Source organism: Tinamus guttatus, unplaced genomic scaffold (assembly GCF_059628265.1).
Source record: "Tinamus guttatus ecotype Peru unplaced genomic scaffold, ASM5962826v1 Tinamus_guttatus_pri_ptg000277l, whole genome shotgun sequence".
Lineage (NCBI taxonomy): Eukaryota > Metazoa > Chordata > Aves > Tinamiformes > Tinamidae > Tinamus > Tinamus guttatus.
This window is the reverse complement of record NW_028288811.1, coordinates 302,496-538,818: the sequence shown is the minus strand read 5'-3', so window position 1 is coordinate 538,818 and position 236,323 is coordinate 302,496. Positions and strand designations below refer to the sequence as shown.

Genomic DNA, 236,323 nt, shown 5'->3' with positions numbered 1-236,323 from the left:
TCAACTGTTGATGCTATCATAAGGATATTGGTCAAATTAGGAGGATCTGTGAATTATATATAAAATAAAATAAAAAGTTTAGGGTGGTCTTTAGATAGGTGGTGACAATGAGCTTTTCCCTGTTTGATGCAACACTGGGGTTCTCAACAGTTCTGCCTTGTAAGCACAAGAAGTTGAAGGTGGTGAGGAAGGAGAAAATGTCCATGGTGGGGCTGGACAGGCGAGAAAGGAAAGGGAGTGTTTCCCCCAAGCAAACTATAGTAAATTATAACAGTGCTGCAAGCTATAGTAAATTATAACAGTGCTGAGACATTGTTATTTTTAACTATTTCTTGGGGCTTCTGATCCCTGACTGGAACATACAAATGAAGGCAACCAAGGTGGGCAGTTAGGGAAAGGAGAGAGGTCTGTGGCTGTGCTAGACTCCCTGCTCCAAGACCTAGATGCAGCCTCTTGTGTGACTCTTCATACAAGCAGCGTACTGACGAGGCAGAAGGAGATTTACTGGCTGGTGTCTCTTTCTCGAGATTGCCAACCTGAGCAGGCCGTGAGGTGGGAGAACTGCCTGTATGTCCTGGTACCCTTGGAGGGATCCAGCCACCACTCAGGCCCTTGGTCAGGCGCTCAGGCAGAGAGGCCCTGGCTTTCAGGCAAATCTTCTGAACGATTATGCAGACAAATGCCTGTGTCAGCCTCACTCTGCACTGTCTAGAGCAAATTGACATAATTATGTCTTTTCAGGACAAAATCTAGTCATCTTTTTCCTAATATATGCAGGTGTTAGGAGAATTGCCAGCATCTAGTTTTTGTCCTACTTAGACTGTGGTGTTTTATCTGGCATTGCGACAAGAGCAGGAGAACATGTGTGCTGAGCTGTCTGTGGCAGCCAGAGATAGACACAGGCCTCATTTCATAAGGGTCTGAGCTCCCTCCACATAGCACTGCACGTGAGGCATGTGTATCCTGAGGGTGCAGGCCACAAGAAGAGAGGCCTTCTTGGGCTCTGCAGAGTTTTGGGAACCTTCGCTGAATGCCTGGGTCTGCCTTCTGCAGGCTAGGAGGGTTAGAAGGCCTTGCAGGGCCGTGCTGGGAGTTCCCAGGGGCGTAAGGAGGATTCGGACGTCAGGGGCTGATAAGGGTGTCCGCACCTTCCTAACCCTCCATGTCACTGTCAGCTGAGGAAGCAAGGCAGGACAGCAGCCTAGTAAAACATTCTCCTAAACTGCAAATAGGAATGCAGGCTATACATTAGCTGAACAGCTGATGTGTTCTAGAAAGTGAATCATGTAAAATCGTTCCATTGTACACAAGTTTAGTGTGCTTCTCTGACTCAATGTACAGCCACGTGTACAACACTACCTCCATTTACAATCTAAACGAAGTCAACAGGTTTACTCCTCTAAAATTACATCTTTGAATTTGAAAGAGCAGATATTTGTATTTTAAATCTCTTTGGCAGATGTCCTAATTTTGTGAGACCTTACTTATTTTTTTTCCAAAGTTACATGTGATTCCTATAGCTTCCTTGTCATTTTTACTGACATTTATTTGCCTTACAAGTAAAGAGTAATTAAGCATATGTGATAGGAGTTTTACACTGTAAGAGTGAATACCATAACTTAAATATTTTTGTGTGTGTACGTGACTGATGTATATATAAATATATTAAAATATATGTTTTGGATTTAGGCTTTAGCAGGTCGGTAAATATATATGTATCTCCAGAATTCTGTTTATTAATACCTGTATTGAAATATAAATACACACCTGAACTGCATGCAAAACAGCTCATATAGTAACGCATATGTCACAGAAAAGGACAGTTCCTTACCCTTGCAATTTCCTGTTTCTTCCAAGGCAGCAAAAGAAAATGTCTCTGCAGATCTAAAATGCTGAATATCCTGCCAAGGACAGTATCATTCAACATGTGAGTATCTTAATAGGTAGTCACATCTCAGAGGATTTATCTCCCCATGGTTTCTTAGTTGTACAGTGGATGATTTCAAAATGGATTCTGTTGTTGAGGAAGGATGAATGGAAAAAGAGTAATATCGTTTCTCTCCATTAATAGAATGTTGATATTCATAAATTGGTGTTTTTCCAATGGAGGTGGCTATAGATCCTAACAAATTGTGCAAATCAATAGAGAAAGGTTAATCAAAGTTTGAAAAAACTTTGAAAATATATTTGAAACATATCTCCCTCCCACCATTATGCCAGTCTGTATATGATCTACTCCTGGGAAAGTATTTGAGAAAATGGGGAGACCAAACCTACACAGTGTCTCAAATGTACACATCCCTATACACTTTTATCAGAATTTCCCCATTGATATCAGTTGTAAATTCAGTATTCACCACCCCTCCTATATTGGTATGTGAATTTTATTTTCTAGATAATGTGGATGGCAAAAAAAGACAATAAGAATTACCCTGTATATATATAAAAAAACACAAATTATCATATGCTTCACAATCTCAGGCATGATCCAAAACACAGCAGAAAAAGCTGTAATATACACCCAGACCCTTGTGTACCACTACATCTGTTCTCACATCACCGACATCACCAATCTGCAGAACTGCCTTGAAAGAAACAGGCTGTGTATTTGCCTTAGCCACCTGAATACCATCTGTGAAGCTGCCAGTGCAAAAAAGAAACTCGTTGAATACTACCCAACATGTATAGAGATGAAAATTTGTTAATTGCAGCATTTGCTAAAACACCTCCTGGAAGAATTCTTCCTGGAAACCATTGCTGCTTCTCTTTTCAAGTTACCCTTCCAGTTGTGCCAAACTCAAAACTCAAAGCAAATTCCCTTTGTACTAACAAACACCCATGAGAACCAAACCTTGCTGGCACAGCAAATGCAAAATTCATAAATACCATAAACATACCATAATAACGTATAAACCATAATCAATGTAAGTGCCCCAAAGAACTATTAGTTTACACGGGCCTTGCTCATACACATTTTCAAATGTGATACATTACATCAAACAGAATCATGAGAAAAATGTGCATGAAACTATCAGCCATTTTGCGTCTGAGTGAGCTCACACAAGTAACAGATCATGGACATGGACATCATAGCAGAAAACTTTCTCATAAACAATCCCCAAATTTCCTCCACAGCCCATGTGTCCAAAGGAGATCTACAAATCATTAAAAAAAAATAAAGATCTTGGAAATTTTTAACTGTGTATATTCACAGTAGAACTGTGGATAAAAAAAAAATCATAATCTTAGATTCAGTATGAACATTGTTTTTAAAGCTTACAGTTTTCTTGCTGACTCATCCCTCTGCATTCATGTTAGCAACTGTTTTCTCTCCAGGGGTTTAATTGCTTAAAATAATTTTATTATACAAGAAGAATCATGTCCAGTTTGGATTTTGCTAGTCACCAGCCCTGATTAATGAATTTCAGTCAGTCTAAGAGTCTGTTCATTTCTACCAGTCATATCAGTTGGTTTAAAGAGAAAACACTACCTTTTCTACAAACCTTGTCAAACCTTCTGCAACCTTTGCTTGTTTCAGAGTATCATAGCCACAATGTCTCAAAAGTTAGATAAACTTATAATCGAAACAAGTTTTACTCCCACTTTTATAGAAAATGGCATGGGTGTGGGAGGAAGAGGGAAGTACAATAAATTTTAACTTCAGATAAAGACTCACTACCATGCAAAGGTTGAAAAAGAGTGCCCAGGGGCCTCATAACAGCAGCTATATTTTACACTGATTTTTTTTTCCATGAACAGATGAGGTTCTGAGGTGCATTTATACTTAATTGGATCTGCCTCACCAGCAATGAAAAGGAAGGCTATTCTTTTTTTTTTTTTTTTTTTCCCTTTGGATCTCCTCTGTGCAGATTTGAAGGGGGAGGCTTCTTGCCAAAAGTATTTGTTTAAGCTGAAGTTTCATTCAGCAATCAGAATGCTTTGAATCATGTCATGAAAATGTGCTGAGTTGATACAGTTATGGTGTTCAGTTATAGCCTCTGCTGTGTTGCTCTAGCATGGTTAATCAGTATGTATGTATGCATTTTCTCAACCGCAGTTTCATAAAATAAAGTATTTAAAAGATTTGATTTATAGAAATCATAATAAAGATTATTTACAGCTGTAGGCTAAGATGTTCTCAAAGAACATGGTAAAGCTACTCACCCTGTTGAGAGTTTTTGTTTGCAGGCATGGAAGTGAGTTCATACACAAGTCTCTCACCTATGTGGCCTACAAAGTCAATATTTCCTTATTGACCTAGCATATTACTCATATCTGCCATGTAAGACAGTATCAAAATGCCTTGTGTTGAACGAAACTAGTAGATAATGCCTGTGAATAAAAATATTTAAAATATTACTATAGTTTTATTGTTTTGGAAGCTCTCATACTTTAGAACTTAGGAGAGGTATAAATGACAAAAAAAAATCAGATTTAAAAAATTCATTCTCTCAAACCATTTTTCTCCACAGGAAAATGAAAAAAAAATCTTTAATGCTTTTAGGTATGCTACTTAAACAAGGGCAGTGTTTTATATCTTGTTTATTCAAAAGAGGAAAGGTAAATACTAAAAATAAGATTTCTTTGCACTTAGAACTCTGTTTGCTGGGCGAAAAAAGTGGTGAGCTGAAGATTCATAACAAAGAGAGAAATGGGAAAGACATGGCAATTCTTATTTAATTACAGTTAAAATTGATACTTTTTATCATGAAGAAATTCTGTAAATATTTTAACAGATTCTCTAAAAAAAGTCAGTATTTTCCCCAAAGTAAAGTTCTCTCTTACCATGATCCCAATTTTGCAGGTTGATGAAAATCAAAAAGATTGTTTTTAAGCCCTCCTAAAAATATTTCAGGGTAGCTTTTCTACAAACCAAATTTCTTAAAGTACAATATATTAGTCTAGAAATAGGATAGTTCATCTCCCTAGAACATGTGGATCTCCTGGTTTCAATGGGATTTATCTCTGCTTCCAAGCATGGCTGTCTGTAAGACATTCAGTGTTAAAAATCATTAAGCCAACACTGAAACCAGAAATTCACGTGTTTTTAGTCCTCATTTTTACATGATTGGGATTAATGATAGAAAATAAGATGCGTAGGCAGACAATGAAAAAGTAATGAAATTTTTATGTGTGCAAATATATACAACAGCGTTGATTAAAAACTACTTAGAGATTTGGATTGTACTGTTAGCCCTATGTGAGAAATATGAATGCTCAGAACAGAGATAAGGAAGCCATAAAATGTAAAATGAATGAAATTTGTTCCAGTTTCAGAAATATGGATTCAATGGTTAGCATGATGGGTACCATTATCTTAAATGTGCCTATATAGAATATTTTTGGAATCATAATTGTGATACATTTGCAGTGTCTGCTTCCACATCATTTATTCACCAATTCATTACCTCAGAAAGGATTCTAAGGGGTTTTCATCAGCGTAAAAAATCCACCATTAATTCTAAGTAAATTCTTCCTTTCTATCACAAGAGAGAGACGAGTGATAGTTTTCCTACAGGAAGATGCAGCACTACCTATCCTACTTCAAAGAGCCATGTTACTGGTGTACAGCTACTACAGAGCTGCTATAGAGCTGAGGTAATTGATTTCCTAAAGAGAAGTTATTTCAGTTTGGTACAGTTCTTTTTCAGGATGGCTTTTTTGTACATGAAGATCCTCAGCAACATTAGGTGTTACCCATTTGGGATCTGAGAAGCTTCCCAAAGGTAGCTGGGACAAAATTAGGCAAAATACTGAGCAAAAGTGTATTTTGGGTGATTTCTTACTGTGTTCTTTCTGCCAACTTCACATTTAACTCTGTTTTCAGGGGGGCCAGAAGCTGCTCTGCAGGCACTCATGAGCAAGGGATTGACGGTTATGATCCACAGATGTGGGTGTCCTCACACAGCTCCGCTCCAGTTTTCATTCCGTTTCCTTTGTTTTGACCAGTGCAAGATTTATGTGCTGGCATCAGCTGTGCAAACAGACTCTTAGGCTAAGAGGCTGCATCATAGCTTAAAGCCGGTGTTAAAGAGACTGCCCAGGAGCAAAGCAGTCTGAAATCAGGGACGAGTAAAGTACCTTAACACCACCTTTGCGCTGTTTCTCCTCCGTGAGGAATGCTGTGCCACATGTTCCTCAGTCAGAAATCAGAAACTCACCAATGGTAACTAGGGAAGAGAAATACAAACAAGAAGTCACAATAAAATGTTTAAAAATAACTCTAAAACATTCCTAACCATTTCTGGAACACAGCATATACAAAATATGTTGTGGTCTTACAAAGTTTTTTTTATTGGTACTTGCAAAATACTCCAAATCTTAGTTGCACAATACATTTACGTTCATTGCTCTATTTGATTACTATCTGACAAATTCTGCAAACAAATATAGAGAAAACCACTTTGTATGGGGTAATGTAATATTTAATCAGTACAAACTTGGGATTGTTGCAAAGTTAAATGTACTACAGATTGTTTTATTAACTTCTCTTTGGATATACTAGATAGTACCCTGTGTACTTGGAAAGTAGTAACAATGTATTTCTAGACCTTATTCACCACAAAACTACACCACGGTTCTGTGTTGATGTACCTCAGGTATCAATTACATCATAGAAGTATAATCCAGTTAGGGATCAGATCAGTTCAGTAAATGTTACGTTAAGACTTTTTGTATAAACCATGGGCATATTTAAGTTAAGGACTATCCAAAACAAATAACAAAACCTTCATGTACACTCCTTACAGAAATAATTGCCTATTGTCTCTTCGTGTCTTACGGGCAGTTGTTATTTCTACTAATTATCATTTAACGCTTGCATTGCAATGATGTCCAGAAACCTCAGTTCAGCTCAAGTTAAAATGCATAGTTCAAGTCATTATCTAAACAGTTAATGATAAAAAAAAAGCTTCTGCTGAAGGCCTTTCAATCTATCTCTTAGAAATGCTGAAACACATGAATATAACTAACCATAGTGGTGAAAATTGGGAAGCTCAGCAATCAAATATTGTTACTCCAAACAACAACATACACATTGTTCAGACTGTTTGAAGTCTTGAAAGGCACAAATATAGATATGGCTGTTTCACCAACTGTTCTTTCAGTTTAGCCGTATGCTGCTGCAGTATTTACTAATGTTGCTGTTCAAATATAAAAATAGGTATTTGAGTGAGAGAAGTTTAGTCTGGTGTCTAATGTGAAACCGTATCTAAAGAATTTGTTTAGACTTTCACTGGGATCACTTGCATAGTCTCGCTTGAAAGTGTCTCATTATGTAACTTTATATTTTGTATATAAAGTTACATAACTTTGTGCACTTAATCTGTAATTATATGGTAAGTGGGATCCCAACTCTGGGAATTAATGTTGCTGGGGAATATGTTGTAGCTGTAATCTAAATACCATCTTGATATTTATAGCACTTTTAAATCCCTGGGATAATTCTTGGTATTTCTTAATTTTTATAGATAGTTGTATCTTGTCTATGTAAAACGTCTTCAGAAGCTGTGGTTTAGCTCTCTACAGTTTCAGTAATCTTTGGCTGGGCTTTTATTTTTGATGGCTAAAACTGAAGTGAAATAAAATCTCACACTGAAACTAACATCGCATCTACAGTAGATCCTCCATGGGAACAACAGTTGCTATAAATTTCCCACACCCATCCATTATCCAGCTGCATTAATAAATGCATTGGGCAATGTACAATAAACATTGCCAAAGAACAATTTCACGCTAAAAAAAAAGTCATGATAATCTCATGCATAAAGTAGGTGCCTTCCTTGCAGAGTTCATGGAAGGGAGGAGGACATCAGCTACAGACAGGCGTTTGTATTAATTATGATAAGGATACTTTATTGGGAATTTGACAGAAATCATCAGTTGTTTGCATGAAATAAAATGTTAGTGACTTTGCTAAAGCATCACTGCAATGCATTATACTGAGAGGTTTTAGATATCTTGGCAGTGCTTTTTACTTTAGACGCTGAACTTCTCATACTTGGCCTTAGTCCGAAAGTGACTCATCTGAGGAAAATGGCTTATCTGAGCACAAAAAAGGGTGATTAAATGCTTTGAGAAATATATATATAATTATTTTTACAGCTGTAGTAATAGTTTATAGTAGTGCACTTTAAAGGTTTGAAACTAGGCATAGATGATGTAGATGCCAAAAGCTATTATGTGTGCTGTTAAGATGGAGACAGGATTCACTGAAAAGCAAAACAATAAACAAATATTTATTATTATCCTAATAAAAGTGTATCCTTACTTTCTGTATCTAAATAGATACATATTAGATACTCAAAAATATGAATCCCATACAGAGATAGTAAGTTTTAAATAAATAAGAGCACTGTTAAACACCGTGGGGCTTAGATGTGATCAACAAGATCATCTTGTTGCTACTGATTAAACTATCTTCAGGCAAAGCCCCGCCAGGAACTGAACGAAGCAATTAACAATCTAGAACAGGAAGTATTAATTGGAGTCCTTCTCAAGGGCTGATAGTAACTTTTCACTTCTGGATACATATTAAAACCAGGGGCAGATTGATGCTAACCTGACTTACTGCCTTCTGTTGTGGCTGTTTTGTGGCTCACGTAAAATGGCTTCTTTTACCATTTTGGCCACTTGTGAGTAAGCACAAGTTATCCTAACGGAACGCAATCCCAGCTGGGCTGGTGGTAGCGCCCGCAGATACGGTAGTGATCGAACGGGCAGGAACACGCGGCCGCCCCGCTCCGCCGCGGGGCACAGGGCGCGCGCCCGGCCGCCGTCACCGCGCGCCCCCCTCGCGCCGCGCAGGGCTGCGGGCCGCTAGCCGGGCAGATGGCGCGCGCCGCGGCAGGCAGTCGAGGAATTTAAGCACGTTTCCACGGGCAGAGCTGTGCTCCGGGCGGGTGCCCGCCCTGCGACCTGCCCTGTTCACAACCCGCCTCGGCTGCTTTTCCTACAGCACGGCGCTGGCCGCCGCCACCGCGCGCAGCGGCTTCAGTGACATCATCATGTCGCATGCAGCGAGCTGAGCCACTCGAAGAGCAAACACGGAACGCCTTGCGCCGTGGAAGTGTAACCCCGTTTGTAACGTTGTGGTAACCGCTGTTATTTGCATCCCAGCCGGACACGGCGCCCCGCACACGGCGCCGCGGCCGCCGCCGCGCCCCATTCTTGCGCCGCGGTCCCGCCCCGCGCCGCGCCATTGGCTGCGCGCGGCCGTCCCTCACGACGCCCCTTGCTCCTCATTGGCTGCGTCGCCCCCTCCGCGCTCCCCCCCCGCGCTGTCCGGGCCGTGGGGGAGGGGAGGCCGGTGGGGCCCGGCGGCGGCGCCGCTTCCCTCCTTCCCTCCCCTCTCCCGCCGCGCCCCCTCCGCGCCGGCGCCTCCTCGGCCTGGGCGGGCGCCGCAGGGGCACGCGCGGCCGTTTCACCGCTCCCTGCCCCCGCCCTCTCCCCCGTGGCCCCCGGCACTTCCCGGCCTCCGCCCCCTCTCCCTGCGTGCCGCCTCCGCGGGCTCCCCCTGCCGCCGTGGCCGCACGGGCGGTGGGAAGTGCGAGGCAGGAGGCGGGCGGAGCGGGCGCGGGGAGCGCGCAGGTGAGCGCGGCGGCGGCCGTTGCCCTCGCGCCCGCCGCGGCCGTGGGGAAGGGGCGGGAGGCGCCCGGCGCGGAGCCGTTGGGGCGGCGCGGGGCTCGCGGGGGCGGCGGGGCCCGGGCCGCGCGGCGCCCTCCCCGGTGGGGCTGCGGGGCGGCGGGCGGGGCCGCCGCGGGGCAGAGGCGGCGCCGACGCCGCCGGCAGCGCCGGGAGCAGCGCGGCCCCGCCGCCCTCCCCGCGCACACGCGCTGCAGCCGCCCCCGCCGCCGCGGAGCGCCTGCCTTTTCCTCCTTTATTTTTTTTTCATTTTTTTTCTCCCTTCCCCCCTTGTCCGCACCCCGCCCTCCTCCGAGAAGGAAACTTGACTGGATTTAATACGTTTCCCCTGGCTCGGAAGGAGCCCCCGCCTGCTGGATCTGCCCCGCCGCCCGGCAGACGAGGTAAGAAATGGAGACGGGCTGGGGAGTAGCGGCGGCGGCGGCAACAACAGCGCGATCCGCCTGGCGGCGGGGGTGGGGAGGGAGGGAGGAAGGCGCTCGCGTTCCCTCTCCCTCTCGATATCCTGTTTTTGGCCTCTGTTTTGTGCCCGCCTCGCGCTGCCCCCCGGGGCGGCCGCGGTGCCCCCAGCCGGGCGGGACGCGGTTGGTCGCGGCGCAGCCGCCGCTTTCGTGGGGGCTGGGGAAGCGGCCGGGGCAGGCGGAAAGTTTTTAAGCTGCTCGGACACAGAAGTTTCTTTGTTCCGTGGAGAAGGTGCCGAGGTGGGACTGCCCCGCTGCGAGGCCGGGCTCCTGCTGCCGTCCGCCTCTGCGGGCGCCTCCGGCCTTCGCAGCGTCGTTACCGAGAGTCCCGGGGAGGAAAACCCGGTATTTAATGGGTAGAGCCTGGCGTTTGGAGCTCGCTCTTTAGCCTTGGCTTCTGGTAAAGAAACCCCTGTGCCTCCCTAAGAGTAACCGCTTATTTTCTTTTATAAGGACCCGTCCCCGTAGTCGGGGATTGCAGCGGCTGTCCCCCCTTCCCGCCCCCTGACGTGTCGAGTTTGGCCGCATATTTTCCAACTCGCCCAGGAGAGCCGTGCGCTGCCTCCTGCTCCTTGCACAAGTTCACCTCGAGAGGCTCCATTAGGAGGAGAAACTGTTCTCCTCCCGCGCCAGCAACTGGTTGGCTTCGCGGAGGTGCTGCTGAGCCCCTGGCTGAGCACAACCCTGTTTGGCCGCTGTGTAAAAGACAAAGCTGTTGAGGGCAAGTGACAAGTGTGGTTCTGGTGCAGAGTTTTCGCGGAGATGCTCGTTATGCCAAATAATCGCATTTAAGGTGAGCGACGTTGCTCACTGCAGCTTGATTCCACGTAGCTCTCAGAGGTGGTTGTTGGCCGGCTCCCGCACGCAGGTGAGGAATTGCTTGTCCTGTGAAGGTTTCGAGTGAGCCATAGCTGGTAGTGGCTTATTTTCCTAAGGGCTCTTGCTGTCAGACAAGCTCGAGAGCAGGCTGTTTGTCAGGCAGGATGTGCTTTCCTTCTCGGCTCAGGTAGCCGAGCAGCATGTGTCTGTATTTACAAGAAGAAGGCAAAGTGATTTCTATGCAAACATGTTAAAACATATGGTAGTTCTTCAGCAGCACCAAGGACTCAAGTGTTATTAATCCTGCTCAGGCTTTTTCATTAAATTATCTAGTGCAAGGAAACATGTTAAAGTTTAACTGACCTAAAGTGGCTTCTTTTGCTGGTAACAAGTGATTTGGTTTGTAGTTTATAGACTTACCTTTCTAGGCAGCAGTAAAGGTTATTCTTAGGCGTCTAAAACGGCTGAACAAAATAAATGGCAGTGAACTTCAGTCTCCTTATATGGCTGGTGCTTGGCAGAAAAGCAGTGAAGTCTAAACAGAGTAATCCTTTTACAAAGAACGATCACTTTCCAAAGCAGTGTTACAGCCCCAGTAATGACTGGAGATTGGGGCAGGGGGAGTGTGGGGGGAGGAACTGGAGCAATGCATAACAAATTTAGTTGTAAACCCCTATGTTCTTAATGGATGCAATTTTGTTTCTTTTCAGACCTTTTGTGTTTCTCATGATGCACTTGATATTTTTCAATGCCATGCAGAAGAATAGATCCTTGTAGTGGAGCCACAACTTTTTACACTAGTGTTTTGTCACCATGGTAGCTATGGATAAGGCCCTTTTTAATCATGAAAGTGTAATTCACTTCTGCTTACAGCTAATGGTTGTATTATAGAATGCCATTCATGTCATTAACATAGTTTCATAGTCATGAAGGACTGTATTCTTTCTCAAGACCAACTGTGTTTCAGTTCAGAATTGGGTTGATGCTCACATTGGTTTTATGAATAAAATGATTTAGGTGTACACCTGGCAGCTCTGTTTGAAACAGCACTTTCCTAGGTGTACGGTGATGGCTCGGGGAAACATTCTTCTTACCTGGCTGTTCCTGGCTCATGAATTAAATTAAGTTCATGTAAACACTGGTGACTTTAGGTACACTTACGGTTTAAGAGCTAGAGATTACATACATGGTTCACTATCATGAGACTCACCGTATTTTTTTCCAACAATTGCAATAAAAATATGAAAAATATTGTCTTTGTCTATTTGTCCAAATATGTAATACTTACTAATACATATTAAAGATACCGTATTGGTAATAGACTTTAAGAATAAAGAGAAAGAGAGCAGAATTCTTCAACTTTGCTTTCCCATGGGCATGTAGTGGATTATTGACTGACTGCTTTGTTTTGTTTTTGTCCTTCCTGCTCCCAAACAAAAAGGAAAATCTTCCAGGGGAAAATGTTATATAAAGATCAAGTCTTTGATATCTCTTAACAGTATATTCTCCCTATGGAATAACCTGATACACTAAAGGAGGGTCTGACATTTACTCCGCATAGTGAAATTACCAACCTAAACTTTAAGAAAAGAAGAGCATTTTGTCTTGAAGAGAAAGGTGTTGTTACCAATATGAAAATAGTAGATGTCCCTATGTGAGCATGCAAATGTCGGTTATGACAATTGAGGTAGGTGGTTAAACATAAACTATCTGCAAAATAAAGGTCTGGATACAAAACTGGCAGCTTTCCAGCAAAACAGTTTGTCAAACAACTCGCCTTTCCAGATCAGAATGAAAACACTGAGTATGAAAATTATATACATATATAGATATATATATAGATTACTTTTAGTAAAAATGTTATAAATTACTATTTCTGATTTTTAGTGATATGCAGTAACCTATTAAATTGCTAGCTTAGTTTCTTTGAAGCCTCTTACAAAGTTCAGTGTATACTTCTAAGATATGGATCACTTCTTAACAACTTCTGAAAGTGAAGAGATTTGCTTAGTGTTTTCAGTGGGTAGGGGGAAAGTCTTTGTGTTGTGCCACTTGTCTCACAAGTCCTGTGGCTGATTCCATGGCAGACTCCAGCCTAGTTCTGGACAAGGAGCACTTACGTTTCTTTTGACTTGTCAAAGCTGCTTCAAGTACGCAATAGTTTCCCACAGTCCTTGCAGTTCTCCTCACCTCTTGGGATGAGCTGCTGCAGTTTCCAGCTACACAGGGGGCATGCGGAGCCCACTGCATCAGCACAGCTGGCACAGTGCCGAGCAGCTATACGCAAAAAGTGGTCATATTGCCTCAGTGATACTGCCTAGCATACCCCTTAAGGATAGATAACCCCGGAGATACGCTATGCAGATTGTTAAGAGAAGGATGATCCAAAGATTAACATGGCTGCTTTGAGGATGTTTGTTTCTGTGTTCTTGAAAGAATTTGGGCTGTAAAACAATTGCTTATTTAAGCAAACTTCACTTCCAATTAAGAATACTGTGAGAATTCATGTACTGTGAGTAAAAGATTTTAAACATAAATTTTTAAGAGTGAGGATGCTGATGTAGAAGAGGGTGTGTAAATATCATATTCTGCCTGCATAAGAAAATTGAGAAAGTATTACTATGCCGAAATTGGTAGTATTTTTATTATAGAATAATCTTGGGATAATTTGCCTTTTTTTTTTTCTGTTGCTCAGTAGTACTTTATAAGATACTCTTATATAAGATACTCTTTGTAAGATACTCTTTTGAGGTGCTTAAACTAACACATTGATATTTGCCCTGTTGGTTTAGTTTCATCTGTGCTTTCCCTGAGGGTGATAGAGAAGCATGGTGTTTGAACACCGAATTGCCCCTTCCATCTTTAAAAGTACACCAGGATTTTACATAATTGAAAGATAAAGTTAAGCAGATCTCTTAGTTTGGCTTCATCTAGATCAAATGAAAGTGTACTTGGAAAGCCTACTTAGGTGCATACTTACCTTGGAGAATGGCAGCTTTGCTTGGGTAGTCATGTTGAAAAGTAGATTACTTTCTCTATCTGAAGCTAATTTGTAGATACTTGATACTAAACAATCATCATACTTAAGAACAAAAAGAGTGGTGATTAAGCTGAGTCTAAGGACAATGTGAACTCCCTGCTGCAGTGGCTGTCCTTGGGCTTGTAATACCATGTGAAGTTACCTTGGCTCTCTAGCTTCTTGTGTTTGATTACTGAATCTTGTCAGATAAAATAGTATATACTGTCCTCTGCACTTTATCCATTTCAGTAGCTGATGAAGGATTTGGCCTTACTCTTCTGTCCCAATTTTTGGTATGGCCAAGGGCCAAGAAGGTGCTAGGTAACAATACTTTTTGTTGTTCACAGTTGTGATTAGGGAGGGAGGAGGAACGTTCTGTGCTGTCCTGTGTTCTCTGCCTATTCAATGATTAGACAGTCTAGACCTTACAGTCTTGTTAGAGTAAGAACTTCTTTTTTCTCTATAAAAGCAAAGTCACAAAGCGAAGTGATTCTGAAGTGCACAACTTTTTTTTTCTTTTTATTGTTTATAAAATTTTGCATATCTATTATTATGCACCCTTGTATCTTCTGTAATTGAAAGTTTTTTTATTGAACTTTTATGTTTCACATTGCTGTTCAAATGAATCCTGCAAGTCTAAAACTGCATTGTATATGAGTAGTGAAACAACTGCTAAAAGCACATGTTCTTTCTCCTTTTTTTAGCTAGAGGTATATTGTGAGAATAATCGGAAGAAACTGGAGATCAGTATCCTCAGGCTGGTTAGTTCAGAATTCTCAAGGTGTATGAGCTCCCTATGTAAACAAAAAGTCTTCTAAGCACTCTGAAATCTCCAAGCTAGTATAAACCAATAAGCACAGTGCTATGCTCCCATGTTTTGTGCTCCTGTTAAGAAGGCTGGGGTGGAATGAGCAGAAATAAGTAGATGTAGTCCAAGAAGTTAATGATCTGTCTGGTGTGGATTATTTCACAGCTCTAGTGGGAGACTTTGTGGCTAAATGCATGGAATTTCTTTTCTAGAAACAGATAATACTTGTTCCAGATGTTGAGTGTTATAATCTCTTCAAGTTCTAGTTGTGCTTAGGAGGTAGATGCTTGGCTTACAGTTATCTTCCTCTGGGCTGTTAGTGCCCAGTGATGGCTACCTGGGCCTCTTACCTAGTTCTGGGGGAGCTTTTAGGAGGTTTGAAGTCTCCATGAAAGATGCAGGTACTTGAAAAAGTTGGATGACTTTAATGTGGAATGAGTGGTATCTCCCTTTGAAGTGATCAGGGCCTTATTCTTTATTGGCGGGATAAATGCTAATATTAATAACTAAATTGAAAGTATTTGAAGTTCTGTTAGTTTACTAAAGGTTACTGCAGAAGGATATGTGAAAAAGAGTATCTGTCTTGATTTCCTAAGTATCGTTCTCTGAGTTTTACTGTTGCCTGTGGAACTTTCCAATCAACTTTTTATTCTAGCTGTCATGGGAAGTTCCTGTAGCAGCTATATGTAGGTATGATTCTTCCCAGACATTTCTGGAAGATAACTTTAATGTTCTTCTGTAGTTCTGTCTCATTATGTGGAGTCTAATTTAATATAGTTGCAGGACTGTGGGGATTTCGTTTTTGTTTGTTTGTTTTTCCAGGTTCCCTGGCCTGCCTTGACTGGCCCTGGTTTTCTCAAAAGCAGTGGTTAAGAGCCTATGTTCTCTATATTGATGAACAATATTATTCAGGTTCTTTTTTTCTTGATGCTTTGATACTTCTGCTTGAGACTTTACAGTTCACTTATTCTTCATAAAGATTTCAACTTCCAAAGCCTCATAAGAAGGAGAGAAGGCTGCAGTTGCTTTAGGCTACATCAGTGTGTCCGAATAACATCTGAAATGTGGTGCCAAATGCCTGTGAATGTCAGTCACAGGTTCAGCCAAAATCAGAAGAGTTTTGCCTTGGATGACAGAGGGTTTCCAGACTCTTCTGGAAGATGTTTGGTAGGCTACAAAGAAATGTGTTGAGAGCTGCAGTTTCCCTTCCTTTCCTGTGACTGGGGCCTTCTTGGAATTAATCTTCTTGAAGAGAGAAGTGGTAGTTTAGAAGATGAACCCTGTTATCAGCAACTTTATCAAATTACCTCAGGTCTTTTGTTTTCACTTACAGATAACTCTGAGAGTAGGGTGGCTTTTTATATCTGAAACTGAATATTGGGGAGCTCTTAAATAATCTTGCTAATGTAGATTATAAATGTTGTGTTCCTCTATGGAAATGTTATGCGTAGTATTGTCCATGTGCTGCTTGCACATATCTGTGGTTAAAATGAACAAAAAACTTGGATGTGAAAGTATTTACAGGACTGAGGCCTGTATTTATAGTGAAAGTAAACAGCGAAAAGTATGTCACCATAGCAATGTAAGTCTTTTGTGTGAAAAATGCACATGCTACCCCATATAAAATACAGGTTCTGCATTCACTTGGTGACTTCGACTTTGGGTATGGAATCGGTGTTCTTGAATGAGGAGATGGGTGCCCTGGCAGCCTTCAGCATTCACTGATAGCCTCCTGCTGCTGCTGTATTTGTTCGCTGTGCAAATTAGCCTGTGCTGATCCAGAATGTCAGTGTGGTAGTTGACTCCTTTTAGGAAAACGTATTCATTTTGGGTTACTTTTGGTCTTATAATCATATAATATTAATATTAACCCTGGAGTTGCAGTTCATTTAAATTCTGAGATGCTCTGTAATTATGTGTGTGTACCCCTCCCCCCCCCAAAAAAAAGAATCTTTACTAAGGGAGAAAATTCAAAAGTTCACACGTCTTTATGTATTCAGCCTTAACACTGTATTTCAGTTGTGCTTTGATCCACTGGTGTATAGTCACTTATTCTCAATGAAGGAGAATATTCCTCAGTGTTTCAGCAGGTCTCCTTTTGGGGGAAGAAGAGAGAAATGAAGAATGCCAGATGAGAAGATTTGTAGCAAACATAGGTTGCTTCTGAATTGTTCACTCCTTCACGCATGGGTATTTCAGAAGATGTTTAAAACAGAAAAAATAATTTAAAAGGTTGGAGTAACTTTCGTTTCCATTTGTGGAATCATTTACAGGTTCTGGGTGAGATCTTGTACCTTTCAAGGAATGCTTACTTTGTCCTGCATTACTGAAGGATAGCAGAAGCACTGAACATCCTACACTTCCTGGGCACTTCTGCAATGATGCTCTCGCTGGGGAAAGACAGGGAGTGAAGCAGGCAAGCTCTTCTGTAGGATTCTCCTGGTTAGGACTATTAAAAGGGAGAAAAAGGAAAGTATTGCTAGGATTTCAAAAGTCCTTTTTAGTCTGTCATGAAACTGTTGTTTTTGCAGGAGTCTGTGGCATCCATCGATGCCATCTTTCGCTTATGGCATTATTAGTGAAGCAAATTAAAAGAGAGCTACATGATAGAAGAAAAACGTGTCTTAAATCACTCCTCCTAGTTTCTTTCTTACTTTCCCCTTCGCTCTCCATTGGGGGAAAAAAAAAAGTCAAGAACCAAGAAAAATTGTTAGTTAGATAAAACAAACAAACAAAAAAACACAACAAACACAGGTAGTCTTTTTTTCTCTCTCTTCCAAATGAAAAGAGTCTTTGTCTGATTTAATTGAATCCAAATATATATTGGATCATTCTGGATTCACAGATCATCATACTCTGTGTTAAATCTTGATCAAGTCTTATATTTCTTCTTCTAAATACAAAATATTGAAGAATAACCTTCACAAAATTCAAATGTTACTCTTTTGTCCCCCATGTTTGTATTAATTTATTTTAAATCTTTCAAAAGTCTGAAAGGAACTACCTACAGAGCAATTAAAATTTTTGTAGATCAGAGTTACAGAAATTTCTTAAGTTCTACATTATGTTCTTTGGTTTCCTTCTCCTGAGAAGGCTGACATGTTAATAGCAAATCAGCAGGACACTGTGCCACTTCTTACTTCGGTAGTGTCAAAGTCATATTGAAACTTTCTTCTCCTGCTAGAAAGCACAGGATGCCAGGAAGTTAAGCAACACTTTAAGTTATTATTAAATCAACTTTGAATTCAGTTTTTGATCATATAATTTCCATAGTAGTAGAAGAAAGAATTTACCTTCTACTTAGACCTGTCTTGTGAAAAACTTGTTTTTGACTTTTATTAGTGAGATTTGATCTATACTAATACCAGTACTTTAAGAAAAAATATGCTTTAGTGTGATTGTCTAAATGGCAAATAAATAATTATTCTCCATCACTCTTTTTTTTTCCTCTCTGTGTACACCGTAGCTGTCAGTCTATCTGAAGAGACAAAAATGCTTTGGAAACCATTCAAGAATATCCCTCTGTTAATTTTGTACCAGTTGCTTATTTGATCTCCAAAATGTCTGACATAGCGAGATGAAAGTAAGGTAATAGCTCTTTTTTAATCACAATATTCTTTTGATTTAGATGCAAAATGGAGAGAAAAATAATCTTATATCAAAAGTATTAGCTTGAAAGCTTGTTTTTTGTGTTGAGGCTCAAAAGAGATTTTAGGTTGGCAGAAATGAAGATGAGTGGAGGGCAATAGGAGTGAGTGCTGAACCACATGTTATGTGAAGACTTATGGTTAGAATCACAGTTCAGATAGAAGGCTAACTCTTGTATGTCAAGAAGGAGGATTGGGATGGATCAGGATTCATAAATTAGTTGTAAAATGAATGTAGGGGGGGGAAAGGAAAAGTGAGGTATGGTTGAGGGATTCTTTTATTTGTCCAAGATAATGACTTCTTAAATACTGCTGAAAATACTATTAAAGTAATAAGTGTTATGATTACAGCATAAATTAAATGGAGGTGATGCTTGGAACTGGGAAAGCATTATTTCTCAAATTTAAATTATTTATAGAACAAGATAGGGGGTGCTTTCCGTATGGCAGTAATGATGAATGTGTGTTAAAGGAAACTGCCTTTTAAGTTTCCTTGTAAATGAAAGCTTTTGGTCTATGTTTTTTATACTAAAAAGTGCAAAAGCAAAAAAGAAACTGTTTTGTTGAGGTGGATGACATGAGGCAGGAACAGGAGTATTCTTTAGGGGCAAGATTTCTGAAGCTGAGCTGAAGTCAAGTTTTATGTGTTGTTTTTTTAGTAGTGACTTTGATTAGGGTACTGGGGATATTTTATGGGTCAAGATGTGTCTATGTATTTTTTTTTCCTTTTTTTTTTTCTTTTTTGATAGGGTTTTGTTTTTGGAACTAACTACCGATTTAGCAGTTTAAACGTGTGCAAAACTCTTTCATGTATACAACTCCCATCCTCCTCACTGTTGCGCTGTGCAGCAGCGTGTTTAGGAATGTGTCCCTGTGTGTCCTTGGGCACTGGCTACTAACGTAGCCAGTTTTGGAGCAGCAGTTCTTTGTCACAGTTAAACCAGCTTGGGGTTAACTAGCAGGTTTTGAGTGTGGTTCCTCTTCTTCCTGTGTACCTGTGATTTCTTTGTGTTTCTCTGTCTTACACTGTTTTGGGCTCTGTCTTCTTTGGTCGTCTTAAGAATTCTTGCAGCTACTTTTTGGGAGGAATGCCTGTAAAGTAGGGCACCAGGTACTGTTTTGTTTTAATGCATGGGCAGCACAGTCTAGAGAAGGAATGAAGATAGAAAGAAAGGAGGGGGGGGAAAGAAAGAAAAGTAACCATCTGTCTTCTGATAGCTGTTGATATGGAAAAGTTTCTTTTTTTTTTCCTTTTTTTTTTCCACTTCAATTTGTGCTGAGCTGTTGTGCATTGCAGATTGGCTAAATTACTACATGCAGGCAAGTCTGCCTATAGGTTGGACCTTTCGTTATGTATTGAAATACTGCATATTTACAACCGTGCAGCTTGCTTGTTTGAAAACCTTTGGTCTCTGCTGCAGATGGCTGCATAGTTTGAGGAGTGGTTTCCTGGCTGCATTGTGCATGGAGTGCCAAACATCAGAGCTGTTCTGTTCTGGAATGCCAAAATATATTAAATCCATTCAGGAAGCAGCATATGTCAAATGAATAAAAATATCACGCTTTCATGCAAAACAGAATATGGTAGATATGTTTTTCAAAACTGACACTTTTCCTGAATTGTGGGATTAAAAAATATAAAAGTAAGGACTTCCTGTGTTAAGTACAGAGGATAGCATCTAATGTCAGTTGCTGTTTTACATTTTCAGCATTTTTCCTTTACTATTCTTCATTTCCTCATATGCTATTTTTTCTCTTTATTAAGAATGCAATATGAGATTGAAATATTCATAAATTATCAAAAGGAGATGCAGTATAGGGATAGGAATATTATTTTTAGTATTTCTTTTTTCTTCCTTGGTATCTGGCATCTGCAGCATACTTTTTTTAATTGTATCTTATTGCTAGAAGATATGTAAATTATTTCTTGACACTACAGGTAGAAAAACAAGGTAAGAATAGGAATGAACAATGAAGGATATTGATTCAGCCTAAAGTCTGCAGTTCTGACAAGTTCTCAATGCAGGAAGTGGAAATATGTATGAATAATAGCTCCAAATATTGCAGGTTTTTGTTATGATAAGGCACCAAGCCCAGGGCAGAGGGTGTTTTGTTGCATTTAACTTCCTTCCTTGCCAATAAAGCGATAGTGAGTTTGATTCCTCTTACTTGGAACGCAGTTATTTAAAACTGCATTGGCAAGGAAATAAAGGTTGTCTCTTTAGAATATAATGCCATCACTTTTTTTTGCATGAAGTTTTCCTTTAATCTGAAATAATTTGAAACTTTTGATTTCATGATTTTGTTCAAAACAATGTCTGAAGGAATGAAGGAATTTAAAGCAATTTTGTTTGTCACTTCTGGGTATTTTGCCTCTTGCTTGTTTTTTCCTCTTTCATCACAGTGATGAGGCCTACAATTATATGTTAGCTTCAGTGAATTACCTTACATAAGGTCGCTAGTGCTGTTTTGTCTTCTGTAAGAAGTGATAGAGTCCTGAAAAAGGAGGAAGCGAGAGCTGTTTTCGTTGTTGTTTGCTTTTTGTTTGTTTTTAGCTGAGGAAGATAGGGATTTCTCTAAATCCAAATGTTAAGTGCTGATTGAATAATAAGTAACCTCATTGGAAGAATAGCCATGGCAGAGACCTTAGCTACCAGCATTTCTGTACTTCTCTTTTGGTAAGGAAGAGAGGGAATGATACCATGAGATTTGAAACTGTGGAAGTTTGCCATGGGATCTTGTCTCCTGCATTGAAAGGGGAGATACTAGTGTTTTTTTTGTTTTAAACTCTGCCCTTCCTGCTTCCTGAAATTTTTGAATGTTCCATGTTAATGATGCAGTCAACCGAGGATGTACTTGCCTCCTGACAGATGACGCATACAGTCCAAAAGAGCTCCTGCAGTTGCTTGTGTCTGGGTTCTCATTAGCTGCGTGGGCCTTTGCCTTTTTTTTCCTACAGTTCACCTGTCTTCCTTGCTTGAGATGTCTTTTGGTTTGCTGGGTCTCAGCCTTTTTGGAATAGTTTTGTGAGGATCTGTAGAAGATATGTTGGAGAGCTGTAGGAAGTATGTTGGAGTAATAAAGTTGTTGTCCTATGTCTTGGTTCTTTTTTGTCCATAAGTATTGCATCTGTTCACATTCTAGTCACCATTTTTTTAATGCTTCCTGAACATGCAGTAGATCTGCTAGCCAAGGAAAGCCTGATTTGATTATTATGCATTCCTGCGTTTCTACTTTTCTTCCAGATGACTTTTTTTTTTTTTTTTTTGGCGTACCTAACATATCCAGGCCAGTGTCCTGTCTCAGCAGTGACTCTTCTGTGTATTTCAGGTCTTCTTTTTTTTTCTCTTTTTGTTCCTTCTTTCTTTTCAGTGTTTAAAAGGAGATTTAAATTATAGTTTTTTTTTTTGTTGGTTTTTTTTTTTGGGAGGAGGGCGGGGGAAGTGGGGAATACAAAGTCTAACTTTAATATTACAGCTACCTCTCCTCCAACTAAACAGCTAAAATTCTTTACCAAGAATACTTCTTGACAAGAAAGCTTCATGTATTAGTCTTTTTTTGTTTTTTCCCCCAGACTTTTTTGGGGTTGTAAAATGAACTTAACTGTAAATAGATAGGTAAATTGCTGTATTGAGGGTGACAATCTGTTTTGAAGAGTGTAGTTCCATTCCTTCAAGTCTTCTCTAAATGTATAGCACTGCTTTGTAGGCAAGTAACTGCCTTTTTATTGCCAAAATATGCATAGCACTTTATAAGCAAGAATGTCTTCCAGTTTAGAAGACCACATCCTGTAAACACTTCTTTCAGTTCTGAAATCAGAATGTAATACATGAACTGTTGACATACCACTGCCTGGACCAAAACCGTTTACTGATTGGTTGTAGCTTTTTCTCTCTGCCTAAAGTATATGTAGCACTGAGGTATTTACTGTGGTTAGAAAATGTCCTTAAAAATTAGTTGTTTCAAATTTTTTCTCCTTGTCTTTCAAAACTTCTGTGAATCTAGGCTGACTAAATCATTAGATTATAAGAAATCAAATTTTACAAACTTTAAAACTGTGTTGTCTTCTAAAGTTGTACTAAGCCATCATATTTTACTATGTGACTATGCTGCTGTGAGCACTAAATTATTTTTGCAAATGACATTTCCATCTCTTTCAAGCTAATAGAAAAATATTTATAAATAATTAAAATATTTGCTTTGAAGGAATTTTAGAAAACTTGTGACTAAAAACTTAGTCTTAACTACTCTGTCTCCTCCAACAGTAAGCACTAAGTTGCACTTTCCATTATTCCTGTGCAGGTCCTTTGCTTCATCTGTAAAGTTTGTACTCTTTACATCTTTACAAGGTCTGTAAGTATGAGTTGATAAGAGTTAATCTTATTAAACAACAACAACAAAAAACTTCTAGTATTTCCTATTCAAGGAAATATTACAGAAGACAGCCTGTCTTCTACAGAGCTGAAGATAGTTTGGCCTACAAGAAGGGGTATGAAAATACTGGCAATTGAACAGTGTATATTCCTGCAAATTCACTGGAGTACGGAAGGGGTAACATAGTTTGGGGACCTGGCGTTGGGTGAATAAAGGGTCCTGCATCCTCATAACTCGAAAGTCTTCTGGGAACATTACAGCCCTGGTTGGAAGGTGCCCCGTGACTCCAGAGCGCAGTCATGTGGGTGATAGCAGTTCTGCTGGGCTGTTTTCCTCCCCAAGAGCTGCAGGTCTGATCCTTCTCCTGTCTCTCCCTTTTTCCCCAAAGAGCCAGGCCTGTGCCAAAGAGAGGAGGTGGCACTGGTTGGTGTTGACACTCTAGACAGAAACACAAAAATGTATAAAATTTTTTTTTTTTTTTTTTTTTTTAAAGTTCTTGACGAACTTTTCGGATTATTTTTCTGAACTTTTTTTTTGTAAAACTGTGTTTGTCTTTCTTTCTGGATACATATATTTAGCTAATGCCTAAGTGATAGTCTTTCAAGTAACAATCTGTGCAATTGTTCTTGTTCATACAGTTCTCCAGTGCCCGTTTTTGTGTCACCAGCGGGTGTAATGAGGGGGTTGATGACTGCAGCACTAAGGGAGGCTACCATGGATGGAGACCTGCTGGGGCAGCCCCGAGCTGGGACATGTGCTCCAGAGGAGTTGGACGTCCAGCACAGTCCACCCTCTGCCTGTAAGGGTGCCACTTGGATCTCAAACCCAAGTGGAGATTTAACCTTCTGTGGAAGACAGCTATACAGAGGAGAGAAAAAAAAAAAAAAAAGCCTTTTATTCTTGTCAGTTTTGGGCCAAAAAAGCTGCTTCTATCTTTACATAATAGAGCAGCAGTTCCTAAATGTAGGTAGCAGAGCAGTAGGAAAATTTCAGAAGGAAAGTTCCAGAGGCAACTGCCATGGGGAGCAGCAGCCCACGCTGCTTGTCCTCAGCAAGCCATGGAGCTGCAGTGCAGTCACGGACCTTGGCATTGCTCAGAGGCTCTCGCCCAGCCACAGCAGCCTCACCAGCTGGTGCAGGAGCGTTTCTGGTTGTGGTAGCTGAGATGCGAAGCAACTGTTAAACAGTTACGTTAGTATGAGGAATCTAGGGCTTGCTAAGTTGCCAAGTGTTCTGGAATTGGCAAAAGCGGTTACTTTAACCATCCTTCTATTTCTCTTATTCTAATAATCCCTAAAGTTTCCCTGTTTTGCACCCGCATATAGAATGCCATGTGAAAAAAGCACGTTAGACAGAATCTGTTATCCTGAAGAACCTTCATGTTATTTTCAAAAAAGAGTTTGGCTAGCAGCTGGCCTAGATGTATATTATACATAATTCTTCCTTTTTTTTTTTTTTTTTTTCTTCTCAGTGTGGGATGTTTGCTGTTTTGAAAGCAGATGACAAAACCATCCTTCCGTAATTCATCATGCTCTCTTTTGCTTATGTTTTGTCACCTTATTTGAACTGGCCCCAACACATGTCATCAAGATGAGGCTATGGGTGTGTTCTATGTACATCTTGGACTTACTGTATTATTCCAGCATGCTAGCCAGGACAACATAATAAAACTTTTGTGTTCTCAACATATAGAGCATATGGCAATACTCCACAAAAACTCTCCAGGCAGAATTAGTTTCTCAGAAATAGGTCCAACTACTTGTAAGCAACTATCTTGGCTCTTGCCAATGGCTGTGGCTTCAGACTCCCAATACAATCTCATGTTAAGTTAAATGAAAGGCAGCTGGCAGGTCCAATTAAAATAATTGCAGCTTTTTAAAAACCTCATCTGTTGCTAGCAATTGTATTTCCCTATGAGGGCTGTGGGAGTATTTGTGGCACAGTGTGGGTGGTATATGTTATCTTTCAGACTATAGATTCTGCTATTCACTGGAGTAGCAGTGCTTTGAGAAGTTACCTAGTTTAGGCCCTGCATATCTTACTGCATTTTGTTAACCTTGGACTTTAAATTTCCCTTTCTCTTATTTGTGTGGATGGGATTTGTTTTGGTTAAAAGTTATTAGCAATCCTTCTGGCTGGTACAGAAGGAGCAAATGATACTATACCTTTTCGGTGTTTTGGCATATTGTTGTTTTTATTGCTTTGAGATTTGTGAAGGGCAAAAATGAGTAATTATAGAAATTTTGTTTCTTGTGGTGGTAAGTTATATAGTACAACTTGTTGCGTCTGTATTCAATTTTGATATTATACAAGGTTCATATGTGACTCTGAAAATGTCTTAAATTACGGACCCCTGATAGCCATCATTTTGAAAACTTTTTTGTAATTACTTTTCAGTTCCATGTGGATGGTTTAAATAACTCCATTCTGCATCCTGGTGATTCTGTGGTTCAAGTTCAGAAACTGCTTCAAACTCCTATGATGTGAATTGGAAGAAGAGCAGTGATTCGGGTAGGTGACTATCCACATGTGTTGGAGGAGATAAGGGGAGGGATATGTCTTGAGTACATTTATTGTTGTTGATGTTTGTTGTTTTCCTAGTTACTCTTCGGTGTGCTAGTAGGTAATATTCTTACCTTTATGTGCAAGAACATATAAGTAAGAACTTTAATACTTAGCAATAAAAAAAAATCAAGAAGCTTGTAGGACAGGTGTGGAAGAACTGCTGATTGTGTCTGCATGCTGGCAGAATGTGCCAGGGAATGTCACAGTGGTTTGCCATTTATATTGTATCCAAATATGCACTTACTCAGGGGCAAGCTCTACAGGTGGATCACAGAATGTATTCTATGTATCTGTGGCTTCAACACGTTCATGTTCTTCTGGATAGGCAATCTGTCTGCCATTGTTCCTTACACAATTTTCTGCCTTGTTTACTTGGAAAGATTCTTGATATGTTTAGGACAATATATTCGGGTTGCTCTGTGTGCCCCCAACCCCCAAAAAACAAAGGCAAAAACAAACTGAAAATCATTTCAAACAAATATTTCTGCCTTGGATAAGCTAACTTAAATGCTATTGTTGTATTCAGAGAAACATTAATATGAATGCTCTTTTCCCCCACTTACAAGCACAAGTTACTTTTTTGTTTTGGTGTACTTGTTACATATACATAATGTTGACTAGTGATAGGGTGGGTCTTTTTGAGATTTTGTCGTTTTGAGAAGAAAATTTTACCTATGTTAGTAAAAATACTGGAAAATATTCTGTACGAGTAATTCTGCTTATCCGTTTCTCTGTAATCAAGAATCTATAGAAGCAATGAAGTGTCATTTTTCTTTATTACATTTCGGAGATTTCTTTCACTGTTCTCTCAAGAGCGAGTGGTACTGTGAAACAGTCACAGGAGAGATGCAGTTTTGTGATTTGTGAATAGGCCGAGACTTTTAATAAGCTGTGATTTCTATATTTGCCAGTAAGTTAACATACAAGGGAATTAGAAAAGGGAGTTCAAGCGCAAGTGCACAGCTTTGATTTAGGTGTGCTCCTTTTTGTTGCTGTTAACGCTATTCGTATTGTCAGCAACTTTCCCTAATGTGCATAACAGGGTAGACTGATAATGTTCAAACATCTGTAATAATAATTCTGTTTTGAATTGGATTCTTCTTTTATAATCTTAGCTGCATTGTAAATCTGCTTTTCAAATCTGCTTAAGGTAATTCAGATGGAATGGTTAATCTATAATATATTTTTAGTTGCTTTGTAGTAGTTTGCTCTTATTTTATGTGTAGGCCTTCATTCCTAATTGTTGGCTCATGGGACAGACTTGATGAACAAAGTTTTTTGTGTGTGGGGAGGGAAAGAAGTGCCTGCGGGCTAAGAAGACCAGGAAAGGGAAGCTAATAATGTCTTTGCAATAGATTTGTGACTGCAAACATATTGAAGAGTTGAATTGTACAACACAATGTGATGAAGTATTTATTGTAGTATTGCAAGGGACATAACTGGTGCTTGTTATATTTCTTGTCCTCTTGGCTAAAAGTTTCTTACTGCCAATTGAGTTTGTGTTCTCCAAACTCTTCTCAAAGTTCTGAAATGGAGGGTTTTCTGGAAAAGATGCCCTAACTTGTCATGGAGCTAAATCCAGAGCACACCACTAAATGACAAGATCCAGAATGAAGGTTATGTATTAGTGTGTATATTATAATGTATTAATGGAGTAATATATTTGGTCTCTTAAGTACATTTCATTTAAGGATGCAATTTTTGAATTTCATTAAAGTAAGTTAAGGAAAATCTTATTCCACTGGCTTTCCATGAGGACTTCCATCTGAATAAATAAGTAAAAATTTGGCTAGAGACAAGCCCTATCCCTAGCCCATCCCTTTAGGATTTTGTTGGCTTTATTCTCAGTTTTTGGGCATGTGCCAAGGTGCTTTATGTAACCTTTGGTCTGCATATGTACTCTGTGAGCTCTCTTGACTTGCTGATTCATTTGTTCTTGTAGCAGTAAATGTTGGCCTCATCCTTCCTAGTTCTTTTGGCAAGTTTTGGCATGAGGCGCCTGCTCACGCCGATCTCAGATGGTTGAGTTATGAAGGATGATGAGGTTGGTGCAAGACTTGTTTTATCTGAGCGATCTGTACGGGCGATCTGTCTTTCTGTCAGCTTGGTGCCTGTCCTCTGTAATGCATAAGAGGTGCATCACCTACCTTGATTATTAGGTGAAACAATTCTAAACATTGTGGATATTGAACGTTAAAAAAATTTAGACTAGTTTGACTGTTATTTTAGTTTGAGGCTTTGTGAGGGACAGTAGTTAGTTTGTAACTTAAAAATGGGGTGCTATTAGTGGAGCCTGTCTATAACAAGATTAGGTTATCAGAGAGTTGGCTTGTGTGATAAGCTTCCTGGTTGAGATGTGGCCAAAAGTGCATAAGGGATAACTGCATTCATTCTGACTATGTCGAAGCAAATTTGTTTAGTTCTGCGCAAAGACTAGGAATTAGGAAGCCGATTTTTGCACTGAGTAAGCAATTTTTGAATAGTATTTCTCAGTTCAACAGCTAGCAAATAAAAAAAATATTTTATATAAAGTTATAAATATGCATGGTGGTATTTGAGGGAGGAAGTATGGAGAGAACTTCTGCCCAACTTATTTAAATAGTACGACACATTCAGGCTTCCTTCTCCCCTATTCCAGCTATATTGCTCAATGGAGACGGAGAATTAAATTTATACAAGCAAACTTCCTCCTGGTAGTTGTCTCTGGGCTCTTGCCAGACTGCAGTTTACAGGTTTAGGAATGGGTGCGTATTTCTGCAGAGAAGCATGTAGCTTCTCTGTCATTCACAGAAGTGGAGTGTTTCCTCTTCTTCTGAGAGTTTTTAATGGAAAATGTTTTGTTGTAGTACGGCAGAATATTTTCCTGCTGAAGGAAGAAATGATGATGAGGCAAAAACACCTAGTAAAGTGTACAACTTTGAAATAGTATAGCCAAGAGAGGGTGTAGGGATGTGCCATGGTACATGTGCATTTTTTTTTCCCTGCAAAAACATCTTCTTTTTTACTTCATAAAAAAGATTTCTTGCATTATGTCTGGAGGGCCGCACAACACCAGTGTGAAAACACCACATTGGTATGAGAAATACTGTCCATTGCTGAGGAAGAGTGGAAGATGAAGCAGGCTAGTTTACAGCTAGCTATTTTGCAGTCAGTTCAGGTGTCATGCACAGAAAGAATGAAGAACGAATTGCCTTTCTTTAATAGGAAAGGTATAGTACAGGAAATAAGCTTTGTACCCAGCAACGTCTAAATATGGCCAACTTCAGAGAGTTGTTGAATGGAGAATGCCTTTGTCTGAGCTGCATGGCTGTTAAGTGTGTCCCTTTGCATTTCCGCCTTCAATAGTTTGTTCTAAAACAGCAAAGAGGATCCAGGAGGTCTCCAGACATTCTTCCTGCCAGTGAGCCAGTGAAGACAACTGAAATGGATCTCATAAGTGAGCAAACTGATTAGATGAGTGATACAAAAGTGAAAGGCGTTGATTTTATGAAATATCAGCTTGTTTTTAGGGCAGAATGATGGTGGATTTCTCTGAGAGAGGAGATCTGTTGTAAACATTGATTACAGAGGATAAGCAAATAGAGTAAAACAGAAAGGAAAAAGTCTTTATTCTTTTAATGCAAAATCAAGATATGGGAAGTAAAATTATTCACAGTCTGTAACTGTAAGTATCTACAGAAAACGAAGTGTTAGGTACTCAGTGTTTTATGTATGTGTGTGTGTTTTTTTTTTTTTAATGTCTATTTAAAATTAAAGGCTTGGTCTGTTCAATATCACTTGTGCTTGGTAAGGAAGAATTATGTGATTAGATGCCTTAAATTGATGACTACAAATTCAGAAGGACCAAAGGAGGAAAACAGTGTTATTTTGGTTAAAATAGCTGCCTATTTTTGACTTTTAAAATTAACTACCTTTAGATAGCATTAAAACTTGTTAACAGTATTCTCTCATATAAGCTACAAAATAAAATATCTAGTTACTGAAAGCAAATAAATAGCTAGCTACCGCAAGCCACCAGTTGCGTTTGGAGTAATGAGTGCTGCAGTACAGGAAGTTCGATTTTTATATGCAAATGGTCTTACACTGTTAATACTAAAATTTTCGTAGAAGTTGATGTGTACAGTCTTCTTAGAAGCAAAGGTGAAAGGGTTCAGAATAGCACCTGACCTCAAAGGTGCCAAGTGAATGAGTATGTAATTTAAAACATCTCTTTGATAAGAGTATAGATTTTGCATAATAAATATAAAGCTTAATCAGTAGCATTAATTAGCCACTTGAAATCCATCCAGCTAATATAAAAAACTGTATAGAAATCCTTTTTCTCCTCCAGTTTTAAAGGGATATCAGTTAAGTTTTATTGGATGCTTAGAAAGCCACAATTGTAAAATAACATAGGAGTGAAAAGTGTCCACCTGATACTTAAATGACGAAAAAAGGAACAGCACAGGCTTGATGATAAAACTCTTAAGAATCAGACTCTCTTGTAGGCCTGTTCAACAGTCAAGTGGCTCGCTTCTAAACTCCCCGATGGCTGCCTGTAAGTGATGCTTACCTCTCTGTTTTTGGGCTGTGTTCAGCTTGTAGGATTCATGACTTGCCTTGTCTACTATGTGAGGTACAGGTTGCTGCTGACGTGCTCCTCCTCTGCACTCTGAGTTAATTGCTTGTGTAAGAACACATCCCTGTTCTTTTGCATGTTACTCTTGGTATTTGAGGATGAGAATCCTGGGTTAGATCAAGAAGCCTCTGTGGTCCTCTGGCTACTACCAAGCTATTTAGAACTGAAGCCATTTTCTTGCTTGATGTAGAAGGCTGCTGATGATCCTTTATTCCTTCCCAGCTCCTGTGCTGAAATACAGACTTCAAGTAAAAATGATTCCAGATTTATTCTATCTCTAATAACAGATACAGGCTGAAATATCTCCTCTCACAGAGGCAAAACTCTCTGAATGCGCAAAGGTAATTTCTTCAACTGTAATTGAGTTAATGAGAGCACAAGAAGAATACCTTTGCTTTCAGATGTCAGAGAAATTGCTTGAATAGATTTTTTTTTAATATATATATATAATATGCTCTCAGTACAGATCAAGTTAGAATTGAGGGCTGTTTCCCACAGAGCATTCATTTCCCTGTTTTACCAGAGTACAGTCATCAGGACACAATGTATTTCTTTTGAATCTTATGTTCATATCATACTCTATTTGTGTTTTTGTTAGCTCCGACTTGGGACAGTAGGGAAACAGATGCTGTAAACATTTCTGATTAAAATGCCTGAATACTTTTACCAATATAACTCCATTGGTCTTGTTGTGTGTATGCTTGTACAAATGTAGTACATTTAATACATTTTAATAAATGTCTAAAGTCCTTTTTTTCTCAAATAGTATGATTACCCTGGTGTGTAGCCCAAAGGAGTTATAGAAAAGCAACTGGAATCACCTATCATAATTCAATTGGAGTGTGGTGTAAAAACTAGACTGCATCTCCCCAAGGATGGGCAGAGATGACCTGGATTGGGGGACAGAGGGAAGTGTTGGTTAGCTTGATGAACAATGTTATCTTCACATCAGCGGCACAGCGATGGTCAGGATTTTGGTTTTGAGTATTGCTTTGAAGGCAAGAGGTAATGGATGACATGGTGAATTTGTATAGATCTGTCTGGAAATGGTTTCAATAAAGAGAATGTTGAGAATGGTGGTAGAATTGAACTGTGCTGATGAGCTTACCCCTCAAGTCTGAAGGAGATAATAGTAGAGAGAATAGACTAAAATTGAGCTGTTTGTCTGTAAAAGAAAACTGAAACCAAAAAGAGGAGTCCTTGGACAGCAGCACTGTCAAGGATTTTGCCAGAAGTTAGTTTTATAGTAAGATTTTGGTTGGAATGTATGGGAGAGGAATCACATGAGACTACAGGAACAAGAGGGAAGAATGACTGAGAGGAGATGTGGCTATGAGTAACAGGCATGATAGTGGTGGTTTCCACTAGCTGATGAATCACCACCAGCTAGTGGTAATTTCCAAAGCTGTAGGAACAGCTGCTGATGGTGACAGAGACCAGTCCTGGTTTTTTGCGTGTTGAATTCAAGCAGGCAAAATGCTCAGAAGTGCTTCTAGAACTCTCCTGTCATGTGGTAGAGTGTTAGGGAAACCTTAGTGCTAGAAAGACAAGGGAAGGCAGAGAACGTGCAGAAAAGGAAAAGGGCTGAGCAGAAAGGGGGAGGGGAACACGACATCCCAATATAGTGAACTGAATGAGATGGTGCTTCTGGGGCTCTCACTGTGGAGACAGTCTCATTGAGAACTTTATCACTGGAAGGATCTCCTGTGGAGTGTACTGGGAACTTGTGTTAGCAAACAGACCAAGCCCCTCTCTTTCTGTTTTTCTTTTATTTTATTTCCACGTTTCTGTAAAGACAAAAAAAGTGAGGTGACTTTTTAAATTTCACTACAGCTGTACTTCTTTAAAAATATATATTTTAAATAATAAAACAGTTAAATGTGCTTTGTTTGGAGAATGGTTGCACAGTTTTACATCTAGCAAGAAGGCCTACTTCTTGAACTGGAGAGTGTTAAATAAATTGGTCAGGCTCTGTCTTAATGTTTACTGGTTTTGGTTTAGATAGTGGCCTGCCAGGTCAGCTAATTAAAGCTGTTCAGGCTGTTTCTTTCTTTTTAACTGGTGTGATGACAGGAATAGTGTTATCTGTTAGTGCATATTCTGGTTTCTCTAAAAGCGTAGCTCATGCTGAAAGCTCAGCCCACCTTCTCATTCTTGTAAAGCACCAGACTGCTATTAACCTGAAATGCTTTCCTTTCTATAGCGGAATAGATTTATAGGAGCACAGGACCATGTGCTTACTCTCCAAGTAAATGCATTAAAACTGCGTTGAATTATTTTATTGCTGATGCCATCAATCTGTTTCAGTTCTCATCCCTTAATGGTATTAAAATGGAAGCTGGTATCTGGAGTGGAATTAGTCCGTTAATCTTGCTACTGATCTTTCTGAAATTTTTCCCAAATAGAAAGAAATCTAGTGCTTTTTCAGTGGCTAATATGCATAGGTGATCTGTTAAAAATCAGCCCCTTGAAAAAAGTTCATTTTTTTATTCTGGAGTGTCTTAGTGCTAGACAGAAAATTGTATAAAGGTGCCCTCTAATGGACTACAGTGAGTGGCTGATTTTCCTCTGTAAAAGGCTAGAATTCACTAATCAGCAAATGATTTGCTTTATTGCTAAGAAAGCTTTATATACAGACTCGAATTTTAGGCTAAATTTTTCACTGTGTCTAGAAAATCCTGTGTCCAGGAACTCATTGAGATTAGACCACAGCAGGTATCGGGTGTTTTTCAGAGCTCCCACCCTGCTTCCTATTTCACTCAGAAATGAGAACAGAGTTGTATGCAGGTGTTTGGCTGTTAGAAGATACTGTGAGCTGGAATGGGCCACTGCAGTATGGGAATGGGCTTTGGAAAGATGTGTATGTTAATGCACTCTTCAAAATGCAGTTTCAGGGCATGTAGTTTGGATACCTTCATCAGTTTGTGAAGGTGTCGCATTCCTCCAAGCAGGGAATTTCACCAAGGAGACTTTTCAGACAGTGACAGAGTTTGAGAATGAGATCACCTAAGGGTTCTTTGCATCCTGTATGCAACCAGCAGTTTCTGCGTTTTGTACTATGCTATATTAGCTTAGGTAAGTTCTCTAATTAAGGCATTAAGAATTGAGGTAAAAACAGCCATTGCTATAACCTCATTATCAGAGCGAAAACAGCAAACTCATATCCTGTTCTTTTCCAGGCACTGTCATCTTCTATCCAGGGTTTAAAACAATAATTGTGCTCTTGTTTTTTCCAGATGTTTTCAAAGTTCTTGAGTTCTTGAGGTCCTGGGTTGCTTTTGTGTCCCTCAGACAAAAATCATCATCCTGTTGCACAGTAAAAATCCAAAGGAATTGTATAGTTTTGTTTCATCCATAAAGCAAATCACTTCTAGGATAATCTTTGTGGAAATGCAGTTTAGCTTTGCAAAAGGGTTTGGTAACTTAAATAATAGAGTAAAAAGTGATAGTCAACAAACTACTTTGGTGCTTCTTAAGCAGGTAGTGAGTAGCTCTAATGAGATGCCAAGGCTCCGTGTTTATAAGTTGGCTCAAACAATGGGACTAAGCAGCAGCGTTAGTCTCCTCAAGAGTAACATGATAATGTCACAGAGAGACAAATCATACCTCAGTGGCACATAGCACATGCCCGTTTAAAACGTAATAGACTGAAAATATGTTTTGGAATGATGTTGCATGTGGTTAGTCATGATCAAGTAGCTACTGCACCTAATGATGAATGAGTTCTTTCTAACAGGAACTTGAGCTTCCAGCAGGACACCCCTGTGCTCACCACTTACTGGAAAATTTTAATCCTGGCCCCTTGCTCCGAGAGCATCTCCCTACTTCAGATCCGGGCATTTTAAAAATTCATGTGATTCTGTTTTGTTCCTCTCCTACTATCTAGTTCCTGTTTTGAATATAGAAGTGTGTTATTTCTCTTGGGTTTTTCCTTGGTGGTTGTTTATGGAGAACACTGATGTTCCAGAACTGGTCTCCGTAAGGTACATATGGGATGCGTTAATGATAAACTGTAATGACAGGAAATTGATACTCAGCATAGTTGACAGTTGTAAAAAGTATCTGACAGTTCTTTTTCTGTTCTTTAAGCACACCCAAGCAAGCAAAACCATCCTAATTTTTTTATACTATTCTTTATGTTCAGAGAACAGCTGAGACTGATTGCATTTGTAAATACGAGTGTTCAGCAGTTTTGCAAGCAAGTTCTGAGACTGCTAATTATATCTGTAATCAAAACTAGTCAGCGAGGTCTCCTAATACAATTTTATAAAGTATAATGGAACAAAATAAATTCAGAAGGAATTAAAAGGCTCATAAAAGCAGTTTCTAATTAGAAAGTTACAGCCATTTGTAGGTGGGGGAAAAAGGATAATTAAATTTAGATTTCAGTGTTGCTTAATGAGCGCTGCTCACCCCTGCCCTGGAAGGAAAGGGAACTCAGGAACTTACGTCCTAACAATGACTTGGCTGGGAGCATGATATCTATAATTAAGCACACAAATATAGCAACTGTTTGCTGTTACTTTCTGTTTTGTTAATAATCTTTTCCTATCTAAATTGTTATGCTATAAAATAGTGCTTCTGAAATATGGGATATGCTGCAAATAAGGAAGTAAAAGATTTATCGAGTTCCTAATATTTTTTCTAATCTAATTTCAGACAATAACCAGATAGTTACTGTTTTTGCCAACTTATTTCAGTGCATTTTATGTATAATTTGATAAACTTAAAATAAGACCTTTAGATGGTTTGGGTAATAGCACTTAACAGTGTGTTACTTAATCTTGTGGAGCAGTGAGTAGTAGCCCTGTAAAAGGCCAGAGTCCCCAGATAAATGTGTGCATTTAGAGTGCCACTAGCATTGAGCACAGTCTGTAGACCTTGCTCTTTGAATTTTATATGTGCCCAAGGCTCTGCTGCCAAGTCTCTCTGCAGCCCTTTGAGTCTTAACAGACTTGAACAGCTCTGGGATCCGAAAGTGTGCATAAGCTGCTGTAGAAATGACCCCGCGCCTGCTTGAGGCAATAGGTGTGGGGTCTCTCCTGCTTTCCAGGTAGCTGACGAGTTGCCTATGGTAGTGAGTCAGCATCCATTTAAAGCAAAATATAGCCAATCCTCTCTTGCTCAGAGGGGTGGGTACTGGGTGCCACCAGCATTTTATACACACCCATGGTCACTATAAGACACGATGACGTATTTCTTAAGTACTGGACAGATAAAATAAGTGTCCCTCCCTAAGTTACCTCAGCATTTAATAAAAGATAAGAACAACCTGTAGCGGTAATGAAGTAGAGGAAGGAGAAAGGAGTACGTGTGGTGAGAGGTAGCAGGGAAGGAGGAGTGTGAGGGTCATAACAACATCATACAGATTAATCACTCATTCCATTTAGACTAAATATATCCTTTCTAGTCACAGTGGAGGAATTCTGGTGTAGTCCAGTGTCTGTGCAATAACTCCATTTAATATTTATAGTTGTAACCATTAGCTATCAAACTTCCTTAGGCTGAGTTGAGGCCTTGGTGCAGTTTGCAAACCTCCCCATTTCCAGTCAATGAGTTAGTACAAATGTCACTTCGAAAAATAAGTAATTCTCGTGATGCATCAGATGTCAGCTGCAGCTGTTGAGTTCTGCTGGTTCAGTGGTCCCTAGGCATGATTTGTGAAGTGAAGATCAATGAAGCTTGGTCCCTTGATGGACCCCAGGTGGTTTTCTCTTGTGTTTGCTTTCTTTCCCCCCTCCCCACAATGTTTGAGTCTTACTGTTCTGTACATGTCAGAGCTGAGAAAAAAACTGATGACATCACAGTGACAACACCAGGTGGTATCACTAAAGACTAACCAGGATTGTTGTGTCTGAGGAGGATTAAATTGTCACTATATACTGTTGTTACTGTTTTACAAAGCATCCTGGTTTACAGAGATTAATAGATCATAAGTCTGAACACTATGCTTTGTTGAATGTATTCATTACCTCCTGTATATTAGTAATTATTTTCAATTAAGTAGTAATTTCTCTAGTGTGATTTCTATCCACTAATATGAAATGTTTTGGTTCTGTAAACAGATTCTCCTGATAATTTTTTTATGTAGGAAATGGTATCAAAATTAATGTGGGATGGCGTATTATGTATCATTGATTCAGGAATGATTGAATTGACATACTCGTTTGCTTTAGTAAGACTTCAAGAGTGTTTCTGGGTAGTTGTGTCAAGCTGATAATTTGCTAGAATTGAGGCAAGGAAGCAAATCTCTCTTCATGGGTTATGAAAAACACTAATTTTCAGGTTTCTATACTAGATTTTTTTCTAAATAAGCCAGCAGTCCTCCTCCTTATTATACGTACCAACATTATAACAAGGTGGATTACATTGGTCAATTCTGTGCTAATTGCACTATTATAAAGGAGGCTTTTTGCATCCCTGGTACTTTTTCTAAACCTAAGTATGTGTATTTTGTTGTGAAACCACACTTTGCACTCATAGCGTTTTCACAGTGTGGATTTTTGCTGCTCTATTGACAGAAGTGACAGAAATAATTTGAAAATAATTTGTTGAGAAAATTAAGTTCAAGTTTGCTATCTTTGCTCAGATTTCAGCTTGGAGACCTCCCTTCATTGACCTACTTCCACAAGCAAAAACAGTTTACAAAAAAGAAATTCACTAGGTCCATTGCAAATGTGAAGATATGAATGTGCATTATTTTCTTAACCATGTTGCCCAGGAGTGCTGTTATAGTACTGAGTATTGAGTAAAATTTCATTATGCTGTGCACCATGCATTTCATTTGGTATTAAGATAATTAATACCTTTCCCAGAACTCTAGATGCCCTGGCAAAACAGTCAACCTCTAAAATAATAATTCATATAGCAATTCAGCCAGGCAGTGTCCTACAGAAGTTCCTTTCCATCCTGTTACTCTTGAGAAGAGTACCACATTCCTTGGCAGAACGCTTCTCAAATGGATGCCCCCAGTAGTCTATGAACAGCATTGCTAAATGCAGGTTATTTTAGGCCGTGCTGGAAGCAAATGTGAATCTAGGGGTACTTGTGGAGAAAGCTCCATTAACTGCCTGCTTCCTGCACTGAAGGATTCTATCTGTAAGCAGATCCATGGTATGAGGATGACCCACAGCTTGAAGTAGGTCAGTCACTTATTGCTTAAGGCAAAGTAGATGTCTTAGGTTCTCCCAACCAAGACCAGGAGGACAGTGCAGCTCCTGGAGCTTGTGCCCAAAGTCCTCGGTCAGACAACCTGCTCAGCACAGATTGTTTCTGTACTCTAAATATTCTAAATGTCTGGCCTTGATTCAACACTTAAAGTAACAAGAAACAGTAAGGGACAGTGACACCTGCTTCCAGAAAGAACATGATGTGCTCTTTGTTCATAATGGTCTCTGAAACCTTCCCATCTCCCCGCTCCTTCTTCCTCCTTCTTCTTCTCTGCACCACCCAAATGTGGGAATCTGATATTAACTATGCCAGTCTACAAACCCTTCTGTATTCAAGTATGAATTCGTAGGGGTTTTTTGGGGGGGGCAAGGGAGGGGCAGATATTTGTCCTGTGTTTCCTCACTAAAGATCTCTTTTTTTCCCTCTTAACACTAACTCGCTGTATGTCAAAAGTTTCTCTTCATCTTGCCAGTAACTGTTAACAACAGAACTTTGACTGTAGTACATGAAATGATTACCTATGTCTCTGCATATATTTTCCTGACACTTAATATTCTGCCAGTTTTAATCTGACTTGATGCAGTGCATAAATCACCCAAGTTTAAAAATTTATACTTCTGTGGTATTTCAGGTGATAATTCACGCAAATCCTAGAAGTGTATTTTTTCTCTGGGAGAGATTACCATGAGTAGTATGTTAGTATGGAATTTGTCACTTTTTGTTAGTATTGCTTGGTTATAGGCATTCTCATACAACACTTGATTTATTGAGGATCGTGATACTAATTGCACATTCTGCTATACTTCCTAGGTCTTTGGAACTTTGCATTTTTCCTGGTCTAAAAATTCATGTGTGTGTTTCTGTGCAGTAGTTTGCAGTGTTGCAGTGCCTGGTGCGCTTCAGCAGATCTCTGAAATCTTGCTAGGCAGACATACTGTCTTTGTCATTGAATATGAGTGGATGTATAGGGTAAGCAGAGGTAATTCCGGTCCGGGAATATTTACCTAGAATTATTTAATTAAATAATAAATTATTCTGATTACCAGAAGAGGAGAGTGATTGTCAAGTGCTGCAGACTGACTGAAATGACTGCCAAACCAGCAATTTTTAAGATTTTTTTTTTCTAACTCTTCCTTAAATTAACAGGATAATTGACATGACCCTACTTACCCTCCTTCCCCCTTTTCTTTAATTAGAAATGGAGAAAAGTGCCGTGTTGTTATTCCTTGTCATTTAGCATACTGAAATATCTTCATATTCCCTGATCTGTTGTGTGCAAGTTTGCCACTAGTGTTCTGAGTGCTCAATGTCCCTTCAAAGTTTTCTGTGAGAGGTCAGAGAATGACAAGCATTTGGGGTGAAACACATCTAGGTGAAAATTTTCCTAAGAAACATGTTGAGTCAACTGTAGGCTTCAGCAGTGTAAAAGCAAGTGGCAAGTTGGAAATGAGCCACTTGAAGATGTGGGCAGCTTATGGGACGCAGTGAAATAGTAAGAGCGGTGACACTGGTGCAGACCAGCAGATATACCTGTGCCCTGGGCAAGTGTCCTGCTTCTAACAGCATTTGGGCTGCACCAAAGAAGAGTAAGGACAAGATGATGACACATGATTACTCCCCCAAATACTCTCCTGCTACCTTTAGCAAGCTTGCTGAGGTTCATAAGCCAGGCCTTTCTGGTTGGAGAAGTCAAGAGGTTTTGAGTTCTGCCCAGTCAAATGTGATTCAAGCCATGCGCTAAGGCAGGGTTAAATAAGATTTAGTTAGGTATTTTTAGCTTGAAGGTACTTCATCACTAATAATCTAAAGTACCTGTTACTGTATCTGCAAAATAAATTGGAAAGTGACCTTTCTTCTGAGCTAGTTGAGATCATGTTGCAAGATACAAAAAAGACCCTTTGTGGGGAAGCTAGTACTTAATGCATTTTACTTACAGTGCATTTGTAATTCCAGTACAGGTATATGTGCTGATGTGATGTGTCTTATCTGGTAATTTTTCCCGTATTTCCACACCTCACACTTAAATGCAAATAAAAGTACCCTACTCAGCTTCCTTCATTTGGAAATTTAAATTTGAGTAATTTTTAATTTTTAATGTGTACAGTCATAGGGTGCACATGTAAGGTAATTGCTTAAGAAGCAGCTGGTGGCCTGACTAACATAAAAAATGTTCATACAGAGCCACGATTTTTGGTTGCATAACACACAGAAAGATTGTGTTTGCCGTAAATGCTAAGAATTAACTAATCCTAGAAATACTAGTAGCCTTTTATTGTTGAAATTTAGTACTGAATTATCCTCATTACACAAACTTCACGTTTCTAGACAAGATGCAATTCCTTGTACCCTGTAGCTTTACTTGAACATTTTTTATGCAAAAACTGTCAGTTATGCAAGGCTGCATATTCCACTTTTCATTATGGTACTTCAGAAATCCATCCAAGACTGAGATTATGACTCCAGAATGAAGTTGAAGCAAAATTCCAAGAAAGCCAGTGTTCCAGTTATCCCAGATGTGTTCTGTTTTGTCCTTCAGTGTTTTTGATGCATCTCTTAACTACTCATTTTTTAAACCAGAAGTTTTCGTAATATAAAAATATAAAAACTGTAAATGTAGGGGCATTTTTAATGAATTTTGAAGAATGAAGGTTAATAGAACTCAGCAGTTACCAAGTGATTTAAATTCTACTCTTGATCTGCACATGGCTAGTTCAAGGCAAGCTAGAACTTCTGTATCATCTCTTTGTGCACTGTGAAATACAGGCTTGACTTGAAGATAGCATCCCAGTTGCTGTATTATCTTCTCTGGACAGTTGAAACCAAATGATTTTTTTTTCTGTTTGGTTTTGAAGTCTATAAACATTTCATAATTTTGTAATGGTTCCTACTGCTGAAGTTTATTCTCCTGGGCATTTCAACAGAGCAGGCTTAACAGGTGTCAGGAAATGATGCAAGAAAAATCTCTTTGGTTTACTGCTTTTTTTGATCATTATAGGGCTGCCTGTTTCTTTGATCGTTTTTCTAGCAAGAAGGCTTTGCCTGCGAAGTCTTGATTCTTTCCAGAGGCAAAATCCTCTGCCTGTCTTGCTGCTGCATCAGGCCCTGCGCTACAGTATTCTCTGGATTAATTTTGTTTATCCTAGCAGAGTCATTGCAAGCCTGCAGTTCTTTTTGTGATCTTGTGTACAAAGTCGCTAAATAGATTTGTAAGGATTAAGTAATTTTTCAGTAGTAGCAAAGTATGTACTCGTGGCAATTTGACATAGATTGTTCCTAAGATCCCAGGTTTCAGACTTAGGTGTGATCCTTGCTGCCTGTCTTATGTATTTAATTGTCTTGACTGTTGCTCGTGTTTTGTATTTCTGGGCTGAAATAAATGATAGAATCTTTTCAGCAAGAAACCTGAAAGACTTGAGACTTTCATTGCTTCTTTTTCCCCTGTCACTTGCATACCCTGTTTGTCCTGCTCTTGAAAGTACCTGAATGTTTATCCAGTTGAGGGCGTTGGAATCTATTTGGTGTGAATGTATGAATTAACACCACTAGCTGCTAAAACGAGGAGCAAAAGTGCAACAGGTCAAAGTTGGTCCCAGCGCCATCCTATAGTTAATCCTTCCTGCCAAAGGAGTTTGTCTTTCTGTGATGGTGCTCTCTCTTGCTCCTTACCCCAAACCAAGTCACTTCCACTGCTTCTTGGACAGTTTTGAAGACTGTCTCAAAGTTATTATGAAGACACTTAATTCTTTTTATTATAGACAATTATGTTTTTGAAAGCTCTTTATTTGAAATTAATTTTATTGTATTCATGGATATATATTTTTTTTCTAGTGAAATTACTACTTGCACTCCAACCAGCTATATTTTTTGTGTAGGTACTACAGATTTGGCAAATTAAGTTCCATCTGACTTTGCTCTGGCTGTTGTATGTGACTAAATGATTGCTCAGCTAGATGATCTGTCTGAACATAATGATATTTGATCCTCTGAAGACATGTGCTGCTACTTGTTGTTAGTGCTGTTGTTGTAGAGAGAATTTATCCTTTCTTACAGGCCCAGCTGATAATTCTGAGTGTGTCTGGTTGAGATGTGTTGAATGGTGTTTGTTCTTGTTCTTGTTAGATTGCTTTAATTCAGTAAAGGTAGCATTATTTGATAAGCTTTGTTAAACATGTGTTGTGACTTTCTAAGTAATTCTTCAAGTGATAAGTTTATGGGTGAAGTGTGCTCTTGTAATGTTTTGTTAATTCCTGACGTGGATTTTTTCCTTAATTGCTGCATATAACTTTAAAATTGCTATAAATAAAATTGATATAAATGAGCCTTAATAAATACAGTGAATGGAAGCAAAATAGACAGAATGCTATAAAATGAAAACTGAAGCAGGGTGCAGAGTGATATTGCTCTTTTCTCCCCCATATTCTTTATTCGGTTGGGGTGGGACTAACTGAATATTTTTGCCTTTTTCTTAAACAGAATGTTGGGTTTGAAAGCTCAGGGAAGAAGCAGCAGGGAGGAAAAAGTAACACAGTGGTAAGTGCTGTATTTTCTTTCTTTTGGACTGGCAGAGCAATATAGTAGAAAATAAATCTTCTTTTGATTCATATATTGCCATATTCAACTCAGATTTCATTCTACATAAGCTTTTATTTTGTAATGAAGACAACTTCTGTAACTGCAAATATTTGTTGATACGAGCTAAGTGAACGATGCATATTCATATGTAATTGTACATGTATAGAACGGGGAGCACGTGAAAACTACGTTGAAGGGTAGCTGGAGAGTAGTTGACTGTTTCAAAGCTTTATGTCCATTATTAAAAATTCTGACTTCTGAAGCATTACCATTTTATACTGCTTTTTAAAAAACAAACGTGTTTAGTTTCTAGGGAAGATGAGCACACTCTCAAAAGATATGGATAAAAGGTGTTTGAAAGGATGTTTTGAGTTGTACCACAGTGTCCTCCTTTCTCTTTGGCAGGTCAAAAGCGCAGGGAGACATGATAAAATGCCATTTCTCTCTCTCTTTTTTTTTTTGCTTATTAATGTTCTTTAGTTTAAAGTCATGCTTAAAAGTCCTCAAAAGTATTAAAAAGCCAAATACATTTCAATTTTCTTTTCAAAGCTTTATTAAAAAGCCATACATTTTGAGAAATCAGCTTTTTTTTTCCTTTTTTAATGATGCCAGCGCAGATGCTGCTTTTCCCTCATAGAGAATTCTAGAAGCAAGTATTTCTTATGAATGAAAAGAATGCCAAGTCTTTTTGTCTTCTATTTGAGTTTGTAGAGTGTCTTCCAAAAAAAAAAAAAAAAAAAAAAAAACCATGCAACTTCCATCTGCTCTGAGGTTATTAATAGTGCTGTTCAAATTGTGGAAAAGTTAATAAATATCGACACATCAGGCACTGTAATTTAAAGACTAATTCTAAAATGTGAGATGAAAGTATACAGAATGTTCTGAGTCCTGTGTGGCCTTGCTACACGAGCACAAGCTCCGTGTCTCGGGCCGGTGATGGAGCCCGCAGCACGTGGCAGCTTTGGCTCCTCTGCGCTGCCGCGTTGCCTCGGCTCTGCTCGCTGCTCCGCGGGGACTGGGGCTTCCCGTGGGCAAACTACTGCCTGTGCCTCTTTCCCCTTCTTTCTCTTCACTGGTGCCTCTTGACTCTGGTGTGGTACCTGGTGGGATTAAGACGGCGGAGCTGCCTTTCTGTTTGAGTATGTGTTGGCAGTGTGTGATATACAGTATTTACTCATGCAGTAGCTGCAAACATAACCTGTTAAAGAGTGGAGGCATAAGTGGTTTAATAAGGTTTTATAGGTCCTCCAGCAGGCTTACCATGTCTTTTTTTTTTTTTTTTTTTTTTTTTTTTTTAAATACAAAGTCGGGACTTGTCCGGTTTGCTTCCATGGGTCTTTTTTTTTTTTTTTTTTTTGCAACAGCAACAGTGAAAGATAGCAGAATCACTTAATATAAAAATGAGTGAATAGATGCCAAGTCATTATGTAGTGGCAGTGATTTTTGTGCAGCCTGGTGGTGGGGATTAGGGATCAGAGCTCTCTTCGGTGGGATAATAAGACTATTTCCTGTTCCTGGCTGCTCTATAAGTTCAAAAGTAAGAAACCCAAAATGTTCCAAAACCAAGCAAACATTTGTCAATTCCATATTGTAAAGAAAATATTTATCCATTAAAAAAATTAATATTGTGGCTTTTAAATAAGCTCAGGTTTTTGAATATTACCCTGAAGTGGGAGGGGTGGCTGTAGTTCCTTTCAAATGTCAAATTGCAATAGTAGGTGTGCTTGAATTTATATAGCTTTTTTGTTTGATTTTTTTGAAGGGAAGGAGGGAGGCTCAAGTGCAATGATTTTTTTTTTTAAATCAATTTATTCATCTTCATGTTCTCTTAGTAACACTACAAGTACTTATCCAGAGAATATGCAATCAAGTCAAACATCAGCAATGAAGTTCAGATGTAATAATAATCTCAGCAGTGTTGTTAATGGGATACAATTAGAGACCATTCTTCAGATGAGGTATTATAGTAGCGCTTTGATAGCTTGACTGGCCAGATGGAAGCTAGTTTCCAGAGCTGCCCTTAGAAAAATCAAAAGGAGGTGTGTGAGAACTAAGCTTATAGCTACCTGGGCTAGTGGTATGTGAGTGGGGCGAACACACCCTAATATGCTGCTGAAATGACAGCGGTTTGGCCATGCAAATGCCAATAAGTATCGTATGTTATTGTGTAGTGTTAGTACAAAAATCAGAATTAAAATTGTGCATGTATCTGAACACTTTATGTGTAATGGTATTCTTAAACTGTTCTTTTTCTAACCTTTTCTAAAGATTATTTCGGTAACAGATCTTAGCTTAAATTATAGATCTGTGCTCTAGTAACTCTGCCTTACTTATGTCTTGGTCTAAGAATGTTGTAGGGTCCGTTTTAGCAAAAGCCTGTGCTTAAAAGTACAGTGTCTTTTTATTAGGCAGGTATTTATCAAGCATTTTCTACTGCTTATCTCAGTTAAAAAAAAATTATTGTTAATTTGTTTCTACGAAGAAAATCTGTGTTTTTTTTTTTTTTTCCCTGAGATAAGGGCAAGACTTCATTGTTATTGCCTTATATTATGAAAATAGAAATAAGTGTTCCAGAGATCTCTTTTGTTATCCTTATGGTGGATTTGATTTGTCATAATAACTCATCAGGTTTTTTAGCATAGTTTTCCACTTTATCTAAAGTAATTTCCAACAAATCTGGATAGTAGCTAACTAGATAGTTTTAATAAAGTAAGAAAACACTGTTTTTGAAGAAAAAAACTGCTGATACCATTAATAATTTTATAAATGAGTGAAGAGGTTTTATAATTAGTTTGAGAATCTCAGATCTTTAAAACAAAGAAAAATAGGAGATGTTAGTCTAGTTCAAATTTATTTCATAACATACAAAAAAAAAAGTGACTTCAACAAATGTTGTCTGCAAAATTCACACTCAGCTTTGCTCATCCAAACACTACTGAAGTTATCTTGCTGCCCTGCTCCTTGCAGGTCAGTGGGGTGATGGTCTGCTGCTAATTATTGTTGCCAATTACACACATGCATAGATACATATGTGTGTATGTATGTAAATATACACATGCATGTATGTAGTATTTAACAATTGATTCTATTTACTTACTAAAACATATCATGTTCCTCGTCCTGTTGTTACCACGCACCATTGTTGTTTCATGAGAAAAGCCCTTCGTTTGCTGTGGATATTACATGTGACTGAGCACAATGTTTGCTTTAGTGTTCCCTGTCTGCATGACTGCAGCCAGCCAGCAAACAGATAAGCATTGTTTTCATGTCAGATGCAGGGATGCGCAGACTGTAGTTTCACCTTAAAGAGGGATTGTTCCACAAAACCCCTTGCAGAAGTCTGTCATTTCAGGTTACTTGTTCTCTCCCCTCGATTCCTAGGTTTCTACTGGGTGTTTGCTGATCTCTTTTATAAAATGCATGCCATAACCACTTGATATTTTTTAATGTTTTTGACATTTCTGGAAGAGACAGAAACAAATAGCCTAAATGGGAGGCAGAAGGAGGCAGAAAAAACTTAATTTTGTGTTGTCACCAAATGAGGTCTTGAAAGCATAGCCAGAGAATCCCAGTGCATTTGTAGAGAGACAGTCTCTTCATCGTATACACTTCTTGCTGGTGTTAGGTTTGTTTGCCGTGTCCTTCAGGTTCAAGAGCCCTATGTAACCTTTGTAAAGAAGACAAGAAGGGCTATGGGAAAACAAACTTCCAAGTCTTGGAAGTTCCTTGGAAGTACAAGTTCCAGGTACTTGCTGAGTACTGACTGCTGTCTGTTGAATCAGAATCTCCCCATTCCTTTCTGTGATGAGTGAGGTCTTGATGTTTTAAACATTTAAAAAAAAACCCAAAAGAATCTCCAGAAACCTTTTAGTTTTAGTACGAGATTTGTTAATGAGCAAGAGATGCCAAACCATTTTTAAGATTAAAGACTGAAGGATAACTCTATCTTTGCTTTCCTGTAAAAGGATGTTGGAATTTCTTAGGGTACAAAGACATTCAGAGTTTTCTCCAAATTCAAAGGGACTGTCACTGTGGTTTTTTGGAGGAGATTCTTTTATAGTGCGCTAGAAGTTTTGAGTTTGTTTTAACAACAAACCAAATACACGTTGTATACCCATTTTCTGTACTTGCAGACAAAAACCTGTAATGTTTTTCAGGGCCCATTAACATCTCCAAAAACAGACAGACATGTTTTCATTTCCAGTGTAGGATCCTTCTTTTGTTGTTACTTAGTTTTAGAACAGAAGAAGTGATTCTCTTTTGCTTAAGAATATTGCATAAGATTCTTAATAAACAGTATATATTTTTTTTTCTCTCCAGAATCCTCTGTTTCAACAGGACTGTGTTGGGGCTTCTCTCACCTGGCCAGGTGAACAATGTTGTGTCTGTTATACTTGAGTACCTTCCCTTTTTGTGTTTAAAACATTTACAATGTTTAAAACATTGCGCATACTGAAGAGGGCTGAAAGGAACCTGACCAGATACTTTTGTGCATAGCAGTTCTGTCTGTATAAACATCTGATAGCTGGTTTCATTTTCATCTTTGCTGCAGATGTGACACCCTTTTGAGGTCAGGGGGAAAAGTCTGTTCACCAACATAGAGTGTGAGCGGTCACGTCTTGTTAGCATCAGACAGGAAATTCAAGTGACTAAGAGTACATTGAAACCAGCTCTGTTCAGAAATAGTACTGTTCTTATAGCTGATCAACAGAGGTTAGGAAAAAGAAGCCTGACATCTTAGATTTTACTTTAAAGAAGCAGAGGTTAAATTCTTATGTTTTAATATTCATCAGAACATAGTTGGGCATGCAGTTCTACAGGGGTTTTGGTAAGTCTGCTGTTGGTCTGCCAGGCCCTTGGATGATGAAGTGTGCAGGAAATCGTCCATGTGTGCCAGGATGGGGTGGTATTTCTGCATGGCACTCTTGTGAATTAATACTTAGTCTACATCCTCCTTCATTTCGTGTGTTGGTCTCTCTTGTTGGTCATGACCTTTTGAACTGATCATTTGGCTTTCTGCTTCTGGGGATTTTTTTTTTTCTGTTTTCCCTTCATGAAAGATATCTCAATACTTAAAGGTAGCATCCATTGCTGTTACAACAGCAGTCTGGTAGAAGAATCTAAGGCAAAATAAATACTATAATTCAATAATTTTGTCTGGATATTGTAGTTGTTACAAAAATTGTTCCTATGGTATTTTTAGCTGGCATCACTGATGAAATTCAGTCTCTAGTTTATAGAAAGCCATTTATTAACCTTGTTATCAGAAACATAACATGTGGGTTTGTTTCAAATACCGATAGCAGTTTCCAACAGAGCAAAAGGGTTTTTTGATATTAAAACTAAACACATAGTTTAGCATTCACTGAAAGCATAGCTTGTCTATTTTTCTTCTATTGTAGAATATCATGTAGTCTGTAAAAACAGACATGTCAAGCTTACACATAATTAGGTGGCCAGTACCTCCTGATTAACAATGGAAGATAGCAAAGTAACAATGAGTAGGAAAATATGGACTGTAATTGCAAGCGAGACTTCAGCCTGTTTAATTTTGAATTATGGCTTGTGTCTCACTTTCTACCTCTTGTCTGCCTTGCATGTGTGTTTAAATAATAGCCATAGTATTTGCAGTGCTCCTCTACCAGTGAATAGAGCATGCGTGGTGTTTTGAAGACCTGGCTATTTGCAAGACTTGTCTTCGGGAATATTGGTGTGGGAAATATGGGAGATTACTTCACAAAAAGGAGGAGGGAGGGCAGAAGAACCGAACTGAAAGCTCTAAAATCCTGAAAAATTCCACAGTAGGCTTATGTGTCTTTTCAAACTATATTGCCAGCTCATCAACAGCAATGAAAACGTGTCGAGCTTTTTATAAGTTCTTGATGTAGTTGAAGGGTTTCCTATATTAACAACTGTAGCCTAATCAGTGGTGCGTGGTTGTGGATAGTCTATGGGAAGTAGTGAACCTGCATTTTCAAAACTGAGAACGGGGGGTGTGGGCGTGCACATGTGATAGACATTTTGGCCTGCTTAAACAAAAAAATGTGATCAGAGGCTACTCTTTGATCAGTTTTGGCCTTCCTTGCCACTTTTAAAATTTGAAACAGCTCTCAAGTCATTCACAGTTTTCAAACATACTCTGATATATGCATAAATGGTAAGGTAAAGATTTGATGTACGTTATATAAAAGAAAAAAGTGTTTATTTCAATTGTGATGGCTTATCTCCTTGTTTTTCAAGTTATCATGGGTAAGTGCTGATTGGGTGGGTTTTTTTGTTTGGTTGGTTGGTTTTTTGTTGTTGTGTTGTTGTTGCTTGTTTTTTTTATGGGAAGAAAACAAGTTTCTCATAAGAGACTGACCAGAATAATTAGTCTTCACTACTATGGAACCAATAGAGGAAAACCCATCAGCATATGCATCATTACCCTTAGAGTGCAGGATATAGATGGGTAAATAGACTTTTGTTCTTGTTTTTAGTCCCATTTTATATAATAGTTGTGGAATGAGTTTCTGATCTAGTAGTATCACAGTGTAAATGTGCGAAGACCTGTATTTGATTGAAAGAGACATCTTTCAATATTTGATTGAAAGAGACATCTGTCTAGTTTGAACTACCTATTCCTTTTTGAACTGTCCTGGAGGTGCCAGACTCTCTGTTTAGGCATAATCCTTGAATAAACTTGTGGGAGAAGGAAGAGGTATGAAGTGTCTTAGGTTAATGCTAAAGGTGGTGCATAGTGCAAAAAAGAGCAACTAGAAATCTGATTGTTTATAATTAGCTAACATATCTAACCAAACTGTGTGTATTTTTTAACATTGAATTTTGTAGCATGGTAGATTAAGTTTTTACAAGCAGAATCCAACTGATTCTTCCCTTAGGCCTGTTGATTTTTGAGCCTCTAATGATTACAGATAAAAGCTTCTGACTCTGAAGAGTGATCCCCCACCCCTGGAAATAAGATAAATGTATCTGCACCTGATTTCCTCTTTTGGCTGTAAACAGAACCTGAGGTAAATTAGTGTCAAGGGTTTGGGGGATGTGGTAGTTTAGTTTGTTTCTTTCCTGAATTCTTTAGTAGATCTGGTTCTGAAAAATGTGGGTGTATTCAGTGATAGAGAAAGATAAATTGTAAGCATTGTTTCGTTTAATGCTTTCAGATTGTCTGATGCTATGGTACACGATGAAATTAAGATTTTTCTCTTAATTGGTAGAGTTCCTTTTTTTGTAGAAGAGAAACAGTGTTATATTGTGCTTTCCCTTCTGTCTTTTCCATAGTTACCAAACTGTCCAGGGTGAAGCTTATGTTCTGTGCAACATCATGTTTTGCTGCCTTTGGTTATAATGCTAGACTCTGTTCTTCAGTGCCTCGTTGCTCTCTTTCACGAGGGCGCCTCTCACCGAGGCCGGTGGCCGGCAGGAAGCCGCAGGGCGGCTGTGGCGCTGTGCCTGGAGCTGCGCCGTGGCCGTGGGATCCTCGCGCGCCGTCCTGCCGCGCGCGGCCTCCTGCGCCAGCCCTCCCTGCCGAGGAGCGCCCCTCTAAACCCCCCTCTGGAAATGGGAACCTGTGCAGGGCAGCTTTGGACTGGAGCGCGCAGCGTGGTTCCCCGCATTTACTTAAACGTGTGTCTTCTGCTTCGTTCTGTTTTTTGAAGCATTCTAGTAAACGTATGCTCAGTTTGATCAAAGTCATGCTACTTAACTATGCTTTTACTGTTTTGCCTTTGGCTATAAGCTGTGAGTATAGCTACTAAAGCTGACCCTGTAGCTGACTAGACGTGTGGGTGGTTAAACACTGGAGCAGGTTGCCCAGAGAGGCTATGGAGTCTTCCTGCATCCCTGGAGCTCTCCAGAGCAGAACGTGGTCCTGCTCCTTGAGCAACCTGTTCAAGCTAGCCATCCTTGAATAGGGGGCTGGATCAGGTGCTCCCAGAGATCTCTGTCAGCCCGATCCATTCTGTGATGTGACCCAGCACCATGATGCCACTCTGGCATTTGTTTCTTGATTCATGTTTCCAGTATACTGAAACATACTTATCAGAAGCTGAAGCAACTGTAAGAAGCAGAATTGTCGATGGCTGTTTCAGAGCTTTCTTCCATAGTTTTAATGGATGGATGTGAAATGTACCCTGTACCCTGCGAATGGTAATAGTCATCTTACTATTCAAAGTTGTGAGGTACAGTAGTATTTCGTATATCAGTATATGCAGTATAGGAAAACATGTTGTCATATAAATTATACATACTATGTCAGGTACTTGCCAAGCTAGCTGCTGAAGGAGGAAAAATCCAAGTGCATTAGAGCTTTAAAAAAAAAAAAAGTATCCTGCAGCTTGAGGACTGCCTGCAACTCGTGACTCGTATTATATAATACAGTGGCCCTGTTATTTTCTCCTTGTGCTGCTGTTTGCTGGCTATATTCTGTGTGTGTTCAAGTGTCGTCTGCCAGATGCATCTGAAGGGTCTTTTTGGTGTTCAGAGAAGAATGTTGTCCTTCACCAAGCTCAGAGATGGGCTTTAAATTTTGCGTTTCTAAAAATGTGGGGTTTTTGTTTGTTTTGTTTTAAATGTGCATATCTTAAATTGGAATTAATCTGAATATTTGAGCTGGAAAGAATAATCATTCATTGGTATTTTGTAGGTTTTCTGTTTGTTTGTTTTTTAGCCTAGTTTCCTGAGAAAATTAAGCTTACATGATCTTATTGCTTATATACGTATATTGCTTCTTCCTCAAAAAGTTCTAAGATGATTTATGCCAAACTTGAAACTGAGGTGACATTTTGAAGATGATTCCTTCTCTAAGTTTTGCTCAAAGGGAGAGGGACATAAACTTGTGCCCTTGCTGAGGGGAAGAGGTAGAACATGGCAGGTGTTCACTGGTGGTGGGTAATCAGGTCGCACCGTTTATACTTGTTGTTTCCTGCTGCGTAGGAGCCTTGGAGGGAAGAGGAGAAAATTGTAGAAATCACTGAATGTAGAGACGGGGAAAAAGTCCATCTCCATAGCAAATGAAAGTCAATTAGTTCCAGTGTGCGCAGTGTAATTTGCTAAAGTTTTACAAACTGAATGGTATTGTATGAAATTGAAGGAACTTTTTTTTTTTCTTACCCAAACTCTTGGAAACCTTTTCTTTTAAGCTGTAGTTAGGTGAATTTATTGAAACCATGTTTCCTCTCTCTGCTATATTCTGTCTTTAAATTAGGGTTTTAAAATTAAGGGATATGAATTTTATCTTACTAGTTGCTTCAATTTAACCTTTTTTCTAGCTCAGCTGTAATGCTCCTTAGAAGGTGGATATTATTGCTTTAAGCAAAAATACCATCTGATATCGCCTTCATAAGGGTAGGAATAAGAAGATATGTCATAAATGCATAGGACTGACATTTAGTAACTGCTGATTCAAAACTCTGCTTCTGTGTAGTATAGTGCTGTGCTGGCAGGTGACAAATTGCAGGCTAAATTTTAAGAATTTGAAGGTATATTAAGTCAAATTTAATGCAGTAGTGAAGATGTGTTGTATTAGAAGTGCTTACATAGGCGCACACACATACACTTGCATACTTTTTATATATGTGCATGTGTATGAGCAGTTAAATATTTTATGTATATATTTTATTATATATATTTTATATATTTACTTGTATACACACACACCACCCTCTATACACACTTTTTTCTTTCCAGATACCTGCCAGCCATGGGAAGTTTGAGAAAATTCCTAATTAGATACTTCTGAAACTATCTTGTAGGCTTTTAAATCTATCAATTTCTTCTTTACAGTGCCTGAAGATGACAACGAAGCGGAACTTGTTGGTGCGGCTGGTGCCATGCCGCTGTCTGCGTGGAGAGGAAGAAACAGTCACTACACTAGATTATTCTCACTGCAGCCTGGAACAGGTGCCTAAGGAGATTTTCACTTTTGAAAAGACCTTGGAGGAACTTTATTTAGATGCTAATCAGATTGAAGAGCTTCCAAAGGTATGTTGAGTGGTTTTCATTTTATGGTGCATTTTAACTCTATTACTTCATCTGCTTGGGTAGGGCCTGGTTGGGTCTAGCTTTTTATTTCAGCTTTCAGGTTGCAGTTTGCTAAATGCTCTTAAGTTGTTTTTGGTCCCAGCAGAAGCAGTCGTGGGAAGAAGAATATTTATGCATTTTAGCTGGACCAGTCTGCTGTACTGGCTTGTACAGAAACTGATCCACCCCAAGAGAAAGTAGTGCATAGCAGAAGAGGCAGGGTAACTTATTACTGTAGCGTGTCTCCTGATACTGACTGATGGTGTGCCACAAATTGTGGTGTTATTTTGAAGCTTCAATAATATATGAAGATAAAATAAGCGTGTTCAATATCTTGTTTGGACTTCTGTGCCCACAACAGACAGCTACAGTCTAAGGAATTTATGCACTTAGTTTCACATTTTACTTTGGAACAGTGAGCTTTTAACAAAGTTTGTGAGCTAGAATATCAGCTTCATTACATGTTTAATAAATCTATATTTATTGTTACTTCAGAAATTGGAAGACACACTGTGCTGAATTAACAGTACACTATTGAAGAGAATGGAAGTTGACGTCAGGGAGACTTGAGGAGTACAAAGTGATCATAGCATTGCGCTACTAGATCTTATTTTGATAGAATTAAGATAGTAATTAATATTTAAAATTGATTTGTAATAACTATGTACAAAACCCCATGGCCATGGGGAATGGCTGTGGTTTGCTCTGTTAGAAAGTTGGTTATAACCAGCTCCCATCTGTGCTATATTTTGGGAGTAAAGATAACTGAAACTAATAAGCAAATAAAGCTATTTCAGTGTATTACCTTAATTGATCAAAGACCTGGATCCCAGTGAAGATGAATTGAGTGCTTTGGAGAAAGTTCCCTTATATGCACATGAGAAGCCATCTGTGAAAATTCATGCTCTTAAAGTGAACAGGGCTAAAAGCGTATGAGTTGAAACTAGATGTGTGTGTATGTATATACTTATATGTAAATTATTATAATAAATATGTATAGAATTTATTGTGTAGAGTTTTCTGTCTTCTGAGATAATACTTACACTAGTATTCATTAGAATTTTGTTGAATTTTAGTATGCTTGAGTTAGAGCCTAGTATAGTGTAATGGTTTTATTCCATTTCATCTTCCGAAAAGTTTCTAACTTCTGTTAGAAATGATCGGTCCCTACTCCAATGCCATATTCCAGAATGCTAAGACTTTTTTAAAAAATGGTGGAGTTTCTTATTTGTTTGTTTTTTCTTAAACAAACTTCAATTTCTGGATATTATCTAAAGTAACTTTATGGCAATACTTCATACTATTTATGACTGCAGTCTAGTTTCTGCGATACTGACAGGGGTTCATAGAAAATACTAAACACAGCCACTGGTTTGCTGTGAATTTTTGCAGTTTTTTTGCTGTCCTAAGCATTGTAAACTTGGTTAATTTTGAGTGAACTAATTGTCAGATTAACTTTCTGTAGTGAAAGACTCTGAACGGTCTGGCCTTCATGCTTTGAGGTCAGAAGTTTAAGGGGATTAATAACAAAAGATATATAGAGGAAACTAGGAGTAAATCACGTTCACTTTTTTTCTTTGTTTCGATAGCAACTTTTTAACTGTCAGTCTCTGCACAAGCTGAGTTTGCCAGACAATGATCTAACCACATTGCCAGCATCCATCGCAAATCTCATTAATCTCAGGGAACTGGATGTCAGCAAGAATGGTAAGTCACTTCACTTATTATACTGGGGTTGCTAAAAGGCAAATTCACATGACTATAAAAAAGCTACAAGTGAAAGTATTATTCTTAGAAACTCTAAATCTAATAAATCTTAATTTGCTAGTCTAAATCATTGCTTTACACAAAAGGTTCTCTTTAATGGTCTGTTTGTAGTGTGTGTTTGTTCTACCTACCAAATTAAGGAGTTTGTACTTTGAGTTTCATTACTGAAAGCCTGTTGTGGTGAAGTGCTTTCATATGCTCTTAATTATGCATATGCACAGATTTATTACTTTTAGAGGCTCTTATAGAGGAGAGTTGTATTTGCAGAAACATTTGTAGAATTTTTAGGACCTTCTTTTCTTGGTGTCAGTTGAAAGTTGCTGGTTTATAGTATGCAGTTTGGAAACTCTAGTAGGACTTTGACTGCTTTGCCATCTCTGCTGTGAGGCTGGGAACCTTCATCTTGGGGGTGAGTAAGTGACATTGGGCAGTGACTAGCTCACGTGTGTGACTCTCAAACTCCATCGTTCCTGGCATGTTGGAGTGCTTGATAGATTGTGAAAAGTTGTCAGCCGAGCGCTGTGCATGTGGGGTTTCTAATGGTACTGTTCGGTCAAGTCGGCAGCTCTGTGCCACTGTGAGGAAATTGAAATAACTTAAACTGTCATCAGACTTGTTTTTGTGGTTCGTTTTTAGAAAGTATATTGAATCACATGCTGAATTGGTGAGAATGTAATAGGCTTGCCTTGACTCAAAGGGAAGTTAAGAGGACCTGTTGCAGAGTAAGAATAAAAGTTTTGCTGAAATTTTAGACTAAAAGTTCTGCTTTTTAGTAATACAAATATTGCAGTCATGCAGATACTGTCATTTTCCTTCGCTGTCTGCTGTAGCCCAGTCTGTGGTTCAACTGTTATTTTATTTCTGTACAGTAAATATAGCATTTACGGTGTAACAAAGTGACTTGATTGTTACTGCTCTGTTCCTGGTACAAGTGGTTCTTGGTCTTTCCTAAAAAGCACTGTCCTTGAGCTTTGCAGTTAAGTAAGTCATCTCTTTTGTCCTAATCAGAACTATGAAAAGGATTAACTGTTTCCCACACAGAAGTCCTCAAGGAATTGGATTCCAAAGCAGTAAAAGAGTTTCTGACTTCTGGTATTGGCAAACTCCTCATCTTATATATACAAGTAGCCTGTCAGTGACTGATGAGAGTGTGCTGTCTATCGAAAAGGGTGTCAATTTTTGGATTTAAGAAGGCAGCAGCTCAGTGCTTCGCCATCCCGATAAACTGTGGATATGTGTTTTTGGGGGAGGTTGGTTCTTCTCTTTAACATCTTGCAGTACAAACGATAGATGGGACACCAATGTAAACTGTTCTCATGTGCCTGCTGTCCATCTCAAGTGTGTCCTGGATAGCTTCTCTGCCTAGTGTGCATATCAGAAATAGCCCTGAGACCACATGTTCGCTTCCCTTTGGACACCTTGTTCTCCCCAAGCCTTCCTCTCCTGACAACCTTGTAAACTTGGGAAACAAACTGGGGTCTGAATTTGTCCCTGCGTGGTGAGGATCCCTTCCCTATTCACTGCTGCAACCATGGCAATTCTGTCTTTATTCGTTCTGACAGCTGGAATGCTGTTCTCTTTCCTTGGGTCTCCTTCTTTCTTCCTAAGAACTTAATTCTCAGTTTCCCACTGACCAGGATTGTCTTGCTTTTTCTCTCAAACATGGCTAAACACAAATGTCTTCAGTTTTCCAAGAACCAGTAAAGCTGATCAAGCATCTTTTGATTTCCTTCCTGTTTCCCGCCACCCAACAGGTATTGAAAGAATATGATAGGGAAGCAGTGGATCTTGTGGGAAGCACAAGAGTTGCTTTTGCTAATCTGCAAAAAAAAAAAAAAAAAAAGCTTGGAAGCTTGGCAAGTAACCAGCAGTTGTACTTAAGAATGATGAATATGCCAAATCTCCTAAATAACTGTGCAGGAGTTGTCACTCTGCTGCAGTTACAGAAATTAAGAAGGTGGTAGTCCTCCATTTTTCTTCTGATGTTAATATACTGTATTATGCGTTGCCATCGATGAAGCTAAAGCATGGAGTGCGGGTGCTTTTGGATGAAATGGGCATTCAGTTATTAAGGCTATGGTTTTAGAAAGGTAGTTATAAAGGTAGCCTTAAGTTTTGAAATGCTAATGCACATGATTTTCATGTAGGATAGTTGAGCTGTTCATGGCGCAGGCATGCCTTGACCACAGATATACATCTTACCCTTTCTTAAAGACCTGATAAAAACGAAGAACAAAGCTTCGGCTTTGAAATATGGTCAGGCTAACCCGTGAATTGTAGAGGGTAGTGCTGCAGCCGGCCCACACAGGACGGGGAGATCTTTTGTACAGGACAGCATCCATATTTTCAAGTAAAATAGAGTGTGTGTTTGTGTGTGAGCATAATATTTGTATTCTTATTCAGGCAAGAAATTAAAGTTGCAGGAATTAATCAAGAGAGCAGATGCTATCACTTAACGTATTAATCTGAAAAACCATTTTGATGGAAAATGTTTTAATGGATCATAAATGTTTTTCTTTTTTCAGATTTAAATGTCTGATTCATATGTATAATACCTAAGACTGTATAACAGGGGCATAACAGACATGCCTATTTGGATACTTAAGAATGTCCATATTTAGTCAACACAAATTTTCACCTAGCCTGGTGGCCAGAGGCAGAAGTCCGGGCAGAAGTTCCTAAAGGATACACATGTGCTATGTCCAGTCTCCAGCATCTTGTGCTGCTAGGCCTTCTTGAGCCAGGCATGTGGCTTTTTTTTTTTTTTTTTTTTCATCTTTCTCTAGATTTCTTCTTCATTTAATTTATCCACTTTCCTCTCAATGCAGCAATGGATGTTGAGGTGTGTGCTGAATTACAGAGCACAAGGCTGTAACAGTTGCATGTTCTGCAGCATGCACAAGTTTTAGCATAAACATTTGGTTTGGAATATGCTATTTGTGGCTGCTGAAGAGGTCATGGCTACATGAAGATGTAGCCTAAAATATCCATTTGCTGCTATGTGTACAGCAAGCCTGGAACAGAGTTAATTTTAACTCTGTCTTTAGTCTTGGCAAGAGCCTTTAAATTCTGTATCTTTTTGAAGTACAGAGTACTTCAGTTGTCCTCTCTGGCATTTTAACCCGATTTGCAAGGCTATTGTGAGGCCTTAGGCCTTAGTATCAAAGGTGTCCTGTTACTTCTTTCCAAGTGCACTTCAGCTCTGGAGCTTTTCCCTGGAAGCCTGAGAGTGCCCTATTTGCGGAGCTGGCATGGTGCTTGAGCTAATGATGCAGCAAGGAAGCTGTGCTTAGGTCAGAAATTGCATCCTATGGTACGTAAAGCATAGGAGATGTCCTGCTCTGTCCTCCTGGGTTGCGTGCTAAAGAGAAATTTTGACATACTTGCAAGTCCATAGTTCAAGGCCTAAGTAGAAAAAGTGTTTCCTTGATTAGACTAAAGGGAAAAAAAACAAACTTTTATTCCCTAATTCTGTCTTGTTCTGGGTTTTTGAGCTAATATTTCTCTAAAGCGTAGAGCTAATTCCTTCAGGCTCCTGGAGGCCAGGTTTAGTCACTACATAGAAGGTTGTGGAGGACTGGAGTGGAAATGTTTTTTACCCCTTCCTTGAAGAAGGGGAGTTGGCTTCGCAGGTCACTAGAACCAAGGGAAAGGCTGAGGCGTATGACAAGGGAGGAGGGAATTAGACTTGCCTGGGAAATAGGCTTGAAATCCCTGTGCTAGGGAAGTTACCTTGAGGGGAAGCAGGCTGAGAGAGTCTGACTGTGTACGAGAAAGTGATGAAGGAAAAAGATTTGGATTTTGAAGTTTGGTATTGTTAGGGCTTTTAAAATACTAAATGACTAGTAGAGGCAAAAGGTACATGGTGTATTGAAAAAAAAAAGGTGTGCTTTGTAGTCCCTTTTTTATGAAGCAGTTCTTTTTCACTGGAATGCTGCAGCAAATTTTAACAGGTCACCTTGCCTATATTGCAGGATTTTTTCTTAAAAGGAGGGGAAAAAACTAATACATCTGCTTATAAAAATATTTAAAGTAATGTTAAAGATTTTTGTATTATTAAAAAATGCAAATCTAGATCAAATATTTTTGTTTAATGTTTTAAAATCATCTGCTGACTTGGCAAGCTAGCTTTTGAATGCTGTGTGCCAAAAGTTAGGGAGTTGGAAGAGAAAGAGGATGTCTACTCCAGTGAGGCCCATCTGGTATAGTTGGAATTTGTCAATGAAGTGAAAATTTCTGATAGTTAGCAAGAATGCTGGACCAAATTTTATTTTCCATAGGGTCAAGTAAGAGAGGAAGGTCCTGTACACATAAATAGTTTGCTGTAGTTTACTTTTTCCTCTCTGTACCAAGGTAGTACCTTCTGTGATAGTAAAATAGAAGAAATGATATTAAATCTACTAATGACTCCTAAATCTATAACTTTAATATAAGTATCTGCATAGAGAGATGATAAATTTGAAGTTCATCCTAAGTTGTGATGTTAGAGGATGTGGGAAGCTTTTCTATTTACAGTTATTTTTTCAAGCCTTTTTAGTAATTTCTTTATTAAATATTTTGTCTGTGTTATGGAAGACACTGAATAGAAGATTTCTGCAAAGTAAAATTAAATTCTGTGTAAAACACGTATATAAAAGATAGGAGGTAAACAAAAGGTTTTTCCAGTGCAGTCAAGGCGTAATTTGCGTCTCGAATATGGAATGTGAGTGCATTTATTTGAAATTCTGAGGTAACTGTAATACAAATCTGTTTCAGGACTCTAGTTTTCGTAGCATAGAAAAGGCATTGCTGTAGAAGTAACTGTTACATTTTTGTGTGAATTACATGATACAGTAAGGACCGGGACACACACAGTATTTAAAAAAAAAAACAAAAAAGAGAGAGAAGAGTGATTATGGTCTTGGTTCCTACTGTACCAGCTCAGACAGTTTAAGCAGTATAAGTTACTTGTGGTATTTTTAAATACAGCATGAGTTTCAGCTTTTGAAATAATATTTAAAATTTTATGAATTTCACCGTCTCAAAGCAAAAATTTCAGAAATGTTAAACCAGACTTCTAATGGTTCAAAGCAGTTTGAAGATGAGAAAAAGCTTATTTTTGAAAGCCAGCTTTGTAATACCATGTACGCAAGCTTAAGCATGAGATCTTTGTTTTAAAGCTTTGAAGTGCTATGAAGAAGTACTTTGCATCTTTAATATGACAACTTTTTCCAAATGTGAGCACTTATTCTGCAAAAAAAAAGTCTTAATTGTGAGTAAAGTGGTTTTGTTACTGTATAAATGAGAAAATATTTTTAGTTAAGTACCCACACCAAATATATTGCCAATACTGCTTTTGTTGTTGTTGTTGTTTTAAATCTAATTATATTGTAATAGTTACCGTAACTGATAAGAAAAAAATTGTCCTTAAATCTCATTAGTAAAATTTAAGAAACACCCTATGGAAATAATTGCTAGTTTTTAAATAAAAGTGCTAATTTGTTTCTGTCTGGTTTGTTGCTCAACTGATGCTTTCATTGATCTTTTGTTTTTTTTTTCCTCCGAAAAGTCAGTGTAATGACTGTTTCTTTTCCCTCCCAACCTCCCTAGCAACCCTGCACATAGTGGTCCAACACCCGATTTTATTGTAGCCTGACCGTAGGACAGGAACATAGTTGTAGCTTAAGCCTACAGACCTGCAAGGAAGCACAATGAAAGGGAGAACCGAGAGGAGAGGAAAATTCAATATTTTCTTAGGCTGTAGAAGTGAAGAGCTTTGTAATGATGGAGAGGTGAATCTGTTTGCCAGGCTGTTAGCAGACACTTGTGAAGCCAAGTTGCTTCCAATAAAAATGAATAAATCTAGTGAGGTTCTTGTAAATTTTAACTTTATTTTAGTTACTATTTTATTTGTCTTTTTTGCTGATTAAAAGCAAAACGTTTTCAAATAAGAGAGCTATTCTGCGTAAACGAGGTGTGTCAGAGAGGACTGGAGAATGAAAGGCATATACATTTATTCTGTTTCGTTAAATCCGTAACAAGTTTAATAACTGAATAGTTTAAATCTGTGACAGGTTTGCATTTGAGTTGTAAACCTTGAGAAGGGTAGGCTTCTTACCCAGGTCTCAAGGATTGTGGAGTTGGCTTTAGTAAGTGACAGAAAGCTATAGATTCTGTAGCACCAATACTAGTATAGAAATCTGTGAATTAACTGGGATCTACAATGCTGCTTGCTTTGTGAATAATGAAAAATGCTTTTAGTGTGGAAAAGGTTGCAGAAATCTCAGGTTAAAGCAAGCTATGTAAATATATAAGAATACAGAGCATGACCAGTACTGCATATTAAGCTTTTGGCTGCAACTTTGAGCTTTTACAAAAGCTTTTCATTATCCTAAGGACAGCTGTGGCTTATTTCCTTGGCCTCTGAAAATATTTTATCTTGATTACCATGTTTAATTCATACTGGCTCTAATTAGAACAAGGAGGCTGAGTGGAGAACCCACCAAAGCTGCTGTCTTTATGGTGCCTTATGGGCTGCTGCCTGCCCAGGAGTTCAGAGCTGGGTGACTAGATGAGCTGGAGGAGGAAGGTGCTTCATTAGGGCTCCTTTTGTAGCCACGCAGGCTGAGTGTGCGGGTCTGACTCTGCCTCTTCTGCACTTGGGAGGCTGCTGCCCGGGACGGCTGCGCAGAGAGCACTTGTTCCTGCAGCAAGAGGCCTTTTTGGTTTGTGTCTGTCTGTCTGTCATGTGCAGGAAAAGAATGTGTGTTTTTTCTCACATTTCCCAGAAACCGAGAGACCCAGCTGTAAACACTTTCCTTGGGGGTGTTACCCATATAGCTTTCACAGGTCTCATCTGTTACTGATTTTATTTTTTTCCTGTGCTTTTTAGGAAATAATGAATAAATCTTTTGGCAAGCCTCTATTTTAAAACATTCCTGTGTAAAGAGAGGTAGAAGTTCATTGGGAAATACTGCCAGTGCTGTCTATAGCAATAAGAATTTCACTAAGTTGAGTTTAGGAATACTAGTTTGAGCATTTGATTGCAAAGAAAGATGCATGCAAGGAGGACATGACTGGCATATGGAGAACATAAGCAAACCCCTGTCTTGAGCACAGCCGAATCAACAGCACGTGTCAGTTCTGCGATCCATCGCAGCACAGACTCCTGCCAGCAATGCATCTGATTTGCACAATTTTCTGCAAGTCCAGAGCTGCTGATCTTAGTGCAAAGTCTCTTCTTGGAAGAGAGAAAAGGTGGTTCCAGCTCTCTCTCCTGCTCTGCAAGTAATGCTTTCCCTGGGGAGAGAACAGGATCTGCTGTCCAGGGGAGGAGGTGGCTGCAGCTCCAGGTGGTGGGTGAGCCCCCAATTACTCATACAGCTGCCTTAATCCAGCACTGACGGTGAGGGGAGCCTTAGCACACATTTGCTTTATCAATCAGCTGTGCCAAAACAGTTATTGCTGTCTGGGGAGACAGAGACCAGGTGAAATTCCTCATTGTAGCTGTTCTGCCTTATCCAAAGGGGATTGATGATCTACAGACTTGGGGCCACTGGCCCTAATTCCCCGTGTGACCTTCTCGGTGCCTCGGCGCATGCGCCGCAGCTGCTCTGGGGAGCTGCGTTCCCCACCCTGCTCTGTAGGCCCTGCTGCCTGCGGAGCTTTGGCCAGGTGGGGTTTATAAATGATGAATGACTTCTGCTTATGGATCAGCCCAGGCATTAATTTAGTTTTCCCTTCTTTACTCAGTTGCCAAATTCTTCTGCAACTATCTTGCAACTTCATTGCCTTTTTCCAGTGTCAGCTGTTACAGAAGTTAGACAGTGAGTTTAGAATCCTTGATACTTGGGAAAACTGGGAGGAAGAGAAGAGCAAGTGAAAACTAACTGCTGTCATTTAAATCTCACTTCTGAGAGAAACTGCACCACAAGGAACCTTTGCTCCCAGTTTAGTTTGTGGATCCAGTAGTTAAAGATTACAAACAAGCTGTATTTTTTCTTCTCATGCTTTGCAAAAGGTTGTAGCCCATTATTGCAGTGCATTGTTTGCTGTGAGGCAGTAAGAGTGATCTGTCAGTCAACTACGGCACTGAAGTTGGGTGAGAGTTGTTTTGTAACAACAAGCTGAAGATCCATATCCGTATGATGTTTCTCAGGGGAAGTGGGATAAGTCTGCAACAGACTGGATAACCCCCTAAGTTGGTTGCTGTAGTGTGTTCCTCTTCTCTAATCCTGGAGGATCAATAGATCAACTAAATGATAGAAGGGTGCTGAAGGAAAACAGTATTTATTAGAAAACAATGTGGATCATCTCAGAATTTGTGGTGTTTATTTGATCCATTTGTGAATGCTGAAGCTCTTTGTAGGATCAGTTGATAAATCCTACTTCCTATCACCTCATAGATAGGAAACATCTCTTATTTTTCTTCTGTGTTAATACTATTAGCACTGTTTATTTTGCCACATGCTGTTATCTGCAATTTACTGCTGTTTTGAGTGGTAGTTCATATTTATTTAACAGTGTACCTAGTGTTAAATGAGGTTGGTAAGATAGTGTGTACTGTGACAATCCTGGCTCTAAGAACAAAGCAACAGATAATTAATCGGTTACTTCGTAGTTGGCTTTCCCATATCAGTGGGATTTCAATTGTTAGTTTGTTTTTAAAACTCTTGCTACCTTTTGCCCAAGGCACAGTCAAACAAGGGGCTGTGATAGAGTCTTCTGATCATGTATAAAAGCTGATTTCACATGTCTCTATTTGGATAGCTAATATTTTATTTGGCCACTCTGTTGAGAGCAACTTTATATTGGTATTCCTATCTAGTGGAAGAGCCTTGTTTCTGTTTTCTAGACATTGATTACAGGTTCAAGTCTTCTGTGTTTTAGTAAATTCCTGATGTAGTAGTGGGCATGGTATTAATTTTAAAAACATGAATTTTTGCATGTTATACCAGGGTATCTGATATCCAAACACCAGTTTACAGTTAGTATTGTGGTCATTCTGACTTGTGTGGGTTTTTTTATCCTAACTCCAGTGAAACTTAGGAGTCACATACTGTGGTTGTTGTAGACCTCATTCTTCATGGAGGAATAGCATAATATGTTTTCCTCATTAACCTTACCTGCATTAGGCAATGTACACCAGAATAGTGTTTTGGTGTAGATTTCTAATCTTCCAAACTCTCCCTGGAGCTGAAAATGTCCCCTCTGCTTCCTAGAAGTAAAACCTCATTGTGGATTTGTTCTAAATTTTGATTTTTAAACTCAGAGAGTGACAATGAATGGATTCGGTTAAAAGAACCACACGATCCCATGTTAAAATTCACAGGGCTAAAGCTCTGTATTTATTGACACACAGGTACATGCTCCTCTGAAGAAAACAAGAATTAGCAGCGGTTTTGGCTTGTGTTACAGTTGATAGTTCAATTCCTGCTGGCACCTTCCCTGCTATTCTTAATTGTCCTTTAGTTCAATGAGCTATTTCCTAAAAGGATCCATGATACTTAAAATAAGTATTTAAGCATCTGGATTAGCTGTGTGGCTTAGCGTGCTTCTCTTGCCTTTCATCTCTGAAGAACAGAGTACAACACCTGGTATGAGTCAAAAGCAAGAGCTTCAGCCTTTTGGAGTGACAAACAGATTTGGGTCAAGTTCTCAAAGTAGCCTTAGCAGAATCAGAGTTTGTATTTAGACAGAATTTATGGGCATAGTGATTTTCTTCCTCAACATCATTAATTAATGTAAGGTAAAAGTATGTGTGTTGTGGCCAATTTTCTTGTCAGGTAGTATAATGATCTCTTATCTACAAGCTCAACTTTCTTACTGCACAAACACGAAAGGAATCAAAGGCTACTGTGAGAAAATAGTTTTTCTCACATCAACATTGCCGTTGACGCTTTGCTATTTTTGACTTGTTTTGGTGTTGCCAGACACATACACAAGGAGAGACACAAATTCCCACCTGCCAGTCTCAGTCAGACGACCCTGTCCTTGTACTTGTCCCTGCAGCTGCACTGTAAGAGCGTTAATGTTGCTGCGAGTAGCCTGGAATGCCACTACCCCTGGAATAAAAAAGAGCATCCACGGAGGGCAGTTGCTTCTTAGCTGGCTTGCTCCATAGGTTCAGGCTGCCCTGCCCATGCACCTGTTCAGCGCTTTAGAAGCAGATAAAATTACATCCCTTCACTGCAAGATAAGTAGCAGTTTGCTACTGTTGTTTTAAACTGCCTTTCGGTTACTAGCATATGCCTTAAGAAGTGATTGATGAACATCTGCTTAATCCATGCCAAAATATTGCAATATGAATGTTTGTTGTGTCAAGCTTAGTTAAATTACGAGTGCCTGCTTTAAGGTAGAACAACAACGTTGTGGTATAAGGCAAAAGGAAATGTAGTTGTGATACCATCATTCTATTGTTTTCACTGGATAGGAGAGATTAGTGTGAAATTCTGTAGCAAAATGATTTGGTGCTGATCTACTAGTGCAGCTGATGATTGGGTTCTGTTTTCAAAGCGTGTTTTGTCATCCACTGACGAAGAGGAATTTTGGCAGATCTGTGGGTTACAAATTTGCTCTCTGACATTTCTGGAGCTAACCTCGGAAAAAAGAGTTTTCTTAATGTTTTGATCTTCTGACAAAGGTGTTTGCAGCACGTTTACTTACTCCAGTCTGAAGCTAATAATATATCAAATATGTGTCACATTTTGGGAGATCTCTTCAGAGTGTTTGAGTGCTGTAAATTTACTTCAAGAGGTGAAGCTTCACCATTTAAACCAAATGTCATACAAGCCATGCAGGTGCCTAACAAATCCTCTTCGAAATTTTGCTCTATGTATGTGAAAGACCTTAATTAAAAAAATATATATCTGCTGTAATTGGGAATGAAGTCCTGATTTCTTGGCAAAATGATAGACGAATATTTGACAATGAGCAACGAGAATTTTAAGTGCACTTTGTCTCTAATGCTGCTTTGTAAGTTGTGGTCTAAAATGCTTTAAGAAGAGAATGATAAACTGCGTAAGTGTGGGAGCTTTTTGTTTGTTTGGTTTTTGCTTGTTTTTAATAAACAAGTGTTGTGCATCTTGTGAGGCAGTCTCATATTTTAACACTGCTTTCTTACCTCTTTTTGACTTTTACAGGCATACAGGAGTTTCCAGAAAATATAAAGAATTGTAAAGTCTTGACAGTTGTTGAAGCCAGCGTAAATCCAATTTCCAAGTAAGTTTGCCTATTTTTGTGATATTTTATATTTTATCCAAACACTGTTGAGTCTCAAACATATCCCATGCCACTTTTTGTGAGCCAGACCTTGGAAATGAAGGCCGGGAGCAGAATTATCTGAGTAGTTTTACTCAAGTGAACAAATGTCTTCATTTACCTCATTGCACCGGCAAACAGCATGGTTGTCAGTGAAGTATTTTGTGTGGATAATTTGGCTATATGAAGAGCACTGCTCTATGACATATGGCTTTTCCAGGATTTTTTGTTTGTTTGTTTTTGGTCCATCTCTTCTCTGAAAGGTAGACAAATATACTGAGAGTGCTGCTTCTTTAATATATATATATATATATATATATATTTTTTTTTGTAAGCCCATAGAGCTGTTGTGTAAACCCAGCATGTAGGAAGAGATTTGCTATTGCCTTGTATGGTGACAAAATTAACCTGGCAGAAGTAGCACTTGTAGAGATAGAAATTTGCTTTAGAAGTAATTGCCTTGGGAGTAAAAAGCAGTATTGTGTAGATTTTAATTTATTTAATCATCTCTAGTGAGTGAATCTTCTATGTTAGGTGTCAGATCACAAATAAGTAGGAAGATGATGTCTGTTCTTACTGCCTGTAGATATTGCCTTCATTATTTAAAGAATAAATTTGAAACTACTTTTACAGCAAACCAGCTCATGCATTTTTATAAAAGTTCTGGGAATACTTTAAAAGCTATCAATATATTACAATTGCACTCCAATGCTGTGCTGCTGCTTAAGAAAGGATGACAAAGCACTGAATATTAGTGAAACAAAATACTACTTTTTTTTTCTATACAGGCTTCCCGATGGATTTTCCCAACTGTTAAACCTAACACAGCTATACCTGAATGATGCTTTTCTTGAGTTTTTGCCAGCCAACTTTGGCAGGTAAGATGAGTCTGAAGCTTGGATCTACATTCGTTTTTGAATTATGCAGAGCAGTTTCTGCTGCTTCTCAAGTAAAGTCAGAGGTCAAGGGAAGAGGATGAAGTGTACATTCTTTAGTTTGTTTTTTTTTTAAACTAATATATTAAATGTTTATCACCATTGCTGTCATTGGGCTTTTGAAAAGACAATGTTTATAAAGAGACAAGAAATAAAACCTATTTATATACTTGCTGTATTTACCACTCAAGTACAGGTGTGGGAGACAAATACTTCTGAAGTAGTTTGGTCATCTTTTAGAAGCTTGAAAGGAGCTAGAATGACATCTGTCATTCTGTTTGTCCTTTCTGGGATGCGCAGATTTCTTAGGAAAATCTGTAATTCCTCCACTGTCAGGAATCTGTCTGAGAGTCATGGTATGCAGGACTAAATAAAATTATTGCAGTTGATAATTTAAATGAGACAAATACTAAACCACCTATTTTTAAAAAATGAATATAATCTTTCGAGTAAAATATATAACTAAAAGGAAGGACTCACAGATGAGCATTGTTCGTCCTGTTCTCCTGTACAGTTAATTCTGTTTTGCTTCTATTGTTTTCAATTTTCTCTTTCCTAGTGCATGCAGCTCTTGTGTGCTATCCCATGTCCAACAGGCCTTTCTTTTAGGAAATATGGCTATTATTTAACTAGACATATGGCTGTGAAAGCAATTGCCTTAGGTTGTGTACTAGTTGGGTCAGCTCAGCTTGCAGGAGGTCAGGAAAACCTCTTGGCTGAGGGGTGCAGAAATTTGATAGAAAGAAATATCTGTGAGACTGGCCTTTTTTATCCTTGAGTATTTTAATAATTGCGTACACCTTGTTCTGTCCTTTTTCTAACCAAAAGGGCAGGTTTTTTTCAGTACAAAACAATTAAGAATGAAGATTTAAGATTGACACAGTTGATCTTCTGAGAAGTTAATCTTAAGTATAGTTTTAAAAAAAATCCACTACAGTTTCATTGTAATTTTTCTTTAAAACTGTTGTCTTCTGTATCACCTCTGGTGGACCGTAACTTGATTAATGGTTAGGCAAGTAGTGAAGTCATTAATAAGCTGTTAACTGAGGAATAAATCAGTTAGAAATATGCTTCATATTATTGAGATTGAGTAATGTTTGGCATTTGGTAAAAATGTTTTTAATTTAGAGGTATCTGAGTAAAAATTAATTGATGTCACTGTTCCTTTTTTGCCATGCATATATACATATAAAGGGAAAATGGTGATTTAATGCTTGCCTCATTTGATCTTGTATTAAGCATTATTTTTCCCAACTGAAGTTCAGCCTCTTCTGATAGTGAGTCCTTGTGTGGATGATGATCAGACTATGTTACCATCCCACAGCTTTGTAATTAAACATAAAAACTTTTGCGTTTGCTCTGAGATATAACTTTATACTTTGGAATGCAGGAATGCATTTGCAAAAATAACTAATAGAAGCTTTCAGGATATTGATCTCTTTTTGTTATTTCCATCCAGGACTAGCCCTCAAGTTATCATTTCATGCATCTGTTCCAGTTTGAATCTCAATCTCTTGCTTTTTGCTTTCCCCCTCCAAGAGGACAGTGTACGGAGCTATATTTTAAGTTCAAATCAAGATCTTTTCATGGCCTTGTGCAGTGTCATGATAACTTGTTTCTCTTGGAAATGGCTGTGGCTGCATGCTAGCGTTCTACCACCTTTTTTTTTGCAGCTGCTCAATATTGTTTCCCCCCAGATCAATCAGTGCCCTGAGCAGTAGAATTGATCTGACCAGTGACTCACTAAGGAAATGTTAAGTATAGAACTTCACACTGTGGCATCTCAGTCCATATTTTTCCAGTGCTCAAGGCTGTGTTTTTCTTCTTTCGAGAGTCCTAATAATTCTCTGCATTGATAGTGACTGCTGTTTTCTGTTGTATCAGCCAGCATGGCCAACACATTTCTTCTGTGCTTTGCGTTAAGAATGCTGCTTTAGAAGTAATGGACTGAATGAGTCCCAAAATAGGTCTCTGAGTACCTCTGTCAGTAACCTGCCACCTAACACATAGCAAAGGAAATTTTTGTCATGCAAATTACTGTTGGCACAATGTGTTTGCTGCCACGTTTGATTGTCCTTCAGAATTTGTGTTAAAGCTTTGCACAATAGTGAGCTTAGGTTAAAGACCTCAGATTGTTTGATTTTTTTTTTTTCTCCTTCTATGCGTATTATATATTTGCTATCTTTCAGTAACGTATTAGCCCAGCCTGTTAGGCTTATTAAAAATCCCCAGACTAGTCATTAAACGTGCCAGGTCCTTTGGAATCCTGAGGTGCTGAAGCACTGCTTCCTCCACTCCCAAATTCTGATTTGCATTCCTCAAGACTGGCCAGGATCCCAGAGGTAGCCAGGCTGCCAGTGCGCACAAATTGGAGATCTGTTGGTGTTACGGCTACCGAAGAAGAAATCTTTCTGTTATTAAGCACATAATACGTAGTTAAATTCAAATATACAAATGCAGAAAGTACAGCTTCCAAAACTTGAAGCTCACGGGAAGCTAATATTGAGATATAGGAGGATAATATTTTGATAGTTTTTATTTACCTAGCAGGAAACAAGAGCCGATAGCTACACTAAACAGAATACAGTAGATAATCTGGGTGGCTTAAACTGTGACTTTTATGTAAAGTATGTTCTGATTTCTTAGCAAAGTAATAATTGTTGGCTATGCCTGCACAGCTGTCATAACTGCAGCTTATTTCTTTGGTTGCTTTGTAGGGCACTTTCCTCTATGTGAAATGGGATAGAGGAAAGGTATGGTAGCTCCTGGTTTATGCTTTTGTTGAAGAACAGGGGATTTGAATAGCAATTACTTTTTCTTTTATCGATTATAGCACACAAGTAGTGTGCTACAGAAGTAGGAGGGGAAATAAGAGAGAAGCAGGGTTAAGTTGTACTGATGAATAAGCAACGAACTTATTTTCAGCCCATGGCATCTTTTTAAAAACTTGGAAAATGTTGTCAATAGTGAGATAATTGCTTTTCCTTTCAGAGATTTTTTTTTTTTATTGTGCTGTTGCTGTGAATTAATTTGCAGTCTTCTTTTTGAGAATTTGTAGGGCATAAGCAAAGAAAATTTTTAGTATCTAATTTAGGCTCTTTTTCATTTTTGCATAAATGAACAATGATGCTGCAATTGGAGACCTAATTAGTAACAAGTGTCCAATTCTACTGAAAGAAAAGAACTCAGATTTATGAAAATGATTGAGCATACCCTGAACAAGATATTCATATAGTGCTCTCGTTTTTTTTTCTTTCTTTTTTTGGGCGGTGGGGGGTGGAGGGATGCTGAGAGAGGGATAAATAAGCCACATATTAAAAAATGCTTGCCTAAAACAACAATCCTGAAATTATTTTTTTGAGATAAAATATACTTAAATAATGCTGCCTTTAGCTTTGTTTTAAGGTCATTTAAAGCATTTCTGTGGTTAAAGGTTCTTATAATTGAGAAATGGAATATTTTCCTACAAGTATTCGGTAAAATGGTAAAGTAAATTTTACCATTATGATTTTTATCTTCCTTAGTTTTTTGGTGGACTACTGGTCTATGCTTCTATCCCAAATTAAAACCTGCTTTTTCAGTGCCATTAGAGTGATACAAATTCTAAGTGTGGGTAAGTTTGCACCAGCCATTAAAAGCAGGGCTGAGTATTTGATGTGTGTTGCTATATTAAACTTGAATTAACCCTCCCAGACATAAGGGGAGAAGTGACAACTGCTTCAGGCCAAAGCTTCTCGTTAAATACTGCAAGAAAATTGCTAGTTGAGATGCAACCTATAGCTTCCAGGCAGCAGAGGCTAAAAATGTTTCTCTAGTAACCTTTTTGCCCTACACACAAAGAGGAATTGGATATTTATATCTCCAGTCTTTTAGGATGAGACAGTAGCACATGAAACAGAGTCACAAAGCTGTGAAGATTTCTAACTCTATCACCAAAGGCAGTCTTTAAATTCACAGAAGTAGCTTATTAAGAGAGTAATAGGGTGAGTTCAGGCTAAAACCAGTGAAGTGTGAATTTGCTAATACACAGTTCAGTGTATGACTGGAGGTTGGCTTTCACTACCCTCTACTGCAGTTTGACTGCATATGTATATTGCAAAGATAAACTAGCCACTGCCTGGCAATTTTCCTTGTCCTCAAAGGAATTCAGTAGCTGGGCCTTGTGCTCCAGTGTGTGACTGTTGAAGACTCCTCAGAAGAAAGGATTCTGGAGTTGCTTGCATGTGCAAATTTATTTTTAAATCATTGTTAAAAAACAGCCCTGCTATAAATCTACTGAAAACTGAGCATGTTTGAGGAGCTAATAATCTGCATCAGGAGAATTGGGTAGGTTGAGCTGATATCACTTCTTTCAAGTGCATGAAGAATTGGTATCTCGGTGGGAAAATCGTGTGTGTCCTCTTCTGCAGTATTCCTAAGCACTTTGCATTTTCAAAGACTAGTCTCGTTCTGAGGTGGGAATGGGGTGCTGTAATACCAAAAGAGATTGCGAGCTGTTGCTGAGTAAGGGACATCATTAGGGATATCAGGTGCAACATCTGCAGTCTCCAAAGAGAAAAGACTACTGTGCTTCCTTCTTGCAGATTATTCTCTGACGTATTTTGAGAATCCTTTATATTGATTATTAATAATGAAAACTGCAAACAGTATGAACTTTATTGTCATTAATAAAGGTACTGATATGCAATGGACCAATAGAAGAACCTATCATTTTCCTAGTATTGGAAGAAGAGACCAGAAAAATACAAATTTTGCAATAATCTCAGTTTGCTTGGGCTGATGATGAGGATATGAGACATTTTTCTCCTCCTGCTAGAGAAGAGGCACAACTGGTTCCAGGACAGTCCTTTGAAGGCAGGCTATTTTGTTGTGCTGTGTTACAGCATGTAAGTAGAAGAGTACAAAATTAGGTCCCTAGTGCTTTGTAATTCTGGACACTTGCAGTTCCCTGAAGCGTTGTCTGAGCTGAATTTGGTACGTGCTAGTTTCACAGCTCCTGTAACGGGTAAGATATCCCAAAGGATGTTAGGGCATTCTTTTGGCATCATTAAAAGGTTGTTTTTTTGAAAAGGCAGGGAGACAAGGTTCTCCTCTAGCAGTTGTTACCAGATGGCAACTACTGCTTACAATGCTGGGCTAGGTTGACCTCTGCTCTGCTTCAAGGTTAATGTTAAGTTGTTCATAGATGCAGCTCATCGCTTCTTTTGAAATTATCCATAAATGAGAGAATGTTTTGAGGGGGAAAATATTTTCGGGCTTTCTATCTTTACTATAAATATACTTCTTATTACTTGATAATAATTAAGCTTTTTGTCTGCTTCCTTATACCATGTTTGGGTGAGCCCCTTCAGGAAAGACTGTGCTGTTCACTCCTTCCTGAGTCATGCAGCTTACTACCCTGTTTTTGCGGTGTACAAGGGCTGCTAGGTGGTCACGGGAAGGTTTTGTGCTTATGACCCTCTCTGAGTTAAGCCAAACTCAATTACTGTGTTTCATTTAATAAAGACAGAATCTTGTCACTTTTGTCCTAATCAACAAAATTCTGTTGGAAACTGTGAACTGCTTGAATGCCAAGGCTGCTTTGAACTTATCTCGGCCAGGCAGTCAAATTCAGAGAGATAGAGGTTATTTTATCTTGCATAAAAATTCTCTGAAAGAGAGGTCAAACTGCATTCTAATGTAAAATATCAAAATGAATTAAGCAATTGACTAGAAACAGAAAGGAAAGGAAATCCCAGAGGAATTTAAAGGTCATTTTTACCATATAGAAGACCAGGTGCTCTTCGGAGGCTTTTTGTAAGAGTATGTGATAACATTCAATACATAGGCCTCTGTTAGAAATTCTGTGTCTTATTTTTTATTTACTAATCTTTTCCTCATTTTATGTGTATTTTTGTATATGAGGTTAATATATGCTCATTATGAATCCAGTCAAATGATTGCTGTCAATAGGATGCAGGAATAAATAAAATTCAAGAAGGTGCAGAAAAGCAATGTCAGCTGCTTCACAAAAACCCAATCCTAGTAGTGAAGAGAATGACATACTGATTTCTGGATAAAGCGCGTTTGTATTCTTGAACAACAATTATTCCCAACCTATCCACTTTTATAAAACCGAAGCTTAACAATATAAGCAAGTACTGGGATTATTTGTCACAAAATACTGTATACTGTGATAATGTTATTCTTTTTCTGTTACAGATTAACTAAACTACAGATATTGGAACTTAGAGAAAACCAGTTAAAATTATTGCCAAAGTAAGTACAGATTTAAATTGTTTTAAAATATTTTCTAGATTTTTTTCCCTCGGCTTTACTAATAATGTTTTGCTAACTAATTTTGCTATTAGTAATAATTTTACTACTAATATTTTGCTAACTTGGCACTTTGATTCTGTAACAAGAGGGTCTTTCCCTTCAGGCTTCCCTTTCATACTGATGCTTTTATTTTCCCTGGCACCCCCTTCTGTACATGAAGATGTCTGTCTCTATCCAGTTCTGCGGATTTCTGATGCACTGATAGAGCTTTCAAGTCAGCCCCTGGGTGTTTCAGGATGATCATTCTGAGGTGTCCATTTTCCACCTACTGCACTGTGCTGGGGCTCAGATGCTTGTTGGGGTCCTGTTGTGGTGGCTGAGTGCCTGAAACTCAGGCATTGGTATTTAACTACCAAAATCTCTAAATGGAATGTGGGATTTGAGATGCTTGTTCAGAATGACTGAGGATATGAATCACACCATGGAAACATTTTTTTATTATTGTTTATGTATTTCACTACTGGAAGAAAAAAGTAATTGTTTTGTATTGTGTTGCATAGGATCTGTTTACACAGTACATATTCTGTAACATTCCAGGCTTCCATAACGGAAGTATTTTCCTCAGCCACGTTTTCTGTAATTGTGAAGTATTCTAGATTAACAGTGAGAGTTGAATTGTGTTGCTTTTTTAAAAATATTCCTAAGCTCTGTCTTGCACAACCCTTGCACCAAGCAAACCCGTGGTGACAATGTTGTATTTCCTGTGTATATGTGAGCTGAGCAGTGCTGTGAATGTACTGGCTTGGACCTGGAAGCCTAAGCGTGCAACAGGAGACTGCAGGTCAGGAAGGAGGACGACAGAGATTGCAGTGGTGGGGCATGAACAACCAGCTCTGTGGTGCTGAATATGCTGTGAGGTGCAGTATAAGATGTCCTCCGTTAGCAGCAGAAACTGGTAAAAGGAGGTGCAGCTCTCAGCTGTGGAGGTAGAAGAGAAGGAGCCAACACAAGAAGGTTCCCGCTGCCCAGCTCAGGTGCTAGCAGAGACTTGTTATGTAATCAGATGAGGTGTGAGCCCTTCAAGTGCAGAAACGAGTTTTCCTGGTGACTCCAGTCAGCTTTGTGCTCACATGAGAAGCAAGCATATTCAGTCAGAGCTGTGTGCCACTTTTGTCTGGTGTCTGCATGCCATACTGTGACTGCTGTGTCAAAGTGCCAAAGCTCCAATTTGGAATGAACTGTAGCACTAGCAAGAGTAAGCTAAAATTTTTTTTACCATGTGAGTTCTGTTACTTACTCATCTGCTGCAAATACTTCTTCATCTTTCTTTATTATTTATGATATCATTCATTTTCAGTAGCAAAATTAGAGGATGTGTAATTTGGGATGCTGGCTATGTAAATTGTTACTCCTAAATGAGGAACAGTAGCTATGATTAAAACAAACAATGTAGATTTTGTTTATGAAATTACCTTGACCTTAATTGCCATAATTAATGCTAATAGCATGAATTGCCTACTTTTGTTCTTTTTTTTCCAAAGTAGTTCACAGAAGACTCTTGTACTGATAAGACATTTTTACAGGAATGCTGTAATGTGTTCCAGCTTAATGCTACTACTCTGGTCGGAGTTGCTGGGAATTTTTCCTGTTGACTTCAGTGTTTCCAAGGTTTCGCCCTTAGCTGCCTAACTAAACTCAGCTGTTGTGAGGATGTCCTCAGTAGTATTTCCCTAATGAGCTACAGTACAAGCTGAACTGCCATCTTAATTGTTCTCTTCTGGTGCTCCTGTGGTTTTTAATTAAGTGAGATTAAAGCTATTGAGACTACTTATTTTTAATTTAAACACATAATTAAACATTCTACTACACTGAGGCATTGGAAAAATACATTGTTTATGTCTGATGTACACTAGGGAGACAAACTTACTATGGTGTGAGTTGTATGCAAGAGGTCAATCTGCCTTTCAGCAAGATGCATCTGTTTAATTGGCCTAGCCCACAAAGTGGTCTATGACCTTGCTTTTAGCTATTGAGTCAAACCAGAAACTGATGTGATATTCTAGCTTGCATAGTTTTCAAAACCTGAATATATGTTCCAAAAAGAACGTGGACTACATCTTTAAACAGAATAACTTTAAACTGTAGCTCAGAAAATCAAATGCGTTGTTGAAGCTGATGGCATGTAGTGGTGCTTGCAAATATTTTTACTATAAAACATATTTTTAAAAATTTCTTGTTTCATTGCTGCTCTTTTTCAATATTTTCATAATTAGGGTTTTTTTGTTTGTTTTTGTAATCATAAGTATATATGCAAAAATCTTTACAATGTCAACCTAGCCTTCCTGCTAAATTCAGCATGCACGTAATTTTTAACAGAGAAGTGTAAAGCACTTGGAAGACTGTTAATCAGAACAGATAATCAATGCCAAAATGCTAAGTCAACCTTGTTTTGTGCCAAATGCATCATTTTGCTTGGAGCTTATCCATAGCCAGAGACTGGCAAAACTGGCAGTATCATAGTGCAGACCAGCTCACTAAAAATATTTCTACTGAAAGGAGAGCTAAAGTGTGCAGAGAGTATTTGAGAGGCAGTTCATCTGCCATGTACCTGAAAGTTGAGAATATAGTTTGATGCACATAGAAAATGTTGAACTTTAAAAGTTTCACTCTTTCTTTTTTTTTAATTTTTAAGCATGTCTGCCTGATTGTCAATAAAAAGAGTAGCTTTTAAAAAGAAGCAATTGATTTGAGAGGGTAATTACGATGATTCAGGGCCTAATCTTGCTATCACTCATGTCTCCTGAATTCTGTGCTATTTGAAGCAGGTAGTATTGTTAGCCTGGGTGAAGTTATCTATTTACAGCCTCAGAATGTGAGGCGTAATTAGAGTACCTGTTCTGTTAGCGTGACATTGATTTGACAGCAATTTCAATAATATGAATTATGAATAGTGTTAGAAGTTTATGAAAGAGCTTACATAATGCAATGCCGGAGGTAGAAATAGATGCGGTGACTCAGTGATCTAGTAGATCCTCTCCTCCCTCCCCTCCAGTCCCGTATTCACCCACTCCTCTTCAATTTCTGCTGAATTTTCCTATTACTTTTAATGCTTTCAGTATTTTAGATGTTTTGCTTTTTGGCTGAAGCAATTGTGGCTCTATAAACAATATGGGAAAGGTAAAACGATGTTATTTGAAGCAAGTGTAAATTAAGCAAACAGCTTGGGGAGCCAAGGGCGATAAGGGATCTTGCAAAGAGTAGTGATGGTGCCTGCCTTCGTGGCGGTGGTGGGGGAGCCCTTTGAGGAATGCTTGAGGAATCCTTGAATTATCCTGCTGGCAGCTTGTAATGCTTTCTAAGGCCTTTCTGGAAGCTTAAAATAAATTGGTGATAAAGTAACTGTTCTTAATGGTGTGTGAATTTTACTTGCATGATAACTACCCGAAGTTTTGATGCGCAAATGTAGTGAATGATCTTATGCACTGCAATGGAACAGAAAAAGCCCAACTCCAGCCAGGAAGGAAAGAAAATATGGGTGAATTATTTGCAGACTATTTTTGAGCATATATGGTGTCCCCAGAGCAAACTTAAATAGGAGGAAAAGTTTGCAGAAACACACCTTGGAAGAAAGTTATTTTTTTTTTTAATGATTATTCCAGTCATTCATTTAGCCTTTGCCAGGAGTTGGCTTAAAGAGTATAGATCTGTCATGAAATCCAGTTTAGTAATATGGTTTAAGACTAGAGAAGTAATTAGGATTCCAGATCATAGCGGAAGCCACTTTGTGTGAACAGCCTGGGGAGGGGCGAAAGGTGTTGGTTGTTACAGTGATTCAATGGTCATCTTTTCTGCTTTAGCTAACTATTACACAGTTAACAATTAACTATTTCTTGGGGAGGAAAATACAATGTTAACCACTTGTAGCTTTTTGGAGAACTCTCTGGTGATCACGACCTTAGGAGGAAATCTGTGACAGTCAAGAAAGAGAGCAATATTACTGAGATACTCTTTATCATAAAGATGGTTGTAGTGTTCTTTTTCTCATGAACTAATCTATAGATGCTTTGTACAAGACTCTTGGTTTGTTGGCATGTTCGTTGAGTGATGAAAGAAATTTGACCTTTCTGGTTACAGAACAACTTCAAGATTTAATACTGATTAAAAGGATATATCTGTATGAATACAGAAAGGTTGGATGTAACTGGCATTTTCTTAAATCTTAAATCCTATTAATCCCCTTCCACTGCAGAACCATGTCCAGACTGACTCAGCTGGAGAGACTGGATTTAGGAAGTAATGAATTCACAGAAGTGGTGAGTTTTACTGAAATAGCAGAGCTTTGAATCTTTTTGATCTCTCTGTATCTTTTAATCTATTTTTAGTCAACATCAAATTGTGAAAATATGCTATTGAACAAAGATTCTATATACTGTACACTATTTTATGGAACCTCTTTAAAAAATTGTATGTTTATACTTAAGTTTGTTTCATTTCTTACTTTGAAAATAAAACTGTGATATGGCGGGACTGAAGTATTGGCAAGAAGTTAATTTTTTTAGGTCTAAGTTACAGACAGAATGGTTTGGCTTATAATAAACTTTAAATTATTATTGTTCATAGAATCACAGAATCACAGAATGCTTAAGGTTGGAAGGGACCTCTAGAGGTCATCTAGTCCAACCCCCCTGCACACGCAGGGTCACCTAGAGCACGTGGCACAGGACTGCGTCCAAGCGGGTTTGGAAGATCTCCAGAGAAGGAGACTCCACAACCTCTCTGGGCAGCCTGTTCCAGTGCTCTGTCACCCTCACTGTTAAGAAAATTTTCCCTTAAGATCCTGTGGAACTTTTGATGCTTCCGTTTATGGCCATAAATGTTGCAAATTCTGTGTAAGCTGTAGGCAACATGCTTTTTATTAGAGTGGCCAAACTACGTAGATCCAAAGGAAGTTTTGTTAATTTGGTACAAATTTGTCTTGAGTTTTCTTCTAAGTATTATTTTTAGTTGAGGTGCCCACATTTTTCCTTCAGCACGGATCAGCGTGTTTGTTTCCTGTTCATGGTGTCACAGACAGACATCCCCTTGCATTTATAGTCACATAACATCCCGCTGCTTTTAAACCTTTCATGTGCACAGGAGTTTTAACAGTTTGAAAATCTGGAGAGGTATCCTGACCTGCCATGCAATGAAGTCAGCCCTCTGTGCCACCAGCAGGCACTTCTGTGGCCACGGGTCAGGCTGTGCTTGACACACTTAACACTTGTGGGGCTGCAAGGCTTGGCAGTTACAGAGGAGACATCGGGGTTTGTTCATTGGTCTTACAGTTACTGCCCAAGGCTCATTACAGTGTAGATCAGCCTGTTAGAGCCTTAAACTAACATGCTCAGGCCTCAGTAACTGCGAATGGTCAGGGACTAAGTATAGGCTGTTAAATCCCTTGGCTGGGTCTGTTTTGGGCAGATTACTTCATCTCTCCCAGAACTTTATCTAGAGAAGCCTAGTACTGGAAGCTTACCTCGTTAAGATATTTTGCTAAAAGCACAGAAAGTTTGCAACACTTTTTTTTTTTTTTTTTTTTTTGAAAGGACCTGTCTTTTGTTAATACAGAATATGTTTGTATTTAAAAAAAATAATAGTTTGCAATGGGAGCACATCCTGCAGTTTGCTTCACAGATAGGATTTGTATGCCATCATACAGCTGCATCTTTTGTTTGCTGCTAAAAAAAACCTCAAATCTGTTCTTCAGTTTTCTACTTCAGTGTCTTGTCAACTTTGTGTCTATTTGGAAAAAAAAGCTATTCTAAATTCATGAAAATGAAGTTTTTTTAGAGCTATGTGAGAGAGGGACTTGCACACTGAATTGTGGTTTATCTGTGGTTTATCCTTTCTACTAAGAATCATTTAGTGCTCTGGTTAAGTTCTCAAGAGATTTTTGTATATCTAGGGTAAATTCACATTTCAGTAAGTAATAATAGCTGAGTTTAAATGTATGATCCAATGGAACAAAAGTCTAACAGCTATAGAAAGGTATTACTTCATATTGCAGACATAAGCATCATTGAACTTATGTTGTCTTTTGACCTTTTTGGCATAAAGCTTTAAAAATTTCCTTTTTACAGCCTGAAGTACTTGAACAACTGAGTGGGTTAAAGGAATTCTGGATGGATGGTAATAGACTAACACTTATCCCAGGGGTAAGGTTTTTTATTGATTTAAATTTTTGTTTTTATTACAGTTTTACACTGGTATTTGTTTTGTCAGCTGGCTTTTACGTTGGAGTAATTGCATATTTTTAATGTTGCCTTAAGCCAAAAGGTTGAGTGCACCTGCTTAACTTGTCCACTAATCGTCACTGAGAGACTACATGACTCTTCTGTCACTGAAGGTTATAAAATCTTTCTTCTAACCCAGCAGATGGATGTGTAAAAATACCTAGATCAACTTTGGGATTGCCCAACTTTCCTTCTGGAAAATATATATATATGTACATATATTTTTTTGTATAAGAGAACAAACTGGAATTCACAGATGTTTTTTCAATGTTTTATGAATTTTGCAGCAGAGTAAGCAATTGTCATTCTTATCTTTATGCTATGTATCTGCAGACCGTGGCTAAATTCCTGTAGAAGTGTTCTGTTGCTTCGATCTAGGTTCCTGGCATCTTTTTAGAGTCAAGGATGGCCTACTGCTGCAGTACTTGTTTACCACAACATAAAGACAGTTCCACAGCAGTGGAAATTTGGTCAGCAGCTGGTCTACTTTGCGTCTTGAAAAGCAGTAGGGCTTTCTGCCTGACCTGTGGTCTTCCCTACCCTGGTATCACTTCAGCTAATCCTTCCTTGAGAAGAGCTGAATGTGGGTGTGTGTAACAAAAGCTTCAATTTTTCAGGAAGACTGTATCTACATTTCAGGCCTGTGGAATATCTGTAGTGTGTCCGTAGTGTGTCTGTAGATGTGGAAACAGATCAACTATGCATATCTGCACCAAAGAAAGTGTGTGGTAAAGATTGAAATACAATCTTACATCAAATATCCAGCCTATAAATATTTCATCTTTCATTGTGACATAATATTTTAGTAGCTCTGTTGTCAAAACTACTGGCATTTTTGTTTGTAACTTGCATTCCCTAGAATTCTTTTTTCCCCTTTTCTTTTTAGTTCATAGGTACTTTGAAACAGCTGACCTACTTGGATGTTTCTAAAAACAACATAGAAGTAGTTGAAGAAGGTATTTCAGGTTGTGAAAGTCTACAAGACCTACTCTTATCCAGCAACTCACTTCAGCAACTGCCAGAGTCCATTGGTTTGTATTTTAGCTTATGTGTTCTAAGACTTTGGACACAGAACACTTAGAATTTAAAATAGCAGTTGCGTATTTCCAGTTGATTTAAAATCCCAGTTTTAGATAAAGCTATAACACATAGCTGTTGCAGCTTGGAGCGGGTCAGGAATGCCAGACAACAACTTCATAGAAGCTGGAACTGACTTCGTCTATTAGTTTACATGCAGTACATTTATATGTTTCTAACAGTTAGTGATGTAGTTACACAGGCTCCTAACTGGTAGACAATGATCTAACTAAGACCCTTACAGCCCCCCTTACTTGTTTAGCTCATCCTTTTAGTTCAACAGCTCTTTTATTCCCTCTGACCTTGGTCTACTTCCTTATCTCCTAGTTAGCAGCCCCTTTGTTCTTTCACTGAAACCTGAAGGCTGGAATTGAGCAGGCCTGCTGGGCAGCCATGTCCGCGCCTCTCTAACCATTCCTCTACAATTCCCCCTTTTTCTTTAGATTAGGTGACCCCAGGAAGCAAGCCAGCCTTGAGGTGTCAGATTCAGATTGTGTGAAAAAGCAGTTAACAAACATGACATTAAAGCGCGCAAACAGGTACAACCAATCATTAAGCCAATTACAAGCAACAGTCCCCATTGTAACAACATTAACAGCGATTTCATCAATGATTTTATCCATCCTCCAATTCCTAACCAGTCCGTTAGTCCGTCTAGACCGAAAAATCCCGCATCCTTTGTTACTTTCTCCGTATGCTTGGTCAAGTCGTGGAGTTGTCCATGTATCGCCGAGTTGTCGAGTGATCTTGCAAGTCCATGCAGCACATTCTGTCGAAGTTCTGACACCCATGTCCATGAGCAAGAAGCAGGAAATCAATAGTGGCACAGTTTTGCAGTACAACGTGTTGTACCTGGGTTAAATCATCTGACAGCTCACTAAGCACAGTACTGGTTGCATTCGCTTGTTTCAAGGCCTAGCAGGCAAGGAGCTCAATATTTCAGTGTGCCCGCGTGGCTGATACCCCAGGGACGAAGACCCCCAAGTGCTCCAGAGATCAACGCTATCCTCACATTCTGAGCTAAAAGAGTTCGCTGCTCTTTTTGATCACCTTAACAGGGTCTTGCTGTTCCCCGGAGGGCCGTGTGACCAAATCATACCAAGGCGACCAAATGTGCAAGGCCCACCCATAGGCTGGGGCGGAATGCCAGCCCAAACTCGGTTCCCCCATATCAAAAACCACCCGGTGGGAAGCTTCCTAAGCCGGATAGTTCCCGTATTGTGGGTAACATTTCCGTTACACCATTCCTTTTCCCCTCTTGCCTCCTCAAGGGTTTTTGCATACTCAACTTTGAGACCTTCCAGTTCAACCTCGTATCTACTGTTCTCATTTTCCATTTTCTTCAGTCTGTTTCTCTCCCCTTCTAGTTGAGCCTGGAGACGAGCATTTTCTTGCCTTAAAAGACTATTCTGGGATTCAGGAGAAGACATCTGAACTTTAGTAGAAAGAAGTTCTTCTGTTGCAGCCCGTCCTCTTTCGGCAGCTGCTGCCAAAAGGGCTTGAGATTCACCAAGTCTGTTGGAAAGATTCTTTTCCAATTTTTCCCACAAGGAGGTTTGCGCTCCCAGCATGGCTTGCAAATTTTCTATCTGCCGAAGCAGTGGCCGTGTAGCAGATGTAACACTTTGGCTCGGTTCTTGGTTCCGACTCTCCTCTTCTTGCAGTCTCTGTTGTAGTTCACTGATTTCCTGCCGTAAGTAGTCCTCTCTTCTTGCTACCTGTTGTTCTGCATGTTGCACCGCTAGCCGCAGGTCTGCCACCTGAATCGCCAAAGCTTCTTGTTGCTGCCATGCCTCATCCTGGGCCTTCTCCAAAGCTAAACCAAGTTCTTCCTTTGCCTTCATTTCCCGACTTAGGGCTGCCTCTTGTGCCTCACTGTCCTTTGTGGCATTAGCTTTATGAAGATCTGCAAGTTCCTTGTAAGCACTGTCAAGTGCTGCCTGGACACTTCTGTTCCTTTCTTCAAGACCTTCCACCTCTGCCTGGAGCTTATTAAGATCCCTTTCTTGTCGCTCTACAACACTGTTCAGTTGTTTAAAGGAATACCTAACACCAGTGCATCAAATTGGTCTGCTGTCCCACAAAGCCAACAACTCTTAACTTGAGTATAATTAACAATATGCCTAAGAAGCATAACATATCCATTAGTGTTAAAAGTAGCATCAGCTTCTATAATAGCATTAAAAGTAACGTTACCTCCTAACAGCCACAATATACAGCTAACAAGAACAGTAACACTTCTTCCTCCCATGTTGTTGTTCTGCAGGCTCACACTTTCCACAGCTAGGGTACCGGTTGCTTGCCTGCTACATCTGATGTATGTGAGTTTGTTTCCAGCCAAGGTCTCACCCATTTTGCTGGCACCCATCTGGTTCCAGCATCTGTAATGATACAAGCATACCCTTTTCCCCAGGTTATCAAGTCTAAAGGTCCCGTCCATTTTCCGGTGTTCTAGTCTCTCAGCATCACCTTACACGGACCCGACTTTACTTCTGTCAGGGCTCCCTTTAGCCCAGCCCTGTGTTTGACCATCAGAGGGACTAGGCTGTCCTGGGGTAATCTCAAAATTTTAAAACATATTCTGCTCTTGCCAATTTTTCTGCAGGCATAATTTCCCCCCCCCTTTTTTTTTTCTTTCTCTTTTCTCTCTCTTTTTTTTTTCTTTTCTTTCCCTTTTCTTTTTTTTCTCTCTCTTTTCTTTCTCTTTTCTTTTTTTCTTTTTTTCTCTTTTTTCTCTTTTTTCTTTTTCTTTTTCTTTTTTTCTCTTTTTTCTTTTTTCTCTTTTTTCTTTTTCTCTTTTTTCTCTTTTTCTTTTTTCCCTTTTTTCTCTTTTTCTTTTTTCTTTTTTCTTTTTCTTTTTTCTCTTTTTTCTTTTTTCTTTTCTCTTTTTCTTTTTTCTCTTTTTCTTTTTTCTCTTTTTTCTTTTTCTTTTTTCTCTTTTTTCTTTTTTTTTTTCTCTTTTTTTTCTCTTTTTTTCTTTTTTTCTTTTTTCCTTTTTCTCTCTCTCTCTCTCTTTTTTTTTTCTTAATATAGTTGGCATTTCAGCATTTGGTTCATACATTCCACTATGTCATGGTCCTCAGGATGCAATAGTATGGTGAAAAAACAAGCTTTCAAATCGATTATTAAGATGTCCTAATCATTTTGAAAGGTTCTCGATTTCCATTTCTGTTTATGTTTGCATAGCTTCAATTTGGTTTTCTCCCCAGAAATTGCTTGGGATTTCCATATATTAAGGAGGCCCCCACTCCAGTAGCATTGAGGCTTTTACAATTTGTAAGGACTGTTGCCGGTCCTTCCATGCCAGTTGCACTGGAGTTTGGCCGTCGCTTCATTCTTGTTTCCCATGCTGAAGTATTTCCCTAGTCTCTTTCCAAGGATACAAGTCAGAGTACGGCTCCCAGTCCTCCACTGGTGGGGCGTGGGGACGCCATAGTCTGAGTTATTCCTGGCTTTCCCGCTTTCAAATTCTGCACTTTCCTGTTGTGCTCATTCAGCCCTCTCTGCTGATATATATATTACACAATAAAGATCTAAAGACCACACACACAAACAGCACAAACACAGTTTCTACCCAGTGGCACGACCTCACGTAGCTGTGCACTCCTCTAGTGAGTTCCACTGTCTCAATTGCCTAATCCCATCCTCGTTGCCAATTAGGTTGCAAATGGGTTTGGGATTCGGCAATAATCACACAGAACAAAGTGGCTATGAATATTCAGGTGAAAGCACGTTAAAGAAGCAAAGTATGCCTAATTACTCATGAGGTAATACTTGTCGGCAGGACACTGAGACTGAACATTCTCTCGAGTTGGCAGATTAGAGGGTTGCTGACAGGCTCCTAACTCAGCGGGCGTCCCCGCAGAGACAACGTGGGTCTCAGTGTTAGGAGTCTCACCCCCCCCTTCTTTCTGCACTGGCTGTTTATGCCCGGTGCATCCTGCCACGTAGGGCCAGTACGTGCCAGCAGACAGACCAGGGGGCGGACAAACCCGCCTTCAGTCACATAACCTTCCCTCCTGGTCGCGCAGGTGCGCATACCAGTAAGTGGTCCCAGCCGTCAGTCCGAGGGTCCTGCCTTTCTCATCTCCCTCCCTCTCGGATGTTTTGACCTTCAAATTAGTTTAGAGGATGTTTGCCATTAAGTTGGCTACAAGCCTGGTCGAGCAGCCGCCTTCAGCTGCTTTTGGAGGAGGTCGGCTGTGAGCCTGGCTGAGCAGCCGCCTCCATGCTCCTTATCTCTCAGCCTGGGCAGGCAAACATCTTCTTTCTCAAGGTCTTGGATTCTGTTTCGCACAACAATTTTATGACTCTACAGATCATACAAATTTCCACCTTTCAACCATACCTTGTGTCGGCATCAATATACAAAGGATACAACACATAATAGAGATGAACATAGCAAATAGAAATAATAGCCCTAATAACGGTTTCTGTCCTCACTTAAAGCATTACAATTCTTCAACCCCCACTTTAAAAGACAGATCAAACCCCTCTGCACCTCCCTCCTGGCTGTTGTCAAGCCCTCAGCAACATAAGTCTCCTTGATCTCATTCGCCTTTTCTTCCCTGGCCCCCCTTCTCCTTTTTTCAAGGTGATCTAACAAGTCCTGGACCCAGCCGGGCCGTTCTTAGGCACGACGGGGTGGTCTGGGAGTGGGGGCACAGACAGTGCAGGTGCCACCGGCACAGATGAGGACATGGGCTGGGGGGGTTGGCAATGGATCTCCAGACACCAGCGGTTTTCGGTGGCGTGCCGGTCCCGGTCCTGAAGTGCTCGCAAAGGCTCTTACAGGTACACTGCTCGCAGCTTCGGGAGGCTCACGATCCGGCGGTGGCCCTGTGATGTCCTTTGGGCGATGGTGGGGCTCAGAACCCCCTCGCTTCAGCTTGGGTCTTTGCAAGTGTCCCTTGTCTCTAGCCCATTTATACAGCTCATACAGCTTCTTCACGCTCACTGCTGCCTCCCTCTTTGCTAATAAGTACAGCAGCAGTTGTACAGCAGCTTCTCGCTCCATTTTGTACATACACCGGGTTCTCTGCTTCTAGCCCTCCCCTGACGCCGTCTTTCCCTCCCGGGCCCCAGCTTCTTGCCCCGCAACGCCGTCTTTTCCGTGTGCGCAATCACGGCCGGCTTACCCGCTCCGGTCCCCGTCTTGGTCCGATCACTCGGCTGCACCCGTACGTCGTCCTCCGGAATCCCGCACTGTCGTGCCAGGTCCCTGCACTAGTCCCTGTTCGGAATCGAGACCCTGTTCGGAATCTTGTCCCTGTTCGGGCGCCACTTGTTGCAGTTTGGAGCGGGTCAGGAATGCCAGACAGCAACTTCATAGAAGCTGGAACTGACTTCGTCTATTAGTTTACATGCAGTACATTTATATGATTCTAACAGTTAGTGATGTAGTTACACAGGCTCCTAACTGGTAGACAATGATCTAACTAAGACCCTTACAGCCCCCCTTACTTGTTTAGCTCATCCTTTTAGTTCAACAGCTCTTTTATTCCCTCTGACCTTGGTCTACTTCCTTATCTCCTAGTTAGCAGTCCCTTTGTTCTTTCACTGAAACCTGAAGGCTGGAATTGAGCAGGCCTGCTGGGCAGCCATGTCCGCGCCTCTCTAACCATTCCTCTACACATAGCTGTATATTTACACTTGGTTTGGCGTATTTCTGATATTATTTCAGAGTTTTTTAAATGAAAAGATGCCAACTGTACCATAGAGCAAATATACTTTTATATATATATAATATTTATTAAATATATACTTTTTCTTCTATGGCTGATAGATGGTAAACTGGCAAGCAAATTCTGTAAGCCCATGTTCTTATTTTTGTAGTAGGTTTATAGCGCAATAGTTGTGCTGGGATTTCAGGGAATGCAGAACATGTGGTGACTCATCCATGGTGATTTCACTTTTTAAAATTCAGTTCTATTTTTAAATTAACCTTAATGTTCTTTTTGAATTAATTGTTGTTTTTTACAACAGGTTTCTTGAAGAAGGTAACAACACTCAAAATTGATGAAAACCAGTTAATTTACTTGCCGGACTCTATAGGAGGGTAAGTATTTTGCTTGAATAAACTAGTAACTGACCTTTCTGCAAGCCTTTCCGTAAGAACAGCTGCTCTTTTGAATGATTTTACACTTCTCTGCTTGACCTATCTATTACATATTACTGTGATGCCTTAATAAATTGAAGGCAGTCTGGTCAGCAGCTGTATGTGTGTTCTTTAATATCAAAAGATGTAGTTCCTCATGAATTAACATGAGCATCAATCTATAAGTGGAAAGTTGAATGCGAGAGGAAGCAATGCAAATGTGGTTGTGAAGGCTAGCAGTTCATGCAAGTGTTTTGGGGCATCCTGCAAGAATAAAGTCCAGCTGTCTTAGCTGCCGCTGTGTTAGTTAACTGCAGCAAGTGATGGGACCTGTATTACCTGGTTATAAAAGTTGATCTGAAAAGCACATGTAAGAAGGTGATTTTTTCAGTTCAGTTCCAGTAGGATTTTTAAAAACAAGTGCATAGAACAAACTTCTGTAAAAATTAAATGCATTTCTTCCATTTCTTTATTTGTTCAGGTTAATATCAGTAGAAGAACTGGACTGTAGTTTTAATGAGATTGAAACATTGCCTTCATCTATTGGGCAACTCACTAACATAAGGACCTTTGCTGCAGATCATAACTTTCTAACACAGTTGCCACCAGAGGTATGTAAATAAACCTAATTGTAACTTAGAGAAAATATAGCTTTTATAGTTGTTATTTTCAAAAATGCAAAAATTTGTTTTGACTTGTGAAGATCAATGTTCTTTTTTCTTTCCAGATAGGAAACTGGAAGCATGTAACAGTGTTGTTTCTTCATTCTAATAAGCTTGAATTTCTCCCTGAAGATATGGGTGATATGCAGAAATTGAGAGTCATCAATCTAAGTGACAATAGGTTTGCACATTATATTCATTCATGTAGGAGTTGCATAAAATGCAATAGCATTGCATATATTGTACTGTAGCAGATGTCTAACCTCTAAATTTTAAGTAGAGGAATTTTTATGAATATACTTTCTATCTTTCCTTATCCCACCATAGTGTTCCAGTTTCTGTTGGGTTTCTGCTCTTTTCAGTGTATTACAGTAAGGTATAATACACACTTTCCTGATGTCTTGACTTTGTAAAAACTTAGCTCTTTCTGTTTACTGCAGACACTGAGATGCATGTATAGGTACTGGTTTTATTATTCTTGTATTCTGAAGCTTGCTGTATGAAGCTGCTCTATAAAGCTGTGTAGTTTTAATGACATTGATGTTATAGCTTCACTATATTCATGATTGTTTGGATGTATTTTTATAGAAAATAAATTCAGTTATTTTCTAAAAACTTAGTTTTTTAACTTCAGAAAGATTCAAATATAATGCTGCCTTTACTGTGTGCGAAGACAAAACATTATCAGCGTGTGTTGTAAAATACTGAATGTGCTAGTCAAGGAGGAAAAGGAGGTATTTTTTTTTTACAGCAGGTCATTTCAAACTGACAAAACATTTCTCTTTTGGGACCTGCTAATTTCCTAAATTTAAATGCATTGGGAGAGATGAATATAACCAGGTTCTCCCTCTTGTTTTTCTAGTTTGGCTTCTCCATGCTGCTTGATCTGTAAATGTCAGAGCTTCTGTTTTTGAGGGCAGCGCTTTCTTTCTTTTTCTTCTTTTTTCTTTTTTCTTTTTTTTCTCTCAGAAGTGGTTTTCAGATGTAGTTCTTTTTTCTCTCTCTTTTTTTTAACTACTTCTTCCCCTCAGCTGGAGGTATGTATGCTATACTAAGTTAAATAGTCTCAGTTCTTTTAAGGTGCCTGCTATACAGGATAGAAAAAATATATTTTTTTATTAATTCAAAGTATAGCTTTGAAATTAAATGCTATTGCCTGTTCAGCTGTCAGTAGTTATTTTTTTAACAATATCTTTGAAAGGCATTTGCAAGCTTTTCTTACACACTAATGCAGCATTGTTTCTTAACAGTCTTAGCACTGGTAAGGATACTTACATAAAATCTTCCTCTTATAAATTGCAGACTGAAGAACTTGCCCTTTACCTTTACAAAACTGCAGCAGCTCACAGCTATGTGGCTGTCAGAAAATCAGGTGAACTTCTTTTTTTGATGTGGATGAATAGAATACTGTTGGATTTATTTCTAATGGAGCTGGTGTAGGGTCATCTGTTTAATGAATAAAAAGTGGTATTGTGGATATGCACCACTCATTTATTGACAAGAGTTTGTCAATTCTGTGTAACTAAACCATGCTGAACATACCCACCTTGAGACTTCCTTATTTCTGGCAAAGTTGTGTGTGTTAGAAAATGCAGTTTAACAGATGTAGCTGCTTTTTCATCTTGGTTAGGGCTTGGTAAAGCAGGAAGGGTTGTGCTTGATAAACTAGTATTCTGATATGTCCTGCCCTGTTTCTTCCGCAGTACATAAGTCTCCTTTGAGGAGATTTAGCACTCTATCCTTTGTGCTAAACTCTTTGCCCACGTTTGGACTCCAACTATCCATGTTTCAAGCTACTGTGAAGTAACTCTGCTTATAGCACGTGCATCTTTCCTGTCCATTGGGACCATAGTGTATTTAGCTTTAAATGACTAAATACATGTATGTGTTCCAGATCAGTGTGTTTCAGGGCAGTCCTAGCAAGAAACTGAGTATTTTTCAAATATCCAATGCTTGCCTGTCTTTGAAAAGGCGGGGGGGGAGGGGGAAAGAGTTCCTGCATTACCAGTAGTCTGTCAAAGACATACCTGTTAAATACTTTGTTTCATAAAAATTATTCGGAGGGGTTAATACAAGGCAGAGCAGTTTTCAAATGTAGTGGAAAGAACATGCCCTGTTAAGTGTAGATAAGTAGCAGGAATTTAAATATATAGATCCTATTTGGTTATTACACATATATATTTTCATGTGTGTTTTTCATTTCCTTCTCAGTCTAAACCACTTATCCCTCTTCAAAAAGAAGCTGACCCTGAGACACAGAAAACTGTGCTTACCAACTATATGTTTCCCCAGCAGCCAAGGACTGAGGATGGTAAGAATCTCTGAAGCGGCTCTGTCAGAAAGCTGACTCCTGCAAACAGAAATAGGAAGAGAGTCCAGCTAGCATGCTTTTCACTAGATAATGCTACGTAGGTACTTAAAACTGTGAACCAGTAATTAGGAAAGTGCAGGAGAAGATGCATTTGAGTGGGAAGCGGGCTTGTGCGGGGTGGATAGCACTCCTCCACGTGACAGTGTATTTCTTTCCAGCAAAGTAAAATGGTTTGCTGGCTTTGTGCTGGTGTCTGCTTCAGGCTTAACAGTTTTAAGAAGGTTTTATAAAACATGCTTCGTCCATTAGGGAGAACGACAGTTAAATACAGATCATTATCCATTAAAAAAAAGATCAGTTAGAAGTAGGGGGGAACTGCTTGCATTTAAACAGAGCTGCTTTATAAATGGTTAGGCACAGACCTTGCTAGAGAGTTAATTCTTGTGGGTAGCTGCAAAAATGAGTGATATCCATGAGTTAACCCATCAGGTAAGGGAAAGACAGTAAGAGTCTGTGTATTTCTGCTCTGCTCTTTGCCATGCAGGTAAGAGGAAGAAGCTTGTATCTACTTAACAGAAATAGAGACTATTCCTATGATAAATGAAGTACACTAAGCATTATGTTTAGATGTAGTAGAGGGAACATTGGGAATCACTGTGAACTGAGTGCTGGCTACATTTTCTGTTCCATAGCGCAAGCCTCCAGTACGCTGAGAGAAGTAATTGGAAAAGTATCTGGAAACACAGTAAATTGTATGTCCCTTCAAGCTCTCTAATGTAGATAATGCATCTGCATTATCTGTGTTAGAATGTAAGGGTTGGAAAAGCATTGGGAAATTGTTAGTGAAGTAGAAGGTAGTTCTTGAAAGGTTGTGCCTTCCTTTTAGTTCCCCTATAACCATAATTTATCAGTAACTTATTCTCCCTGTTCTTTGTTTTCATGAAATGGAATCAGCAAAAGTGCTTACACATTATTAAAGGCAGGATATTTTTGTGTAAAAATACACACACATAGACCCCCCCATCTGTCTAAATATTGATGTATATTTTACAGCTGAGAGGTTTCTGCAAAGGATCACAACTGTGGATGTTCACACCAATCTACATCTGTATATAAGAAGCTGCTTCTACTTTACAGATGGAGATTTAACTATTATGAAAATATGGCCAAGTTCTTAGAGCTGTGACAGCACAGTTAGTCTTCAACTTTTGGCACTGCTAGTCTCTTATCTTTTTGCACATAAATCCTTTCCAAGGAAAGGAAAGAAGAAAAAATTCTTATCTTGTATAATTTTCACATTATTACTAGAACCTGTCTTGCTGTCTTTGTTTGTTTGTTTAGTTATGTTCATATCTGATAATGAAAGCTTCAACCCATCTTTGTGGGAGGAACAGAGGAAACAACGTGCTCAGGTGGCTTTTGAATGTGATGAAGACAAAGATGAAAGGGAGGCACCACCTCGGGTTAGTACTCAATGTATTTCTGGATCCTTCATGCTTCCTGCCTCCTCTTCCCTTCATCCTTTTCTGGTTGTGGATTTCACTATGTTGAAAAATCAGGTCTTCAGTTACTATTTTAAGAGTATCTAAGAGGATCCATCTCTTCCTTCACCACTTCTTTTTTTCTTGGTGGAGGGGCAGATTATTAGAAATGGAGCACACAGGAAAAGGTGGTGTACCGCAATGCTAGGACAGTACTGAGAGTGCTGGGGTGAGGGAGTAGTGCAAAATGATTACTCCTGTTTTACTTAAGTTTTCCAAGGTTTTCTTTAAATACTTCAAAGTTGTAGCAGTTCTTCCTGCTTCCAGTAACTGGAAAATTTAAAAAAAAAAAAAAAAAAAAAAAGTTTATGATCTTGCTAGGCTTTGTCCAACTTATCTCTGAGTTGATCCAAGTAGACTGAGACTGGGAAACTGAGGTTCTATATTGTTCTGCAAAGTGTCTTTTCTTTGTTAAAACTGATTCTTTATTACATTAAATTAGAATATTGTTGCTTATTTTAATGCAGGAGGGCAATCTGAAGAGATATCCAACTCCATATCCTGATGAACTGAAGAATATGGTAAAAACAGTCCAAACAATTGTGCATAGACTAAAGGATGAAGAATCTGCAGAAGATACTGCCAAGGAGTCAAAACGAGAAGGCCCAGCAGTTTCTGTAAAAGATGTGGGGGTAAAGGTTAGCCATGAAATTTTCTTCTGGCTTTGCAAGGAGGTCCAAAGATCTAGAGGATCACTGACATCTTTTAATTTTCTTCTCTTTCCCAGTAGTGTTTTAGGAAGAAAAGATATCCAATTAAGGAATAGAATTTCTCTCTTTAATATCTTTAAAATAAATGGGTGGCATTGATTTTTCCTCTGACACTAAGAAGAAGGAAAGTGATTTGCTTCTTGGGCAAATATGGAAATCAGTTGTCTCTTCAGTTTCTGAAAAATGCCCCTGTCATGTTTTGATCCTCCTTTATCTGCCAAACCTCAGAATGAAGATCAGGATCTTGCCACTGCCTTCATGCCTCAAGGATTTACAGGATGAATTAGGAGTGCAACAGTAGTGAGTTGGCACAGGCGTCACTGCCAGGACAGCAAGGTGTTCTGACTGCTGGCTCGTGCTGACATGTCTCATTGTAGATTTTCATGCCCCCTCTGCCTGAGGAAGGCAGATTTGTGAGGGGTAGGGAACTCTATTTCAGTAATCTACAAAAATCTTTCTCTACTGGGTGCATTTCATAGTACATTATTTAAAAGGTCAGATTTTCAGTTTCCCAAAATATGTACTGTTGACTCTACATACCATATCTTACTGAAAATCTTTCAGGATGTTTTTCTGCTAATATTTTTAATCCTGCAGACATCAGAAATCGCTCCAGTTAAAAACAAAGCAGAGGAGAGAAAGCAATATTCAGCAGGAAACTCTGTGCAGAAGCCTACTGAACCAGAAGCTGAGCACAGCACTGCAAATTCGCAGATGACTGCACTTGTTAAAACCTTAAAGAACACAAAAACAGTTGTCAACCATGAAGACACGCTCGAGGTATGGGATCGCGATGAAAATCATAGCAATCGGAGAATTGTGCTGGTGTGGAACAAAGTACATGTTACTCTGAGAGATAGCAATGAAAATTTATGTTGGCAATAGCAGAAAATTGCCATTTGTAAGTGCTGGAAGTACAGATGGGTGATAAAGCAATATTTCTCTGACTTCAGACTGCTATAAGTAAAAGCTGAAATACCTAATTAAAAGTTTATAATGAAATGATATATGGATTTAAAGAAAAAACAACTCCAATTCATCATGATTTTTTAGGATTATTTACAGACTTCTCAAAAATTCTGGAACTTGTCAGTTAACCAGTTGCCTGTCACAAGTAAAGTACTAGTACTTTTTTTTTTTCCCTCCAGTATCACCAGATCCTTGCCTGTGTTGTGTAAGCAGGGGATTGTGATTTCTTCGGAGAGGCAGCTGTAGTTGCTGCTGGCTCTTTCTCCACTATATACATACTTCTATGTATGTTACAAAATTTGGGGCTTTGACAGTTTTCTTTAGTGGAAAACAAGATTTCAGCAGTTCTTAATAGATATTTAGCTATTCTGGCAGCAGTTCTATAAAGCTGGCTGTATAGCAATAAGCAACTAGGACAGCAGTGCATAGTCCCTTGGGGAGGCATCCCGACTTCTTACTTCCATGTGAGAATCTGCCCCTAACTTTGTAGCAGTTGAATCGAAATACCTAAACTTCACATATAAGTTCTTTATTTCACACAATGACATAAAATCTAGGAGGAAATGAAGTGTGGTAGAGAGTAGCTGTCAGGCTCTCTCTTCTGCTTGCAAGGATTTTTTTTTTCTTTGTTTTTAAAGCAAGATTTTTATGACAGCTGATATATATATTTTGTGGTATTTGTAAATGGAAGCATGCATACTAAAATGAAATTTCAGAAAAGGATTTTTTTCCTTCAATATCTTATTGAAAATAATGGTTTCCTGAAGATAATAGGAATACAAACCTGGCAGTAGACACTGAATTCAGTCACGTTTGCCCTTGCAGGCAGCTTTGTCAGTTACTCTCTTTTATAAATACACTGAGTTCCATCTTATGGTTAGAAGCTTGCTGATTTCTAGCTTAAACATATTCAGCATCACGTTTGCCAAACCATTGTTGTTCCTGAAGTGAAATAATTTTGCATCCTCTTGGTAAAAGGTTAATAAAGCAAACTTAAAAGATAGCAGCCTGAAACTGTACTTGATCTTTGTTTGCTGAACTTCATAAGCCAAGCTTATTCAGCCCTTTCTCATAACATACCTCTCCTTTCTTAAGGACATCTTGGTCTTGCTGCTGTATAGCTGTTGGAGTTCAGATTTCTTTTTGCAAAATCAATATCCAGCTAATCAGTGCCTGGGGTTTTCCCCTGCTCAGTGATGAATTACTTAATGGAAATCAACTGGGAGCAGAGGAGAAACAAACATCCCTGATATGTCTTAACAGGAGTAGACTGGCAATTCCTTAGCACGTCCAGTTGTGGGCTCTGAAATTCAGTAAAGATGGGGACCTGTTGTGTAGAGTCCAAAGGAAGAGACATTAGTAATGAAAAGTCTAGAGAATTATAAGGAAACCTGAAAATGTTATTGTCCTTTAGTCTAAAAATGTGACAACTTCGGAACAGAAGACAAGGGGAGCAGATGCCCACTAGCATCTTACAACGTGTGAAAAGCTCCTGCAGAGAGACAAGGAGTGAACTTATACCCCATTTCTACTCTTAGCAGGACAGAAAAACATTGTTATGCAGTAGCACAAATACTTACCCATCTGTTACTGGAAATATGTTCTCAGTCTGTATTTACCATTCCGTGTTATGGATTTGTCTGGACAGCAGATCTGTTTTTGCATCATTGTGTAATGATAAATGATGGGTGGTGCTTCCTGACTTGAGATGAGTCAAGAGTTCTCTCGCAGGTGGTGAAATGGAGGCTGCATCTGCCTCTGCCAAACAGTTCTTGTAGCTAAAGTTGATACCAGCTTGACAGTCATTCTTGTGAAGTTTGTCAGAACCACAGAATCACAGAATCATTATGGTTGGAAAAGACCTTCAAGATGATCGAAACCAACCGTAAAAGAGCATAAGTCTGCACATGCTGTTTCTTAAAGATAATTCAGGGGCAAAAGTTATGAAACTCAGTTCACTTGCACTACAAATGCTTGCAGTTGCTATAAGAAGTAGGACTACATTATGTTGCTTGATTGTGCTTTTCTACTTTATTGTTTGGTGGGTGACAGTTTAGACTACACTTGACCTTTAAGCAGTTGTGTAAAGTGCAGAACATAAAGCAGTTTTTCCTTTAGCAGGAGTCAGAAGAACTCTCCTCTGATGAAGAGATGAAAATGGCAGAAATGCGGCCTCCATTGATAGAAACCTCAAGGAATCAACCAAAAGTGGTAGCTCTTAGCAATAACAAAAAAGGTTAGATACCATTTAAAAAAATAGAAATGTATGTTTCTGATAATTTCTTGACCTGAAATGGCTATTTGCCTAACTAAATTACATAGAAGTAGATTAGAATGAAAGCTCTGGAGCTAGTATTTAGCTCTGCAATACGTAAGATTTTCGCACCTCTAGCTGTCTTGCTACAAAACTGATTATTCTTTTGCACACTGTGTCAAAATCATGCCTCACTTTACATCTCAGATAAATGTTTTTTCCACTTGAATGTAGTGCACACACATGCATACGTGTTGTGTAAATGTGCACAGGTTTAGATGATTTTAAGAATACTGTCTTAAATGACCTGAAAAGCATAACAGTACATTGGATCCCTGTTATGCAAAAGAACATTTTCGCTTTTCCATTTATGAACATATATAGACCTCGTCCAATGATACAGTTCCTTCCAGACTGTCTAGCTTAATAAACAGGTATTTAATAATGATGCTAGAAAGTGTATAAAAATGTGTATAAAAATGATATAAAAAGTGTATAAAAAATGTCTATAAAAATGATATAAAGCAGTGTGCTTTGTTTTGATAGGGACTAGTAGGCATACACATTTCAAAACTTTTCATTTGTAAAAACGACTGCTTTTCAATAGATGTTATGGGAAAAAAATTACATAGCATAGCATTGGCTTATGACAAGGAAACATGGGAAAAAAAGGATCAGGTTAAATTTACTTAATAGGTGAGGGTTGCTTACACTGAACATAGTATTTCAAAAAATAATAGGAACTTTGGCCAAAAGTCTTGTCAGTAGGCAACTGTAGAATGTTTGGGAAACTGATGTATTATACTTTAGTTTCCTGTAATAAGTATTACTTAAAACCAAGATATGATTTTTCAACACACAAGCAGATATGCAGTAAACATTTTTTTTTAAAAGTACTTGTCTGCACCTAAGTGGCAATTTTTTATTTCAGATGATTTAAAAGATGCCGATTCCTTGTTGGATGAGCCTACCCACAATAGCAATCAAAATAACAGCAACTGTTCCTCTCCTTCTCGAATGTCAGATTCAGTTTCCTTAAATACTGATAGCAGCCAAGATGTTTCTCTCTGCTCTCCAGACAAAGAAACGCCTGCAGCTGTTTTATCCAAAATCAGGTTTGTAAGATACTACATGCCAATGAACAAGTGCAAGTTTGGAAGGAACAAGTATGTTCCTTAATTTTTTTTTTAAGTCCTTTTAATTATTACTTGACCAGTTGTTATTTTAACCTGTTTAAAATAGGTACTTGATGTAAAATAATGGCATAGTTCTCTCTGAGTTTTGTTGTCCTACATTTTTAAAATGCAAATGTTAGTGTGCAAAACATGGTTCCCTTCTGATAATCAGGTAGAATAATTTAAATCTTCTCAAACTTTATATGCTTCTAATACATTATTTTAAAAATATTGTGTTTTTATTTTCTATTTCTTTTAATTAATTAATTTTTATTTTCTATTTGGATATCAATTTTATTGCCAAAACAAGTTTCTGGGGTTTTTTATACTTACTATAACCATGGACATGGTGATTTGGGCTGTCTATAGTTTTAGTTAACATGTGCCCTTTACTTATAAAGTGCCAATAGAAATAAAGTAAATTGTTAAAATAAAATAAAATTTTAATTTTAAATTGTTAAATTGTAAAAATTCTCCTGGGACTTGAAAGAATCCAAAAAACAGTATGAATGATTGTCACTTAGTTCTTTGTGGCTTTTTATCTGTCTTTAGCCATTAGTACTGAATTTAATTAACCTTTTGAAATCACAACACGATCTCATAATTAAAGACCTAAAAAAGAATTGTCAAACTGAAACCTCCAAAAAATATTTTTATGTTGGTAAGATAGCAAATCATAAACTGGTTGTATGTAGATCTGTCCTGGATTTTGCGCACAGTACGGCTGTGTTGTGTGGTAATGACTTATTTTCCAATTCTTAATACAGGAATATATTACTTTAATTTTGAATTTATTTCAGGAGTTTCTTTTTCTGTTTTTTTTTTTTTCCCCTCCAGACGAGAAGATGAAAATTTGAATAGTCTTCTGCAAAATGGAGGTGAATTAAATATTACAGTAGAAGAAAAAATAAATGTGCAAGACAAGGTTACAAATTTGTCTGATTATGAATTAAGCGTTGAAGAAAGATTAGGCCTGATAGGAAAAGGTGTTGATCTGAACACTCCTATCGACGAGTCTCACAAATTAGACCAAATAAACATGAACATCAATAAGCTGGCTAGTGAAGAGCCCGTACAAGTTCCCATGGAAAGATTAAAACCACAGGAAATAGCATCAGTAAAAGGGTTTTTGAATAACAATGTGAAAGAAGAAAACGAGCAACTGGAAAATGGAAATAAATATCCTATACATAAAGTAAATGGGCATCCTGAGGAAGCAGTAGACTCTCCCATTAGAGAAGTAATGCGCAGCACTACAGTTGAAGGTGATTCACCTGCTGAGCTGCCTGTTTCAAAAAGCACTGAAAATCTGTCCCCCCAGAGAAGTGCTTCTGTGGTGAAATCGCACAGCATCACCAGTATGGATCCTGGGGCTCTGAAAATCTATGACATTGTCAATGACAACGGACCTCAGCAGCCAAACGCAGCAGCTAAGTCAGTGTCTAGTAGCACAGATGGAAAAAATATAGTGAGGAGTAAATCCGCTACTGTTCTGTATGATCAGCCTTTGCAAGTTTTTCCTGGATCATCATCGTCATCCGATTTAATATCGTCTACAAAGACAGTGTTCAAGTTCGACTCGAATCACAACCCCGACAGTGCTAGCGCGGTGCGAGGGTCAGTTGCAAGCGGAGCCCCGCTGTTCTGCGCCCCGCAGTACAACATCCAGTACAGCAGCAGCGCGGCGGCCAAGGACACGCTGTGGGCCCCGAAGGCAGCCCCGCCGGCGGAGCCGGGCAGCGGGCTGCCCTCGCGCCCGCCGCGCTCCGACTGCGCGGAGGCGCCGGCCTACGTCAAGCATTCGGCCAACATGAATTTCTCCAACCACAACAACGTTCGAGCCAGCACCGTGTATAACACCCATCAGCGGGGGGCCGGGAGGCATATGGATATGTGGGCTGTGCCACCGAATGAGAGGCTGCCCCCAGGAGCAGCCAGGAACACGCTTCAGAGGCAGAGCAGCGTCACCTCTGCAGCTTCCCTAAACGTCACTGATCCCGGGCCCTGCCGGCGGGCTCAGCTCCCGGAAGGGGACTACTTAACCTACAGGGATTTGCATTCAGTGGGAAGAGCTGCACCCGTCATGTCTGGGCATCAGAGACCTCTTTCTGCCAGGACATACAGCATTGATGGTCCAAACCTACCCCGACCTCAGAGTGCTCGACCCTCCGTGAATGAAATACCAGAAAGAACTATGTCAGTTAGTGACTTTAATTACTCACGGACTAGTCCGTCAAAGAGATCCAATCCGAGGGTTAACTCTGAGCATTCTTTACTAGACCCTCCAGGAAAGAGCAAAGTCCCTCACGACTGGAGGGAACAGGTGTTGCGACACATCGAGGCTAAGAAACTAGAAAAGGTAAAAAAAAAAAAAAAAAAAATCATCTTTTTCTTTTTCCCAACTTTGTCATGTGGTTGTGAAAGAAGTTATATAATCCCTGTTTTGAATTGCTTTTAGTGACCAGTAGAAATACACTTTGGGTATTGCCTTAAGAAAGATAAATAAAAGTTTGTACTGCATATCCGGAAAGTGGTCAAATGGCACACTTTAAATGCGCTTTTACCCCAAAGAGAAAGTTGTTTTCACATTGTATTTGCCAGCTTAGCCCACTTACCTTGGAATAAATTAAACACCACTTCTTTTAGACCAGGTAAATGTTGCTGCTTTTACAGCAGAATTGTATTCATGCTGCGCTAAAATAATCCCTTCTACATCTTGTTTTTTTCTGCCTTTTTTCTGTTCCTTCACTTTAAGGAAAATAAATTGAGTACAATCTAAGTAGAAGCATGGGTTTACAGCATGCGTTGCTGAAGAATGCAAAGAAATGTAATTAACATATATTGTCCTTCGAGCCACTTGTCTTTTGACGTTCTATGTCTGACAGATTGCTGAATGAATAGTTATTGCTGTGAGATGAGAACACTTAAAAACCTTGTCCTTCCAGGAAATCACAGGAGGTTTTGATACAGCTCTATTTGATGAACAGGATTCTTTATGTGCTTTGAACACTAGCAGGAATTAGAGCCGATTTGTAGAATTCGACAATTATGTATCTTCAAAGGATTTAAGCAGCAACTAGAAGACTCTAATCTTTTGTGCTATCTAGCTAAATCAGTTTAAAATAGCATCACTAATGCAGGGCAGTGTTGCTCATTTGAAATATATGCCTGTGTGTGTGTATATAAATATATATATACACACACACATACATATCTCTCTCACTATATGTATATACTGTTTTTTATAATTTTTACAACAGAAAAAAAAAAACACAAAAATCTCAGCAGTCCTGGAAGTCCTTGAGACAAAACTTCCATGCACTGCTGTTGTCATTCGTTTATTCTCCTGTCACCTGCGTTTGACATGTTAAAAAAGTTACTGAAATCTGCAGCTACTGTAGATCCTATAGCAGTGTTGCCACCTTGAAATTAAGCTTGATTCCCTTCAGTTTGATTCCCTTTATATCTTTCACATTTTTATGTAAAACTTAATTTTTGTTCTTTTCTCGAGTGGTATGGTGTAGTTGCTATGAGTTTCCTAGCTGTGAATCCGATTTAATACAGCTTTATCTTCCTGCATCTGTTTATCTTTCTGTCTACATCTCAATCACTTAGGAGGTGTTTTTTTGTTTGTTTGATTTTTATTTTGTTTTCTGACCTCAAAGTATTTAGATTCAGGGTAGCTTTTAGTTAACAATCTGAGGCTTGTTTATAGGAGAAAAAGCTATTATGTCCTGAGTGTCTATTTTATATTCTGTGGCTATGACTACTGCAATCTGAGATGTGAGGAAGTGCAGATATCATTCTTTATGGCAGCTGGCAAATATGATAACGTGGAAATCCTAGGAATTCATTGGATATTTATTTCTTCTCTTAAAGAAACATCTTCAGATGTTTCTACTTGTATTTGAAAAAATAGCTTTTTTGTGTGTGGTAGGGGCTTACTCTGTACACTAAACTTCAAATGTGTTTGAAGCCTGAAAGAACTTGGAATATTTACTTAAAAAGCAAGGAAATTACTTTATCAAAAATCTACCATAGGTATAAAATACCATTTATTTTTTAACTCGTAAGTCATAGTCTTGGCAAAAGCAGGGATACAAAATTAGGCTTTGTGCTGCATGATTAATTCATATCCTGCTTGTAGCTGTGTACAGCAGTGTAGGTTGATAGTATTTACTTCTGCTGTGGCACTTAAATTTGTCTGTTACTGAATTAATCACATGTATTTCTATCCTATGTTTTTTAGCATATATAATGTATATAATGTATACACACACATTTTTTTTTAAGTGATGCCCCTGGAGTTCTAGTTTTTGTTTTATAAAATCTGGTGACTGGGGAGGGAAGAACCCATATCAATCAAGACTGCTTGTCAGTCAATGCTGGAGAAGCTGGTTTGCGTTTCATTTATTAGAACTTTTTGCCTGATGCAGGTGGAAAAGCTTTTGAGGAACTAAATTTGCTCAAAAAGAGAAATGGGAAAGCTTGATGTCCAGCAGAAATGATTCACAATGGAGTCCAGCCAAGTAACTGGTATTTGTAATCCGTTTGGCAGTCTGCAAAGGGACTTGCTTCAGTGAACTAAAACCATTCGTTTGGTGGAGGAAAAGTGAAAATGGTGCATGAGATCATTTGTGAATTGAAGTTTTGCAAATATGCAGGGGAAGCAACTTACTTATCTGTTGCAAAGCATATTTTATTGTGTGATAGAGAAAAGGGTTTCTTTGGATGCCAAGCTGCTCCCTAGTGGTCATATATGCAAGCTGTCGGAAAGTGTGCAGGCAGTTCCAGCCTCTTTAATCGTAGAGTATAGGGGAGCTTTTTAAGAGCAGTCAAGTTTTTCATTAGCTTTTCTCCCGAGGTGTGTGAACGTTTATGCTCAGTGTGCAGTTGGCCACGGTGGTGTCGTCCTGCTGAAGGCGGTAGGGGCTGGACGTATCCAAGCCCAGCTAAAGCGTTGGGATGGCACCTGCTTTCTTGTGCTGTAGAGGAGTTTGCATCCGTACGCTGCCACAAGAGAGACCCTCAGCAGAGCTGCCTGCAAATATCCACCGTGTTTGCCCGTGCCAAGTCAGCAGAAGTAGTTGTTGGCCCTGACTCTGTCCTTTCCTTACATGTGAATCTTTCCTTTTGTTCTTGTTGTTGCGGATGTCTTGGGTGTTCCTTGGGCACTGCTTGCCCTCCCTTCCAGTTCCACTTGGAATCAAGTGCTCTACTTCTCATGTACTCCCGCTGCTAGAGGACTGCTGAAGGAGCTCTTTTCAAAACAATCTGCTAGCATTTTGTAAATTATCTCCTTCATATTTGGCCTTCGCATTGGGTAATATCTTCTGAATTGAGAGAGAGAGAAAAAAAAAAAACCACTTAAGCCTGCTTTTATGTGCTTAGTAAAAATTTCTGTCAAACTAATAGAATAAAAGCAACAATTGGTTTCCCAACAGGCACATACCTTGCTGCCCGAAGTCTCCCTTTCTATTAAAGAAAGAGCTACCAGAGATGATGTCATAAAACTAATTTCTATTCAGGCCTCAAATTCATACAAAATTAAGCGTACACTAAAGCATAAATTGTTGTGCACTTACAGCTAGTTTCAACTAGTGTCAGTGGCACTTGAGGGTTCAGGATAAACTCTGTTTTGTGTGTTTGGTTGTGCAAGCACCCAATGGGCCAGAAAGAATTTGCAGTAAAGGGGCCAGCTGCAGAACTGTGGAGAATATAGAAAAATGAGGGGAAAAGGCAAAAGCCATGTGGTTGCAGTCTTAACCCAGTAACTGTCTCAACTGTATCTTGAGAGAGATCTGTTTTTATTTAACAGAACTACTGCAAAATGAGGAGGCTTGAACCAAGTAAGATGGTTAATTAAGAGCTGCTGCAATGTTGACTGGTGGGGCTTGTCCTCGGTGAAGGCTGCTGTCTCTTCTCTGCTCCTACGCAGACATAGCAGGTTTATGGACGGGGAGATGAAGCCTCTCACTGAGCGCTTAGCGAGCGCTCTCCAAAGTCAAGGTTGGCCTTTTGGTACCTGAGCTGGAGTCACCTCTTTGGACTCCGTTAATTCTGTCATAAGCTTAAAAATACAGAATATCCCCTGACTGCTGGCGTTCAAAGAGTGCAAATAAGCCCCCAAATTCTGTCACTAACTGCCAGTGTCTAAACTGATGCCATGAGAGGCTGTTCTTTTGACTGAGTCCTGATCTGTGGGTAGAACACTTTGCTCTTTGTAAAAAGACATTTTTTTGTGGTATACTAAAGCTTTTAAACCACATTTTTTCAGCCCTAAGAGTAACTGATTTCTAGCAAACATACGATTTTGACAAGAAGTGTACGGGAACACTGCATGTGTATTGATTAGTCTCTGTTAGTTTAGAAGTGAATTTCAAGCCTTGAATATCTGCATTTATAGAATTACTGTTTTGCAGACCATAACACTCAGAGGCTCTGTAGCAAGCGGGCTGATGTTTAGAATTACTCCTGCCCTATGAGGAGAGGCTGAGGGAGCTGCGTCTGTTCAGCTGGAGAAGAGAAGGCTGAGAGGGGACCTGAGCAGTGTCTATAAGTACCTCAAGGGAGGCAGTGAGGAGGATGGTGCTGGCCTCTCTTCAGTGGTGGCCACCGACAGAACTAGAGGTAATGGCCACAAACTGAAGCACCAAAAGTTCCACAGGAACTTAAGGAAAAATTTCTTAACCATGAGGGTGACAGAGCACTGGAACAGGCTGCCCAGAGAGGTTGTGGAGTCTCCTTCTCTGGTGATCTTCAAACCCGCTTGGACGCAGTCCTGTGCCACGTGCTCTAGGTGACCCTGTGTGTGCAGGGGGGTTGGACTAGATGACCTCTAGAGGTCCCTTCCAACCTTAAGCATTCTATGATTCTATGATATTTAAATGGAAGTTTATAAGATGCACTTAATTTTTATTAATTGGAGTAAATTTGTAAATTGGAGTAAATTTGTAAATTGGAGTATTAAAAAACCCTGTTTATTCTGCACATTCACATTTCTGCAAGTGACTTCTCTGATGCGACAGTCTCCAGAAAACTCCTTCAAAATGTCCGGCCTTCGCTGTGCCCATGAAGAGATGCACAGTGGATACCGTCTATGTTAAAACATCTCAGTTGCTGCCTTTCATCATTTTTTGATGGGTAAAGGAGGAGTATTTCTAGATTCATCACTAGAAACATCTTCTTGTGTTGAAGCTGGGAGGAGCTTTGGTTTCTGTAATTTCTAGCAGGATACGTTTTGCGCCTTTCATGCTTGTGAGGGGTACTTCCAATGTGGAAAAGCCCACACTGAGACCCGCACAGAGGAGGTAGAAATGGGGGTTTTGGTGTCTTTCATGTCTACTCTGCTTTTGTACACACCGTGCCTCATATCTGGGAAAAAAGAGTTTCTGCCAAAGCGGGAGATTTTATAAGCCCTGAAATAAAGCTGCTCCCAGGCGAGCACGCAAGGTAAAGTCAGTGAGAGCGCCTTGAAGCTCTCAGAGCTAAGTGAAACGTGGTCCCTGGCGGATCTGTTGGTGTGCCTGCAAACTGTAACAAACTGTCCTGTTTGAGGTCAAACTCGATGCAGAAGGGAGGGCGTTTGCTGTGTGGGATGCTTGGGCTCCCTTGTGCTGAGGAGTTAAGCTGAGGACTGAACGCATCGGGCTTGGTTTTCTCATCTTGGTCTGATGAAGTGAGCTCCTGTTAGGTGTGGACTTCCCCTCGGGCCTCCCTATATCAGAGGGGATCTCCTGGGATTCTAGGGGTCTTTCTAGTAGAATGGGCTTCTGCAGAGACTTTCAGAGATCGGCTTTTAGCCTTACCATACACTGCTTATATTTTCGTCTGTTTGAATGGAAGATTTGGAGCTCTGGGAGGCCCAGAGAAGAGGCTGCTGTACGAAGACTGCAGGGAGCTGCTTGTGAGAGTGGAAAGGAAGTGGGCGATGGGCTAGTGCTACAGGGCACTGAGAAGCGGCGAGGAGGAGAAGGGGCTTCAGCAGTTTCACTTGGGTGTGTTGTACCAAAATGCAGACTGAGCCGTGTTGCCGTTCAAGCGGCGTCGCGACCTGGTTCAGGAACGGCACGGCGACCACCCCCAGGCCGCTCGGGCCATCAGCACGCTGACACCAGTGTGGTAGACGGCAAATGGCGTTTATTGAGGGGTAGCAAGGTGTTATATAGCTAAGGTTTACAACGTCACATCCGTCTGCTTACATCATAAACTAACACTATTGGCTATTAGGGGCTCTACCTTTCCGTACAGCGCGATATCTTCCGGCCGCCGGACCCTAACTATCTGTAACAGTGTAGTAATCTGCAACAAGCCGTCCCTAGAAAGGGCCTGCGGACAACTTTTCCATCCCCCTCTGCCGTGAGGGGAAAAACTGCTAGGAACCCACCTTGAGGCTTGGGAACTTGCTGACCTGTACGGGCTCATCCGAGGGCAGGAGGAAGCCTCTCACTCGGGGAGGAGCAGGCGCTGCCAGGGCCTGGAAGAGGCTGTTGTTTGAGGGGCTTTTCAGTGGCTGCTAACCAGGGCGCCTGTGAGCTGTGGACAGGCAGAGGTCATTTATTAACTTTCTTGGTAAACTGGTTGTTCTGATTTCACGAGATAAAGCTAGTTTGAGACAGCAGACGTCTGCCAGGTGACTGGTGAGGGTTTTAGAAATGAGAATTGTATATGGCGTTAACTGCCAAACTCCATCTCAAATACGCATTTCTTCATGTAAGAGTTGTTGAGATACCTTGGTCAAATGTTTTGATTTTTTCTTTACTTGAAATTTATAAAAACAAAACACTCTGGATTTGCTGGGTTTTGATTATCTGTGGTGTATCTTTCAATATCAATATACCCCTGTCACTGTGGTCTTGTCACTGTTCTCAGGACTCCTTCCTGTCTCACGGGACATAGAGGGTTTTCCTGTACTCCTGTCCTGTCTTTTTCTTTTGCTTTTCCTTACCATTACAAAATAGATGGTGGCCAAGATAGCAGTGTGCTTCCTGCTCCCCTTTCTAGCATCCTCACCAGTATGCAGAATGCAGGAGCTCTGAACCACGCGAGTGCCACATCCGTTCTCAAGCTTAGGCACCGTTTTGGTGCCCGCAGTCACAGGAGCGGCCTCCGAGGTTTCCTAAAGCCTCTGTTTCAATGACACCTGCTGACACTTTCTTGAATGGGGTGTTATTGAAATGCGTGGTAGATACTGCTGACATTGTATTAAAAAAAAAAAAAAAAAGACAATCTACTTAATGCCCCAAATTCCTGACTCAGTTTTTTTTATTTGTACTGTACAAACAATAATAGGGAAAAATGAGGCAAAATGGTAAAAGATAATGGAAGAATTTTCCACAGATGTGTATCTTGACTGTCAGCTTCTGCCAAAAGCTCTGATATGTTGGAAATTCAGTGAAAACTTAGAAATTTGGATAAGCCACGCACCTATGTTGTTTGTTCAAGACACACATACGTGCAAATGGCTTACATACAGTTACAGGTAATAAAGCTGCTGATCACATGCCAATTTACAGTAAATAGAGGTACCTGAGGGTCACTGGGTTGCTTTCCCCCTGACAGGGGCACTCTTCCATGTTTGCATGGTGTTTATCTTGCATGACAATGGGATATGTGTGTATCAGTGTCTGTATAACACGTCTCGTGGTTTATGCATGCTGCACTAATCTCTGTTAAATCTGTCCCCTCTTTATTCAGAGCATGCTGTCTAGGTCCTTTAATTCCACTTTGGCTGCGGCTAGCAGCTTTGCCCCTGGCAGCTCTAGGGATCTGCATGGCAGCCAGGGTAGTGTTGTGGACGGAAGAGCTGCTGCTGTGCACGTTGCTCGAGTGAGTACCCGCCGGGGCTGCGGCCGCGCGGGCCGGGCACCGCGATGCCCTCGCGTGCAGACCCCGTCTCCTGGGGGCCAAACTGTGATGGACGTTCTCCACAGGCACCACGTGCTTTAACTGCCTTACCTTGCTGCGAGGCTCTTCAGTTCAATGCCACAAAATAGTTTGCTAATTGGCTTTCATGTATGATTAAACGTATAAAAAACAGTGTGGTTATGTCCTCCTGCATATTGTGGGGAAAAAAAAAGAGTATGACTCTGAATTTAACCTACGTTGATACAGGTTTGAACAAAAATGTTACATTTTTTTCCCCATGATAATCAACTTCTGATGGTGTAATCTATATTGTAAGATATTTTGGGCATTCAATTAAATACTTTGATTCATAAGAAAATATTAGGAAATAACTCTTTAATCTGAAGTATCCTGAGTGATGTTACAGTATCCATAGCAAGCAGCATAAATGTCAACGGAAGACTTCCCATTCAAGGATCCACAGGGTTAACAGAAGTCTTTAACATCTACTAGCTTTCTTAACCATGTGTTAGGGCCTTTTCAGTTGAAAATTTATGTAAATGTCCAGCAGCATTTCATGGGTGCCAGGTCTTGGCTGGCGAGATTTACATTTTCTGCATTTCTGATCCGATCTTTCATGTAAAAAAAGAACAATGAAGTCCTTAGAATGTTTTTATTGTTGCCTTTAAAAAAAAAAAGTTTTTTTTTAGTTGTTTGACATTATGAAGACGTTCTTTACTTGTTCGTTTCGTTTACAGCATCCCCAGGCTTGTGCTCCAGGAGAGCACTGCCCAGATGAGGTGTTCCTCTCGGGACAGCAGAATTACTCGTCTGCCACCCTCAGCCTCAAAGATCTTCACCCGGACAGCATGAAGAAAGTAGCTGTGCAGGTAGGAGCTCCGCACTGCTGCCCATGGACAGAAACGGACAGCAGCTGGAACCAGGGCTTGTTAGAATACAAAACTGGATTTGACCCTTTCAGCCAATAGTTAAGGTGGCATAACGGAAACGGCACTTTCTCTTTCTGCAGAACAAAGTTGTTAACAAGATATGTGGGTGGTTTTCCTCAGCAGGGCTTTGAAAGAAGAAATTTACAGCATGAAACATTGCTGTGAATGGAAATGGGTATATATCAAATGATTTTAGGAAAGCAAATCAAAAGTAATGAAACCTTTTTTAAAAAAAACCTTTAAATTCATTGTGATGAAATTCTCGTGATAAGCTACACTTGGTAAGGATGGCATTTTGTATGGATTTTTAAGGACCACCCACACAGCAAGGACTTGCTACTGTAAAAATAAATAGCTGTTTGTAATTTGTTATGGTGCAGCATTAGATTTTTTTTAATGTGTTCTTAGCAGTATCATTTGAATGCCCTGGATGTCTTTACAGTTGTGAATTCTGTTTGCTGTCAGTGTAGCAAATCCTAACAAAATAACAACATATCTTGGAAATATCCTTATTACGATTTTGACATTAAAATCTTAAACTTCTTTATGCATTTACTGAGAAAGTTTTCTTGTGATCACCCAAAGATGCTCCATGAGCATATAATTTTTGTTCATTAGCTGTGTGGGATTTCAGTTACATATAATCTACTGAAATTGTTACAAAAACTTCTGAAAAATCACGCACTAAAAGTGAAATATATAATTACATCAATTCAGTAGCAATGCTGTCAGCTGTACTGCCAGGAAAAAAAAAATAGAGATAACTCAATTTAACTTATGCTAAGAGCAGTCTAGTCTGTTCTAGCAGATGAGTGCTCAGATCTTTCAGATGTGCCTTGGGAGGTCACAGCTCATGACTGTAATGAATATTGAGTACAATGGAACATGCTCCAGAACAGTAATTTTAGCAATGCTCCTAAAATTAAAAGCAGTTGAGCATGAGAAGTATTGAAATAATTAGGGAAGAATTGAGGCTTGCTGCTCATAAAATGTGGTTTAAGAGTATTCATGTTTTATTCAGGTGCCTTTGACAAATGGACAAATGTGCCAGCCTCAAAGACCACAGGCCAACTACAGCCAAGTCCATCACCTCCCTCCTCAAGCGTCAGTAGCAAGACATCCATCTAGAGAGCAGCTGATTGATTATCTGATGTTAAAGGTTGCTCACCAGCCTCCCTATGTACCATCCCAGTGTTCTCCCAGACAGAGCCATGAATTGGTCAAGCAAGAGGTAAGGGAACAGGCAACCTGAATGCAGGACTTCTGGCTGTCAGTAGCAGCGAACGATTCCTTTGGGTTTTGTTCGTTACTGCTGCTCTGCAGACAGTGACTGAATTTGTTTAGGAACTGAACTCCGGCAGCAGACAGTTCTACCTCAGTCCAGTTCTGTTGTTGGAATTGCATTCCTTCTGGTTTGGAGCTCTTCTCCAGTTCACGTGCACGCTGTGAGAGACGTAAATGGGGTGTGTTCTTTTCCTCAGTACCAGAAAGCTTCACATCCACATCTTTATTGAGATAGAAAGTGCTTCTCCACTACATTTATTGATAATCAACTCTGTTTATGTAATAAATGGAAAAAAAAATGCAAAGTAGCAATACAGTTCAGAGTATTTTACATCTATTCAGTGCTATCCAGAATGACTCAGTAACCGGCGAACACAGTAGTGTGCAACTCTAGACAAAAGCCAGGACTGAAAATGCCTCGTGCATACCTGAAAATTCTCAGTTTCACTGTGTGCACCATTCTTTCCATTCTTAGAGATGGGCTATTTCCTCTGCTATATTTTTATCTGTACAAAATATTGAGCTCTTTGTTTTCATTGTGTAATAGAATGAGAGTCTCCAAGTTTTGTGCAAAATAAGTCATAGCCCACTCTTCTGGCAGGAGCAGAGGGGGCATTAGCTATGTGGGACTCCTGTGAAACAGGGGCCAGATTTGATAAAATTCATCTGGAAGGTACAAGGAAAGAGAACAAGTTTGGCATATTTTTTTTTAAAAAGTTTTTCTTCATCTGAATTACTAATAGCTACATCAGTTTCAGGTGCAAGTTTTCAGCCAGTGTTTCTAACTTTGGTTGTAACATTCAGATTCGAGTGAGAATTGAGAAGGATCCTGAGCTTGGATTTAGTATATCGGGAGGAGTTGGCGGCAGAGGAAATCCATTCAGACCTGAAGATGACGTGAGTATTTTATACTAATGCATCTTTTTAAAATCATACTGATCAGCAAATGCTTTCAGTGTTTTAAAGCACAACAAAAACCCATCTCCAGGAGCTGGTAGGAGAGGGAGGTCAGGATATGTAACTACAGAAAACCAGGAAGGTAGGTGAGCACTGCAGTCATGCGACAGTCCAGACGATGACTGTGTCTGTGGCTTTTTTTTTATATATATATAGTCTTACAAATACCAGGCAACAGATTCAAGATAAGTGAATTAAGGGATTTATAATTAGGAAGTCTCTGAAAGAAAGTATGATTTAGCCTACAACCTTCCGGACTTAATCTCAAACACATGCAGTCACAAAAGCAAGCAGATCTGTAAAATACTATTACATGTTCTTCTACTTGAAATTGAAAATAGAAATAATGCTTTGAATTACCAGTTTCATGCTAAACATACTATTTGTGAAGTAAATTGTCAGAATGTTTTCTACTTGTTTTTCAAGGGTATATTTGTAACAAGAGTGCAACCCGAAGGACCAGCATCTAAGCTATTGCAGCCTGGAGATAAAATAATTCAGGTACTGTCAACTTCTTGGTTTGCCTTTTTTTCCCCAAGGGCAGAATGCTTAAGTTTTCCATAGATGGCCGATATCTTTTCCGCGAGCAGTTCCGTATGCTGTGATGATGCTTTCAGTTTCTTTCCCAGTAACATCAGGATAGGTGCTCAAGCCTGAAGCATTCATCAGTCCTGTGGAAGCAAGAGCAGCAGGACATGCACTAGTGCTGTAGCCACCCTTGGAGCTGGGGTCTTGGAGAGCTTTTGATAAAATTGTTTACCACATTCCCAGTCAGAGAATGTTTAAAGAGTTAGACTTGCTGCATTTCAGCTTCTCTCAAAAATCATTAATATCTCAAATAGCAACCTGGCATGAACAGTTTTAAAACAAAAGCAGACTGAAAACAGAGCATAATCCCTGCAACAAGAATCAGTCAGCTAGTATGCCAAGAAAATAAACTAAGATCAAGTTTTTCCAACTAAAATACTGCACATTTCAGGATAATTAAAATAAATAACTCTGTATGTTTGTTCTTTCTCATTGGCGGAACGAGAAAGGCAGCTCCAGGTTCTAGTTGTCTTACTGGAGTAGCCTTCCAGAGAGGAGAAACTTCCAGACCTCCCCACAGTAACAGGAATTAGACAGAAGTTACTTGCACAAGTATTTAGTGTCTTTGGGGTAAATTTGTTCCAGGGTTAACAGAATAGTCTCACTTTTTGTATAATCAATACTACTTCATCAGTAATAACACTCACCTACTTTAGAAAAGCTACTACTGTCTACTTACCAATAACATCACAAATCCTGCAAATCTGCAGGATTTTATTGCCTACATTAACTACAAGCTACTTTAATCATAGTTTAAGCTTCAGTAAACTACCATAAAATATTGAAACTGCTACTTTAAATTCTTTTTAGGCTAATGGCTACAGCTTCATCAATATTGATCACGGACAAGCAGTATCTTTGCTAAAGACTTTTCAGAATGCAGTGGAGCTCATCATTGTGCGAGAGGTTTCTTCATAAATACTGTGGATATGGGGAAAAAGCCAACAAGGTTCATCGGAGACTTATGGGGAATTGAATATTTTGACTATTTTTATATATGAAAGGGACTTGAACTATGATCAAAATTTGTACAGGAGATGAAATATTGAACTTGTGGTTAAAGGGGGAAAAACCACTGTATAGAACATACAGGAAATCATTTTGGAAATGCATATGGTGAATAAACTTGTTTTTAAGCATTATAGCAATCTAAGGATCACTCCTCCAAGAACAAACCTGTGTTGTTTTTTGTACAGATGGTAGGTTTATTTTTGGATAATTCATACACATTACTAAACTTTGTGCAAGGCTTTGAGAAGCTGAGGTTGTAGCCCATGGACAGATGGCAGGGCTGTCTGTCCTGTAGCTCTTTATTGCCTTTTTTTTTTATTCACCAGATATTAATGTGTTAGTGAAGCCACTTCTGTAGATGTGGGCAGGAGATCCGAAACGTTGGCTTTGCTATGTGCACGTTGTCCAGATGAATGGGTAGATGGAAGGTGGTGCTGGTTGGACAGAAGAAAGGCCGGGTGAAACAACTATTTGCTATCTAAATCTGGAGTCAAGAGCGATGAGAAATGGTGTAGTTCTGGCGTGTACGTCTACCAGTAGAAAATGCAATAACAGCTTATGGTGTTTTTAGGAAGACTATAATTACAAATTTGTGATCATCTACAGGATTTGTTCTAAAGGTAGTCATTGAATATTCATTTGCCACATGCAATTAAGTTTGGGTGGGTTTTTTTGTTTTTGGGGGGGGTTTTTTTGCATACATGATTTTTCAACTGAACTGTGGAAATGTGCCCAGAGGTTTTTCTCTGCTGTGGAAATCCCCGATTGTGTGCAAATGGTGATGCTTTTATCTTTATGAAAAGTACTCCATTTCAATCTTACAGACTTTTAAAATGAAACTGAAATGGCCAGTTTTTAAGATTGTTGCCTGTAACATACACGTGAAAACACCAAGTGAATGAGGCAAGGAGGGTTATGAAGCTGCTGGCTTTGCTTGGCCTTTGCATGGGCTTGTGCGCCTGGGAGGAGCCGGGTGAGCAAAGCGAAACGCGTCGCGGGGCCGGGCAGCGCGAGGGCGGGCGGCTCTGCGACCCCCGGCTCCAACGAGGCCTCTTCCAAGGGCTCTTCCTACAGGTAACTTGAAATGTGAACTCGACACTTCAGAGTCATTAAAGGGTTTCTAACTGTATTAATATAATAGTGATTTACCACAGGCTGCCTTCGTTCCTTATTACTGTGTAAAATATCCAATTATGCTTTTATTAATTTTGTTTACCAGAAACATTAACTTGATTTTTCCTCTTTCTCTTTCTCCTTTGTAATTGAATAGAGACTGCATGATCTGCAGTGATAATTAATACACGGTTGTTATGGACCAGGAAAAAGTGCCATAGAAGACCAATAACTGTTTTTAATCAGGGCTAATGATTAGCCTGTCATTGGAGCAATATTTAGTTATTGCAGTTCTTTTTTTATTACAAATAAGTTGGTAGCTCAAAACTTGGTAATAAGTTGCTTTTTTTCAACCCATATGTACAAAAATAAATGCTTTTAATAAAGCTAGCAAAAAACACCAGCCTCCTTTAGTGTGGGGAAAATGAGCTGGAAGAGAAAGGAATTCTCCATAGCTAGTGACAAAGAACCAGGCAGTACTTTTTAAGTAAGTGAACTCCAATATTATTGCACTTCTTTCAAAGATGTTAACTATTGCTTATTGTACTGTGTATAGTCCTAATTTTAATTGAAACCCTTTAACAACTCTTTGTATATTTTAATTCTTTTTAGTTGATCTTCAGTAATATTTACATAGGAAATGATTTTTTGATATATTAGCAGAAATGTGCTGTATTTTGATAAAATTCACTTATTTTCTGTGTGCTGTTAATCTCTAAAGAAAAGAATGACAAACATAGCTAAATAATGGCAGGCTTCAGTATTCCCCTTCTAAGATGTCTTTAGTTTATATTTTTTTATTGAAAATGCAAAATGATCACATCACATTTTCATTACTTCTGATCGTGTTATTTTTAACCACACACTGCCTTGTAAAGGGAATGCATTCAGACAAGTCCTGAATTAACTTGCTCTTATTCATAACCTGTGTCTTGGAGAAGGGAAAAGTTGGAAAGGCAGAACTGATTCTTTACTGATCTTGGGTGGACTTTAGATAAATTCTGCAGTAGGTTTTAAAAATCTCCCTGAGGAATTACACTGTATTCTACTTTGCTTTAATGTTAACAGAAGTTGTAAACTATATTGTGTCACTTAGTTTGCAGAGTTGTGTATCACAGGAAGATGCTACCAAAAACTGTTTGGCTATGATAGAAGTGTAGAAGGAGAGATTTGCAGCAAGGAGTTTAGCACTTCTGGTGAAAATACTTGGCCAAAGTTTGTCTTCACTAAATTAGCAAATTAACCATCAAATAAAACATTGATTATGCTGAGTTTGGCTCACGAAACCTTGAGTTTGTAATGGGTTGAAATGTGTGTGTTCCTGCAGTGTCATGTGTAAAGGTTAATCAATATCTAGACAATCAGAGACTGTCTGCAGAGTGTGGGAGGAAGAGGTCTCCTCAATCAGTCTAGCCAGGACTGTGCTGGAGGAGAAACCATATCGGCATTTTCATTTTGAGAGCATCGTAACCTGTATTTGGAATAGAATGACATCCATCAGCAGCGTAAGTTACTCAACATGGCAATGAGTTGGTGAAATCTCTGTTAATTCTTCCGATTCTTACTAGTTCATTAAAGAATCAGTTCGACTGATACCGTGAAAAGATGAAATCTCCCACATATTTATTGTGTAAATATTTTTCTGAGTTTCTTTTTTGGACTGGAGTTAAAAATGTGTATATACTTGAAAGCATTCTATGAACACAAACATAGCAATAAGCAACACAGATAAACCTTTATGATTTTGTTTTTGTTTAGAAATATTCCCTTGTCAACAGCTATGAAATGTTTTTATTGATCAGCATTTATTCAACATTCCAAATTTTTGTATATAATTAGACTGTTTCTGAGTAACACATGGAGAATAGATAATAAACTAATGCTCTTTAAAGTCGTGTGCAACTGATTTATTTAACTTTCAGGAAATTCTCCATAACACCATTCTATTTTCCCATGGTTTCTGCAGCACCTTACCCTGAGTTATCTGTTGGTATAAGGTCGCTCATGTTTCCTGGCTTCCTGCATCGCGCTGCACAGAGGTCAGCCCCAATGGGCTGCTTTTGCAGGACTTGTTTATTCAGAAGTATATTGGAACATAAGAGCCCTAGGCTAAGACATTAGACTTTAGGCATTTGCACAAAGGATTAACATGCTGTATTGCTTTGGCTCTGCTCTGTGCGGCGCTCATCATTCTGGTTCTTCTTTACTGAGGGAACAGAAGTGAAGATGGAGGGGACTTGCTATTGTGCAAAATAATTGGGAAACCTGTTCTTAGTTTTTTTTTAAGTAATCATATAAAGGTGCTGTTGGTTCACTTGTTGGATTGTTTGTAAGGACAGGGTGTATCTAAAAAATCCCAGAAAGCTCTGGGAAGTTAGCGGCCTTCCTAAGAAGGTAACATTTGTCAGATGCAAATCCAGTTGTTTCACTAGTTGAGAAGACATGACTAAGTTAAGCAGCAGGGTAGAAATGTCTTCGGAATGCTCTAATAAAAGGGTTCAGTAGTTGCGTGGTAAAGCAAAAAGATGAGCACAAAATCGAGAGCAAGGTAATGCAGATTTAGCCTCAGTTTTCTTGGAAACCACCTGGCAGTGTGTTAATGCAAATAAACTCTACTGGACAGTCTCCTCCTTGTTTTTACTATGTGCATCTGGCCTCGCAGCCTCACCAAGCTGCTGTGCGAGTATTCTCTTGGGGCACCCGCGGCGACGAGAGCGCATTCACTGTTCCAGCCCATGACCCTGAGCGCCAGGGCTCTCCTGAGGTCTCCTTGTTCCTGTGCTCGACTCCTTGGAGGGAATCCTCCTCTTCTACCCCCTCGTTTTGCCCTTGTGGCTTCCTTGGGAATCTTTCTTTTCTGCATCCAGTGGCATTAGGCTCTCGGGTTTCAGGGCTGTTTGCGGGTCTGCCTCATTCTTGTGCACCTCAGCCTTTCACCTGTGCCCTCCTACCAGTTTTCATTAGTTGGCACTTTACCTTTCCATCAGGCACCTAAGGCTTCATCAAGTTTAAATGGATCCTAGAGGCTGGATTCAACTTGTGCTTTTCTGACTGGATGCACTTGGTCCAAGATAAAATGTATTTTGGCATGTTCTTACCACTGACTTGGGTTAAATCAGATTGTGGAAGGTGCCTGGATGATTCTGTTGCAGCGTTTGTGAGTCTCGCTTGGAAGTGGGCTCTCACTATGCCATACACCAGAGCAGCAGTAGGAGATGGTCCCCGTCTCAGTTGACACTATATGACAAACAGCCAAAAAGATGCAAGAGAAGAGCTTGGTGCAGCTGGGCCTGCAATGGTTCCGAGATGGCCAAGAACAGCACTGCATGGTGGTGTGAACTACTGAAATTACTCAGCTTTTTTAGAATGTTCTAAGCTTTGGGACAGCAGGAATTACATTTGCACCAACAGTAGTTTAAACATCTATATTGCAGCTACTTAACAGGAAGAGGAATACGGCTCTGCACTCAATACAGTCGTGAGAGATGTGGTTGGATATTGTAAATTGCTTAGCTATTTATGTTCCTCACTAGCAAAATGTTAACAGAATATTCACTTTCTTTTGTGAGACTGGTAGAAATACTGATCTGGATAAACTATTGTTAATAGTAGAGCTGGTAGCAGATGCTCTACAGTGAAGTTTTTGCTCAGTTGCTGACTTCAATGTGCAAAAAGGTTTTGGGGGGGAAGGGGAGAAAGCTTTCTATTGAATTTTAAGTGCAACAGTAAAATGCACGATCTGACAATACTCTACAAAGGTTTCCACCATGCTGCACTTGATTATTTGACTAAGCATAGTACTATTGTAGGGTGCATTAGCAGGGAAGGTAGGGGTTAAATAGCTAATGTAGAATAAGCTGAGTCTTAGAGCACAAGGACCCATGATAACTGGCAGAGTCCAGATGTCTTGCTCATGGCAGGGGCAGAACCCTTGATAGATGGCAGGGTCAGGATGCCCTGCTCATGGCAAGGTCTGGACCCTTGATAGGTGGCGGGGTTAGGGTGCCCTGCCCTCAATCAGGATGATAGGGGGGCTGCTTATCCAGATGTTTTAATTCAGCAAAATAGATAACATTAACAAGAAGGCAAAACAGGAAAACGGGAGGGGGAACACTCTTGGGTAAGAACGGTATAAAAGAGGGACGCCCGAAGTGGTCGGGGTCCGTGGTGTGACCCCTGCGTGGGAAAGCCCGGACCCCAGCTAGCTGGTAATACTTATTATCTTTCTTCTATTAATAAAAGACAATATATCTATGGTGGTTGTCTCTCTCCCTGTCAGTTCGGATACCGGACCTAACACTATATGAGCACAGTTTGAGGGCACTTGAGTGCAGGATATCTGTTAATGGCTTAGTAGGGTTAAAATAAAAAAGCTGCACTGTAAAATACATTTTTTTCTTCTCATTCAGGCAGCAGTGTGCCCTCGTGGCCAAGAAGGCCAATGGGATCCTGGGGTGCATTAACAGCATCTCCAGCAGGTCAAGGGAGGTGATCCTGCCCCTCTACTCAGCCCTGGTGAGGCCACATCTGGAGTATTGTGTCCAGTTCTGGGCCCCACAGTACAAGAGGGATGTGGAGCTGCTGGAGAGAGTCCAGCGCAGGGCCACAAGGATGATCAGGGGCCTGGAACATCTGCCCTATGAGGAGAGGCTGAGGGAGCTGGGCCTGTTCAGCCTGGAGAAGAGAAGGCTGAGAGGGGATCTAATCAGTGTATATAAATACCTCAAGGGAGGCAGTGAGGAGGATGGTGCTGGCCTCTTTTCACTGGTGGCCAGTGACAGAACTAGAGGTAATGGCCACAAACTGAAACACCAAAAGTTCCACAGGAACTTAAGGAAAAATTTCTTAACCGTGAGGGTGACAGAGCACTGGAACAGGCTGCCCAGAGAGGTTGTGGAGTCTCCTTCTCTGGAGATCTTCAAACCCGCTTGGACGCAGTCCTGTGCCACATGCTCTAGGTGACCCTGCGTTTGCAGGGGGGTTGGACTAGATGATCTCTAGAGGTCCCTTCCAACCTTAAGCATTCTATGATTCTATGATTCATATACTATTGATTTTAAATGTATACTCATCAAACAGTTTGCTCAACAACAGAAATTGATAAGACTCATGTCTGGGACTTGCATACAGCTTAGAAAAGGGTCGTCTAAAAACCCCTTTGGATGCAGACACATTTCTGTAAGCCAGGCAGTGCTGTCTGGAAGACAGATACGGATTTCATAGGTGACTGAGGAAATGCTGGGCTGACAGGATAACTGGATGCACATTCTGTCTCCAAATCTCCCTTTTTCCTGCTGGGGCTCCAGGTGAAGGGGCTGTTGCTGTTCACATGCACCTAGAGAGCCAGGGAGGAAAGCACGACCAAAGGCTGCTGGCTGTCAGCTCACTCCATCTTACTTTGGAATAATGAGAAAGAACTGAAAGCTAAGGAACACTGCTCCAGCTGTGACTATTTTAAGCAGTTCTACAGAAAGAAAAAAGGCCACCTTTATAGAACACACTTCCATCGCTGCTGTGACTCTTAACTGCTATGCTAAATGCAACAATCCTAATTATTTCATGTGATTGCCATAAACAAACAAATGAGATGCGAAAATCCCACAACTGGTTCAATTTAACGATGATGCCTTTAGATTGCTGCTATATCTGAGGCAGGATATTTGAACAGCTATTGCGTGACAACTGAGATTTCATCCACCAATTCCAGCATGTTCAGGAGGTTTAAGGTTTGAGCAAAGGTTTAAGCTAAGAGAAATAATTCACCAATAGCGCAACAGTATGCTATAAAGATCTTTCCAAAAAGGTTCTGGGTAGAAATATAAAAGTGCTCTTTGTATTTAAATGCATTTTGTTTCATTTTTGAGATCACAGATGTTGATTAGAGAACTATCGAATAGTTTCAGTATTCTGCCAAATGTTTGCCTCTACTACACAACAACCTCATTAAAAACACCATAGTAAGGCATACCTTACCTGATGAGTCTGAAAGGTGTAATGGTAGGAAGCAGATGAAAGCAATTCTTTTTGGCAAGAACTGTGGATTTTTTGAAAAAACTGGATTGTGAACAAGATCTATAATCTATGAAATGTTTAAAGCAAACATTTTCTGGCATGTCTGTACTTGAAAACTAGCTCAACTAAAACTGAAGTGTAAACTGGAATAAAGTAGGAATTTCCTAAATTCCTACTTTTATGTGCAATTTTATTTGAAAATAAAATGCTGTGAAATATCTCTGGATCTTAGAAAGATTTATGCTGCTCTTTTCAGGTTTAATGTTAATAACCCACTTTGACGAGAAGCAGTTCATACTATCACAATTGAGGCTTTGGCCAGATGTAGACCTTGGCAAGCACCTTTATATGAATTTATACAGTGAATAAGATTCCTGATCAATTACAAGAGGCAGAAAAATATCCTGTCCTGATTTCCTTTGAGTCTGGGCAAAAACTAAGAAAAATAACAGAAATCTCTGAATCATTTTGAACAGGCAGTCTGCTGTGAGCAGCAGTAGGAAACTACCATTTGAAGATTATGCCTCCTATTTAAATCACAAGATATGTAACACTTCTGTTGAAAAAGGGATACTTGAACTATATCCCACACACATGCAGAACTTCAGAATTTTACTTTTAAGAAATAAGGTATAAAATTGGAAAAAAGCTCATGTAGCAAGAGCTATGCAAATAGACTTTCATTGGCATCTTAATATTTCTTGTGAAAGCACTCGGCAAAACTGGCTTTATTTTCATTTGTAGTATCTTTTCGCAAGATTGATACATGTCTGTTTCGTGTACTGAAAGACCGAGTGAAACGTATGTTTACCATCATCGAAAAGCAAAATAAAAGAGAACAAGAACTGAACATGCTCTGGTGCTACCGTTATTTTAAACACGTGTACCATTCACTTGAACTTTTCTTGAAGCCTCAAATGTCAAAAATATCTCTCAACTCAAACAGCTTTATGCAATTGATGTTTTAATGTTTGGATTTTCTTTTTCTTGGGAAGACAAGCATGCTCATCAGAAATATACGTATCAAATGGAACATCAAAGTCAAAGGGCCATCCTTGTGCCATGCGTGCAGTTTTGTTTTCCCTGAACAATATGCATGTTCATTTGTTTAATAGGGGGCTGCATAATTTAGATGAGTAACAGACATTCAGAACCACCCAAAGTGGTGGTTGATGAAAAATATTATGGCAAGGGGAAAAAGCAGCTTGACATACTAATAGACAAACACTTCAGGCAGATAAGAACCTCTAAGATTAGCTGACAGGGATGCAAATTCACTGAGACTTTCATGTACCCAAATAAAACACGATTCCCAGGGAAAGCTTTTTGCAGATTATCTTACTGTGGTACTTAGCCTTATAATAATATGCTTGATATTCTACATGCTGACTGGCTTGTAGAAAGTCTTACTTTTTATGATCTACTGAGCTATCCAAACATTGTTTGCTGCAAGGAAGAATATATGGTAATAAACAATAAAAGGATGAGCTACTTAGTTAACTATAATTAGTAGACCTGATTGACTATATATACTATAAGGCCTTTAATGGATATTCACTAATATCCATTATTACCATCCACTACTGAGAATGACAGAAGAATTATTCTTACGGAATTATTATGGAATAAGTCTCCCTTATTATGGAAAGTTAACTGAAAAGTATTTTCCCAGGCTTCCTCTCAGAATGATTGAATAGGTGAACACAGTTCAGGAAAACGCCCTTTCTACTCCCAGAGCAGGGACACTGGGAAAGTGTCTAGTCCAACCGCTGCCCCTTGCTCACAGCAAGGCCAGCTAGAACAGTTGCTTAGGCCAATATCCCGTCACGTTTTACTAGCTCCAGGGAAGGTACTCTGCAACAACTCTGTGCAGCTAGTTCCAGCAACTGATCACCCGCACCATGTGCGGGGAGGGAGGTCCTTGTGCTTAAATGGGAATAAAGAGCTGGGCCCTCACCCCAGGGACATGTATCACTCTTGCTGGGTTCCAGCTCTCCCCTGCCTGCACCGTTTGCCCCAGGGCTGGCAAGGCCTTAGCAGTCTCTCCACAATGTCCCAAAGCCCAGACCCCTGCAAGCTCCCAGCCTTGGCACATGGGGGCTTTGTGCCCTGCAGCAGGGAGTTTCCTGCTACTCAGCGCTTCTCCTGGTGCTCCTGCTGATCCAGGCTCAGCTGCTGCCTTGGGCAGCCCCTCTGGTGCCACCAGGGCCCCGTGCCTTGGCTGCAGCTGCAGGCTGCAGAGCAGGAGCTTCAGGCTGTGCCGTCAGCAAGGTCACTGGCTCCTCACCTGGCAAGCAGGCTCTGGCCCCCTCTGCCCTCGTACAGCTGCAGCTTCACGCTCGTGCATCTCTAGGGTCCCAGAGAAGATTGCATGACACAAGCAGATACAGTTGAACTTTTTTTTTTTCCAAATTCAAATTAAAAATAAAATTTATATTATGATAGTGAAGGTAATTAGGATAAGGCAGAGAAACAAACCAAAAGCTTCATTTATATTTTGTAAACATTTTAATTGGAAGAAAATGGCAGTAGAAAAAAATGGTAAAGCACCCTTAAATTTAGGACTGTTTAAGATTCTTGAATTTATGTTTGGGATACTTGAATCTCATGAAGTTGTATTTTGCCAATGTATTGTTGCCTAAGCATTTTTGTCTTCTGTAGTGCTTTCTGTGTAACGAGTAAGATACACATTCCATTAAGATTATGTATGATTTTCTGGCACGGATTTGTACAGTAATATGTAATTCTAGCCACAATCTAGATCCAAAGCCTGGTAATATGAAAATTCCCCGGTGTTGTAAGATTAAGAAAACAGTTTTGTGCATGGTGCAGAACCTTAACCTAAAAACTTAACGAGGTTCAATGCAGACATATATCCATGAATTGTTGCTGAAGTTATATAGTTACACAGCGCTGTGCTCACACAGGCGAAGACAGAATGCATCTCAAGAATCTAAGATTTAAGTTTTTGTTATTTTTGTTTAAATCTCTATGACATTGAAATCATTGTATATGAAAAACTGACTGTGAAAGTTGACTCGGAAACCTATGCCATTAACACCTCTTAGTAAACACACCAACAGTCCTTAGGCACAGAGCAGTTAAAAGGGGATTCCTAGAGGACTCAGCGCACGCTGTTCAGCACCAGCAGGATCCCACATCTGTCTAACTCGGTGTGTAAGATCACCTTCTTTTCGTTAGAGTCACACAGGCCACAGAAGGGACCAGCATCAGCTTTCTGCCTGTTCTCCTTAACAAAACACTGGGGACAGCTGCCCAGGGTGCTCTCCAAGATGGTTGTGTTTACTCGTGGTTGTGACAGGTAATTAGCACAACCTAATTACAAATTAGGCCCCCATTTAGGCTTCACATTCAGGTTTCACTGTAACCTGCTTCTTGAATTGCAAATGTTTTGTTACTGCTACTTGCAATTAACATTTCCAACTTAATTGCATTTTGAACCTTGTGCGAGGAATATGAAATAAAATATATTAAAAAAAGTATTTGTTGTCTGTATTTTCAGATTTGCCTTGCATCCCTAAAAACATTTTTAACAAGGATTTCTTATTCATCCACATGAACTTCCATGTTCTTTTTGTATAGGTGTACATATCATGAATACTGATATTTAAGAATAATTTCTCCCTGCCAGGAAAAGTGTTCATAGCTGTCTTTGAGAATTTAATGCAATGTCTGTAAAACTGCTCTCTCGAGCACCTTTATCAATGCTGGTTAACTGCACTTGGAAAGGATTTTCTGAAATAATGTTTAGAGTTCTAGGACTGGAGGTCAGCAAAAACATATATGTCTGTATGTGTATCTACCGTACACAGTGCAGCTCCTTCTCCCCCAACTCCTGTTGATTTCAGCTGTCCACTGGGACCAGCTCCGAACATGTCTGGTAGTGGCCAAGCTACGGTCTCCTGAACAAAGCCCACACATCTCACACCCCAGATCAGCAGCCTAAGAATGGGATTTCACAAAGAAAATTAACTGATCTCATGGCTCTCCATAGTCAGAGAGTCTTGCTGGCCCCCTTTCTTATAAGAGTTCTGATAGTAGCATCACACCTTAGAAAGCTGATTCAACAGTCTAAAGAGGCAAATTAAAAACACTCTTTCAGGGAAAAAAAAAAAGAAAAAAAAAAAACTTTTCTGCCCACTTAGCCATGCCAGCTCATCAGCAGGTCAAACAATTGCTAACACAAAGGAGAAGGTGAAAGCACATGCCTGGCAGCCTGACTGCTCCTTTTGGCACAAGTATCTTCTACATCAGCTCTCACCTCTCTCAAAACCTCACCATATTCCAGCCACCACCCACACATACCTATGTTTTCAACACTAAAATATGATTCATTGGAAGGTTTGCCTCTGGGCTCTGTCAGAACTGCCTCCAACGCTGCAGCTACTGCCTTGGTGCAAGCTTTGAGCTGAGCTGTATGGGTATTCAGAGCCCATGCTAGGGGTCCTGTGCAGCCTGCAGATTAAAGGTTAGAGAACTTGCCCCTGGGGCTGGAGCTCAATTCCCTCATGCAGGGCTGAGAACTTGCATACTCACCTTGGTGCTGAATGCTGACACCCCCAGCTCGTCCACTCAGGGGTTTAATTTTAGAGCAAACACTAAAACATTCATTTGGCAGGGAAAAAAAAAGAAAAAAAAAAGGCAGAGTAATGCTAACACACAATTAACCAGCTATGGATTAGATGCCTCTAGCTTCTGAAAAGAAAATACCTAATTTCTAGGCCATATTTGAGTCATCATTAACATCAAATATTTGCACAGTGATTCTCCCTCCTACAGTTTTACCTATTATTTTCTCTCTACAATGTTTGGGTGTGAAGCATTTTTCAGTTTTGAACAGTTTGGCTACAGCAGACTCATTAATTGTTTCCAGCATTTTAATAGCAGTCTCTGCGCACTGAGGCTAGCAGCTTTTTCCCGCTTTTTTTTTTGTGCCATTCTTCTGATACTTTTTTTTTTTCTCTTTTTTTCCCTTTTTTTTTCCTCCAAATTTGACCCAAGCTAATTTCTGCCTGTGGGAACTAAAACATGAAACATAAGTGGCTTTTTGCCATCTATTTTATTAGAACTTGAAAAGGGAAATCCCAGTCAGTTCTGACATCCACAGAATTTTCATTTTAGTGAATACTAGAGCTCATTTTTTTCTGGTACCCTCCACTTGTACAGAGTTGTACAGAGAAAGCACATAAATGTACAAAGCAGCTACAATTTCTTTTTAAACTAATAGTTTCAAATCTCTGCTGTGTTTTTGGATAGGATATATTGGTCAAAGCATAGGAAATCTTTATGTAATTTTTTGTAGGTAGAATAATCATACCAGATATAATGAAGGATCTTGTTTTTAAGTTAAACTTACATATTTAGGCTAAGAAGCTATAGGGTTGTCAGAACGAAAGGATTTAACTTGAATCCCAATTATTGTATTTTTTGGAACATGAATTCTATCTAGAAAAAGAACATGACTGTGCATTAACTGGAATTCTCAGATTAACACCTCCTGAAACACATGGCCAATTTTAAGCAACTCCAAGCAACTACCTGTGAATTCTTTTGTTTAAAATTCTCTAACATCCTTTCTGAAGTACTCGTTCACTGTCAATCCAAATATACCAGCATGTCCAAATGAAGCACTATCCTGACTCACCACAAAGATTCTGCAACAACTGGCCTATGTGCTCAAGGAAGTCTCACAAATTTGTTACCATTTTCAGCCTAGGTTTCAAAAATTACCTCACTCCCTCCTCAGTTCAGATTTGGGATATGAAGGTCTTAAATGCTAAACTGCACATGTCTGAAACCTTGTTCTTTCAGTGGCAAGATATACAGATCTTCGTCATGCTAAAGAAATAATAAAGACAGTAACAACCTCTTCTATTACTACCCTTCTTTTTTAAATATAGTTAGGATAAAAGCTTTCAAGGGCTCATTTTCTAAGTGCAATTAAGTAGTCTTTTATCGAACCAGGCTACCAAAAGAGATTTTATTTGGGGGGGGGGGAGCGGGGTGGAGAGGGGGAAGACGGGGACATATCTACCAGCAGAGTACTCTAGATTTCCTGCCCACTTTTCTGGGCCAAACGTGACCCATTGAAGGAGGGCTTGCACGGTGGCTCTCTCAGGTTTAAAACAGGAAGGTTGTCCCTTCGCCTATGGATAAAAGAGCAGCTACCGCGGTACTCAGTGCTGCCCGCCGGCCGCAGCATTACACACGGCTGGGGGAAGGGACTGTGACCGTTAACGGCCGCGCAGCGCGCTCCCCCGCCCCTTCCCGTTAACGGTCGCCTCGCACGCAGCGGCGGCTGCCCGCCAGGAACACCTCCAGAGAGCAGTCGAGAGCGGCGCTAGAGCGTCCGCGCGGCGGGGCGCTCTGGCAGGCGCGGCGCGCTCCGCTCTGTGGCCGGGCCCGCCTCCCGCGCTGCGTGCACCGGCGCCGCGGCGAGCGGAGCGGCTGTGCGCGCTCCGCCATGATGAACAGCGCAGGCATCGGGGTGCCTCTCGGCTTCCCCCTGGGCCCCACGTCCGTGATCCAGGTCACGAACCTGTCCTCGGCCGTAAAGAGTGAGCAGATGCGGACTCTCTTCGGTTTCCTGGGAGATATCGAGGAGCTGCGCCTCTATCCCCCGGAGTAAGTGAGGCCTGTGCCGGCCTCCGCAGTCGTAGAGGCTGCGGCGAAGAGGCCGGGAGGGGCGCGGAGGGCGGACGGGGCAGTGGGCCCCGCGCGCCATCTTCAATGCGGGCGCTGAGGTCCGCTCCGCGGGGAGGCGTCACGTGCTCCCGCCCCGCGCAGTGGGAAGCGCGCTGGGGGGAACGGTGCCTCGCCAGCACTTAAGATGGCGGCCGGGCCCTGCGGCGGGCGGGCTGCGGGAGCGCGTTCGGTGTCGCGGCCTGGCGGTGGCGGCTGCGGGAGGCCTCGAGCTTCGCGCTGCCCCCTTGCCCGCTACCCGGCCAGATTCGCTGCCCCCTTTGCCTGAATCCCCGTGGGGTGGCGGGGGAGGCGCTACTGCGCCTCGTTCTGGTCTCTTGTCTCCATCCCGCGGCCCTTTTGTGCTCGGGGAGCAGTCTCCGCCTCGGTGAAGGGGCCTCACGGCTAAGGCGGTTCGTAACGGTCGCGATCGTCCCGCTAGGCCGCGGCTGCTCTTGTGAATGTCGAACAGATGGACGGAGGCCAAAGGGACTGGGGAGGCCGACAACTCTAGAGGCCGATGTTTTCTTTTTTTCTCAACCCATCCATCGCATTGGAATATGATCCTCAAGGGACAACCGTGCTCTTTGGAAGTATTTGTCCACTTTCCTAGGAAAATACAATAAGGATAGTGCGTGGGGGAAGTCATCCGTGTTCAGACATCTTAGTACAAAAGAACGTGTTGAGAGCAAGAGAATTTCTGTTTCTAAAATTAAGTGGCAGAAAAAAAACATCTCCCTATTTTATATATTGGTATGATTGGTGGATTATGCTTGGGCAAGGATAGTTAGGGTGAGGACCATCCAGGGGAAAAAAAAAGGCTTATTTAGTATGGATACACAGCATATGTAGCAAGTTACCATTCCTGCAAAGATGGGTATAAATTAGTCTTAAGTTTTAAACGGCCTTTGGTAGATCTGTGTTTGCTTAGAGTGTTTTTGATTTTTTTGCTTTGTACTTATTACACTTTCGCTCTCAATACATTCGAGTTTTCTCCTAAATATATCGGTCGATATAACTGCTGTCCTTTTTTCTTGCTAGTCTGTATGACAGATTTTAAAACAGATGTATTCTTGAAAGTCATATTTACATTTACTTTCTTTTGTACACACAAATTAAAATACTAAAATCCAGTATTAAAGCAGGGTTTAGCTTGGAGAGGTACAATAATATATAGCATAAAGATACATATATAATACAGATATTATGATAATATATCTAATAAGATGCACATCGGTCCTAAATAATTAATATTCACAAATAGTAGGGGATAGATATTAATGTAGTAGGGGGTAGATATTACTGTGTGAACTGTATTTGCATTTTTTTATGCATGATTTTTAGAATTATGTGTGCCTTTGCTCAGTAGTTCTGGACATTTGATCTGATTTTGAAATTAGTGCTTCTGGAAAACCTAAGAATTTCTTCCAACTCTGTGTTGAAACAAAATAGACTCCGTGCTGACTCTCTGAAAATACACTTTATTAATATTATGATAAATTGGGAAAATAGTGATTCTTTGACAAGTGCACTGGTATCAAAATTGTCACAAGCAAAAAGATTTTGTGTATTTTGTAACTTTCACAATGCATACCAGATTATGTATGTAACATATTTAAAAATCCTTTTCTTCACTTTTTTTGTAAACATTTAATGATTCAAGGATTAATTTAATTAAAAGGGAAATCTGATTTTTGAGCCAACACCTGACACATTTATTTTGTGATTCCAGTCTTATCTGTAAAAACATTTCTGTAGGAAATGTAAACTCATTTGATATATTTCACAACTTGAATTTGGTGCCTTCCATGGAACAGGGGGGAATTTCTCCCTTGCAGTCAGATTTTTGGCTGAAAAATATGATTAAATAAGGTGAATTAGTGAAACTCAAGTCTCATGGATATTGATTACTGAGTGATAAGTTTATTTATATGGTCTTTTTAATTGATTTTATTCTGAGGCTTAAGAGGAAACCAACATGGTAGTTTTCAGTCATTTCTGAATATTTATATTGTGTAAATAAGTAGAAACTTTCACCATCATTAGAGCCCCTTTGGCTGGCCTCTTATACAGAAGAACATGATTAAAAATATTTAAAGTCAACAGTTCTTGTTTCAAGAATAGTAGTATTGTGGTTGTGTATACAGAGCGTAGTATTAAAGGAGTTATTATACCTATTTTAAAAGTAAAGTGGCTAGCTGAAAGAAATGTACATGTCACATTGTGTAGAACTGTAGCTTGTTAGATTGCCTCTCTCTGCATGCCATATATTTGGTATATGCACAGAATACTTTTCTTATAGTTAAGCATGAGCATGACTTTGCAGAAGAATTGAGTCCTCTCCTGTATCCATCGCCTTCTGAAAGAACAGGGCATTCCAATTGCGAGGCTCATGGAAACATTCATAATCCCATTGCCAGGACTGTTTATTGGATATGAACTTTCAGTTCAGTTGGTGATTTCTTTAAAAGGTTAATTCGGAGATTTCATAAAATAGCGCATTGGTATTAGAGTAGTTTAGGTAACATAATATTATTTTAAAAGTAAAGAGAATGTAAATGAATATTAAAGAAAAATATAAAAGGAAAAGAGAGGGAAATTGTGAGGAATGCATTGCATCATATGTTATTTGAGATCAGTCATCTAAACCTGCCAATAAAGTTCTCACAAGCATTCAAAATGTTTAGAGGCAGAGACGTGTTACCCAAAAGCTATTAGGATCCTTTTGCCTTCCCTCACCTCTCACTTCACCGCCTTTTTTAAAAGAATCAGTTAAATTCCACTATGCTTTTTGTTACAATTTGTCACTTCATGTTTTTATTTTCGTCTGATGAAATCTCCTTCAGTGTCTTCAGTCACTGCTTATCAGGCATGCCTTTAAAAGGAGCACTTGCCATGTTCCCAAACGCATTGTTCTTCATGGGGAAGTTCCTACCCGATACTCTCCTCTTGGGCATTAAAGGCTTTCACATTGCAGATAACAGTAAATGCTTCTTTATTATTGCCATTATTTTCTGAAGAGGCCCGTGTAAACTGTGAGCAGTCCACCTTCAGAGTCAGTGTTGAGGGCACAGGAAATTCTTGGCAGTAAAGAAATTGTTTCCATATGGTCATCGTTCTGATTTTAGCTAGCTGGCGCTGACAGGAATCTCTTTCTGTTGAAGCAACACGGCCATGTATCATCTTTCAGTGGATCAGAATACCTGTTATTGGTACCTCTTGTTCCTCACAAGAAAATTTCCAATTTAACTTGGTCTGTAGAATTATGTATGCATTGTTCTGATCGTTTTAAAGATACCCATTGAAACTTTAGATGTAAAAACACCTATTTATGAACTTTGGATGGTGATGGCATCAGTGATCAACCACAAGTTAGGTGGAAGTGGGGAAAGGATATTCATTGTTAGCTACTCATTTCACTCAAGTCGCTTATATTTGATTATTATCAGATCTTTAAGACACTAGTATCTTTTGTCTTTTATCATACTGCATCTTGGGCCTTTTAACATACTGCAGCTGTCTGCTGTCCTGGTTTTGAGGCTCTTGGGCAGTGCTGTCAAAAACTTTCCTAAGAAACTTTGACTTCATGGTACAAGATGTCCTTTTAGAGCATGGCTATAGCAGTGTTCTGATGTTACAGTGGGTTGTAATGAACTTCCCAAATAGTTTTTGTGACTGAAATCCAAAAAAAATATTGGGAAAATATAATGAAAAATACACTGCTGATGGTTATCTTTGCAGATGTTGAAATTTATAAGGAATATTTATAGGACATGAACTGTCTTGTCTATAAAGGAGAATTATCTTTCAGTTAGCAATAATTGAAAACAAAAGGAAGAAAAAAATCTAGAGATGTTAGAAATCTCAAATAGTCTGAGCAGCAGGTGCTTTACTGGGATTTTCAACCATTTAGGTTCATATATATATATATATATATATATAATATATATATATATATTTACGGTAGAGGCAGGAAGGAAACAGAACAAAGTCTCTATTTGACCATAAAATCTTTGCACTGAGAAAAGTCTTCAGGATACGCAGGATTATAGGATATCAGAACATGTTTTGGCTCTAGTACAGAGTGCAGGAAGAGAAAACAGTTTGGAAGTGAAAATTTTGAAAGTTCTGTTTGAGACACGGCAACTAGTAAACCACAGAATTATTTGTTTATATTTTCAGTTTTATGTGAACAGTTCTGTGGAGGACTGAGAAAAACATAGATCTCTGTCAGCTGTCATGTTGGAAAATGCTCCAACTCGGGCAGTTAGCAGTTCAGAAGCAAATTCTCTTTATGTGTTCCTTTTGAAAGCATTGACTGTTACATAGGAAAGACGTGTGCTAAGGAAACATAGACATCTGGTTTCTGTGTTATATCTTTAAAAGGATTAAGGAGAACATTCTGTTAAGGTCTTGTGACTCCTGCAATCTGCTATTTTTCTGTCTAAATGTCTCTAGTTTTTCACAGAATTACCCCTCCTAAATGTTTCTGATGGTCGTTCTGAAGTTCACTGGCTCTCCTAGCTGTTCTCTCTGGCTCTTCGCTTTCCAGGAATTTCTTACCAGTCTACCTTCCTCTGTCTATAAATTCTTGGTTCACTTATTCGATTAACATGATGAAACAACATATCTAAACCTTTTAGGCTTTTATTTAAATATTAAATCCTAGCTGTGTATGACATCTTTGGGAGCACCTGCTTGGGTTTTGAGAGATGACACTGGAGCCTGTGGGCTGAATTTGAACTGCTTCTAGTATTTCCAGGAATTTTAGGAGTGTTTTTCTGTTTCAGTTGAGGGTGGACCAGAGTGAAACAGTTCATGCAGCATATTTTTTATTATTTACCACTTTGCCAGAAGGAGTGTGGCCTTTTCTGATAGAACTTGGTGAGTGCTGCTTGAGTGCCTAACTCTTCTCTCTCTGAAGAGGTCGTAGCTACTTGCTTTACAAGAAGAAATAATCTGTCCATATAAAGAATATAAGCCTGGTCCAGGCTTATGGAGGCATTACATTTTCTTAAACTCTTTTTGTTTGTTTTTGATCAAGATTACACTATATTGCTTTCTTTTTTTCTTTTTAGTCTCTACTAGTGTACTTTCTAATGGAAAAACAAAGCAGCCAAAATACATATTTGTGATTTTCTTCCTTATTCTACCCTATTGTAACTAAATTCCTGCTTACCTACTTCCTTGTCATTTTGTACCAGATTATGCTAAATGATTAGACTAGATGATTAGAAAAAATACTTGTGCACTCATGAGTTAAGACAAACATTTGAAAGAATTCTTAAGGTTTCGTTTTAATTATAAAATCTCTATGAAAGAAAACCTACAAAAAAGTATCAGTTAATACAGGCAAATATCTTAAAGACCCACTGAAAAATAGGTTTACTGTTTGAATTTTCTGAACAAGGATTTTTTGGCAGAGGAAAAGGTTAATATAAGTTGTTTATTCGACAAGTGTGGTGCAGTTTGGTTTGTTCTACTATAGTAATATGGAATACACTGATATAGATATTGTATTGCATGGGCTTCTGGCTTCTCCAATTTTTTATTAAGGAGAAGGTGCTGTGCTTTTATTTTTAATGACCTATAAGCAAGTAAACTAGTGAATTTATATACTCGGGTGTTTCAGCTACCTTTCCAAGAAGACTACAAGTTTTTCTTTTTTGTTGTTTTTATTAAGTAATGGTTAAAAACATATGCATATGACTAATTGGTTTTTCTCCTTTTATCTTACAGCAACGCACCTCTTGCTTTTTCCTCCAAAGTATGTTATATTAAGTTTCGTGAAGCATCGAGTGTTGGTGTGGCCCAGCATCTAACTAACACGGTTTTTATTGACAGAGCTTTGATAGTTGTACCCTGCGCAGAAGGTTGGTATTTCAAATGTTTCTCTGTAATGTTGGTCTTTGTCCTGTCTGCTAATTGTTTTAAGCTTACACCCTGTAAGGTGTTGCTCTGTCGTTATTTTATTTCACTACTTTTTGAGAAAAAAAATAAAATGAAAATGAAAAATGAATTAAAAAGACTAATTATGTAGATTTAATCACAGTTAATCATTAGGAAAAATGGATTTAAATTGGGATAATTCAGTTTTTTATAATTATCATACATCTGCTTGGGGAGAGGGGTATAAGTTTTTCCATTTGATTTGATTTACCTGGAACTTATTTCCAAACAAAGTTCTCACTGAAGTCAATGAGCACTGGAAGGATGAGACATTTTGGATCTTAATGTGTATCTTTTTTTTTTTTTTTTTTTTTCCTTTTGGTTGGTAGTTTTTTCCTGTTTTTTTAGACTGAATTGCAGTTTCTCACATGTGTAGGTGTGCAATGTATGCATTTGGACATTTTAGCTCTATCTGATTTAAAATACTTCGTATTCATGGCAATACTTACTGTTTGAATGTAATACGTTTAGCAGCTAATTTAAGAGAAAATACTCAGTTTTCCCTTCTTATTACTGTGGAAAATACTAATTTGTGCAATAAAGAGTCTCTCTAGTGTATATACTGGTACTCCTTTTGAGTACTTCTTGAAAAATGCAATAATGCATTTTTCAGATTGCTTCCAGTGTAAAATGTTTTTGCATTTATGACATGATAAAATATTTGATGAGTACTAAATTTGCAGGTGTTTTTTCAACTAGTTTTGAGGCTGTACTGTTATAGCCGGATTGAATTCAAGAGTAATACCTACTGTTAACATAATACCTGCAAAGATCTGAGTACAGTATAGCCTTAATATTGCTGAAGTGTGTGAAGGCAGGTGTGGCTGGAGTTACCTAGAGCCCCATTGACTTCACTGGGATCATTGTGGAATTAAGTGTCTTCCCATTTGGAACTGGGCTTGTTGTCTCCTTGGAGTGGAAACGTTACAGCAAGGGAGTGAAGCTAACTGCTTTGAACATGGAAGCTGTTTTGCCCCAAAGAACAATATCTGGAACAATTAAACAATCAACCAGAGAAAAAAATCTGTTAGTAGCACGGCTCTTACTGCAAGAATCAGATTTGGCCCCAAAAATGCGGTTAACTTGGTCAGGTTTGTTTATAGTGCACCGGAATGTCTTTTGCCTATTTGCCATGTCATGATCTGGGTAGCATGAGATTAGTGCCCCTGTGATAATAATCTGTTCCTGGCAAACTCTGACACATTTCCAAAACTTCATAGATCATAAAACTGCTTTAACTAAAGATTATATTGACCTATATATATTGTCTGTTCTCACAGCCTAATTAGCATGGGCATATGGCACATGTTTTTGCCTTTGTCTAGATTTTTAGTTGTTTTATGCCCTGTTTGGGGGTCTTTTTGTTTTATCTTTTAAACTTACTCATAAGCTACAGAGAGGATATTGCTGTATCCACTTGAAAGTTGGAAATGGGATTTGTGTAGGCAAAATATATCTGACCAAACTCCTCATTACTGAGAAAATGCCCTAAAGTAATTGACTATAAATGATTCAGGATCTTAGTTTTATGTTTCATCCAAAAGACCTTAGCGCTGGTTCAGAACTGCCAGAGAGGGAAGATTGCTGCCTAATGAGTGAACAACACTTGCTGGTGTTTTTCTTGTGCTGAGATCACTGCCTGACGTGATATGGCAACAGGCAGGTAAAGCTGCATTTTCCTGTGTCTCTTGATAGTAGACAATGACAGGAAGAAGAATAAAATTAAAATTCTGAGAAATCTTGTCATTCCAAACCCATTTGTGGGAATTTCTGAGAAATTTTTTATAGAGAAATTGTTGTTCTGTTCCACATCGTTCCAGATGATGTAGAGGTGTATGCATGATTAGGTGAGCAATTGCTTGGGCTGTGAGATCAAATGTTTCTTTTTAAAGTCAGAGTGCTGTTTCCACATAACTTTTACAAAATCATTCATTTTAATTTGTAAAGATCTGAATTCACATGGGATTAATCTTCTGAGGAATTTACTGTGTGGTTGTAGACCACACTGCAAAATTTTTGATTCTCTACACATTGTTAATGGGGTTAGTGGAGCTTATCACAGGCTTTCAAAGTCGTAATGGCCGTGATCTACTGAGAGGTTAAATTATGTTCCGGCTAACAGGGCCAGTACTGAAATGTTTCACGCGTCAAATTGAACATAAAGGAGAGGTAAGATGGAATGCAGAAAACTTGGGTTTAGAAACCTTAATAAAATCTGAAACGTAGAGTGTACTTAAATAATGATATATCAGGGAGTATGAGGAGGGAATCATTACACAATGAAAAGAATATTAATTTTGGGACATCTCACAGACACTTTAACAAAAATATAACTGTAAATGAAGTTTGCATTTTCATGCTGTCAAAGTGTGACTTTTCTTTTTTGTGTATCAATGACTTTTTCTTTAAATGTTATATGAGAAAGCAAAGGTTGAAAAATAACAAAGATGCCACCCTAATCATCATTCTAAACTTTATGTCCACATTTTCTGGTAGATGGATTTTGACTATTAATTTGGTTTTGTATGTTTTCTCTGTGTGATATTTGTGCATTATTAGATGACTAGACTGGCCAAGGCAGACCTGTTACACTTGCCTGAGTTAGGCATTGTTTGCCATGCCACTAAACCTGCCGTCAAGTGAAACCTTCATGGGGGAAATGAGATCGAAGTCTGGCCTGCTGAAGATGGACGCCCTGTCTCTGTTTTTATTTTATTTTGCTTTCTTTCCTTTTGTTTTTCTTTTTCTTTTTTTTTTTTTTTAATTTTGTCCCTTTATTGTTTTGTTTTGTTAAATCTCTCTCCCTTGTACTTGTGAACTGGTACTTCAGTTCTGTAAAGATGCTGTTTTGTAAAGGGTTCAGAGTGCTTCATTTTGAAGTTGACCTGAAGATGATTATAGAATGGTGGATGTTTTAGAATATTATTAACAAAATTTTATGTGGTGAACTGGGGATAAACTTGGAGTACATATAAGCATGTAAGTTCATCAGACCGTGCCAGAAGAGTGAAAGAGTGAAAAAACATTCCAGTTTCAAGGTGTTTTTTACATATGTTGTACTTTATGCGTTTATTTTGGAAAAGGACAGTTTAAACTTTAGTTGCTGGAGAAATTTATCAAAAAAGAAAAAAGGCATGAATCTTACTCTGCCACTTTCTTATTACCAACAGAGTAGCTTCATTTAAAATGAAGTTGCCTGTTTAAAAGAAGGCTTTGTATTTATATCTGAGGAATTTAAATCGATGATTTCTGAATGTGAACTTTCTTACATGGTAGATACCAAGAAATTATTAATTCCAGCAAAGTCTTGCTCCAGTGAGGTCAGTGGCAGTAAGATTTTATCCTTTTATCCTCTAACTTTTAGAAAAACCCTTTACTGCTCCTAAGTACAAATGCAGACTGAGGTTTTGATTGGAGTGTGTTATGGGAGGCACATTGTCTTTAAACACTGTATTTTGTGGGAAGATTGAATTGATGCTCCATGTGTGTATGTGTGTCTATGTGTGTACGTGTTGCACTTCCACATGCTTCAGTGGTGTTTTTCCTCCTCCCCTCCAATCTTCTTGGGTATCTTTCTCACAAACCCTGGCATTTCATGATGGAGTGACGTGAAAGATTATTATCCCTACATGTCCCACGGCGTGTCACCCCGGGATGGAAGGGGTGGACTAGGGTGTGTATCTGCTCCTCAAGCCTCTCCCAGCCAAGTGTAGTAAGACCAATTGGTTTCATTTTCAGAGCACCAGGCTGCCAGCTGCAGCTGGGACGGGCTTTACTTCTTGATCTCTGTTGGATTTAGCTGTGTCAGTAGAAGGAGTGATTGCCAGTAGCTGTAATCTTTTTAGTCATTGCTGCTAAATCCAATAAGAATCATGAATTAGATCACACAGAAGTCATTTAATTCCTATATGAGCATTCCACATTGATTTAAAATAAAAGCAAGATAGCACTTATTTCCATTATACTTAAAGGACATGGGAACAGATTTTTTTTTTTTTTTTTTCCAGTGAGCAAACTTGCTTATTGCTGAAGCAGATTGCAGGGAGGGAATTAAATACGTAGTTTCAGTACAAATGGTAGGAAACAGTGTCTGCTTAGCACAGACACTTTCTCTGTACAGTATCTTGCGAAATGAATTGTGATATGGACCAAGTTGACTAGGACTCCTAACCACTTAAAAATAAAAGTAATTAACAAACACAATTATATTTAGGAGAACTGTATATGTATGGCTAAGAAGCATAAGATGTTTCTAGGCAATGCATGGATAATCTTAACATTTGCTTCCAGAATCTTTCACAACGCAAAAAGTTGGATAAATTATCACGATATCATAACTAAACACTCAAAAACCTTTAAGAAATATTTCTAAGGGTGTGATATATGTAGTGTATTAATTTTGGCTGTTTTCCCCCGAATAGAAAAAAGTATCTTTGAGATTTCCATTCTACTTACAAATAATATTAGATAAGAAAACAAAGCAGTTATCCTGCTGCAGTATAATAAAAAGCTGTAATGTCCTAATTTGTTGTCTCTTAACTCACATGTTCTGTTATGTATTTTTGTGAGCTTATGTTCATTTTAAAAATAGGCTTATGGAGAGTTACAAACGATCTTGAAGTTTTGTAATAACTCTTGAGGCTGTTTTGTTTCACATATTAATTAATTAATTTTGAAACTATCTAAAGAGTAAATTTGCAGGTTATATTTCTTTTTTCTTTTTTTTCCCCCCACCTTTCCTCTGTCCCTCTCTTTTTTTTTTTCCTGCTAGCATTGTTGTTAGATGCTTGAACTCTTAAAAACTAGAGAGGGAACTTGTGAAAAGACAGCATCTCCAAAATACTGGCAGATATACAAACACATTTGTCTGTAAAAGTAGACCCTTTCTCAATCTTGCATAAAATAAACAAATCTTTGTGGCATTTTTTAATAAAAATACTATGTTTTTGAGAGACCAGAGTATTCTGGAAATTACCTTACCAACTCATAATTTAAGTAGGCATATTATTCATCTTTGAACTGCCATGGTAATTTACTTAACTGAAAATATTCAACAAATTCCTTGAGCGAAATTTGGTTAAAGTTTTGGCTTGGGTTTAAGTACCTTTCTGAACTTGCCTCACTGTCTGTTTAGTTATATACCTAACTCAGTTCCTATTTACAAGGGCATTTAAGCATTTCTTGAGTTCATCTGCCTAAGTGCATACCAAATTTTATGTAAGTGCATGCTTTAAATTAGGCATATGCTTATGTACATTATTGAATACATTTAAATTATAGCATAGCTGTACTGTTTGAGGAGCCATTTCCGTCCTTGGATTTACTAACGAGATGTCTCTTGACCATGTGGAATTTTGCATGAGCATCCAATTAATTGCAAGATGCTGCATGTTCAGGAGATGGTGTGGTTGACAAGGGTCTGGTGATCAGTCATTCAAAAACACTGAGGTGTTTTGATCTTCAGAAGAACTAGTATATAATTGTATGTCTAATTTGCATGCACAGTTATTGTAATTGTGTATTCTGAAGCCTGCTTAGCTGCACAATAGGCAGGATATTCCACCAAGTACTTGATTTCTCGCAATCATTCAGGCAAACCAGGTATAGCTGCCGTGGCATGGCTCTCTTCAAAATGAGGCCGGGGAATAGCTCTCCCAGTGCTGAATACTGTATTGGCGACTCACTCATGCATGGTTTAAAGAAAAGCCAAGGAAGACTTTATCGCACAGTTAATTCTTAAGTGCTGATGACTTTACTATTTTTTTCCTTAGATAACAAATGATTTGTTTTGTAACATGTTAATGACCGAAGTGTCTCAAAATTTAAAATAGCTGTCTATAAATAGGTCATGAGACAAAAGCTGGTACTGTTATTTTATCTTTTCTATCCTATCCATGTTACATTTAAATTAATTTTCATCTATTTTGTCCTTTGGGCTTACCTAACTGTAACACAATCCTGGGATGCATATCTGTAGAACAGGTTTGCAACACTTTGTTTTTGTTTTGTTTAAGTAGTGTGATTCCTGTGTGGGGTTAGTGAAACTTGTACAATTCTTTGAAGTTTATCTCATATGTTGCTTTTTGATAAGAACGTATTCATTTTAAATTCCTGAGGTTAGAGTTTAGTAGTGAAAACACATTATTTGAATCAAAGCACTACAAGGTACAGGCATAGTATTTGTAGATTCTTTGACTTTTAAAACATGCTTAAATAAAAGGATTTACATAAGCAAAGTGCAAAAGGGTCAATTAGGTAGAATATGTAATGATGTCTGCAGTTTTGAATATATCTTAGATATCTAATATACCTAGCATAAATAGGATTTCTTTCTGCAGTTTTCTGTTCAGTGTTTAGTTAATTTAGCTATCATTGTAACTATCTTTGAAACGTACATTTAGGTCAGGTTAGATACTACTTAGATTATTAACTTGACAGGGAGAGTATAATGTGATTGAAATAGTAGAAAATATGTATGTTAGGAAAAGAGCCCTTACTTAGCTAATCAGTTATGATTTTCTTCAATCTCAGTAATTTGACAGCTAATTTATCAAAATTTCGTATAAACTGAGATAACCCTGAATGGAACACAGTACTGATCTAAATTTTTTTTTGCTCTTCCCCTCCTCCCCAAGTTCACTTGTGTTATAGACTGTGTGGAGTCACAATAGTTTTTATTTTATTTTTATTTTTTTACATCAAAATAGGTAGCATCACAGAAGGAAAAAGCACGGATTTCCATTAGCACTTACTTTTTTTTTCTTTCTTTTTTTTTCTTTTTTTTTTTTTTCTTTTTTTTACTGATTTGGTTATTTGCCATTTCTGGGGATTAAACTTTAAAAAATGTTCTTCTTTTCTGTATCTGATGTTCTGTGTGCTATTAGTGATGCAGCCAACACGAACGGTTGTCATGTGTAAAACAACTTTCGATCACCGCGAAAACACCGTCCTGGGAAAGCGTCCATGCTTGATATCGTTTGGTTCATGAACATTAAGTTTCCAGTACAGGTGACCCATAGCTCAAAGTGTTAAATAATTGTCTACATTATTCAGTTTTTAAAATAATAATCCATTAATAAGAGATTGCTAGTTTTTGAAGTTTTGCTCACTTTTGTTTTTCCTAGTAGAGCAGGGTAAAAGGAAAAACTTAAATTCTTATTTATTTCTTTGTAAGGATCTGGTAGATAGATTCATTCTTATTTATTACCATTTTTAAATGCAAGGGTAGCTATAAAGTCATAGAAAGAGTGACTTCTGTGTAGTGTCCCAGCTCTCTATAACGTTCTTAATTGCTTCTTCAGGTAAAATCCCAGATGAAGCCAAAGCCCTTTCTCTGTTGGCGCCTGCTCCTACTATGACAAGTCTGATGCCTGGTGCAGGGTTGCTCCCTATACCCACGCCAACTCCTCTGACTACAGTAAGTAAAATTCAGTCACTCTTTGCTTTCTGCCTTCCTCTCTACTGAGTAGCCTCTTCTGTGTTCAGAGAGCATGAACTACCTAATCCATGGGTGTTCTTACGTGCTAAATCACTGAGGTTGTTGCAACTCTCTGCTGTGGCCTCTCTTGCAAGGATAGATCACAGTGATCTAGGAAGGAACAATTAAAATGGACATAACCAGGAGCAGTATTTACCTGCTGTTTTGCGAAGCAGAAATATGAAAGAAACACCAAGGAAAGATACCAGCCATCTTAATGGTCTTGAAAATATCCATTTATGCACTAATAGAAAATACAGTAAAATACAGCTCATTAGACAGAAGGTCTGCCCCATATGAACACTGCCTGCCCTCCTTCAGTAAGCTTTCTAGCTGCTTTAGCACATGGCACTTCTTTTGTAACAACTCTTTGCTTTCTAGCTATCTGTTCAGATGTTAGGAAGGCAAGAACAGTTAGAAACACCCCTTTCTCCCCTTCCTCTGCCTGCAGTTAGTTATATGCATATATTCAGCATCATACTTTTTCATGTTCTACGGATGAAAGTTTTACAAACAAAATCTCAATAGTTCATTCCATGGATTCAAACTTCAGCTTTCTTTATGAAATGTCATCTTTTTGGTTGAATAAGAACAACTTGGTCTGCTGCTGCATCACTAGGTACTAGCTATTGGCATCTTGGACAGATGGACTCTGGGTAGGTTAATCAACACAAGCAGATGGAAGGCAGAGGAAATGCCTGAAGTTGCCTCTTTCTATCCAACACAGTATTAATTAGCCCTGTCATCACGCCCCTATTTCCTTTTCCTCTAGATTTACTCCTTTTCAGTAGAAGCAGTAATTTGCTATGCTTATGAGTGGAAGCTGGTCTGTGGTGAGCAGTTTATACCTATTGTATAGCTTTAAAATTGTTTCATTACTGATCTGTCAATAGTGAGGACAAATTAATTATTTTAAATGCTGGTGCTCTAAATGACCAAAACCACAAAATGAACTAGAAACATCAGATACTTATGTCAGACGTAGCAATAAAATAGTGTATTTGAATAAGGCTTCCCATACTGTCTCCTCCTAAAATACCTTTGTTAGGAAGGTTTACTCCGAGACCTGTATCAGGAGATTGGATACGCTGCCATGATGATACTTAATGATGGTCATCCTCTGCTTGGTCTTATGTATTTGGGGAAAGATGTGTAGCTGGGACTTTTGCTGGTGAAAGAATTTGATTTGAAGCCTACGTATCTGCTACGAGACTTTTCTGGTTCAGTGGTACTTGCAAAACATTGTAGTGGATTTTACTTCTAAGTTACAGGAAGATTTAAGATTCTGTTGATCGTCGGCCAGGCGGAGATGTTCATATGCTGGGTTACATTTGTGTGCATGTTTGTGATGGGCTATATCCAGTGACCATAGCATTTTTAATAGAATTTTTTCTTCATGCTTCTTCCTGGTTCTTACCAGTCCAAAGGCAAGATTGTTTGTAACCAAAATTATGTCAGTTCTCAGTGTTCTTCCTTCACTCATAAGTCTTCTAATGGCAAAAATAAGTATATTAGCAGTACTTGAAAGAATCTAACTCAAGCTGATGACTGCTAGCACTGGAAATCAGAATGCAGATTATTCAATTGATATTCTGCATTTCTGGCCAAACCTCTTGTATAAGGTGGTAGCTGATAGCATGTAGAAATAAAATCTTAGTTTAGAAAGTTAGTTATGGATGGATTTCTTTTGTAACAATTCGTAACTGGGCCTTAACTGTTGAAGTAATTGGCTGGGCTCGTTAGATTGATTCTACAGAAATACACATGGCAGGCAAGTATTACCAAGTGAAGTATCTCCCACCAATGCCCATTTGAAAAAAATACTGTTTTTGTGTTTTCTAGCTTGGTGTTTCACTTGGCACTTTGGGGGCTATACCAGCAGCAGCATTGGACCCTAACATTACGGCACTGGGAGAAATACCACAGCCACCAATTATGGGGAATGTGGACCCATCCAAAATTGATGAAATCAGGAGAACAGTCTATGTTGGAAACTTGAATTCACAGGTAGCTTGCCTTTTTTTTTTTTTTTTTTTTTTTTTTTTTCTCCCCTACTGGAGATATTAATGTAGAACCTAATATGAAGAACTATAAATTGAGTTGTAATCTTACACGTTAAGATTGTTTTCTGTAGTTGATGACAGTAGGAACTGAAACAAAAACCTACTGGTGTTATTTTGTATTCTGAATGCTGTTGCACCAGCCAGCTCAAACAGGACCGTGGAATTAATTCTAGTAGGGAGCTGGAAATTGAAGAAACAAGTTTATGATTGTGTGGGATGGTCAAACATACAACTAGGAAATGTTACCTGAACAATATCTCAGAAGCCACACGGTCATGGTAGCTATCCCCCACACCTCTGTACTATTGTTTAAATACAGTGAGAAGGAATTCATCTCGTGAAGCGTAAGGAATTGACTGTTACTGGAGGATAGCAATTTCTTGTAGTTAAAGTATCAAAACCAGCATAAGCAGCCATGTAGTTCTATGAAAGGAAAGCTTTACTATGGCAGCCATTATTGTTTAAGGGTTGATTGAAAAACTCTTTGCTGTTGACTGATAGCAATATCAATATTTGATTTTGTGAGTTTATTTGACTGTGGAAGAAGCTGCTAGAGTATTAAGAGTGCTATGGATCCCAGTAAAATAAAACTAATTGGAAACTAGTAGAAGCACTGAGAAAAACAAAGCTTTGTAATAATGTTTCAGTATATTATTGTACCGAACAAAAACACAATCAATAGCAGAAATAGCTTTGATACAGGTACACAAGGAAATTCCTTATCAGTTATTTCCAGTGAGTCATGTGGAAAGTACAAAATCCTGTGCAAATGTGTTTATAAACTAAGTATAGGACTTTATGACATGTGGTTGCGCTATTTTAAATCACAGTATATTCTTCAGGTTTCTGGAATAAAAAATAGTATCTGTCTGTGTTAAAGGGTGTTACCAAATTCATGTTGCCTGTGTAACAATAGTGCAATTGTCTTTCAAAATCTGTAGCTCTTAAATTACCTGATATGTTGGATAACACATATCATACTTCAGCTGATCTTTTTGACTTTGTTTTAGACTACAACAGCAGATCAGCTGCTTGAATTCTTTAAGCAAGTTGGAGAAGTCAAATTCGTGCGAATGGCAGGTGATGAGACCCAGCCAACACGATTTGCTTTTGTGGAATTTGCAGACCAGAATTCTGTTCCTCGGGCCCTTGCCTTTAATGGAGTTATGTTTGGAGACAGGCCATTGAAGTAAGAAATTAATTATCCATATAAATACTGCATGTGGTATTTCTTAGTATCCTTACAATTTATGACACTGATCTGCAGGAAACCATTGTGGACTTAATTTTAAGTATAAAGAGTTCTGATTAGCAAACTACATAACTTCTGTAAACTGAAATTTCAAGATTGAAAATAACCTTCTCTGTGAATATGGTATAGTGTAACATATATCTCTATTTAATCATGGGGTGGTGACAGTAGATACCAGTGAGAGAGTCTGCAAAGTCCTTCAGCTAATTAAGGTTTAAATAGAATGGGTATGTGATTAGTAGCTCTTAATGTGTAGGTTTGATCTGTAATGCAGAAAGAGATTTCTAGATTCCTACTGGAAAATTTTTAAACCTGTATTTGTGTTAAATTACATAGGAACGGTTTTCAGTATGTACTTAAAAATGGTAAAATTGAAAGACAGTAAAAGCCAGACATTTATATTTTAATATTTAGCCAGAACAGTTGAGTCTTAGAAAGAAGTTCTGAATCATAAGTGTGAGTTAAGATGTTTGTTTTCTTCTTTGTCTTTCATTTTCGCTCCAGTATTTGTGGATTAAAGCTTTTCTGTTTGTTTTCTGTTTTATTTCTTTTTATTGTTGTTGTTAATTAATTTAGAATAAATCACTCCAATAATGCCATAGTGAAGCCTCCTGAAATGACACCACAAGCTGCTGCCAAGGAACTGGAAGAAGTGATGAAGAGAGTAAGGGAAGCCCAGTCTTTCATATCTGCTGCTATTGAGCCAGGTAGGTATATTATGTTCTCTGCTCAGCAGAAATGTTCTGTGTGTATCTTGGCACACAATTTTAAGAGCAGTTTCAAACACAGGATGAGGGTACTCAAAGGTATACAATGAGTTTGGTTAAAAAAAAAAAAAAAAAAAAGTGCTAATAGTAAAAATTATCTTCATGAAACAAAGCAGTAGAATACAGTTTATTTCATTGTGTTTTATTTTGAAATATTTGCTCATTGAATGTGTTCAAAATAAGTCAACACTAAACCAAATAATACTTAATATTGGTGCTTTTTAAGTTCAAAGTACTTTACAAACATTGAAAAGAAAGGGTTTTTAGGTTTTGTTTCATTCTCCTCTAGCTTTATGGTCAGAGGGAGCTAGCACGATGCTAAAAGCAGCAATGTTATGCTTTTCTTATCTTCACCAGGTTAATTTTGTCTCTTTGCTACACTCTTTTTCATGCTGGCTCAAGACTGTGCATCCATTTAGCAAAGGGGATTAGAGAATGAATCTGAGTTAAAACATCACATATATTAATGGACTTTTTTCACTCAGATTGGTTTCCTGATCCCTGTAATCATTGAGATGTCAGGTCAAGGAGGAAGGTGTTGGCGGGTTTAGCGGTTACATTGCCACATTAGTGCTGACTTATACTGACTTAAACTGACTGCAAAACTACCGCCTAAAAATTCTTAACTTGTTAAACTTGGAATAGAGATCATGATTTTTCTTTCAGTCAGGTTTTATTGTTCTTATTAACAAACCTGGACTTAACTTATGTAAGTTAGATAGTTCTCTTTTTAGAGTTGGAAGAAAAATAGCTCTAAAGTTTCCTCAATCTTAAGCAGCAGAATAACAGTCTTCTGGCGTCTGAACCAAAGTCTGCCGGGGTCACTGGTAAGCTTTCCATTGACTTCATGGCCTTTGGATCAAACTTTTCATCCCCTTCTCTCCACCCCTTCCTCCCCCAAAGTAATGTTTGAGGAGTGAAACATTAGTATTTGTACAGTGGTTGGGATATTTAAAAGAACAACTTTCTAAGTATTGTTTACATTTTATCCACACTTTCAGAATTACACCCTCTAAATTTATTCTTCTCAGTGTATTAAAAATAAAAAGTATTTATATTAAATAATATACAAAGAGGAGAACATGTTGTAATCTTGTTCATTGTGGCAGGAACATAAATCCCATTCCTAATAGAGCTAGCTGTTTATAATTATCTGGTTTATGTGTACTGCTGCAGGATGGCTGCACTCAACGAGTATATGCAATGACTTTCTTGGATGTTTCTGAAGGATATTTGCAAAGAAGGAAGATGTGCAGAGAGTAGGCCCCTTGCACTATATGTGGTACATTCCACTTGTGCCAGATTGTTAACTGGGATCTTTAAATGTTCTGAGCTTACACTGCAAAGTGGTTTTTTCCTCTCAGAGTCTGGAAAGAGCAGTGAAAGAAAAGGCGGTCGATCTCGTTCCCATTCTCGTTCAGAATCCAGGTCTAGTTCAAAATCCCGATCTAGAAGGAAAAGATCGCATTCAAAGCACAGGTAGGTATATTTTTTCTTTTGTGCTGATTGTCCTACATAGTACTGTTTGTTGAGATTTCTTATTTGGGTATGAGACCAGAATCACTGTGGAAAACACTAATTACTTATAATAACCAGATCTGAGTAATGAGGAACTTTGTCTCTTAACAGATACTCTTTCCCTCAAAATGATAAATGTGTTCAGGATTATTTTTTCTTAAACTCGAAGGTATGATTTATGTCATGTAGCTTTAGCTTATTTCATTTTGTGAAATGAAATGATAGGTTGACTGGTTTTGCTGGTAGAAAATTCCTGATGTACCAAACTTTTAAATACCTAGTAAACAAATGCAGTGTTTCTGCATTTATCAGGTTATCCATTAACTCTTTTCTCAAGAATGACAGCGTTGCTGTGTGGCTCTTAACAAGTGCTTCATGAAATGACAATTTTGTAGTCTCCAAACACGAGGAAAGTCTCCTGAGCGCTTTGCAAAGTCAATCTAAAGATACTTGACTACATCAAATAGAAAAAAGAAACTCAGGGAAAAATTGTATAGATGCAAAACAGATTGAGTTTGGTAAGCGAAATGTGCATGTTTCCACTTCCAGAAACTCTGTGCTTTGAACTGCTGTTGATAATTATGTCTTGGGTTGTTTTTTGGGGGAGTAGGTTTTTCATACTGTTTTTAAATGATTTACTATTGCTACTGTCAATTTTGAGTACACACTGGAAAACCACCATTACGATTCATTGAGGCAACTTCATCCCTAAGAGTAAATTCCCCGTATCGCTCGCCTGTTTTAGTGATTTATAATCCCCCTAAGTCCTTTCATTTCCATGACATAAATTTTTATTCAGGAGCTTATTCTGACTAAATCAATTTGCTCTGTAAATAGTTTGTACTTCTGCATTACTCTGTGAAGCAAGCTGTAGGCAAAAAGAGCGGTTTGTTCTTGGTATATCTTTCTGTGTGCATCCTGAGCTGCAGAAGACAGGTGGATTTTGTGTGTCTTCTTCAGGATTTATTGGGTAATAAACATGGCCTTTCTATCTTTGGTAAGTTTAATATGATGGTGCCTTGGCCTCATTAACAAGGTATCTAATGATGTGTCTTGAAACCTAGTATTCAATTTGAGCTTTATATTGTTTAGAAAAAGCGGTTATGATCTTAACCAAATCAGGAATATTTGGAGAATAATTCTAGTAATTAAAAAAAAATCTTTCTTTATTAATTCTGAGTTTATGGTATGTTTGTCAGAAGACTAATAGATTTCTCCTGGAGTACTTAAACATTAGTTATCTTTCTTATTCATCAGATAGTAAACAATCCTTTTTTTTTTTTTTTTTTTTTTTTGAGATTGTGATGATTAAGTTGAAAGAATTTCTGAGCATGGGTTTGAAAAAGTAATTTGACTAAATTTAAACTTGCAGGTAGTGAGTTGTGGTTTTCTTTTTTTTGTTTGTTTGTTTGTTTGTTTTTTTAAGTTTGTTAAATTGTAAGGCTGGAGAACCAAGCCAAAAGAGGCCAGTAAAGCCATCTTTCTTCAGAAACCAAGATTCTAGTACGTGACTGGGCTTTGAAAAGGAAAAAAAAAGTAATTATATTTGCAAGCTGTTAGAAATTGTTTATAATTAGGCTCTATTCAGTGTCATTTATTAAGGAAGATTATCCTAATTTGATTTTAATTTATACTTTCTAGTGTATTTATGAAAGTTAGTTTTTTTTTTTTTCCTTTGGTATTCTATGCTATGCTTTTGTAACAAAAATAAATTTTATTTACATGGTGTCATTTTGAAGGAGAGGATGGCACCTGGTAAAATTCAAGTATAGACATTTGGGAAAATGTTGGTACATAGTACAGTAATAAGCTGAAAATTGTGTATGTAATTTCTTTTGAGGCAGTGTTTATTCTTTTCCCGCATTTTTCAAGTCTCTCTATTCAAGTATTTTTCTTCTGATGTTGTTTATGTAGAAGTAGATCTGGCAACAGATCACTCTCAAGGCACAAGGACAGACGGAGATCCAGAAGTCCCCTGAAAAAACGGTCAAGATCTAGAGAAAGACGAAAATCAAGAAGTCGCTCTCGTTCTCGGTGAGTTTCTGTTCCTAAGAAATTACATCTTTTGTTTGTTTATTTGATGAAAATGTTTTGCTTTTAACATTACATGTGATTGTCTCAATTGAACTTTGACTCATAGTCTGGCTTTTGAGATGTCTTCTCAGTTAGAATTCTATTCATGTTTTTTGTTTCTGTGTATACATTGATGTCTGACTTTCAAGCAGTTCCAGGATACTTACATGAGTGAATACTATTGACTTTAGACCTCTTCAGTCAGCTGTCATTTTTCATGAGAGAGTCATTATTGTGCAGTTCATTTTACATGGGCACATTTCCTGTTAGGAAAGGATTAAATTTACAAATTGCAGAGTTTGTCTCATTTCTGACAAAATGTAGAAAATCTGTGGGTGTGTAGAAACTTAACTGCAAGGTAAAGGACCATGTTCTCTAAAAGCCTAATTGCATCACCTAGAAGGTCATGTTTTATTTTGGTTTTCATTCCTCCTACCTCAGTTTGTTTTCCAAATGTTTCTTGGCTCTTGAGTCTCTCCCTCATGACAAACAGGTATGGAAGATTTTAATATCGCAAAATTATTTTTCTTTTAATTTGAGAGCCATAGTTTCTGTTGCGAAATGAATGTATGTTGTACTTTAGTTGTGATTAGAAAGTTCAGAGATGGATTTCTTTACTTTTCACAGGGACAAGAAAAGAGACAAAGAAAAGGTCAAGGAAAAAGAAAAGGTCAAAGAAAAGGAGAAAGAGAGAGACCGAGACAAGGAGAAGGAGAGAGACCGTGACAGAGATAAAGAAAGAGAGCGAGATAGAGAGAGAAACAGGGACAAGGAGAAGGACAGGGACAGAGACAAAGAGAGAAAAGATCGGGAGAGAGTCAGAGATAAGGATAGGGATAGAGACAGGGAAAAGGAGAAGGACAAAGATAGGGACAAGGAAAAGGAAAAAGACAAAGATAGGGACAAGGAAAAAGATAGGGAAGAGGTAGACCAGAACAAAGAAAAAGAAGGAGATGCTGAGAAAGAGATGGAGAAGGACAGAGAGAAGGTGAAGGACAAGGAGGGAGATAAGGATAAAGGAGGGGACAGAGACAAGGAAAAGGAAAAAGATGGGGAGAAGGAGAAGGAGCGAGAAAGAGATGATAAAAAGAAAAAAGAGAAGAGATCCAAAACTCCTCCAAGAAGCTATAGCTCCTCAAGAAGATCTCGTAGCTCCAGCAGGTTTGTTGTTCAGAATTTTTGTTGTAGTTTATTTTATTATTTATTTATTATTGTCACAATGAGGCACTGTGACGTACATGCATCCTAATTTTCATGTGTCAATTTACATTACTTACAAATACAGTCTGCTCTCTTTTTGTTCTGTAGATAGCCCTGTAAGATAAAATTTGTGCCAAGAGTTCTGTATGATACTGTTAGCATATAGTTTCTTGTGGAGCTCCTGATGCTTGCCCTTCACATAACTGCATATTGGAGTCCTTGAGGACAATGAGTAGCTGGTTCTTGTATCGTTTCCCTGTATTAGTCAGCCTAAAATTTTGTGAATTGCAAGAGAAGGAGTGCACAATTCTGGCTATCGTGCCATATCTTAAAGTTTAGGTTTTAACCTCTCTAATTTTGCTTAGTGTTTTTTCCTGTCTATTTTTCCTACTCTGTAAACAAATAATGGGAAATATTTTGGCAGATAAGGGGACAGTATTTATTCAGTCAGTACACTGAATGTAGCATCCATTTTGGCTTTAACGTGCTTCTGTGTTTGCCACTTGTAATTTTAAATGTTCAGACTTCAGAATAGCAACTTTAGCAAATTCTGTGTATAAAACAGCTGGCTCCTTAAATATTGAGGGTTCTGATCTGCCTTTATTGGCCTTGAGTCTGTTGTAGAATAATAAGTAAGCTTGTAGAGTTGGACTATTAGGAAAATAATAAATACCAACTTATCCATATTGATATTTTGGTGACAGCTTCAGCCTCATTTTGCACTGTGTGTTTCTAATCCAGCAAGCAGCCTGCTTCTTGTATTCAGGAGTTAAACATAAGTCCTGCTGAATTGGAACTCCAGTTAAACATTGAAGTTCATGTTGTTCGAGTTATGCTTTTGTCTTAGGGTGGTTCCTGATTCAATTGGATTATTCTCCTGCCTGAAGAAACTATTATTTAATATAATGTTACCAATTCCGTTGTGTTTCCATTGATAGCGGATGTAAATACAAACACGTGAGGATAAACTTAAGTCTGAAAAGGGGACATCTTTTGTCCTACTTTCCACTTTCATTCTTCCCTTTCACACCAAACTAAAAACATACACAAAATGCAATGTGTCTTGTTCATGTAAGTTGGATGTTGTTGGCTATACGTGATGTTAATCTCCAGGAGTATTTGATCGGTTGTCTTGTCAAGTAACTTTCTGCTTTTTATGCAATTTTCTTGACTTTATTATTTTCCTAATTGTTGATCTTGGGTTTCTTGGTCCTTCAGAGAAAGGCGTAAAAGGAAGAGCAGAAGTCCCTCCAAATCTCCTAAATCATCCAAAACAACAAAAAGAAAGTCTTCACGATCTCCATCTCCAAGGAGGTAGGTTTGATGTAAAAATAAAAGTTACTGAGTAGTAAAGTTGGAAATAGTTGTAGCATCAACATTGTTAAATGAATTGATTCAGATTTGTATTTCTCCTGGATGTTTTTGTCATGCAAGCAGCTGATTAATAATCATCAATGTCCTTTCTAAGGAAAGGTGCAGTGTTTTTCAATAATGGGAGAAGGAGAAGACAGATTATTTGCAGTAGTTGTCTCAGATGATTGCAGGTGATTAGTATGTTTAAAATTAAACTTTTGAGCCCTGGAATGCTTTAAGATAGAACATTTTAGATCTGTAATTAATCCCAGTTACTTTACTTCAAATCCATACAAGGTTTCATCAAATACAGTTTTTTTTCTTTGCAGATAGTGTGCATTTTGAACACTTGCATTCTTTAGCCTTAGTTAAAAAAAAAAATAAAAAAACGTTGTTTTTGTTTTTAAAAGGCTCTGCAGGTGAGAAAATAATTTGCAACTAAATAGTTTGAAGGTGGTTGCAGTTTAGCTGAAAGCTTCTGAACTGTGTAACTGGCTGTAGAGATCGCTTGATATATGCATGGAAGAAATTTGTTGTTTGACTCAAACTTCTGATATAAGTAAAATTTTTCTTAAGCAGGAACAAGAAAGAAAAAAAAAGAGAAAGGGATACAAATAATGAAAGAAGAGAAAGAGAACGCTCCACCTCCAAGAAAAAAAGTAGCAAAGAAAAGGAGGGAAAGGAAAAATCTGACAAAAGCAGCACTGCTTTGAAGGTAAGCCCTGTGATCAAGTGATATGCAAAGTGGAGTGCTGTAAGCAGAGTGATTACTGGAATTACTTCTTTTTTTTTTTTTTTCCTTTTCCCTTTTTTCTTCCTTTCTTTCACCTCCTTCTCCTCTCTCTATTTATGTATTTATTTTTTCTTCCCCTTCCCATCATCCCCCTTTTATCCTTTCTTTTCTTTACCAAATTGTGTCCATCAGGAAGGTGAATTACATTCTGAATGGTTACTAGGTCCATTTGCTTGCATTCTGTTTTTGAACCTTACTGCCCCTGTAAGAACTTGTGTGAATAGCTTTCAGAAATACTTTGTTTCTCTCTTTCTGCCCTATGCTTTATGTTAATATTTGGCTGGCTGCCTATCTGAAAGAGCAAGCAGAAACAGATGGTGTAGCTAAGCAGCAGAATTCAGGATACCTTGGCTGTCAAGCTTAAAAGATTATTATATTAAGTTTTCGTTCAGCCTCTCCCTGTCTGCTTCGGTCCTGGGCTGCATTTAGCGCTCTGAGGAGGTCAAGCTGAAAGGGTAGATTTGAGGAAGAGAAGCATGGAACCTTAAGGTGATGTGATTCATAAGAGAAACATCTTCCAGGTGCTTAATATTAACATTTGAAAAGGGGCCTGTCTTTGGAGAGTGTTTTGTACTCATAATTATTTAACTGGTGTGAAGCTCAGCTAATTGTGTCTGGTGGATGCTTCAGTAATTCTCTTACTCAAGCACTCTCTTAAACCTTGTGGTTATCTGACCAAAAATACTAAAGAAAAGATTAATCCTGCTTTACTTAGCATGTATAAAGAACTCTGGATTTCTGGAGCTTTTTCTCATAGGTTCCATGGTACGCTTTGTTCTGTTTTATTTCTGTATAGATGATAAAGTGCCGAATTTCAGCCACTTCAAAAGAAGGAAAACTTGCTAAAAACAAACAAAAGAGCTGACATCTATTTTAAAAATTGCTAACTTGAGATAGACAAGTAGAAGTTGAGACAATCAAAATGTCAAGAGTTGCTTGGAAGTTATGTCCTATAATGCTGTCAACGTGATTTCTTGGTAAAACAATTTTATCTTTGGCAGGAGAAGGATCACACCAAGGAGGAACAGAATGCTGAGACTGACAAGGAAGAAGACAACAGAGATCTACAAAGGACAGATGAAGTCAAACTACAACAGAATGGGAACTGTCAACCAAATGAAGAAAACCTCTCAGTTAAAATGGAAGAGATTTAAAGCAAGGAGTAGACCTCTGACACAACTAAGGAGTTAAATCCAAAGTTTTTGATTTCCCAGAATGAGGAAGAAAATGTCAAAGCAATCAACTTGAACATGTTGATAACATATTAGTAGCTCTTCCAATTCTTGTGATAGCTTTGTTGTCCTCTTGCTATAAGCAGGAGAGCACGGACCAGTAATTATACCATGAAAAGGCAGATGCCATCAGAACTATTCATCTCTGAAAATTCATGCATTTCCATGATGGCTGTACTTATTTGTAAAATGATCTATGTTAAGTTTTGCCATATGCTGTTACAAATAAGTAGAAACTGAATGATGTAAACCTGTACTATCCAAAAAAAGCTGAAGATATGCATTGAAAGTTGTTTAAAATAGTGCTTGTTGATGAATTTTGTATTGTTTTACCTTGTGGGTTAAAAAAGAATCCACAAAAACTTCCATGTGTACTGTTTGATGTGCTTGGAAATGGTGCATAAATATACACACTTTCTTTTGTTGTAAATGACAACTATAGAAAAAGGGGTTTAAAATATGAACAATTTTACGGTTCTTATGTTACATGCCCACTGACTAGTATGTTTTTCATTTGGTCACTGCTTGAGACTTTTGGGTTTTATTATTTAAAATAATTTCTTACTAATCTCCCTAAAGTGAGTATTTCTTTTTAAAGTATTTGAACAATGCATGCTAGTTTTTCTGTTCCTAAAAGGACTACTGCCATGTTATAGATAATAGGTTAGCTTTACTGGGTTATTTTGGAGTTGTTTTATTTTGTTGTTTTATTTTGTTCTTCCAGAAGCGAGCACATCTGTATATTATCAGAGCTTAGAGCTTTGTTTTGAGATGTACTGCAGTGTGTCTGTTCAGCTGCAAATAGTACAGGTGCCATTATGAAAACAAATTTTCTCATCTGTTTAAAAAAATATGGGAGCACAAGCAGAAGCTTTAGTGCCTTCTTAAAATGTGGTATTTTCTAGAAATGTATATGTGCTATTACTCATTTTCAGCTAAATTTTACATGATCTCTATTGCTATTTTGCCACCACCATACTGTAGATGAGAATGAAGTGGTATGTCAGAACCATTGTTTGATTCACTTGTTAAAATACTAAAGCTCCATTTTTACTTTTATTTTTTAGAAGAGATTTATAGATGAAAGCGAAAATGCATTTTGGGGACCACCACTGTACAAAAACAAAAGTAAGAGCTGAATACAAAGCATTCTGTTAGCACATACATCTAAGACAGCCCGTTAAACACTTAATCTACATTTGGATGGCCTTAATTGTTAACGTCTTCCTCATTTTCTTTCATACCTGTTGCGTGATATTAAGGAATTGTATGCAAAGCTTGGGGGGAGAAATAGTGTGGGGAAAAAAACATTCTAATTTACACAGGAGTTCTATGATAGAGATTCTTTTTTCATTCCTTGGGGAGAAAACATCTTAGAAGAGAAAGACACAAAGCAAGTATTTTGTCAAGTAAAAACTTGGCTTGTGCTCTCTGAACTAATTTCATTAGTTTCATCATTGTGACATTTCTTGAGAGTCATACCTTTAAAAGTTACTTATGCCTAAAATCAAGTAGATTATTTTTAATACAACTTAATACAATCAAATGACTTAATTGCCTTACCTCATACGAAGACTTATTTCTGTCAGTTTAAAAAAATGAATAGCTTATTAGTTACCTGCTTTAAAATTCATTTCTTTTTTTTTCCTTTGCATAGTTAATTCTTAAAAAATGTAAACATATTAGAGGGAATGAAAAATTGCCCAGTTCATAAGGTAATGAAACCCAGTTTGATTGTGAAGCTGCTTAATCACTCTTCATTTTTCATAGAATTTAATGTTTCTTGCCACTGTGTACATTTAAGACTATAGAAAATGCTTTACCATGTAAAGTATAGACAGTCATTTTTGTGATGTTTAAGCCACATGCTGTTGGCTGGTAAACAGCTTATTCTGATAAAAGAATGACAAATCTGTATGCTTATAGAAAGACTGTGAAGGATTGTGTCTTGCAACAACAGCTGTCTTATTTATGATGTGTAAGTAGCATAGAGCAAAGAGATTGTTTGTATACTTGTTATCTTTGGTACCATTTCACTAATAAAATTAAGTATTTTAGAGGGAAATTTCTGCTGATACATACTTATTAAAATAATAATTTTAGTTGATCATCTGCTATTATTCAAGAGATTTCTTTAATTTGCAACTTTCATACCAGTAAAAAAAGAGAAGTATTATACTCCCTTTAAAAAGCTAATTCTCCCCTTCTCTGGGAGAAATTACTAGAATTCTTGCAATATATCATATTTCAGTTGATATTAGTTTTATTTTTGAGTTCTATTATCATGAAATTGCATAGCTGTATTATGTGTAAAAGATTCTGTAGTTAGCTAAGAATAATGCCTTTCAAAATTCACAGCTAATTTACCGCAGATGTAGTTCCATACAGCGTATTATTTTGTATTGTGTGTGATTTAATGGTTCTTAGAAAATCCACGACACACCCACACCAAGCCCTCTTTTCTTATAAATCCTGTATTTTCTGGTTTTGGCTTTGTAAAATTTGTGGGGAACTGTGTTAGTTACTTTGTGTCTAATGTTAGGAGATGTTTTGGTGTCCTTCTTTCTAAAAGCCAGCAGCAGAGAGAATGAATGTGCAGCAGTGCACCTCTCTGCAGGAGTAATGATATTCCTGCTTGCTTCACCAGAGTTGTGTGCATCACCCAGCAAGTGAGGCCACCCTCTTCTGGAAAAGCCCATTGCCTTTAACAGTTTGCTGAGCTGCCCGGTCAGGTTGTTTCGTTTTGAGCTTTATAAATCAGACTGAATTGGCTGACATTATACTACATTTTATAATTTTATAGTTCTTGATAGCTGTACTGTTTCAGATGTAGTTACACTTGAATCAGCCTCTATTTGAATGTATCGTGATTCAGGTTGCTCAAAAAAGTGACTATCTGGTGCCATTTTGCTCAGAGCATTTAAAGCGCATGTGCAGAGGGTTCCAATAGTGAGTAAAATTGTTTTATGTTTCTGTAAAGCAGCTAGGACTTTTGTTGTAATATAGAAGGAATTTGGAACAGAAGAAAACTTGTGCACTAAACACTGTTCCACACTCACAGTAGGGATGGCTGTCACTCTTATAAATTGATTGAGGACATGTATTATGAGCTGGAACAGGATGCCCAGAGAGGTTGTGGAATCTCCTTCTCTGGAGGTCTTCAACACCCACCTGGATGCCACCCTGTGCCACGTGGTCTGGGTGACCCTGCTGGAGCAGGACCCTTCCAACCTCAGCCATTCTGTGACTCTGTGAGGGATGAAACTTTGTTTGTAGATTGTGGTAGCTGGTATAGTGGGTAAAGATTCTGTTTTTAATTTCAAAATTAGAACTATGGAAAACTTCATATGTGTTTCAGTTGTAAACTAGAAGCATCCAAGAAATGCCTGAGATACTAGTGAGACATGGGTTCTGACTTCCCATTAATCACTAACTAATTTCTTTGATTTGCAGTTTCCAGTAGATATATCTGAACTAGCTCTAAACTAGGCAGCTGGCTAATGGCAGCAACCTGGGAACAGCTTCAACATACACGGTATGTTCTAGGCTGATCATTTTAATGACCATGACTGTCATGACTGACAAGGCTATGACTCGTTTTTGACCTGAAGGACTGGTGGAAGAGTCATTTAGTCTTCCCATCCACCTAGTCCTTGGTGGTCTTAATGAGGCTTTCAGTTAAGTGCTTTTATGGTGAAAATATTGATGCACTAGCTAACAAATATGAGACAATTTCTAAAAAATCTGAGGCAATTTCTAAAGCAGAAATCATTTGGTTTTCCTGTGATGACTATGGAGTGTTTTTTTTTGTTTTGTTTTGTTTTTTTAATCGTTGAGTAGGTTTATACATTTAGATTATACTCAAACTCATGATAAATATGCTGTTTCATCAAATCTCTATACAGTGTAATTTTACAACTCTTCAATTTTTTACTTGTTTTCTTTGCTAACTAAATGCCAAACATGCATGTGTTTTTTTTTTAATATTTTTCTACTCAGTAAAATCTGCCTTAGTGCAAATATTTAGAATGAATTCTGCTACAGGGATGAGTAAATCACAGGCTACTTGTAATTACTGCTTCATAAACGCATGATTTTCATACTCAAAGTAGTAAGTGATCTGCTCTGGAAACATCAAAGAGTAATTTGACATGAAAAGTTCATGTAGTTAATCAGTTTCTTTTTGGAATTTCTCTCTGATACAGCAGCCGTTAATTATTTGTTTTACACAGAACCTACTGTGATCTGGGTTTAGACATAACTGGAGATCCTAAGTACTACATGAAAAAAAACCTTTATTCCTTCTTTAAATTTCTAATTTTTGGTAAAGTAGGCCTTTAAAATTTAATAACATCTACTCTGACTTGTTCCATGTTGGCAAGGTGTATTTGTGTTATAATGAAGCAAGCAAAGAAATTTCAAATGGTGCTATTATGTCACTTATATTTTTGTAAATAAATAATGTCCCAAAGGTTTATTTATGTCACAAGCTGTCTTCCACTAAAATCAGATGGGACAAGTTGAATATTTGTGAAGCAGTACTTTTTATCTTTTTATTTTAGGCTACATGTGCCCCTGAAAATGGTTCCTCCTCCATAGGAATGCTGTTTGCTATTGTAGCTGAACAGGGAGAGTCCTCTTAAGCAGTTGTGTTAAACAGTCAGTTAATGCATTCAACTCTACAGAGCTGCTGGTCAAATTTCCTTCTATTTAGTAGGAGCAGGAGTTTATGCGGCACTTGTGACAATACTTGTCAATTTATTGTCATGGATGTTTTCATGTTAAATTCACTGTGTGTTCGAGGCTTAGGTTTCTTAGCCTATATTGCTTTTAAGGACCTAAATGGTCAGACGTGACCAAGGAGCAAAGGTTTGAGTTGTGCTTCTCAGCATATTCATATACTGAGTAAGCTTGGTAAGTAGGGGTATGGCTGTGCAATTGTGAGAGCTGTTGTGTTTGTAATGGATCTTGTGGCTGGTTTAACTCCTCTTAGTGGTCAGATGGATTTAGCCAATAAATCTGTGGTCTGGGTTATTGCGCTGTAGCATGCTGCTTCTCTGAATGTCAAAATGGGAAAAATAATATTGAGATGAGTCAGCAGTGGTTCCAAATCATATGTTGCCTGTTTAAATTATATACTTCATAGTTGTTGTAAGTAATGACTCACTGAAGCAGTAAGTGTAGAAATAAAAGGATAATACTTTCAGAGGTGGTGTCTGAAAAACTTTTTAAAATCAAAAAAAAAAAAAAATTACATGCTTGTTTTGCCTACCTGTTTTAAGAATAGAGGCAGGCATAAATGTAACAGTAGTCACTTTTAAATTTTTTGCTTTGGTTTTAGACGTGAGGAAGACCGTGCATCTCATTCTTTCCTTTTTCTCTCTGCAAATCTTAAATTTATTTTTAAAGATAATCTTCTACATTTAATTGAGGTAACATCTTAAATGGTTGATTCAGACTACTTGGTTTAGAAATTCAGAGCAAATGCAGTGGTCCACATACCATGTGAACATTGAACGAGATGCCAATTATCTGTTTTTGTTAGATTTGTATATTAGCATTATGGCCATCAGCCTAACATTTCTCACAGATGCTCCTCTACTTCATTCGATTTTTAAAGGGATACTTCTGGTACTAATATTCATTAGATGTCTCCTGAGATGTTAAAATTCTGTTTCTCTAGTAGTTTGGCATTTTTCTTGCCAGAATATAACCCATGTATCCCAGCCAGGCGGCTTAGTTGAGTCTGCGCTAGGTGTTTTGTAATACACTGGACTAGTTTAAAGTATGTTCCAGGTCAGCTTGAAGGATGATCTATATTTCTGGGACCTGAGATAAAACATAAGGCAGACACTTTATGAAATGAAATAAAAGCCCATATGATCAGTTAAAGATCCTGTCCTTAGAGAAATTATGTGTTCTGTTGCTTAATCTCCAATGTAGATGGAAAAGTGACGGCATTTATGGTTTGGGCCAGAGAGAGATGGAGCTGGTTTGTAGTGTCATTTCTCAGATAATATGGGACATGCAGGCAGGCACTGTGTTCCTCATTGCTTTCCTAATTTTCTGTCAGGATTTACAATGCTTGCTTTGTTCAATCGAAATGTGACGATGCTGTATTTCTAACTCATTGAAAATATTCTTTAGTATCTTGTAATGGGAGAAGGTGTTAGATCTGAGTTATTGCTCTGCACTGAATGCATTAGAAATGGGCATTTGCTGTGCTTTTATGCTAGCTGAAAGATGGTAGACAAGTATTGCATAAGCTCATTTTGTTCTAATGCAGCAGACTCCTTTTGATCATTTTCACCTAGAGTAACTTATAATTCTAGGGAATGTAGTAACTCAATATACCAAAATAAGAGATAAAAGACCTACTTTGATTTAGGAACTTTCTGGCCAAGTGTAAAATTCCATTGCAATACTAGCTCAACAGTTGGAGAATATTCCATAGGAATTGGAGAGAGCAGTATGCCCCTTTTGAAGTGATCTTATTTCCTGGTCTTTGTGTAATGCTCTGCCTCTTTTAACAAAAAAAAAAAAAAAAAAAAAAAAAAAAAAGAAAAAAGAAAAAAAAATGCCTTTATGATCTTTGTAGAGAATTCTGTATAAAGAACTGTAAAGATTATCAAGGCAAAAATTATTCTTTTCATCAGTCTTTTTGATGATAGCTCTCAATAGCTTTAAAAAACTATTCAAGCATCTTTCCTTGCTTCTACCTCCCACGTATGTAGGGAAGCATGGATGGGTGTGCAGCTGTCTAAACACGCTTGTTCCACTGTTAAATCAAATATTCTGATTTATAGGTATCCTTGCCAGATGCAAGTGTGTAGAAGTAGTGGTCAAGCATCTCTGGCTATAGTCCTGTGGTAGTTTGTACCATATTAACTGTTGCTAATAGGAAGCCATGATTGGTTGATGATTTCCTAAAAGGTAGGATGATATGTGAATGGGTGTAGTAAAAATTATCAGTTGAGATAACTTTGAGATGGAGCAGAAGACCAGATGTTTAAGATCATGGAAGACTAATGGCAATACTGGTTGAAGAGGACTGCACATGAGGAAGCAGCGTGATTGCAGTGTAAAACAGGAATGAAACTGGTTTGTAATGAGGTCCTGCTGCTGTAGGGAGTGCATAGGCAGGATGCTGATATTGGGCTTATACTGAAGCACAGCTTCACCACTGTGATTTTATACCCTTGAACATGGTATTGCAGTGAGCTGGTAGTCTCTTTCTGTCGGGGCTGTGAGCAGTGCACCCCTTCCATAACAATGCTTTGAATCCACAAATGGGAACCTTCCTTTTTTACCATGCTTCTATTATACTTTTTAAGGGTTTTGAAATTGCATTCTGGGAGCTGCTGTAGTGACACTTTGTTTTGGAATTGTTGCCTTTTCCTGCTGCAAACATATGTCGGTTGTAAGACCAAGAAAGGTCAGAGCTCCTTGAGGCTTGTTAAGGGAATTACAGTAGAGAAGCAGGAAGGATGAGTCAGTACTGAAGTTTTAAAAAGAAAAGGTGTGATAGCTAGTGTGAGTTATAAAGTTATAAAGTTAAATACACTGAAGTATAAAATTCAATGCTAGAGCACCCCCTTTTGAGCTGTCACAGAAGTGTTTCAGATATCATTTTGAAAAATTGCATATTTAGACACATAGTTCCTTGGAAAATTAGTTATGAGCATGCAAAAACATTGCTGCTTTTACCTTGTCATTGCTGCAGCACCAGGGCACCAAAGATAGCAATCTGCTGTCTGCTAGGCAGCTGGTATACCTGTTTGTACGTTAATAGGAAATACTCTTTGTAGGGGTCACAGAGCCTTTTTAGTCAAGTCTGAAAAAGCTTCACTGCCAATTCTGAGCATGTCGCACACGTTACCAGTGCCTTTGACTGACCCTCGGGGACTGAGACTGATACCTGCATGTAATCAAACACAAACCGCCTAAGTGGCTGAAGAAATGCATTTGAACTGTTTGAGGGGTAACTTAAGTTACCTGAGTAACCTAAAATGCTGGGGAAGTTGATTTTGCTCATCCTAAATCAAGAGGAAATGAATTAAATGTACACTACGTAGTCCTTAGTTTGTGACATCATTGAGAGTTGGGCAGGAGACCCCAGTACGCTGGGACTTGATTTTGGATCCTGCTTATGTAGCAGTGCTTACTGCCTGGCAGTGGGAACCCTCGGCCTCCAAGTCTGTGAGATATAGCGGCTATTGGAAGAACAGAGGGTGTAAATGTAGGATGGTAAGGAAAAATAACAGTATGGATCTTCCTTTCAGTTCCTGTGCTCCGAGCAGACGGGCTGAAACTTCCTGTCTTCTATTCCTGTCTTCTAAGGGAAACTACCAATAAATGCCTCCATTTCTGAAATTTTTGATCAGCAATTGGAGCTCAAGACATCCTTCTGTCAAGGCCTCTGCCACTGCAGAGCCATCCAGAGAAGATGTGACACCTGGCTCCATCCTTGGCCAGGTAACTGTGGGAACATGGGTATTACCTGCAATCATTCACTACAGTATTCACTACCCAAAGAAACAGCAAAGATGAAAAGTGCTGGGATCTGGAATGACAAAATATGTAGGTACATTATGCGCAAATCCCTGTGTGCCCTGCACTTCTCAAATTTCTGGTTATAGGTGAGTAACCTCTTCCCTTTTAATGGCCTTCAACAAAAGTCAGTTTTACCTAGAGGAACTTAAGGAAAAATTTCTTAACAGTGAGGGTGACAGAGCACTGGAACAGGCTGCCCAGAGAGGTTGTGGAGTCTCCTTCTCTGGAGATCTTCCAAACCTGCTTGGACGCAGTCCTGTGCCACGTGCTCTAGGTGACCCTGCGTGTGCAGGGGGTTGGACTAGATGATCTCTAGAGGTCCCTTCCAACCTTAAGCAATCTATGATTCTGTGAATTTGGAAAGAAAAAGGTTAGCTACTGTCACTGTTGTGATTTGATATACCACTGCAGGTGGCTTTTATTATGAATGCACAATTTCAAGTTTAAATATTCTAGATTTGTGGCAGTTAATGAGTTACCCAACTCCCTATGCAGTCTGAAATCTTACCACTCATTTGTGGAAATTCAAGATAGTTTTACTTCTATAAAAATGGAATCACTTTGACTTTTTGATATATCATATATATAATGATATATATATATTTATATAAAAGGTATATTGATATATCATATATATCATAATATATAATGATATATATATTTTATATACCTTTTATATAAAAGGTATATAAATACACTTGCATCTGGCAAGGATACCTATAAATCAGAATATTTGATTTAACAGTGGAAAAATATATAATGATATATATATTTTATATACCTTTTATATAAAAAATATATATTATATATTATGATATATATGATTATATATATTATGTATATGATATATATGGTATATAATATATAATGCTATATTTTATATTTTACTTTTGTGTCTTTGGTGTAATGAGTGTCTGACTGTTTTGTTCTTTTTTTAAAAAAAAAAGGGTAATAACTGTTGGCATTCTACAAGTAATAACTCAAAAATAATACATTAATGTTACACAGCAACATCAGCTCCACAGATTGAATACAAACTGAAAGACTAAGGAAAATAAAAATAATTTTAAAAAAGGGGCAGGGGAATAAACTAGAGAATGTGTATGCTTTATTAAAATAATGCCATTGCTGTGTACCAGCACTTCTAATTTAGTCCCAGCTTCCTTGTGTGATTGTTCTTTGGGATCTTGGCAATGTTTCTTGTTATGGAAGAGGTGAAGAGTGGAAAGAAACAGTCACAAAAGAATGGTCCTAGGAATTCAGAAGTGTTATAGCTTCTAAAAATTAATAGCAAAATAAGAATGTCTTGCTCCATAGTTTCCTTATTGTCAGTCTCTGTCACTTATGTTGTTCCAAGGAATGCTCAAAAATAAATTAAGTAACTTTACAATCCTTATCATTCATACTCCTTTTAATTTTATACTATTATTATTATTATTATTATTAAGGTGCATGTAAGAATTCTGAGGTCAATGATTCTCTGAAAAGTGGTTTGCTGGAGAATGGTAATGAGTTTCCCATCAGGTTTCATAATAATCTAGTACCAAGGCCTAGAAATACGGGATTTCTATTGTCTTTACAAGATTGAAATAGCAAAGAGGTAACTGATCCAAAAAAAACACAGGCTAAGGCATATCAGAACTTCATTGTAAAATAACCTTTTAATTTTTTCCAGTGTTCAGAAGTGACTAATGTAAACAGTGCAGCGGTTTATTACCTACTTCCATACTGAGCTCATCAACACAGCACTAGAACACAGTTAGTTTAATTTGGATAATAGGAATACTTCAGAGAAGCCGTGCCATCACAAGGTGGGAAAAAAAAAAGATAAAGCGAGAGTCTGCGACACCGAGCAAGCAGCTCTCTTGTAAGCATCTTCTGTAAGGAGAGGGCTTAAAATAGTGGGTTTGTTATTCTACAAATTCTGTAACAGTAACTGGCCCTGGCTCAGATTGACAGGATCCCCCAGTCTCCTATGCTGTCTGCTTTAGACAGTGTGTTCCTTCCAGACAGAGGTGCTGCTGTAGCAGGAAGTGGCTTTTGACATTGTCAAAGTACCTCCTAAACCCCTAGTATTTTAGCGAGGGTTATAGATGTGCTATTTAATTTATAAATATTCTATTATTATTATTACTATTATTACGTGTGATAGTTAATAAGATTGAAAATAACTCCCCAATGACTAATAGGCATTGAAAGATTTGTGTGAATGCTAATCAACCTTCAGTTTAATGAGAGAATTTAAAGCACATCAGCCTAATGAGCATCATACTTTCTTCTACAAAATGATTATAGTAAAATGCTTCAAAAACTAAAGGAGATGATAATAAACTATAGGAGAAGATAATAAACTATAAACAGTGCTTACAGAGAACATGTTGTAAGTCACTGGAATACTAGCATAGACTCCTTGCATTTTGGAATTTCACAAAGGTATTGTACAGAGAGCATATTATGGAGACTCTTTTCACCTCTGTATTCCAAGGGCACCTCTGTGCCAGCTTTGAGGGGAGATGCCTAAGTGGGATTACCCATTCAGTTCTTGAAGTCTATTCTACAGATTTCATTTCACATCCAGTGTGAAATTGCGCCTGTCATTATTCTCGTTGAATATGAATGGATTTCTATGTGGAATTCTGTAAAAATGATGGTAGTTATCATCTTTGTTTTCTTTGCTTAAATTCAGGGCTTCTCACTTTGCAGTGTGGTTAGCTTTGAAGAACTGGGAGCTTCTTTGGAGCAGTAGACACCTAGAATTTTTCTTACAGAGCTTATCAGACATGAAAATTGGGTCTTAGATATCTAAGGCTGATAAAGAACTCTTCTGATGACGAATATTGTGTTTAAACCAGAAGCTTTGAAATGGCTTTCTGACTGCCCTGGGATGAAACTGAAGTCTCTTAAATGCAAGTACTATAACTGAATCAATTTGCCATGTTGAATTTATTACATTTTCTGCAAGTGATCAAATTCAACGGAATTAGCAAGGAGATGTACCTTACTGGAAGATTTTTCATATGCTTCCATATAAGTTTTGCCCATGTGAACTTTAGGAATTGGTACAGAGTATCTGCAGAGGAATCTAATCTATTAGCTAATCTAATTTTTGTAATTAATCTATTTCACCTAGGAAGCTTATTGAAGTAAAAAATTACCACTCTCACAAACTCACTGTCATGTATGCTTCTAATGTCTCTATCAAGTCTCAGGAGTTTTGGAATTGGCTTTATATTACAGGAAAGTATGAAAATGCTTCAGTTCAAATTGACGTGTCCTCTTAAAGCTGGTCCAGACGGCATAAATACTACCTGGCTTTGTTTCAGATAGTCTTGAGGAGCAAATAAAACATGTTGCTCAGTTTTTGTTGGCTTACTGCTTAGCTCCATTTCCAAATGAGGATGAGCAGCTCTTGCAGGCAGCTTCACCGTCAGACTCATCAGTGCCTTCTGGCTGAACTCCATGCTGGTGTAGTCACTCAGGAGTGGAACTGTAATGGAAATGACTCCTTCATTTTCACTTGTAACAGCTTTTTCAGGGATTTGCGCGTGTCTTAGGCTTACGTCTATGTTATTTCTAAGTCTTTCTGATCGGAACGTGTCACTCTTGTCTTCTACATCATCTGTAAACAGCTCTAGTTTCAAAGGAACCTTTGACTTATGCTCTATGACATACAGGCTGGTGGTATCATTTTCTGTCAGGGCCTGAAGCAGTGATCGTGAAATAGGTTTCCAATTAGTCTGCAAGGAGAAAGCAAAATTTCAGTATCATAATTTTCATATCAAGTCATATTGAAGTGTAATAGGCAATTTACTGAAATAAATGAGAAAAGAATAAAGCTAGGAGATGGGCAAGATTTGAGTGTATACTGGGTTACAAGTTTTCACAAATTCTGGATGATAAAATGGAGAACATCCTCTTTTTCTGCCTAGGTTATTTTGCTCGGTCTTTCCACTTTCTCCATAATGTATTTTAAATTAAGAACAGGATGGTATGTTTTCTGACATATTTATTAGCTTTTTCCTTTTTTTCTTTTATTTCTAAGTTGCTCTAAATTTCTTTAAACATTATGGTCCTTACGCGAGAAATAAATATAAATAAATTGCATGTTCTTTCTTCCTACAATTTCTATTCTGAATTGGAGAATTAATGCACTGCAATGCACTGTAAGAGCTGCTTACTGTTCCAGAACAGCTCATGCTGGAAACCTCTCTAAGTAGTTTTCGGGTTGAACCAATTGCTTCTTGTGCAGGTGTTTAACTATATTAACCTCACCAGCATACTCTCTTACTGCAACCTAGGTAAGCAACTCTCAACAAGCACTCAATTTGCTTTGACGTGCCATTTCCAAGTTTACAGGTGTCAAAGTTTAGTAATTCTTGCCTTAAGCTTTAATTCTTGCATTAAAGCAAAGTCTTGTTTAGGCTCGGTTGTGTAAATTTACTGCAGGATAACTGATCATAAGCAGAAGTGAAGACATGGCAAGTCCCAGTGGCAAGACTGAATATATATTTTAAAAGCGGGGAAGGGATGAGATTTCTTTCTTTCTTCCTTTCTATGTTGCGTGTGTGTGTGTGTGTGTGTGTGTGTGTGTGTGTGTGTGTGTGTATATATATATACACATACACATATAAATGCAAAAACAATATAGTGCTATAGTATTTTACTATATTGTGTATATATATATAAACATAAATCACAGAATCACACATATACACACACAATTGAGATAAAATTTCCTCCACAGTTTTTATAATGCTCATTGGGCATGCCTCTTTCTACATTTCATGAACTGTTGCTAATGTCAGCTTGCTTTAGGAAAGTCTCTGATAACTGCTTTATCGTATTGTCCCCTTAGAGCTCTTTCTGCTTTCCCAAAAGCCCTTATCTTATATCTGTTATTTCTGCCACATTATCAACATAATAGCATTCCTCTAGCAAACTGGGCTAATACAGGTTTCATTTCTTTTTATAGCTGCTCTACCTCTGCAGGAACAGTTAAATGGATTTTTAAATAAATATATATTTTTTTCTTTTAAAGCATTTACGGTATTCTAGCCCATAAAACCTCTTTTTTTCTTTCTACCAGAGTGCAGCCTCATTTACACTTCTTCACAGTGGCAAATTATTCTTTGAATCTTTGCTCATCTGAGTCCAAACACAGGCGTGCTTAATATGACATTAGGAATTTGACTGGTTGTTCTTACTCCTTTCATTCTGACCTTCTACTCCTCTATCAAATCCACTAACTCCTCCTTCCTATAACCTTATTATCACATTAAAAATCCTTTAGGTTTTATTCTTTGTTTAAGGAAGCAGCCTCCAACTGATACGTACTTTTTTTTTTTTTTTGCTTTGAAGAAGTTTTGATTCTTTATCTCCCAGTTTCTAAATGCATTCAGAAGAACCAAGTAAATTAATTGGAGCTGTTTTTACTGCAGTGGCCAATCAAAGACAGCTGCATCTGAGAACTGTGAACTAAAAGTTGCACAGTGTTAATAAACAGATCAAGTTATTTAAAAGAATAATATCGTGGAACTACAACCTACAAAAGTATCACTTTTGGGGCTCTGAACTTGTACTGCCCACTTGATCCTCCTTTGTTCTTTGAGGTCTTCTGGCTTTTGCAGAATGACTGTTTTCCTACATGTGAGCTCGCAGCCCCTGTATGTAAAAGCTACATTTAGCTTCAAGAGGCAAGGCGAAGGAAAGGGAAGATCTGCCTGTCGGGGTCATCTTAACTTCCTTGCTTCTGATTTTATTCTGGTATTTTCTATCTCAGATCTTGGACAGTGTCTTTTTGTGGAGACCTTCCAGCATCTTTGATCATGCTCTTGCCTTTTCCTATGGCAATATTTGAACTTGCCAATCTGACTTCAGTTTAGCTTGACAGTGCTATATGCGTCCTGTCATCATCCTGATACCTGGGGACATGGAAGTGACAGATACTTATCTGTTCTGCAGTCTCCTTCCAGCAGCTACATTCCAGCTCCTACTTCAGACCTGAAAAGCAGGTCTCCTCTCACAAGTTACAGATAGAACAAGGCTACTGAGCTTTGGTGCTTCTTGACTACTTAGATGCATCTTCAGACAACTACCAGCCAAAAAAGTGGAGCATGTGAAGCATGCAGATATTCTGAGGGCTGGGGAATGGGTTTTGGAAAAGCACCATGTATATTTTTTGATGCTTTTGTGACATTAGACTATGATGTATTTCTTACAAGTTATTTTTGAGTAAGTTGTGCTCTAGAGTTCTCTGAAAAGAATAGCTGGTGTTACTGATTAATCAGCAAAAAAAAAAGCTTGCTTGTATGTCTTTTTTTTTTTTCCATACCATTGGAACAGTACTTGCCATATCTTGGAGTGCAGTGCTCTTTCTTGGATTGGGTACACTAGGCCAGCACCATGTTTTCCCCCTGTAAAGAAATACTCCAAGTTTATTGTCTAGTTAAATGGTGGACATATCCCATGAAATTATATTAACTGCCATTCATGTACAAATTTTAATAATATTTTTACAAGCATCAGAGACATTATGCGCTATTAAATATGGTAGTTAAATACTGGTGATGAAAGTTGTTAGTCTATGTTGCAACGCTGAATAGTGAAGTTTAGCATCTGCGACAGGAGGTGGTAATGACCTTTTCCTATAGTTCTAACACGACGGTTTCCAGAAAACCTCTGTTTCCTCCCTTGAGGCCTCTCAGACACGTAGGAAGAGGCTTGTTTTAATAACTATTTGCTGGTGGGGTTGAACTTAGAAGTTTTTTTCTCCTTAGAGAAAGAACAAACTTTTGCTTTCTAGCTTCTCTGAAATAACAGCTGGAAGAGGCTCTCGCTGTCTCTCGAGCAGACCAGACACAGGAGTTGTGATGTAGTCCCCTTTCTCCACGCTCTCAATTTGTCCCTTACCAGGCTGTTTTACAGCATTTTACTATTCCATCTGATACTGACCTAACTATGCCTTTTCGCCCGGGCTTCCCACGGGCTACCCCAGTCCCCGGCCTTGTTCCCGAGCTCCGGTGGTGCCTCCGCCTTTGCGCTCAAACCCCCAAGCACGTGACCGACCTCCGGGCTGGCGGCTGAGCTCGTGAGCCAAAGGGTTCAGACCGGCTTCAGCCACTCGTCCATGTCCAAAATAACGTGCTGTGCCCTCCAGGCCCCCGGGGCATGCGCACTGACGGTGTGCGCCGAGGGCAAGGCCGGTGGCAGCACGTGGCTGCAGCAAGGTGGGCCGCGCACAGGGAGCTCCTCCGTCCTCCTCACCGGGCGAGCATGGCTCGGGGGCAGCCCGTGCTGTGGTACTGCAGAGGGAGGCAGCCTGGAGCAGAGCGGGTGGCAGGCCCGAAGGCAGGCCTGCCCCGGCAGCAAACCCGTGAGCTCCCCGAGGCGCCTTCCTGACCGAGCGAGGCTGAGGTGAGGAGCAAAAGGCAGAGCTAGGCATGCACTCTGGAAATGTTGGTTGCAATCTCTGTGTCAATCTCAGACTAGCTTTTATTCTGTGCTGCTGCCTACCGCTCCAGCCTCCACCACTTCTCCAGCACGGTGCTCCCGAGCTCCCCAGGAAGGAGAGGAGCCACCGCCTCCAGGCTCCCACAGCGCCCTCAGCCACAGGGCCTGGCTGGAGAGGGGAACGGCTGGGAGCATGGGATCCCCAACAAGTTCTCTCACCCAAGAGAGGTTTCTCCTGGGCTGATATGAGTGAGCACTGGGCACTAACTTTCACCTCCTGTGGGTGGGGAGCCGGTGGCTCCAGCGCCTCGAGCTCCTCATCTCTCCTTGGGAAGCAGCCGCTGGAGCAATGACTCACTTAGCAGAAAATAACACAGTTGCAAGAGGCTCCGAGGTTATCTGGTACATCACCTTGCCTCAGCGCCGGCTGCTGCGCTGTCTCGAGGGAGTCAGACCCAGACTTCTTTAAGTGTGAAATATTTTGTCTCTGTTTAGGTTGTGGTTTGAGGTGAAGCCTGAGGCTACAAAATTGTCTGATCTCTGCTGCTCCTATGAAGATGGGTGTTTTTCTGGCCTGGTGAGTCATTTTTTAGAAATCTAACCAAAGCAACTGAGAAGATGTGTCCCTGGAGACCATTCTTGTCAGTGAGGGGCGTTCACCACTCCTGCAATTCACTGTCATGTTGCAGTGCTAGGCCGTGCTTTTGGTCGCTCTTTTTCTAGCTATCTCAGCGCTCTTTCCTAGTGAGCTAGGCTAAGCATGATCTTATCTTTAAGAAAATAAAGCCCTTTCTGAGGCAAAATGTCTGTGTAGGTGTCAGGCGTTCTCATCAGAGGGAAAAGAAAAAAGCCCCTTAGAAAGGCCAGATCAGGCATGGAACAGGTTAAAGTAAAAAATCTGAAAAAAGGAAGTGAACGGCAGGCTGGCCTGAAGTGATGTCCTGTTTCTCAACAGCAAAGGCAGGAGTTTAGCCTGGTGCATAAGCTAAAATAAGTTATGTTTTGCCAGTCTGCATAGCTTGTTTGCTCTCCCTCTCAGCAGCTGCCCTTTTGTGTTTTGAGGCAGGTGCTTTTTAAAAGGAGAAAAAGGCAGGCAGAATTCTAGGATAGGTCACTAATAATGCGACCATCTCTGTGCAACTGTACTGGTTTGTATCTGAATATGAATAATTAATTAGTTACTTTGCAGGCCTTTTTTTTTTTTTTTTTCTGATGTTAGCCTATGCGCCCAGTATTGTATCTCAGATTAATGTGGTGGATACTTTATCACTACAAAGAATAATTCACTCAACTTTTCCTTCTTACCTTTTAAGCACCAGAGAACAAGTGAGAGGTGCAAAAAACAGAATGAGCATCATGCCGCAGTAAAGGCCAGTCACAAAACCTTCGAATTCCCCCTTGCCTGATGGGAAACAAAGAGGGATATGGAGTCAGATTTAGGTACCGTGCACAGAGAGGCACTAGTGCTTTCATTAGAGAAGCATTTCAAACAGAATTCAAAGTCCAACTTCATACATGATCTGGGATTCCTGGAAGTGAAACCTAGCTCAAACGAGGTTTGGGATTGCAGGACTGTGAGGTTTCTAGGTTGTTTTTTGTTTTTTAGGGTGCCTGGCTACATACTGATTCTTAAATCCCCCACCCAAAAAAAAAAGCACAACATAATGGAAGGGTGAAATAAACCTTCTCAAGCAAGCTCCCTTTGGTTTGCTGCAGGCCTGGCTTTATAAGAAACTATTCAATATGAAGATATTTACTTAAACCACTTTGGATTTTACTTGTGTTATTTTTTTCATTTTGTTTTGGTTTTAATAACCCCTCTGGTCCTGGTAACAGTAATGTAGATTGTGTATTTATTTGGTAACATGCCTGCTTCGCCTGCTTGGAACATTAAGATATTCTTGCAGTTAGCCCTTGCCGCACACCAATACTGCCTACCATTGCTTACATTAATACCTGCTAGAGATCCTTCTTTTTTTTTTTTTTTTTTTTTTTTTTTGGTCACAGCAAAAGAAAAAGTACTTAAAAAGCAGGCAGGAAAACTGCTATTGCTAATACCAGTTACTATTGCTAATACCAGTTACTAATACTGAAGCATCTATGATGAAGAATGTGTCAGAGTTGAGGTGTTCTCTGCAGATAGTTAAAAGTTTCAAAATAGCATCAGGAAAATGTGGGCAGTACACAAGCATGTTGCTGGTACTGAAAAGCTTTGCAAAAAGGCTGATGCCCTTCCTAGACACCCTCCAATAACAACAACAAAAAAGTATTTTTTTAAACTCAAACAGCTATTTAGTTTTGGCTTAAAGTGTATTTAAAAAACAAACTGCTTTGTTGCTGATTTTTTTTTAATATAGGAAGAAGTCTGAGATGCTTTTAATGGATTTAAAGAAACCTTTGAAATATTGAAAGGGCCAGAATAATGTAATGTGATCTTTAAATTCAGTGTAGTTACTTGAATTAAACAAACAAACAAAAAAGGCATTAAGGTTACTCTGGTTTCTTGTTATTTTCTACAAAAACGGAATCTTCTCTTAACATAGATTCAGTAGTGTGGGCAGATTAGGTTCAATGAAAGCCATTGGATTTCTTGTGTTCTTTGTCAGCACAAAGGATTTTCATGGGAAAACAGATTTAAGTTGAATTCAAGGAAAAAAAAATAATTTCTTTCTGCTTCATGCCTTTGAATGTTACATTGTATTAATGCAAAAAAAAAGAGGTATAAAAACAAAAAGCTACAGTGGGGAGAAATCATTTGTATACTTCTGTCTCTCTGAATGTCACAGGTTACTTTTCCTGTGGCTATTATTGTCTCAGCTGTTTTGCTTTTATGTTTGTTTTGTTTTGTTTTCAGGCCACTTCACTTGAGTTATGTTTATGATTAATGGCACAGGTGCCTAACTGGAAAGTTGTTGTAGTTCAGCTTTTGTGAAGCACAGAAAGCATCTGTGGTTGGTACCAGCGATAAAGAAAAGATCTGCGAATATAGCTAACACAACAAGGTCAGAAAAGAGTTTTCATGATAAGGAACCTAAATCTTCTATTCATCTTAAGCAGTGATATATAGACACTGCTGTTATGTGAATAGTCCCTGCAAAGCAGGGGAAAGGGAGAGTAGAGAAAAATGCTCTGAGTATTTTCTAAGCAAAGACTGATGCCAGACAGCACAGCTGCATAAAGCTTCCATGGTACCATATTTTGGAGTCCTGAAAGGCTGTGAAAGAGTCCCAGGTCCTTCTCCAGCACTGGTGAATCCCGAAACCTGCACACGGTAGATAGTCCTTTCCTTAAGCCCGTTAAGATGGAAACGTGTGGTAGAAGAATTAACAGTAAGAGCTGAAACACAAGAAGGGTTGGGGGGGAGAGTTTTAGATGAATTCTCATGTATGAGTTTATGAATGTAGGTGGAAGTGAGAGGAACTAGCAATATTTTATTTCTTGATTTATTTTTTTTTCTTTAGAAAGCTTTACCTATCTAAAGCTGTGGTCAAATCAAAAAAGACTATGCTGCTGTGTTAGACTCATTCTATTGTGCTTGAACCCAGAAGCAAAACCATGAACTTCTTAAAAGTAAGAAGGTGGTAACTACATCAGGCCAGACATACTACATGACAGGTAGTACATGTAAGATGCTGAACAGTGTGTTCTCTGGCTCTAATAGCTGAAATATAGACTTGCTTTCCCAGCAGTATTAGAATGAATGAATGTACATGTTAGTCCTGTGTTTGACCCTGGGATGAGGAAAGGAGTTGAAGGGTTTTTTTTCCTTCTTCTTTTCTGATGATGGAGCAAGTTATTCCCTGACAAGAGTAATGCAACCAGCAGTGCTGTAGAATACAGATTGTTTTTCAAGCTTTGACGCTGGGAATGTAAGATCTCCACGGAAGCAGAAATGGTGCTGTTATCTGTCGGCATCCTTCCTCAAAGTTCTTAGTAAAATTTAAAATTATTCTTTCTGCTTGGAAAACATAGCAATTGGCTGTTGAGTCACTGTTGGTATTGACCCATTAGGGGAGAGTTAAAAAAATTAAGCCTGATCCTGGGCACTACTCCTCTGTCTCCTCTTGAGATATCTGGTAGGTCCCTGTAATGGAAGAGTGCCTGAAGACAGTGCTGACTTCAGGTAATCCAGGACTTCAGTCTTGAGGCTTTATTTACTTTTCATGGCCCTTTAAAAGTATAAGCTGCCATGAAACATAGACCCCTCATTACTCTCCTGTGTAGGGTCTTAGTTGCTATTTGTTATATGTATGGCTTTAATTTTATGCAAGTATCAATCTGTGCAAGGATAACGCGTAATTTTTCATGGCAAGAGTACTTTCCACAGCAGAACAGAAGGAAAATGTTTATTCAAAGCGATATTTTTCTCTTTGGCAAAACCTAAGTAGTTTGAGCTCCTAAATCTTCACTTTATAATACAAAAGTAGAATCCATAGAAATTAAACACAAAAAAAGCCCAATTTAATATAATTTTGCTAAAAATGAAATTAAAAATGTGTATTTCAAAATAGCTAGGGTGTACATAGTTATTTACTACTTGTTGGGTCAATAAAAGCAATATATATATGTTTTTTGAAATTCTGTGGTGATGCTCAGAGGTTAAACTTGGCTAAGTTACAGTGAAGGATGAAAGTGCTGTGACTAAAATCCTACTGCCTCAGAAATATCAAAGGTTCCCTGTTACTAGAAAATTCTGCTGTAATATTACAGATACTGATTGTAAGGATTTTTTTCTCATCACTCTGTAATTTGAGGTGGCCTTATAAATCCCCCAGCTGTATGTTGTGAAAGTCCATAACAACTCCGTATGAAACTTTTCTGTCGCAGCACTGAGACTGAGCTGCTGCTTTGTTCTGTGTAATGGTGACTTACCCGGAGATTTTGTGCTTGCTGAATCTATGTAGCTTATTTTGTAGCCCTGGAGAAAGCCCAAACAGTCTTCGGCACCTATTTCAGTCCACTGCACAAGTACAGTATGCTTTGTGATATTCAGAATTGTCACATTAGTGGGACCTATTCTAGGAACTTAAAAAAAAAAAAAAAAAAACAGATGATAATGTAAGTAAGTTCTACATCAGTAGTTATCCAATTGATAAACAAGACTGAAACCTAGCTGCCTATCAGGAGATCTTCCCTGATCTGTAAACACAGCATAAAGGATGGAAAAGAGAAATCCCACTAAGTAAAACAACATGATCTTAAGCAATATCAAAGCAGATGATGATAGAAACAGTGAGTGACTTGTAGATGCTTTTACAGCAGTAGTCACACAGCCCTGTTAATTTCAGCATCCAGTGTAAACCAGCTCTGAATAAGAACCAGAAATTCTGAATTTGGTCATAGACAAATTTGAGCTATGGGGACTAGGATCTCAGGGACCTTCTTGTTGTTATTTTGGTAATGATGTCATTTGTAATAATATTTTGTTGGGCCTGCCAATAAAGAACAATATCCAGGTCGCTCACTCTGCCAGTGCCTGACTGCTGGGACCAAAGGCGAGGCTAAACGCGTAACGCTGCTAAGCCACTGGAAAAAGAAGCTGCTTGTAAGATTTCTTTATGGATGCAGATAGGGAGTGAGAAGAAATACAAGGGATGAGGTATAAAGGAGAGGAATACCTCCTTCAACTGAGTAAAAGCGGGCCACTCCAAAAGTCTTTTCATATCTTGCGAAACTTTCACAGTGACAGGCATCAGATCCATGTACCATTATTTTGTTTAACTTATATGGCTGAATATTGTCTGGAAAACAAATAAATTTGCATCAGTGTTTACTGAAGAGTGAGAAGGAAAGGGAGAAGGAACATTACCTTGATGGCTTTTCTGTATAATTCCTACTTTCTGATCCTTAAAACACAGTATAAGTTTACCCTGAGTACAACTTTCTATTTGGAGTACAAAATATGTGCGTCTTTCCTTGTGACCCTTCTTGCAAACAATTTCAAAACTAGAATAAGGCATAATGCTGATTTGCTTTTAAAATATGCTGGAGCTGCTTATAGTTCTCCTCTGAAAATTTGTAGGTTTGTAGATCCTAGTTTATATATAGATATTTCCCCCTCAACTAGCATATAAAAAAAATTACAACTGGATATAATGTAGCAGCACGAATGTAAAAGGAGGACCATGGAAGACAGCAGAGAGATTGATTTGTATAAGCCTGAGATTAGATGTGTATGGAAAAGCCAATCCTAGCTGCTCTTTGCAAGAGTCAACTGTATGATTTGGGATGACTGTCGTGTAAAATGATCCCTGCAGCAGTTTTTTGTGCATCGCTTAGTAAGTAGAATATTGGATTTGAGAACTATCACGTTGTGCCAGGGACAAACATGGGGATAAAAAGTGATGTAATGGCAAGTCTGTAACAGACCAGTTTGTATTTAAAGCAAAGTTTACCTAGGAGCAGGGGAAACATTTTTATTATCATGTGACTGTGCTAGCCAGTACTGTATATGTCCCTCTCTGGAATTTGGGGAAGGAGAGAGCTTCTATACTGGCAACAGTAGTTTACTTCCATCTTGTCCCAATACAACCAGAAGGATCTACCTAAGACTCTTTGTATCTGCTTCAATGTGTTTAAAAACTGGGTATCATGTTGGTCTAGAAGAAAGTTCTACTTATCTCGGTCTTCAGTTTGCTCATAAAAGCAGGTTGAAAATCCTTTACTTTCAACCAATAAATAACCAGTAAAGGAAATGGTCCCTCCATCAATAGACGTTGTTCCTGTTACCTAATATGAAGCTTTCAGTAGTCGCAGGTATTATTTTCATGTGCATATCCTCTTGACTAGTGCCCCAGTCAACCACAAAACATTTTGGACTGTATTCTGGAGTCCAGGTGACAACTGTCTTGGTTCCCTCATGTCTGACGCTGATTCGACCAGGCAAGTCTGCAAATGAATATACCATTAAAGATCAATAAATAGGAAAGCAAGCTCTCTTTTGCTCTGACTTTTTCTTTAAGAATCTTCATTAAAGAGTTGCCATGTGAGTGCCTGGTAAGGTTTACACTACCATGTCAATAAAACAGATTCAGCATCTATTACTTTGCAAAGGTCTCTAGACCTATGTTGGCTGCTGCCCGTGACCATTAATTCCTGATAAGAAAGTGGAAAAAGGTTTTTGCAGCCCTCGGGAAGAGGAAGCTTGATGTTGCTAAACAACCTCGGACGGCTGTAGACAGAGTGGATGTGAGATGGCTTTTACCTGGGAGAGGACAATAGAGGGGCTAATTATGGATTATAACTATATAACTTTACATTTAATCATTTTGCTCAAAATACAAGTTATTTTAAGGGCAGATTATCAAACTAGGAAAGACTTTCTGATTGAAACTATGTGGGAATAGGAACAACCTGTCTGCTGTGGTAAGAAAGAAAAATACAATTCTGCATTTCATCTCCTCTCTGAAAATCAGTGTAATAGAGTAGAATTAAAGAAAATGTCTGTACTAGATTAGGAAGAATTCTGTATACTGCAAACAAATTTATCTTGGGAACACACTTAATGCCAGTAATTCATCATAGATAAAGAGGTTTCTACGCATCATTAGAAGCACTTATTTTAACAAATGCCTAGAGGGAGTCATGGACAACAAGCTACTAGATTCAGTAAACTAGTAAAAAGGAGCTGCTGGTTGAAGGGCGACTTGAGGTAACCATATGCATTTTATTAGAAGACTGCTGAAGCAGTCAAATGCAGGAAGCAAAATAAATTGTTAACTATTTGCGGGGCAAAGGAGAGCGGACTGAGGAGAGTGGGCTGGAAAGTTTTTGAAAACCAATTAGTTGCAGCTTTCTGGAGATCAACAGAGGTACTTGCATGTTGACTTACTTATGCATACTGTAAAGCTCCGTTTTTTTTTTTTTAAAACGAATCTTACCACAGAAGAGTCTTTCTTACAGTACAATAGTTAAAGCGCTTTTTTCTTTTTTTTTGTAAAATATTATAGCAAATGAAATTAGTTAAATATAAAGAGAAACATTGTTATATCTTGTTTTTGTTGAAATGAAGAACCTGGGTATTTAGGCAACACAAAAGCTTAACATCATCACTGAAATATGGTAAGTACCTTCTACTATTCCCTCTCTCATGTGCCAGTAGGGGTAATCACAAAATAAAAGTTGCTGAAGTGAAAAATTAGATATGCAGATAATCCTGAGAACTTTCTGTTTAAACTACTGACATTTGCTCAGCTTTGTGTATGCTGTGCAAGCAAGTCTGACAGTGTTTCTCTAGTCTGAGGAAATAAGAGGCTCTGCAAGTAATGCTAAATGGCTTGTCTGTTAGTTCATTTCAGTAGCAATCCTTTCCTAAGTATCAATACCAATCTCACCATACAAAAATAACAGCTTGATAAGTATTCAAGGGAATGCTTGTCCCCATCCCAAACACTGTCAAGGTAGTCTGAAGATTGCTCATTAAGCTTCTCTAATGCTTTAATGAGTAATGATAGAGTAAGTACCTGTTGTATAGAAATCTGGGACAATGTAAGAGGTTTGTGGAGATTCTCCTGCTTGGTTATAAGCAGAAATATTAATTGTATAATAGGCCATAGAAAGATTTAGAAGAATTTCTTGGTCCTTTAGAACGATGCGTTTTGGTAGAGGTCTGCAGTTGTTGGGTACTCTTTGTACATTAACGTAGTATCCAAGGACATTCCTGCTTTGTGCTACCTAAAGAGGAAAAAGATTAACAGTGAGAGATGTGACTATGTACTATGTAGAAAATCAAGAGCAATGAAGTTATATAAACAAAATGTCACCTTTAGTGTTGGAGATAAAATAATAGTATTTTAATTAGGCTAGCAGGAATCACTGAAACCACACTCACATTTACTCGCATTAAGAGCATGCTTAAATCCCATTTAAAACGAGCAGATTTAAGCACAGGATTAAGTGTTTCGCTTAACTGGGATCTTAGCTATGTGTATCCAATTAGTAATAACAGCAGTGTGGCAGCTGTAACATTCCCTGCATGTCCCTGGAATATATCCCTCATAATTAGTAACTTGAAAGTTAATGAGAGGTGTTTAATTGCAGTTTATGCCTCTCAGAATCTTCATCTACTAGGCTCTGTTAGGCAGCTGTCTCTTGGAGGATAAATGCTAGCAATTACACTACAACTTTGGAACATAATATATATCAGTCGTTGATACAGATTTTTAGTGGTCACTGCCTTCTCCTTTTTTCAGTGTACTAATCTTCCATGATTGGAAAGCAAGGGCATGGAAATGGAAACTGTTGCAGGCTGGATGGAAACTTAATTCACTGCGTAGAAATAAGTAAGTCTGGAAAATCTGCTAGGATTGTTTCTGAAACTAGCTTCTCTGCTATTTCATTGCTGGCCTGGGCACTTAAAGTAATAGTGAGAAGATGACACAAAGCTAGGAGGAAGGCTAGGTTATCTTAATGAAGGAATTGATACTTTGCAGAAGCACAGATGGGATGATATTCAATAATTCAAAAGGCAAAGACATACATGTGGGGATGAGTTTTTGCTAAAGCTAGAAGCTCCTAAATTTGAAGGTATAGAAGTATTTTCTAGGGTGGGCAGGGAAGAACTGGTACATTATTTGAAGCTCTGGTGAAGTTTCTTGGAGAATAATATTGTGGTACTTCTGATTAGCCTAAACAAAGTAGGACAGTAGAGCCTAATCTCATCTCTCCCCTCCCCCTCTTATAACATGTTAATAATTAAGCACACCGTATTCTTTTTGCTTTTCAGGGTTTACTGAAGCCCTCTGGACTTGAACCTCATTTAGCTAGTACAGGTGTTTTCTTGAAGCAAGGTCCTAGCCCTGATCCTGTATTTAATATATGTACTTTTAACAAAATTACTTGGATGGAGAATAATTTCTTACTCTAACTTAACATTTAAATTGCCATATGCAATCTATTGCTTTACGGCCAGATTAATTATTTACTCTGCAGCTTTGCCTTCTTACCAGGAGATAAGGAAGTAAAGGAGATATATCATCCTTATCCTCTGCTCGCTCTCTCTCTCTCTTTCTCTTTTTTTTTCTCTAAACAAAAAACAGGGGTAATATTGCAAAATTTTCCCCATCTTCTGAAATTTCAGAACTCTGCTAGTCTCAGTCCTTTCTGCCTCTGATACCAAAGTTACCCGTGAATGTAAACATCAGACTGTCAGCTGTCTGTTTTTTACCAGGATAACAGTAAAATGGTTTTCATCGGGTAAAACTGACCCCTGTGCAGTAGTCAGTGAGCTGATAATGGCAAATGTTGCAGAGGAGGGAATGCTTCTGCTTTGGAGGTTTGGGCTTAAAATGTCATTACAGGAAACATGCAGCTAAATGTTCATATTCATGTAAGTCAGTGGCTCTTTTTTTTCATGGCAAGAGTGAATCTCCTCTGAATTTGTAAAGTAGCAGCTTTACTGCATGTTCTTCTAAAAATTTTGGTCTGCTGAGAATAGGAATACTCTTTAGGAACATGTGAAATGCAGCCTGTTATTTGTATAGGCAAGTTTAATTTTAAAAGATCAACCTGAGAGCAATTTCTCATGTGAGCGGAAAAGAATCTCTATTCGTCAGTGATTTGAGTCTTGAAATTGCTGCTTGAATAATATTTCAAATTTATAAATTGGTATTTTTTTTCTTATTAGTCTATAGTACCCAAAATACCACTCTACACATTTAGCGTATCCAGAAAGAAAAGTACAATATTCAATGTGTTTTGTTTGTACAATACAGTCCCCCCCAAAAAATCAGAGTTTTTAAATTTTTTCCTGTGAAATAATGACTTAGTAGTATGGATATAAGAGAATGAACCCGTACCCAAAGTGAACGTTACCTCCCATTTAAGAAGAACACGTCTTCTGCCTGGAGAGATTTCTGTAGTTGTGTTATATGATAGTGTTGGCTTGTTAGTGAGCTCTGGTAAATATGAAAAAGATGGAGATATGCACTCATATGAGTCAATTTGAGCTTCATATTTTCAACAGTGTCTGACAACTCTGTTTCATATGATACAAAATTTGAAAAGGCTTTTACACTCATTCTCCAGAACACCAAAACTGTATTTCACTTACTGTGAGGGACCAAAATCTCCCTACTCCAAACACAGACACAGTGATGACCACTCTTGGCTATGCATCTGAGCTGAACGATATATGAAGACGTAGCATTTAAGTTTGAAATTGTGATATTGACAGCATTGCTTTCTATGGTCACCTGAAAACAAATCACATTTATTACATTATAAAAATGTACAAGTCACATAATCTTACATTATATTTCCTGAGTCAAGGACCAGTTTTAGGACTACAATAGAAAGTAGGAGCCCCAACCTCAAAGGGGAATGACTGTGGGCTTTTCTGTTCTTGAAAGGCAGGTTCTTTGATCATTTTTTCCAAATGCATTCTATTCAGCATGTGAGTGGTAGCTTACACGTAAACATGGCTTTTAAAAACAGTTAGACCTTAATGTGCTGAAACAATCATTGCTTACATAACTGAGGTCCTTGCTGGCATTCTAAAGAACAAGATGTCAAGGCTGAATGAAATATTGTGCGTGCATGTGCAACCAAATGTTGTGCTATGTCTAAACAGAACCATGAAGCCGATTCTGCAAAGGGCTGGGCTGGATACGCGACTGCTTCTGCCTTAGCACCTCCAGGCTATTGTGTGTCTACAGCTGATGACAGTATTAGAGCTTCAGTGACTGTATAGGGAAGTAGATTGTCTTTGCACGGAGAGATCACCCATGTCTGAAAACTGTAGGAAGCAGAGAAGATATCCAAGAGCAGCATTGCTCTATGTTTGCACTATTTTATATTCTTCCTAGCCATTCATTTTTGGCACTATCTGAACACAACACTACGTGTGTACTGTCCCCTTCTGTCTGTTATGTTGTCAGAAATGCTATTGCAAATGGAAATATTTGTTTTAATATTTGTCTGCTAGGAAGTTTTCTTTGCTAAATATATTTTTTTAAAAAACAAGAAACAAACACCCTATACGTAGTCAGCTCTCTGTTTCTCTGCAAAGATTTGTTTTTATATAGGTGGTAATTAGGCTGTAATTATCTTCATGTATTTTTATTGGTAAGAGTAGTGTGGTCACAATAAAAAAAATCCACACAATATCACAAAAAGACTCTAAATCTTTTTGACTCCTTTGTAAAAAAGAATATGCATGAAGCGAGTTAGATGTAGGATCCCAAGTGTTCTACATTGTTCTTGGTAAGTGCTTACTCTTGCTCAGCTAGTTTTACATCTCTTCTGTGTCTGTCTGTCCAGTCATCCTCTTTACCCAAGGCATTGTACAGATGCAGACTTTGTGTATGTGTTTAGGAAGAGCTCAGCACCAGCTCACAGAGTCAGCTGGGACGTGGCAGGTGATGAAGAGCAGTGATGAGCAGCCTCAAAGCCTGTGTTTGTTCTCATCATTCAGCATGGCTGTCTCTTGTGGTCCTTCAGGTTGGTCACTTGAACATGTCACATATCTCTCATGTCTCCAGAGCAACCTGTAGGACCCCCTCCCCTCGTTTACCGCTCTTAGCTCTCTATTCCTCCCCGTGGAGTGTATCAGTCTGCACACAGCTATATACTGCAATGCCAGGAGTAGTGGCACATGAGCGCCACTCATGAAACATGAGTTTCTGGCTGTTCTAGAAAAGCCCAGGATTTGTGTCACTGAACAGAGACTCTTCCAAGGGTTTCACATTCTTTGTACCTAGATGACAGCTTTCTTGTCTGGAGCTCTGAATAATCCCAAGCACCAGTCCTTCTTAAGAGGTGAAACAAAGCTGCAACCAGCTACAGGAGAAATGAAAAGATCACAGGTCTTCTGCTATAAGGGGGAAGAACTGTAAAAGAAGCAGAGAGACTCCTGAAAGGGCAGAGATGCTTAAGAAGTGGAAACAGATGCATTTTAGACCATTTCTTCCCTGGGGTCCCTGGCTGATGCCATTGTATTCCTTATCCAAATACAGCTAACACAGGGGTTGAATAATATTTTCACTATTGTGCATCCTGTTGTGCACCTGGAAGTGATCAACAGCAGATTATGGGCCATCTTGTCAAATTAAAAAACTGGTGCAAAACAAGAACATAGCAGGTATGATTTCTTACCTAAACATTGCAGCAACCTGCTGTCTAATCTGTTTGAAAATCTAAAGTCACCAGCAAAAAGAATAGTGCTTATAGGAATGTTTTCAAGACTTGGGTTTATGTAGAATTTCTGTTACCCTTTGCGGATCTCCAGGTTTTGCAGTGTTGATGCATGCAGTGTCTCACTGGTTATTGAACCAGCTGCTATACCATTCTTGTTTCTCCCCTGTGTAAAACTATTCATCTTTTTGCCCAGTTTAGAGTTTATCAGAATGAGACCAACAAGAGGCCTTTGTGTAATCTGGCTACAGACTGTGCATGTTCTGTGTTGCTTTGCTATCTATGTGTTACGTGGGCTCTTCAGTAGCATCCTGCTTATGATGTCCTGCCATGTGTGCCATGTATTATGGATATTATAGTAAGTCACTTCACATTCTCAAGCAACTGTCCCCTGGAAGTACTTACCAGTGTCCACGGAGTGGAGGCTGGGAGTGCTTCTCTGTATCTCAGCTCGTATTGTGTAGGAGTGACAGGCAGGTCCCATTTTATTGTCACTTGGTTTGTGATCTGGTGAGCATTTATGTTAGATGGTGTCAGGCACTTCTCTGGAATGGGAAACAGGTAGATGTTACCCACACAAATGTAGCAGGAAAGCTTTGGTAATTGACTTGCAGGTGTGTTTTGTTGAAGAGCAATTAGAAGACTTTGCTCAGAATAATGAATGCGGAGAGACTTTTAAAAGGTGCTTCTACTGAATTCAGTAGAATTCAGTACTTACTTTTATAAGTAGAAGTTATTCTGAGTAAGCTCGAAAGGCAAAATCAGAATGTTAAGAATACTTATAGTTGTGAATTTTAGAAAAACTTTCAGAAGTTTTTCATCATTTGGACCTTCAGCAGCTGTGTTCGGCTATATAATTTTATGTTCAAATACATTTTATTTTCTTCTGTAATACATGCAAGTTGGCCGAAAGGCCATAGTGATAATTTGGTTCTTATTGGTCTTGGGCAGTGAGAAGCATTTATTTATTTATTTATTTTTCCCGGAGTGGAATTACTCTAGGAAGGCCAGATCTTGCAAAGCTCTTTTGAAGCTATTGCAATCCTTGCTTGCTATGAGGAATCTCTGAATAAACATCTAAAATGAATGGTTCTTTTTCAAAATTTATTCTGCAGCACTATATAATAGGTGAGTGGCCTTATGGAATGGCTAAAATTTAAACAGTTTTCTAAGATGCTCATGTTGTGTAAGTAGGAATCCTTAAATGCAGCTACTGAGTCAACCTACTCTTTGTAAACCAATAATGAAGTTCAAAAAACCATCAAAGAGAACATAGAAAGCTGGTTAGGTACTGTACACATGTATCGCTGTATGGTGTTCTGGATATAACTTCTTTATAGTCTAACAAGTGACTTAAAGCAAAATCCTTCTGCTGTAAAAACTGAGAGACTTCTGCTGGTAGACTTACCACTAATGAGAACTGCATTTTTGGAATTACGATTTTGGAAATAATCTTTACCAGAATCCTATTGCTGCTTCAGCTAGGGTTGCAGCCATACAAACTGTGAAGGTGCTGTACCTGCTTTGCTTGGTGTCACTGAGATGTTCCTTCCTTTGAAACAGCTCTCTTGGGCGTAATTCACAACTATCCAAATAGATGCGGAGCGGCTCATGTAAAGATTCCTTCGTTCTATCGTGATGAAAGGCGATGATGTGTTTCTTCGCCAAAGTTTTGTGATTCTTTCCCTTGAAAGAAAAGGAATCAGAAAGAAAAATGTTTGGTTAGATTTTCACACACTATTTCTTTTCCCCGAAATGTCATTAGAAAAATCAATAGGTTTCCAGGTACCTATCTACAACAGGCAGCATCTGGAAATCTTGAAGGCTAGCTCCTGTTCAAGTATTCAAGCGCACAGCTTGAAACAGTGAGTGCAATTACAGCCATCTAGTAATTCTAGCTAATTTGTACTTGCAAAATCATTGTTATGTGGTAGAGAACTACTAAATTCTTTAAACTTATAAGGTACAGAGAAATACAAGGCAAAATGTGTATGTATAGTCTTTTTTGGTATTTAAAATGCCTCATTTGAAAGGCATGAAATTAGGTTAGGAATTCATAGAATCATAGAATGCTTAAGGTTGGAAGGGACCTCTAGAGGTCATCTAGTCCAACCCCCCTGCACACGCAGGGTCACCTAGAGCACGTGGCACAGGACTGCGTCCAAGCGGGTTTGGAAGATCTCCAGAGAAGGAGACTCCACAACCTCTCTGGGCAGCCTGTTCCAGTGCTCTGTCACCCTCACGGTTAAGAAATTTTTCCTTAAGTTCATGTGGAACTTTTGGTGTTTCAGTTTGTGGCCATTACCTCTAGTTCTGTCAGTGGCCACCAGTGAAAAGAGGCCAGCACCATCCTCCTCACTGCCTCCCTTGAGGTACTTATAGACACTGATTAGGTCCCCTCTCAGCCTTCTCTTCTCCAGGCTGAACAGGCCCAGCTCCCTCAGCCTCTCCTCATAGGGCAGATGTTCCAGGCCCCTGATCATCCTTGTGGCCCTGCACTGGACTCTCTCCAGCAGCTCCACATCCCTCTTGTACTGTGTGGACACAATACTCCTTTTACGTACCTACCACAAAGGCCCCTACATTCATTTTGAACAGCAAAATTTCCTAGTTGCCTCAATACGAAATAGCACAAAGGTATGAAAATGTCTGCATTCTTGGGCTAGGTGAAACGCCTCTGACTGAAACGTTGATGCTTGGCAGTCAGAGATGTTTAAATGCCACCTACAGACCTCATTGCTGTAGACGCCCCCTTTGCAATCGGCTGCATAGTCCACACAGTGCAGAAGGTCCTGAGTTATCCTTGTTTCCATCCACAAACAGTGGTTGCTGGTGCCCGTAGTGACTGGTCGCTCTGTGTTTGTTGTTACGACATTCAAGGTTATCCAGGTTATTCTCAGCCTGAGGGTTATTGGAAGTTAGGCTTTCTGGACAAAAATCCTGCTCGGTCCAGCCTCTTCCCTTTCCTTTTCTCTCTCTGCTTTATGCCCTGCCTCGTGCAGGGCAGATTTTGCAAGGCTCAAACCAGGCTACTTCAGGGTCCTTGGAAAGGAATGGCATGTGTTCTTAACACGAGGCATAGTTATTGCCTCCCCATGTGTTCCAAGTTTTGGACACGCTAATTGTGATACAATTTTTAATAACTGAAAATCTCAGCACTTGAAGGCTCCCCCCGTGCCTTCCCAGCCAGCCTGGCTGTGCATGAGCTGCCCACTCTGGAGTGCCTGGCTAGAGCTTCTCCAGAGGAGGGTTCCTCGTGGAGGCTTTTCTTCCCTGACAGCTAAATCATAAGGAACAATTTAAATTGCACACTGATGTTCCTTGCAGCAAGTGGGGAAGTAGGCTTTTGAAATGGCTCTTTCCTTGCTCTATTGTTTTTCTCTTAACCGGATAAAAAGGGAGAGTCACCCGTGCTTTGGGAAAACAAGCACCTCTGTGATACAGCTGCCTTCCCCTGCACCCACCTTCTCTTTCACCTGTTCTCTGCCCTCCCTGCAGTTCTTGAGGAGAGCTCTGCAGCTCAGGAACAGCACAAGCTGCGTCTGGCAGGGGCTCAGGGAGCAACGGGTGCTTCAGCTGAGAGCATCTCTAAGAGCAGAGCTGCTCCCCAGGGGCTCCTGCCCTCCCAGAAAATCAGGATTTTGATGTCTGAGGCAGCAGGGCCGCAAGCGCAGGAGGCCCTGCTGCGAGTGGCACGTGGTGTAAGCTCCAGCCCGGCTCTGTGGCGGCTGCTCCGCGGGGCGCACGGGGCACGGGGCCGTTTCGGGCGGTAGCGGCACTTCATCGGCGTTAGGAGGTGCTCCTGCCCGCCGCTCTCCGTAACGCCAGGTGCCATGTGGCAGAATAATCAGTAATGAGCATCACAATTTTCCAGGGGTGTACCCCATGAAATAGCTCAAAGACAAAGATTTTGGCTTATGTTCTCTGTTCTCTCTTTATAAACATACTCTTAATGTCACAGCAGATCCTGTATCTGTAGGTACAAAAAGAAGAAAATCCCTTTTGTAGCACAGGGAGTCAGACAGTGACCTGCTTCGTCATATTAACTAACCAGTGGATAGACGTTGATTTAATCTGCCAGTCTCTGCTTTACCTGGGTTCTTTGTTTTAACTCCCACAATTAATGAAGCAATTAAAGATATCTGTATTTTAAGATTGTCACTTTAACGTTAACCCATATAAGTTCATTACATCTATTAAATGAAAATTCAGTAATTTAGGTGTGCAGTACGTGCCACAGTTGAAACCTGCCTAATACCTGTATTGAGTAATATTTAATATATAATGAAAATCAAGTTAACATGTTTTTCACTTGAAATGCATTAGAGTGTTGAATACTCAATGTGAGTCAATAGAAGTAGAGAAAAATAATTGATTAAAGTGATATCTGTAAAATAGCATTTTAAACATATGTGCTGGAAGTGTGGCAAGATGTATGAAGCTCTAGCAAATTATCAAAAGAAGAAATAGTTTCTCAGATCAGTATGTTTTGCTGAGGGGTCTTTTTGCAAGATCTTTTCCATGATCTTCAGTAGACAGTGAAGAAAACTGCAGATTTACTGACCTCATTTCCTTCCTCACCACAACAGCCACTAATTTACTCATGCATTTGCTCTGTTATCTTTTCCTTAAGACTGGCAGGGGTCATGGAGTTTCCAGTTGGTCAAAGCTTAATGAATTGGTGCAAGGGGCAGATAGAGTTTCTGCTCTTGAAGCCCTCCCTTTTATTCACTTCTGCTCCCTCCCTCCCTTTCCCCTCCCCCAAGCTGGGAAGCTTGGCCAGTCATTTCTCAGGAACTAGGAGGCGGTGAGCTGCTCTTCCTCAGGTTAGACAAAGTGATTTCTGAGTCTGTCCACCTATTGCAGAGTTTTCTGTAAATCCTTTTCATTTCTGCTCTGTCAGCTAACCTAAGCCCTGGTTTTGCACTCTGGGTGCTTTTCAGTTTTCCATTCTCTTGCAGCTTGGAAAGTGCAGCCCATTCCAGATGGGCAGGTAGTGATGCAGCGGTGGGATCTGAGGAAAGATTTTTCAGTTACAGTGTAGCAACCTACAGTGTAGCATGGCAAATATATCTGGACAACTCAGGCAGGTCGGAATTATGCCAAACTGCAGTGACGGCTTTTCATCCTCTGAAGTGACATTTAGACTTACCATTTTAAGGTTAAAGTGTAAGTAAGAGTATTTGGAGCACTGGGTACCGGCAACCAGGTACATGTCAGGTCCTCACTCACTTCTTTGTAGCAAAGCAGTTCATTGTCCCAAGCTGCAGGGTGAAAACACGTGTATTGGAAAAGACCTGCCACAGGCAACCCTCTGCCATTAACGGGGCAAGGTGACTACTACAGTCAAAAGGCAAACAAATATAAAACAGCCAAACGCTCTTGCACAAGAAAATAAATACTGGCTGCATTATATGTGTGACTATTTATATCAGGTTTACTCTTGGTTTACATTCATTAATGCTTAGAATAAGGAACAGAGACATGTAGAGAAATTTCTAGCTTTTACCCGTTGGCTTGGGTGGCTTTGAGGAAAGCTGTTGCAAGGTGACCTGCCTAAAGCAGGTGGCAGAATTGCTGTGCGCGTTCACCCGGGCAGGTTTGCGTTGCTCCGCGCTCTGGTTTCACCAGCCGGCGCCACGTGGCGGACTGTGCCCGTGCTGCCCTCGGGGTCCTGCATGGCGCAGCGGGACCTGCGGCGCAGGGCCCGGCCTCTGCTGCTGGCCCAAATCTGTGGGTGCTTGCCAAAGGGCCAGAGCAGGACTGAGGGCATCACAGACCTCACCCGCACTGTGGAGCCTCTTAGACGCTACCTCTAAGCACGTAAGTGGAGGAAAAGAAAAACGAAGCAACAGAGACCCCATTGTAATGATATCACGGGCCAGTGTGATGTTTCCAAAACTCCAACCTGCAAGAATTCCTGGGGAGTTTTCTTGCATTATGCCACGGGAGCGTTAGGCTAATCAGCAGCATTGGAGCACTAGCTGGACTGCAGAGCTTCTCCAAAATACCAGCCATCTCTAGCGGGGGTTCCCAATAGCAGACTATTGCTAATGACAGCCACCCACTTTTACCACCAGCCCGCACATTGTGAAGCAGCAGGAGAATAAGTTTAGATACAAAATGGCTCTTACTTACCTTTTTGTAAGAATATATATATACATATATATTTGCAATTAAACGTATATATTTTCAAGTGGAAGGGAAATTGAACACTGAAACTCCTAAAATAACTAATCTTTTAATCTGTGAGAGTGGTTAAGCTAGTTTCAGTATTTCAGAAAATTTTCACCAGAAAATTTAGTCATAAAATATGACTTTTTTTTCTTTTTGCCTTTTGTCTTACTGACTGAGCTATTAATTCAGAATTATCTGCTATTATGTCTCTAAGTACCACCCACACTTAAAAACGCAAAAATAAAATGTAGGGTAAGGCTTTTTTTCTCTGTAGAGATGTAGATAAGGATTTTGAAATGTACATGATACTTAAAGATGATAAAAAACGAACATTTCCTGATGAGTACAGTCACATGTTCCTTATGTCTAATAGGTTAAGTTGCCATAGTCTTATCCATCTTGAGTAAGAAATATTTTTGCTATTTGGAAAGTATAGAGGAACATTTCTGTATCTGCTGTTGCAACATGACTATGGGTCAGAGATTCATCTGGGATACGAGCGATGAAAGGTCACTTGTCCTCTTTGCCTGGCTCAGGGCCATTTCTTATAACCTGAGTTCCTTTCATTATTCCTATGGCAACTGTATATTTATTTTGATGTTGATTTGGATAAAAATGTCTGTCTGGCTGCATCAGTGGTGAGGTTAATAAACAGCTGGGCTTCAAGATCCCCCCTCTCCCGTGACACCTCCTTCCTCCTACCAGGGGAATGTTTTTCTAATGAATTAATGTCTCAGTTTAGGTGTGTGCAGCTTCCTCTTGTGACAGTGGGGATCAGTTCTTCCTTGTTTCTATGGCAACATAAATAATTGTTAAATTTTTTTCTTTCCGTATCTGACCACCAAACCAAATATTGGTCACCCACATCCTGGGCACTCTTGCATCCTCCTCTTCTCTTAATTTCAATCCAGCCTTTCATTTCCTTGGTGTTTCTTTCTTTTTCTTTTCGGAAAACCCTGGGAAACAAACTCTTTTGGGAAATGGTGCCACACCATTAGTAGCAGACGTGCGATAGTAGATTTTAGGGATGGCAGCTCTCCCTTGTCCATATACCCTGCTGCGCTCTTCAGGTCAGATTTATATTGCTCATATGGTAATCTTACCATTTTATCTTGGATATAATGAATGCTACATACTGGTTCCTTATTTGTTCTGCGTTTGTGTATATGCACATTCAGTTTTATTGCATCCCTTTGGATTTACTGTACTGCTCCCCCTTAAAGGAATTAGGTCTTATTTAGTTTCCCCAAGCATTAGATCAGTACTAGTTTTATAGGAGGGCTGTGCTCCTGGAACTGTGCACACAGAGCACCTCTCTTTCCCTGCTCCAGAGACCTCACGGTTCATTTTATACAAAAATAAACTACCACAAATTTATGAGTTGAGTCTGAAACATGAAAGAATTGGCAGCTATAAGCACTACAGCTTTTAGTGTCTGTTAACATGCAGTGCAGAGCAGTTAGCTGTGCAGGACACGCTCCTGGCTGGCTGATAACCTCTGTGTAGCACTAGGTGCTCTATCATCATACAGCCAGGCCTCTCTAGGCTGGTGCTCTTTTTTCTCTCCAGAAATCTGAAAATATTTCTTGAAAAAAAAAATCAATTTCTAACATGTTTAGTCAGCTGCAAGTGGCCCCAGCAGCTGGCAAAGAGAGAAGCTGCAGGGTGGTAGCGCTGCGAGCTCGGGCGAGCTCGTGGCACGGACGCTAGCGGCCTGTGGCCATGAGAAGTGAAACTGGGTGGCCCTGTCCCTGCTAAGTGTGCTGGGTCTGCGGACTCTGGCAGAAACTCACAGTGGGAACCAACTGGATTTCAGAAAAAAAAAACTGCACAAATATTTGAAACCAAAATTAACCACGAAATCATTTCAGCTGGCTGTCATCATCTTCATGATTACACGGTTAGGGCACAAGAATTATTCACTTACCTTGAAGCTGCTGGCAGGATGGTAGGTCTGAGCTTGAGCAGTTGCAAGCATCTGGGGAATAGAGAGGATAAATTTAATAAGAAAGCTGAAAAAAAAAGGCAAGAAATGTTTCAGATTGCTGCTTCTATCTAGAGAATGTAATTCAGTCACTGTTTTATTCCTGCATGCTTGCCTCTGAGTGATCGTAAGACTTTTTTTACTATCTATAAACAGTAGTAAGTTATGCAGCAAATGAAAACTCACCTGTTGCAAATAAAAAGATAGCAATGAGCAGTGAGAAGATCTTCATCCTCTGTGAAAAGCAGCATAGTGATTATCATCAGCATTGCACTCTTTAGTCTATGTTTCACACTTCCTCTTCAAACTTCCTATTCATTCCACTACCTATTGGTTATTGGCTGAATACAAATAACTTGCTTGTTAGTGACACATGCAGCTGTACTGGGAGGGACAGTCACACTCCCAGGTATTCGCTGTACTTATATTTATGCAAACCTAACTTAACGTGTCTCAGAAGCAGAAATTTCCCCCTTTGTGTTGGGGGAAGTCACAGTGAGAGTCTTAAAGGTTTCTAAGATAATAATCAGTGCAAACATAATTAAGCTTATTAAGTTTAAGTTCTTTTGAAAATCCTAGCTTAAATGTCTATGTAAATTACAGATGCTGTTATCAATTAAAAGTAAGTCAAAGTCACAATATGAATGCTTGGATTCTGTAAAAACAACAGAGAAGACCCTGGCGCTCTTCCCTTCCTGCCCTCCTCCCCTGTCCGGAGCAGTTTCAGCAGCGCCAGGACACTGAGCCTCCCGCTGTCGGGAGCAGTGCTGGGAGCCCTAATGGGGCAAAATCTGTCATAGCTGTGATCAGATGGGACTAAACTTCACATCCATTAGGTTGGCTCAGAGAACATTTCACATGACTCTGGGCATGGCAACCACTAGGACTGTTGATGCTGAAGCAGAAATGGGAAATTTTCTGAAAATTTCGCTAGTGCAGGAAATTTCCCTTCTGTGCTTCGTTGGCTGCATGTAAACACTGGATTCAAACTTACCTGCTGAAGGGCACATTATCTTGGGAACCATTGCAGATTTCTGGTTGAGTACTGAATAGCAAAAAAGAAAGTCTATTTAAAATGAATCACTTTCTTCAGGAGAGGGTGGGCTGCAGGCATGCCTTTGAGCACGCTGCAGTGCCAGTGGGTGACTAATGCACCAGCAATATCGCACCAGCTTTTCTGAAGGACACAGTGACAAAATACAAGAGAATGGGGAGATGCACTGACTGTTGCGGTGGGTTTCCGAGCAGTGAGATGGTTTGGATGTATGTGTGTGGGAATGAGCACCAAGATGCTCAAGGGTGCTGGGAATACAGGAGGTGTGGGTAAAAGTCTCTCTTCCCTGGGTGATCCAAATATCGACCTTGGTATCACTTCCCACAGGCAATAACAGGAGGATAGTGGTAATTTTTGAGCAGTAAATAAAAAATGAATGTGGAAATGTGAGAGAAAAATGATAGTATAGTCTGAAGAGCGATGTACAAGTCAAGAGGCTGAGAAAACTCTATGAACTACATGTATTGATCTGAAGGGCTCAGGATAATCACATTTAAAACTACCTATCCCAAAAGAAAATCTTGTAAGCAGGTCAGTGTTACAGCAGGAAACTGGACTCAGCATACATAGAATTATGGCAGAACATACTGGAGAGAAGAGAAAAAGTCAAGTCCAGATTTTCTTTGCTGGACCTCTGGGCCTCAGTGTGAATAGCATGAATGCTACTGTAAAAAAAAATGGCAGAATACAATTTAAGAGTAACAAATACAGAAAGTACATTGCCAACCAATAGTGTAGATGATAGAATCTCAAAAACTGGAATCTGTCATAGGCATAGGCATGAACACATTTTTAATTATAACACAGCTATCAAGTTGCCATAGAAACCTTTTTATGTATAATGAAAGCTGAATTATTATCTTTGAAGTAAATTTTGCATAGAATCACTTTTTCAAATGTTTAATATTTCAGCTCTTTTACTGTCATAGACTTGTAGCAGAGTTAAATCGTAAGCACCCTAAACTTTGCTGTTATTCAAATCAGGATAAATTATGCCATCTTCTGTGACATGCTCAAAAGTGCGTAGTGACTAGAAGGGATCAGCAGCCTTGCTTGGTTTGTGATATGAACACTTTCTCAGACCCGCGCTTTGGCATTGATATGGTCGTGGACCAGGATTTTGCCAGTGCTCTTCCCCACTTTGCCATTTGCCTATCTAAGTTGCGCAGTAGAAGACCCCACGGCTCTGGGCTCTCCAGAGAGTCACCTCAGAACAGACAGCACGTCAATAGGAAGCCCCGCAAGAGGGGTCTCACCTTCTCTGACGTGCAGCTAGTTGAGGTCTTCATTTTCTTCTGTTTGAATCTGTGCACTTATTTCCTTTACATTAGCTCTTTGTTTCTCTGATGAGAAGTTCAGAATCAGTTGGCTACAATTGAACTCTTTCACGTGTATTTAAACAAAATTCTGTATATTTTGGCCTGTTAGTAGGACATACTCAAGTCCTATGCCTTTCCTCTAAGGAGCCATGCTACTTTCCACAGATTATTTCTTTATGTGACTCTGCTTCTAATAAGCAGGCCTCCAGACCTGCAAGGTATTTGACAGATTCTTACAGGGTGGTTTTGCCCAAGAAGTACGTAAATACCTGAATTCAAGAGCAGCTGTGATATGGTCTTTGAAAAAATTCCACTCAGCCCTCAGCCACTCCCCAGGAGGGGAATTTGCTGTGATAGGGAAAGTCTGCACTGCACGCTCTTTCACCCTGCCTGAGTAATTCAAACACTTCTATGCTATCTTAACAAAAATCACATTTTTCAACCTAACACATCCTCTGAGCAGAGGTCTCATCTAGAGGTTAAATGTTAGCAGACACACTAGTGAGTGCATGCAATGCACAAGAACCAGCAAGTTGTGTATTTGGGTGAAGATGCCTCAGAAGAAAAATAATGGAGAAAACTAATTTTCTCTTACTAAGAGAAAATGTGGATACCTTCTGTTTATACTTGAGCAGAGCCAGGGTCTCACCACCAGCAGGGACACAATGCCAGATCTCCTCAGGTGTGAGTGCAGAATTGTACCTATCTATCTCACCAGCTAGAGTGTTTGTAAGAATGAAGGAAATATAGTTATATGAGAGCACAGACAACTTCTCCTTTGGTGCAACTTCACAGTTAGGCTTACAGGCTTGTTTGTGACAGGGTGGGAGGAAATTCTCCCTGGGATATTTCACATCTTTGGTTAGAATATTGTCAAAAGTTGGGCAAGGTGTTTAAAACATTAAAACCGGAGTTCTAATGTTTTATTTTGAATCAGAAACAAAACTGCTGCTATTTCACCTTCAAGCCTGTCTTACTTACCAGGTTCTTCTGAGCTGTAGTTCTGACTGCTTCTGAAAATAACATGCATTAGTGTTTCTGCTTTTAAAACTTGGCCTTTCTGTATTTGCCTGTGTTTATCAGTGTTCCATCATATATAAGACTTTCTTAAAGAGTATGGAGTGTCTTTTGTGCAGAAATAGCTGTGCAAGAGAATAATCCCCTCTTGGCTGTCGTAGCCATCGGGCCTAGGTCTGCCTGCCATGGTGCAGTTATTTTGGGATCCTTTCCCTTGTGGGAATATGTTGTGCAGAGACAAAGAGGATTTGACAAAAACGAGGGATCCCCAATACACGTTTGTGGGAGCGAATTGTGCTTTTGGGAAGTCTACAAGAAAGGTGTTGGTTTTTTTTTTTTTTTTAATGTCTTCCTTTTTTTCACCTTGAGGCAAATGGAAGGAGATTTATTTATTTATTTATTCAAATCTGAGTCACACATATTTTCCTGGGATTGCTCCCAGGCAGAGAAATGCTTTCTAGTGAAACACAGCTATTTCTCCACAGCTACAGAAAGTGTAGCTGTGGAGAAAGCCTAGTAAAGGGGTATGAAGCTTGCAGAAGGTGAACGCAGGGCTGTGATCCTAAAGCATTATCCTGCCCTTTCTGTCCCAATGCCAATGCATATTTTTGTGCTATTAGTGTATTTCTTTTACAGTTAACTTTTATCATGGTAATTTTTCCCTGTGTATTTTCCCTAGAATTGAAATGGGCTTTGACATTTGGACCACCAAGTCATTACAGTTTCATAAAATTCAAATCTTTTTAAGCATCTTTCATGTCTTGGAACAGTGTCTTAAAAATAGTAATTGCAGTTAATAGAGTGAGTTATCAATATTTGCATACACACTCCCTTGTGCTTTGCACTGTGGCAGCTGCCTGGAGTGGCCTCTTCTGAATCTCACCTTCAAATTTATTTTGCCTTGTGTAAAAACTAATCCACAAGAATCCCTTAAGAAAGGCCTGGCCACATCTACTGAGTCACATCCCGTGTAAGCATCTTAGCCATAGAGCTAGAGCACCAGGTTATAGCGAGAGCGACCAAAGCCCCGAAATGCACTGCCCTAAAGTATCCGCCTGTCCTATGGGCTAGGATAGTCTCCTGACAGCTGAGAAACCCACATTTGTTGCCAGGCCAGTTATGAGTAAGGATCTGAACTGATCGCTTTTGCAAATGCTGCTTTGATTTGGTTGCCAATGGTTTAGTCACCCAGCCTTGGTTTTGGCCCCCTTGGAGCAAACGTTTGTCTGCTCATAAATTCTGTCACTTTGGATTTTTTTGCTTTCTTTCGCACAGCGTGAACACTCACACCCAAATTTTGCCTCCAGGTTTGTGGCTAGGAACATGGGGGTGCCAGGGGAGCACTGGCTGCCTGATTCCTGCGCTCCTGGGTGGCCACAGCTGCCAGCTCTGTCTGAACTGGACTGCTTCCCTCTTAAGGGCAACTAATTATATCATCCTCACTCTCACACTGGAGGCTGTTCCCAAAGGACCCTGCCCTTTGACCTATGTATGCGAAAATCAATTTGGATAATTATTGTAACTGGAAGCTCCTTTTTTGATAACGGCGCGAGGCTGCCATGGCAGGAGCAACATGAAGCAAAATGGCCTACAAAGCCGCAGCAGGCCATATGGAACTCGAGAGGATATATGCAGCCCTGAAATTGGGGAAGTTTGAATCTAATCTTTGTGGCTTCTTCTCTTTTACATAACGAATTATCAGCAATGGTTTAGGGCTCAGTTTCCTCCTCAAACTCTGGTCGTTGGCACCAAAGTGGTATCTGGTCGGTATGTAGGCTCCAGGGCTCAGCTGAGAAGGGTGTGAGAAAGAAGGAGGCCTTCAAGGGCATAGAACAGGTCGCTGCAAAGTGAGATGCACCTGCCAGGCAAGAGAAAGTGCTGCAGAATCGCACTAACTTTCAGGAAAGCAAGAGCTAGGCTGAGAGATGATGAGCTTGAAAAGCCTATAGATTTCTTGCCGTTTTTCAGTTCTTTCTGAATGTTTAATGGAAGATGATTAAAAAAAAAAAGTCTAAGTCCACAGAAAAGATTTGTGTTTTTGTTCTTTGTAAAACAGTTTAAGAATCACAGTATCTTGTTTTCTATCACATTGCACCATCCATGGCTACATAGAGGCCCAAAGAAGTGGTACCACTGTGGGGTCATGTGCTTTGCAGAGGTCCAGGCCAAGTGATGACCATCCTCAAGATATGTTTTTTGATAGGTTTGCTTTTGCTCTATGGTTGCAAAAGGATGCGGATGCAATCTGCTGTCTATCTGTATCAGCCTGTTTGTCCCCAAAGCAGTGGCTGGATGAAAAGAGGGCTCCGAGGAGTGCTGCTGGCCCTCAGGTAGCACCCGGTCACACCAGCGTCCCACCACCCCCAGGGCAGGAGCCTCAGCCGCCCCAGTGGGAGCCTCGCAGTGCTGGGAGTGTCACTTTGGTGGCAGAAGGACACAGGAGAACAAGGTCTGTGCTCAGCTGTAAATTTGGCTTTCGGAAAGTGAACCGAAGTGAAAAGCTCTCTCACAGGAAAACAACACTGCAACAAACTCAAGGCGCTTGTTTCATTTATCTCTCCCTCCTTCTGCCTCCCTTCTTAAGTGAAATATGGGAGCTTCTGAGTCATCAGTTCCAGGCTTGTTGTCAGCGTTTTCTTTGAGCCTGTTTGTTTGTAAACTGATTGGGCTCTACCTTAAAAACCGTTTGTTCCTGCTTCCTGTTGCTCCTGGAAGGCTGTTGCAGAAGCTTGCCTCTCTGACAGCTAGCTGGGAGAAATCTCCTGAGTCTCCAGCAGTTTAGTTTTCCCTTCTGGAATAATCCAGAAAAAGAATATGAAGGAATGGAACAAATCGCTTGTCTTTTTATAGAAAATACAATGTTGGCAGTCTAACTCCATGTTTAATGACGTCTCTGAGGGTAGCAATATCCACTCCAAATACACATGGACTATTTATATGAGAAAAAGAATCAGAAACATCCTTTGATCTAATCATTCCTTTGCATAGCTCAATGGACAAGGTCCCAATTTCCTTTATTTTACTCTCGTAGGTTGCAAGTGGTGTCACCTATGCATAGCATGAGAAGCATTCACAATTCGGTAAATTTTAATAGATGGATTGGTCTTTAACGATACTTTTTAATCTGTAAACATAGACAGGGAGTGAGTTGTTAAATTCCACTTCTACCTAAGTTTTCCTAGTAGTGGCCCTCTGTTCATGGTCTTCCTTAGACCCTCCTAAGCTTTTGTTAGTCATCAAAGTACCTAGGATTTTCTACGGACTAGGAAAATACTAAGATTAAGACCAAATATGCCTCAAATAGCACCTATGTCCTGTGCAAGCGAGGAGCAAGCCAATGAGTACGACAGAGTGTTATCACCTCCATCCCAGCTACCTCTCACGGGGCTGCTGCTTGCAGGCCAAAGGCATTGTGACCCCGTGGCCACAGGCAGAGAGCCTGTCCCACCGCCTGCCCCTTCCCTGGCTATGATGTTTATGAAGACTGCTTAAACAGGGCAATGTGTCACTGTGACACACATCCAGTAATGTACTTTTTAAATTATTTTTGCTTAACTGAGTTTCTGAATCATGAAGAGTAAAAAAAAAAAAAAAAGAGTATAGATCACAGATCAGAAACTTTGATAAGTTTCTAAGTAGTGCTGTGTAGGCTTTGTACATCTTTGTATGATCAAGTTCTTGCTCATGGTGCTGGATAAGTTTTGCACAAGAGAAGCAGCTTATGGAGGGAAAAATCCAAGAAAGGTCACATTTTTTTATGTCACCTTCTTACGACAAATTGAAAGGGCTTTTCATTGTAGGCAATTTAACAGCTGAAAATTATAGTGCAGGCCATCAGCAATTCATATGCATCCGGTACTAGTTAATCTTATGTTCACCTCAAGAAAGTTTATCTTCAGGGATCAGAAAGACAAAAGTCAGCCTCAGAGCAGTGTTCTCTCATATCACCTTCCTTGCTTTAAAAAGCAAACTTATACTGTAGTTTGTACCGAGTCTGATGCTCATGTTGAAATATTTCTTTAGGGAACCAGTGTGCAGGAGCTGAAATTCCTATTAGCTTCCAACTTGCCTTTCCCCATTGTATCAAGAAAGTTTTCCTTATTTTCCTTTATTAAACTCATGAAAAAAAGGAAATATTTAATGAGATATTAGTAAATTACAGAGAAAGCACAGAGATCTGATGCTTTAAGAGGTCTTTACAGACAGGAGCTGCATGATTTCAGCAGCTGCTAGTTAATTGTGGCACTTGATGATGAACATGTGGCAGACCACAGTTCACAGAAGCAACCATATGAGCCAGCAGAGTTCTGAATTGCCAAGCTGTATTTCTAGCAACTTGTTTTTATCAGCAATTCTTGTCTGTGCAAACCTCGCATCCATGTAATGCTATCAGTCTTGACAAACTGTCAGTTAAAAAGCTTGTTCAGAATAGTTCCTTTTTTGATAGAAAAAAGTGATATAAAGCTTTTTTCCCCGTTACATTCAACTGAATGTTAATTCAACTTCATTTGAAACGGAAGAAAACTCTAGACTTTTCTAACATATACAACACGAGAAAAAATTTATTTTCTTTTTTTTAACTGAAGGTGAATAGAAAGTGATTTCTGTTTACAGAAATGTTGCCCTTTTTTGCAATCAGGATAAAACAAAGAGTCCACGTAGCCCTGTAGAATGCACTACTTGCTGGGTTCTGGAGTCTTGGTTTCTATAGGCTTGTCCTTCGTCACTCCCTCCTAAGCAAAGGTTAGGCAAGACTAATACAGTTGCATGAAATGTTCTCATACATCAACACTTTTCAGGGAAAAAGTGAAATCAGAAAATTTCTCCCCCATTTTTCTATCTAGGTCTGATTGTGGTACATATTCTAAAACAATAATACAATAGTTGCATAACTAACTGACTGACTTGCAAAAGCTATAGCAATTGAACTAGCTATTTTCCCAGACATGTAGCTATCAAACTGTTAAAAAAGCAAAAATACAAAGCCACTACAGAAATTAATAAAGCCATCAAACACAATCAGATTTCTGCAGACAACAGAATTTTCCGCTCTGGCTGCAGCAAAACATGCAAGTTACGCTCACGTTTTCCAGCCTCGCTGCCCAGAGCCAGGCACCCAGATCCTTAGTTAGAGGGCTATACCCTCACAGCTTTGACTAACTTATGTTTCTGAAAATCACTCCAGTTCTACAGCTGTCGAATAAAGAACATCATGAAACTGCAGACACCCAATCTCAAAAATACAGCTCTGCCACCGAAGCTTGCAAGGATTCGTCTGGCGTAGATCCATGAATCAGATGTTGTGCTTTCTAAAGCAGGTGCTCCATAGCTGCTAGGCTCTTGGTGAGTGGCTCTGCAGCAACCCCTGGATCAGCGTTTTGCCTCCCAGCTGGCGGAAGAGAAGAAAAGCGTGACCCAGGTGAGGCTAATTCTGCAATCTGTCCTCACCAAACGCTTGCTTAGACAAAGATGTGGCTTCCTCTTTTAATAGATGCTCTTGATAGCATCTGTTGTGTTTTAGGGATCAACCCAGGCTCAACCAGGGTGAGGTTTCTGAGGTGCCAAGTGCCAGTGTGGCCCTTTGGAGCTCTTCTTTTTGGCTGCTGAGGTACCAGAAATCTCCCTTTGGTTTTGTGTTCATTACAACACAGTGACACCTGCTGGCACAGGCCCTTCATTTAGACAGGCAAGATGTATTTTTACCTTAAATCACACATTAAACGAACATCAGAAACAAAAGCAAATTATGTGATGTTGGGAAAAAGACATGAAAGAAATGCCAGTTGTATATACAAACATATTGTAATAAAATGGAAAGAACTTACGAAAACCACCACAATCTGTACAGCATCTTGTTCCCTCTTCTTAAGGATATGCAAGAATTGCCTACAGTTTAATGAATGTCATGTGCCATTTAGGTCATAAGCCAGCACTTGGGGCAAACTCCGTATTTCTCTTTATGGTGTCTTCAGAGGAGGCTGATCATCATTCCCGGGCATCCGGGGTGGGTCTGCAGGTGGAATCATGACTTTTCTCCCACACTTGTAGTGAAACTTTTCTCCATGCATAGGGTGTGCGGTTTGAGGTTTTATCGCCAGTACTTACGGATGTCAGTTCTCTTCTTTCCTTCTCACAGGAATCAGAAAGCAGCAGAAAGTCAGGGAGGAAATTTTCCACAGGCTACGGAAAGGAATCGTTCCTTTAAAATCGGCGCCTGCTATAGTGAGATGGAAGATACTTTTCCTAATGAGGGAAATGCCACTAGGTGTCACTAAATGCCAGGGATTGTGAGTACAGGGCTGGCAGGACATGCGGGCAAGTGTCAATCCCTAATTACACCAGGTTTGTAATTACGGCCTTTTAAATGACCTACACGTGAGGCCACGTTAGCTTTTAGAGAGATTTGAATTTGTTTTGGGATATAATCCTAGCTTCTGAGTTCTACATATAAATACTCTTTTTTTCCCCACTTTTTTTTTTTTAATGGAAATAGCTTATTTTATGTACAATTTTGGTAAAACAATCATAATCTGTGTGAGCTGTTAAATTGAACATTTTACATTTGAGATGAACTACTTTGTCCTAAGGATAAAAATAGCGGTGGCATGGCACCTGTGCTTTTCCAGTTGTCTTCATTGAGTGAGATCATATGCAACGTAAATCTGCTTGGAGACACAGGCAGGCAAAGTGGAAACTGCCCTGGCTGTATTTTGTTTTAATGATATTTTTGTATGTGCACATGCAGCCTATATACATGTGAGTGTTATGACTGAGGCCGGTAGGTTACTTTCTACCTGTATTTTGCGCAGTCCTTCAATTACCTGGTGCTGTTGTTTCTTTCTAAGAGCGGTTTCTGCTTCAGGCTGAGTCTTGTTTTCTTTTGGGGGTGTGGAGGAGGACAGGGAGAGGAAGGTGTTGGGTGCAGTGGCTAAGCTGGGTTTAAGAGAAGACTCGGAGGTCTATTAAAAGAGCTGTAGCCCTCCCTGCAGCTGCTCTGCCTCGTCTTTCCCCTTCAGGAAGGAAGGGTGAAGATTAAGGATGTAGCTGGGGGACCAGCTGTTCCCAGGATGTGCAGGTGGGACTAATGGTTGTGCTGCCAAAGGCTGCTGTCCCACAGTTGGGACGTGACCACAGAAGATGCAGCCACCTCTGCTGCTGCTGGCTGCAAACTGGCTCGAGGGACAGAGATCTATGCTGGAGCAGTTGATGCTCTGCTCTGGCTAATGGCCCTAGATTAATAGGCCATGAGACAGGCCTGTGATAAGTACCGCTTGGGAACGCCCTGAAAATATTCATGTTTCTTCAGATGAATCAAATATTCCACACCAAAGAGGGGATGGAAGTGTATATTGGATAAGGAAATTGGAGTGGAAGTATATTGGATAAGGAAATTAGAAAACGGAATGCAGAATAACCATTCATCTTACTGAAGGAACTCACTTCTGCTGAGTAAAAAGTATTGTTGGCACCTGTTAGTAATGTCTGTATCATAATGTATGCCAGAAAAATGAACTGAAACTGCCTGGTCAAATTTTGCTCTCAGCATTCCCTGTCATTTGAATTTTTCCTTTGCCATACGTGCACTCCTTTTAATAGCTTCTTGTATATGTTCAATTTAATCTCTCCTCCCTTGAGAAAATAATCTCCCCTCTAGCCTCCCAGGTTTTACAATTACAACTTTTATTGACAATGAATAGTAAGAAATAAGCCCGGCATTGCTTTTATTGCTCAGCTGGCTTGTGCTTCTCTTCTCCACTCAGACAAACCACCTCTGATTCTGATCTTGAAGACAGTTGTCTAGCATACAGGAGTAAAATCCTTTCTGGATGTTTTTCTTCCCCACAAAGAAAATGAAGATGACCTTATGTACTTCACCAGAATATTTTAAGGTTTCATAGATGCGTGTTTGCAGAGCATATTGAATGGAAAGCAGTATATGATAAACATTACCTTATAGTGCTTTCATCATAAAAGGCATATTAATACTTTTCCTAAGCTTTCAAATCAATGGAATTGTTGTCTTGCCCTTGACATTCACCAAAAATATATGTATAAAACAACAAAAAGAATTGTAAGATAAAGAAGATAATGAATTATCAACAAATAAATAAAGAAGTAATTAATTTTAGGATGACAGTTGGAATCTCTTTCTCTTGCTTCTTTTGATCTGCTTGAGGCTCATTAAATTGTGGATGGCAGACACTGCTTCCATGTTTGAGCAAAAAGTGAGAGTGCTGCTTAAGCACAAGCAAAAGTTGCAAAGGTAATGAGGCTTGGGACCTGCAGACCAGAAAGTACAGCTGATTTGCATGTGTTTTCCACCTCCCCTGCTGCTTATTTGCATTGTTCTTCATTTTCCAGGCAGCTCAGTAATTCTCAGTTCATTTGTTAATATTTGCATGGTGCCCCTGAGCACTCCTGATATTCTTCAGAGAGCCAGGGACAAAAAGTACCGTCCCAGGGAACTTCCCGGCACATGACCAGGTTGTGACACTCTCGCTTCTGTTGTTTTGCTTGGAAGAGCATCAGGGATTTTCCATAGCAACTGTGGATATGAAATCCTGAGTACCGAGTTCCTAATTAAAAGCCTAAAACTTGCAAATAAGAAAAGGGGTTAAAAAAAAAAACATTTCTTTGGATTCCATCTGTAGTGGACACGGAGCTAGAGAATTTGCTGCTGTAGCAAGTAGCTGTGCCTGTCAGATGTGCCCATGTCTGTGGCATCAGGATGGGCCACGGCCCTGCTCTTATTTGTCCTTTTGCAGTATTGAAAAGATCAAGAAATGTGGCAATGGAGATGAACTTGTTTGGTTTTGTTATGAGTGACCTTTTGGGCACTGCTGAAAGTCAGTGAAAAGATCCAGTGGCAAAGAGCGTCACAGAAAGAGGGAAGAGGCCAGAGAACTGTTCACCCCAGAGAGCAACATGGAAGCTTTTTTTGTTGTCTCAGTAACCTGCATCATCCCTTTGCAAAAATAAGCTCCTCCTGAGGCTAAGTCCTACTAGTATAGGGAAGCTGGTATGGCTTAAATATGCACGAGGTTACGTGTTTGTATGGTTTGAGGAAGGAGCAGCCAGCATCTGGGACTCCCTGGATGCAGCACTCGTAGAGTGCAAACAAAACTTCCTGAAAAGCTACAAAGGAGCTCCTGAACATATGTTGCTGTCAACACAGCTTTTGACAATAGGCTGGCATAAAATAGCAAATACTTCTTTTGAGTAATGCTCCTATAGATTCATTGCAGGGTTATTGGTACATCTAGTTAAGCCAATTCACAAAAAGACCCATGAAACCCAAAGTGCAGCTATGAAGCACATAATCATCTGTTAAAATAGAAAGAGTGAATCATGCTCGGAGAACATTTTGCACTGTAAAGGCACCAGCCTGCAGCTACAACAGGGAAGCGAGAAGGCATCCTACCCCATTTCCAAACCCTACTTGTGTTCAAGTGTCTGAGATTTGAAAAGATTTACTTCCCTTTTTTTTTTTTAATGTCAAAACTGCTATGTTTTGACACAAAGGGAAGACTAAAGATAGCATGGGGATAATGGCTGCAAGGTTTTAATACTGAGGCATTGTGACCTCCCTGACAGTAGCTGTTGCTAGAGAAGACCTGGGGTTTGCTGAATGACATTGTGGAGCATCACCTGGTTCTTGTCTTCAGCTGTAGCCCCCTCAGTGATGAGCCAGAGCAATCAGAAGCCTGTTTGAACAGAGAAAAAGTAAGATATCAAAAGGCAAATTGGAATTGGTGCTAAAATGAATAGTGAGAAATCTCCAAGTGAGATTACTGGGGTAATGATAACATAGGCTTCTCAAAAAGAAGGCTGTTATTTTAAGAAATAGAATTTCACCAGCAAAGACCAAGGAGAAAAAAGAGATCAGCACCAGTGAAACTATGACTGTCAGATGAAAGATGAATCTTTAATATGAAATGCTTCTTTACCTACTGTCATGACATTGGCAAATGTGTTTATACTGCAGATTTTTATCTTTATCCAAACCATAATATCCTAAAATAAACAAGAATCACAATATTCTACAGAATGCGTGATAAAGAAAGCGGAGAGAATTTTTTAGATTGCTTACGGCAATTTTCCATTTATCCTTACAGAATAAAAAAACACAAACTGCATCATAACTGAGATGGTGGGTTTGCTTCAACCCTCGACATTGTAGTTATTAATCTATCCTCTTTTGCTTGTGCATCAAACTACTTGGTGTTTCCCCAGTAGTTGGGCACAGCAGTGTTAATGTGTGATGAGAAAATAATGTTATTATTAGTAATCATTAGCAGTGCTTTAGTAATCAGCTAGTAGTCAACTCCTTATTAAAGAAAAAAACAGGATGGAATTTGGATGAATTCAGGACATCTATTGTCTTTTTTGGTGGGGTCCTTGGACAAGGATTGGGACCGGTGTCGTGGTGGGTATGATGGGACAGGACTTTCTCCTCCAAAGCTTGTCTGTGCAAAAGACCAGGTGTTTGCATGGGTCATGTCCAAGATTGAGTTAGAGACAACGGCACCATCATTTCTCTTATATTTTTGCTGCTGCCTCCTTCACGTTTTGGGTAGCAAGGATATAATTTAGGGATGTTTTTATCTAATGGAATCAGGATCTTCCATTTAATCTGGTTTATTTATAAAGACTTTACACTAGCCTGTTGCCTGTGTAGAGGAGGAGTTGAACAACAGGCAGAAATGTCTTTAGTCCCTGTTCCAAATCCCTTTTAGTGATCATTTTTAGCCTCTGTCAGCCCTGCCTGGGGCGCTGCCTTCCAGGAGCCCCTTGGCCCTGCTTTGTTGCTTCTCATGCAGGGGCCGGAGCCGGGTGGCAGCATGGAGCGGTACCCAGTTGTGGTCTGATTGTCCAAATGTGCCTTGTTTCAGACAATGACATGTTCCCTTTTGGGTGCTGCTGCTTTGTTATATAAAGTTTTTACACTCCTTTTTGTTTATTTTAATTGAAGTGTCATTTGCAAAAGGGCAAGCTGACTCCAGAGCAAGGGAACAAAGCTGGGAGGTGCTTTTTCTTGACGCACGGTGCCCGAGCACTCGCAGGTGCCGTGCTGTCGAGCAGGATATGAGCAAGGATGTGGAACTGAAACGTGCAGATCCAGTCGGTCACACCCATCTCCCTGCTCTTGGTACCCTGTGGCTTTACAAACAGTCAGAAGCAACGAGACAGCAAGATGGTTGTATCTTCTGTGGAGGTCTCCTTAGTTCGGCTTTTCCTGAGAGCCACAGAGGTGTGTTTGTGCTGTCTCTAACAAGAGCTAGTGCTCTTTGGCAGACAGGCAGGCAGGCGGCTGTGCAGTTTCCCTCTGAAAGCCTCTCGCTGCTCTCTGGGCCCTGCCTGCCCTGCTCCGACTGAACAGGGGCTCATGCCCGGCTCGTGCCCTCGCAGCGGGAGGCAAGGTCGCGTTTGCTCTAACTAGAAACATGGCTTTCCAACAGGATTGCTGGTCTTCTGAAGCCTTGTTTGGTTTGCAGTGTTCTTTGTCTGGTGGAAAACTGATCCTTTTTTTTTCTGTTCTAACCAGCTGCTTTTCCTGGAAAAGAAAAGACTAGCATTTTTGCTCCTTTGGAAGTTGCCCTCAGGGCCAAATGCTGCTCCTGCTGCCGTGTCATTAGGAACAGAACATCTGACAAGCCTCTCTTCTTCATGCTCGTGTGGAAAGTGCATCCCTGTGACCCAGTGAGCTGCCTTCAATTGACATGTGCTTCTGCATGTGAATTATGCCCTGTTTACCAGTGGGATATTCTGTATCAGCACTCAGCATGCCTTTAGTGGCTTGCATATTACTTACCTGCTCTGTAGCAAACATGTCTCTGCTCTGACTTCAGTTCTCATGACAGGCGACACAGCTGCCCATAAAACTTAACTAATCAGGCTGCCTCGCGCCTAAGCCCTACAATATCCGTCAGGTTAGATAGGATCATAGAGTCATAGAATCATGGAATGCTTAGGGTTGGAAGGGACCTCTACAGATCATCTAGTCCAACCCCCCTGCACACGCAGGGTCACCTAGAGCATGTGGCACAGGACTGCGTCCAAGCGGGTTTGGAAGATCTCCAGAGAAGGAGACTCCACAACCTCTCTGGGCAGCCTGTTCCAGTGCTCTGTCACCCTCATGGTTAAGAAATTTTCCCTTAAGATCCTGTGGAACTTTTGGTGTTTCAGTTTGTGGCCAGGATGGGACAGTTGGACAGCTGGATCCTAAATTATTCTAAAAAGAACAAGTTCATGTGTCCCCTATTGCAAGTCCCTCTACCACTTCATGCCTCAATTATTTTTTTTTTTCTTTCCCCTACATTTTTCCCACCCACATTCTGCTTCCTTGAACATGACAGCTTATTACAAATAGAACATAGCACTGGCAGAGGAGTGATTTCTACATACCGGTGAAAGAAGGGACTATATATGTCTTCCTTGCCCTGGAAAGAGACTTACAGAAGGGGAAAAAAAAAAACCCTGTGGAAATCCCCCAGCTCTCACAGATCATCTTGTACTGCATTTGGCAGTTTGCAAAGAGAGGTAATACAGATAAAAGTGTAAATGAAAGGTAAATGAAAGGACATTAGTTACAAAAGCATAATCATCTCACTAGTTTGATTGTAGATGTTTGGGTTAGGCTCTGGCAGAGCTCAGGAAGTCACTTCTTCACCATAGTTACCAGCAGGCTGTGCTGAGAAACAGCGAAGCACACGGGGACGCGCGTGACTTGGTCTGAGCGAAGCGGGCGCTGCCGGATGCCCTGGTTTCCTGCGGTGGTTCCCTGGCCACGGCGCAGCTCAGCCCGAGGATCCCGAGGAAGGGCTGAGCCTGAGCGCGCCCTGTGTGCCTGACCGTTTCACTCCTACCAACAGAGCAAACCTTTGGAATTTGTAGCAATGGTGTTTCCGATTTCATTATCTTGCTGCATGTGGGTTGTTGTTCTGAAGGTGATGAATCTCTTTCGCGTTGCGTTGCATATTTACATCCCAGAGAGCATCAAGACCTTAGGAAATATGGATGAAAAGAAGGTGTTAAAAACAAGTAAAGGAGCCTTTGTCTGTTACTTTTATAGGCATTTTTTTTCTCAATGCATATAAATATTATTGTACAAAATCAATACGCTGCAAAACACTGTCAGAGAAGTACACTAACAGAATGATTTGAATGGACCACCTTTCCTTACTTCGGAGAGCTCATCCAGTTGACACAAGCAAATGGATTTAAAATCCTACTCTGTAATGCAGCCAGGGTATTGACAATCACTTGAATAAAACAAGAGGTATTCTGCCATCGTTAGTCGTCCAGAAAGATGCATCTAATTTGCACCACAGTTACTGAATATTAGTCATGCCTTCGTGCACTATTAAATCAACAGTTTGCTCAGAAATAGTACCAGGGGACAGGAGATGAGGAAGTGCCCTGTGATCCCAGTGCAGTTATCTGAGTGATGCTTGGGCTAATGCATAGCTTGTGCTACAGAACAGTTTTTTTACTGAAGAAAAAGAAATGTCTTAATCCATTGGGGTCCCAGCTTTTTGCCCAATCTTGACCCATTCAGAGAAGGGTTGTTAAAAGTCAGATCTATCAATTCGAATTGGATTAAGCAGATGGAGGCTTTGGCAAGCTGCTCCAGATCCTCGGGGTGCCTCAGTTGCTGCAGCCAATGTGCAGGCTTGGGGTGTCCATTTCCTTCATGAGACTCCAGCTGTAGCTTTGGGGAGCCTTGCAATGCCATCCACATAGATAAAAGGTAGGAATTAGACCTCGCTGGATGCATTTCCTTGGAAACCCCTTCCCCTGAGTGTTTTTGCAAAAGACTTCTGTACACTAGAGTATCCTGATAAACTACTACACTTGCTTTGGAAATTTAAAATATATCTTTGATCTGCTATGGCTGATTCATGTACCTTTCACATGATACTTGGCAACAAAGCAAGGAAATCTGTAATAAGGAACTACTGCAATAGTAGTACAGAGATACATATTAGCAAAACATCATAAAGCATGTAATGGGAAGGCATCAAGCACTAGTTCTTAATTGCTACCTTGGAAAAAATCAAAAAAAAAAAAAAAACCACCACCTTTCCATGTACCTAACCCCATGTGAATTTTAATTAAATAAGTTAAACAGGCAAACAAGTACATCAGAAATACTAAAGATTTAAAGCCCTTCTTCTGTATTGCCCATGTAAAGAAATATGAGTGTTGAAATTGATAGTGCACTTGCCAACTTAGAAGAGATTTGGTCCTCCCAGGCCCTGCCGGGAGCTGCAGCTCAGCAGCCCTGGCCTCGTGGGTGATGTTTCCTCAGGGGAATGAGTGTCGCCGGCCGGGCTGGCTCCCTGCTCTGCCCCTGGTCGCTTCGTCCTGCTCCAAGTTCACACTCTGTGGGCTTCACACTACCCTGCGTGGGAGGGAGGCACCCAGCTCTGTGCCCGGGTCTTTCTGAAGTCAGGAGAATTTAACTGCATGCTCAAGGCTTTGCAGGAGAGGTGTGGAATTAGTTCGGCACTTAAAGTTTGTTATAGTAACTGAATTATTAAAAGGAGCTTCTGTAAGTAATTATTTACTGTAAGTGCAAGCTGAGGTTGCCTTGGCAGTAAAACTTGCGAAGGGATTTTGCTAACTATCCAGATGGCACCAAAGCTGAGCTCCTTGTGACCACAGCTCAGCTGTTCTTGGTCTCGAAGCAACTGCAGTCCCACCTTTGGCTGCAGAGAAATAGGTTAATGATGAGGCAGGAGAGTTCTGTGATGGCAGCTAAAACAGTGTCTAACAATTCTGGGCCACTTCTGCTGAACGCATCCACTAAACAGCGCAGAGGTGTCTCCACTGGCTGAAATCTCAAAGGAGACAAATGTTGGTAATTCCCTCATATTTCCTCTCTGTAAGGAGGCTAATATCTGTCCTTCTGAAGAGGAAGGTCCGTGTGTGAGCGTGTGCCAGGGTGCTGGCATGCCACCTGCTCTAATCCAAAGGGGCTTTATCTTGTTTTGGACTCCAGGTGAGCAGGATTACACGTGAACGGTGCCTCAGCGCTGCTGGTAGTTTAGTGACACTCAAAGACACTGCCAGCCTTTCTTTAACTTTCAAGCAATGATCGTTCTGTTGAGCGAATTCTCAAGTGCAAACAGCATTTGTCTTATCTCTAATTTGTGTGCACATGGCATAATCCCTCTTTCTTTCTTTCCCTTGAAAGGATTTCCCTAAGTGATCCCAGGGAGCAGAGACTGCTCCTTCGTGGACCTCTCATTTGCACCGTTGTCATGAATAAATTGAAGGGAATGATTGTGATGCTCTGCTGGTTATTAATGAAGTAAAGGGAGGTTATTGGCAATCTGATTATGAAATTTGTCTTCCAAGACAGAGCAGAATATTCAATAGGATAGATTTTTTTTACATAAATAATGTGCTGAATTCATTATATGTATTTTTTTCTAAGAGCTATGGAGAATTTCCCACTTAGGATCACACTTTAACTTAAGAGTTGCTGAGAGCTGCAAGGTGCTAGCATTTCTCTTTGGATAGTCCTCTTTGCTGTTTTGTTGTTGCAGAATTTGTATGGTTTTAGTTTTCATTTGCTAAAAAACAAAACGTATATTCCAGCACTTATCCTGGAGCTTATAATTTAAGCTAACTTTGAAAATGGATTCAAGTAGGAAATGGCATATCGGGGCAATAGAATAATTTGTGTATAACTCGTAGCACTGGAAAAAAAACCTAATTGAAACAAGCAAATATGCATATATTTTCAGGGTTATGTTTTGTGAAGAGGTAGTTTTGTTTTTTTTTTTCTTTTTAACAAAGGAATCCCTGTAACTCTCCTAGCTCTGTTTAGAAAGTAGCCTGCCATTGTAAATGTTACTCATGCACATGTATGCGAATTAACAGCCTCCTGCTTTCTCAGCATTTCACCAAGGCAATAATAAGGTAGCAACAGCTTCTGCTCCTGCCTCCTGTCTGTGCCCCTCCTCGAGGCACCTCCCAAGGACAGTGGGACTTTCTTCACGCCTGAGGCACACGGTGCTCTCTTTAAAACAGATCCCTCACCTGGCAGCTGGCAGGCTGACCCACTTCTGCTAAGGGAGAAATAGCCGGCACCGGCTCCATCCCTCCTGCTCAAAAGCCTCTCCTTTCTGTTTGAATCAGCGGAGGGAGCGGATTCCTGCACAAAGTGCAGCTGTGCTGCAGTGAGGTTGTGCCTCAGAGCTTCTGCGCATGCCCGTTCGGACAGTGGAGTCTTCAAGGCTTCAAATCCTCCTGATCCTAGGACACTGGCCTGAAAAATTACCCAAACAAAGCAAATGAAGAGTACATCGTGTGAACTCTCTCCGGGGTAGAAGTGGGACAGACCTTAGCTCCCTATAAAATAAAAATAGCTCTTTGGGCTATGCGCAGCGACGGGCTGAGAGGCTCCTTAGGCGGTTCGGCAGAGTCTCGCAAGCTGTTTTTCTGCCCCAGAACTGTGATTTGCTACCGGCAGCCTTTACCGGTAGGAGTTGCATCTGCGGTTAGTCGCACAATGTGTGCGAGTGACCTACAGGGCTTTCCAAGGCAATGGCCTGCTTTGCATTAAAGAAAGATGAAAGTAGAGTCTTGAGAGCATTAGGGAAAGAGAGACAGAGAGGACACAGGCACAGGGTGACCAAAGGAGTTGAAGCACATACCTAACCAGGCCGGCAAGAACAGCAAGCGCTGACACAAGTTGGCTGGGGAGGACTTAGTAGCAGCACCTATGTGTCCAAGAGAGTGTTTGCCACGCTTACTATTTTAAAGCTAGCGATACTGCTGGTCATCCAGGTGCTTCTCTTGTTTCACAGACGTGTTTTATACCCTTCACTGAGCTCTGTGCTACAGGAGCCGGTACTATCTGCTTCTGTACCTTGAAAGTGTCTTCTAAAAATTGTTGGTCCTCAAGTGTCCTAGCATTGCTATCTCAGTTCTTTTAAGTAATTATTCTCCTGTCCCACATCTGGTGAGATTTTTGGGGGGATAGTTACTTCTGAGTTTGGAGGCAGGTGGGTAATCTTTCCAGGATGTTATATCAGCAGGTCTCCAATTGCTGCTTCATCTAAGATGCCAACACTGCTGTGGGCTAGAACCACAGTTTGCCTCAGACAGTCTCATTCCATTGATTACGGCTGCTCTTACGGTAGCAGCCCCTGCCCTGAAAGGGAACATGTCTCCCACCCCAATATGGGGTGTTTTGTTTATATGTGTCTGAAAGATATTAAATGTCCTGCAAAATGTTGGCCAGAATTAGAGTCTGGCTGACATGGGTTTTAATGAAGAGATACCCTGTATTTTGCCCTGCCACTTTCCCCTTCAGTTCCCAAGGTCATTGCTCTCATTGATTTCCAGAAAAGCAAGGGAACTATGTTGTGTATTAGGACATTGATTGGTATGCTGATTTTTTTAATATTATGCTTAAGAGTTGCTGACACATGGAACTTACTAGGTATGATCGGGAAGTAAATTGTGCCTGCCCTCCAGCATGCTGCAGTAATTAGCTTTAATAGAAAAAATGTAAGTTAATCACAGTATTTGCAAACTCAATCTCTTTGTCCATATGCTGAGTCTTTTTCAGCAAAGTGCTATCCCTTGAAACTGAATTACAGGAAGTTCATTTGAGGCAGGCATTTTTTACTGGTAAGAATACTCTAATTATTATTTTCTAATTAAATTAGGCTTTCTTAAAAAGGTTAACTGTGACATTTTAATAGCTTCAGCTCATATTGATATTCTGAGGACACACTTCAGCTCAGCCACTTGTGACTGAAAAGGATGTTTTTCCAATTAAGAAATCTCTTTTTAAGGGCTTTTCCTAGATGACATCTATTTTATAGAGGAATCTGGACTAGAATATAATTTGCTTCCCTGGCAACACAGTCTTGTATTTCATCAGGTAGCCCTTTCAAATAATTTTTTTCTCCACAAAATTTTAGCTTTAATGCTGCAATGAGTTTATAATGTGAAGCATTCAAAACCAAATAACCTACATTTTTTCATTAACCACTGTGGTTACTCTGTGCTGTTCTGTTTCTAATGCATCAGGGGAAATACTACAGAAATCCTCTCAGAATTGACAGACATATTGGATTTATTAGAGAGTGTATGCATGAAATATTTTGAAGTTAGTGCAATGTGGTGAGATGAAAGTTTATATTTTCTTTCATTCTGTCTTTATTCTACGAATTTTACACATCATATGGATTCAGACTGCCTTGTGTCAGGTGTTGTACAGACAGAAGGAAAAAGCCAGGTGCTACCCGAGGTGGCCTACATATATGTATGTATATGAATACAGTCAGAGAAGGGGCCAAATGAGGCAATACTAGTCAGCTCAACAGCCAGAGACCTCAACAAAGCCAAAGCCTAGTCATACTTCTGTTTTTTTTAGAGGCTTGCCAGGTGAAGGTGAGTCTGAAGTAGAAATCTGACTGAGAATAATGTGGAACTTGTGCAGATGTGAACAGGGAATCCCTGTCAAGAACAGAGAGCATAAAAAGTGAAGGAAGAGCGTGCGAGGAGGATGGCAGTGTGTGCTCTTCGACATTGGAAGCTGAATTACTGCTCAGTGCCGAGCAGTAATAGGTTTGTGATAGTCCATGAGAGGACCTTAAAGATGAGGACAAACACTGCTAATCTCTGGTGAGGCTCCTTGTACAACAGCAATGCCAGCCTGGGGTCATCAGCAAAGCACCATCCTTACATTTAGACAAAAAGAAGCTCTAAGTTCTCTTTCTTATCTAGAGACCATAGTCTCTTACCTGTCTGAGACTGTAGCCCAGAACCCACCTGCAATGTAGCATAGGCTGCACTGTGGCTGCCCAAATTGTATTCTGTGAGATTTACTGTGCGGGATTACCGCCTGTGACATTTTCATGGACACAGGCATCAGTGGGCAAAAAAGCAAATGACTCGGGTCTATTAAGTACCCTGCCTTGGCTATAGGCCACAATATATCTTTTAGGAGCTCTTAGTTTGTTTAACCAAACTTAAGGAGAATGAATATTTTGTTTACATGAGCTTGTGTAACATTTTGAAGTGTTTTGACTAGCAAATTGTTCCATATAGAAATATTCTAGGACACTGCCTTATTTTGGAAGGAAATCTTTTAAGTAGGATTAAATAGTGACAGAAACAAGAAATCAACCGAGCATTTTATCTCATTAAATCTGTGTGTGATTTGGCTTTGTACTGCTGCTCAAATTGTATCTCAGTAGAGTAGGAAGAGGAAGGAGGACCTCTTTCACAGGACAAAGGACAAAATGATGCTGCCCCAAAGTCTCCATTAACCTAAAACACAGAAAATGACTGGAATCATGAGATACCTTGTTAGCCAACTTTGGCATCAGCAGTGCCTGGAGCTGATTATTTCTGGCTCTGTCAGAAGGTCTAGCTGTAGTGAACTGAATTACTGTAGACGGTTTCAAGGGATAAGGAAAGATAAATGAGCCAAACAGAAAAAGCCCTGCAGAAAATTAAATGAAAACACAGACTATGTTCTAATGAAAGATCACGGTTAGACCTGACTGTGAAGGAAATAATGAATTGGTTAGAACAAACACTAAATGTTATTGCATCAAAATAATGTTTACATAAATTTATTTTATAGAATAAAAAGAAGTCGTGATACCATGCATGCAAACTTTCCATTTCAACTTTGAAGGGTATTTTGTCTTCCATTCTACTAATCAGTCAAGATTTAAGCAGTTGCACTCCATACTGCAAAGAGAGCCATGCAATGATCTCTCAGTTTATGTAGTGGTTTCTCACTTTTCTTAGGTATGTTGATTTGCTTTCCTAGTTTATGCTAATTGGCAAAAAAAAAAACCCTATGAATAAATATTCTTGTAAAAGAATATCTGTAAAAAGATGGAAGTAGAAAGAAAGTACTTGTTGCAAGTATGGCAATAAAGAGGAAAACCTGGAAAAACAAGACATGCCTGGAAAGAATATTAGGAACAAAAGCTCAAAATATCCCATTAAAATGATAAAGACGACATGAGTCAGAGCATGCAAAAGGTATGAGCTAACCATCTGGTGTGAAACCTGTGTTAAGAGTTAAAGGGCGAATTACCTAATGTAGCTGAGCCTTCTGCAGCCTGGCAGCCTCGGTGAGTGAGGCAAGCTGGGTGAAGCCCCAGCCTCTTAATCTGCAGAAGAGAGAAAAAAAAAGAAGGGTTTTGCTCACTTGTTTTCAGACATGACGCACACAGTAAATGACAGTCTCCTTCTAGCGCTCACTATTTAGTCTAGTGGGAGGTTAGGTATCCCGGACCTTATAATGCCTCCGTTAATGTGCTTGCCAGCGGCTTAGCTCTTAGTGGAACTAGACCTGCAGGTAAGTGTGTCTGCAGCTGTGCCCTCCCCTGACCCTTCCTCCTCCGGTCCCTGTGCATCAGGGACCAGAGGGGACCAGGAGGAGCTCCCAGCAGCAGCAAGGGGGTGAACGTGCCCTTGTGCAGCACCCCTTCCCCTCTCCCAGCTTGCTCATGTCCCTGACTGCATTTACCTCTTTTTTCTTTGTTCTAAATAATCTATAAAGAACAAATATGTTGCCTGCAAGCAATTTGCTTTTTGGCTTGAAGCAGCAGAATATCCAGTCTAGGACTTTCTGTAGTAGAGACCAGTTGCAGCTTTGTGTTATGGTCCCAGAGAAAGGGACATGCCTGGGTGTCATATTGAGGCTGCTGCCACCTCTGACTTGTCCGTCCTGGTCCTGGTGGTAGAGAAGTGTCCCAGGCCTACGAACCATACAGTGCTCCTGTTTAAGCACTCTGTATCACCAAGCTGAGTGTGTTGGAGTCAGGCTGAGGAAAGAGCAGCTAAGTCCATACAATAAATAGATGATGAGAAATGTATGCAATATCAGGAAAGCTTTTGGAGACTGGGAGACGGGAGTGGAAAGAAAAGAGAAACCCATGGAAAACAGCTTCCCAAAGGGCTCTCCGCAGCAGCCGGCACGTGGCCGCGGGGCGGCCGTGGGCCGGAGTCTGGCAGTGCCCCTTGCCGAGGGGCGCAGGGACGGCGAGCGCCGAGCGGCCCGTGCTGCGCGGGGCGCTCCGGGCTGGAGCTCACGAGCAGCTGTGCAGATGGCCCTGGGACTTGTTTCAAAGGAAACGATCCGTCTTCCTGCAGACCTGCGCTGAATTCCGGGGGACAAACGTCCTCAAGGCTCCTTGGATTATTTGCTGCTGTTTTAAAGTGGTGCGGAATCGCGTCTGTCTTATCCCTTTGGTTTAGCAAGGTCATGAAAGTGCTGTAGTCCCATGGCATCTCCAAAAATGATAGGAATGAAAGCCTGCTTATTAGATTTGCTAATGACACTAATCTGCAAGGGACTGTGAGTATGTCAGAGGACAGGATTAGAATTTAAAGTGATCTTGACAAATTGAAGGTATGGTCGGAAATGCTGTTCATGGGAGATAGGTGTGAGAAGCTGCAGTTAGGCAGGAAGAATCAACTGCACAAATAAAGGAGAACAAGTGTTGAAATAGTGGATCCTCATTTGTGCATCTGTGGATCACAATCCAAGTGCTGGTAAACAGCATCATGCCCTCCCTCTTCCCCTCTACAAAAAGAACCCAACAACAGACACCATGCAGCGATACATAAATGTGAACTCCAGCCTGAGGGATGTTCAGAGTAATCCCCCTTTTCACCACAGGGCTGGCAAGACCTTATCTGCGCCCCTGTGTCCCCTCGGAGCAAGACCAGAAGGGAAGGAAGCAAAGGGCTAGTTCCTGCACCTGCAGCTGGAGATGTCTAGAGGCACGGGGTGATGGAAGGAAAAGGTTTAAAAGCTACATGAGAAGCCTGTTGTGCCTCGGAAGAGGCTGCCTGGAAGTGGTGATTAGTCTCTAACTGGGGACATCTTTGAGGAGAGGTTAAACAAACATCTACTAGGAATAACCCAGACACAGGTGTAACTGATCTTTGGTCAGGTAGAGGTGCTGCTGCTGAGCTGAGCTGTGGCTCCTTGGCTTTCCGTCAGGAAATACAGAGAGCGTATTGCCTCTTTGGCCTCCGTTTGCAGTTTCTTTTGCCTTCTTTTGCCTTCATTCTATCATTTCCACATATGCCTCTCTCTTTCCCTTTTTTTTTTTTTCCTCTCCTTCCTTTATATACAGGAGTAAATAGGGTTGTCTCTCAGCTGAGAATAAATTCAAAGTGATGACTCCACTGCTGCCTAGCAGGTATTGTATTGACCCTCACCTTGACCCTTTGCTGACTACTGCCTCTTCAGGGATGCTTTGCCAGGCTGCTCGGCGAGTGCTCCCCTCTGTGCTCAGGAGATATGCAAACGCTTCGGCTGCCCAGGCAAATCAATCGGAGATTGATCGTAGATAAACCACTCTGGCTTGGAGCAGAATCTCTCCGAATATTCAATTACCAAATACTGTCAGTGCTAATGAAGCACTAGGTACCATTCTGGGAAATGTGGGCTGGAGAATAGCACTGTGCATGTGCACAGGTGCAGTTGTTTTTGCTGGAGACTGAATTTTTCACCAAAAAAATCAGAGCTGAATCACATATGAAATTCAGTGTGGGCAAATTCAAATCCCTCGGAAGGAAAACAGAGGGGCTTAGCACTGGATTAGACTTGGGGCTATTCTTCAATAGAAACACCTTCCCTTACAGAAGGCAAACGATTTAGCTGGGCCATGGAACTTGAGTCAGCTTCAGCACTAGATTTATGTATGGCCTTAGGCAAATTGCTTCTCCACTCTGACCTTTCCAAGCTTCTGTTTCTCTTAATTGTTTCTGCTGAGGATTTTTCTTATGAGCATGCCTCATGTTATGTACTGTACTTATTGCAGTGGACTGATCACTATCATCACTACTATGAATAACTCTGACTGGAAAGGGATTTTGAGAATGGGGCTTGACAACTTTTACCAGCTGCAGAAACCAGTCCACATGTTTCACAGACAATAAATGTTACATATGTTTCTGTAGTTGCTATTTGCGTCTGCTATTTAGGACCCGAGAATTTTGGTGAGTTTTATCACTGACCAGATCATTCCATAAGGGATGTAACTGATACGTGGATAAAATTTATACTAGTGGTATGTACTCAGTATTGCTTATGAAAATTAAATGTCCTTCAAAGTTGAAACGTGAATATGGCTTGCATGCATGGTGCCACCACCTCTTTTTATTTTTTGCAGGGAAAAATCCTATTTGGCAGAGGCTTTTTTATTAGCAATATCGCTGCAAACTGGTAGCAGAAAATGCCACCTAGAGCAGCTGGGGACTGCAGCCAGTAACAATGTATTCCATCTTCATTTTATCTTTCAGCACCGAGTCCGTTTTAAATTATTCATCTGTGCAAACTGTAGGCAAGAAAAGCAAAACCAACACCTGCCCTCTGCAGGAATAGACCCCAAGCCTCTAGGCAGAGGTACAGCTGACATTTATCCAGATGTTGCATGGTAGCTCAAGATATTTATTTTATTTGTCTGCATAGGGTGGAGAAAAAAAAAAGGCAAGGCGATTTCATTGGCAAAGATTGACTTAATGTACTAAAATAATCTTAACAGACATGGATTTTTAGTAAATTGTGTAATTTCAGTACATGCAGGTACCCTAACTTTCCAGGCAGCTGCTGTAGCAGAAAGCAGAAGCAGGATGCATTATTTATACATCCTCGTTATAAGTTGCATAGTGAGCTAATTAGATTTCAATGTTTTGAGACTGTATGGAACTCTCTTTACACCTTTCACCCCTTCTGCCCCAATAACATATGAAGGAAAAAATTTGCAGATTTAGCAACTGAGTTAACACCGTGCACACAGTAAGAGAAACCTGCACGTGAAGGGCTGGTTGAACCTCACTGGGCACTCAGAGCTGTAGCTAGTTTTTAGTGATTACTTCTTCCTTCTGTAATGCAATTTTCCAGTGTGTAGTTGTCTAGGACAGGTGTTAATTGAGGATGAATTAAAGAAAACTTTTTACTCGGCTAATTTGCAAGAATTTCTTTCCAATATATCTGCAACTGGAATTCAGCCATAGGTCTTTTGTGCAGTGTCCTTCGTTGCTGGCATCGACGTCCCTGTGTTTATGCAGCTTTACGATGTCTCCGGCAGGTTCTGGTCTGCTGCCTCTTTCTTAGGGCCTCTCAACAGGTAGCAGGAAAGCACAGCTTCGAATCAGCCTGAAAACATCAATGGAAAAGCAAACAGAGTGGGGGAAGCTGGAGGGGGTTATACAAATATTCAGCAAGCTATCAAGGGTTTCTCGTGTACATACTTAAAGACTTCTGCTTCTTGGTACGTTTACAGGTCCTCCTGAGCTCTGCTTTTTTGGCAAGAAGAGAATTTTCCTCCTGTCGCAGAGCCATTTGCAGGTGTTTGCTGCAGTGAACCCTTGTAGTGACCTACATAATAGAGAGCTCCCTGCTCCGAGAGCTGACTCAGGCTCTCATCAGCACCGGCGCTCGGCTGCTGCGAAGCCTTTGATGAAGACAGAGCAGTATGGGCTGCAATGTTATTAGCGCCACTGCTAACGCAGGTGAGAGTGCTACATCGCTTGGCATTTACAAGTGATACAAAGTATCATGTCCTTCCTTCATGACTGCAAGGACAAAAAGACATGGAATAGAGCATGGCGCAGAGCCAAAAATTGTATTTATGTCAGTGAAGAGGAATTAGAGTTGATCTGGTGCAGAAAGCTAAAAATATGTAAGTGTTAATCCACCTTGACTTAAAACTGCAATTTTAGCAACTAATAGAACTATTTATGCAGGTCTAGTGGTTCTTGCTGTGATTAATAAGCAAATGCTTAAAGCTCTGGTATGTGAGAGTTACAGAGATATAGTGTCTGTACACTGTCCTGAATTTAGACTTTTGAAGTAGTAGACCAATATTATGAGAGGAATCCTTACAAAGAAAGCTAAGTAATAATGCTTTGCTAGTATGAGGTTGTTAGAGATGGGGAAATGGTGATAAAATGAAATCAGATAGGCTATTTCTGCTATTTCTGCTTTGTCACAGTATAGTTCTTGGATTTCTCTCTCCTACCTTTTTTAGACACCCACAATGAAGACACCTGATGGGTTAACTAAGTTCTACTTAAAGAAAATGGGGAGAAATAGGGATTTTAAGGCTTGATTCATCTGACCTACTTAGATGCCTACTTCTGGACTAGATGAATCCCATCCTAGAAATGCAGCTTGGCAGAGATGAATTGTGCTCTCAGTACTCTGTACCAGTCCTTCAGCGGAGGACTATCATAAGAACATTAGAAGCCTGATGCCTGACACATTGGCCTTGAGGGATGGATCAATTAGCTCTAAGGGATTTGATGTATAGGTGTTTTTGGAGGTCAAATTAAGATACCTGCAACACACTAATTCCAAAAGACAAGTGCTCAATAGTTGGTTTTGAGTTGCAGAGCTCTTTGTTTTTGTTTCTGACAGTCATTCAGGTTGGGCTTTCTTTAACTCCTAATATCTATTCCCACCCTACGTTCAGCCAGATTCCAAGTTCAGCCAGCCAAGTGTCTTGAGACAATCAAAACTGACAGCAAAAGTTTTGAAAATGGTCTGTCTGGTTTTAGTTTTCCAATCTGAAGTATTTTTAGTGGGACATGTAGAGAATGCTGCTTATCCCCCTCTCCCAGTCACCTCTTGCCATGCAAATTGGTTGCATCTATATAACCAGTTCTTTCCTGTGAATTATGAAGAGATCTTAAAGTTGCATAGTGGAGCACAGGTAGGAGCACAAGTCTGATTACTTTTGCTGAACACTTATTATCTTGAATGCAACTGCTGATGTTCATGAAAGTGTAACCAAATGAAATGAATGAAATACGTAACCAAACACAGATCGGCAGGAGAGTACGTGTTTCCTCCTAGTTGACAAAGTATTATTAGAGCTCTCAATTATATCCTGATAAATCCTGGTCTGCACCTCTTAGAGCTGCTGAAATGGTGATGAGTTGTTTGGTATGAAAAATTGTTTACTAGGGAATATGTCAAGCAACTCAATTACTTCAAGTTGCTGAATTACTTTTTTTGTTTAACTTCATTTTGAGTCTTCCTCAAAACTTGAATCTGGTGTCTGGAAACACTGTGGTGACAGCCATCTGTTTTAACCGGGCAAAAATTCAGGTTTTTCTGTACTCTAAAAGTAATTCTGATAAATCTGCTGTGAATCAGTTACAGTTTAAATTGATAAAATATTATAGTGTATGTTGCCTCTCAAGTAGTCTTTCTGTCTTGCATTTATTCTGCCCAACCCACATGCCCCCTTAGGCTCTTGGCACAACATTCTTGTTCTCTCAGGCTTCTGAAATTTCCTGGATAGCCCAAGATGAAGTAGCTGTTAAGATAAGAGGGTCTGAGAGTTCCTTAGACATTGCTTTTAGGAATTAGATGCGAGTTTTCTGAGCCTGTTCTTCTGTAGCTATTTAATGTCCTTTGCCATGAATAGCTTAGAAAGTACTTCATCGTGCATGGCTCATCCTTACGTTGTCTCTTTTCGTTTCAAAGACAGAATGGAAATGTTTCATAAACACATCTACTTCTTCTGCACTACTGTGAATACATTTACTGTCTCTGACAAGTAATGAGCCTGTACCATTGTTACAATTCCCTTGTTCAAAATAGACTTCGAAGACTCACTCCTGCCAGCCACAGATTCTCCTGTCATCTTGAGCTTCCCTTATCAATTTTCTTCATTTTAAACCTTCTTCTATGTATTGTTTGCTAGCTATTTTTCTTTTATTCACCATTTGCAAAATTTTTTAAAATTTAACAGCAGTTAAAGCATTTCCAGCTACATTTCTGCTACTTATAGTGGCATGCCAAGTACTCTGGATTCCCAAGAATCTATGAAGCCTAGATAAAAAGAAAAACAAATTGTGAGGGCAGACAACTCAGCTTTGGGAAGAAAATCACAATATGAGTGTTTTTCAAAAGCTGTTGCAAGGAATTAACCTTTAAAATTCTCATTTGTTTTGAAGAAATTGTATGTTATATATATTTTTATATAGCTATTACGTTTTTTCCTCCAATGACAGGAGGACAGGGTTTACAGGCCAAGGACAAAGACAGGTATTGTATCCTGATTTTAGTAAAGATCTTGGTGTCCTCCCATGACAGCCCTATATAGTAGCTAAAGATACATGAATCTACATGTACAACTGATAGAATATTGAGAGAGTATTTATCAATGGGTCACTGTCAAAATAGGACATATAGATTAGTGTCTATTTCTAATGCTGTTCAAGAGTTTCATTAATAACTGGGGTGATGGAGTACAGAATGTGGTTATTAAATTTGCAGATGGAGCCAAGCTGGGAATTAATACTGAGAGTGGTATCAAAATTTAGAGTGATCTTGACAAATTGGAGGTATGATCTGAAAATAATCAGATGCTATTCAGTGAGGACACACACTTCAGGCAGGAGTTGCCTATTTCATTAACAGGATAGGTAAAAGTTACTTAAAGAAGAGCGCTGCAGGAGAGGACCTGAGGTTAGAGCTGGTTTATGATGGACAAACCCAATGTGATTCAGCAATGTCATTTTGATGGGGGGAAAAAAAAAAGCTCTTTGTGTTCAAATGGAACATGTAACCTCAGACAGAGCCTGAAAGATATGAATTAATTCTTCCTATTGATTCAGCATTTAAAGGCTTCTTGGAATAATTTGACAATTATGCCTGGACATTCATGGAGAGAATTCAACAGCGAAAAAGGAGAATGTTCAGGTGCCTAAAAATGTGACCTGTGGAAAATGACTGGAAAAAAATGGGTTATTTAACCTAGACAGGAGAGGACTGTACGAACAAAACAATCTTCAAGTATAAAAAGGGTGACTGCAAAGAGAGAGAATAATCCATTCTTCATGTTTTCTGCCTGGAAATAATGTGTATAAACTGCAGTTTAATTGGAAGGAGAGTCAAGCATTGGAATAAATTGCCTATAGCATGGCAGAATCTTCCAAAGTCCTTAAAAACCAACTAGTAAAATGTCTGTCAGAAATGACATTGGCATAATTGTTCTTTCTGGGCAAAGGAATAATGGACTTAATGATATCCTGAGATTCCCCACAGTCCTGTGCCTCTGGAGAGTTATTGGATGTAAAATATATATTTCTATGGAGAGACGTGAAAAATGCTACTGTTTCCAGTAAGTAAAGTAACTGAAGATACAAAAATTAGAAGATCAAGTTCACTAAATCTAACTACAACAGGTGAATTCACACTAAACATCCTGGACCTGATTTTCAAGCTTTGATTAGGCTTTCTGGGTCCTAGTTTACCCATATGTAATCTGAAATATAAAACACAGAGGTAATACTTGATATTGCAGTGAAACTCCAATTGCACTATCAGTAAATATTAAAGCCTTGTCATTGCTGCAAGGTATAAAATATAGCTCCTGTAGGGGCAGGATATTTGAAGTTGCTCATCCTAAGGCCAAACCTAAAATAATTCTCTGCTGCTGTCCTGGCAAACAACGCTCACCTGGCCACCTGCTGACTCGTTTTGTGCCCCTCCAGCATCAACAGGATAAGGCACCTAACACCAGAGAGGCCCCATATGTCCTCACCTGTGCTCTGAATAAGGGACCATGGCACGTCCTGTGCTGGGCCAGCTGCCTCCCAGCATGGGCTGGTGGTGGCACCTCCCAGACAAAGTCCTGCTTGAGCTCTGCCTCGCTCAGTAGCCTTGTATCGTGGTTCTGCTCAGGGCTTTTTCACTCGCTCTGCTACACAGGAAATTTGTGTTCCGTCCATCAGCTTGACATACTGGCTTTTGTTGAAACCTAAATATGATGGTAGGTAAGCACTTGAGGGTAGTAATGGGCACAGAGGAGACCAGTCATCAATCATCACTCTGGAGGTGGCCTGAACTTACTTTAAGCCTTATTAAACGCACATTGCCTGTACCTGCCTTCCAAGCATTAAAATTACATGGGGATAGGGCTCTGTTCTCTTGTTTGCCCATCCATCAGTCTTTCTGACCATGGGAAATGTTATCTGTGAATGACTTTGTTTTTTTTTCCCTAGGTCATTGATTTAAAAGTGACATGTCATAGGGTCCCAGGTTCCCTGGGGAAGCGCATTTGCAAAATGTCTCTTCGAGGCTGGCTCCCCGGGCACACACTGTTAGGCTCTGCAAGCTCTGCACTTACTGGTGAGCGTGATGCAGGGCTGGACGTGGGCACTCCGGCACAAATTGTCCCCTTGCTTCAGCTGCACTGCTCTGCTGCAACCGGTGAACTTCCAAAGTAATGGGCCCTAATGGCTCCAAACTTCTGGGGAATTGCTGCCCAGTCAGTGATCCTCTCTGCTGATAATTTACCAGGCAAGGACATTACTTCAGTCACAGATATTGACATGCTGCCATGTCAGGCCCCCGGTGCCTCACCAGCCATCGTGAGTTATTTGTGATTGATGAAGCAGTGAAAGAAGGGGCTAGAGCTCTGCTCTCAAAAGGTCACAGAACTTGATTAATTTCAGCATAGAACGTGTTTATTTTCCTATGTTGTGGCAAGGAGGAAGGTGAAGAAGTCGACTTCAACATAATATTTCTTCTGATTGAAAACCGCTTGAGGTATTTTTGATCCCAGGATATGGAGATAGGGGAAATAAAAGTTAAAATGTTGCAAAAGATGGAATGTAACTCCAGGGTTTTCAACAATAATGTTGCAAGGAAAGAAGAAATGGGACATGTTAGGAGTGATCCTGAAAGGTGAATAACTTCATTCATTTGAAGAACATATTACACTATCCAATGTGGCTACTGCTGTTAAGTTAAACATCTTCAGGATCCAGCATTTCATATGTGTGCAAGTGCAAAAGTTAATAACATGACTGAGTGTTTCACATTGAGTGATTTTGTTAATTTATATGAAATTTTCCATTTTAAATGGTGTTTTCAGTAGAATATAACCTAAATATTTTAGTTGTTCTTTTGGAACTGAAGACATGTTGCAGTTTTAGAGCAGGCGGACTGCATATTTACATGTCCAGGTATGCATTTAGGTATCTTTTCTAGCACCACAACTTAGAAGAGGTCCAAGTTTTCATTCTAGGTGAGCAGGCTAAAGAAAAATAAATCTAAGCAATGAAGCCAACTGAATTTTTAAATGGAAAGAGTGGAGAACCAAGAACTTTGCTTTGTTTCTCCGGTTGTTTCCATACAAGCACACTGTTCATGCCCTAGCTCAAGTAAAAGTGCAGCTGAGATTACTGAAGTGAGGATGGCCGTGAGAAGGGGCAAGGTGGTTTTGTAAAGCCTTTGAGGCTCTCAGCTCCTGGGACAGGAAGTACAAGCAACCACCACCTGGGGATTTTGAAAATATTCTATTCTAATCCATTTTTTCTGTGTGTGTGTGTGTTTGTTGTGCATATTATTTATGTATATCATATATTTACATTGCAAATACATTAGGAGATTATTATGGAGGTTAACGAATCACACACTCACAAGCAAGTAAATGCCAGAATGAAGATTGCCAGTGGAGAGCACAGAGCGCAATTAGATAAGTAAAAACAACATATGCCTTAGGAGACAAAGAATTTGTTACAAACAGCCATAATTCTGGAATTTCCTTGGCCTGTTAGAGAACTTGTGAGTTAATTTTTTTTTTTTTTTGTAGTTGCATCAAAAAGTTCCTGAAAATAGACTCTTCTGTTTTGAGGATGTCTGACCAGGCTTAAAAATGCTTATTTTAGTGGTAAACGTGTTGTGCAGAACATGTAATTTAGTTCATATATATAACAGATACATCACTAAGCACCCTTTGAAATTAAGATGAAAAGACCTAATAAAAATATCAGTCAGATTCAGCTTTTTAATGCAATGTAATGTCAGATTTGATTAAAGTCTCTAGTAGGAAATTAAGAAAAGCAAGCGTTACCCCGGCTGCAGGGCTACTGTCCCCCTGAACTTGCTTGGACTGTGCGCTCTGCTTCTGCCTCTGCACTCAACAGATGTCCCTGCCCAGTGCTTCGTTTGTTTTGCTTGGCAAGAGTAGCCGAGTTTTCCAATACAAAGTACTTCGCTGTCAATATTTACACTCCAAACCATGTGAATTATAATTCCCTTCCTTCCCTGCCTTGTTTTAGAAGTGTTCCTCCTTTCCATATCCACTGAGTTAAAATAGGTACTGAATTCTCTTTAACGAATACTGGTTATATACTTTGAATTTAAGGTCTTTCGGATGGTGGTTAGTTGCAATGTTTGCAGTAGCTGATGAAAAGATTGATTCATGTGGTATTAACTGTCCTGCACAGTGATAGAAGCTGGGAAGAGGAAAGGAAGAGATGTCTTCAAGGAATAAAAGTGTGAAAGCATAAAAATACGCTTGCAGTCGGCTTGAAATTTGCTTACACTAAATATATTTTACAAAAACAGTAGCAGGAGTTCCACAGTCCTTTTAGCTGTCACACTAGGAATAGCACTTCTGATTTATAGTGCTTGGGGATTTATTTGATTTTTAATGTTGCATTTATCCAGACCAGTGAACAATGAACTCCAGATGGGTTTTTGTTCACTCAATTTACATCCACACACTTTAAATCCCATCCTGGTAATTAGCCGTGGATAGTCAGGTCTCCACTACTAAACCTCAGCTGAGTGCTAGTCTGTCTAAGTGGTTTGTGCATGTTCGAGGTCTTTGATTAGTCAGGATCTAAGGGAGACAGTGCCCAAGTTTAGTGTTAGCCTTGCAAAAACATATGGTTATTTGTGTAACCAAAGTGAAGAGGGGCTGGTGGCTGAGGAAGGCTGAGGCAGGCAGGGAGCTGCTGCAGCGCAGCAAGGTGCAAACAGCCAGCCAGCGAACACGGCAAAATTTAGCACTGCAGAAACACATGGGAGCTCTGCAAGAGCCTGGAAACAGAGCACGAAGCACAAAGGCAACCAAACTGAGTGAATAAGGAGAAGAAGAGAGGAGATCTGCAAAGGCCTCTTGGGCTGGGTTCTGATGCTCCCTGGGATTTTCTTCCTCCAGCAAAGCTAGAAGTGCTAGATTCCACCTTAGCGAGGCAAAGGCGACTCCTGTCATCTCTGCAAGTCAAAACTAGTGCTCAGTCACTTCTAGACTGTTAATAACTCTTGTTGTCAGTGCTTTACAACTCAGAACTGAACATCTAGTTGAACTTCTAATTTTCTATAGAAAAATATGGCTCTTCTCTGAGCAAAGTTCTTAGTGCTGGTGGCTGAGTGGAGCTCTCAGTTCACGAGAACTTGGTTTGCAAGGAGGTGATGTGTGTTTGCAGGGTGAGGCATGAGGTACTGGTACTGCAGTGCCTGCAGCTGTGTAGGCGTTAAACGTGGCTTGTAGCAATAGCTCCTTGTGGAGACTGGAAGCATTTCCACTTGTGCTTTCAGCTTCCAGTCAGTTAAGTTAAAATCATGTTTGTACATTATTTGGTGACTTTGACCAGTGGTTTTGTTTACAGTCTTGCCTGTCTTTCAGTCCTATCTTCAGTAAAAATGATAGTAGACAGACTGCCAAAATGAGAGGCCTATTACATTTTTATTGTTCCTTCCAGTCTGAGATCACTGAACCATGGTCACTCAGTTGTTTTAAATATTCACTAAGATGAAAAGATAAATTAAGCTTATAACTAAAGCTCTCCTATAGCCTCCCCAAAGTGGATGTTCTTATTTATCTGAAAACAACTGCTGAAGTGATTTATAATAGATGTAATGCAGAGGACAGAAACATCTGGCTCCCAATGAAATAAGAAAAACTTACCAGCATATGGTGCTGATTCATGTTTATGCCAGTGTAATTTCACCTGATTAAAATTGCTGAGAACTGGATTAATTAACCTGCCCTTTCTGCAATCTCCTACACAAAGTGGGTGTAAAATGCAGCTGTGCAGACCTAACATTGTTATATTCCCATGTTCCTGTAGTTTAAAAGGTGCCCGTGCTCAGTACGTGTGTTTAGGAGAGGCGCTGGCAGAGGGACGAGTTGGGAGCCTCTGGGGCCGTCCCGCAGGACTGCTCACCTGCAGCCTGTGTGTGCGGCGGGAGCTGCTGGGGGCTGTCCCCACCGCTGCCAGAGGGGCCGGGGCGCCAAGGAGAGGTTGGGGCAGTTTGGGAGGTGGTGTTATATGACCTTCTGTGTCTGCGTGGGATTTTTGATAGAGAAGGGGGTAGGTGCGAGTGTCCAGAAATGCTTGGCTGTAGGGAAAGGAGTGAAAGGCATCAAACTGGTGGTTCCGCTGCAACAAAAATCTTCCCTTCCCAACAGTGTGAATGCACAAATGCGTGAGCACTGGGCAATCAGTGTGAAAGGGGGGAAATGCAGTGCTTTGAAATGAATGACCAGGGAGGCTTCCTGTCGGACCCTTTTGCCTCTCCTCAGTACAAACAATTTTGCACAGTCGCTGCTCGCCCTGTCGTGTCCTCTTGGCGACTCAGTAGGAATCCTGGGCCCTGGAAAGGCTCCGTCAGGGGGCTGGGGGGGAAGCCTCCAGGCCCTCGGCTTCCAAACACGCTGCTTTTGCTGCCATGGTGGAAGGGGCTGTGGCCGGTCAGCCTTGCGTGTCTCCTCCTGCTCCTAAGGCTTGAGGCAGACAGGACCTCAAACAGATTCAAAGGGCAGGAGGGAAGGGCCGTGTATACGGGAGTGAAATTTTTCACCATAACCCTTGTCTGTGTGTGATGTCCATCTGCAGTTCCTGAGCATGCCTGTCACCCCCAGGCCGTAGCAAAGCCGAGCTCTGCTGCAGTCCTCTCCTGGGCCTCTGCCTCGTTTCGGTCGTGTCTCCGGTGTGGGGGCAGCACAGCGCAGCTTGCCAGGCATCTCGCTGCCTTCCTGCCCCTCCGTCCCAAGCTCTGCTAGCAAATAGGTCATGTCCACACCAGTATAACAGCACACGAGACTGCAGGAGATACTAAAATAAAGGGTCTGCTTGTCCTAAGTCAAAGAGCATGCAGTACATTGAACCTATTGGACAGCTATGTCACTCCTTTTTTGCTGCTAGTGAGACATGAAGAGTTTGACCAGCCCAGGAGACCAGAGTTTAGAGTTATCTGTGCAAAATGTACCAGGTTGGGTAGTCCAGGGGATAGAAGCCACTCAGTTCTGCCCCATGCTTGACACCAGAACTGCTGCCAAGAAATAGGACCCCAAACATACAGCATATTATGTATATTATGGTGGTTCTGTCTGACAGTGGTCACAGTCCTTTTCCTTCTGCCCTTCAGGAACTGTCAAGACTAGTGGAAAGAAAGGAGCATATCCTGATGCAACTATACTGTCCTCAGCATGTGGGTTCCCATGCAAAGGTAAGGTTGCTGTTCTGTAAGGTCAGTGGAGATGTTGGACACAAGGACTTTCCATTTCCATGTCCCAGTTCTACAGCCGGGACCAGGAAGCTCAGAGAGGCGAAGCAGGGAGTTTTATGTAACAATAGCAAGGTTCCATCCCTGCCATGGCTGGCTACGGAGACATCATCTAGTTCTGGGGATCATCCTTCAGACTAAACAGACAGTGTTTCTGAAGTAGGCAGGAGCACCCTTGCAGTCGTGTGTAGCTCCTCTGAGTGACACTGGCAATACAATATGACCCATCACAGTGGCAGATAGCTCAAAATCTTCCAGACACTGTCACCTGCATTGTTTGGTCTAAACTGCTGTTACCTGATTCTGCAAACACAATTACAGAAGAAAAGCTTTAATAAATAAATAAATAAATAAAAGGGTATAGATCAGATTTAATGACCAGGTTAATGACCAAGATCCTTCCTAGCTGCACTAGTGACTTAGCTTACGAAACTGGCAACTTAGTCCCCAGCTGTTAGGGGTGACCTCCCCCAAACAGCTTCTTGGTACATGTCTCCTCTGCCCCTGTTAACAGTAGCTCCCATTAGGGCTGCTCAGATATGCTTTCTCACTCTCTTCTGTTCTCATTAAACCTTTCTTCCTTTTTTCGCTTGGATTTATTTCTCTGAGGCCTAAACCTCCTTTCCCTCCCCCTCTTTTCATAGCTGGATTTAAAAGTGCAAGTGTTTGTAAGCAGCTTTGATTTCTCTTTCCCTTCCTCCCTATTCCCTCAAGCTTTTTCTGTGTCCACTTCCAATGCATTTTTCAGTTAACAAGCCTATTTTTCATGTTTTATAGTTATAAATTGTGACCAATTCAATACAGGGAAAACACCCAAGATAGGTCAGCTTCATTGACCTCAACCTTTATTTCAATTGTGATTTTTGTGCACGGCTAAAGAATCTCTTTTTACGATCTAAATGATGCATTTGGTCTCAGAAGTGGTTTTTCCCGATTTCCCACTTCTCTACCACATTTACCCAGTTCTAGAAAACCTCGGTATCGCAAGGGCTTTATACAGACTTCCCAGTTTCTTTTGTCTCTTGGTCAAGGTGAGCAGCTTTCCTCCCATTCCTGAGTCACAGATCATTTAGCAGGACTGTGAAGGGGCTGTGGAATTGTATTGCAAAAGCATGAAATATAGGACTGCCTGGGAGAGAGTTTGCTGTAAAAGCTTGTTGTGCATCTCCCTCTCCATTTGCAAGAACCTGACAGGTTTGCTCTGTAGATAATTATGAAGACAAAATTCCTATCAGAAGGCACTCACTGCGTATTGCTTGGAATATCACAGAATCATGTTTGTGCTGAGAGCACCATCCATGCTTGGTGATCTAGCTGGAGTTGAGGTCCTCTTCTTCCTTGCTGAGCCCCAGGGGCATCCTCAACGCTCTGTAAAACTTAGAAATTACATCCCTGCCACAAAGTTTATCCTTTAAAGCAATATGCACAGCAGCACTTAGTACGCTAGTCTTGCCTTTATTTAGAGAGTCTCTCGCTATGAGAATTGATCAACTATCTTGGGCTGTGTCAGGCTCTGATGAGTTTCTAACAACCATCAATGCTAGCAATGCCCCCTGAGGGTTGCTGGTGCTTTTTGAGTACTGAATTTTTGTGCTTGGAATAGCTGGTGCTGTAATATATACACCCAAACTTCCCTCCGGCTCTTTAAGAAGGAGATCAATAGTTCTTAAAAATGCCCCAGCTTTTTTAATTCAAAATACTGTTTTTAAAGAGCTACCATTGGCAGGAAAATGCTCCCTTGCTCCTGGGTACTGGCACTGCAATATTTCTTTTATTCTTGTTTTGAAACTATGGAGGCACATAGTACTTCATGCTTACAGAAAAGCAGATCCCCCCCAAAAAAAGAAGGAAAATCTTTCAAATAATTGATGGTCAAGTTCCTCAGCATTAAACCACCTAATCTTATTAAAAGCACTGACATGAATTGAATGCTTCTCATTTGAACACAGATGTACTGTGTTCTCATTAGTGGTGTCTAGTCACTGCTTAGCATAGCTTTTGTATTTGAAAAAAAAAGAAAAGGAAAATAAATTCTCAGTTATGAATAAATTCTCAGTTATGAGCTGGGTAAATTAAAATCAATTTCAGTGCATCAATATATGGAATTAACTTTCATCTAAAGGAAACTTACATCAAATGGAATTTAGTCTGAATAAGTAAAGCCAGGTGCTCTATTGTGACATACTCTAATAACTGATATGCAGAAGATCCTCAAGATGCTATTTTCAAGAGAAAAATTGCTTGACTAAAAGGATAATTACTATGCTAAATATTACTTCTCTTCTTGCTTTCTGCAAACAAAGCTGGATAGCAAAGTGTTTTAATATATAAGATGTTTCTGTATATGAGAAGAAAGAACTGAAACCTTGGTGATATGTGAGCTTCATCTTCAGTATGTGGTATGAAAGGACTGGTGTAGACATTGCAAACTGAAATACTCAGCTAGAGGCTATCTTTCACTTTACAAAAAGCCACAGTACATTAGTCAGCTTTACAGGGGATCGTAGATGTTGTGATTTACAAGTTACACAATACAACAGTATGCAGTAAGGTTTGAAAGTCAAAACATAACCTCTTTTTTTATTCACGTTTTATTTTGAACTGTCTGCATTTGCAGTTTTCCTTCCTGTGACTTTCCATTTGACCTTCTTTAAAGTTAAATATTCTCCAGTGCTTACACATGGGCTAGGAGGACTCTATTCTAAGGAGCTTACAGAATTCTTTCCTTTCCAGCATTATTACTATTTCATTAGGGATGAGCTTAGATGTCAGAAGACTATTGTGGAATGACTTATGAAATAAGCTCAGCCTGAGGAGAGGTCGGTGAGCACTTGTAAGGCAGGCACACATGTCAGTGGATGCTTAGTTGCCTTTCCAGGCTGGTGAGGCCTCCCAGAGGTTGTGAGAGGTTAGTAGGGTGTAGGGGGTGTAGCACAGCACTGTGAGCTCCTGCTCTACTACATGAATTGTCTGTGTGCAGCTAAGCTGCCTGACTCTGGCATACGGGTCATGCAGGCATCACCTCTCATAAATATTTCTTCACAACTTCCAGGATACCCATCCTTGGGAAACAGCACAGCTCTGATCCCTGTGAACGTCATTAACTGCAGGCCTCTCTGGAGTCACACAGGCACTCAGCATTTAGACCCGACATGTCACAGACTTGATTTATATACTAACATTCATACTATTTATTGAAGCTTATTTGTAAATAAACATATCTGTGTAATATAACCCTCCACAATGTGTTATTAAGAATTCAGATTCAGAAACAAGCCCTTCAATATGGTGTAGGTAACCTTTACCTATAGTGCCTCATGCTATTGAATATAATAGCTGGAATATGGATTAAATAATTCCCAAAACAACCCACACATCTTGCAATTACTTGCAAACCATTTACAATACTGACTTGGAGAGAAAATAAGCAATGAATACCAGAGGTCTGCATCTGGATGAGTCCATTCCACCAGGAGAAAAAGCCCATATGTCTACTCGCGATTTTCATGCCTTTCTATCACACTCTTTTAAGCACTGCTGAGCAGATTCTGCCTGCTTGTGCCCAAATACGAGACAAGAGCAGTGGGAGCAGCCAGGCTCCTGTGACAGTCATACTGTCACAAAACACATCCAAGCAGAGAACACTTGTGAAGCGAGTTGGGGGGCACAGTTGACCCTATTGATTTCAGGGCCAAGAAGCCTACTGCTGGTCTTCCGGCCACTGCCACTAGTGAAGTGAGTGCACACTTTCCCCAGAGAGCTGAAGTATAAGAAGCACCCTCTGGTACAGCTGCCCATCAATCTGATGCCCACAGTTTGTCAGAGCTGAAGGTACTGGCCTCTAAGAAGTGAATGGAAAGGTTGGTTTCCATTTTTTGAAAAAATTTACAAAACTTTCAGTAAAATTGAGATTGACATCCATTATCTCATAAGCAGCAATGGTTCTGTCCCACCTTAATTTGATGCAGTGTGAGCCATTTGTCTTGAATGATCTTGAGTTTCTGAGGTGCTTCCTTCCTTCCTTTGCCTAATGTTTCATTTGGGCAATATGCTTAATCAATGTTTGCTGATGGTTATGGTCTAATGCTTACTGACAGCAGGTGCAGAAAAAACAAATTCCCATCTGCATAAAAATCTCGCTGAAATTCAGCAGCATGCTGTTTTGCTGTAATTTTCATAGACAGGTGATTTTTCATGGTACCTCCAGAAGGTTCCCCCAACTCCCTGCTGCTGCCTCTGTTTTCCTACCTGCTGCTACCCGAAGTTATGGCTTTGCTTGTAGCCCTACGTGAGGTGCCATTAGAATGTATTTCTATTTGTTTTGTGTGATGGATGCTCCTCTGGATTCAGTTCAGGTGCATGCTTAGATGTTACGCTCCATTCCAGTAATCTGATAGTTGTTTTCATCATGGCTGAGACTATTTTCACTGGGGCAAATGGATGTCATGACCATAGCCTTAAAGCAAAGGTGGGATCCTGCATCCTGGGTGTGACACCGGTGACGATTTCATGTTGATGCTGGCAAGATGAGTGGGTGGTGTTAGCTTTGGGGGATAATTTTTTTGGATAGCTGTATGTTAATGTAATGTGAATAGATAAATGGCTAGGTGCTACTGACAAAAACTTTTGTTCTAAAACTTGGATCTTTGTTTGCAAGATTGGGGACAAGAAAAAATATAACTTTATTTTTTTCCTAGAAATGGGGAAATTTGTATAGTTACTTATTTTACTAGAGTTTAGTGTCAGGGGTGCTTTCCTGTACCTCTTAATCTACACTCTCGGGAGTGGGATGGTTTCCTTACCCTGACTTGCTTGCTTTTCTCTAAGAAAAGGATGTGATTTGTATTATCTACTTTAATGTCACAAACTGCTAGAGCATGTCTTAATCTTTTCCCTTAATTATTTTGAATAGGTTGTGTTAGTTTTGCTCTTAGAGGCTTGCCAAAGATGAGAGCCACTTTATACAATGTGCATAATCTTCCCTCCAAATGTTATAACACAAAGATAAAAGAAAATAAAAAGCCCAAGGTCCTATCCATTATAAAGCATTATTGATACCAGGAGTAAAGCACTTGACCCCTAGCCAAGTGCTGTCTCCTGGACAATATTACCACCTAATATTCCATTTCTTAAAATTAAACAATCTGATGTCCTTCAGGAAGGACCAAGAAAAAAAAATATAAGGAGATTCAAGAAAACAGCCTAACAGGAAAGCTGCATAAGGCCAATTAGTAAGCAAAGCAACATGATATTATACCAGATGAGATATGGGAAAAATGACTATAAAAATCTGAAAAGCTACAAGATCCGTGTGTGTGTGTGTTTTTTTTATGTGCATTGCAAGATTAAATAGAATATATAAAAGAACAGTTACTGGCTAGGGGATTTCTTTTTATTTGCTTCATTGAAGGACTGCCTTTTTTAATTGCCAAACAGTATAATTCCATATATAGTTTTAAAAATCTTCAGCTATTTTATCTGATTTTCAGGTAGGAAAGCTAGCAAAAATTAGATAAGCTGAGCTGCTGGTTCAAAGACATAAAATGAAAATCAGAAAATAATTAAACCAGGCCACGTGAGAATATTCTCAAAGGCAGCTGAAGCCAAGCCAGGAGGAACTCAGACTCAGCAGCGCCTTTACAGCAAAGGCAAATTGCAGCACAATGGGGAAAAGCTCTGGGAAGAAATACATTAGGATATTATCTATTGTGGTATGCCGGGGAAAAGGAGACTCGCTCCTGCTAGGGTTGTCAGGAAAGCTTTGGGGTAAACATCAGTAAGTAGCAGAAGCTAATGTCTTAATATCATTATTCTGCAACCATTTCAAGGTTTTGGAAGATTTCCACAAGACATGTGGGATCGAATCCCAGGAATAACATGGGCTTCACTTGTAACTTAGCATATCTTTTATTGGCAGATGGAAAGCTAAACCTGCCAAAAATGTTGCTATAATTCATTAGGTCTTTTCAGGACTTCTGTTGAAGGCAAGAAATGGAAGGGCTGTATTACCAAGGTATTCCTCAAATGTTATCTTAGTTGTCCTAGTGATTGTAGATCACTTGTGCAATATTGCATGAAGATACCTGGAATTAAATGAAGTGCGAATATAAAACACTTATTTCCTCTGTGCAAGCAGTCTGAACATTATCTGAGTTAGCACGAATGCAGTGGGCAATGCTCCAGAGAGCGAAAGCAATCACTGAAGTGGCCAAAATGAAACAGAGATGTAGCTCTAAAAAATAAATATTATGAAGGATACCAGGAGAAACAGATTGACGAGACAAAACTCCCCTTGAGAACTGAATAGTGTGTTGATTATCCCTCAAAATGAGTAAGACTTTCTGACAGGAAGACAAGCGAGATAACTTGCTGTAAGAGACAGTTTCATACTCACTTGTAGCCCTATAGCTGCAAGTGGAGATTTGTCTCAAAAATTATTAGCCTCCAAGTTCCACACAAGGGTTTTGTGTTGCTCACTTAACGTGCAAGAAATGAAGTATTTTTTCTTGCCCATGCTTATTCTGTTGTAAACATCAGGGCTGTAAGAGTAAGCTAATTATATGGCACAGGTCAGAGTTCCCTGTTGCCAGTTGCTCCTTCAAAGGCAACTGTAGGCACAAAATGCTGCAAAAAGCAAAATCAGAGAGAGGGGAAAAAGAAAAAAAGGCATTCCCTGTAGTTTTCCGTGTCAGTTGGTTTTCAGTAAGTTTTAAGCATGACAGCCTTGTGCACTGAAAACATGAGCTACATCTGGTGCATCTAAAGCTCTCCTTAGCAGACCGGGCCTGAGGACAGGGACGCGCGAGGAAGTGTCCCTGCTGGAGCAGGGGGGTTGGCCTGGGTGGTCTCTGGAGGTCCCTTCCAACCTCAGCCCTTCTGTGACTGTGTGAGACGCTGTGGCCCTGGGGGCCGGGTGCTCGCCAGGCCGCCCCGTGGCCGCGGCTGCCGGTGCCCTCCGCGCGGCCGCCGGCGCCTGCACCGCTCCACGGCCCGTCCCGCCGTCACGCGCAGCGCCCCGGGGCACGTCCAGCTCTTCCCGGCGCCTGCACCGCTCCACGGCCTGTCCCGCCGTCACGCGCAGCGCCCCGGGGCACGTCCAGCTCCTCCAGCTACGGGCGATGCTTCCTTTGGGATCTCCCGTGCGCAGGGCAGCCACAAACAGCCTTCTCTGTTCAAAATAGGACGATGGCAATAAGAAAACAGAGGCCAGCAAAAAAAAAAAAAAAAAAAAAAAGAGGCTTGTTTCAGTTAGTTTAATAATTTTTCCTTTTCTTCTTAGTCCGTAGTGATCTTACTGCAGTTAACTGAACTCTGTGTGTCTTGTGTTTTCCTTGTCACCCTGCTCAGTGGACCTTTGGCACCATCCATTAGAGTGTGCTGAAGTCTTGTTCCGCTCTGTGCTCTCAGAGCCTTGATGAAACCAGTTTGGGTAGCTCAGCAGAATCGATGTGTGTTATGCCACAGTCAATGGTCCTGAATATTTGCTGATAGCCTGATACTCCTGCAGCTGTGCTGTTTGTGCCTCTTGTCAGACCTGCAATCGAATTGATCCCATGTATACACACAGTAAGCAGCTTCACAGCAACACAATGGAGGAACAAAACATAATGTTTAATTATTGCAAATCAGCCCTACCTCTTTCTTCTTTGGTTTTACATGTTTTCTTCTATGACTTTCCCAGGAAACACTGTCAGAGCAAAGTTAACAGGATGCAGCTTAGTTTGCTGCTCCTGCTTAACTGCTTCCTAGTCCAAGCAATGAAACTGAGGAGCCTGAATCAACTTTACAAAGCTGCTGCTGCTGTAGTGGGCTCCACTGCTGGGACTGTGCAGGGGAACGTGAGGGGAGAGGAGGGAGCAGTGCAAGTTGTGTATCTGGGTATTCCTCGCTTTCTGAGCACCGTCTGCTGCGCCACTGCCAGAAGCTGCAGAGTGGTAGACAGGCAGCAGATCTTTCACGAGGGCATTGCCTCTGATGTGCAATTCCTCTTTGACCCTCATATATTCTAGTTACCGTTTCTCAATATCTAGAAGCTTTTTCAGTTCTTTCATTTTTGAAGTTCCTCACTCATCTAGAGATAATGACTGCTGCTAGTCCAACCCCTGTGACAAGTACAAATGACATTTGTAGAGGGAAGATGTGCATGTCTGCTATTTTGGTTGTGATTATTTACACGAATAAAGTCAATTCATCTCATACCTGAGATTTAGGTTTAAATAATTCAATAAAACCTTGTCTGCAGATGCATCTTGCTGAAGATGCTGCCTGTGAGCAGAATACGATGACCAACGTACATTATCTTCCCCTTGGCTAGAAAACTGTCATTGAATAAATAGTGCACTTGGTCTTTCACTGTCAGGAAAGACCCAGAATTTCCTTGTTCAGGTTTCAAGTATCAATTCTTTGCTAGTCCAAAGTTGCTTAGCTGTTGCCATAGGTGCATCTACCCGAAGGTGCACCATGGGTGCTGGTAAACCAGCTGGAGGCATCCTATGGGGGCCCCGCGTGTGTGTGCAGCTGAACTGGCAAAGTCTCAGGCTCTGGCCAACCTCAGGACACTGTGTAGATACAGCCTGCTCCAGAGAGCTCCTGGTCGAGCTGTTTGGCAAGAGACATAGGACAGACCAGGCAGGAGATGCTGTGATAACTTCTGGGTGTGCAGCATGTGGCTACAGATCATTTTTCTAGTATATGAAAAACATGACAGAGATGGGTTTTAATACCCATATAAAATAAATGGTGATCTCAGTTTAGTTCCTCCTAATAAAAGTTGTCAATCATAACCAGCAGCTTTGTTTGTAATTCCAGCAGGGAAATGGAGAGCTGAAGGTAAAAGACACTTTGAGGATTAGAGTTAAGTGTCCCTGGCTGGTCAGCTTGCACATCTAATTCCGCCTGCTGTGTATAAGTAAGGAAGCTGGCTAAGTATTGATGATCTTTACTTAAGAACTGTAAAAGGTAGTGTTGGAACCCTACATCACAGTGTTTTTACTCGCAACACAGTTTAGTTCCATTTCTCTTAAAACCGTCTATTGTATCAGCACTACTAGTGTTGCCTGAATCAGTAGGAAATACAAGCATGCACATTTCAAGCTAAACAGCCCAGAATGCTTCCAGCACAGCTTCTGATCACAGAAACATGCACATATTATAGATGTGCATCCTGTGGCTGATTCTGCCCTTCGCGCCGTGAAGACGCTGTTTGGCCTCGCTGGACCTGCCCTGGCAGGAAATGGGGCACTGCACAGAGAGGGAGCGTCGCTGGGAAGGGCCTGCCCATGTAGGTCTGCCTAGGTCTCTAGACTGCAGGAGTGCTCACGCTCCTCTGCTGCTCCACGTGCCCTCACACAGAGTGCAGCAGTTTTTAGTGATGGCATTGAGTCAGCTCGGTGCAGTTATGCTTTGGTCAGAGCGTCGAATTATATGAGAGGCCAAAAACTTCCACATTTGTCATGGTTTTTCAGAGTAAACTATGAGCAATTAGTTACACCATACAAGCTAATAAGTATTCTAGCAATTGTGGTTTTGGGAATTCGTTTTATTCCTCATTTTGAAGAGATTGAATAACTTTTTTTTTGTTTTTTGTTTTTTCTTTATTTTTCCCCACGTTTTGGACAGTTTAAATGGTCTTTATGGAAGAGGACAGCACACTTCCCTGCAGTAGGTAAACTAAATACCATGCTTTTCCTGAGCCTGCTGTGAATCAAATTAAGCTCTGTGTGCTGCATAGTCTAAACTAGCAACCTTAATCTTCTAGGGGTCCTTCAAATCTTCTTGGCACTGAGGTATAAAAGCGCAGGGCTACAAGTGTTTTGCCCCTTTGCATGATGACCCTGTTAACCCTGGTGCAGTCTATGCCATGAAATGGCTGGATATTCATTTGCCTTCTAGAAAAGCATGTGGGCTGATTGCAGCAGATGTTGGAATATATTGCTGAATAAAGGCACTCTGCCCTCCTCCCCGTTGTTAGGCCTTTGCACTAGCACTGTCAAAACACACAAATGACTTCCCAGGGCTAAAAATGACTTTTACAAATAAAAAGTGAATTAGAAGGACATGCGCACATCAGTGACCTGCTCCAAAGACCTTGGAAGCCTTTCCACTGACTAGCAGCCAGCATCTAAAGAATAGCTCAAAAATTGTTAGTATTTCCCTTGTCTCATCCCTTTGCAGTGCGGGTAGGTGTCTTGCAGTATACAGGACGTATACCTCAGTGTACAAAAAAAGCACCGTTTATACCAGTAATGCTGGTGAAATGGATAATAGCAATATCAATAACTCAGAAGAGCCATGAAATTGTGATAAAATGTATACTTTTCTCAGCTTAAAATAGATGTTTGAACATGAATTTCTTCATAAAACAGCCTACTCCCCTTCTCTACAATCTGTTTTATGCACAGCACTTATTTCTAAATGGTTTTAAACCAAAGTTACTGGGAAGTGCCTTTAGATTTTTCCTGCAGACCTAGACATAGTGAAACAAAAATGAAATCTGGTCACCATGTTAATCGGGCTGAAATGTCATACTCTCTGATCAAGTCAGTCCTGTTCATACATCACAAAGCTCTGCAAAAAAAGAAATGTTAGTCAAAACTGTTTTACAGGTTACATGTGCTCTTGCTGAGGGAAAACAGCATAAAATTGTATAAACCACAATGGGAAAAGGCCTTTTCTAAAATAACAGTGCCAGGCAGTCACATTTGTGCTTGGATGTAAATAAGTTTGACTCGGAAGCCTTTGCCTGGAGAACTGAAAGGAAGAGGATAGAACGATTCGTGCGATGATTTCTGGGTTTCTGTGGATGCGATTGTGGGACGTGTTTGGAAGAGGCAGACGATGCAGCGCTACACGTTTCTCAGGATATGAGCGGCAACAGGCAGAAGGCAGCGCCGGTTTATTTTTTCTAACCCTATACTTGCCACACACACACAGGAGGCCCAGGGCTGCTGCTGTCAGAATAGGTGATTTTCAGAGGAAGGCAAAACCTGCAAGCCCTAGGGAAATCCTACCCAAATGTAGCTGAAAATGCCCTTTGGCTTCAGTGCTGCTCGTTTGAGCTGGGTCGGATGTGCAGCTGCCTGCACTTGAGCGGGAGCCTGCCATAAATACCAGGTGGCAAGGTGCTTATGCTCTGAGAAGATCACAGGTTAAAGACAAGATGTTGCTATGCAATTTTCAGTGTAAAGTAACATGACAACTGTGAGGCTTCACTCTTGCTTTTCTCTTAGTCATCAGTAGAGTTAAAGTTAGTAATGTTAAAAATACCGCTTTGATACCACCCTAACTTCTAGCCTGCAGCTGAGGGGTCCTTGGGGCATTAAGTTATGATTAGAAGTGTTGTGCTCTGCCTGTTGCCAGCTGAATCCCTTCAGTCCTGGCTGGCAGAGCTCTGCCTCCAGGGTGCCCCAAGGTTGTGAGGTGCTCGCAGGAATTGCTCGTGTTTCTGTAAAACCACGTGCTGAAGTGGAAAGCTGGATGTCTGCTCAAGCTGCGTGCGGTGGTGTTTGGCTTTTATCCCTCCGTTTTGGTTCTCAGTCCTTCTGTGACACGAGGAGACAGATACAGAGATACCCCATGCGTCCCTTCGGGAAATGCCTGAAATTAGCTCTGGGCTTTGCAGTATTTTTGCCTGACTTGGATTATCCACAAGGAAAAGCAGAAAAAAACAGGTGTTGCCAGGAAGTAAATGTCTCAACATCAATTTCAACAATAGAAAAAACCTCTTGATGCTCCAGACACCAGAGTCCTTGAAAATGAGCAGATTTATAGTCAGTTCTTCCAAAGGGTCCTGTGTCCTCTGATGGTCTAGAGGGAGTTGTGGCCTCGTGGTATAAAGAAAGAAACAACCACCACGAAATGGTCGACAAATGTGGCAGTTTCAGTAGATTCTCTGATCTCAGTATTTTCCTCTTCTATCTCTCTGTTCTCTTCCTTTCCCTCCTCCCTCCCCCCCCTTTTTTTTAACTCTTGTGTTTGTAATTACTTGCTTGGTACAAACACAAAAACAGATGATTTTTAAGCATCCTGAGTGGCTGTATCAACATTTAGTATGCAATTGTATATGCACATTCAAGATTTCTGACAAGCATTTGGCTTTCTACCACAGAAACAATGCCAAAATATACCCTTTTGTACATAAGTAAGGCAGACATGATAAAAAAAAAAAACCCTCTCTGATGTTGCCATCATTCATC

The 236,323-nt window shown here is 39.8% G+C and overlaps 3 protein-coding genes across 5 annotated transcripts; 2 read left to right on the top strand and 1 right to left on the bottom strand.

The window, feature by feature from the left end:
* Window positions 1-25,165: 25,165 nt before the first annotated feature.
* On the top strand, window positions 25,166-110,203 carry LOC104575608 (erbin-like). Its single transcript, XM_088527304.1, has 27 exons — window positions 25,166-25,281; window positions 41,597-41,653; window positions 51,476-51,673; window positions 53,302-53,419; window positions 64,600-64,678; window positions 65,506-65,595; window positions 71,854-71,910; window positions 76,160-76,223; window positions 78,030-78,104; window positions 79,069-79,213; window positions 85,245-85,317; window positions 85,838-85,967; window positions 86,084-86,199; window positions 87,321-87,390; window positions 88,230-88,329; window positions 89,671-89,792; window positions 90,338-90,508; window positions 91,178-91,360; window positions 93,671-93,785; window positions 94,735-94,918; window positions 95,816-97,337; window positions 104,675-104,806; window positions 105,583-105,714; window positions 106,796-107,005; window positions 107,863-107,955; window positions 108,442-108,516; window positions 109,414-110,203. The coding sequence occupies exons 3-27, from the start codon at window positions 51,485-51,487 to the stop codon at window positions 109,519-109,521; spliced, it is 4,353 nt and encodes a 1,450-aa protein (XP_088383430.1). The 5' UTR covers window positions 25,166-25,281; window positions 41,597-41,653; window positions 51,476-51,484; the 3' UTR covers window positions 109,522-110,203.
* Window positions 110,204-123,208: 13,005 nt separating this feature from the next.
* SREK1 (splicing regulatory glutamic acid and lysine rich protein 1) lies at window positions 123,209-151,183 on the top strand. Of its 3 annotated transcripts, none has more exons than XM_088527306.1 (12): window positions 123,209-123,384; window positions 129,181-129,314; window positions 136,692-136,807; window positions 138,710-138,874; window positions 139,941-140,119; window positions 140,759-140,889; window positions 142,314-142,428; window positions 144,382-144,501; window positions 145,168-145,701; window positions 146,959-147,054; window positions 147,673-147,808; window positions 148,888-151,183. In XM_088527306.1, exons 1-12 carry the CDS (start codon window positions 123,224-123,226, stop codon window positions 149,038-149,040), a joined length of 2,040 nt encoding a protein of 679 aa, XP_088383432.1. In that variant the 5' UTR covers window positions 123,209-123,223; the 3' UTR covers window positions 149,041-151,183. The 3 variants fall into 3 exon arrangements, with proteins under 3 accessions (XP_088383432.1, XP_088383431.1, XP_088383433.1); XM_088527305.1 differs by having other exon boundaries at window positions 147,670-147,808; XM_088527307.1 differs by lacking the exons at window positions 123,209-123,384; window positions 129,181-129,314 and adding an exon at window positions 136,176-136,398 and having other exon boundaries at window positions 147,670-147,808.
* A 9,732-nt stretch (window positions 151,184-160,915) lies between these two features.
* Window positions 160,916-186,644, bottom strand: LOC148594244 (interleukin-6 receptor subunit beta-like). Its single transcript, XM_088527310.1, has 15 exons — window positions 186,599-186,644; window positions 186,356-186,406; window positions 183,404-183,515; window positions 179,771-179,937; window positions 178,657-178,796; window positions 176,171-176,312; window positions 175,933-176,015; window positions 173,583-173,793; window positions 171,850-172,008; window positions 170,739-170,861; window positions 169,993-170,145; window positions 168,313-168,456; window positions 166,426-166,522; window positions 164,021-164,084; window positions 160,916-161,408 (listed from the first exon to the last, which is right to left on the bottom strand). Exons 1-15 carry the CDS (start codon window positions 186,642-186,644, stop codon window positions 160,926-160,928), a joined length of 2,175 nt encoding a protein of 724 aa, XP_088383436.1. The 3' UTR covers window positions 160,916-160,925.
* Window positions 186,645-236,323: the final 49,679 nt, after the last annotated feature.

Bases quoted from the DNA above. Each gene is read 5' to 3' on its own strand.
- LOC104575608 (XM_088527304.1), top strand. From the start codon at position 51,485: ATGACAACGAAGCGGAACTTGTTGGTGCGGCTGGTGCCATGCCGCTGT. The intron at 71,911-76,159 runs GTAAGTACAGAT...CTTCCACTGCAG, and splicing joins CAGTTAAAATTATTGCCAAA to AACCATGTCCAGACTGACTC. The intron at 97,338-104,674 runs GTAAAAAAAAAA...CTCTTTATTCAG, and splicing joins AGGCTAAGAAACTAGAAAAG to AGCATGCTGTCTAGGTCCTT.
- SREK1 (XM_088527305.1), top strand. From the start codon at position 123,224: ATGATGAACAGCGCAGGCATCGGGGTGCCTCTCGGCTTCCCCCTGGGC. The intron at 129,315-136,691 runs GTTGGTATTTCA...TTGCTTCTTCAG, and splicing joins AGTTGTACCCTGCGCAGAAG to GTAAAATCCCAGATGAAGCC. The intron at 144,502-145,167 runs GTGAGTTTCTGT...TACTTTTCACAG, and splicing joins AGAAGTCGCTCTCGTTCTCG to GGACAAGAAAAGAGACAAAG.
- LOC148594244 (XM_088527310.1), bottom strand. From the start codon at position 186,644: ATGAAGATCTTCTCACTGCTCATTGCTATCTTTTTATTTGCAACAG. The intron at 179,938-183,403 runs GTAAGTCTAAAT...TTTTCTTTCAAG, and splicing joins TACACTTTAACCTTAAAATG to GGAAAGAATCACAAAACTTT. The intron at 170,862-171,849 runs GTAACAGGAACA...TTTGTTTTCCAG, and splicing joins TACTGAAAGCTTCATATTAG to ACAATATTCAGCCATATAAG.